Raw genomic sequence first — 287,890 nt, 5'->3', positions numbered from 1 at the left:
ATTTGTAGAATCCTGCATACAGCTGATCAACAGTGACCATGTTATATGATGCTTTACTTACACCCCTGACACTATTCTAAGTGATGTGCACAGGATAATTTATTTATTAGGGAAAGACACCAGGCTTTGGTTACTTTATCTGTCAAAGAAAGGACACTGCTGTACACATCCTCACTACAGACTATACCTGACTGTATAATCTCTGGATTTTAGAAGATGTTACACTTTTACTAGAATTCTTAATTGTTCTTTAGCGTGCTAGCATTTTACCTAGCACGGGAGAGGGTTTTCCTTACATTCTTATAATTTTGTCATGAAGTGATATTATAGATATATTTGTGTTATAATTCTATGTTCATGCTGATAATGAATGATAATCTTTCATATATTATTCCATTTGCTTTTTATTTTCTTGGAATTGCACGTGAACATGTTAATCTGATTTATCTTGAATATTTCTTTTTCTTATGGAAAAGGTTTATTTTTTTTTAGAGAGAGGGCCTCACTCTATAGTCCTGCCTCCCTACCAATTATGTGACTACAGCCATGCACCAGCACATCCCACTTGAAAAGGGCCTATGCTCAAGTCTCTCCTTTTAACACGCTACTTTATTTTCTTTGGTTGCTTTGGTTTATTTTCGTACAGTTGAGCTATACTTTGGGGGTGGAGGGGCACAGTGTAGTTGTATTTTCTTTACAATGCTCTTGGATGGTATGCCCTATTAAGGCTGTATGTTTCTCAAGAGAAAGAAACATTGGACCTTTTTTTCCTCCTACCTGGAATGTTTTGTATAAGACAATAAAGAAGTCTATGTCATAAGCAGCAGTGAAAAAAACTCCTTACAAATTTTTAAAAAATTAAAGTAAAACAGGAATTTTTTTCTATGTGACAATTGCAACTGAATAAAAAGGTATACATGCATACTGACCTGGAATAGAAAGAAAGAAAAAAAAAACAACTAGTAACAGAAGAGCCACTTTCTAGGATCAGAAGGAAGGAAAAGACCTCCTCTATCAGTGGACTTGGGGAGGGCCTGCATGCAGAGGGTGGAGGAAGGGAGGGATTGGGATGGGAGGAGGGAGGGAACCACAGGGGGGATACAAAGTGAGTAAAGTGTAATTAATAAAGAACTTAAAAAAAAAGAAAAATTGGGGAAAAAAAGAGCCACTTTCAAAATAAAAGCTATGGATGATGATCCACAACCAGGATAATTTTGTTCCTTGTCCTGAGATATCTGACAATGTTTGGACACATTTCTGGTTGTCGCCTATGGAGTGTAACTGGTCTCTGATTAGTCAAAGACAGTGATCTTACTAAACATCCCACAAGGCACAGGCAGTCACCTCAACTAAGGATTGCCTAATGTAAAATGTCAGCTCTATGATGGCCAAGAGACCCTAGCAGATGGCGAGAGGTGTGGTTTATTTCTCTTTAAAAAGGTCTGCTGTTATGTCTGCATCCAGGAGGCTGCAGAGCTACAGGACTGTGAGAGCAGGGAGGTGACAGAGGGCCCTGAACTCCCAGCACCACTTGTCCTTTTAGTCCTGCTTGCTTCTCGTGCTTCATCCAGGGTCTCCCTCATTCTCTCCTCTGCCATTCAGTGGTGGTGAAGAAGGCAAGAACAGAAAACAGAAAGGCAAAAGCACAAGAGAAGATACGGAAGAGAAGAACACAAAAGGATTAGAGCCTTATTTCCAGTGTGACCTCAGCAGTTAACTGCCAGTGTGACCTCAGGCATTAACTGCATGTGACCTCAGGGGTTAACTGCCACTGTGACTTCAGCTATAATAACTGACAGTGTGACCTCAGGGGTTAATTACCAGCATTAGCTTCTAGTAATAAGAAGAAAACTTTGCACTTGAGTTTCTCCTCTTCTCACATTTTATTTGGCATGTTATAATTTATAGCTATTCCATAGGGCATATATGTTAATAACTACAACTATTTTATTTTTATCCTTATACGAAAGGTTGAAGTTATTTATGTACTACCACTCTAGTATTAGAACATTCTGCATTTACTATTTTTCACTTGTATTAATATTTTTAAGGTTTTATTTTTAAATTGTGTATATGTTGGGTGAGTTGCCTTTTGAGTGCAATGCCCTTGGAATCCAGAAGAGGGTGCTAGGTGCTCTAGACAGAGTATAGACTTAGAGTATATAGGTGGCTGTGAGGCAGCTGGCACGGGTGCTGGGAACCAAACTCAGGTCTTCTGCAAAAGCAGTATGGGCTCTTAACTATATAACAACCCCAGCCCCTCCCCCCTTTTTTAAAGACAGAGTCTCTCTATGTAGCCCTGGCCCATCTAGAACTTGCTGTGTAGACCAGTCTGGCTTTGAACTCACAGAGATCCACTTGTCTCTGCCTCCTAAGTGATGGTATTAAAGGTGTGAGTGCCTGGCCTCCCACCCACTTGTAGCATGCATTTGCTTTCATGATGTAAGTGTCCTTTCATTCCACTTTGAAGAACTCCCTTATCTCTTAGGAGGCTGGTCTTGTGCTGATAAGTCCCAAGGTTTTTTGTAGAAAGGCCACTTCTCTCTCCTGGCTTCTGAAGGGCACACTCTGCTGGGAAAGTGTTATTCTTGGCAGGCAGGTCCTTTCCTTCTGCAGTTTGCATCCACCACTCCACTTGTTCTGGCCTGTGCTGTTGTGTTGAGAAACCTGGTGAGTGTGGCCCAGCAACGCCCTTGTGTGTGATAGCCTACATTCCTCTTGCTGCTTTCAAAATTCTGTGTTTGAGTTCAGAGGGTTTGACTACAGCATGTCTGAGTGAAGATCTCTATTTCCTCTATTAAGATACTTGGTGCTTCAGGGATCTGAGCGGTGAAGATCTGAATTCAGGTCCTCAGGCTCACACAGCAAAGCACTGTACTAACAGCCATCTCTCTAGCTTCTATTTTAAATTTTTTTTATGTGCAAAATGTATTGTTTTATAATAAGAAAGTATGTTTAAATTTAAAAAACCACTTTTGGAATAATTAGGAGAATAAGACACATATATGAAGCCATATTACCTAATTAAAAGCCTTCTTTAGAAATATGTAGAGGCAGTCATTCTCAGCTATAAAATAAGTTTATGGCCAGCCTGGGCTACCTGAGAAACAAATAAATAAAATAGTTCCAAAGATGTGAGTTTGGTAAGATAAAATAACAAATTCAGAAAAACGAAAGCAAAATATGCAGCAGACAGACTATGGCAAAATGTTAACATATGTTGAATACAGCCATGGAGTATGTACGTAATCATTGTCTTTCAGCTTTTGTATACTTTTTTACGTTCAAAAACAGTTTTTAAGAGACACACACACCCCTACTCTCATAACAACAGAACCTCTCAATGTTCTAGTCCACATCTTCAGTGCTCATCAGTGCAGACTGCAGTGCAAGTGGTAAAAGCTCAGCTGGCCTTGCTCACCGCAGCACGTGCTGATGTGTATGGCTGCACATACCTTATCAAAAGCCAGCCACTAATAGCATTGATAAAGCTGATGGATTAACTTTCAATTAAAAGAGATAACGAGGGAGGAGAGGGGGGAAGGGGCTACAGGGAGGATACAAAGTGAATAAGTAATAATAGAAATAAATTTATAAAACGATAGCAACAGTAATCTGGTACGTACATACATCTTGAACACCAAGCAAAGAAACCAGAATGAGAAAAGCACATGTTCAGGAAGTGTACTGGTACTGGAACTTAATTTGCATATCCCAGTGTGTAAGGAAAAGAAATTCTCCTCCCCTCACCATGCCTAAATTCAAAGTAACACTATTATCGTATGTGCTAGCTAGTTTTCTGTCAATCTGACGAGTTAGAGTCATCAGAAAAGATGGAACCTCAGTTAAGAAAATGCTGTATAAGATCAGACTGATGGCAGACCTGGAAGACATTTTCTTAATTAGTGATTGATGTGGGAAAATCTAGACTATTATGTGTGGTTCAATCCCTGCACTGGTGGTCCTGAGTTCTAGAAGAAAGCAGGCTGAGCAAGCCATGAGGAGCAAGCCAGTAAGCAGCACCCTCCATGGCCTCTGCTTCAGCTCCTGCCTCCAGGTTCTGGCCTTATTTGATTTCCTGTCCTGACTTCCTTCAGTGATGAACTGTTATATGGAAGTATAAGCTAAATAAACCCTTTCCTCCCAAGTTGGTATTTTATTAAAGCAACAGTAACCCTAAGTAAGACACGTTATTAACTGCTTTCTTTATATGATTATCATTTTAAGTGTCAGAAAATTAATTTCTTGTACATCATATCCATATTGTAGAAATATTAAATTTTGCTAGGCAGTGGTGGTGCACAACTTTAATGCCAGGACTCAGTAGGCTTCTTCAGGCAGATCACTGAGTTTGAAGTCAGCCTACAGAGTGAGGTCCAGGACAGTCATGGCTACACATATTTTATTTTTCTGAGACAAGGTTTCTCTATGTAGTCCTGGCTGCCTGAGGCTCACTATGTACACCAGGATGGCCTTGAACTAACAGAGGACCTTCTATCTCAGGAGAGTACTGATATTTCAGGCGTGTACCACAACACCTGACTATACATGATAATTTCAATACTGTTTATTGACTGGTTTGGTTATGAAGGAGGAAAATGAGACTTGTGTTCTAGTGAAGTGATGCCAGCTTATTGAGGGAGCCAAGATTTCTCTCAAGGGCACTGAGAACCTATACCTTAACAGAGCAGCCACAGAAATACATGTCAGACAGGTAGTGGTCCCACCACTATGTCTTTGAAGAAATGAGACTTGAAATAGCCAAATAGAGCTCAGAGAAATGGTGTTCTGTCCTCTCCTGATAGAATGCATTCAATCTGAAGGTGGCTAATGCTATCCACCTTATCTTTTAAAATATATGTATATACCTCAGCAAAGAAAGTATGGACCATTTGAACATATGTAACTCTATGTATGTTCACAGGATTGAATACAATTGTTTTGAAACAATTTTTACCTGTCTACATGGTTTTTGTTTTTTTGTTTTTTATCTTACGAGCATGGCCAGTCTTTTGACACAGTGAAACAAGGTTGAAATTTACAAAGTTCACATTCTAGAACTGCACAATTAAGTTACAAAATATGCAGAGAAGTAATACCATTTTAAGTAAGTTTACAATTTTGGTTTTGGGAATCCTTTATGGCTATTCTTGGCCTCATTTAGGCCATGGGCTATGGTCACTGTCTTAGTTACTTTTCTATTGCTGTAATAAGACACCATGACCAAGGCAACTTTCAGAAGAAAGGGTTTATTTGGTGCTTACAGTTTCAGAGGGTTAGAGTCCATGACTATCAAGTCAGGGAATGGAGCTGGAGCAGTAGCTGAAAGTTCACATCTTGAGACACAATCATGAAGCAGAGAGAGACACTGGGAATGGCTCTGGTCTTTTGAAACCTCAGACTGTCCTCGATGACAAACCTCCTTCAACAGGGCCACATCTAATCCTTCCCAAACAGTTCCATTAATTGAGGACCTAATCCTTCCCAGACAGTTCCATTAATTGAGGACCAAACATATGAACCTATGGGACCACTCTCATTCTCACACACTGGAAAATAATCTGAAAGTCTCCATTTACATTATAAATTCTCCAAGAGCAAGGAAAATATCTTATGCCCCTTTGTGGCTTGCAAATTGTCCTACAGATTCAATTATGTTGTTTGAGTAGTTTAGCAGAAGTTATAATATTTAATTAATTCAGAAGAAGTGAAGACTAATTGAGAAGGTTTTGTTTTGTCTTCTTAATTGCTATCAATAAAATAAAATTGTCCTGAAACAGTCATTCTGGTCATATTAGCATATGCAGTTACTGTGAAGCCCATATGATATAGTCTCTTGTTATTTATGTTTCTTGCCTGTTAGGGTTAATGGAAAGGGCTTGCATTCATTAGAATAAAATTGTACTAGATTGTATTCTGACCCGATTATAAGAAGCATCTTTTGTCTGCTCTGTGCAGCAATTCCAGGTGTAGGCGGCAGAGGTAGCTGTTTTCACAGGAAACAGATACTAATTACTCATATTTTAATTTCTTTCCTAGTTTTAATTTCAAATGTTGAAATCTTATAAATTATTGACTGATCTTTTGTATTGTTATTTCTTTCTTCCTTTTTTCTGTCCTCTCTTGAGCAAGTATGTTTTGCTAGACAGGCCAATCCGATCAGTTACCTTTGTTTACTCACTTTGCAACTAATTGCTCCTCAATTTCTGTGCCAAGCATAAATCTCCCATATTGGACACTACTATAATTATCCCACATCATGAGATAACTGTTTCTTGGTGCTCCTGTAAGATGATTTTAAATTCTGTTTGATAAATACTGGATGCTACTATATACTGTGGAGGATGGCAAGGAAAAAATGAAGATGGACAAATGTCTAAGAACTTCAAGCCAATAGTCTGTGGATAATGAGTATGAACATTCACATCTGGAGATGAATTGATTCCACAGTGTGACTGTCTTGGGCCCACTGTGTCCTGAGGTGAGACTCTAATGTTAACATTCAAAGCACTGAATCCATATTGACCTATTGGGTCCCTCCCTTCTCCTCCCACTAAGGTGGCCCGTGAAGCTGTTAGCAATACTGATGACGTAATCAATGAAATTGTGGGTGTGTTGCCTCACTACTCTCACCCTCAATTGCTCCAATAGGAAAATAAAGCTAACTACACAAACTCTAGAAGACTGTGGTGATGCCCAACAGAAACGCAGGATGTGAAGGTGTTTCCACAGTGTCTAGTACCCATAGGCACTCAAGAAACATTACTTCTCTTCCTGTTTTGAAGCATGCTCATTTGGAATAGCTAGACTTTCTGATTCATAAGGGGAAAAGGTAACACTAAGCTGCTGCCAGATCATTCTGAATGAGACTGAAAAGCACCGATTTCAAAGCTTACAAAATATGCATATAAGTAGATACTGTATAAAATTATTTAACATGTGCATATATACCTATATATTTGTTTATGTGTATGTACACATAAACACATCTCAATTCCTATTGGCATTCACCATACACACTGCCATTTTATTTTGTTTTTTAAGCCTGAGGACAATTTTATTTAAAAAAAAAAAAAAAAAAGACAGAGAAACAAAAAGCAAAATTAAGCCTTTTTGAGTCAGGACTCAGAAAACAGGCAAACCCAACAGTACCTCATGGTGGTTCTGGATGGACTGTGCTGGGGTCAGGAATTTAGGAAGGGAGTATACATTACCTCATCAAAGTGCTAATTATTCCTCTGATCTCTTTAGCATAGCTTAAGGTGAACCCACCTTACTGAGAAGTGTTCCCTTTGCCAGGTGACTGGCCAACCCAGCTGGACTGATTCCCAAGGGAAGACACAATGGCATCACCATGGAGATGCTATTCTTTTAGCTAGAAGGTAGCATCTTCCATTTAACTGGCCTTCAATGGTACTGTAACTTTCTACCTCTGAAGATGTAAGTCTAAAATCATTTAGGAACTAGACCAGGGGTCAGAGACCTCCCAAAACTTCTAGCACTTCTAGCCTCCAGCCTAAATAGAACAAAGACAGTTTTGGCTTGTGGTCAAAGACATCAAGAGGGCTCCATGCCTAAATAAACTGTCTAATTTCTAAATCCTGTGATAACCATTCCCCTTTCCAAAAAGACAACCTTAGCTGCCATTTAGGGAATTGAGGGGATGACCAAATGTTGCTTTTTTTCTGCTGGGTGGGGTTTTAAGGTGTGACAGCTGGAGCACCCCGCCAATAGGAGACCTTGAAAATTCATACATGGTTTCATTTTTATAACAGCCAGATAGAGGAAGAAAGGAAGCCTTGCCTAGAACCTGGGAAGAGATGTGAGGGAGGAGTTAGAGTGTATTAACTTGACAATCCCAGGGCAAGGAACAAGGAGAAACTAGAACAGAATACTGTTTAAAAACACACTAGAATCTGTTAGAAGATATTTGATCACACTGTGAACCCTGATATTGTGTTCTTTATGGGAAAACCCTGTTTCTAGTTGTGGTGTAGCTCAGCCCTAGTACACAGCTTTAATTCAAGATGGATTAAGTAACATCAACTGTAGTTCAAGAGGCAGAGCAAGCAACCAGCTGACAGGGAGTGAAAATAGGAAAGAACCATAGAGAATAAGAAGTCAGGGAGATGGATAGAGAGATGGATAGAGAGATGAACAGGAAGTAGAAAGGAGAGACATCGAATTTGAGTTTTTTTGTTTGTTTGTTTGTTTGTTTTGTTTTGTTTTTTGAGGGGGTGGGGAAGGATGTTTTATTTTTTCTTCTGGGATGTTGGCTGAGGAGGAAGGTCAGCTGGGTACTTTCTCTGCCTCTCTGAGCTAGTAAGCTTTCCAGAGTCTTTATTGGTAAAACTGCACGTTTGAGCTTTTGTTTTAAAAGAAGAATTTTTTGGTGGACACACAAGACAGTTTGCCTATTATACCCCTCTTCGTTTGTTTTCCTTTGGCTGTCAGGTCTGGATTTAAGAGTGATGAAGCCTGTAGTAGCTAGGATCAATGTGATGTTCATCCCAGGTGGCCTCTAACGATAGAGGAAAAAAATGTAACTGTCCTTCAAGTTCAGGTGAAAACAATCATGGGCACATCTCTCTTGGCTGCAAGTAGGCACTGCAGTGTTGAATTGAGCCAAGCTCATAGCGTCCTGTATCTGGGCAGCATTTTCTGTATTAAGAAGAAAATCATCAGTGAGAAATGATTGTCTAAATAACATGCTATAAGGGTTAAAGCCTAATGTCTGGGGAGTGATCCTTTGGACTGTTAGGCATAGCAATGATTTTTATCTTTGGCTATACTTTCCTGTTGGATATTTGAATTTGCTTAGGTGACCAAAAGTAAGCATTTTCTTTTTTTAACTACTAAGGCCAGCTAAGGGTCTGGTCCTCATGGGTTACCAGGGTTTGGAAAGAGTCCCTGGATCCTTGAGCTCTTCTTTTTACCAGTTGTGTTTTATTTGTAGAGAATAGGTCAAAGACCTTGCTTGACCAAGGCTTTGCCTGCAAGCATTGAGAACATTTCCCTCTGTGTACGCCCCTGGGATCGATCTAACCCATAATTTGCTTCCTACAGATGTCCCTAAACTTGTAAAATTCAGCTGCTAACTGAATTCACTCAGGAGATATCCCAGCAAGGAGGTGTTATGACACAAGACAAAGAACATAGTGCAACGATTGGTAGTGCCCTAAGAGAAGAAAAGGAACAAGAATGTCATCTTAACACACTTCACTTTCTGAGATGAGAGATTCCCAAGCAAGAATAAGTTTTCTCTTTAATCATCTCACGATAGCCAGTTACAGCCAAATCATTTTAAGACGTTGCCAAAAGATTGTGACTGCACTCTACTAAAATAAAAAGTGTTTGTCTTTATCATTGCTATGATGCTGTATTGGGCCATATATTTGAAGGCAAAGATATGACTACTCCATTGTTTTAGCTCTGAAATCAGGAAGAAATAGTACATGACTGAACCAAAACCAGATCTTTCAGTTATACTGATTACACAGACACTTAAAAATAGATATGATAGCTGGCTGTGGTGGTCCATACCTGTAACCTCAGCATTTGGGAGCCTGAGGCAAGAGGATGATTCCAAGCTAAAGGCCAGCCTGGAGTGAAGCAAGTTCTGGGCCCTCTCAGAAACATAGTGAGACTACGTTTTAAAATACCAAGTAGTGAACAGTAAGTTAATTAACTACAGAAGAATACCTGACATGCCAACATAAATTTTCTATATATTAAACATTCATTTTGCATTTACTGAAATAAAAGAATACTGAACCAAAAATGAAATAGCAGGCATCATTATAATTATACTATTTTGGAATATCTTTAGCAAAGATATCTTTGTTATACTAATGATATCTTTAGTATAGTTCCATGGAATTTTTTTATTAGTGAAACTTTTATATAACAAGAGAGTATTATATAGTGAAAAAGTATGACCTGATTTGATTGCCCTTGCCCAACTCACAATTCCCAGAGTCCAACAGTAGTCAAATAGCTAAGCTGAAAGTCATATTGAGGGCTGGAGAAATGGCTCAGTGGTTAAGAGTACTGACTGCTCTTCCAAAAGACCTGGGTTCAATCCCACCACCCACCACCAACTCACAACTGTCTATAATTCCAGTTCCAGGGGACCTAACACCCTCTCACACATATACAAGTGGACAGAACAACAAGTTACATAAAATAGAAATAAGTAAATCATTAGAAAATTTTTAAAAGTTATATTGATCACTTTATTCATGTACATATAATTCTGATGATAATTTGTTTTTAGCACAAGGCTTAATTTCCTACTTAAGAAATTATCATTTCTAATTAGAAAATCTTATCCCAAATAATTTTGTATTTTGATATGTGATAGCAAAAAGATCACTGAGAAGTGGCTGGAGGCAAGTCTCTAGGCCCAGGGAGATGTAAGATTTCACTCTAGGGAGGAGAGTGAGTCAGAAACACAGACTGTCCTCCCTGTTTCTGCTGCTTTCCCTGGCACCACAGTGAGGCACAGATATTGGAATATTGAGCACTTCAGGCAAGAGCCAAGTTAATTTAAATTTTTATTGCTACATTTAGTTCTTGGCTTTAAACAAACCAAAAAAGAACCCTCAGAAAAAGTAATTTAGTAAATCATGATACCAATCAAATCATGGACCAAATTGCAGTGCTTGGCTCTTCTTGGCTTCCTTTTGTTGTTGTCAAGACATAAGATAATGTAATGGACACGCACTGTTTTACAGAGATTACGTTCAGAATGCTCCCTTGGCAAGGCTGCCGGTGGAGTACAGAGGCACACTTTCCTCTCATTTTTAACAGTGATGGCTTTCCAGTGCTTCCTTCTTGCTTAGATTGCCCTTTATTAGCATTGGTTCTAAGCTCTGGGTCCAGAGACTGGTCATTTTGATGAGGTTTCAGTAAATGGGTGAGGCAGCTCAGATCAATGGCTATCAAAAATTCTATGATTCCTTGGATGAGCTACCAGTGAAATGACTTTTTAGTCTTAACGAGGGAGTGAGATGAGCAGAGAAGGGAGAGAAAGAGGGAGGGCAAATAGAGAGGGAAAGAGAATGAGAGGGAGAGAGGGAGAGGAGGAGGTATTGTTAGAAAGACTAAACAGGTTGATGCAGACAAATAATTTAACCTAGTGTTTCTGGTATGTGACCACTCATACTGCTGCTACTACTGTAAATATTCATTGTGTTCACTAGAAGGAAACCTAGTATAAGACAAAATATTTTAAATAAATAAATATACATTTTTTTCTCTTATCTGTTAGATGTTCATATAAGAGAATTCAAGTTTATTATTTCATCTGAAATTTTAAAATGGTTACACTGTTTAAATATATTGAAAAGCGCTGTTATGGAAGTTATAGCCAATAAAAAGCTGTTAAAAAAAAAAGAATGGTGCTGTCCATATGTTCAAGGTGTGGGGCCATCAACTGGAGCATGGGAAACCTACTAGTGGCCATACCTCGAAGAAGGATGACCTTTAGGCTTCTGCAAGGGTCCGACTTCCCGTGCCTCGGGCTAGATCCACCTCCTCCTCTTGAGTCTCAGCTAACCTCTAGGCTACTACCAGGACATTCCCTAACTGCATCCACCTGCAGAACCCTTTCTGCAGCCCAAAGCATCCCACTTTAAACTCAAACTTCTCACACCCACCCCCCAGTGTCTATCCTGATGAATGCTTTGACCTTCTCTTCCATGCATATTCTGCAACCAGCCATCTTTAACCTGGATCCCACAGCCATTGTACCAGCCTAACCTGGCCTTCCTCCTGCCTTCACTGCAGAGGAGCTCTAGGTTTAAGCTAGTATCCTTGGTACTGATCTGCCAAACACAGGGCTCTTTCACATCATACCCACCCAACCTACCCACCAGCTTCTACCCCCATACTCCCAGGCTTGGAACAGGAAGCACATCCTATACTCCAACCCAGTCTCCTATGTCCATCTGACTTCATTCCACCCAAGCCATTCAAAATCCAACCACTTGAGACCAGGGGTTCTCATCTTATGGTTCATGACCCCTTTGGCAACCTCTGTCTCCAAAAATAGTTACATTACATAACAGCAGCAAAACTACAGTTATGATGTAGCAACAAAATAATATTATGGTTGGGGAGGTCACCACAACATGAACTATATTAAAGGGTCAAAGGATTAGGAAGGTTGGGAACCACTGCTCTAGACCCACTCTACCTCCTCATCTTCAATTTTTCCCCACCCTGCTCCATCCATAATAAACTCAGGACTAATAAAGGAAATGCACACAGCTGGATCTCATTGCAGGAATACCAGCAATATGAAAGATCCAGCCAATATTTTCTCTCCAATACCTGCCTGCCCTGTAGAAATACTTGTCAATAAGAATGACCTAGACGGACTTCAGGCACAAAAACTAGAAGAATAATGATAAACCTCTTCAGAGAATTCAGGGAGTTAAAAGAAGACACAAAGAAACAGCTCCATGAAATCAAAGAGAGAGTTTAAGGAGAATAAATGCACAAGTGAAACCCCCAAAATTACAAACATGAGGCTGATGGAACTGAAGAAGTCAACCTAACCTTACAGATTCCATTTTGATTTTTAGGCCCCATGTCAAACTAAGTTCTCTCAGTACTTTTCCAGAAAGCAGAAGGACATGGGCAGAGATGAGGAAGCGGGCAAGTTGAGACAGATCCACGAACCCACCCTGTTGTCAAAGAGTAACCAGGCCTGCACTTGCAAGATACCGTTACTTGTCAACCAACCCAGATCACCCCTAGCTTGTGACCAGAGACATGTAGCCCCACTTCTCAGAGAAACCACAGGATGTGCTAATTCCCCCCGACCCCCAGCAACAGCCAAATCAGCACGTAACAGGACATTCTAGGCATTGCTCATGATCAGATATCCTCCAGATGGCCAGGTCAGGACCAACTGGTCTTGGTGCCTAAAATAGATCAATCATTTTCAATTTCCCTATAGACCCTTTACCCAATCCGGTAATGCCAAGACATGTAACTCCCTGACTGCCTGTGCTTTTTCCTTTAAAAACCCAAAGCTTTTGTTCTCAGGGCCATCTCCCACTTGGATGCAGGTGGCCCTAACGTGCACCTTGGCCTGAATAAACCTCTTGCAGTTTGCATTGATCCAGCCTCTGAGCCTCCTTAGTGCGCCTTCCATGTAATTGGGTCCCAAACTGGGTCCAGCAGAACAACAAAGGCATCCAAGGTTTGAGGATGGAAGTACCAGTGGGACTGTCAAGTAAAATGTGCCCAGATCAGTAGGTAATGATAATTAATCTAAATATTAGGGTTGAAGTATGAGGTGGAGGTTGACATTTGGGTACCATTGTCAAACTGCTGAGGCCATAAATATTAATGAAATAGGTCAACTAGGAGGAAGAAAAGAATAAAGCAAAAATATAAGTGATATACTTGCTAGAAGGTATTGATATCCAAGGCCCAGTGAGAGTCTGTGTGCTAAGAAGCATGATCACCTGTGAGTTCTTCAGAGAGACGCTCCCTGGGAAGCGAAGGGCTCCAAAGAGAAGGTTAGGAAGATCGCCATTAGACGCCTTTAGTGGAGGTCAGGAGACCTTGGATGATGAACCAATCATGTCTTTAACATGCTTTAAAGGCTTCCTGGTGGGAAGGGATTCGCCTTTTGTGTACTTTACAGCAAGGGAGCTTTCCATTTAGCAATGGACTTTCTAACCCTCAGTGCACGAAAGGCTCATCACAGCTTGTGTCCTGGGGTTTGTGTGGTCCTGGGCTGAGGAAAAGGTTGGGTGGGAGCTGGAGAGGGTTTCCTGCCTCAGACAGATAGGCAAACTTTTAATAGTCGAATATACTCTAGTGTGAAGAAACTAAGATTAATTTTTCCCTTAATAAAAATAACCATGACAGGCGTCACAACCCAGGAGAGAAAATTAATTCTGGCTTACGATAAGTTAAATCCAATGAAAATACAAGGTTTTGTCATTGCTTTAACATTTACTTTCTCCCCTGTCCTCTTTCATTTTCCGAAATGAATTCATACGAAGCAGATCTATACGGGGAGCCATGGCAGAGCAAACACCATGGAAAAGGCAGCAGCTTGACTATTGGCTCACCACGGGGAGACAGGTGTGGAACTCATTACATCTGGGGTTCTCACGCAGCGCACCTTCTCCTCTCCTTTAAACTTTCTAATAGAAAAAGTTGAATTTATTTTATTGGTACCCCCACACTTCCATCAGATAAAGAGATACATTAGAGAGCTTTCTTTTCCCCACATTTATTTTGATCTAAAATACTGTGTTCCTTTGGGATTTATTGAAGTTTTCTCATTCTTAAAACCACGGGTAATGACATGTCTTTACTTGGACAGATTCAATGAGAGGAAATGGAATTTGATTCAACACTTACTCACATCTGTAGATTATGTACTCAAAATGTTGCCAAAAAAATACTATAAAAAAATAAACCACTGCTTTATTTTGTATTTCAAAATAACATTGCAGACATTTGTGCTACTTTTATATTAATGAAGTTTAATAAAACAATGAATTTGTAATTTCATTAGCTTTTATCAGTGCTATATTTTTCTTTCTCTAACACAATAGGTTAAAAATTCCTTTGAGGGCTGGAAAGATGGCTCAGCATTTAAGAGCACAGGACCGGGTTTGATTCCCAGCCCAGAAGACCAGGGTTCGATTCTCAGCAACCAAATGGTAGCTCGCAAAACAGCTGTAACTCCAGTGCCAGGGGATCTGATGTCTTCCTCTGGCCTCTGAGGACACTGCATACAAATGACACACTGACATGCAGGCAATACACCCATACACATAAAAATAAAATTAAAAATAAATCTTTCAAGAAAGAGAAAATATTTTTTTTAATCACCTAACTCAAGAACTCAGGAGACTGCTTAGTGGGTAAGAGCATTTGGTGTGCAAACATGAGGACCTGAGTTTGAATCTTCAGCACCCACATAAAATGCAGGCATGGTTGTGAGTGCCTGTAACCCAAATCCCAGCATTCTGGGATGGATAATCTCAGAAGCTAGCTGGTTAGCCAAAATGACAAGCTAGAGAGGTAGAGGAGACAGAGGGAGGAAGAGAGGTGAAGGAGGGGATGAGAAAAAGAGTAAAACATTTACACACACACAGTTACTAAATTTTGCAAAGCACAAGAAAAATGACAATGATATACTAAACATGTCTACCATGGCTCTTTACACAAATTTTTAACTTGTTAATGAATCCTTTTTCTATTTAGATGAATACTGATGCTTAAAGAGTGTTCTACTTTCCACAGGTTTTGGTAGTCAATTCCAAGTGTTGTTTCTGTTGCCATACCCAGTTCTCATACTTGTGATACCACACTTCCTGGTATCACAGTATGGAAGAAACTGTTTTGTTTCCTACCAAAAACCCATTTTCTCCTTCATTATCATAACAGATCACTGAATTTTAGCTAGGTTCACTGGACATCTGATGCTATTTTTCAGCTTCTCTTGCAGCTAGAAATGAGAACATGATTAGGAAGTAACACATAATTTGAAGGGGAAGTGCTGATGTAATTCCTCTCTCCCAACACTTTCCTTTGCTTGTAATGCTATGGCTCTACCGGCCATTTTGAATAGCAGATGGCCTCGAGGATAGGTGCCAGGCTGGAGGTGGAAGAGCACATTCTGATGTTCTCTACTGATAGCACACAGACACCATGCTAATTCCGGTCTTCCCATTCCAGGACCTCTTTTAATACATACAAAACAAACTACCATGTCTTTGAGCCCTCTGTTGGACATAGCATTTTATGCTCAATATTTTTGTGGGTGTATAATTCAAATTGATCCCCACTTCCTGATACTCTAAAGCTTCGCTGATGTCAGTTATTAAAAATTTATCTTAAATTCTAACTTGTCTGTAAAGCATTCCCTGACCACAGCTTTATCTAATCTCTCTGCACAGGTGATTTCAAACAATCTACTAGGTATTTATAATTATCTATGCTAATTTTAAAGGCTTCTAGTTATGGACTATCAAGGTAGCTAAACAAGTAAAGGCAATTTGCTGCCAAGCCCAAAGATCTGAGTTTATTCCTTGGGACTCACATGAGAGAACTGACTCTCATAAATTATCCTTTGACCTCATATGAGACCTCATATGACTCTCTCTCTCTCTCTCATACACATACACACAAAAATAAACATAATTTAAAAATTTTAAAACTTTTGAGTATAGATAAATTTTAAACACACACACAAATCATATAATCTTTTTCAAAAGCTGTTTCTCTGAGACATATGGTTTCCCAGCTTGGGTTCCGACATTCAGTCTTCCATGTGCATACTTAGCTTACTTACTTCTCTATTGCTGTGGTGAGACACCATGGCCAATTAATAGAAGAGTTTATGGGGCGCTTACGATTCAAAGTGTTACAGGCCATAACCCCACGAGGGAGACCGTGGCAGCAGACAGGCAGGCAGGCTCTAAAGCAGCAGCTGAGTGCTTACATCTGATCCACAAGCAGGAGACAGGAAGAGAGAGACTGGGCCTAGAGTAGATTTTTGAAATCTCAAAGCCCAGTGACATACCTCCTTCAGCCTCCTAATCCTTCCCAAACACTTTCACTACCTGGAGACCAAGTATATGAGCCTTGGGGAAAGGGGAGAGCATTCTTCTTAAAACCAGCACAATACTTCTGCAGCTCTAGACTCAGATTAAGAGGAAGCTTCTAGATACCTACAAATAGCCTGTGTAAAATATTTTGGAAACATGCTATTTTCAAATACTACATATTATACACTTGTATGCTGAAAAATTTCTGTCATCTAGAATAATACTAAAAAAACAAAACCAAAAACAAACCCAAACATTTATTTGGTAAGACATTATGAACATTGGTCCCGGTCTGATCAGCTGATGTGGACCAATCAGGTTTGAAGCCCAAGAGGCAATACTATGGAAAAACTCTGTTGCTGGCTAAACAGAGGCAACATGGTAGCATGAAGGTCACCGACAGTTGGTCAGAATCAGAGGAATGCTTTCAAGTCCTCACCTGCACAGTCTGTTTTCTCATGTCTTCTTGCTGGAAAAAAAAAAGTTCCCGTGAAGTTTTCCTCAATTTTCAGTCAAAGTCACATGTTTTTAAGAATAATAATCAGGTAATGGAGTTCTCTAGCTGAAAAGATTCAGGAAATAATGTAACTAACACGAAACACATCAGGTATTAACTGCTGATTTGTTGTCTTAATGTTTTGCTATCATCTATTAGTTTTTTTTTTTTATAGTTCTAGAGATCAAACTTAAAGTCATGGGCTTGTTAGGCGAGAGGTCTACCACTGAACTACATCCCTAACCCCATTATATATTAATTACATAAAATAATGGCTTTTATTAGGGTGTTTTATACATGTATACAATGTATAACACTTTGATCACACTCAACCCTATCACCTTGGCTTGTCCCAGCCTGCTGTTAGGCCCCCTACAAATTAACCATCTCCTACTTTCATTATTTTAAAATCTAGATTCTATGTGGGAGAGAAAACATTAAAAATTGTGAATCTGACTTTTTTCACTTAACAGGATGATCTCCAGTTCTGTCAATAATCCATCAAAAGACATATTTTTATTCTCTTTATGGCTAGTATTCCTGTGTGTGTGTGTGTGTGTGTGTGTGTGTGTGTGTGTGTGTACATGATACTTTATTTCTCTAGCAGTCTGATAGATACCTGGTGGGCTGCCTTTACAACTTGACTGTTATGAATAATGCTTCAAGAAACACGGGAATATAGGTATGTGTCTTGTGTGCTTTCTCATATTCCTTTTAGATATATACCCAGGATCATATTAACTTTTGCTTAAAAAAAATTCTTTTTACTTTACTAGACAAAAGTTTTCAAACTTTAGTGTATGTAAGAAACACTTAGGACAGTCACAGCCTGCAGGGTCTCAGCTGAAGATCTAGAGACTCTTATTCAGTTTTATTCTAGCAGTCCTTCCAAGACAGTGATGACAATGCTCCACACTCCAAAGCTTTTTAGAAATGGTTGACTCTGTTATGATGCAGACTTATCTTATGGACCTAGATTTTGTGTACAGATTTAAAGTTGTATTATATGTGAGTGTGGTGGTTGAATGAGAAGGTCCCCACGGGTTCGTATGCTTGGCCCTGGGTTAGCGGAACAGTTTGGGAAGAATTAGGAGGTGTGGCTGTGCGGAAGGAGGTGTGTCACTGTCAGTGTCTGTCCCTCCACCCGCTGCCTGCGGGTCAGGATGGAAAGCTCCCAGCTAGTGCTTCAGCGTCATGTCAGTCGGCCTCACTCTATGATGAGCATAGACTACCCTCTAAAACTGTATGCCAGTCCCCAATTAAATACTTTTTTTATAAGGGTTGCCTTGGTCCTGGTGTCTCCTCATAGCAATACAACAGTTACTGAGACAATGAAGTATATTATGATTATGACGTTATGGATATTATTTAATTGTTCCATTAAAATTGTGTCTTCTTACCATGAAGTGTTGGGTTGTGGTACACACACATACACATGCACATATACACACACTCTGAGACAGATGATAAACAACAGATAGAAACAGAGATAGGATGAGAAGCCCTTTTGTTCCTAAATTCTCTGAGCTTTTTGTGCACTTGTTCAGAGTCTTTACGACCACCTTATGTAAAAGCTGACACAGTACAAACTCCTCCTTGTCTTTTTTTCCTCTGTGTTAGCATGTCTTGAAAGTCTCTTCATGGTCCAGCTGACTTCCCTGTTTTGAAGGGTATGTAACACTTCATTGTCTGGATGCGCATAACTCATTTTCCCAGTGCTGTACCGATGAACACGTCAGTCCTCACAGTACAGTTTTGCTGATGAAATACTGCTGCAAGAAATAAGCTTCTAGTTAAGCAAGGAGTTACTGTATGACCTCAAATCCTACTCCTACACATACACATATGCCTGAGAGCGGGAGACATAGCCGCACAAAAATTAGCATTCAGGCCTGGAGAGATGGTTTGGTGGTTATGAGCACATGCAGCTTTTGTGGAAGACCAGGGTTTGATTCCTAGCTCTTACATGGTGCCTCACAACTATCTGTAACCCCAGTTCTGGGAATCCAACGCCCTCTTCTGTTCTCTATGGGCACCAGGTAGGTACACGGTGCACAGACACATAACCAGGCAAAACACCTATACACTAATGTAAAAAAAACAAACAAAAAACAATACGCAAATCAGCTCAAGGTCCTGTAATGGAATTTGAAGATGAAGGCAGTGGTCCACTGGTACTTAAGATTTTGTAAAGAGAGTGGCGGCGGTCCACTCTGGAGGGAGCCGTTTAGAGCCCCCAAATAAGATGCAAAGGAGAACGGGTGTAGTACGGGCTAGTCTCACATGGATCAGAGCAGAGCAGCATCAAGACTTCCTGAAGAGGAGGACATGTGCGTTGCTGTAATTACAGCTCCCCCTCACCATTCTCCGCGCCCTGGTGAACGCCCCCCTTCTGGGATACTTAAACACCATCATATGCATTCTTGCATTTTATACATCTACTTACAACACACTGGATTCTGGGTAAAATGGGCCTCTGAGGAAAGTATGATCCTTTCCGAAAAGTGCTCCCTCTGCTGTACAACAGGCAGAAGAGACATAGAATCCTGGTGCCCGTCTTTGCGGCTCATCCCAGCGTGCTCTTTTTCTAAAGAGTATGTTCCCAGCCCACTCTTTTTCTAAATACTGTGTTCTGCATGTCGGTTCCTAGCTCTCATTACATTCTTCACTGATCCCGGACTCTCCTCTTTCAGAAACACACGATGCTGGGGTGGAGACCGGAGGGCACTGGAGACCGCCCCACAGCAAAGGTGAGGATTGCACAACCTTAGAAACATGCTAGAAACACTTTATTGTGCACTTCATAGTGGTGACTTTTGTTCACCTATGAGCACAGACTAAAATCCCGGAAGTGAGATTACTGGGTCAAAGGTCCTATGGACTTTCCATTTGCAGATTTTGGCCAGCTCTTCCCTGATTATGTACCAGATTATGCACACTTCCACTCACAAATGTGAGAGGGCATGTTCTTTCACAGGCTTTTCAATTTTTTAGAATTTGGTCAAACTGACAAAGAAGTAGGATCATGCTGTAGTTTTATTTGCTGTTGGATGAAATTAAGCTTTTTTTTTTCTCTTCCTGTTTACTATTAAAAATTAAAACTAATCAATTGGAGATGCTGGTTGGTGGCTGCTGTGCTTTGCTATGTAGGAATCTATAATTCCTAGGGCCAGGAAGGAATTTGCTCTGTTTCCAGCCCTCTCAATCAACCCCAATTTTGTTTCTACCCCTCCACCCCCAGTTTAGTGTATAATTATTCAAATTAGCGATGAATCTCTTTGGCAACAAATTGAACATCTACAGAAAATGAACTAAGAGCCATAAAGAGAAAATAGAAGCTGAATTTTTAGCCTTTGAATTGATCTGGGCTTTTGAAAAACCAAACAAAAGGCCAGTGCCTCTCCAAATTACTGATTTACACAACAATGTCCTCACAGCTGATGTTTTTCCAGAGTTAAGTTAATAGCTTGTAGCTATTTTCTTCTATCGAGAAAATAGACCACATGAACTGGAGTCATTCTTTAAATACATTTGTTTGGACAGCTTCTGTCACTGAAGATTAATCCCCCATCTGTATAATAACTTGGATGACAAACATGCCCATTTTTTTGGGTAGAAAACCAGATTCTGATATGTGTCCCAGGATGAAATCAATTGCCACGCTGCCTGCCAATAATATATGGCTAGCCCAATTTCCAGCAGCAGTGCCTTAGGCTCTCTACTTCAGAAGTAAACAGCTGAAATACAGTCTTTGACGTATCTTCAATGAAGTTCATTTCTGAACAGATGTATGACTTCACAGGTGAGCTGTGTTTCACCCCTGTCTTTTTCCAGTGGCTTTTCCTGTCCAGATCTGAGGTTTTCCACTCTGAATCTTAGACCAAGAAAACACAAGACTACAGAAAACACAAAAGCCAGAGCTAGAATAACAGTGAGAGCCGCATTTCTGAAGCAAGACCATTTCCAGACTCTGTTCTAAGAACATTAAAGATGCCATCTCATTAATTTTCCCAGCAGCCTATGTTCTGAGAACATTAAGGACATCATTTTATTAATTTTCCCAGAAGCCTCTGTGGTGTGATTTACTATTACTCCCTTTGAACAGATGAAGAAAGCAAAACTTCAGAGGTCAGACACTTTGCTCAAGGTTGATCAGCTGATGACAAGATTCTCACCCCAAAGGTCTGGGTATGTCGACTATACTCATAATACTTCTCATGTGAAATTTCTGAAACAATCTGATCCAAAAAAATCTATGATATTATTTATTCATTGTTTAAATTGTATGACCTGGGGATCCAACTACATAAAGGCTTCAAGAGACTGGAGCAATGATGGCACAGCGGTTAAGAGCCCCTGTTCTTCTGGAGGATGGAGGCTTGATCCCCAACACCCATGTGATGAGTTCAACCATCTGTAACTGTCACCTGAGAGTTAACACACTCTTCTGGCTTCCAAGGACTTCACAAAAGTGGTGCATGGACATACATGCAGGGAAATACCCAACACTTAAAATAACTTTTAACTATATTTAGAAATCTGAAAAAGGCTTAAAGCATTCCAGAAAAGTGTTCACCCACTGAGTTCCACCACAACCTCCTCTATCCCGTTCTTTCTTTCTTTCTTTCTTTCTTTCTTTCTTTCTTTCTTTCTTTCTTTCTTTCTTTCCTTTCTCTCTCTCTCTCTCTCTCTCTCTCTCTCTCTCTCTTGTTCTTTTTGGTTTTTTGAGAACAGAGTTTCTCTGTGGCACTCTGCCTGTCCTGGAACTTGCTCTGTAGACTAGGCTGGTCTCGATTCTTAAGGATCGGCCTGCCACTGCCTAGGAGACTAAAGGCATGCGCCAACACCACCCAGCTCTGTATCCATTTTTTTGAACGATGCTACTTAAGAGGGAAAAGAACAAAAGCCTTGTATTAATTCTTAAATAATTAAGAATGAATCCAATCTGGCTAGGTTCAGAAAAATACCAGTACAGGGTTTTGCTTGCTTGTTTGTTTATTTTGGTTTTTCTTTTTTTTAATTAAATTTTATTTTTTTATATTAATTACAGTTTATTCACTTTGTATCCCAGCTGTAGCCCCCTCCTTCATTCCCTCCCAATCCCACCCTCCCTCCCTCATCTTCCCCCCTGCCCCTCTCTAAGTTTACTGATGGGGGAGGTCCTCCTCCCCTTCCATCTGATCCTAGCTTATCAGATCTCTTCAGGACTGGATGCAATGTCCTCCTCTGTGGCCTAGAAAGGCTGCTTCTCCCTTGCGGGGGGGTGTCAAAGAGCCAGCCACTGAGTTCATGTCAGAGACAGTCCCTGTTCCCCTAACTAGGGAACCCACTTGGATACTGAGCTGCCATGGGCTACATCTGGGCAGGGGTTCTAAGTTATATCCATGCATGATCCTTGGTTAGAGAAACAGTCTCAGAAAAGACCCCTGGGCCCAGATATATTTGGTCCTTGTGGAGCTCCTGTCCTCTCCAGGTCATACTAACTCCCCCTTCTTTCATGATTTCCTGCACTCTGTCCAAGGTTTGGTTATGAGTCTCAGCATCTCCTTTGATACACTGCTAGGTAGAGTCTTTCAGAGGCCCTCTGTGGTAGGCTCCTGTCCTGTTACTTGTTTTCTCCTATTTCCAATGTCCATCCCATTTGTCTTTCTAAGTGAAAATTGATCATCTTACCCTGGGTCCTCTTTCTTGTTTATCTTCTTTAGGTGTACAGATTTTAGTAGGCTTATCCTATCTTATAGATCTAGTATCCACTTACAAGTGAGTATATACCATGTGTGTCTTTCTGCTTCTCACTCAGGATGATCTTTTCTAGATCATACCACTTGCCTGCAAAGTTCGTGATTTCCTTGTTTTTAATTCTGAGTAGTATTCCATTGTGTAAAAGTATCATAATTTCTGTATCCATTCTTCTGTTGTTTCCAGGTTCTGGCTATTATGAATAAAGTTGCTAAGAACATGGTTGAGCAAATGTCCTTGTTGTGTACTTGAGCATCTTTTGGATATATGCCTAGGAGTGGTGTAGCTGGATCTTGGGGAAGCGCTGTTCCTAATTGAATGAGAAAGCACCAGATTGATTTCCAGAGTGGTTGTACAAGTTTACATTCCCACCAGCAGTGGAGGAGGGTTCCCCTTTCTCCACAACCTCTCCAGCATGTGTTGTCACTTGAGTTTTTCATCTTGGCCATTCTGATGGGTATAAGGTGAAATCTCTAGGTCATTTTGATTTGCATCTCTCTGATTGGTTTTTCAAGACAAGGTTTTTCTCTGTAGCTCTGGCTGTCTTGGAACTCGCCTGGCCTCGAACTCAGAGATCCAGCTGCCTCTGCCTTCTGAGTGCTGGGATTAAAGACATGCACCACTGCCCGGCCCAATACAGTTATTTGTTTTAATATTTATTTATTTATTATTTATACAGTGTTCTTCCTCCATGTGTGCCTGTATACCAGAAGATGGCACCAGATATCACTATAGATGGTTGTGAGCCACCATGTGGTTGCTGGGAATTGAACTCAGGACCTTTGGAAGAGCAGTCAGTGCTTTTCGCCTCTGAACCATCTCTCCATCCCGCAATATAGTTATTTTATTAACAATACTTCAGTAGATGTTTCATAAAATGTGTAGAACCTCTTTATACTAAAACAGCCTTCATTGGCAGGCTCATTAAGAAAGTAAAGTGCTGCCCTGGTTACTCGCATGCCTCGCTGGGTGCCTGTGCCCGTTGATGCCCCTCACGCTATGACTCTCTTCAGACAGAAAAGGGATCTTGGAACTACAGCTGCCACTGTTACTGCCATCTCATTGGCAGCTGTTGGAGCTACCACCGCGGCATTAGCCAGGAGTCATTCTGTGCAGACTGCTCAGACCCTGAATAATCTTTTAGCCAATGTAGCTCATGCCTTAGATGTACAAAAAGGAATTAATGCTCAACTAAAAGGAGGCTTGATGGTGTTCAATCAGAGGATTGACCTCTTGCAGGAGCAAATTGATACCCTATGGCAAATCGCTCAACCAGGCTGTCAATGAAAGTATGCTGGACTTTGTGTCACTAGCATACAACATGAGAATTTTTCCTGTGCTGCAAATCTGTCTAAACAATTGTCTAGCTATACTTTAGGTAATTGGACTGGAGAATTCGATACTACGATGGAGCAGCTGAGAGTGGCCATTGTCACAGTAAATTCTACCAGAGTGGACGCAGGACTAGCCACAGGATTATCACCATGGATTGCTGCAGCCATGAATCATCTGAAGGAATGGGTGGGCATGGGAGCGTTAGCAGGCCTTCTGGTGTTGGTCTCCTTGGTTTGCCTGTGGTGTATATGCAAGATTAGAGTCTCACAACAACGTAATGCAGCCATGACCATTCAGGCCTTTACAGCCATTGAAGCAGGACATTCTCCCCAAGCATGGTTGGCTACCATAAAAAGCTGAAATGTTATGCTCAGGATGCAAGGCTAAGCACTGCACTCAGGGTCAGCTGCTTTGGACCCAGAGAAGAGCATGTCTGATTGCATGCGGGTTGATGCCCTAGGTCCCGCCTCTGAGAAAAAGGTATCAGACGGGTCTGATGCTCTTTGGGTGGATGACACCTAAATGAACATCAGTACAAAGTCCCAATTTATTTCTAATATCAGAGATCAGACCTCTACTCTTGCCTGATGCGTCTAAAACAAAAAGGGGGAACTGTAGAGAGCTGCGTAATGCCGTGCCTTAAAGATGGAGCTGGTTTCCGCCTTCCACCTCCCCGATGGTGAGTGCTCTCTATCACAAACAACTCCACATTTGGCTAAGGCTGAGGATCTGGCTTGCTTCCATGTATGTGGACCTATCTGCATTGCCCACATGGCTACCCAGAGGCTATTTAAGCTGTGGGCTGGCTTTCCCCAGGGTCCAATGATTGTTCAAGGTTCCTGAATAAACTGCATTGAAAAAAAAAAAAGAAACTAAAGTGCTTGTCTTGAATTTTGAGGACCTGAGTTAGATTCCTAGAACTTCTGCTTACACCAAACAAACAACAACAAAAGCGGTTGAGAGACCAAAAAGATTAAAAATTAGCAGCTATTATTAATTAAGGCCTGAACTAGGTGGGTGGAGAAGTCCAGTAATGCCCTGAGGGGAAGAACCGCCTTACTGCATTCTTTCCCCACCCACTAGAGATAACAGTTGCTAGGAAACTGGCCCATCCCCCTAGGGAGGGACACCAGGTCATTATGGTCTGGAGACCTTCCTATAGCCAATCAAGTCAAAATGTAGCATTTTGACCAATAGATGCTTGCCAGGCAGGAATCGCCCCTGCCTTGGGCATGCTGGGAGGGACCAGAATCTATATATCACCCAACTAACCTGGACGAGGGGTGCTCAGCTCCTACTGCTTCGGAGGTAGGTGTGTGTGGGCCCAAGCTGCAGCTTGTAATTTACAATAAAAAGAACCTCATGTATTTACAGTGGAGTCTGTTTATTCCTGGTCTCTTGGGGTTCGTGAACTGGGCAGAACACGACCATGGCATCAACCTACCGTTCTTAATCCCAGTGTGGTAAAAGTAGAGACAAGTGGACCCTGGGGCTTGATTGCCAGCTCCAACACTTGTGAGTTTCAAGCCAGTGGGAGACCTTATCTCAAAAAACACTGTGGCCAGCTCCCTAAAAAAATGACACCCAAGCTTAATGTCTGGCCTTTACTTGAGTGTCTACAAACATGTATCTGCACATATGTGAACACACTCAGAAATATTCATTGTTTATCTTAATTTCCAATTCAGTGGACGGTCTTGCATTTTATCTGGAAACTTTACATCTATTAAAAGGAAGTGATCTGTTGTGTGTGTTGAAGATACTTTTTTTAAAAGATTTATTTATTATAACATTCTGCCTGCACACCAGGTCTTACTACAGATGGTTTTGAGCCACCATGTGGTTGCTGGGAATTAAACTCAGGACCTTCGGAAGAACAGGGAGTGTTCTTAACCTCTGAGCCATCTCTCCAGCCCTAAAGTTACTTTTTTACTTTGTCCTTTCTGCATCATTTGAATAATTTCTGTTACCAACATTCTTGAAACCTTGCTGGAGCCTGTCAGCAGAATCTGAAAAGTCCCAGAGTGGGGAGTGACAATTAATTAAAACAAATCACACCATACATGGGATCGGCCTGAGAGGGCTGTCAGTAGGACTGAAGCAGCGTGGGTTTATTCAAGGGTTCATTTTTTATAGGCAAAGCAAAAACAAGTCACATCAATACAAAAAGAAAAGGTTTGTGGAAATGCCTAACTTTTTAAAAACTATTTCCCTATTTCAGATATGGTCCTTTTCTAAATCTAATTCCCTAAAGCAGTTATGGTCCAAGGTCACACAGACAAGCTTTAAGGAACTTGGAACAAGCTTTTAAGAAGTTTGGTGAAACTTCCTCTTTTCTCTGTCAAGGTGAAGGCCAAGGTGCAAACATAACAAAGCAGCTTAACAACCAGCTTTCCACAAAACCTTTCCCTAGAACTATCGCAAAATTTAACATATCTCCATGGTCATATCAGTCTTTGACAAATATATTAGGATTATCATAATTTAATGAAGTTATTTCAGAAGAGCAATTGTGTGAAAAAAATTGGATGATATTAATTATAATAAATGTTGACAAAGAACAATCATTGCACACCAGGCACTTTATACTAATTAACTGACCAGTTATCACAACAACCCTTGCTGGTATGTGTACCTGTTTCACACAGGACAAGACCCAAACAAGCAAGATTAAATGACACACTCAGTGTTTGGTGTTGTACTATTTGATATGGTAGTCACTATGAGAAAAAATTCAGTTCCACGATTATAAGCCATGTTTCAAGTGTTCAATACCTATATATGACTGGTGGCAATCATACTGGGCATTGCCTGTTGTTATGTTGTGCAGGCAATTCAACTGGCCTGCCCTCAGGGGCCTTTAGGGTCCTGGCAACGTCATCACCTGGGCCAGATGTTTCAGTCATGACGCCTTTGCCTCTCCTATCTCCTCTGTCTCTGCTTTGATTTCCTTCCCCTTCCCTCCTCTCTGACTTTTCTCTCCTGGGGGGTCCACCATGTCTTTCTTTTTCTCTCCCTCTTTCCCTCTCTCTTACCTCCCTCCAATAAATCTTTCATATCAGATCTGTTGTATGTGGCATTTAAAAATATATCCTGACACCTTTAACATGTTCCCATCATTGCTTATAGGACCAGCTTCAGGAGTGTATGTATGACCTGTGCCCTAGGCTTAGAGGGGTCCGTGTTGGATTTGAAGCTGTTGCTGTCTTGAAAGTCATACTGATTTGGGGATCTGGAGTGTAACTTTGTTGATAGTATGCTTGTCTGACACTGCACAAATCCATGGTTCAGTCCCCAGCAAGTCAGAAACTGGCCGTGGTACCCTGGGGGTGGAGGCAGGAGCATCAACAGTTCAAGATAATCTTCAGCTACAAGGCAAGTTCAAGGCCAGCCAAGATACAGGAGCTGCATCAGAAACAGAACAAAACAAAGTCTGAACAACTTTTGATGGTGGGCACTATATTTTTATTTTGACCTGGAATTGCAGTAGGTCCTCAGGGCAGAAAATTTCATATGACAAAAATATTGTTGGAAGAAAACATCATAATAGACCTTATTTAAAAGAGAGTTAATTATTCAGTGCTGAGAAAGGGTAGCTCCTTCTGCCTGGAATGATAACATTTTGTCTAGCTTCTCCTCCCTTCAAAGGGGAAAAATAAAGAGTATATTACATAGACACCGTAATAGTGAAACACACAGGACAGAGTGGAGTTTTAAGCGAGCTGGCGTATAGCTCAGTTATAGAGTCCTTACTTAGCTGAGGGCTAGACTATAGCTTAGTGATCCATCCCATAATGCAAAAAAAAGAAAAGAAAAGAAAAAATGAGGCTATTTATCTATTTCTGTTTAATTTTACATATATCAACATTATTTTATGAAAGTAATATGTTGAATACATAGAATGATAATGCATGGAACAAAGGATTCTGAGCTGTGTGTGATAATTTCAAAGTGACAGTTACTAATTATACCCCATTTCTTAAATAATTACACCCTAATCTTGAGAGCCTGAACTTTGCTGTGCAGTATCTTTTAATCTTCTGATGTTATTTAATCCAGAAAGAAGTCACTGATCCTCTTTTGAATGACTTCAAAAGAGAAGTCATTTGCATGTATGTTTAGTTAATAGTTCATTTGTTAGTTCTCCTTTTTAATTACCACAATAATTTTCATGGAAGTCATAAGATTCTTTAATGTTCGATTTCTCTTTTCCCTGGACCATTTGTTTTCCTTCCTCATAGTTTTTTTTCTTTAGACACAGTGATTATTGCTGCAGTTTCTTTAAAGCTGTGTGTGCTGCAATTAGACTAATAGCGATGCCTTGGCCGATGGTCTTGTTTTTATGGTGTGTGTGTATGTTATCAGCTGTTCATTTTAATGTCTTATTGTTACCAGTGTCATTGAGCTGCCATAGAGCAAACACACAGGAACAAAGAGGGGGTGTGTAATGGTGGCATTTGGTATCTCTGGCAACGTGGGGTCATCCTACTTATGCTTAGACTTACTTGAATTAGATATAAGAAAACAAAATTGCAAAAAAAAAAACAAACAAACACAAAACTGAAGCTGTTAAGCTTCAAAAACAGTTTTCTACCACAAGATATATTGTTTTATAAAGAGGTTAAATATGCTAAAATGCAGCTGGGTGTGGTGGTGCACACTTGTGATCCCAGCAATCGGGAGGCAGAGGCAGGCAGAACTCTGTGAGTTCGAGACCAGCCTGATCTACAAAGGGAGTCCAGGACATCCAGAGCTACACAGAGACACTGTCTCAAAAAACAAAACAAAAAAACTAAAATGCTAAAAGTCTGGATTTCCTGTGGTGTGTGTGGCCTTGTGGACCCATGTGCATTTAGGTACAAAGGCAATAGGATAATGTTTGTTATCTTCTACCTTTGCTCTCCACCTTCTTTTTGGAGTCAGTCTCTCACTGATCTTAGTGCTCACCAATTTGGCAGAGCAGTGAAACTCATGCATCACCCAGCCTTTCCCACCTGGTGTTGAGCCATGTACCTCTGCATGGGCTTTTACGTGGACACTAGGGAACTCAGCCTCCTGGCATGCACAGAAGGCTCAATTACTCAGGCCCCTCCTTGTTTTAGTTAAAAACCAAAAACCAAACCAAAACAAAACAAAACAAAAAAAACCCCGCACATATTCTGACTACATTTATCACCAGAAACTCGAAGCTTTGAAAGATGAGGCAGCACCATCCCCGACCCCTGCTCCTCTCATAGTTCTCCTCCCCTGCACTTTAAAATAGTACCTTTTGTTTTATCATCGTAATTCATGTAATTTTCATTAGGCACGGCTGATGTAATAAACAATCCTCATCTATACTGCTGTCATCCTTGGTAACTACTCCTGAAATGCCCCCTGTTCAGGATCAACCCCAACCCCAAATTACCACCACAGTGTTAACAGCTGTTGACTTGCTGCCCATCCCCCGTGTCTCCCTCATAAAGTCCCTGAAGCAGAATATCTAGAGAGTGGCAACTGTAGCTCCTTGCTGAGGTCATCAGCACAGGGGGGAAAAGCTCTGACGGCTTGTACTAATAATATTGACTCTCTGACTTGTTTCTAAGTCTAGAATTTCCTAGAATGAAACAACCAGCTTTTGAGAACTTACTCAGTAAGGGAGAGCAGAAGAGAGACCCAGAGAGAGCAGGATCAAGGGCAAGGAGTGAGGGCATGCACCCTGTCTCCAACACTGGAGTACACAGCAGAAGGGCCGGCCCACCTCAGGACCCACCAGCCAGGCTGCTCATCTCCCTGTTTCTTGCACAAGCAAACAGAAAGCTTAATTTTCAGAGCTAAACATCTGGCTTGACAGCAGGGAGCGTTCTGTTAATGGTGGTTCAGAGGGAATGCTGTGTTTGCAGCTGTTACTTCTTGATCAAATAATTGCTGTTTCAAATGGTAAATTATTATGTAGGTTTGGAACCAAATGAAAACGCAGTGTCGCATCTCAGCCTGATTTAGTGGTATATAAATAGGTTTTGGGGAAAGAAAGGTATAAGGTTTTAAAAATGTAATCATTATAAATGGTGGAACACACTCTTTCCACATAGCCAAAGGGACAATGCCAGGGGACTATCGCATAGCACCAAAGGACACGGGCCATGTATTTTCTAACTTTTCTTGGAAAGAACACACACTCATAAGATGTGGTATTTGGGAAACTGCTTTGCTCACACCAGAAGCTCAGTTGCTACCGATGGGCCCAGCATGGGAGGCAGGAACATCTCTGCATAGGACAATGCTAAAGCCCTGAGTAGATGGCAGGCTGGAGCTTGGCTGTAGGGCCTGGTGAAAGAAGGAAGGAATAAAGGCCACCCACCCATTTCTTTTGCCTGTGACGGCAGAAGAGAACTGAGAGTGCAGGTCACCAGGTCTTAAGCAGTTGAGGGGGCCTTGGAAAACTGCAAGCACAGCAGTTGAAGACAGCAGTTCCTGAGGCAGTGATTTTAGAACATGCTGCATGCTCTGATGTCCTCTTGATGTGGTTCCTGGCCATGGTCCACACTGAAGCTGAAAAATGAAGAAAATAAGAATATCAGAGGCAGGAGGGCCAGACGCAGGGTGACTAAGCTTGCTGAACTGCAATTTCATGAGTTAAAGGACTTATGGGCCCTGATACAACTCTGGCACAGGTGTGCATAAGGTTCCTTTGTCAGGACTTCGTGGATCTAGAGAATGTCACCTGCTGGGGTCTCTACCTCTGCATATCCCATAGAGGCAGTCGCTGGACTGTATCACGAATGCTGCTTATCTTCCATTTTCATTTGCCACAAACATTATGATAGAATCAGTCACGGCTTGCACATTGCATTTATTATTCTACCCATAATCTCAACTTGCTCAAACTTGGCCCTAGACCTAACCCCCTGCCTTACTAGTCTGTCTGTGACTAGTGGAGATTCAAACACTCTGCCTCTTACTCGGCTTCTTAATGACCCTACTTTTTCTTTTCTGTTCCAATTGGTTTTGGTTTTGTCATTTCCTCCTCAGAGTCAATTAATAGAACCTCAAGGCTTGGCATTTGAAAACTGGAGGAAATTCTAACTGTTCCCCTCCCTACAGCTGACAGAAAAGCAGTATAATGTTCTGCATCCTAAAACTGTCCTCAGCTGAGTATTGCGAGGATATTTTAGGTTTGTAGGCTGTGTGATTTCTGTTATAACTGCTCTGCTCTGCCGCAGTAAGGTGGAAGCACACCCATGTGTGTAAACAAGTAAGGGTAACAGGTAAACAAGAGAGGGTAGCCATGTGCCAGAAAACTGTTATCTGAAATCAAAGGCCAAAGGCTGAGGGTGGCAGGTCGCTTTCTCTCTGCTAGCTTTAACTCTCGATAGGTATGATACCACAGAGATCATTGATGTGGCCTGGAAAGCAACCATCCATCCATGACAGGGAGTAAACTGGATGTCATATTTAATAATGTGTTATCCTGTAAATGCATATGTAAACTGACATTCTTGTTTTTCCAGAAAACATACATATTTGTGAATTTCCTTTGTAGAACAGAAGGACTTGACACCTGGCACTAGATAAACAGTCAATGGTCTGGCCCCCATCTTAACCCTCATGTCTAAAGGTCAAAGATGTCTGTATGACAGATGAAGTTCTCTAGGAGTTAAGAAAGAGGCAGAGCTCTGAGGTGAGACGGTTTACTAGGTTTTCATGAATGTTCATGAAAGGTAAGACAGGGAAGCTGACTGTGTAGAGGAAGGTCCAAGAGGCTTTATCTGACATTGCACAGAATTCTGGGAGAATAATATCCCAAGTGGATCAAACTCACACCTATACTAAACACTGCCATCAAATGTCCAGAACCCTGGGGTGAGGGAGCCTTTGGGCAAAACTACTTCAGAAAATAAACAAGCAAGCAAACAAAACAACAAAAGGACATTGGGTGCTTACCCAGTGTCAGACATAAAGTCTTTTCTTGATGGAGGTTTGGGCAATTGATCTTCACAACTTCTTAAGAAAACAAAGAGACTCTCAGAAGACAACTCTGACAGGCTCCTGTCTGCACGCTTTGCAGAATATTGCTCCTGGTGTCAGGGATTAGCAGTTTCTGATAGGGTGGGTCTCTGGTTGGGCCAGGCATTGGTTGGGCATTCCCTCAATCACTGCTCTATCTTTATCCCTGCACATCTCATAGGCAGGGTAAATTTTTGGTTGAAGTTTTGTGGGTGGGTTGTAGTATGCTTATCTTGTACTATATGGCTAAAATCTACTTATAAGTGAATATACCTACTTATAAGTGAAGGCATACCTTGTGTGCCTTTCTGTCTGGCTTACCTCACTCAGGATGATATTTTCTAGTTCCATCCATTTGCCTGCAAATTTCATGATTTCTTTGTTTTTAATAGCTGAGTAGGATTCCATTGTGTAAATGTGCCACAGTTTCCTTAGCTATTCTTCAGTTGAGGGATGTCTAGGTTGTTTCTAGCAGCTATGAACATGGTTGAACACATATGAAAGTGCATTTCCTATAAGTTAATAACATTGATTGAGCCATCTGGTTAGGAGCTATAGAGCATTTGATGATTAGTGATTAACAATTGCTTTTTTTATTTTTAATCTGGTTGTATTTTTCTACATAAAGAAAGAGATATTTTATGGAAGGGAAAATACAGTGAGATACAGGCAGAATGAATGAGAAACCAAGGGATTGCCTCCTCTCCCCCCATCTAATTTCTCTACCTGTTTCCATGCCCCAATTCAGAAGTTGCAGATATGTGTGGCCATGTTCAGTTTGTACAAGGTTGCTAGTGATTTGATCTCAGATCCTCTTGTTTTCACAGCATGCACTTTCACTCACTGAGACATTTTCCCAACCCTTCATCAAAATAAACTTTTAAAAAAGCATCCATCCTAAGAATTTCTGAGTAAGAGACTATGGAGTGCTCATCCCTGAGTGGGACATATACATCGTCCTCCCCAAAGGCTCAGGGAGCATCAAGGAGGTAATAATGTTCTCTGGGAACAAGAGGGCAGTTGCACATATGAACACACAGTGATCGTGACAGCATACACAGGACCTGGACAAGCCACTTTTCTGTTGCTATGATAAGCTGCCATGGCCAAGGCAACTTAGAGAAGAAAGAGTTTGTTTGGCGCTTACAGTTTCAGAGTGTTGGAGTCCATGGCCTTCATGGGAGGGAGCATGGCAGCAGGCAGGCAGAACACTAGCTGGGAACGGCACGGGCTTTTGATACCTCAAAGCCTACCCAGAGACACATTTCCAACAAGGCCACACCTCCAGCTTCTTCCCAAACAGTCCCAGAAACTGGGGACAAAGCACTAAAATATATGAACCTATAGGGGTCATTCACACACAAACCACCACAGGGGGAAGGTGGTTATGAAGCCATACCCCTGGCTGAGGGTCTGTTGACATTTGACAGCTGATAGCAGAGAACAAGTTAGTATTATTCAATGATGTGGCTCCTGATAGGCTGACCACACACTAGGGTAAAAATCACTCCTAAGACTAGTTGGAGTTGAGAGAAGAAACGAAAAAGGAAAGAAAGAAAACTGAAAGTTTGAGTGGGAAGGTTTGGGAGGATGAGGAGAGTGGTTGTGTGAGGGGGTCTGGAGACTAGAGGTGAATATGTACAAAATACATTCTATGAAATTATCAAAGAAATAACAAAATGTGGTTTAAAAAGAATCTCTGAGAATAATTGCAAAATAATCTTAGGATTAATAAAAGCTATAGACACTAATGCATTAGAAAAGATAATTTATAAAAATTTTAAAATTTTTATTATTTTGATCTCAATCATGATTTTATATAAAGGTTAATTAAATACATATATTTTGGTTAAAGTAACTCCTTCCTAGATAAAATAGACCATATCTCAGGCCTCACATAGCCTGTATGGCTGTAATTACTCTCCTAAGATAGTATTGCTTACTGCTTAGTAATCTCTACTTTGTGGTATTTTGGCTTCATTCATCTATTTTTTTGTTTGAACAACTTAAGCAACATTTATGTGCTTGTACTTTCAGACGATTCAAACTTGGAAGTGAATTTCTACTGCAGAATAAATAAAAATAAAATATTGCCCAGGAGATGGAAGGAGAGGTATGTGACGTATGAATAGAAAACCAGAACCTGGATTTTACAATAATGGGTTTCTGGACTTTGGAGCATGTAGAATTAACTGGACAGCTAAACCAGCAGAGAATCCACTCAGCCAAGACTCAACAGCTGGGCTGGGCAGTGGTGGCAAACAGTTTTAGTCCCAGCAGGCAAGTGGAACTCTATGAGATTAAGGCCAGCCTGGGCTACAGAGTGAGTTCGAGGCCAGCCAGGGCTACACAGAGAAACCCTGTCTTGAAAAACCAACCAAACAAAAGAAGTAAAAACCTTGAGCTGTAGCACACTATCCCACACACTAGTGTGTGACCTGTTCCTCAGGGAACCTGCTGAGGTCTGAAAACCAGTAGAGATGTGCTGAGCAGGTGTGTCCATTTGTGGGAACTGGAATTTGCTCTTCAATCTAGAGAATACAGATTTGTTCTGGATATGTTACTCTTGACAAGCTTTCACTTCCGTTTTTTAAAGATTTGTTTATTTTTATTTCATGTGTATGAGTGTTTTGCCTGCATGTAGGTCTGTGCACCGTGTAGGTGCTTTGGTGACCACAGAGTACCCGATGTCGTGAGTTACTGTGTGGGTGCTGGGAACTGAGCCCAGGTCTCCTCTAAGGAGAGCAAATGCTCTGATCTGCTGAGCCATCTCTCCTGCCCTTTGTAAACTTTTATTTTAAAAATATTTATTCATTATTTATACAGTGTTCTGACTGCCCAACAGAAGAGGTCGCCAGATCTCACTATAGACAGTTGTGAGCCACCATGTGGTTGCTGGGAATTGAACTCAGGACCTTTGGAAGAACAGCCAGTGCTCTTAACTGCTGAGCCAACTCTCCAGCCCCTTTGTAAACTTTTAAAGTCACATTATTAACAGCACGTGGCCATCCTGTGAACACTTATTCTGGCTGAGTTACCAGACTTGCTTAGCAGTCTACATTGAAGTAGTTTTTCTGGAATGAGACTGCTACAGAGCAATGGGGAGCACTCTTTCTACTTATTCAAAAAGGATTGTTTTTGAGAGATGCCTTTTTATTCAGTTATCTCCCCACAGGAAATCATGAGACTGGACCATGCCGGAGGAAATATGTAGATCTAATTTCCTCCCAGTGCACACTGGAAAAAAGAGGCTGAAATGAAATTGCCCTGGACTGCTGCAGCCCACTGTAGGGTGGATGGTTGAAATCTGCCCGGGGACTCCTGAAGATAAAGGTGGAGAAATCTTTTCTGAAAAGAGTGATAAAACTGCTGTCAGTTCCTACAGAAAGAGACAAAGGCTTGGGCTGGGGACAGAGGACTCTGTTGTCAACTCCTCTGCGCTGCACAGGGTTGTGGAAGGTAAAATGACCGTGGTCACCTGTGGCATACTGAGGGCTAGAGAGAGAAGTGGGGGCTAGGAAATTCTCAGTGCAGGGCCAGAGCTGATTGGCTCTAGAGCAAATATGTAAATCTCCACTCTGTAGTTCTTATTTTTATATGCTCTAACGCGCCTTTAATATTCTTCACTCAGGAGCCTGAGGAGATGGTGCAGTGGCTCAAACGCTTGCTTCAGAAGTATCAGGGCTGCCTCAGAGATCAAGACGGCGGGTCCCCAGGACAAGCTGGCCAGTGAGTCTAGCCACAAATGGTGGTGTCTCAGGTCGATCGAGAGGCTCTGCCACACTGATAAATAGAAGAATAATTGAGGATGATCCCTGACACAAACCTTGAGCTTCCACATGTGCTCCTGTACACTCACATGCATACCACATGCACACACATACATGCATGAAAACTGAAAACGAAAAATAATTTTTCAAGTATTCAGTGAAACAAATTTTATCTACATTGTGGGGAAGGAAGGCATGGGTCTGTGCTCACAGCTGAAACACAGTCCATACGGTTCCCTGTTTCGCTTTTTCCCCTGGGGTCAGGTTAGTAGGAACTGTTGTCACAAAGCTGAGTGGAGAATGTCTGTCTATAGGCCAACCAATAGCTGAAACTGGGCACTACTGCTGGCATAAAACATTTACCTCTTAATATTCTAGGCAAATATTTCCTACCTCTTCACCAGTTTCATCTCTTAGACATATATATGGGATTGTCTACTGGCTAGGATATGGCCTATTATGTGTTCCCTCTGGCTAACATATTGAAGAGTGAATATTGAGAGTGGATGAAGTCCTGAGTGACTGTATTATTGACATAAGCACAATCATGTCAAGGAGCCCAGTGCCTCAGACCCATGGGAAGGGCAAAGCCTTCCTCTGGTCCAAGCACAGACCTTACAAATGACTGGCCTTTAGCCCATTGTATGCAGAAACTATCAACCACACCTTCCTCCTCCCAGATGTTGACAGCCGAGACCTATCCCCTGTGGAGATTAGCTGAGTCAAGATGCATAAAATAATGGGACGAGCTTATGGGGTGCTCCTGTGTCTGCCTCACCTGATCGTGGCTTTTCTGTGGATGTGTCTGTGTGTCTTTCCTGTCTTCATTCGCTTGTTGTCAGGCCAACTTCAAAGCCATTCCGTCTCAGCATAACAGCAGTGTGGAAATTCAGCCTAGCAGTGAGGCCTAAAGATGGAGCCTCTGAGGGCTGGTTAGCTCTCCTAACAGTCTTCTATCCTCAAGATCTCCCTGACAAGACTGAAAGGGCTACCCATTAAGACATGCAGCCAAATATTTGTACATTAAAACAGATGTTGTTTGGGCTTTCTTTGTTTATGGGCCGAAAGTACAAACTCCTGTTTCCTAATAAAATTCTGCAGTGTTTTCTGAGATCTCTTAAAAATATTTTAGTATGCCAGGATTCTTGTGATGCTCTTTCATAGTCCTATTTCATAGACACACTGAAGCTTTCTCCAATGGCACCGTGGGAAACTTGAGTTGATTGGCAGAGGGTCAGAGCTCTTCAAAGACATTGAAAATAAAAATGGAAATGGGCAGCCTAGGAGAGTGAACATACAAATTTCATATGTGTGTGCATCTACATCTATACATATACTACATATATACAAAGCCTAGGCTTTGTCCCAAAATGCTCCGATGCCCTGTTATATAAACACATATGCATGTGTGTACACATCCCTTTTGAATGGTGGACTATGGTGGCTCTGAAGGCAAGCATGATTGTTCGAGTGCACAGATACTTTAATGAGCCAGAACAGAGGTTGGCAAACTATGACTGAAGGGCCAGATTTGGCCACACTGTTTGCTTATACATCATCTACGTGTTTCTCAGCCTACTGCAAGTTGGGGTGATTTCCAAGGACTGAGGTTTGATAATTTCCTATGTTTGATTGAATACCCTGATAGGTGTTATGTTCCAGTTACAAGTAATAACAGGGGTATGACAAGGACCTAAATCAGTCAAAAGAGGAGACAAAGAAGACAGTCTGGAAGGGTCCCAACAGTGAAGCCGTCAGGATCTTCTCCCATGGAATAATGAACCCAGTGATGGCTTGTCTGTTATGTGACCATACTCATGGAGCATGCCTACTCAGGGTGTCACTTGAGTTTTGATGTCCATAGTTTTACACTGGAGTGTCATGCTGCGTGCCTGATTTCCTGCAGTCTTGGAGGCAATGAATACCAAGTGACGCAGTCCCCCACCCCCACCCCCCGCCAGCTAAACTGTGTGCTTGGAATTTCAAGCTTGGCCAGCTTACACCTTCAGTAAAGACATTCTTGAAAGTTATGCGAAGGATTGCCATTCAAAAGTGTTTTGTACCGCTGATCAAAAAATACACACAAATTTTAAAGAATATTTAATGCCAGCAACATAGTGATGCTTATTATTCCTCTTATCGAGTAGATGATTCTAGTATAAAGAACCATGTGTACAGTCTCCTAGGGCTGAATGTCCACCTTTGAATTGTTTTGATTTTTGTTAAATTTCACTTAGCAAAAAGGTAACTGCCAAGTACATCATTCTCTGATGATGATGATGGTTAGTCTGTTTTTGTTTCTTTGTGATAGGCTCTTAATCTGTAGCCCTGGCTGGCCTCAAATTTGTAGTAATCCTCCTGCCTCTGTCTCCTAGTGCTCAGGTTACAGGTGTGTGCCACCATGATATGCTCTATTCTTTGAACTTTAGCATACCTATACAGGAAGGGGGCTTGATCTCTAGGCTGAGGCAAAAACTTATTCGAGCCAGAGCTAAAACAGTGATCTATTATAGATTTCCAACTCAAAGCCTGGTAAAGACTCTCTCTCTCTCTGTCTCTCTCTCTCTCTCTTTCTGTCTCTCTATCTCTTTCTCTCTCTGTTATGAAGTATTGAAAGGTAAGGCTAGGTACAATGACTCATAAGGATTGCTACAAGTTTGAGATCTGCCTGAGCTACATAGGTGAGGCCATCCTGGCCTACAGAGTAACTACATGTCTCAAATCACACACACACACAGAGGCTCGTGCGGGCTCTCACGCAGCACACACAAGCACTTGCTTGAACATGCACAAGTAACTGTAATTTAAGGTAAACCTAAGTAGAGAAAATCTAAGTAAGTAAATGGAAATCAAAGAAAAAAAAACAGTATTTTGTTACTTATCTTCTTTTCAAACTTAAAAAATTAGACTTATTTTTATTATTTTAAGTCTAATTAGACTTAAAAATTAGACATATATATATACATACATATATATATATATATATGTGTGTGTGTGAGTGCAGGTGTCCTTGGAGGCCTGAGGCATTGAATATGGGTCTGGAGTTATAGGTGGTTGTAGCTGCCCAATGTGGCTGTTGGGAATAAAACTTGGATCCTCTTGAGGAGCAGCAAGTGTGTATAACTGCTAAGCCATCTCTCCAATCCCTAATTTAGTTTTTTAAAATCATCCTTTATTTCTCCTCTTTATGCTATATAGCTCATCTTTTCTGCTTCATTATTACACATCTTCCATGTTATTTTGAGTTCTAAAATATCATTGAAATTATTATTGGTTTAACCATTTGCATGTAGTTTCTGTATTTTTCCTTAAAAAATATACTCCAGATTGTCACTCTGATATTTCTAAATTAATGAAACCAATAGCATGCTGCAGAGCTATTCATCTAACTGCTGCCTGTTGATTTTATTATCCAACATCTGCAGTTCATTACATAGGAGTGAAATTTAATATTCAAGTCAAATAACTTTACGATTGTTTTTACCTCGACAAACATCAAGAAACATTCAATACTGTCTCATTTGTGTGTGTGTCTCGAGAAATTAAACTATTGTGGTACAGGGTCTCTGTATGTAGCTCTGGCTGACCCCTGAAGGCCAAGCTCCAGCGAAGTTCCTCCTGGTGGTGCCCAGCCGTACCAGGCTTCGTTAGCAGGGTTAGAGAGTAGGGTGAAGTTTCCAGAAACCAAAGTGGCTGTTGCTCGCTAGAGTGACCGGCACTCACATGCTACAGAAGAACAGCGTGCCTCTTGATGCACATGACCACAGAGGGCGTGAAGTTTTCTTCTCAGCTCTGCCTCTTGGTGTTAAGACTCATCTTTGCCAGTTGTCTAATGTCCGTTCTCTTCTCTTGCCTACCAAGACCCCAACGGGTGCAGCCGCACCCCTTCCTCTATTGTCCCAAGAGTGGCAGAGTTATTTGTTTGAAAGTGAAGACTCTCTCCACCCCGGGCAGAGGTCTTCTTTCTCAATTCTTCACTGTGCTCTTTCTTGAGCAACTTCCTCTCCGTTGCAGCTTTTCCATCCCTGGGGATTTGGCTTTTGAGTCTTTGAGGGCCAGACCGGAAGTCAGCCAGATGCCGCTCACAAGATACTTAGAGCTTCCTTCCTCTCGGACCTCAGCCCACAGAGCAAGCCTGGGCTTTCCGTTTGCCTCTTTGACTAAACTCTCCCATCGACTGCATTGCCTGTGAGAGAAGCCAAGAGCTTCAAGTCTACAACTATGTCAGAGGCTGTCTGCATCTCTCACTGTCCCTCCTACGAAGCTGTTTTGCTTTCCTAAGGTTTGGGGAGCCTGTCTACAGGCCACTCAGACACATTTAAAGCTGTCTAAGCTCTCAACTTCAGCCAATGTCCTGAGAATAGTTAGTTAGAAATTATCCAACCGAAGTTTGTGTGTGTGTTAACATCCATTTTAAAGTCTCACATCACTAAATCTCCGCTGAATTTATCTTTCAAATCCATTTGTGTATCAAATTACTTTTTAATCAGAAAACCTGTCTAATGCCCTTGTGAAAACGTGATTAATTTCTTTTGGAACCTTGCTGAACAAAAATTTCACTCCTAATTTACAATTGCTGATCTTGTGGTGCAAGTCAGTAGCAAAAAGCAAGCAAGGGGAGGAGAAAATTAATTCCTAATTTTATTTTCTGTACAAATTTTTATTATTTATAAAACTTTAAGAAACTTTTATTGTGACTTTTATGTACTCTGCAAAAATATAGTACTATTTGACAAAATTCGGAATACATGGTTAGACAGGCAGGTCATGAAAAGGAATTAGAAAACCTGTCAGGTGAGTGGCAATCTTTTTTTTTTTTTTTTCCAGGATGCCCCCTCCCCCACCTCCCTATAGATAAAGTGCTTGCTGCACGAACATGAAGACCTGAGTTCAGATTCCCAGTGCCCCTCTAAGAAGCTGGTCATTGGTACACGACTGGGAAGCAGACTAAGGCAGGTCTCTGAAGTCTAAAGGACAGACATTTTAACCAAAACAGTGAGCTCTTCACTCACAGAGACACTGCCTCAAAAATAAAACAAATAAAACAAATAATATGGAGAGTGCTGGTTGTTTTTTTGTTTTTTGTTTGCTTGTTTATTTGTTCGTTTGTTTCACCATGGCACAAACATATCTGGGAAGAAGGAATTTTAATTAAGAAATGCCTCCAGAAGATTTCCCTGTAGGAAAATCTGTGGGGTGTTTTCTTAATTAGTGATTGACATGGGAGAGCCCAACCCATTCTGGATAGTGCCACCCCTGGGCAGGTGGTTCTGGGCTGTTACAAGAAAGTAAGCTGAGCAAACCATGGAGTGCAAGTCACTAAACTTCCTGCTTCCAGGTTCCTGCTTGAGTTCCTGCCCTGACTGCACTGGATGATAGGCACGCTGTAAGATGACATAAACTCTTTCCTCCCAAAGTTAGAGGGAAACCCTAACTAAGATAGGGAGCAATAGAGGAACACAGCCAAAGTTAACCTCTGGAGACACACATGTGTGCCCGTGCGCACACACACACACACACACACACACACACACGCACAAGAGAGAGAAGTGCACTCAATGTACCCAGTAAAGCATACCTGTATACACATACATATTCTCTGTCTCTCTTTTCCTCCTTCCCTTCTGCCCCCTCTCTCTGTATGTTTGTGTGTGTGTATCACACATAATACACTTGCTTTAATTTTTACCTCTATCCATTCATTTGTCCATGAATCCATCCACCTATCCTTCCATGAAATCATTTAGCTTCTACCCTATGTGTGACGTTGTACTGGGTACCAAGAATGGGAAGAAGGCACTAAAGCCATGCCAAGGGGAAGGCAGAATGGTGAGTTTTCCTGAGACATGAATATTGGGAAACAGAGAAGCAGCTGCCGGAGCGCTGTTTATCCTTTGTTTGGTGACTTCGAGCCCACCCTGCACTCTAGGATACCCTCTCTCTAAATGAACAAACAGCCAAACAAACCATTAATGTGGAATGTTAAGAACAAGCAGTACCAAACTCCACAGATGCAGCCTCTGTTTCTCATAATAATGCTAAAAATAACTCAGCTTTCCCTGTCTTCCCATTTTCCCATTTCACCTCCTCAAAGTACATCAGTCTATGAGAAAATGTGAGGCTCCTGAGTGCTGACACATTCCAGACAGTGAAGACGTCTCTGTCTCTTCTGCCTCCTCCAGTGAGATAGAGAAGACAACAACCATTCTAAAGAAACTTAATTTCTCTTTAAATCCGAAGCATTAAATCAGCAATGGAGAACCTTAAAGTATTCTTTCTTTTTTCTCTTAAAAAAGAATCAGATTCGGGAGAATATCATTTGGGAAATCAGAAGATAGTTAGGCTGCTTGATTATTTTCTGTCTTACAAAGTTCCCTGGAGAGTTATAGCTAATTTACACTTTTTGAATTGTAAGCCAACCTTTCTTTAAAGATTTTTAACAACGAAATTGCATATCTATTAAGGAATATAAAGTATGATTTTGTGGTTTTTACTTCATAAAAAGCTCCAGACTGCAGTTTCTGAAATTGAATAAAAAGGCTTAGGTGGCAACGTTTATAGCCTTCATTTCTGACCCTCCGCATGCAAGTAAAATGGAGTATGCACCACAGTCTGACCCTGCAGCACCTGGCCAAGTCTGCCAGGCGTAAAACTACGGCATCTGTGACCATTAGCCAAACACTTCCTCAGTATTTAATGTGAGCATACATGGTGGCTGTTCTTGGTCGTCAGTGTGACTACATCTGCAATTAACTAAAACCCAAGTAGCTGGCACACCTCTGAGGGACTTTTTCTTTTCTTTTCAAAGATTTATTTTATTATGTATACAATGTTCTGCATGCATGTACACCTGAATGCCAGAAGAGGGCACCAGATAACATTATAGATGGTTGTGAGCCACCATGTTGCTGGGAATTGAACTCAGGACCTCTGGAAGAGCAAGCAGTGCTCTTAACCTCTGAGCCATCTCTCCAGCCCCTGAGGGACTTTTTCTTAATTAAATTATTTGATATGGGAAGACTACTTCAATAATGGATCTTTTGAAGTGGCAGATCCTCCTTTAATATGGTCCACACCTTCTGGTGGCAAGCTACATAAAGGACATCGGAAGTAGAAAGATTTCTGCTCTTTGCTTGTTTGCTCTTACTCTTGCTGGCAAGTCCATTTCTTCAGAAGCCTATTTCTTCAATATACTGATGTATACTGAAGATCAGCTGAGACACCCAGGCTCGTGAACTGAACAACTACTGGATTCTTAGACCTTCTGTTGGTAAACAGTCATTGTTTACCAAATGACCATAGCCTGATAGCCAATCTAATAACTCCCAGACAGACAGAAAGACAGACAGACAGACAGACAGACAGACACACACACACACACACACAAGACAGACACACAAACACACACAATGTTCTGTTCCTCTAGGGAACCTTGACTAAAACAGTATACATGAATATATGCACACAGATGCCAATAATATCTGTTTTGCAAGTTAAGGGTATCTTCACCAAAAAGTTTGCATGGAAACCAGTCTAGAAAATACATTGAGGCTCTGTAGTTGGTGCAGATTCAGTGTCCCTCAAAGTTTGTGTGTTGACACCACTCTCAATGTATTCACTTGAAGAGATGGGACATTAAGAGACAAAGAAGTCATGAGAACTATACCTCTTTAAGCTTCAAAAGAAAAACGAAAGTGCAGCAAGCTCTTTTGGTATAGAATGTTTGTCCCACATGCGCAGGCATGGATTCGATCCTTAGCACTGCCTAAACCTCATGCTGTGATGAATGCCTTTGATCTCAGCTTTATGGAAGTGGAGGTAGAAAGACCAGAAGTTCAAGTTCATCCTTGACTACTATTAGGTTTGAGGCCAGCCTGGCCTACCAGAGGCCCTGGACCAAAAAATAAAAAATCAAAACAAAGCAACTGTACAAACAAACCAACCAACAAACAAATACCTGATATCTACAAAGCAGAGTGAGCCCTCCACAGATTCTAACTCACAAATCCCTTGATCTTGGCCTTCTCGGCTTCTGGCATTGTGAGCAGGATACTGTGTTGTTTATAAATAACTCAATATGAGGTGGTTATCGACGATAGCTTGAGTGCACTATAACTGTTATTACTGTACTTATTGACCCATACCGTGTTAGGAGTAGATGCCAGACTCCGAAGAGATCAAGGTAGCTGGGCCAGAAAGATGTCCAAAAGACCAATAGGGAATGAAATTAGAGGGTGATAGGGCCAAGATGCACAGACCTTTATAAGACCCACTATAAGGAAGCTAAGTCCCATTTGTGCATGAGCATATGCATGCATGCATGCATGTGTGTGCATGTGTGTTCATGCCTATATGCGTATATATGTGAATGTGTGTGTGTGGAGTTGTACATATATGTGGGTGTATGTGCATGTAGAGGCCTGGGGTTGATGTTAGAAGTCATCTTTTCTTGCTCTGCTGTAGGGAGCAGATAAAGTCCTTAGTGAATGTGTATTCATCACTTGAGTATAATGACAACATGTGCAGAAAGTATCAACCACAGCTTCATCCTCCTGAGTGACAGCAGCTTGAGCCTGCTACCCTACAAACCACCCTATCAAGATCAGCAAACTTACTTCCTCTTTCAGCCATATATAATAACTCTGCTGAGTTTCTGGAACGCTGGAGCATCTGCATCAGAACCCACAGCCCACCAACCCTAGCTTTTTGTATGTGTATTTGTCATTTCTGCATTTGCCATCACCCTGGTCAGGTCAACCCCAAGGCTGTGCAGGCTGTGGCTCTCTTCCACTTTCACTAAAGTAGGATAAGTCTATCAAATCCACAGTTTGCCAACATGGCTACTTTTACTAGCCAGCTTGCTCTGGGGATCCCTGACTCCTCATTTCAAAGCTGGACCGTTGAGTTCACTGCAAATTTTTGTACAGTCCGGGTATTCAAATTCTGGTTTTCACTCTTGCACAAAAAGCATTTTAGCTATGGAGGCATCTCTCCAGTCTAATTGGCCAAGTTTTGCTGTGATCCAGAGGGGATCACAGTGGGTGAGGGACATGGTATAATTTAGATTTTACATGAAATCATTTATCACTGTCTTAACAATAAGTTGTAGGACAAGAGCAGAATCTGGACACTAGTTAGGAGGCTACTGCATTGATTAAAGTGAGAAAGATGAATATTTAGTGATCATCATTACAAATACCTAAAATTAAATGAATAAATAAATGGAGAAAAACTGATTTTGACTCCGATTTTCAGTCTATAGTCAGCTGGTTTCATGGCTGTGTGTCTCAGTGGGTCTGACCATCACAGCAGAGCGGATGCTATTGGAATGAAGTCACATATTTCACGGTGCATGAGAAGCTGAGAGAATAACAGACAAGAAAGGAGTTGCCTTCAGCGATCCACTTCTCCGCTGAGCCACATTTTCCAGCTTCATCAGCTACCAGTGGTCCTCTCAAAATCTGAATCTATCAACAAGATGTCAACAAGATGAAGGCAGAGCCCCTCACGGTCCATTTATTTCCCCAAAGCCCCATGGATGAATGTTACTTATATGAACCAAGTCTTCTGTTCTTGAGCCCTTGGAAGATGCTTCCTGTCCAAACTATCATAGGTGGTAATGGCTAGTAGTATTGAGCATGGAGTAGGGAGGATGACTAGTTTGACTAAGAACATACAGATTAGAAGGCAGCTGTTTTAGTCTGCTTCCCATTGCTGTAAGAAAGTGCCTACAGTTATATAATTTGTAAAGAAAGGAGGTTCATATAGTCTACAGGTCCAAGAGTGTCATTGGCTCTTCTTAATTTTGGCAAAAACTCAACCCAGAGTTGTTCTACAGCGATATCCGTGCCAGTCAGGAGGGAACAGCATGACCTCGCCAGCCAAAGCCCCATGCTTGTGCTGTGATGCTGTGGGAATGGAGGCATGCTTTGTTTATGTGCTACTGGTGGATGACACACAGCTCTTAATTCTAAATTCCTTTCATTCAGTCTGATTAATTTGATAAATTAAATAAATGTTTGTTTGTTTTTACGGGTTACTGTAATAAGTATTAGGAATTTGGAAAAAAAAAGTAACAGTAATGAAATAACACATGAATCTACCACTGAGAGAGCTTCAGAGCAGTACCCACATGAGAAACTGTTAGATTAATATTAAAAGAAATGAGGCTGGTCAACCGATCTTCTATGCAAGAGGAGGGAAGGGGGAAACAGGACATGATGGGGAGAGAGAGAGAAAGGGGAAGGGGCGCCGAGAGAGAGAGAGAGAGAGAGAGAGAGAGAGAGAGAGAGAGAGAGAAGCAAGAGTAAGAGGAGGGAGAGAGTGAGAGAGGTCGGGGTCATCCCTTTAAGGGGTAAGGTAACCACGCCTTCTAGGTGTGGCCACCTGGCTGGATGACACATGATGACATCATAAATTGCTAGGTAATCCCAGAAGCAGGTTGTGTTTCAAAATACTAACAGAAACAAACTTTAAGGGTGACGTCATGAACACTCAAGCACAAGTTTTGTGAACTCTATGTTTACTGTAAACCATATGCTTAGATATTTTCTATTCTCTTTTTGAAATCTGCTGGTCATAGCCCATTCAAGCACTTTTATTACTTACTGTGGGGCTGGACTTCATGACCAGTTTGAGTTTGAAAAAACAAAACGAAACAAAAACAAACCAACTCAAATTCCAAGACTTGAGTTTGAAAAAAAAGAAGAGGAGGAGGAAGAGGAAAACAGAATAAGAGGAAATAGATGCATAAACATAGACAGGAGAAAGGTTGGGAGCACAGGTGGAGGCTTGATTGGGAAGGCCTGTAGTGGATGGGAGTGAATTTGTTGCTTTGCTTATAGTCAGCAAGATTGTGCAAGTTTTTAGGCAAGGAAGCAATCCAAATTAAGAACATTTGCAATGGAATAGCTACTTAAAAGGCATTTCCATAATGTCAGCAAAGATGAGGAGGCCCAGCTGAAAATGTGGCTCTCTCCTTCCCTCCTTCTCTCTTTTCTTCTTTCCTGTGTCTCCTCCTTTCCTTCTATCCACTCTTGGTAGCAGTGTGCCAGATAATAGAGACAGAATGATGAAAAACATACAGTTCCTACTTTCAAGGTACTGTGGTCAAGTGTGTGTGTGTGTGTGTGTGTGTGGTACAAAATGAAGATACCACTATATGCAGGGAAATAAATATCTTGACAGTATTTTCTGGAATTTGTTGGTGAAATGAAGACTTAAATGAGGAAGCTTCCTGGAACAGAGTAAGTACAGAGAGGAAGCCAGACCTAAGATATGATAAATTCTATTCTTGTTGACTATTGGTTGGTTTTCTGTGTGAAAAGGAAAGAGCAAAGGATCTGTTAAAAAAAAAAAAGTTCTAGTATGGTGGTCTACTTGTTTAATCCCAGCTCTCAGGAAGCAGACAGATCTCTGAGTTTAAAGCCAGCATGGTCTACATAGGGATTTCCAGGCCATCCAGGGTTATGTAGTGAGACCTTGTTTCAAAAAAGAAACAAAGATGGCTCAACTCTTGAGAGCACCTGCTACTCTTGTAGAGGACCAACTTGGTTCCCAGCACCCACATGATAGCTCACAAACATCTACAACTACAGTTCCAGGAGATCCAACACTCTTTTCTGGTCCACATGGGCATCAAGCACAAACATGGTGCACATATACAAACATGCAGGCAAATACTCACAAATAAAAACCATTAATTTCAAAGCCAAACAGAGATGGTTTCTATATGCTTTCACGACAATACCACTTCAGTTCCACACACCTAGTGAAAGCTGGGGATAAAGAGCTAGTGAGATGGCTCAGCAGGTAAATTTGCCTGCTACCAAGGTTGCTAACCTGAATTTATTCCTTGGGACCTGAGTGGCTAGCCTCAGTTCAAGGAAAAGAAATGCAAATGGGGACAAGGAAGACAAATGAATGCCATTTCATTTGTCCTGAGTGGGTACTCTCAGTGATGCCCAGTTTTAAACAAATTCATTACATTAATTTCTTTATTTATTGTGTGTATATGTGTGTGATAAGAAGTGATTTTATTTTATTATTCTCATTCTCTCTGTGCCTCTTATACCAGGAGGCCAGAGGACAACTTTGTGGTGTTGGCTCTCTTCTTCCACCTTTATGTAGGTTCTGGGGATTGGACCCAGGTTGCTAGGCTTGTGTAGCAAGTACCTTTATCTGCTGAACTGTCTCGCTGCTCCCATGGGCCCTACTCATCTAGCTGGTAAACTGTACTATTCGCAACATCTAGGACATTGCTTGCCTTAGTAGGGTTCAAGAAATACTTGTTAAACAGGGTGTGGTGGGGCAATCCAGTAGTTCTGTAAGACCTGGGGTCTCACAGCTCAGGAGTTCAATCGTGCCCTTCCCAGAAACTCCCCCAGACCAAGACTCGTTGCAAAAGCAAGAGGTTTATTAACCATTGTACAACGGGGTCACCCTTGCTGGTCAGCAAAGAGTGGCACCGGGGGACAAAGGCCTTTAGGTTTTTAAAAGAAAAATTGCAGGAAATTTGAAGTTTTAGTTTTGGCAATTTAGGATTGGATGAGGAAGCTATAAAGTAAGATAATTGGTTAGTCTTAGGTGCTCAAGCTTGGCCAGTCCTGCCAAGTGTGGATGTAGCTGCACTTTAAGGTGGGGGTGGTTAGCTCATCCTTGAAGATTAGGGCTGTGGGCTCTTGGCCGGAGGTCAAAAGCTACTCAGAAGAAGTCTAGGTTCGTTGCTAAGAAACGCTATCTCAAGGACAAGGGTCTGGTCCTTCTTTTGCTGAGTGAAGGTCATTGCTTGCTTGCCCTTTTTTTATATCTGTCCTCACAGATAGGGTCACATTCCTTCACTCTCTGGAAAGATACTAAGAGGCTTTAGCTTAACCTGGACCTAAAACTCAAAACTATAGGCTTTAGAAGACATATAAGTTACAAAGTTAGTCTAACCCTTTCAGTTCTAGCACTCAGGGAGGTGGAGGCAGAAGGCTCAGGATCACAAGGCCATTCTTGGTTATATAACGAGTTAGAGACCAAATTGGGCCATAGGAAACCCTGACTCAAACCACCCCTCCCCCAAAAGAGAGAAAGAATTGCTGACTGGTGGTAAATTAGCCTTGGTGAATTGCTATGATCAAGGTCACAAGTACCTCAGATCGGAACAGTTCCTGAGTGGGGAATGAGGATTGAAAATAAAATAAAATAAAAAAAAACACAAGACACACAGGTTGAGCTCAAGAGGGCTGTTAGTAGAAACTGCCACCGCATGGTTTATTCCATAATTCCTTTTCTTTAGTCAGAGCAAAGCACCTCAATACAATGAGGGGTTCATCGAGAGGTCAAACTTGTTTACCTCTTCCACCTCTTTCTGTGATCCTCACACAAACAGGTTGAAGAAGCTTGGCAAAACATCCTGCTTATCTCTGTTTCAAGGTGAAGGCCAGGGTGAAAAAATGTTTTTTGTTGAAAACTCAATTAACAATGCAGCCTGGCAAACATGCAGCTCTCTATAAGATCTGAAACCGGTTTTGAATTTTTTTTTTTTAAGTCTGCCCAATTTAGGAGGCAGATTCTAGGGGAGAAAAAGTTTGTTTCCCATTCCTGAGTTCACTTCCTCCACCACTAAAAATACTAAACTGGGGGCTGGAGAGATGGCTCAACAGTTAAGAGCACTGAGTGTTCTTCCAAGGGACCCAGATTCAAATTCTAGCACCCACTTGGTAGCTCACATCTATCTGTAACTCCAAGATCAGACACCCTTACACAGACATACATGCAGGCATAATATTAATCTCTATAAAATAAATTTTAAAAATTGCTAAATTAAATTACATCACTCAATGATTAAACCTGGCCTGGTTCTTTCCTTCGTCTGCCCCGAGAAAGGCTAAGGGTCTTTCCCTGCACTGTAACGTGATGGACAAGTTCTTCCACAGACCGCAGGCTTGACTAGCCTAACATCTGTGTGCTTGAAGTGTGTTCACTGCACCACCACTGTCAGAATCACCTGCATGGGGCTAGAAATATGCTGAGTCTCACAGTTTTAAAAAATAATGCTCTAGAAATACAGTTGATTCGGAGGGATTTCCATTGGGTTGTCCTTCCTTCTAAGTCCCTTCCCTCTATATCATTACCATACATATAAAAAGTGATAATATTTCTGTGTCATGGTCAAGGGACCCTAGGTTGTCTCCTCGACAATACAGATCTTACTTAGGAACTCTGTGCATGTACCAGTAACAAAACAAGCTGGAGAAAAAGATGAGTAATAGCCTGTTTCCACACTGCCAGGACAGCTTGGGAATAAGCATGCTTGCAGGAATGAGTGACAGATAAAGTATTAGAGTATAGTTAATAATACTATTATTAATAATAGTATTACTATAATATAATACTATCTATATTATATATTATAATACTATCAATAATATTGAGAATACTTTAAGCTGCTAAAAGAAGATATACTTTTTTTTTCTTTAAAAAATGAAAACAAACAACAAACAAACAAAAGCCCAATGCACATGATACTTTGTTTTGGCTCTGACATATGTAGAATCATTGGAAGGATAATGAGGGGTTCTCTAGATTAGTTTGGCCTATGGGCCTGTTGTACAAGATTGGCTTTGATATGTTAATTGTTGTGGGAAAACCCAGCCTACAGTGGGCAACATCATTACCTACATTTGGGTCACTAGCTGCTTCAAGTTCCTGTCTAGACTTACCTGAAATAATAGACTACACCTTGAAATATGAGCCAACTAAACCCCCTTTCCGTTAAGATTGCTCTTGCCAGGGTATTTATTTTTTTAAATCACAATACTAGGAAACAAAATTATAACAGCCCATGTTTATGTTATGAACCAGTTTTAGGCATTTATATACAATAACACATTTATATAAACGCATTTACATTGTGTTTTTTTTTTTTTTTTTTTTTTTTGGAAAAAATGCAGATGTGGGGCCCCTACTTCATACCCCTTCAGTAAATTCTTGGGATAAAGAGATGTGCAGACACGCAGGGATTCCACGGGACTGGAGCAGGGAAATCTTAGACTTTTGTACAGTGTGCATCTTTAGCTGAAAAGAGAGCACAGTTGGAAATTTCCACCCATGCTCAGCTGATCCTTATTGCCTTGGAATATAGAAGATAAGTACAATAGATACAGAATATTTGAGTCATTAGGGGACAGATGGAAAGACGGAGGGCCCAAACAATGGGAATCAGCTGGAGTAAGGTCAAGTTCCGGAGAGATGAGACAAATCACGTAACAGGGTTTCGGTGTTTACACACATTCAGCCAGTATTTGCTCTAAAGACAGGCAAGACACGTTTTGCATGGTATTTCCTGTTTATTCTTTAGCCTCTAACACTCAGAGAGGTACACAGCAGTACAAAGAAAGTTGAGCTTGCCCTTCCACACGTGTTGGACACTGAGGCGGCGCCGGGTACGGGGCAGCTGCTGAGGATCTTCGGCCAGAACAAATTGCCTTTTCCCAAACCTAGAGTCTTTACCGCCTTGTGGTGATCACTGTTGGGTGACTGCTTCCTAATTAGCTGGTGCTGTTAGTTGGCTGCCTAGAAGCAGCTTGTCATCCCAACACGGACTCTACCAGACTACAGCAAGCTGTGTGTGGGTATGTGCGCACTTTCACGTTGGGGAAAAGTTATTATTGCCTAGGTGACTTTGCATAGTGCAAGGTCTTCAAAAAGCTAGGGATAACTAAGTCTAGTTTCTTCCAGTTCTTAGGCCCCCACCAAATAAAATAATTATGGTTTTCATAGCTTTATCTGTTAAAAGTGGAAGGAAGGTTAGAGTTGGGAACGCCACGCCCTCTCAAAGTTGTAGGGTGTCGCAATGACTGCTATGTCATGTGCACGTACAGTTTTCAATAGTCATTCCTGGTACTGGGAATAAAACAGGCAAATATCCAAAGGTGTGTATTCTGCACCCAAATGCCTGAATATAAAAGTTAACAATTTAACTTGAGGGCCTTGGTTTCTAGACTCCGCTCCTACTCCGTTTCCCCTTGGCCCCATCGTTTAGGAATGGAGAGGTAGGACGGAGACAGGGGTTGGGCCCGGCACTAAAAGCTGCCCTTCCTTGGAGCAAGTCCGGATCCTCAGCACGGAGCCGCTTTCCGTGACTTCGCAGTAACCTGGGATCGGTGGTGCTGGCTGGGTTTCCCTGGTTGGGAGGATGTTGGGGCAAGGGCGCTTCAAACGACTTCAGGTTCCTTCCATCCCTGGGGGCTGGAGGATGTTTTCCGCCTCAGTCCCTCGCTCTCCTTGTATTGCCTCCACCTCCTGCCACGTGCGACCTGCGCGCTCCGACCTCCCTCACACAGAGCACCACCCCTTCCCCGGGCCGCGCTAGGTGGGTCCGGTGGCCCCGGGGCTGGGGACCTGCCCTCCGCCTGCGCTTGCCCTGCGGTCGGAGGCAGAGCCCGGAGCGCAGATCCAGGCGGGAAGGGACGGCCGGCTGGCTGGGTGCCGCGGGCCGCCGGCGCACCGGGCATGCTCAGTGGCACGGCCGGCTGGGTGGCCCGCGAGCTGCACCCGGATCTGCGCGGCGGCGGCGGCGACGTGAGCGCGCAGGGGGGCGGCGGCCTCGCCTCGTCTGAGTGTCGGCGCCGGGCTCGGGTGGGGGACGCGCAGGGCCGGGGCGATGTCGGATTTTGACAGCAACCCGTTTGCGGATCCGGATCTCAACAACCCGTTCAAGGTGAGCGCCGGGCCGCGGCCTTGGGCCCGCGCTGGGCGTCGCGGCGGCCGCGGAGGCCCTGCCGGGAGGGTCTCGGCTGGCAGCGTCGCCGGCCTCGCTGCCAGCCCGAGGGTCGCACCGGGCCGCGGACCCGCGGGACCGGGGGCCGGGTGGGGAGCGGAGCCGGGCAGGTGTGGCCATCACTCCCCCGGCGCGGCGGGGCGGGGGCCCGTAGGCCGGAGCTCCCGGGTCTGGGGTTGTCATGGGGACCCGGCGGCGGTGTTGCGTGCCGGTGACGGCAGAGGTGTGCGGGAGAGAGGCGCGGGTGCACGGATGCTGCGACTAAAAGATAAAGGGCTTTTTTTTTTTTTTTAATCATGGAAACTCTGTTGCTCCCAGAGCCACCGGTGGTGTTGCCAGAGGCTCCCGTCCCCACCGGGCCCAGCTTAGGGGAACCGGCGTCAAACAGAAGTTAAAAATAAATAAACACCTGGAAACAATAGTGCACGCGGACGTCTCCCCACCTAGCTGCTGCTATTGAGGTGGACCCTGAGCCATTTTCCTAGCTGGGTGTGCGTCACCCCGGCTCCGGGCTGTGTGAGGATTCCGTTCCTCATGTGAGTTGCCTTCCTTCTTGGAGTAGACGTGATCCCCAGACTCCGAAGGGCTTGGCACAGCCAGGCCGTTTGGATGTTGGTCATCTGCTCTAAAATTTAATGCCGCGACCGAGAACTCTGCCTTGAAAAGTACTTTGGGTTTCCTAATGACCGTGAGGCATAGTAAGGCAATTTCTTCCAGCTGTTGGTTTGGTTAGTCGTTTCTCACTCTCCCTGACTTGTGCAGTGCAAACTTTAATTTGTAGTCACAAGGTGAAATAGGAACTAATTTGTGGCCACCCATGTGTTGCTTCTGGCCTGCTCTTCAGTCCTTTTGTGGCTTACCGATAATACTGAAGGAAAAAGCACCCCTGTTCTGATTGATGGTTTAACCTCATGACTTCATGATGGATTATTTTAATGAAGTGATACTGCTTTCACTTGACAGCTGGACTCATTTTGTGAAAATACAGAGATAATTCTGTGATATTCAGTTGAGTGTAACTTTCCACCCCACCCCCTTATTCATTTGCTTCAGTTTTTGTTTTTCATTGTTGTTTTGAGGCTGGCCTTGAACTTTCTGTCTTCCTTCCTCAGCCTCCCAAATGCTGTTGTCACATATAAACCACTCAGGTGCGTTTTAAAGAAAGTTCCATGCCCCCCCAACCCTCTCCAGATTTGCATCGTTTAGTGTTGGGTTCATGGCCATGTAGTGAAAAATTGGCTTATCTAATTATGAATATACAAAAGAAACATTTCATAATTTGTCAATTGTGTGTCATTTAAAAATATTTAAAGATAAGAACCCATTAGCCTCTCCTAACTCCAGATAGTTCAGTGATGCTGCAAAGTATCTAACACGTGGTTGAATTTGTATTTGATCACGCATTTCTCCCTTCTGTTCCTTTCTTTTTTCCTTTTTTCCAGACAGGGTTTCTCTGTGTAGACTTGGCTGTCCTGGGCTGGCATTGTAGACCAGGCTGGCCTCCAACTCACAGCGGTCCGCCTGCCTCTGCCTGCCTGAGTGCTGGCACTACAGGCGTGCACCACAGTGCCGGATGTTAGGGCAAGATCTTGGCTTCTAAGCACAGACTGATATTTTGTGATAGTGTTGCCGTGAGACCTTCCACTTCCACCAGGCTTAAGGTTGCTGTGATAATTCTAAACTTAGGCAGTTTTCAAGTACATACATCATGGTTAGAAAAAGGATTAGCACTTTTGTTTTCTGTGAGTGGGTTTATTCAGGAGAATGGTTATTCAAGTCTGTAAAATGCCTTAAAGGAGGCTTGCTTCTAAAGAGGCTTGCTTCAATGCTGTTTTACATGGTTCTCCACTTGCAGTGACGGCCGCACCACTGTCAGTGTCCCTGATTTTATCTTTGCATTTGTAGCCACGCACCCTTCTGTTTCTCAAAGTAACCTTTATATCTGCAGGAGATAATTTTCCCTTCTGCTCCTGCTTCATTTTATGTAGAAGTGACTTTTGAAATAGTATTTTTTCATACCCTTATTTACAAAGTTCCCAGAATTCTTACTGTTACCTCATAGTCACTTTTCTTTTTAAATCTTGTTTTTTTTTTGACGTTTGTTATCTATGCTCCTTAGTTCATTCCTGCTTGGTGTTGGTTTGTGTGTGTTTCCTTTCTGAGACTGGTAGCAAAAGCTGGCCTTGAACTCCTGATCATCAGATTACAGGCCTTTGCCACCACACCTCAGGCATGTTGTTTCTTTCCCTGCATTGTTGCGTTAGAAACGTCTTCATTTGAGCTATGCCATGAAAATCATTTCAGAATAGAGTCTCCTTAGAGGATATAAGCACAAGGGCTTTACCTGATTTTATTGGCTGTGGTAAAATCCTTTGCTGAATTCAGTTTCTATGTGTTCTTTGAGCACCTGTTTTATTCAGTGGCCATAGTAGGCCCAGTGAATGGCTTTATGAAATTTCAGTATCCTTTATTGTGGGTAAGGAAGTTGAAGTAGTTAAAAATCTATGTTAATCCAAAAAAATATTAATCTTGTGAAATTTATCAAGGTTTGTTTTTTAGTTGTTAAAATGAGGTTTTAAAGCTAGAAAAGGGCTGTGCATAGTGATGCATGCCTGAATCCTAGCATGTAGGAAGTAGAGGCAGGAGGATCACTACAAGTTTGAGGCCAGTGTGGTTGATATAGTGAGTTAGTTGTAGGCCAGCCAGGGCTAACATAGGGAGACCCTGTCCCCAAGAGTAAAATAAAAAAACCAATATTTTCTGCATACTCAATATGTAGTTTTTGAACAGTTGCTATATGTCCCTTATTCTGTTTAGTATCTCTAATTTCGTGGATATTAGTCTAATACAAAGGACAGGCATGCCTGTAAAGTCAAGGGAGAATTTAATAAGCAGTAAAGGCCTATAACACAGACTCCTGCAGTTGATCTAAACAAATGATGAGATGCTGGTAGGAGGGCGTTTGTTCACAGGGTGATATTACAAGGGACCATGGTCTCCTTAGGTCTTCTACTATGTTTTTATGTCATAATATAATTGAATTAGATAAATCATGGAAATAACATTTAACTGTATTATTATTTTTTTTCTTATTATTTGGTTTTTCGAGACAGGGCTTTTCTGTGTGGCTCTGGCTGTCCTGGGCTCGCTTTGTAGACCAGGCTGGCTTCGAACTCACATGGATCTGCTCGCCTGCCTCTGCTTCCCTGAGTCCTGAGTGCTAGGATTAAAGGCTTCCACCACCATGCCTAGCAGAATTAAGTCATTTTTAAAACGCAAAGAGAATCAGAATTCAGAGCTTGAAAGCATGTCCTCGGATATAGTTAGTCAGATCTGTGGATGAAGAGATGAAGCAGGGGACATTGACCCTCAGCGTGCACTGTTGGTGTTCGGCTGCAGGCGTCCAGGGTTCTAGTCCGCTGTTTTCCCCTTCCTCCTTCATGTGGATCCCTGGGGATAAAACTCAGGTTCCCTGGTTTGTGCAGGAAGGTTGAGCCACTTCCTCAGGTCTGCTCCTTGTTCTTACCAGGAGCTTAGACTTGACTGGGGAGTGGGAACAGCAGGTAGGGTGTCAGTGTGGGCTCAGGAAGGTGAGAATGACTTGCTTTGATCCAGAACCAGCTGTGACTTCTGGGAAAGTCACTCAGAGTCTTCAAACCTCAGCATACTGTTCTTTAAAATAGGATAAAGTGTCTTGTGCTGGCTAATTTTATGTCAGCATGACACAGGCAAGAGTCATCTGAGAGGAGGGAACCCCACTGAGAAAATGCCTCCATAAGACTAGGCTGTTGGCAAGAGCAGTGGTTTTCATCCTGTGAGTAGAGACCCCTTTGGGGGTTGCATATCAGATATGCTGCATATTTGATATTACATTAGGATTCAGAACAGTAGCAAAATTCCAGTTATGAAGTTGCAACAAAATAATTTCCAGTGGGGTCACAAACACAAGGCACTAACTAACTGTATTAAAGGGTTGCAGCATTAGGAAGTTTGAGGACCACTGCTGTAGAACATTTTCTTAACTAGTGATTGATGTGGGAGGGCCCAGGACACTGTGGGTGGTGCTGTCCCTGCACTGGTGGTCCTGGGTGCTATTAAAAAAAAAAATCTGGCTGATTAAGCCACTAAGCAGCACTCCTTCATGGCCTCTGCTTCAGTTCCTGTTTTCAGATTCCTGCCCTGTCTGAGTTCCTGTCCTGACTTCCCTCAATGATGGCGTTACCTGGAAGTGTAAGCTGAAATAAAACCTTTCTTCCCCTAGTTGCTTTGTCTTGGTGTTTCTTCCCAGCAGTAGTGACCCTAAATAGGACATGTGTGCTCCGTAGGAGTACTCCTAGGATCCTAGGACTCTATGGGAGCATGTAGAAAGTGCTCATGCATGTTGGCTTTAATAAGGTGCTTGTATTTAGTTTATTACTAGTATCAAGTGTTCTGTCCTTGGTCACCTGCTAGACTGTAGGTCTAGACCAAGATCATCTGAATTTTAATCTTTTTTTTTTTTTTTACTGTCATGCGTCATTATCATTTTTATTTTAAAATTATTTATTACCATTTTTGTACGCATGTGTGCACATGTGACAGTGTATGTCTGGAGGTCAGAGGACAGCTTTGGCTTCCTCCTCTCATGTTTGCATGGGATACAGGGCTTGTGTGCTAAACACCTTTACAAGCTCAGGGTCTTACCATCCTCTACCTGATGTTTGGAGACATGGTCTCTCGATGAACCTGGAGCTCCTTGATTGACTGGCTGCCTAGCTGGCCACAAGCCCCAAGCCCCAAGCATCTTCCTGTCTCCGCCCCTAAAGTGCTGGGGTGGCAGGCACACATCATGCCTGGCTTTTTAGGGGAGTGGTCAGGATCTGAATTGGGATTGTCATGCTTGCTCAGCAAGTACTTAATCCATGGAGCCATCTCAAATATTCAGATCCCAGGATCACTTGTTTTCATTTTGTAACATGAATGGTGTTGTCTCATGTTTATAGTGACATTTACAGTGAATTAATCTCTTTCCCCCAGCTATTTTAAATTTGGAGTCTGGAGAATGGATAGAATTAGGAAAATACGCCAGTATTTTTATGTAATAGCTACCTTTTGAAGACCTTATCTTTGAGTATTTCTTAGGGACCCTGCCTGAATCTGCTCCATTAGTCTCGGGTTAGGTCTTTTAAAAAGCACATATTGAGCTATTGATTATATTTGAGCTAGGTGCTGGCTATTAAAAGGCAGCATTATTTACTGCCGTCTCAGTGATCCAGTTAGTAGGAACAATATCCAGACAGAGTGGCGTTAACAACAGTCAGTTGCTTGTTGATGGTCCTGACATCTGAGCTAGAGTTGCTGGCTTTTTTCTTTTAAATGTCTTCAGTTATGTGACAGCTTGAATGCGTGGTTTAAGGTGTCTTCAGTTCACTGCCTGCTTGTCACCTGGAGCTGCTGGTGGGGGCAGTGGTTCTGGTGTTTTCCCTGGGTGGTGTCTATGCTGGGCGCAGCTTGTGCTCTGCAAACACAGCAGTGTTGAAGGAGATAGGAACGGAAGCTGCAAGGAGCTTTACGGCTGAATGGCACTCCATGATGAACTGAAAGGCTGTACCTGGCATAAAATGGTGACAAAGGTACTGAGGGAGCTCGGTAGGCTCCTGCTGAAATACAGGAGGAGTGGGAGGCACTCAGCAGTGCTGGTCCTGGCAGATTCTGAATCTAGCCAGGTACATGGTAGCATCCCCTGTACAGAGAAGAATTAATGGGTTCCTCGCTTCAGATCCAGCTCTGCCTTCTTGTTTTCAATGTACTCCCTCAAAAGGTTCTTTTCCTTACAGAACACTGGGAGTCAGAAGGCAGTTATCATTTTGAAATAACTCCTCCTTTCAGTCTTGCTGATACAAGTCTCCTAACAATTTTCATTAGTATTAGTCGAGTTCAAACCATGCCTCAAAACCATGTCTATAACTGACTTTGGAGACAAGCCATCTGTATGCAGGCACTCAGGATCAGCTCTCTTTAGAAATGCTGCAGTCCAGTTGGGCGTTTTCTGTGGCCAGGGGCCACTCTCAGTGGGATACAGTGAGAAGCTGCTGTGCCTTTTAAAACCAGTCTTTAGGAAGTTTTATTTAGGGATCTGTCATAGTTAGCTCCAGTTGTCAATTTGACATGCCTTCAAAGAGAGTCTCAGTTGAGGAATTGTCTTTATCTGATTGGCCTAAGAGCATGTCTTTGGAGGCATTTTCTAGTTGCTAACTGATGCAGGAGGGTCTAGCCCCTGTGGGCAGTTCCATCCCTCAGCACATGGTCCTAGGTTGTGTAAGGAAGGTAGGTGAGGATCCCAGAGGAAGCAGGTCAGTGAGCTCTGTTTTCCTGTGGTCTCTGCTTCATTTCCTGCCATCAGGTTCCTGCTTGAGCTCCTACTTGGTTTCCACTGATGATGGGCTATAGCCTGTAAGCCCCATCAACATTTCCTCCCCAAATGTTTTTGGCCAGGATGTTCCATCACAGCAGCAGGAAAGGAAACAAGAACAGGCTCATAGCTTTAACGACACTCATGCTTGCGGCGATTGTGGAATATTGAAATTGTTCTTCAGCTCATTATTACAACTGTTTAAGTGTGGTTAATATTTTGTTCTACTGAATATGCGTTCAGTAAACTTAGTGGGTTCTTTTCCTTGTATGTTTGTGGGTGTGTGCAAATAGTGACTGTGTTTGTGTGAATATGGCTGGACAGGATATGCGACACTGTTGTTGTGGAGCTCAGAGGACAACCTTTGGTGTGGGTCCTTGCTTTCCACCTAGTTGGAGACAGAGGTGCTTGTTGTTCGCTGCCGTGTGCATCTGTGTCCAGGATTCTCCTGTGTTCACCTCCCACTTGTCGTAGAAGCACTGGGGTTCTGGTTTGTGCAGTGGACCTGGCTTTCCATGGATCCAGGGCATTTGAAGGCAGGTCCTAGCTCTGTGTGGCAGGTGCTGTACCACTGAGAAACCTTCTCAGTTTCTTACTATTTTTTATTATGATGAACTACCACTTTGATGCAGTTGCTAAAAATATGTGTATTAGATTAATGATGAGTGACAAGCTCCAAAACACTAATAATTCTACAATCTTTGCTCTGATATACTCACGTAGCTACTGTTCTCATTGGCTGAGTTCATAGAGTAGGTTGAACGTAGTAAAATGTTGAGAGCAGCCAGAAAGGACCCAAAGCAAGTTGCAGGCAGCTCCATAAGCATTCCCCGAGTACTTAGTTGATGGAAGGCTAGAGGGGAGTAGAACTGCCATCAGGCACTTGACGTCTCCTTGCTTGGTTAAGTGAACAAACTTATTATTTATTGCTTTAGATAAAGAATCCAAGGCTTATTGGCTTTCTGCATCAGGGTGGACTTTGTCCCAACGTAGAGATAATTTAATCAATTAGAATAGCCTGGCAATGCTTTTGTAAAAACAAATCCAACACTTAGTAGAAGTTTTCGGGCAGAAGCGGGGTGGTCTGTAGAGGTGCCGCGGTAGAGGTGTTTGTGCCTGCAGTCTCTCTGTTGAGCCTCGGAGTTGCTGCACTTCTGGAACGGTAGCGTTTGTGAATGCACACATTCTCTGATGGTCTGTGTAGCAGACAGTGGCGTCGGCTTTGATCACGGAGGATCATGCTTTCAGGACAGTTGTGCGCTGAGGCTGAAGGAGCAGCCCTCATAGGTGTTCCTATCCAGTCACTTAACCACGTGCTCTGTTGGGGGAGCTGGCCCACTGTGACTGTGTGATCGCGGTACCTGGCCGTGGGAAGCACTGTGTAGGAGCTGTCTGCTCTCTAGGGTTCTGAGTGCCATTCCCAGGCTTCCTGTTCTACATGGGGCTGCTTTGTACCAAGCGTGCTGAGGAAGCCAGTGTCTTAGGAAGGCCGGTGTGCCTTCTCTGTGTGTCTTAAACAACCCCCACCACATGTTTGTTGTTTTCAGTGAAGACTGAGAAACAGTAAATGCAGTGTGACTTTTTTCAAAGCTGTGATGAATAAAACCTGCATTTTATGTAATTTTTAATATTATACTGGAATAGTGCAGATCCAAAGTTTCTGTTTTTAAATCACCAGGGGAACTCTAGCAATAGGTAGAATATAAAGCATGAAGAGGTGGGTTTGACCTCGTCACACTTTGATTTACTGTGAGTTGCCTCTGTGGAGGCAGGCTCTCCTTACTGTTTGTTGCTTCTGACTTCACATCTGTATTGGGGTCAAAGCCTCTGTTCCCCTTTCCTATGTACGAGCTGCGTGAGAATCCTCTGGAGACTGTGACAGGGAACAATCCAGTAATCACCTTCTTGGCATTTGGCATTGTGTCTGTTTAAGAGTGAAGAATTTCTTTGTTAATTAATTAATTAATTTTTGAGCCAGTGGAAGAGCTCCTGATTAGCATGCAGAAGGGCCTGGGTGCACTCTATTGCTGGCCCTGTTCCCAAATAACGCCAGCTCATCAGCTGCTGGATACTTGGGCTGTTTTCTTTTCTGTTTTGGCTGTTATGAATGATGCTGCTGTACTTGGTGCAGATTCTCATTTGAATGCTTGTTTTTGAAACAGTTGGGTATGGACCCAGGTCATATGGCAGCTCTCATCCAAGGAACTGTGAGACCGTTTTCCAGCATGGCTGCTGCAGGGTACAGATTTCTGTGTGTCTTGGCTTCTTGCTGCCTGGTTTTGATTCTAGCTTTCTAAGCTATTACCCCTTCTGCCTCAGCTTCTGGAGTTCCCCCCTGGGGATTCGGCCATGCACCACTGAGGCCAGCTAGAGGTTTTGACTGGTTTCCCCCTAGATTTGAGGATGGCTCTGTGTACATATTAGCATTGTGTGTCTTTGGAGAAGTGTGTGTTTATCCTTTGCCTCCGTTTTGAGATTGGGCTATTCAGCTGTTTTAAACTGAGCTAATGCTAAGAGATTTAGAAACACAGTCTAGATACTAGTCTTTCATCAGTTGACTTAGGAACATTTCTCCCAGTTCTGTTTTCTTGATGTCCTTTGAATTTTGATCATAAAAGTTGCAGTAGGTTTATATCTGTTGTGTCCCTTGCTGTAGTCTGTGTGAGGCCCTGGGTTTGGTCCCTAGTAACACACTTACACATACACATGTAGCAACACACACACATACACATGTTACAACACACACATACACATGTAATAACACACTTACACATGTACCAACACACTTATACACATGTAACACACCACACACACACATATGTATGCATAGCAGCTTTTGGTTTTGATAAAGTCCATGCTTTTACTGTTTTCTATTTTTATAGAGTCTTACTGTGTAGCCATGGCTGGCTGGGACCTCATAGTCTTCTTGCCTCCACCTCCTTGGTGCTGTGATCACAGTCTACTGCCACCCATCTTTAGTTGCTTGTGTTTTGTGTCATAGTTAAACATTCTTAGCCAAGTTTGAGGTGAAGAGGTCTCACAAAACCTTGTGTTTTCCTTAATAACTTTACAGTTTTATCTAGCTCTTGCATTTGTTTCATGATAGTTGATGGTTTAGATCATGCATGGTAGTTAATTTTTATGTACAGTGTGAGGTAAGGGCCAAAATCACTCTTTGGTGTATGAACATCAGTTGTTCCAATCCTATTTGTTGGAAAGACTTTTCTTTCCCCAGTGATTTTTGGCACCTGGCTGAACAGCAAAGAATCCTTTTTTAATGTCTGTTCTTACAAAGGAGAATTAAATATTTTATCTGTAAAAGTCCTCATGCTTCATGCAAAAATGAGTCAACCACACGTATCTCTAGAGTGTGTTAACTGGCGAGCTCCTCAGCCTGACAGTGCTAGTGTTGTATTTGCTTCTAGCTTGCTGTATATGTGAACCCTTAAAAAAACAATGGATTTTACTTGGATCTACATTGCAGTTATGACTGTTGTACCAGTGTTACTAACTTGATAACCTTTTTCTTAAAAACTCCCTTAAAAGGAAATCTTGCATTTGCTCTCCAGAATATAGGTGAATTAAGAATTACACTTTTCCTTGGAGCTGTAACACTGGAACTGCTCAAGCTCATAATGTGGGAAGCATATTGTATGGAGTGTTAAGAATTTGAGCACTAGTAAGGTCCAGCATATTGATGAGCTTGTGCTAAAAAGATGTGTGCATGTGATAGTTATGAACTGATGATTTTAACTTTAATAATAAGAGGCGAAATCAGATATTTTGTGTTTTAAATTTTTTTACCAGCATATATTAATTATACCTAGTAATGGGTTTTATCAGGACATTTGTATACATTCTGATATATTTTGACCATATTGACATATCCTGTGACCCGTTCTTGTTCTCTTCCCCCAACTCCTGCTCTCCCTTTCTCTTCCCAAGGAGCCCCCTCCACTGTCATGTCTGTCTGTCTGTCCCCTTCCTTCCCTCCTTTCTTCCTTCCTTCCCTCCCTTCCTTCCTTCCTTCCTTCCTTCCTTCCTTCCTTCCTTCCTTCCTTCCTTCCTTCTCGTGACCTAGTAAGTTTAATAAGTGATGCTTGTAAGAGCATGGGTGAGGAGTTATTTATAGGAACATGGTGCCTTACCAGTGGCTACACCACTAAAGAAAATGTCTTCCCTCTCTGCCAGCAACTGCTAGTTGCATTTATATCCTCAAGAGTATCCCATACCCACTCAGCCACAGAATGCTGAGTGGGCCAATCTTGTACAGCCTTTGAGCGTTCAATAGGGCAGTGACCCTGTCATTCTGAGAAGAAAGCCAGTATTACACTACTGTGCTGTACTTGCTGCTGTGTGGCTGTTAAAGATTTGTGCATGTTAGACACAGTGAAAATAACGCACAGCATGAAACATTAGATACTAATAAACACTGGAAGTTCCTACTTTTCCCCAGACAAGTGAGCAGCGGTAAATTGCATATATTCTGAGTGGCAGCGTTTTACCTGTGGGAATCCTCTAATGATAGTGCTAATCCTCATGGAAATTTGGAACAAATAACAAAGTGATGACAAATAAAAGTGTTAGGTGACAGGGAACGATGCACTGGCATGTGGGTATGGGACAGTCAGCGAGGTGCAATTGTATCATTGCTTATGTTTTCCATTGCTTATTTTAAGCTGATTTAACCCTATAGTTTATATAATCCCAGTTTTGATATCCTTTTTAAAAGCATACCTGCAGCTTCTTTTTAAAAATAATTTATTTTAGTTTTATTCTATGTACATTGCTGTTCTGCCTGCATGTGTCTGTAAAGGTGTCAGATCTCCTGGAATGGGAGTTACAGACAGTTGTGAACTGCCATGTGGGTGCTGTGAATTGAAAGCCATCTCTCCAGCCCCAACTGTGATCTTAAATGGCCGTGAATTTTGGTGAATTGCTTACAAAAAAGTAGCAATTATAAAATGCAAATTAATACCCTATGCTTAATACAAGTATAATGAATGACTTTTTTCTATTAAATTTTTTTTTTAATGGAAATGTTTAGATTTGTGTCTCAGGAAAGTTTAACATTTAGAGTTGATTTTATAAGAGAATGCTCTTTGAACACCGTAAGCAAACACATGGGCTTTTGGCTTGTTGTTATGGGGAACTTGAAGGAAGGAAGAGATGAGATGTTGAAGATATTTGTCTTCTGGATGAAGAAAGGTGGGGAGAACCAAGTTGCTTAAGTACCTTAGACAAATTACTTGGTTTTCTACCTTCAGAATCTACCTGTTACTTACCTTCTTAGACCTGTTATGGTTCCTTTTGACTCACACAAGGATGGAAGTGTCACAGCTAGATGAGGAAAATAAGGCTGCAAGATTATCTTTGCTTGCAACATGTGACTACTTACTTCGTGCTCCACGTTGTTTTCTTTCTCTTTTCTTTTACGTTTTTAGTGCATTATCTGTTTTCTAAGGCACACTAATTTTTATTAACTTTTAAACCTTTTGGTAGTAACAGAAATCATAAATATTGGTTGCCACCCAAAGCTTTGGGGAGTTTTAGAAGCTATTATGTATCACAACATGAACTGAGAAGTAAGAAAGCTCCTTGTATCTTTTTGACAAATTACCTGGTGATTGAGGTTCCACTGACAGGGGTCATGGTTGTGGCTGTTTAATGTTACAGGTTTTTGACAAGAACATCTTGTATCCTTTATATTTGGGTGAATAGATTTTTTTAAGTTATGATTACTCTTGAAGTCATGGGAGGCCACCAGGAGGTGGTAAATCCCTGGTTTTCTAGTACCTCTACCCCCCTCCCATCTTCATGGATTCATTGTTGTAGGAAATGGCCAGGATGGGTGGTACTAGGATTCTCAGGACTGGACTCAGAGCTTAACCATCAGTTACTTATATGAAAATGTTCCATGAATGATAGAGTTGCACCCCGGAGGAAAAGTTACCCTTCAAATGTTGATTGCCTAGAGTATAGGAAGCTATAAAACTTGTAAAAGCTCTTCACATTATGCCAAGGGACTGCATATTCCATGGTCTTATTGATGTAAAAAGTCCATAAAGCATTCCAGTGATTCCTTAATTATAAGGGGTAGGAAGTAAACATAGAGTTTTGCTGTTTAATAGACAGTGGTAGAAAGAAATATTAGTCATGATAGGGGACCATTATGCATGAGACTCTGCTGTTCTCCCAACCCTACATATCAATTCAGTGACTCTTCAGTAGTGAAAAGTGTCACCTGAACAAACACATGGTCCAATGTTCTATGACCAGCCTGTTTATTGTCTGTGGGCTTCAGCACATTAGCCTGTGAGTACCTAATTCTGTTCAATACCCAGTTTCTCAAATTAGAAGAATTTTTGGTGATTTTATGTAACAGAATGCTGAAGCCAGCATTAAGTGTTCAAATTGGGGTATTGATGTAGCCCCTTGTTGTTAATTCCCAACCTTATCTCCATTTATTTGTTTGTTTGTTTAAATGACTTATTTGTTTATTTTTAGGTGCACTGTTTGGTGTTTTGCCTGCATGTATGTCTGTGTGAGGGCGTTGGATTCCCTGAAACTGGAGTTAGAGATAGTTGTGAATTGCCATGTGGGTGCTGGGAATTGAACCTAGGTCCTCTGGAAGAGTAGCCAGTGCTCTCAACCGCTGAGCCATTTCTCCAGCCCCTCATTTATTTATTTAATGTGGCACTGCTTGGTTTACATTGTGAAGATCTATGGTGAAGATCTAGGTGGCTGGCTATGTTTCCTCAAGAAGTATCATCTCTGATATTCATTCTGTTCTCTGTCTCTCTCTGTGCCCCCAATAACAAACCATAAAAAGAAAAATCCATCAAACTAACCTTGAGATGCAATTCCTAAGACATCTAAAGGGCACACTTGACTGTTTTAACACACTTGCCATTGTGTATAGGGGGTCCCTTATATACATTTTAAAACATTTCATCACTCCAAAAGGAAACTTGTCTTGTAACAGTTACTTTTTATTTCTCCCAAGCCTGTCTGGTCTAGGTGACCACTGAAACATCTCTGGACATTTCATAAGAATGGGACCATGAAATATGTAGTCTTTTGTGACTGGTTTCTTTTCCTTAACGTAATGTATTGAAAGTTGATACATGTTGTGGTACAGATCAAAACTTTTCTTTCTTTCTTTGGTGTGTGTGTGTGTGTGTGTGTGTGTGGTATGCACAAGAATACAAATATATGTAATGTGTACATGTATCTAGGTGTGCGCATACATGAATGCAGGTGTTTGTGGAAGCCAAAGAACAACCTTGGATATTTTACCTTGGGAGCCACCATTCACCTTCCTTTTTTGAAACTGGGTCTTGATAGCCTTGAACTCACCAGTTTGCCTAGGCTGGCTGGCCAGCAAGCCTCAGCTTCCTGTGTCATCTCCCACAGCACTGGGGTTGCAGTTGTGCTCACCATGTGAGCTTTTAACTAGGGTTCTGAGGGTCAAACTGGGGTCCATGTGCATGTGTAGCAAGGGTTATCTCCCCTGCCCAGGCATGCATCATTTCCCCTCACTGCCAAACAACACTGGATCGTGTAATTTTGCTGTTTGTCTGATCACAAATACAGTATTCTTTTATGAATAATGTTGCTGTGACTTGTGTTTTCTCCACATTGGATCTATGCCTTCATGCTGTTTGGTATGTATCAGGAGTAAGTGTTCAAGGTCACAGAGTAACTGCCAAATTATTTTCTGATTCGGTAGCACTGCTATTATCTGTAGTAGAGAAGGGGCATTCTGGTTTTTTCCATATCCTTGGCAATGCTTGTTTTCTTATGTCTAGAAGTTGTACAGTGATATCATAGCCTTCACTTGTATATCCCGGTGCCTAACAATGCTAGGCATTGTTCCATGTCCTTATTTATTGTTTTTTGTTTATCTTCTTGAAGAATGCCCATTAAGATCCCATGCCTGTGGGAATTTTTTTTTTTAAAATTATGGAGCTGTGTGAGTTCTGTATACATTCTAGATAACATGGGCCGTCTCAGATAAATATTTGCAACATTTGCCCCTATTTCTGTGTAATTTTATTTCTGTCTTGATGATATTTAGGGTCTACATACTCTTCTGTTTTCTGGTTTTAATGTGTACTTTGGGGCTTTGACTCTTTTAGAATCAACTGCTGTGTATTGTAGAGGTATCAATTTCCTACGTAAAATTACTTTGTTTTAAACGTATTTTGAGCCAGATGTAGTGGATCATACCTGTGATCATAGCACTTAGGGGTTGAAACAGTATCACTGAGAGTTCCAGGCCTACCTAGTGAGACTACCTAGTGAGTTTCAGGCTAGCTAGCCTGGGTTACAAGGCTATCCCTGCCTCAAACAATGGGGTGGAAAGATGGCTCGGTGCTTTGGTTGGCTCTTGCAGGACCTGGGTTGGATTTCCAGCACCCACATGATAGCTTACAATTAGGAAGAACTCACTTCTCGGGGAGCTGACACCCTCTTCTGACACGTGGTGCACATTACATACATGCAGGCAAAATACAGAGTAAGATTAATAAATAAACACCTTAAAACACTTCTGCGGGCTTGACTGCCAGACACTTGGGTGCTATCTGAACAGTTAGTTGGCTTATTTATTTCTGTAAGGAGTAATTAGTTTGGGTTTTGCTACTTCCCTACCTCTTCCCCTCATTCTTTCTTTTTATAATGGGGTTGTAATAGCTGGTCAAGTTGGCCTTGAACTCCAGGGCTAAGATCCTCCTGCCTCAGCCTCCCGAGTAGCTGGAACTATAAGTGGTTGTTTGGCCCGGTTCTAGACATACTGTCTATTTTGAAGGGCAGAGCCCAGGACAAGTTCCTGTAGCTACCAGCAACCAAATGTGAGGCTAGGCTCACAGTTAGAAATACATCCACATCTTATATAAGCTTTTTATAGTGAAAAGTTAGAGAAGAGAGCTTTCTTCCTGCCTCCATTCATTCTGTCTATCAACTATTTGTCTGTCTGTCTATCTATCTATCTATCTATCTATCTATCTATCTATCTATCTATCTATCTATCTTTCTATCTTTCTTTCTACCTACCTACCTACCTACCTACCTACCTACCTACCTACCTATCTATATCATCTGTCTATCTGTCTGTCTAGAGTGTGTGTTGAGAGTTGAACCCCATGACATAATGCACGCCAGGCAAGCACTCTATCAAATTGTTACATTGAGTCTACATTAGCTAAAGATAACAAGAGCAGGAAAACAAAGAACAGGAAAAGTTTTGAGATAGGCAAACAGTCTATGAGAAACAGTAGGTACTGATTTCTTCATGGTAGTCTGGAATTTTAGTCAAACTTTCAGTATCCATGAAGAAATGTGGAACTGTTGTTTGTTAATTTGGCTCATTGTTTTTAATTTATTAACTTCCCTTTCCTCCATCCTTCAGCCCTTAGATCATTAAATTTGAGATATCTTAGAACTTCTGTCAAGTATAAAGCAGATGACTTTTACTCTCTGTAAGGTATGGCATGTATGATTAAAGAATGGTCTGAGGTCTTTTCTTAGCAGTCATTTATGTAAATGGTGAAGCTTTGCTTATCTTTGTCACTTCTATCCCATAACTAAATTTTCAGTTTCAAGTATTTAAAAAAATTCTGCCTAAAGTTTTCCAATTTCACACCAATCAAACCTGTAGGTATGTTGTAAACAGGCGTGTGCATCAATAGCTTGTGTGAGCTCATTCTGAAGATAGATCTGAGAGTAGGAGAGTGAAGAGTAAGAAGGCTCTTCTGGCTAACAGTGAGAGATACTGTAGCTTGATTGGGGTTGCTAGGATGCTGTGAGGTGTAGACTAAAAGATGGGGGCCAGCATGGTGGAAGCAGTTTTTGTTTTTCTTGGTTTGTGTCTCTTCTAAGGAGGATTAATCCTTAAAATACAGATGTGAGCTGGCCCACTGGGAGGAAGCATTGAACACGTGAGATAAAAGAATAATTCTGGGATGTTTCTGAGAAAAGGAAAGAAGAAAGGAAGCTTAGATATGAAGAGGGTAGATTTTTTTTTTCTCATATAGGCTTTGTCAAATTGTTACAAAAATTTGAATTTCAGGGAATATCAACACAGGGAAACACAAAAGACTAGAGTTATTTGTTTTCTCTTCCACTTTCAGTCTCTAAATTAGAGGGAAAGGTAAAACTAGCAGTGATTAGCAGCAATTGTGGATCAGTTGGGGGATCAGTACACACACACAGAGCCAGTAAATATTCATGCTTATTAAAGTCTATCACAGATTTTTACATAAATATAGTCATGGAAGTTAACTTATATCGAGTTATAATGAGATGCAAAATGGTGAAAACATTTTGTCCCTCTGATTTGTTTCTCTGTAATAGAGGCTTCTTCAGTGATGAGTTTATTATGAAGGTCTTAGGAGAGGGGAGGAAGCTCACATGGTCCTATGTAATTGTAAAGATACAGTGTCCACTGGAGAGCTAGCTCAGCGGTAAAGAACACTCACAACTCTTGTAGAGGACCTGTATTTGGTTTCCAACCCCTACATGGTGGCCCTCAACAGTCTGTAACTCTAGTTCCAGGGGATCTGATTTCTTTTTCAGGCCTCTGTAGGCACCAGGCACACAGCTAGTGCACACACGTATGGACAAACACTGCATAATAACAGCAACAGCAACAGTAATAAAACAGCCTGGGGGGGGGGGATGAGGAGGGAGGGTAAGGTGCTTCCCGAGTCCTTCCTGCCTGTGTGTTCCATGCCCTTCACTGAAGCAGTGTAGGCCATGCTCAGTGCACTCAGTGTTTATGAAGCGTGAAAATGGAGCTGCCCTAATTCAAAGGGAGATTGATGGCTGCCTCCCCTTTCTTCCTCTCACACTGCCTCCCACTTCCCGCTCCACTGAGGCTCTTCTGAGGAACTCACTACAGGACTTTGTGAGAAAGATGTCATTGCTCACCAGTTGGAGCCATGGAGTGTTGCTCACTTTCCTTTCCTTTGCTCTGGTGAGTGATTGGCAACTTTCTGCAGTTGTTACTCTCCTCAGAGCTCTTACCTGCTGCTCTCTGCTCTCTTCCTGGCCACTTAGGATTTATTTGTGCTATTTTTTTTTTAATTACATGTGTATGTGTGTACCTGTGTGTGGGCAGGTGCCTGTGGAGGCTTAGGGTTTGGGCCCCCCTGGAGCTGGAAACGGAACTCCAGTTCTCTGGAAAAGCAGTATGTGCTCTTAACCATGAATCATTTCTCCAGCCCTGTAAAAATACTAAAAGCAAAAAGGTCCCTTCACATCAGTTCTTTAAAGATGGTTGTATTTGGTTGCATGTAAGATATTTTTTTATTTGTACGTGTATGAATGTTTGCATGTATGTAAGTGCCCCATGTACATGCCTGGTGCCCAAGGAGGCTGGAAGAGGGCATTGGATCCTCTGGAACTGCAGGTTGGTAGTGTTGGGGTTGTTAGCTACCAGGTAGATACTGTGAACCAAACCTGGGTCTCTGCAAGCGTAACCATTTTTCTTAGTCACTGAGCCATCTCCCTAGCACTGTAGTCACTTTAGCATCTTGTAGCAGAAAGCCACCTGTAGCAGTCTTTTTTAAAACTACTTTATCTGGGGTGTTTAGGCCTCTACCTCCTTTCTGCCAACTCTCCAACCTTATGTAGGAGAGAGAAAAGGTTAGTGGGAGAGGGGCCTCAGGCCCCTTTACTTCTCCTTGCTAGTTAGGGTCAAGGGATTCTTTACCAATCTCCATCAACCGCAGATGTAGCTAGCAGTCTCCTCCATGCCGCTGTGCCCCGAAGTGTTTCTCCCCATCTTTCTCCTCCAAACCCCACCAAACCGTCCATCTCTTGGGTTTCTCCAAACTGTTCCACGCCACACGCCAACACTGAACTCCACACCTTCTCTTTTTCAGCTCTCATATTTATACTCTCAGCGCCCTAGGCCATGACCCCCTCCATGCTGCATGTGGAAGGCTGTTACCAGCTGGCAAAGATCACTCCCCACATGTGACAGTTATTAGGTGTGGACAGACTATAGCCCAACTAAAATCCCATACTTGGGATTAAAACAAAAAAATATTTACATAACACACAAAGAAACCAGAATTTCCATTACAGCATCTCTTTCTTTACCCTGGTATCAGCTTTGCTGTTCCTTATTTATTGACAATGTTTATGGTTCCTATTCAGTTTTCTTTAGAAATAGATTCTAGTTGGATTGGTGAGCAATTATCCAATCTAGACTCTCTTCTGTTGGGCCTCCCAAGTGCCCTTGTTTCTAGTTCTAGAGATTGTTTCATTTGGCAGGGAGGAAACTGCTTCATCCTAAGTCAATAGGATCACACAGCAGCAAGGTTGAGAAAGAACTCCTCTTGGTAGTTTCCCTCAAAGGTGGTTGTGAGTGATTTGGCTAATTCACCTAAAAGGCTATATCTTATTAAATTGTCAGTAAATAAGGGGAGAGATTTTATTTTGTTATCCTTGGTGGTGATAATGATTGCAGCCACAGTTACCACTCAGTCCTTTCCACACACAAGAATTGTATTACCATTACATTACCATTATCATTACATGAGCAATATGATTCCCTTGACTGGTGAAAATCCGAGGTATAGTTGAAGTATGAAGTGTTAGGTTCCAAGTTCCTATCCTCTAAGTGGAATCTGAATCGTTAGCTAGTGTTCCAAGCAGTTGGGACATAGCACAACATGCCAGGTCTACAGTGCAGCAAAGTGGTGATTACTTTTCCTTACGTGACTTGAGTAATGGCTCAGTCATTGTCACGAACATGTGTAGATTCCTTCACTTGCGCTTGCTTGCTAGAAAGCAGTATCAAGTTTTGAAGTGATACATGTCCTTTGTTAGAGGCACCCAGTGCACATATGTCTACATGTCAGTGTCAGCTTTTCTGTTAGTCTGCTTGTGACTTGACAGCAGTGACCTACGGAGACAAGAAACAGTGTGTGGCTCTGCCAGCCAGGTGGGTTGGCCGTGGGGTCAGGCTCCACCCTGGCAATGAAAGGAAGTACTCTGCTAAACTGTAGTCTTTAGGTGATAGAGGACACTAAGAAATGCCCAAACTAATGCCTGCTGTAGGAGAGTTTGAGGGGTTCCAGCGGAGAAGCAAGCACTCTCGGAGACTTGAAAACTACAGTGGAGGGACACCATGCTGAAAGTGAAGATGCTGAGATTAAAGACATCCAAAGCGAATTATTTTGGATGTAAAAATTGGCAGGGACTCTGTTTTCATATTGCATCTTGGTTTTTAAGTGAAATACTAGCTGAAGTTAAGTGACATCTACAAAGGTTTGGCAGAATAGTCTTGGCTGTACTTCAGTAGTTGAGTAATGGCTGTAGGTCTGTGCATGTGTCAGTTCAACTCTGAGAACATTGTTATTTGGAGGTTGGGAAGTATAGGAAGCTGGTGTATTCCTTTGAGTCAATAGGATGGCATTCTCCAGAGTTCCTCCATAGGGACCAGCTTCCCAGTCTGCATCTGGGGCCAGCTGAATCAGAAACGGGTGACATTCAGAGTGGGGCTCTCTAGTTTGGATTTTATTAATAAAACCTTTCTAGGTGATTCCTGTGTATGCTAAGCTTGAGATCCAGCAACACAGATGAACTATATTGACAAGGGAAACAGTTGTATTTTCATTGTGTTGAAGGGAAAGCATTTTATTTCTCTAAGTATCAAGGCGCCTAAACATTAGCACTGAAGTCTATACTCTTAATTGTTTTTAAATACAAGGTTTCACTGGGTAGCCCACGGCTGACCTCAACCAGTCAGGTAACCAGATGGGTATTGAACTCAGAGCCATCTGCTTTGGAGTGCTGGAATTAAAGGCCTGTCTGCTGCATCCATCATCTGTTCTCGGTCTGGTCTCGGTGAAGGCTGTGTGGGCACTGATCTCAACAGGTGCTGGCTACACAGCAGCCATTGAAAGAGATTGTTAGGTAGAGCTTCAGGGCAGCTCCACACTACTTGTACTTATGCAAATAGATTTGAAGTTGGACATGCTAGCATATACCTGTAATCCATCCCAGAACACAGGCACCTGAGGGCATGAAGGCCTCAAACCTAAGTCTGAGGGTGGCTTAGGCAGAGTGCTTAGTATTTACCTTGTCTGAGGAAAGAAACAAACAAAATTTCCAAACAAATATAAAACCAACCACACAGGTTGGAGACATGAATTATGTGGTAATTCAGAGCTGTCAGTTCGTTTTCTTTTAAGATTTAGTGTCCTGTCTTCTTTCTGCTGTATCCTACACACATGCTGCCTCTTTGTCATTCATACTACATCAGGGACTGTTCCAAAGAGACTAGGGTGAGTGTGCTTGAGATGGGTCTGTCCAGTCACCACTTAACTGTGACCTGGACCATGTACGTTTTGGTTTCAGTGGCTCAAAGGCAACTGGAAGGATGTTTTTTCCCCGAGTCTCTTTGGTGTAAGTTATACATTTGTTTACATGTTTGATTTTTCTTTTTAAGAGTTGAAAGTGAATTTTGGAGTAGTTGAAAAAACAGGGTATGTACATTTGAAAACCCAGAGTTGGAAGCCATTGTACTTCTGTGGCACCCAGAGAAATACTGGTGGCAGAAATGCTTTGTAAGAGTACCCGAGCCAAGTGTGGTGGAGCATGCCTTTATCCCAGCCCTCAGGAGGCGGAGCCGGGCTAATGTATTCAGTGAGTTGTAGAGTTGTAGGCTAGCCTGGGCTACCCAGGAGAACCTGTTTCAAAACTATTCATCTTTCTGAGGCACAGTCTCCCTTTGTCCTTTAGTTTTTCAACTCATTTTGCCTATCTGATATTGATAAATATGTCATGTCTCCAAAATGAAAGCTCTAATGGAGGTCTGCTCAGTGAGGGGGTTTTCTGAGCCCGGAACTCTGAGTGTCCCTCTCACCTCTGATATCGAATCACTGAGACTAGTTTTGGGGTTATTTTTTCTTTAAAAAAATACATACTTATGCATGGCATGGTGGACCACTCCTCTCCTGTAATCCCAATACTCAGGCAAAGGCAGGCGGATCACTGTGAGTTCGAGGCCAGCCTAGTCTACAAAGGGAGTCCAGGACAGCCAGCTATACAGAGAAATCCTGTCTTGAAAAACAAAACTCACTTTTATTTTCTTTCTCAGAGTTAACATTTTGCTTATACTCTTCCCTTTTGTACTCACATCACAGTTTGCATATGCCTTTATACAGCTGTAAGGCTGCATGTGACTCTGTTGTCATACTCTGTCACGTGTGTGAGCCATGGACAGACATAAGCCTCCATCTGGTCTTGCTAGTATGGCTAATACTTAGCCAGTATATCCTTGGACTGGATTCCTAGAAATGAGCTTGCGGCTCACAGGGTAAATGTAGATGTAATTTGGCCTCACACTGCAGTGGTTACACTTTCCTTTCCTGTTAACCAGGTCTGTGAATCCCCAAGTCCTTTGTAGCTTGCTGAGAGTGTAGACTTAGCAGAGTGTTCCTGGCTAAGCATCGAGAAGTGGTCATTCTGTCAGTATACTTTAAACTAGTTTTCTCTTGTGATTGGGATTAAGTATCTTTTCATCTCCATTTTGAATGAACTTTGTAGTTTTACTCTTTTAAGGAAGTGATTTTAGTTATTACTGTTGAAGAATCCCTCTGAGTGTGTCTGTTTGGGAGTTACACTATTTATAGAAGTATCACATGTCTGGTTAAACACAACAAGCCCAGAGCAGCTGCTGTTTTTTTTCTCCTTACTTTAGAAAAGTATCCTTACTACTTTTTTTTTAAGTTATAAAAAAAGAGAGCTAGTCTGGCGTTTTCATATACTCAATTTGCTGCATCCTCCTTTCTCCTCTCCCGCTCCCTCTCCTGTTGGCCTTTCTCTGGTTCCAGTGTCGCTTTACTTTCATGCCACATGTATTCTGTTCCCTCTTTCCCTCTTGCCCCTTCTGTGAGTTCTCTTCCCTATCTCCTAGTCTCCTTTCTATTTTTCATGAGCTGTATATGTGGATACATATGTATATAAATTTAAATCTAGGTTTCGTATATGAGAGAAACACAGGCGTTGCTCTGTGTCTTGCTTATTTTGCTTAACCTGCTGATTCCTGGTTCTATTTTCTTGTAAATGTTTTGATTTCATTTTTCTTTATGACTGAATATTTAACTCTACCACACTTTCTTTGTCTTTCTTCTGTTGATGGGTGTGTAGTTGATTTTATAGCTTGTCATTGTGGCTAGAACAGCAGTAAAATAGATGTAGGTAGACCTGTGGCATGTTGACTCAAAGTCCCTGTGCATACCTAGGTGTGGTGGGACTGGCCCTCCTGGCAGCCTTACTTTCAGTTCTTTGAGGGATCTGTGTAAGATTTATGCAGTGTCTATGTCAGTCTGTGTTCTTAGCAGCGGTAAGAACATCTTTGTTAGTATTTATCATCATTCGGTTTTTCTAACGGTAGGTGTTGTGACTGGGAGTAAGGGACTCTGAAGCAGTTTCAATTTGCATTTCCCTGGTAGTGAAGGGTTCTGGAGAGTGGCTAAAACACTTCTTAACCATTTGTATTCTTTCTTTAAAGCACTGTGTTCAGTTCATTGGGACCCCATCTATTGCCTGGATGATTTGGGGGTTGTATTTAATATTAATCCCCTGTTGTTGTAGGTAGTAAAAGCTTCCTAATGGGGAAAAACTATCCCCTCATTCTGGTGGTGGTTCCCTTCACTGTGCAAACCCTTTTATTTCATGTAATCCCTTGTCAATTCTTGGTGTTATTTTCCATCCTGATAATATCTTTTTCAGAGATACCTTGCCTATGCCTGGCTCTTGACGTGTTTTACATGTGTTTCCCCCCAGTTTCAAACTTCCAGGGCCCACATTAGTCTTTGATCCATTTTGAATGGCATTGGCCTCTGGATAAGAGGGCAAGGTGTGGAGGCCATTGGGTTTCTCAAATGCAGCAGCACTGTTGAAGCGGCTATCTTTTTTCAGTGTGCGCTTCTGAAAGGCACCTTTGTCAAAAATTAGGTGACTGAGGCTGTGTGGGCTTCTATCCAGGACCTCCATTGTCCCAGTTGGTGTCTATGTCTGTTTTGTGAAGTACCATAGTTTTTGGTACTGTAGTATAATTTGAGATCAGGAATTACTCCAACATTGCTTTTTCTGCTTAGGATTCCTATGGCTGTTGGCACTTTTTGTGCTTATGAATTTAAAGATTGTTTTATAGTTCTGTGAGTGTCCTTGGAACTTAGATGGGAATTGTATTGCACACATACGTCATTTTTGTTAATACATTTTTACACTGTTTATTCTGCCAGTCCATGAGCATGGGAGGTCTGTCCAATTGCCTAGTCCTCTTCAATTTAGTCTTCAGTGTTTCCAAGTTTTCATTATAGAGACCTTTTACCTGTTTGGCGAGGTTTATTCCTAGGTATTTTATGTTTTTGAAGCCATTGTTAGTGAGACCTTTTTTTTTTAAAGGATGGTTTACTTAGCAAGTTTGCTTCTTGTCATAGAACAGCTATAAATTCTTGTATCTTGTTGCATTGCTGGAAGTGTTTATGAGGTCTGAGACTTTTTCTAATGCAGCCCTGAGGGTCTTTTAACTGGAGAATAATGCCATCTACAGGTAGGGGTACTTTGAGTTCTTTTATTCCTCCTGTCTTACTCTTCTAGCTAAGACAAAGATGACTGAACCTTGTTTTATAAATTTTTATTTATTATTTGTGTGTGTGTGTGTGTGTGTGTGTGTGCACATACACCATGCTGTGCAGGAGGAGGTCTAAGAATAACTTTTGTGAAGTCTGTCCTCTTTGTGTGATTTCCAGGGGTCAATCAAACACAGTCTGCCAAGCACCTTTGTCCACTGAGCCATCTCATTGGCCTGGGTCTGTTTTTAACCATGTCAGGCTTCCTGTGCATAAATTAGGGTTTCCATTTGAGGTTATCATCAAGAGGGGTTACCTGCTTCCTATGGTTTTGTTGGTGGTTTTTCTGGATCACTGTTTCGCCTTTTCTTTCCCTTGTTAGTCAATCATAGGGGCTTGCTGGTTTACATGATGGACTCATTCCTATGTCCCTTTCTTTGTTTATCCATCCTTTCATGAGCTTGACACTTTCCTGTGCTCTTGTGAGGAAGCTGCCTTTGTCTTCTGTGTAGAGCACTTCTGTATTCAGTGGTCGCTTGGTTGTCACAAATTGCTTCAGTTTGTACTGTCTTAAAATGTCTTTGTTTCTCCATCAGTTTTAAATGTGGCTTTGTTATCTAAAGCAGTTTTGGTTGGTGCTTGTTTACTTTTGGAGTGAAGTACCTGTTCCATGCTTCTCTAGTTATTTGGAGACCTGATGTGTTTCCCTTTGTAGATTTGCTGGTAGTTTTTCCTTAAAGCTTATTTTATGTTTTATTTTATTTTACTTTATTTTCAGATGTTGGGACCGAAACAGTGTTGTGTATAGTGGGCAGGTGCCCCCACTGAGCTGCACCCATCTAGGGTGCACCTTAGCATCTTTAATATTGTTTCTTTGCATTTTTGGCTCACTGACTGAGATGTGTCATTCTTCTCTGCTGCCGTCTGTTTGGAGTCTAAATGCTCCTTGTGTTTGGGGGCTGTTTCCTCCTCTAAATTTGGTAAAGTTTTTTGAATGATTTCATGGGATAAGTAGATCATTTATACCTTTAAATTTTATCTTAGCCCTTCTTTTTGGTTCCTGGGTTCCTGGTTTATTGAATGTTCCCAGAGCTCTTGGAGGTTTTGTCCATACTCACATTCTTTTTTTCTTTTTATGTGTCTGAGTATATCATTGCCTTAAGCCTTAATATTTCTTCTTCTTGTGTTTGTTTGTTGATGATGCTTTTTATGATGTTTTTTATTTGGCTGATGGACTCTTATTTCCAACATTTCTAACTTGGTTCTTTTTCAGAATCTCAATTTCTATGCTGAATTTTTCCTCTGTTTTTGAATAAATGTCTTTTAAAAAAAAAAGAAATCTACCTTACATTTTTACCCAGAGCCTGAATTGTTTTTCTTCATCTTATTTGAGTCTCCTATGTAGTCATTGATCCTTTTTAAAATAAGACCCTCTGTATTTTAAATTACAGGCATATATATGTGTCTGCGAGGGGATATGTGCACACACAGGTGCATGCCCATGGAAGCCAGAGGCATCAGCTCCTCCTGGAGCTGGAGTACAGGCAGCTATGAGCCACTGCAGTCCACATGGAGAACAGAGCTCAGGCCCTTTGGAAGGGCAATATTCACTCTTAAACTGCCCAAACATCTCTCCAGCCTCACCCAGAACTCTTTTTCTGGCATTTTATCTGTCTCAATATGTTTGGTTTCAGTATTGAGTTGTGAACTTTGGAGGTATTGTAGTGGTTTGTTTTGTATTACAATAGTATTATTTTATTATTGATGTGTATTTGTTGGGTTTTGTGCATTTTGGGAAGTGGCTCTGTCCACTAGTTTTGATTTTTTTCTCATTTTTTGTTTGTCCTTTCTGACAAGAGCTGTTCTTGCTTGGGTTTATATTCCCTGCTACTGTTTGTTGTGAAACCTACTGCAGTAACTGCTGTTTCACAGCAGCCCTGGTGTGGAGATGCAGTAAAAGCTGCTTGTGTACTTCGCTGACACTCTTGAGTTCAAGCTAAGACCTGGAGGACTTGCTGCTTGGTGCTGTCCTGTCCTCCTGCCCAAACCCCAGCCCTTCTGGTTTCTCTCCCCTGCATGCCAGGGTGGTGGCCTCAGTTAGTCGCAGGAGGTGCTCCTTGAGGATCTGTTTGAGACTTCCGTGCCACACTTCCCTCTGTTCCACCTGTCCTGCCTCCTCCTCCTCTCTGTTCCCTTCTCTGTCCTCCCCTTGTTCTTCCTTCCTCTTCATTTTTCCTTTGCCTTCCCTTCCTTCCTCATCTTCTTTTCCCCTTTTAATTCCCTCTCTTGCAGTCCTTTCTCTTTTCTACCTCATCTCCTTCTTGCCTTCTCCCTTTTCCCTTCTTTCCCCCACCCTTCCCTTCCTTTCTCTTTTCTCCATCTTTTTTCTTTGTTTCCTCTTCTCTCCCCCATTCTTCCTTTCCTAGTCCCCTTTCCTCCCCTTTCTTCCTCTCCACTTTCTCTACTTATGCTTTCTTTTCCCCCTCTTTACCTTACAGAGTTGTCCCCCCCCCCCCCACTTGTAGCCCAGGCTAGCCTTGAACTCTGGTTTTTCCTGTCTCAGATTCCTGAGTTTTGAATTATAGGCAAGTTCCAACACAGCTGGCTGGCCAAAAGACCCAGTTCTTTGTTGTTGTTGAAAACAGGATCTCACTATATAGCCTCACAGGCCTGGAATTCACTGTGTAGACCAGGCTGGTCTTGAACCCATAGAGAGTCTCTGGTTCCTCAGTTCTGGGATCAAAGGCAGGTCCACCATGCCTGGCAAAACTCAGTTCTTAATTAAAATAGGTTATCATCATAACCTGCATGAAAATCCTCAAGAGTCAGTAGAATCAGTGCTGATAAGATAAATACCAAGGGCTGTAGGAGCGATAGGCTTGGGAGGGAGTGCTAGGTAGAAGGAAGACTGTCGTGTGTATAATATGTGGACTGACTCTTCAATGAGGAGATGCTGACCCTGATGGGAGGAGGGTTCCTGCTCGAAGAAGCAGTGCAGGCCAAGTACTGCCCTAAGTCTTAGCGGGCACTGGATGTGGGGGGTGGGATGGTAAGGAGATGGTGGCTGGGGTCTCTGGGTTTGGTGATGGTTTCTGCTTCTCTTCTTTAAACTCTCTTCTAAGGTAGGTTAAGCTCAGCAGTGCAAGTTGAAAATCTTGATTAAGATGCTCGTGCTTTCATTTTCTTAATTTTCTCTGGCAGCATCCTTATTATTCTTTCTGCTTCTCACTCTTTTAGGTAAACATGGCTAGGGAGAAAATAGAGTGCTGTCCTCTCCTCCTCAGCTGCTGAGCTGCTCTCTCCTCCTCGGCTGCTGAGCAGGTCTGAAGGCTTCACAGGCTTGCCTTCAACCTTGCTCCCTCCTTGCTTGTTTGTTCTGAATAGTGCTGGGATGAGCAAGTCAGGCTCAGGCTGAGCACCCTCCCCCCCTCAAATGGAGGTGATTGGGAGTTGGCAAGGCTGGAGAAATAGACAGGGCTGGGCTACCATGGTCAGAAGCTTTACATAATTTATCTGAGGCATTTGAATTTAGTCTGAAATATGTGAGGGGTGGAGGAAGGAAACTACAAAATCAACTTTATATTTTCCAAAGCTGACTTTGTGTTGATACAAATGGACTGGAGTTGTACTTCATAGGGCAGTGTGTCCCGATAGGAGCTGTACCACACGAGAACACTGATTTTATTTTCCTTTTAAAATGGTTTATTTTATTTTATGTGCATTGGTATTTTGCCTTTGTGTATGCCTGTGTGAGGGTAGACAGACCCCTGGAACTGGAGTTACAGACATTTGTGAGTTTTCATGTGTGTGCCTGGAATTGAACCCAGGTTTTCTGGAAGAGCAAGCTAGTGTTCTTATCCACTGAGTGCACATCCCAGCACTGGGAAAGCAGAGGCAGGTGGATCTCTGAGTTTGAGGCCAACCTGGTCTACGAAGTGAGTTCCAGAATAACCAGGGATACACAGAGAAACTCTGTCTCAAAAAAACCAACCAAAACCAGCCAACCAACCAACCAACCAAAGAAACACAGATCTTCAGGCCCCACTCCAGAGCTACTGACTCATTGTGGGTTGTGGTGTTGTAGTCTGACTCTTTGATTGTTAGGTACACTGATGGTGGAAAGTGGAAACATCTTTCAGTTTTGAAGCAGTAGTTGATTTTATTTGGCATTTTCGTTATGTTTGTGTTTGATACTCATAATTGAAGGAAGTAAAATAGAATTTTCTGATTTAGGAATTTTCGTAGGAAAGCTTAATATTCAGAGATTTAAAAGGCTAAGACAGTATGCTGATGTACTTGGAAAGGGAGAGGGAGTCCCAGCCACATAGAAAAATAAACTATAGACAAGTGCCAATGCTGGGATAGAGTAAGGTAAGAGGGACATATTGATTTCTAATGTACTTAAGTTTGAAATTGAGAAAACTGTTGAAGGTGCTAGTTTAGAAATAACTCTTTCTCATTCCTAGAGAAGGAGCTTTAGGGGCCCAGTGGCTGCTGAGAGAGGGAGAATTGGGTTCTTCCAGGGATGGGCTCTCAGAGGTTATCTGATCTCAGATGGTCAGCCCTGGATACACAAACTACATGAGCACATGGACTCATTAGGTTATATATGCATGTGCATAGATGTGGGACCTACCCCAATCTTTATAGACAGTCTAGCAGCTGACTTGTGTCTAACCCAAGTTTTATTTGTTTTCTTTGAGGGTGTGAGGGTGTGGGTTTAAATACACACACACACACACACACACACACACACACACGTGTAACAATAACAATTAAAGAAGAGATCATGTGTTTGTGTAGAACATGGGAGGATTTAGAGGAAGGGTGGGAGTGATAAATTTACTCATGTATGACATTTTCAAAATAATAAAACATTAAAACAATAAAAAGGAGACTATGAAGACTATGAACTCAGGTGGCTTATAAATGCATTTATAAGAGGCTGAGGCAAGAGTTCAAAGCCAGCCTGGGCTATGGAGTGAGACCCTGTGTCACATCGGGGTGAGGGTGTGAACTTTATGCTGGTCTCACAGATGGGGGATTTAATTAGAGCATCCTAGGCAGTCAGCACCACAGAGCTAGTCTTCAAAGACAGACCAGCAGCTGCTGCCTCTAACCCAAGTTTTATTTACTTATTATTTGAGGGTTTAAATATTCTCTTTGTTGAAATGTTGAATACATCTGACAGTTTGCTCTGTTTTTCTGAGTGACCAAAGGTTCAGATAAAGCAGATATTATATAAATATCAAAATTGTGTCTTACTAGATAACTCATATATATATATTTTTCTCTTTCAAACTTTATTCCAGGACCCATCTGTTACACAGGTGACAAGAAATGTGCCGCCTGGACTTGATGAATATAATCCTTTCTCAGATTCTAGAACGGTAGGATTATTTTTCCTTGTACTTCTCTTAAGTATTTAAATGGAAGTTAAGTAGGGGATATTTTAATTATGTTTCTTTTTCAGCTGATGGGTTAAGTGCATGTAAAATAAGCTGTGTGAATGTGCTATTTAGAATTCATCAAGTTAAGATTATTTTTCTCTTACGGGAAGGACATTGGTGATAACTAAAAATTACCATGATGGTTCTAGAGAAGTCCCCAGATTTCTTCTTTCATTCGGTAAATTAAAGTGCCAACCCCGTGTTCTTCAAACCTTCTTATAGTACTGAGCACTGTGAAGTAGGAGTGTGCCTCTTGATGTTTGTGTTGTCTTTGTGGGACTGTGGGGCGATGCTTCCTTATGATAGGGACATGTCTGGAACTTTTAACATCTGTGTCCTTGTCATTTGAGTCACCTTCCGCTGTAGCAGTGGAATCTGCTTACTCTAGGAAAGAGTTTTCTTCCTCTAAAATTTAATGTTACTTAGGGGATGAGAAGAACTCCACTGACTGGTGCTCTGTTGCTCTGCTAGGTACAAGGGACTGTCTTCTGCCATCCATTAAGGTTGTACCCAGTTACAGTTAGGGCTCTTTGTTAGCGTTTTTTTTTTTTTTTTTTTTTTTTTTTTTTGATAATTTTATTTGACCCAGACTTTAGAACTATTGAAGTACCTTTCTCCAGCAAATAATGGTGTCTTTTGAATATGTGTCGGATAATAGACATTGTACTCACCAGGTCCCTAACTATAGAAATTTGTGACTCTGGAAATGTTAGTTGTCTCACGGATACTTGAGTTATATCTGTGGATTTTTACTACTCTATCATGATCCTTAGCTGGCAGTCCCCCCTTCCTGGTGTATATTTTTCATAGTGTAGAAGATTTTTCTGAAAGACGATGTAGGTTTTGCTTAGGGTTCTTCAGTGTGTATTTTATTGACTACTTAGTTTCAGAAGAACTTTGTACAAAGTTGTGATTAAAAAGAAAACTATTTGGTCCCTGTCTCCAGTTATGGGCATATAGATTCTAAAACTTGTAGAATTTGATATATGCTAATGAGTTGACTGGTGGTTTTGTGTCCCTAGGTGCTTCAGGTTGAGTGATGGTTACTAGAGAGTCTAATAATGACTAGATGGCAAAAACTAAGCTTGCCTCCCAAGAGAGGGTCAGAAGTTATCACAGTTAACTTTAGGTGTAAACTTATACAAACCTGGTGTCACCTGGGAAGAGGGCATACCAGTCCAGTAAATGCCTCAGTCAATTGGCCTGAGGTGTGTTTATGGGGCATTTTCCTAATTGTTAACTGATGCAGGAGGGCCTGGCCTACTGTGGGTGCTACCATTTCTAGTCAGGTGGACCTGGGCTGTCTAAAAAAGGGTGGCTGATCCTAGTGTGGTGGTGTATACTTTCATTCCCAGCACTGGAACGGCAGAAGCAGGCTGATCTTTGTGAATTTAAGGTCAGCCAGGGCTTCATAGAGAAACCCTGTCTCAAAACAAACAAATGAACAAAAGGTATATGAACTCGGAAGCAGGCCAGTAAGCAGTCTTCCTCCAAGGCCACTGTCCGAATTTCTGCTCCAGGTGCCTACCCTAGCTTCCTGAGATGATGTTCCAGTAGTAAGTAAATAAGGAAGATGAAACAAGCCTTTCCTCCCTGATTTGCTTCTGATCAGTGTTTTATTGTAGCAGCAGAGAAGCAAACTAGAATGGAGAGGACGTGGACTGAGTTAGTCACCACAGCAGCCACTGATTTACCCCGTCACATCTATGCAGTGGTCCTCTTATCACCGTGCTAGAAGAGGGGTTGGTGGAGAAAGAACATGGGAGTCTGGGCCACTTTCCCATGTTCTGCCCATGCATCTTTGGTTCTGAGTTGTACCCTTATAACAAATTGGTAAGAGTAAAGCAATATGTTTTTTTCAGTTCTGTGATTTTTTTTTTCCAGAAAATTCTGAAATCCAAGGAAGTGGTCATGGAAAACCCCCATTTCTAACCAGTTGGTCAAAAAGTATACTCTGCAGCTTGGAACTTAGGGGTTCTAAAGTGGGCACAGACATGAACCCTTTAACCTCTGAAATCCATGTTGATCACTAGGTTGGGTCAGTATCAGAATTGAACTGAAGTTTTCAGAGCACTCACTGGGTGTCCAGACAGTTGCTAGGTGGATGTGTGGGGATGCCTTACAAACTTGATTAGCAAAGGGTGCAATAAAGATGAACTTTTGGGGTTCATGTTTGCCTCACAATGTGGAAGGCCCTGGGTTCGATTTTCAGTACTTACAAAAAGAAAAGAAAGCTTTACAATTTCAACAATTTCAAAGGCTTCACTTACCAGCCTCTGTGTAAGTGTAGCATCAGTGTCCCAGGACCACTGATACGCTCATCATCGTTATGAAGGTGATGTTTTTGGATCCTGGAAAAGGCCAGTGGTCTCATACGATACTATAATCCAGCCTAACACAGAAAGTTCTGTGGGTGTGCAGGAGTCCAGCCTGGTAGCAACTGTTTAGAGACAAAGAACGAGAGCAAAGTAGTGTGGTCTGTCTACTCTGTGTAGTTCTAATGTGACTTCTGAGGACAGGAGATGGCAGCAGAGCTCGCTCACATTTGCTGATACTAATGGCAAGTCCCAGCACTACTGATAACTCCCTCTGTCCAGATTACTTTATTAGCAAGACATGTTTATCCTTTTCACAAAAGTAGCTGTAGTTATTCTTTATAAACTTTCATTAAATCTTCTCCTGTGTGTGTGCTTGGTACAGAGTGTGGCAATCTGAGGAAAACTTATAAGAGCCAGATCCTGGTCACAGTTGGGGGTCACAGTTGGGTCTTCAGGCTTAGCAGCAAGTGCCTTTACCCGCTCACTGAGCTGGTTTGCCAGCCCGAGATTACTCTCGTGGGGAGTACTCCTCATCAAGTGTCTGCTTTGTGTTATGAGCCTCTTATCTGCTTTACTGTATCAAATCCTCACAGCATTATTCCAAAGAAGTACTTTAAAGTTTTTGTTTGTTTTCATTTGGTTTGTTTGTTTGTTTTTTCAAGACAGGGTTTCCCTTTATAGCCCAGTCTGTCTTGGAACTCATTCTGTAGTCCAGGCATGCCTTGAACTTACAGAGATCCTCTTGCTTCTCTTTGCCTCACAAGTGCTACCACCTGGCCTATTTATTTTTTTTGAAAAGCATCTGAGACACAAAACTAGTTTGGAAGCAGCAGTAACTCATCTGTTTGTTTTGTTTTGTTTTGTTTTTTGTAAACCTTTTTGCCTTTCACCCTGTCTTAGGGTTTCTGTTGCAATGAAACACCACGACCAGAAAGCAACTTGGGGAGGAAAAGGATTTGGCTTACACTTCCACATTGTAGTCCCTCATTGAAGGAAGTCAGGACAGGAGCTCAAACAGGGCAGAAACCTGGAGGGGTGCTGCTTCCTGGCTTGCTCCCCATTGCCTTGCTTAGCCTGCTTTCTTACAGAACCCAGGACCACCAGCTCACGGATGGCCGGCCCCACGCACACTGTGTGCTGGGCCCTCCCTCATCAATTACTCATTAAGAAAATGCCTGATCTTATGGAGGCATTTTCTTAATTGAGGTTTCCTCCTCTCAGATGACTTTGGCTTATGTCAAGTTGACATAAAACTAGCCAGAATGCCTTTAATCCTAAACCAAACCAAACAAGCAAACAAAAAACACACAAAAACAAAACAAAAAATTAGCTAGCACACACCATATTCTCTTTAGAGACAGGTGACTAAGGAGTCAAAGTCCTGGCCTGTGGAAAGTTTGTCACTTAAATGAGATTTAAAAATATTCCACATACATACAAAGAGGATATATACATGACAAATGAAACATAAAATTATAAGCATGGCTCTACATGTTGAGTTTCCAGAGTCCCAGAAAGGCTTTTGGGAAGTGGGTGCCTTAAGTCGGGTGCTAAGCTATAGTGGCTCTATCTAAGACTAGGCAGTTTTGGGTTCTGAGCAGACTTCAGCACCAGGAACACTATTGTTATCAAAGAACCTGGTGAGCTTGTCCTGCACTTTTACTTATTTTTAAAGATTTATTTTATTTCATGTGTATAAGTATTTTGCCTGCACGAATGTCTGTATACCATGTGCATGCAGTGCCAGTGGAGGTCAGAGAGGGCTTAGACCCCCTGGAACTGTTGTTTACTAATAGTTGTAAGTGTTCTATGGGTGCTGGAAACCAAACGTAGGTCCTTTGCAAGAGCAGCAAGTGCCTGTAACCACTGAGCTCTCTCCAGCCCCCTAAAATTACAGCTTCTAAAAGTGATTCTGTAAAAATTTAAATACACTTGACTGATTGAATTAAATGATGTGTTTGACTTTTGTCCAAACACTGTTTTAGTTGATTGTTTGTGTTCATATTTGTTCTAGAAGGTGATGGAAGCTTCTGGATTATTGCATAAGGATATGATGAGTTACTTAAAGTCAAGCAGGCAGATTGTACAGCAGGATGGCAGAGTGATTAACCCTGCTAAGGTTTAAAAAGTTCACATTATTTTATTAAAAGTAGGTTTCTCAGGGCTGGGGAGCTGGTTCATCCTTTAGGAACACTGGCTGCTCTTGCAGAAGGCTTGGGTTCAGTTCCTAACACCTGCATGGTACCTAGCAACCATCTGGAACTCCAGTTCCAGGGATCTGATGCCTCCTTCTGGTTTCCATGGGCACCAGGCTTCTGGTGTACACACACACACACACACACAGGCAAAACATACATCTAAAAAATAAATCCTAAAGATTTCAATCAGGTGCATACCTTTAATAGCAGCACTTAGAAGGCAGAGGCAGGTGGATCTGTGTGAGTTCAGTGTCAGCCTGTATCATGTAGGGAGTTCAGACCAGCCAGGAATATACAGTGAGACTGTGTTCTGTGGCACCCAGTTCCAACAGATACATCTACAAAACAGTTCCCGCATCTAAGGCCCAGGGAACATTGCAGAAGAGGGGGTGGAAAGACTGTACGAGCCAGAGGATCAGGGAGTTTTCTGAGAGATTGTGTCTGCTAGTAATGTCAGAAGCTACACCCACACAGTCTTACCAACATGAGTGCCTGAACAAGGACAACAACAAAAGACATGCCAAAGTGTATAATAGAAAGCCAGGAGGCCTCGGCCCTATACAGAGAACTACAGGCAACTAAGAAACACTCAGAGTGGGAGAAGTAGTCTTCCATAGGGAAGAGCACGCCAACTGCTTATCAAAGACCAAATGGTCCAGCCCTGAAAACATACATACATCTAACCTTATATACCTAGGCAGGTTGTATTTAGACTCCTAAATACAACATATATATTACATATTTGCATATACTAACAATTGATGCAAAAAGAGGCTGCTTTAATTAGAGTTAGACTACTGAGATGAAACACCATGACCAAAGCAACTTGGGGAGAAAAGAATTTATTTGGCTTACACTTCCTCGTTACTGTTTATCATTGAAGGAAGTTGAGACAGAAACTCAAACAGGGCAGGAGCTTGGAGCCAGTAGCTAATGCAGAGGCCATGAGGAGTGCTGCTTACTGGCTTGCCTGTCTTAGTTTGTGTTTCATTGATGTGGAGAGACACCATGACCAAGGCAGCTCTTATAAAGGAAAACATTTCTTTGGAACTGGCTTACAGTTTCAGAGGTTTAGTCCATGATTATCGTGATGGGGAACATGGCAGTGTTGTAGCCTGACATGGTGCTGGAAAAGGAGCTGAGAGTTCTACGTCTTGATCCCCTGGCAGTAAAAGGGGACTATGTGCCATACTGGGTGGAGCGTGAGCATAGGCCCCACAGTGACACACTTCCTCCAAAAGGGCCACACTTCCTAAAATATTGGAACTCCCTGTGGGCCAAGCATTCAAACACGAGTCTGTGCGGGCTGTAGCTATTCAAACCACCACACTCCCATAGCTTGCACAGTTTGCTTTCTTATAGAACCCAGGACCACCAACCCAGGGATGGCACCACTCACAATGGGCTGGACCCTTGAACATCAATCATTAGTTAAGAAAATTCCCTACAGACTTGCCTACAACCTGATCTGTGGAGTCATCTCTCTCTTTCTCTTTCTTTCTTTCTTTCTTTCTTTCTTTCTTTCTTTCTTTCTTTCTTTCTTTCTTTCTTTCTTTCTGATCTGTGGAGTCATCTCTCTTTCTCTTTCTTTCCCTTCCTTCCTTCCTTCCTTCCTTCCTTCCTTCCTTCCTTCCTTTCTTCCTTTCTCTCTCTCTCTCTCTCTCTCTCTCTCTCTCTCTCTCTCTCTCTTTCTTATCTGTCTACTCTGTCTGTCTATGTGTGTCTTCTATCATATGTCTATTTTTGTTTTTCCCATATAGGGTTTCTGTGTAGCTCTGCCTGTCCTGGAACTCACTCTGTAGACCAGGCTGGCCCTGAACTCACAGAGATCCACCCGCCTCTGCCTCCTGAATGCTGGGATTAAAAGTGTGCACCACCACCTCCCAGTCTGGAGTCATTTTCTTAATTGAGGCTTCCTCTTCTCTGATGACTTTTGTGTCTGGTAAGCTGTCACAAGCCAGCACTTTGGCTATGAATTGAAAGAGGTCAAGGAGAGTTATATGGAAGGGTTTGGAGCAAGGAAAGAGAAGGGAGAATGATATAATTATATTATAATCTCAAAAGAAGACTTTTTACATGTGATTTTTTGTTGTTGTTGAAAGGAAACTTTAAGACAGTTAATGGCTATTGACTGAAAAGTTGAATACTTTTATAATTTACACATTGATTTACATAAGATGCCATTTAATGTAGACATAATATCTGCTGTCTTGGAAAACTACTGAACACTTGAACCCGGCCTAGTCTGAATTGAGATGTACTGTGAATAGAGTCATCTTGAGTTATGATATGATCTATGTTGCTTGAGTATAAGGTTTTCTTATGGAGATTATGTTGCATATGGCAGGTAGGTTCCCTGATCTACCTTCTGAAATCTAAATTGCTAGAGCAATGATTGGATTCTTGAGAGCTGATGTATGTACCAGGAATGCATTTATTTAGGTAATGATTCATATCATATCATATCATATCATATCATATCATATCATATCAGTGTGATTCTCACTCATTTTAGCCATTGGTGATTGGTATTCATGACTTCTGAAAGGTTTTCTTCTGATAGATATTAAAAGGTAAAGACTGGGGGGACACACAGTCCTGGAATGCAGTGCTCCTGAGGAAACCTTTGGAGACACTTTGGAGCCTCAGTTGCTGGCATGTTTCCAGTCCTCACAGACACTTGGTCTGGCTCCTTTTCTGCTTTGTTCCTTGTACCATGTGCAGTTTCTCTCATAGATCTGTACCTTCACAGAATGAAGAATCATGAGAAGAGAGATTGCCAGGTGATCTTCTCTTACAATAACGGGCATAAATAACTGGCCTGTCTGTAACATCCACCACACAGGCCGTGCAGGAGGTGGAGGGCCTCAAGATGTGCTTAGTCTAGCTCTGACTGCTGATTAGTGGGTAACTTTAGGCAAGCATCTGAACTCCTTTGGCTTTTATTCATGTCTTACATGGGCAAGGAGGAAAGCATTGAGTTAGGTAGTTTCTCCTGTCAGTCTCTTCTGAAGTGCAGGATAAAGCATTTGGCTGCAGGACTGACTGTATGAGTGCATAGAGCGGTTCCCACTTCTAATACTATAAATGTCTTTTCTTCACTTTAACGCCTTTTAGATGCTGTGCATTTCCTTCTCTTCCGGAATCTCCCTGGTTTGGTATTCTGGGAGCTCATTACCTTTCCCTTTTACAGCCAGTCTTTGTTTCCTGTCTCTTTATTCTCTTGGTGTCCTAGTGGCTAGAAGTACAAATGTTCTTGGGCTCAAGTGGCTTCCTTTCCTATATCTAATCAGTGGCCATATCCTGTCACTTACTCCCTGGAGAGCTTTACCTGTCTGTCTTTTCAACTGAAACTAAGCTGTCCTACTTCAGAAACTTGTAGAATGGTACAGTGGCCTTCCAGAGATGCATGGCCTCAAGTCTGTCTTTAAATTACTGTTTACATTGTTAGGGAATTATTTTCTTAGAGGTCACATTAACTTATCTCTTTTCCTTAGAAGTGATTATATCGTCTGTACTTAGTAGTTTGGCATGTGGTGTCACCAGATTTGAACTCAGCCTGTCTTATATGTCATTTTTTGGCTTGTAGAAAAACTGAGGAGAAAGCCCAGCTTGTTCCAGGTTACCCCTCTAGACTTGCCATCTCCTAGTCTAAGGAGCTGTTTGCTTTAGCCAAAGCCATCTCCCCACAAACCATACCTCTCTGACATCCCCTACTTGGCCTTTCATTGTTATTGAGGGAGTCAAGAGACTGTGATCATAATGCTTGGGTCTCCTAGGTTATCCTCATCTTTCGGGGAGGGGGGGGATCAAGACAGCCATGTACACAGCTTTTCTATTGTTTGACAAAATATCACAAACTCAGTGGCCTGAAGCAATATAAGCTTACACCACAATTTCTGTGGCTCAGAAGTTTAGGCTCAGTAGAGCTAACTCCTTTACTCAGTCTAAAGCTGTGTTCAAGGTATTCACCTATGTTGTATTTTAAGATTTATTTTTAATTATATGTTATGTGTGTGGCTATATGCATGTGAGTTCAGGTGCCCACAGGTACCAGTAGAGGGTATCAGGTCCCTTGGTGCTGGAGATAGGCAGTTGTGAGCTGCTCTGTGGGTGCTGGGAACCATATTTGGATCCTCTTGAAGAGCAGATCCCTACAACCCTCTAAGCTATATTCTTACCTGGGGGGGAGTTGACTAGGAAAGAATCTCTGCCAAGTTCATTGAGGCTACTGGCAAAGATAATATTCAGAGATACATATGACTGAGAGTCTTAGCAACTTTCAGCAGTTAATTGGGTCCTTACCCCAGGGCTCAGATGTCACCTGCAGTTCCCAGCGGATACGTAGGTGTCTTCCAACATGACCATTTTGTCAGTCCCATAGAGCCTCTTAGTGCAGCCCTCGAAGGTAAATTCTCACAGAATGTAGTGGAATCCAGAGGGGTGGCGGCAGTCTATCACCTTTATTGTGCTTCAGTGCTTTGTTGAATAAAGGTTTGTTAAAAGCCCTGAAATACTTTCAGAAGGATTCAAAGATGTGAACACCAATGGGTGAGAATCATTAGGATTCACGTTAGAGTCCAAGCGCCACACTGGGAACAAGATAGTATGGTAGGACGAAGGCTCTGTCCCTCCTATCTGTTCACCTCAGTTTTTAAAAGGGTCAAAGTGGAGCCCTAGGACACCTACCCTTGTCTGCCCTTAACACCCACTGCCTGAGTCCCCCAATACTGATGTTGTTATGTCAGTCTCAACAAGAAACACAAGGTTCCTGCGGCATTTCTCACCTGCTGGTGTTTAATCCTCACAATGCTTTGTGTAGTCCTTTAACGTCTGCCTCCCTTGTATTTGTCTGTAATTCTTTAACCTTCTGTGTGTTCTACAGGAGTCACAGTCTGTCTTCCAGCCCTTCATTCTTTTTTGAGTGCTTTTCTCTTTCATGCTGTGGAAGCACACCATACTGTGAGAATGTGTTATACTCTGCACAAGTTTGTCAAAATGCCTTCTACTGGGTAATTTAGAGACAGCAGAAATCGATGGCTCACAGTTCTGGAGGCTAGAAATTCCAAGGTGTAGACGTGGGCAGATTCAGTAGCTGATGGGGCGCTCTTTCCTGGGGCCTGTATGGCATTCCTTGCTGTGCCTAAATGCGGTAGAAGAGGTCAGCCAGTACCCCCGCTCCTCAGCTTCTTTTTAAAGGGTACTGATTGGATTTGTGGGCATTTCTTCATAATGATCACATCACCTTCTAAAGATCTCACCTACTAAAAGTATTGATTGAGGTGAGAATTAAGTTTCAACATATGTGACTCTTGGGGTGACACGTCATTCAGACCGTAGAATTCTCCTTCTTCTGCAGCCTTTTCAAAAAAGTGGCTGCCTTTGCTTCCACAGTTCTAAACCAGGCATGAAGAATGTCATCTGTGCTTCTCACAACTCTGGAAATTTCCCATCTTTGTATTGCATTCAGTTTTAATTCTGGCAGCCATTGGGGCTGGTATCTAATGACCTTTTCAACGTACTAGCTCTTATTTCTGTTTTTAACTTTTTTTTCTCTTGATTCACCATTGTTCTTTTAAGAAATACCAGTGTTTTTAACTCCATTACTGTTTTGCTTTGTTACTGATAATTTTTCTGAATTCTCATGTCTCATCCTTGGTCTTTTACATTGACTTTTGCCATTTTCTCCATTGTCATTTCCAGACTTTTTTTTATTATATTCAGTAGCTGTTTCATAATTACACATTTAAAAAATTTTGTTTGTATATTTATTTGGTCCTAGGGACTGAATTGAGGGCCTTGAACAGGTTAGACAGGTATTCTACCATTGAGCTATATTCCACCTCCATAAACTCCTCTCCCCTTCCACACCCTCCACTCTCTTCCCCCAAGACAGAGCCTCAGTAAGTAGCTCTGGCTCTCTTGGAACTCACTATGTAAACCAACCTGGGCTTGAACTCACAGAGATCTTGCTTGCCTCTGTCTCCTGAGTGCTGGGATTAAACATGCATGCTACTCTTGATAGGATTATTTTAAAGGCAAATAAAAAATGGTTTATTCTAAGCCACATAATAAATGGCTGTGGCCTGGAAACACGACTTGAAAGTACCCCTAAATGAAGTTATATATGTAGGAGGTTACATGAACTTTTACAGTCATAGACCTGAGAAAGTTATAAACTAGCTGTTGCTAATATTCGTTCACTGGGGGAGATGTTGACCTTTACCCATTTCTGAGGTTCTCAGAAATGACAACTCAAAGTACAATTCCATCACCGTTCAGCTGGAGAACCAGTGAGTTTAGTGGCCTTCACCACAGAATGTGGGTGAGGGGTGACTGACAGACACTGTGGGTGGCTCCAAAGCAGTTGCACTGGAAAGGCTTTACCCGGGGTGGCACGGATGATGGCTCCCCCGAGGCATCTTCCTCTAGTCTCCCCAGCCTGTACACCTGACCACCTCCCTAGGACTCTGCTGCTTCATGTAATTAGAGCAAAATTGCATATAGATGGCTGGGGGAAATGGCTGGAATATCAGACGGGACCTGCAACCCTCTTGTATAAGGAAAAGTCATAACCCACAGGGCCAGTGATGCTGGACTCCCTTGAGCACCACAGCAGATGTTGGCAGTGTTGCTGGGAAGATAGCTCCTTCCAGTGTGTCTATACAAAATAGGAACACTGTGGCAGGCCTGTGGACTCCTCTGTAGGATTGGGGTTTTACTGGTTGCATCCTTAGCTTTAGAATTCTTGGTCCGTTGCTGAAGTTCATGTATCTGTGACTACTGCCTCCTGTCTTCCAGGCACTTTTCTTGTTGGCACATCTTCCAAGGCCTCCGGGATCTTCAGTGTGTCCATCCTACTGTTAGCTCTCTGGTTTTGTTCACCTCATGCTCTCTCCTCTCATTAAATTCATTATTGTCTGAGGCCACATTCAAGGCAGCAGTTAGAAACTGTCCCCCCATTTCCCTTCCTTTGATAGAATCCCTCAGCTCACCATCCCCTTTTATTGCTTTTCAGTCTGTTTCAACTCTGCACCCAGAGATCCCTAAAGAAAAGGAGTTAATTGCTTCAGTCTCCTGCTTAGGAACTCTCACTAGCTTTACATCTTTTGTTAAGATTTAGTGTATGTTTGTTCGTGTGTGTGTGTGTGTGTGTGTGTGTGTGTGTATGTGTGTGTATGTCCATGTATGTGTGTGTATATGCAAGAGAGGCCAGGAGAGAGGTTGTCAGGAGCTGGAGCTGCAGGAGTGTGAGTGCTGGGAACTGAACTACTCTCCTTTGCTCCACTGAGCGTCTCTCCAGAGATTCCCACCTACTGCACCCCCTGCCCTCAGTCTCCTGATCTACTTTACCTCTGGATTGACACAGTTAGTCACACGATAACTCTGGCTAGGTATGTACATGCTTGGAATACATGTGGGCTGACCTGGACCCATGATTCGAATTGACAGGGTAGCTTTTGGCCTGGCCCGGCCCCACCCTCGCCCTTCTGGTTCCAGCAGCAACCAGAACAGTCCTCCTGTTCTCGGCCTTTGTTTGTTTACACTTCTGTAGCTTTGCCTTTCCCACTGGTCCTCATACCATTGAGACTGTGGGTTGTACAGCCTTTTTAGATTGGCTTCTTTGCCTGGTGTGTATTTAAGTCTCCTCTGTATCTTTTCATAGCTTGATGGTTCATTTCTTTTTAGCACTGCATAACATTCTGTCTTGAGTCTACTCTGTTTATGGATCTATTCATCTACTAAAGGAAATGTGGTTACTTCTAGGCCCTACTGTGATGAATAAAGGCGCTATACATATTTCTGTGTAGGTTTTTCTGTGAGCATAAGTTTTCAGCTCATTTGGGTATCTACTGAGAGGTGTGATGGCTAGATCACAAACTGTATGTTTAATTTAATAATTTTTAGTGTGTATATTTAAAGTTTACAATATACTTTAATGAAAATATAGATAGTAAACTAAATTAACCATCAGTTCATATAATTACTCTTTTTTTTCTTTCTTTCTTTTTTTTTTTGGTTGCAAAGCAGCTAAAAGCTGCTCAGCATGCATTTTATATGCACCTGGACTGCACTACTTGTAACCTTCATGCTGTGCGTCATAGCAGTAGACCTCCTTGCCACAGGAATCTATTTCTTTGTATTCTCCGGCTTTCATTTGCCCCTCTGCTGCCCTACTTCTTCCTCAGATTTTGTAATCACCGTTTTGTACTCTCTGTAAGCTTTCTTTTTAGATCTTCTATGTAAATGAGATCATAAATAGCTTTCTTCCTGTGTCTGGCATATTTCACTTAGCCTTAATGTCCGGTGGGTTCATTTATATGGCAGATGGTAAGATCTTTTTGTTTTTGCCATTTCTTTATGCATGTATGCTGTTTGTCAGTAATGTGTCACAGGGCATGGTGTGTGGAAACCCTGTGACATGACTGTGTTTTCTCCTGCTTTGCACTTGAGGATGATTGCTGATTCATACGTTAGCATTGCTCTCTCTCCGAGTTGTATTATCTACTTAACAAATAAGTATATGTGTCTACTGAATCCAGTCCGAGTTTTGTTCTGCGCCAACCTTGTATAAAGATCATCTCAGAGCTATTGCTAATTCTGTGTTGCATTCCCATAATGAATGTACCAGTCATTGCATCCCCACCAATGGAGGTTTCCTTTTGTCTCTGCTTTTCTGAGAGAGACCTGACCACCATCAAGTTGTCCTTTGATTTCTACCCTCACCTCTCTCACACAACAGTTGACTAGATATACCTAGATTTATTTCTGTGACGACTGCTTCTATATCCCCATGTCCTGCTCCAGCCTCTTTTTCTAGCCTCTTTGTACATTTTTGTGAATGTCATGCTATTTTGGTTTCTATAACTTTGTAATTTAAGTTCAAGTCAGGAAATATGATGATACCAAATTTTTCATAATTTATTGACTATTGGGGGTCTTTATAGCTCTATATGAACACTAGGATTTTCTCCCTACTTCTGTGAAGAATGTCAATGGAATTTTAGAGGGCTTATGTTGAACTATGTACTGTTTTGGGTATGAACACTTTAACAATATTATTATGATCCATGAGCATGGGCCCATTTTTTCACTTGTGTTTTCTTCCTTTTTTTATTCTTTTTTTTTGGGGGGGTGTTTCAAGACAGGGTTTCTCCCTGTAATGGCCTTGGTTGTCCTGGAACTCGCTCTGTAGACCAGGCTGACTTCAAACTCAGAGATCTGCCTGCCTCTATCTCCCAGTGCTAGGATTAAAGGCGTGTGACACCATGCCCAGGTCTATTTTTTTTTTTTTTCAATCACTGTTTTGTAGTTAGTTTTTTGTCATTATAACAAATACCCAAAAGATGATGACTGTGTACAGAGAAAAGTTTCTTTTGGTTCATGGTTTTGGAGGGTCTACTGTAAATGGGCCTGGGGCAAGGCATATCATGCTGGGACCTTGGGTGGAACAAAACCACTCACCTCATAGCTGAGAAATGATAGAGAGGAAGAGGGTTTGTGTCCTTCATCTTGTTGGAGGACCCTGCTGTTTGAGGTCTCAGTCCGCCAAGACTGGACAGCTTCTCTGAGTTCTGTGCTAGATGGAGGACACCCACCCCACACACACGCACACAGAAGGGCATCCTACTCTCTGCTTGACCTCATCTAGAGAGTGTCTTTGGGCACAGATGCATCTAATGATATCTGGAGTATAGTCTTTGACACATTTCCCTGAGAGCACTCTCCCACTTGCACCTATAGGCTAATTAGGTACTGTGTTCCCATTCATATGATAGGACCATGCTGCCAAACACAAGTAAAGCATTCTCAGTACTTCAAGCCTCAGCCAATAGCATACAGTGACCCGGGAATCTTCCTCCACTCCCCAAGAATTATATAGCCTTTGGTCTGGAATAATCCAGAAGTTATTCTGGATGCTTGTGGGCCATCAGAACCTCTCATTCCATTACTTCTGCTCCTTATGTCCCTAGGGACTAGTGGCCAACAATCCCCTGGGGGAGGGTGCCTAACATCTCCTTTAAGTAGCCCTGCCCTCTGCCAACACCACCACCATAACCTAAACAGTTCCCACAGAGCCATACCTTTTAAAGCCAGTTTATTCCTAGATATTTTGTTTTCTTAATGCTATAAAAAATGGAATCGGTTCTTGGCTTCGTTTCCAGGTAGGTAATACAGATGAAACTTTGCTGGTACTGTGCATACAACCTTACTGTGTTCATCTCCTGGTTCTAATATTTGTACAGTGGCTTGAACATACAGAATTTTGCTATCTGTATAAATTTTACATTTTTTGAGTTGAACCTACCCTTCCTCCTCCCTTTCCTCCTTTTCTTGTCCAGTGGCTCTTATACTTCTAGTACTGAGCTAAACACAAGTAGAAAGAGTTAGGCAGGCCTGCTTGTCTTGCCCTGGGTCTTGATGGAAAAAAGTTTTTTTTCCCCCCTTCTTGCTTTTCCCCTTGGATGCAGTGGGGATTTCTCAAGTAGTCTATGTGTATGTTGAGGGAATTTTACTCAGGATGAAGTCGGAGGAGTTTTTGCCAGGAAATATGTTAGATTTTTTTTGTCAACATTATTTTCTAAGTCAACTGAGATGATTATTTAGTTGTTTTCAGTTTCTAATCTGTTGATACAGTATGTCATGTTGACTGTCTGGTGAAGCAGCATTGGGTAAGGGACGAATACATTTGGTCAGATGTGTGATTTTTAAATGTGTTGAAGTTTTTCTGCTGGTGTCCCACTGAGGGTTTGGCATAAATTCTCCTTAGAGAGGTTGGCCTGTAGTTTTGTTTTCCTTAGGTCCTTCTTTTCTCCCCCCACCCTTTGTTGTTGTTGTTTTTTAGTCTGGGTTTCTCTGTGTGTTTCTGGTTGTCCTGGAACTTGTTGACCAGGCTGGCCTCGACTTTAAAAAGATCTGCCAAGCTTTGCTTCTCAAGTTCTGGACCACCACTGCCTGGCTGTTTTCTTTAGTTTTAGTTTTGTTTTTTTAAAATAGATCTGTGTCGTGTGTATTTTGTGTATTATGTTGTTGTGTGTTACATAGTGTTATATTATGTGTGTGCTGTTTGTATTTTGTATTACACAGCATTTTGTTGTGTGTGTTCTTTGTTATGGTGTGTGTGCTGTATGGTATGTTGTGTGTTTTGTGTTGTGTATTGTGTGTTGTGTGTTTTGTATATGGTGTGTTGTGTGTTTTGTGTGGTGTGTTTGTGTGGTATGTTTGTGTGCATGGTTTTACATGTAAGTGTAGTGCCTTTTGAGGAAATGATAAGGTACCCTGTTGGAGCTGGCACATGGTGGTTGTCAGCTGCTCAGCATTGCTGGAAACAAGTTCAGGATCTTTACCAAAAGCATTTTCTTAGTGCTTGATGGGGGACAGTCCAGCCCACAGTGAGTGGAACCACCTTGTGTAAGTAAGAAAGCAGGATGGACAGGCCGTGGGAAGCAGGCCAATCAGCAGCACCCCTCCAATGCCTTTACAGCAGTTCCTGCCTTGACTTCCTGCCCTGGCTTTCTGAATGATGGGCTACAAACTGTGTTGAAGTAAACCTTTTCCTCTTCACATTGCTTTTTGTCTTGTGTTTTATCACAGCAACTGGATAATTCAGACTGTGCTTCTGACCACTGAGCCATCTCTTCTGTTTCTGTGTTGTTGTTTTTTTTTGTGTGTATGTGTTTTTGTTTTTTTTTTCTGTGTCTTAGGTGTCAAAGTAATTAAGTAGCTTCATAAAATATGTATGTAAATATCCCCATTAGCTCAATTTTGGGAAAAATTCAAGAAATACGGACAGTAGCTGGGCCCAGTGGTCCGCTCTGGTAGAGAAGTGTCAGCAGTTTAAGGCCAGCCTGGAATATACAAAGAGATTACGTCTCCAAACAAAACAAGCACAAAGGAAAACAAAATGGCTTCAACTCTCTGAGTGCTTGGTGGAACTCAGGTGTGGAATTCTTCAGCTCTCTGCTGCTCCTTGCTGGAGGTTGTGATTATTTCTTTGCTGTATTGTATGTTTCTTGCTGACTCAGACTTGGTGTATTCTGTTTCTCTAGGAGGAGCTCATCCCTTTCCTCTAAGCTAGCCAATATCTTTGAAATAGAATTGTTTTAAAGAATGCCTTATGATTCTCTCAATTTTTCTGGCATCCTGTGGTAATTTTTAAAAATTTGAGTTGTCTTTGTTATTTTTAGTTCACTTAAAGATGATTACCCCTGCTTAGTTTCTTAGCTAATATTAATTACATTTGTAGTTTTTCTGTTCTACTTGCTGTTTTGGGTTTTCTTATTTCCATCCTCCTGTTGGTTTTGAGCTTAGTTGTAAATGCTATGTCCTGATCAGTGTTGGACCACTATAGTTCATCCTTCCTATGGGAGTCTGTAGTTGCCATTTGCTAGTTTGTGGGTTCCTTTCTCTCTTCCACCCTTCTCCACCTCTTTATTTTTGGACTATTCTTTGCTCTGATTAGGGGCGTTGAGTTCCTTGGGGCAAGTTTGATCTTCTCTGTCAGGATATCTAATTTCTTGTTCTTTTTGTTTCTTTTGCACACATGGCTTGGCAAACCACAACCAACAGCATCCTACTACCAACCAGCCACCCACCTGCTGGGGCTTTAGCAGTTATATATCCTCTGAAAAGCTCCCAGAATTCCAAACATCACACACTGGCAGAAAGTATCTGCAGCTCGCAAAACCATGTGCTTGCTAGAGCGTGAGGCAAATCATAGTCACCTTTGAAGCAGCCACATATCCCACAATTTTCCTTAATTCTATGCTTTTTAAAGAAACCAAAATTCTCAGTCTTCACCTTCCTGGTGTCCTGGCCGTTGTTAAAGATGCTGCTTCCTGAACTAAGAATTGGTGAGCCTGGGGGGAGGGTTTATATCGACAGTAATACGTGTGTGTGTGTGTGTGTGTGCGTGCATGAGCACAAGCATGCACATACATAGAGTATGCTGACATATTTCTAGTGTGTTTATGCAAAGGAACTTGCATGGAGGAAAGAGCCTGTCACAAAGAGTTCTCTGCTCAGCTGCCTGGACAAGCCTCTGTGGTACCCAATGAGGATGCTTGAGAGCATGTGCTATTGTAGACCTCTTACCTACTGACTGGGTAGTTTTTTGTTTGTTTGTTTTGTTTTCTTTCCCTGTGGCTTAATGGCATTGAGGGTCCCCTTCAGTGGGCTAGTGCCAAAGAATTTTACAAAGCTTAAGCACCTGGACACGGTCACTTTTGTCATCATCACCAGTGATGCAGAGAGTGACCTCTTTCTTTTCAGCTCACAATCCAGTAGCCGAGGCCTCCCTATTACATTTCAGCTGCACTGTAGCTTTCTCTTTTGGGGGCTTCTAGCCAACAGCCGGTCCTTTAAACCTACTGGCATTGGCTTTCTTCTCTTTGGAAGCCAGCTTTTGTATGTTTTCACCTTACATGAAGGATGATGTTAATAGGTTTCCACCCATTTTGAAAGATCTCTGTTTTATTTGGTACATTTGAACCATTGACATTCAAAGAAATTATGTGTTTTTCTCTTCTTAACACATTGGTCATGTGTATTTTTGCTTTCTAGAGTTTGCAAATTCACTTATTCAAATAAATGCAGATGAAATAACTAAACCTCATCATGGGCAATGTGAATACTCTATAATAACAGGATTAGTGGTTCCCCCTTTGGTCCTTGTATAATTTCTGTCATTCATCTCACTCATTTATGTGTGTGTATATAAACCTATAGACATACATTTGGTATATACATATGACTCCATAGTGAGAGATGCTGCTACTGGCATTTCAGACCAACCATCTTCTGCTAGCCCGTTGCTGATGTGGAAAAGAAGTTTTTGCTTTTCCCTTACATCCTCTCTGCAGATCTGCTTTCCTTCAGTAGATCATAGATTCTGACCCACATTATTTTCCTCCTTTCCAGATGCAAATCTGTGAGCACCTCAGTATGTGTGTGGAATGCTTATACTTGTCACCTTTGGGGTTAGTTTCACAGGACACAGAAATCTAGGCTGTGGCTTCATTGTCTCCTGTATTCATTAGTTTTGACTCCCATTTTGTTCTTGGTCTGGTTTCTGAGAATTCAGATATTATTAGTATTAGTATTGATTTACATATGTCTGTGTACCGCACGCATGCCGCTGCTTTGCAGGTGCCCAGAGAAGGCACCAGATCCTCTGGAATTAGACTTAAAGATTGTTGTGAGATACTACAAGTGCTTTTTTTTGGGTGTTTTTGAGACAAGGTTTCTCTGGGTACCCTGGCTATCCTAGAACTCGCTCTGTAGTCCAGGCTGGTCTCAAACTCGTAGAGCTCTGCCTGCCTCTGCCTCCCAAGTGCTGGAACTAAAGGTGTGTACCCCGCTGCCACCGCCACCCAGCTACCAGCTAAGCAAGTGCTCATAACTGCTGAGCCACCCTCTGCCTCCATGTTCCATTTCTCAGGGAAGTTGGGTTTTTGTCCCTGCTCTGGTTTTCAGGTTGTGGTTTTTTACCCTGGTTTCCTGTCTTTGAAAACAATGTGTGTGAGTATATATAGGGTGTTATTTCACTGTTTTGCTCAGTGTTCTGTGAGCTCCCTGGATATCTGGTTTGATGGCTAACATTAACTTGGAGACATTCTCAGTCATTTGTGTTTTTCTTTCAGATAGTTTGTTTTGATTATTCTCCTGGTATATTCATTGCATATAATAGTTTATGGTGTCTGTAATTTTCACACATTTTCTCCTTCTCTCTCTCCCTCCCCTTTCCATTCTCTCTCCTTTTCTCTCCCCCTCTCTCCTCTTTTAGGTTTCTCAACCATCACCCTCAGAGATATACTCTTTATCTCTCTGTAGTGTACCAATAAACCCATCATGGGCATCCTTTGTTTCTGCTTGCTTAGATGTGACACAGGCATTCCCTTTAGCTCTTAGGAATTCTGGCTGTGCTTTCAGAAGCACCTGTTCTTCTCTGGCATCTGCTCTACCCCTTAGAGTCCTCAGAATATCAACCACAGTTCTTTAAATTCCTGTCCTGATAGTCTGCTCTGATGTCTCTTCAAATTGGCATTGGATTTTAAGTATCCCTCATCATATTTTCTTGACAGGTAGGCATGATATACTCGGTCACAGGAACTGCTGTTAACAGTTACATGGTGGTGATCAGCTGGCATTCTCTAGAGTTTCACCTCTGCTCTTGTGAACTTTACATGTGTTCCTGAGCGTTTTCTTTAGCTGGGACATAGTGGCTGCAGCAGGTAGGAGCCCCATACAGATTAAACATCAGCACATTGGATACCAGTTGGAGTTCCTTGAGGTCAGTTCCTACTAGATGACTGGCGTTCTCTAATGTGGTCCTCCTTCCTTGATGGAGGGTAGAGCAGAGCATGGAGGAGCAGAGCACACACCTGTGCCTGTGTGTTTTCATGTCCTGTGAAGTCACCGGATAGCCCTGAGTGTCATCTTCAGGAATGCTGTGTGTCTCCTGCAGACAGGCCTCTCACTGCTGGCCTGGAACTAAGCACTAGTTTAGACTGGCTGGCCAGTGACCTGGGGTTTCTCCCAGCTTGCCTCTCTAGTACTGTGACTCAAGTGCTCATCCTCAGACAGGTATGGTGACACACAACTTTAATCCCAGCACTCAAGGAGGCAGAGGCAGGGGCATTGCTGTGAGTTCCAGGCCAGCCTGGTCTACAAACTGTATCCAGGACAGCAAAGGCTGCACAGAGAAACCCTGTCTTGAAAAAAACCAAAAATCAAAACTACCAACAACAACAAAAAAATCCAAAACAACAGCAACAAGAACAACAACAACAAACCATGTGCACATCACATGGTTTTTAAGGTAGGTCTGGCAACCATATTCAGAACCTCCTGCTTACGAGGCAAGTGTTTTGCTGACTGAACTGTGTCTCCAGTTCCAATTTTAAGTTTTAGCTCTCAGCTGTGGAGCAATTCACAGTTTAGATTTCCCTGCCTAGCACTGGTTCCCACTGCTGTGTTCATGAATAACTAGTGCTCTAGTGAACTGTTCTCTGTCTAATTTTGGAGCAGCATTTTGCCCTTTGTCCTCACATTTCCTAAGGTATGGGGGCAGTTTACAGTTTTGTTCATTCTTTTATCTCTTGGAGTGATACATTCCACACTCCTTATATGTAGAACCAGAAACTCAGTAACCCTTACTAGCTGCTTTTTTTTTCTTTTTTTTTCTGCCAGACTAAAATCAGGAGCCTTTAGAATACCTGTTACCCTGTTCTTCTGTTATGCATGTCTTGTATTATGTGCCAGCACACAGGTCCCCCTCACACAAGCAGTTTCTTCTGTTTGGAATGGTCTTTCCCCAGGAAGACTTCCTCTCCCTCTTCATGGTTTCAGTTTTATAAAAGGATCACATTGAGCTCACAGTCATGGCCCATCTCATCCATGGTCCTGCTGTTTATGAAGTGTGGTGTCTTCTTTTACTAAGCCTCATGCCCCATTCATCTTCGCGGCCAGTGGAGTGACTGTGACTGTGAATGTGTGGGTAATGGTGCGTGACCTCACAGTGTTGGCTTATGCACCCCTACTGTGTGCACTCTCCTGGCCTGCACACTCCTCTCTTCTGCTGCTATGCAGCTCCTCTTAGTGCTTATCTGAGTCCCTATTGACTCTGTTTTAGTATGGTATTGACTGAAATAATTCTGTTTGCCCTGGTTCTTAGGTAATGTACATATACCAAAGGAATCCATGTAAGCATAGCCACAGTCAGCTGTTGCCTGTGAAAGATGGAAATCTAAAAAGTTCCAGAATTCCTTGGGGCAATTCTGTTGGAAGGTGCACCATCGTGGTACTGGAAGCAGCCTCAGGAAGCTCTCCTAGCTTGCTTGTTAAGGGTCACCTAAGAAAGTTGTTCAACATGTTAGCCAGTTAAAAGTGCACGGCGCTTCTTTTTGAACCCCTGGGTTGTCTCTAGCTAGGCCTGGAGTCTGCATTTTCTAAAAGGTGCCTGAGGGATCTCAAGTCAGACCATATGAAGAACGCACAAGAGAACATTCCATAGACCAGAGCGTGAGAAAGCATAGGGCTGTTTTGGGGATTAGATATTTAAACTATGGAAGTGTGTGTGGGAAGTTCTGAGAACACACAGCTTTAAATGTTTAAAGCAGATTCTAATTATTCATGCCAGTGGATTTAATTATGACTTTTTTCATATACGGACATGACAATTTATTTACCCTTTACCCTCTTATCTTCCTTCCAGCTTTGATAACCTCCATCCTTTTCCCAATTCGCTCACTTTTTACTTTTATACCTTTTGTATGTGACCAAAATTTTTAGGGTTGTTTATAGGAACATGAGTAATGGTTTGTAAACAGGAGCGTGTGTACCTTACCAGTGGCTGTATCTCCTGTCTCTCCCTCTCCTTCGACTACTGGGAGTACTTGAGCCCCATGAGCCCCTCCACCTCCCGTGGCAAGGTGGTGATTGGCCTACTCTTGTGCAGAATCACTCCTGGAAATCAGCACATAGCTGAGTAAGACTGTTGGTGACTTTTCTTCCCCAGTGTAGCACCTACCAGCATTCTGAGAGTTAGCTAGGAGGGAGGAAGCTTTCTTCCCAGTTCCAGCTTCATTTGTTATGTCTGACCCAAAGTTTATTGAGTCTTCTACAAGAGGGTCTTATCACCTAGGAGAATTTAATTGTTACATGACATAGACGATCCCTAGATCTCTTAGGCCTGGAAAGAAGGGCATTTGAATGTTGTCATTGTGTGTATAATGCCTTTGAGTTACAGTGAGCAGACCTGCTCACTATATTACAGAACAGTCAACCTGCAATTACATGGCTAGGGCGATTATAATGTCCTAAAGTCCATGGAGACAATATAGTTCATTTAGTGGGGACCCAGCCAGGTGTTCAGATGTAGAATGGACAGCTGTGTGGAGGGTGTTACTTAGAGGGGAGAAAACCAGGTGTTCAGAAGTTTCTTGGTCTTCCTGTGTAGTCTCCTTCCTTCTGGGGCCTTCTGGGTGTGGAACAGGACTTCTCTGGAATGAAGACTTGGAAGAAGGAGAGGACTTTTCTAGCTTGGCTGAGGGGAGATGGAGAGATGAGAAGGAAGAGAGAAGGCTATGCTTCTCAGCTGTACTGTTACTTAGTGTTCCTGGGATGTGGTGCACTTGACCTGAGTGGGTCTTATGCTAACCTGGCTGCCCTCACATCTCTACATGAGCACTGAGTTATCTGGGTTCTTGCTGGCACTCCTTTCTTTAGGGATTGTTTTCCCCACCACTGGGCTGCTTTTCCTCTCTTGAGTTTGTTTTTTTGGTGTGATATCTCCATTAACTTTTTTTAAAACCCACTTTGTGTTTTGGAATTTTCAGTGTGAGGATTCATGTCTTCGCATCCTGCTTGGACACTGACTCTTTTGTTTTGTGTTTTTTTTTCCAGACAGGGTGTCTTTGTATACCCTTGGCTGTCCTGGAACTACCTCAGTAGACCAGGTTGTCTGGAACTCACAGAGATCTAACTGCCTCTGCTTCCTGAGTGTTGGGATTAAAGGCGTACGCCACCATGCCCAGCTGGACACTGACTCATTTTTTATTTACATCTCGGTCATAAGCCCCTCATTCCTTTTCTTTCTGTCCCACTCTCCCTACCATATCTTCTCTCCCCTATCCCTCATTATAGGGATACCCCCCCCTCCCCACAGACACTCCAGTTCATTTATTCCCATGAGGACTAAGTTCATCTTCCTCCCCTGTGGCCTTGTAGGGAAGTCCCATCATGGGTAAGTGATCAAAAAGCAGGCAGCATAGTCTGTATCAGAGATATCCCCCAGTCTCTTAAGTAGTGGGCCCACATGAAGCCTAAGATGCCCATCAGACTTCTCTTCTTGGGGTCTGTGCATTGTAGTATGGCTATCCTGTACTGTGTGGCTAACATCCACTTATAAGGGAGTACATACCGTGTGTGTTCTGGGTTACCTCACTCAGGATGATCTTTTTTAGTTCCATCCATTTGCCTGCAAATTTCATGATTTCCTTGTTTTTAATGGCCGAGTAGTATTCCATTGTATAAATGCATCACAGTTTCTTTACCCATTCGTCAGTTGAGGGACATTTAGGTTGTTTCCAGTTTCTGGTTATTACAAATAAAGCTGCTATGAACATAGTGGAGCAAATGTCCTTATTGTATGGTGGAGTGTCTTTCAGGTCCAATTAAAAAATGGGGTACAAAAAGATGCTCAAGTACACAACAAGGACATTTGCATGTCAACCATGTTTACAGCAGTTTTATTTGTAATAGCCAGAACCTGGAAACAACCCAGATGTCCATCTATAGAGGAATGGATACAGAAAGTGTGGTACTTTTACACAATGGAATACTGCTCAGCCATTAAAAATAAGGAAATCATGAAATTTGCAGGCAAATGGAAGGATCTAGAAAAGATCATCCTGAGTGAGGTATCCCATAAGCAAAAAAGACACACACAGTATATACTCACTTATAAGTGGGTACTAGACCTATAAGATAGGATAAACATACTAAAATCTGTACATATAAAGAAGATAAACAAAAAAGAGGACCCAGGGTAAGATGATCAATTTTTACTTAGAAAGACAAATGGAGTGGACATTGGAAGTAGGAGAAAACAAGTAACAGGACAGGAGCCTACCACAGAGGGCCCCTGAAAGACTCTACCTAGCAGTGTTTCAAAGCAGATGCTGAGACTCATAACCAAACCTTCAGCAGAGTGCAGGGAATCATATGAAAGAAGGGGGAGTTAGTATGACCTGGAGAGGACAGGAGCTCCACAAGGACCTAATATATTTGGGCCCAGGGGTCTTTTATGAGACTGTATCTCCAACCAAGGACCATGTATGGATATAACCTAGAACCACTGCTTGGATGTAGCCCATGGTTGCTCAGTATCCAAGTGGGTACCCTAGTAAGGGGAACAGGGACTATTTCTGACATGAACTCAATGGCTGGCTCTTTGACCTCCCCCACCCCTCAAGGGAGGAGCAGTCTTGCTAGGCCACAGAGGTGGACATTGCAGCCAGTCCTGAAGAAACCTGATAAGTTAGGGTCAGATGGAAGGGGAGAAGACCTCCCCTATCTGTGGACTTGGAAAGGGGCAGGGAGGAGATGAGGGAGGGAGGGTGGGATTGGGTGGAAATGAGGGAGGGGGCTACAGCTGGGATACAAAGTTAATAAACTATAACTAATATTTAAAAAATAAAATAAAATAAGACAAAAAAAATAAATAAAATTGGCCCAAAATAGTGGGGGGAAAAAAAGGGGATACAGAACTAAACAAAGGAATCTCAAATGGTGAAGAAACCCTACTCAATGTCCTTAGTCATCAGGGAAATGCTAATCAAAATGATTCTGAGACTCCATCTTATACCTGTCAGAATGGCTAGGATCAAAAACTCAAGTGACAGCACATGCTGGCCAGGATGTGGAGAAAGGGGAACCCTCTTCCATTGCTGGTGGGAGTGCAAACTTATACAACCACTTTGGAAATCAATCTGGTGCTTTCTCAGAGAACTGAGAATAGCCATACCTCAAGACCCAGCTGGACACCGACTCTTATTGTGTTCTCCTCCCTTGGGACTCTTAGCTGTCAGATCTGCGGATCGCATCATCAAGCTTGTAACTCCTCCTATATTCTGTTTTGTTTCTCTGGGTCTTCTTTCATTTCCTTAATTATCTCTTCATCTTTATATTGTCTGTAGTTTAACTTGTCTATCGCGCTTCACATTTTTCACTGAAGGGAGTTTTAGCTTAGCTATGTATTCAGCATATTATTTAAATGAAGCTTGAGCCAGCACCTTTAGATACTGTATACTATGGTTCTCACAAATGTATGGTCTGTCTTGTAGCTACAATGCCAGTCTCGGTTTGGAGAGGGATTCGCTGGTTAAAACTATTTGCTGCTCCATCATTAGGACCAGAGATTGGAGCCCAGTGAGCACATGCCTTTTAGTTGAAGAAACACTGGGTCCTAAAGCTGAGTAGAGGTTTAGCTAACATCTTCAAATGGACAGAGGCTGTGGGTGGGAGGGTGCAAGAGAGGCTTGTACATCCCCAGTGTTTGTGAGCAGTGCCTGTCTTTCAGGAACCCTAAGCTGGATGTGTCAGCCCCATCTCTTCTGGCTCCTGACTTACTATACTCTGCACTGCTTGGTATTTAAGACAGCGGAGTGCTGATAACAGTTTTAGCTGGCTGAGTTTTAGGGTGAGTCTGTGTTTTCCTGAAGTGTGCTACCAAGCTGCCTACCATGCCTTAGTCAGGACTTGCTCTTATGCTCATGTTTGCTTGCCCCCTTGTGTGTCTTGTTATATAGTTAGCCCAGGTTAGCCTCAACCTTGTGATCCTCCTGAGTACTGGGATTTCATCTAAGGTTTTGTTCTGTTCTCTTTCAAGAGAATGTCTCATTCTCCAGGACTTTGTAGCTCAGACCTCACTCTGTAAATTAGGCCAGCCTTGGATTTGCAGTAGTTCTTCTGTCTTTCAAGGGCTGGGAATACAGGCACGTGCCATGACCCCTGATCCCAGCTTGTTTTTTAATTTTTAAAAGTAATATTGCAGAGTGAGGCAGTACACACCTTTAATCCTAGGACTTGAGAGGGAGAGGGAGGCAGATCTCTGAGTATATAGCCAATTCCAGTCCAGCTAAGGATTTGTAGGAGACCCTGTCTCAAAAACAAACAAACATACAAACAAACAATAAAGCAGAAACGTGCTATGTGATGTGCCTGTTGGGGGAGGTAAACAATAGAGAAATAGATAAAATCCCTTTGAGAATAGTTTGCTGTAGAGATCTGTATTCATTTTGAAAATTTGTTTAGCATTTTAAAATTTATTCTACGGTGTTAATTCATTCTCCTTAATGTCCACACTGTGTATGTGTGTTGTACACTGATCCTCTTTGTAAGAGATGGACTTACAGATGTCTGTCTTCTCTTTGGTGCTATGCTACCTTCAGGTCTGGCTACTGTTTGCTGGCAAAGTGAAACTGTTAAGTGATGTTTTGTAGCAGCTTTCTAAAATATTTTTTAAGGCCATTGGTATGTATCTTTCTTAAGAGGAAAGAGTTAACTGCAAACTTCAGTATCTCTCCCCTTCTTTCCTTCCCTCCACCCTCCTTCTTTCTTTTTCTCTCTTTCTTCCTTTCTTTCATTCATTATGTCCTCAGGCTGCCCCTGAGCTGTTGGGCTCTGGCCTTAGCCTCCCAAGTAGAAGGCCCCATAGCCCGCTATTTGGTATAATGCTTTAGTCTGATGGCGTCTGTGCTTTACTGTACGGAATAAACTGTACTGTTCCTTAGAGTGGTGTACTGTTCAGCATTGTAAAACCGCTTGGTGTGATAGAAAGTGGGGATACAGAGCCTGAGCAGCACTTTACAGCACAGCTGTGAGAGGGCACAGAGATGGGCCGCTCTCGGCATTCTGCTTTCCAATACTATGATACTTTTGAAGTAAGTTAAGGTTGGGTCTTTGTGGTACATAATTTGTTTTTAACCTTTTAGCCTCCACCAGGCAGTGTGAAAATGCCTAACGTACCCAACACCCAGCCAGCAATAATGAAGCCGACAGAGGAACATCCAGCTTACACACAGATCACAAAGGTTAGTGTGTGGCAACTGTGGATTGGCTGGTTTACACATCATCTCAGTGTGCAGTTTATATGCTGAAGATTTTATTGCCTTTGGTCTCAGTACATAATAGCACTATAGTAACAGTAATGGAATAATAAGTATGACTGGGTGAGAGCTCAGTGGCTGCTCAGTGGGCAGAGTAAGGAAGTAGAATGGTAAATACCCAGGAAAAGCAGGTAAATGAAATGCCTGGCATCTCTAACAATGTTAGAGATCAGAATGTCTTAAGCACATTTCTGTCATCTTAGAACACCTCAGCATCTTAGAACATTTAAGATAGTTAAACTATTTTTGCACTTCATAACTTTGTTTGACCCTGTTTATCCAAGCTAATTCAATTGTCCTTTATTCCATTTATCTTCCCTTACCTGTCCCTCGCCTCTGCTCTCACTCTCCTTTGCGCACAGGGTTACCAGACTCCAGCTACTCCGTTCTAGGTTTATCTTCATTGTTTTCAGTGGCTTGTGCTTGTGTGTGGGTAGCCATGTGCACAAGAATGTGGGCGCTTGCAGAGGCTGGAGTCACAGGTGAGCTGCTGATGTGAGTGCTGGGGCCAGAGTGTAGGAGTCACAGGTGAGCTGCTGATGTGAGTGCTGGGGCCAGAGTGTAGGAGTCACAGGTGAGCTGCCTGATGTGAGTGCTGGGGCCAGAGTGTAGGAGTCACAGGTGAGCTGCCTGATGTGAGTGCTGGGGCCAGAGTGTAGGCGCTTACAGAGGCTGGAGTCACAGGTGAGCTGCCTGATGTGAGTGCTGGGGCCAGAGTGTAGGAGTCACAGGTGAGCTGCCTGATGTGAGTGCTGGGGCCAGAGTGTAGGAGTCACAGGTGAGCTGCCTGATGTGAATGCTGGGGCCAGAGTGTAGGCGCTTGCAGAGGCTGGAGTCACAGGTGAGCTGCCTGATGTGAGTGCTGGGGCCAGAGTGTAGGAGTCACAGGTGAGCTGCCTGATGTGAGTGCTGGGGCCAGAGTGTAGGAGTCACAGGTGAGCTGCCTGATGTGAGTGCTGGGGCCAGAGTGTAGGCGCTTGCAGAGGCTGGAGTCACAGGTGAGCTGCCTGATGTGAGTGCTGGGGCCAGAGTGTAGGAGTCACAGGTGAGCTGCCTGATGTGAGTGCTGGGGCCAGAGTGTAGGAGTCACAGGTGAGCTGCCTGATGTGAGTTCTGGGGCCAGAGTGTAGGCGCTTGCAGAGGCTGGAGTCACAGGTGAGCTGCCTGATGTGAGTGCTGGGGCCAGAGTGTAGGAGTCACAGGTGAGCTGCCTGATGTGAGTGCTGGGGCCAGAGTGTAGGAGTCACAGGTGAGCTGCCTGATGTGAGTGCTGGGGCCAGAGTGTAGGCGCTTGCAGAGGCTGGAGTCACAGGTGAGCTGCCTGATGTGAGTGCTGGGACCAGAATGTAGGTCCTTTGCAAGAGCAGCACACACACTCCTAATTGCTGAGCCATCTCTCTCCCCAGATTCTGCCTATTCTTACTGAGATCTAGGGTTTTGTTTGTTTTCTCCCATCCAATGGGCTCAGCATTGCTCCTGAGGGCTTCCATAACTAAAAGAGCAAAATGAATCAAATATCTCTATATTTTCTAAAATTAAAACCTTCATTGAATTTTTCATTTTGAAAGTACAGTTAACATAGGTTTCACTCATGGTATAGAAGTAAGCACGCAAATGTTAGAACATTTTGACTGTCTGGTGATGTGTATATGTTGGTCGTTTTGTTTAGGAACATGCCTTGGCTCAAGCTGAACTTCTCAAGCGCCAAGAAGAGCTAGAGAGAAAAGCTGCAGAGTTAGACCGTCGGGAACGAGAGATGCAGAACCTGAGCCAGCATGGTAGTATCCAAAGAGTTGAAATGAATGTCTGTCCCTGCTTTAAGTCATTTGGTTTGGTGACAAAACTCTGCCCTGCTTTCTGATTCTAACTCACAAAGAGGTCAGACACAGCAGGTTGCTTACTTGATCCTGCAGCTCTCTGATCTTGCCTGATAAGGTGAGGTCTTTGATAGATTAGAAGAGCATTGGCTTCCTCCCAGAGAAAGTGAGACATATCTGATAAGTTTGCTCCATTCCAAGCCAGGGAGCCTTTGATTCTGTACTTGGCCCTCTCTGGCTTCCTTGAATCTTTTCTTTTTTTACTTTGAAGAAGAGCTGGGACATAAAAGAAAGATCTTAGTGTAGGCTTGAGCATGAGGGGTAAGATAAAGAGACCCTCAGAAGAAAGGAAGGTGCACCTAAGAGTGTGGGCAGGGGCTTCTCAGTAGCTCCATTAACACTTTGAGTATGCCCCACCATGGGCTCTTACCTCTTCAGATTATTGGTCATATCCTCAAAGGCGGATTGTATTTGTCAAGAAGTGTTAAGAAAGCGTTTGTATTCTTTCTGTGCTGTCGGCTCAAGCTCTTCCTGCAAAAGATGACCCTAAAGAACCTGTGAGGGAAAGATAGCAGTCAGAAGAAAGAAAAAAAGGAGCCAGGGAAGGCATTGCTAGAGTGGCTAGCATGCAAGAATTCCTGCAAACAAGGACAGCAGTGATTATGCTAAATATTTCTTCCTTCTCTTCATGTTTAACCCGGGTTATTTTCTTGCTTGCAGCATCAGAGATAACATAGGAGATATCTATATCTGTATATCATCTCTGTAAGAGATGAAAGATGTTTCAGTAAGGATAGTAACAAAGAAACAGAAGTAATAGTTAAATTTTGCAGTTTGTTGGTACAGTATAGTACTTGTTGCTTTTTAATTCATATTAAATCTTCAGCACCATCTTGAGAAGTATGACTCACATTTTCACTCTGAAGAAGCGAAGGTTACACTTAACACCACCCAGTCAGCAAGTGGCTTGGGACTTGTGATTCCAGGTCATTGCTGTCTTCGGCTACTTCTTCCACAGTGTGCTGTGCTGTATGTTCCCTGAGGACCAGTCAGGGTCTTGTATTGCCAGGTGCTACTCTGCTGAGCTACATTCCTAGTCCCCCAATTTTAACACTATGACTAGTGTAACTGAGGACATATGTTGAGGAAAGTAAAAAAATGGGTCCTACTTTTCTTTATGAAAAGTGTTCAGATAGGTAAAAATGTGTATAATTGAATTTTAAAAGTTATTGGATCTATTTAGTGTTAGAAAGTGACTTTTACCAGCACCCTGGAGGCGGAGGGAGGAAGGTCTCAGTTTTGACTTTGGAATAAATAAATCTGTTTTAGGCAACTCCAAGCTTTGTCTCTGGTTGTCTCCTGCACAGAAATATGCTAAACATGGTATGGTATGGCACTGGGAAATTATTTTACCATTTACTGTTTCTAAAATGTTATTTTAAGAAAAAAATAATGTAAGTTTGCTATCAAAGTGTAAGAGAGAAGTACTGTTAGCGTTTTATATGTCATCTACTGAAACAAGATGCTTTACATAGAAAAGCAAGAAGAGAATGTATTTGTTGAAATAACTTTTTTTTTAACTTACAGGGAGAAAAAATAATTGGCCACCTCTTCCTAGCAATTTTCCCGTGGGACCTTGTTTCTATCAAGATTTTTCTGTAGACATTCCTGTAGAATTCCAAAAGACAGTAAAGCTTATGTACTACTTATGGATGTGTGAGTATAGAACAATTATATATATAAATGCATTTGAGTTCATATTTTCATTAATAGATGCCTCCTCAGAAGCGATATATTAAAATGCATGTTAAATGTCTTTTTATATGGATCTTAATAGTCATGGTTTCAGAGTTGAACATTATATTTAGATACAAAAATCGTGTAACAGGTAGCAATCTAAGTTTTTGGCTGAGGAAAGCCTACACATTGACCACTAGCCGCGGCTGAAAAGGCAACTTGTCTGTCACATGGGTAGGATCCTGGTAAGGTTCTTTTCCTTTGGAGGATGTTACATAGGCATGACTTGCTTTGGCAAAATTATGCACACTACTTTTTATACACAGGAGTGCCATTTAGATTTTAAATGTAGTTTCTGTGGCTGTTTTTAGATAGCGCCTGAACATACTCTAACTTTTAACATTGCCTTGGGCGCAGTTTACTTTTGAAGTGTGTGGATTGCTTACAGTATGGGACCATCACCTTAAACAGTGTTAGAGTGTGTTGTCAGCTGGGATGTGTGCAGTGCTCTGAGTGTAATTACAACAAGGAAATACTAAGTGACTGTTAAGCTGCTAACGGTCTGATGTGTATTCCATATAGTCTCAGCCCTGTGTGATGACATTCTGTCAGGAGGGAAGGCCTGTGTGGCCCCTCATCTGCTGGGCAGATAAGGCAGTAGGTACTTTGTAGGTGCATTCTTACCTTGCAAAGGTATGGGTTCTACTGTATGATGAGTGAGGTTTAATGTCAGTTTCTCTAAGTAGATGTAATAATCTTCGAACTCTTTTAGGGGCATCTTTGTATCACCATATGAGAAGCAATTGTATATGGACATTACTATTGTTATACTTTTAAAAGAATATTTGCTCTCAAAGTCAAAAGATTACAATGGATATTACGTATTTTATTTTTTAGTTTTTAAGATTTATTTATTTATTATTTATACAGCATTCTGCCTGCACACCAGATCTCACTATGGATGGTAATGAGCCACCATGTGGTTGCTGGGAATTGAACTCGGGACCTTTGGAAGAACGGTGAATGTCCTTAACCTCTGAGCCATCTCTCCAGCCCTTATTTTATTTTATTTTATTTTATTTTGACAGGCTTTCTTTATGTAGCAGCCCTAGCTGTCTGGGACCTGGCTACATAGGCCATGCAGCCTTGAACCCAGAGATCCACCTGTGTCTGCCTGCTGGGATTAAAGGCATGTCCCATCATACCCAGATTACTTTCAGACTTTTAGTTTTTTGTTGAGATTTCAACTTGGTGTCAGTAGTGTTGTGTATGTTTGATACTTAAGATATACTTCTATATATATGCTAACCAGTTCCTATGTTTTAGTTAGTACATATCTGTGTGTCATGTATGTATCTGTATTTTTTGTGTATGATTTTAAAATAGACATAGTATTTTAAGCGTAAGTTATTTAATTTATTTTTTATGTTAAAGGATAGAAAGAAAATTCTACAACAGATTTAGTAAATGGGGATTGAGTAGGAAAGATGGGTAATTTTAATTTAACTGTTAACTGCTAATGCTGATGGTTTCAAAACTGACTTGTTTGATTTGAAGAATGCATAACTTTTAATAGTCTCTCAGAAGTAATGGAGTTAATTGTAGGTTTTCCTCAATAGCACTTAATTTGCCAATCTGTTTTGATAAAGGGCTCAAGATTCTAGTTAAGGTTCTGTTTCAAAGAACCATTGTTTGGATGAAGTATGAGCAGTTCAGGAAATTTGCCTACATTTAATGGGTAGAGGCTGTTTTAGTGGGGTACTTTCAAAAGTATCAACCTGGGGTGCATTTCAGAGCTGATTGGGGTCTGATACTTATTTGTGGTGAGAGCTAGCATTTGTTAGAGATTGGTTTCATAAGTTCCAACCACATCTTCAAGCAGGTACTACATTATTTATTCTTAAAGAAGCCAAAGCTTTGAGAATTTGGGGTACTTGTCTAACATTGTCCAATTTGTCCAACATTACGTAACAAGTGCTATATAACAAGCTATTTATATAGCTTGGTTCTGAAGCCCAGGGTTAGATTCTATAGTATGTCATCTACAAAATACCAACATGATGAAGTGGTTTTCATTTTAATGAATACAGTGAAGATGTGTTTCAAAGGTCTCTAAATGGAAGCAGTTAATGTAACCTGTAAATGAACCAAAACAATTAGAATTATCACTGTGAAGTGAATCTCAACCTTTTTGAATGTGCTATTGAATTTAAGAAAAGAAAAGAAAAAAAAAGAAAAAGAAAAAGAAAAGCGTAGACACCAGCTACCTCGTAGCAAAGGAGATGCACTCACCTGTAACTGTCTGTTTTGCTATTCAGATTACATGAATCACACATAATCACATGGCCCTGGTGGTTGCAAATTCAGTCTCACTGACAACAGCTTTGAGTGCCTCAGAAAACAAATAAAGCTCTCACATAAAAAAAAAAGTGTATCTTCTCTTGTAAATCATGTTTAGTGTTTGGCCTGAGTTCAGCATCCAACCAGCATAGAGGCACTGAAATCAACAGTACAGATGGTGGAGTATATGGCACCTGCCCATTTTCTGACCCCTGCACAGGTGGACAGCTTCATCACTAGGCACCCTTGACAGACTAGTTTTATTAAGTGACTTACGATCATGGTTACTTTAAAAACATCTAGAAAAATGAACATATTACAAAAGTTAGATGGATATTTTCTGTACTTTGAAGAATTTTTATGGACTTTAAAACATTTGTATAAACACATACATGGTCCTTATTTTCTGTAAGTGAAGCAGAAAATGAACTTTAAAAAATCATTCTTGTAAAGATTGAAATTTAAGTTAGAATTGCTAATATTAAAAGAAAACCAAAAACCTTAAGACACCAGAAAGCCTTTGGAACTGCAGAATAATTTCCGATTTCACAGGAATTTCAGTTCTCTTTTTGAGCTCTTGAAACTCTTTATTTTGAGGAAAAAGGATTTTGAGTCATTTACTTAGTAAGTCAGCTTCCCTGAGAATTAAAACTCCCAGTGGGAATTGAGTAATTGGAACAGTTTTCTCTTCTGTGATGGAAAGAAATGGGATTTTAAAATAAAAGCCCTTAAAGGCTACAGTAGATTTGCTTTCAGACTCTGGAGCCCTGTCTCCGTAGTTGATTTATTTAGTGTTGAGATGAGAATGCATCAGGGCACCCAGAATGAGTGGTTTTATCCTGCTTCATAAATTTTTTATTTTGATTTATAAAGAGATTTTGAAATTAGTTTTTAATATATTGAGTTTGTAATATATTTAATAATCTTTTAACTTATTTTTAAAATCCTGTCATAGTTGGTCGACATTTTTATTGATAATATGCATTTTTAAATATTTTAATTTTATAGTAATTTATTTTCCATAATAAAATTCTATCCATGAATGTACTTATATAGAATTACTTTTAAAAGTTAAAACTATAGCAGGCTGGAGGGATGGTTCAGGGGTTAGCAGCACTTGCTGCTCCTTAGAGCACTCTCTTGGCAGCTCACAGCATCTAGCTCCAATTCCAGGGGATATAGATCCCTCTACTGGCCTCCACAGGCCCTGCATACACATGGTGCATATACATACATGCAGGCAAACCCCCAAATGCTTAAAATAAAAATGAATGCAAACAACAATTATAACAGTAAGCGTGGCTCTTTAGGGCCACAGCATTGCTGGATGCTACTCAGATTTGGGGTTGTGGCATGTTAGGGAGAGTCATTGCTGCCAGCATGTGAAATGTTGCCCATAGCTATACCTCTTAACACAAAGAGAAGTCTTGCCACGGAATAACCTGAATCCTGGAATCCTGGATCAGAGAACCCCCCCCCCCGTGAGAAAATGGCTACTTTTGAAAATGAAGTAACCTACACAGACCATCACAGACACAGCAGCATTGCTTCAGTATTCTAACTATGATCCAGGTCTTTTCTGCGGTTTTCCCCTTACAGTAAAGATTCTGAAGAGACCCAGCTCCTGGGTGTGCGTACTGTTGTCTTGAAGCAGGCACTGCTCACCCTTAGAGCCCTGGCTTAAGAAATTCATGGCCTCTTTCCTTCTCAGGAAAGCAAACCTGAGAGTTGGGCTTAGCTGTATAGCTGCCTGTTAGGAGAAGATGGCCAGCAGAATTTGTGTCCAAAATGCTCTATTCTGTATACTGTGTACACTGAAGTCCTGTGTGAGAAGCAGCCATGCTTGAAGAACATGGCAGTGGAGGCATGGGAAGAATGTATTTGCGCTTAGAAAATGTTTTTCACTTATGATTTCTGTGGAATGTGTAACTTGAATATAAACATTCCTATTATGTCTTTTGATCCCACAGTCCATGCTGTCACCCTGTTTCTGAATATCTTCGGATGCTTGGCATGGTTTTGTGTTGATTCTTCAAGAGCAGTTGACTTTGGACTGAGTATCCTGTGGTTCTTGCTTTTTACTCCTTGTTCATTTGTCTGTTGGTACAGACCGCTCTATGGAGCTTTCAGGTAAAGTGTGTGTTTAATATCTGCCCTTTAAGACCTGTGCAGTGTGAGGGTAGTGCCTCACTCCTGGACTCTCACCACTCAGATATCTGAGTAATAGGGCTGCTATAGGCCAGCCTGGGCTACAGAGCAAACACCCCATGAAATGAATAATTTAAATTGTACCTCTAAGGGAAAGTTGGTGTATTTTCATTAAACAACAGCAACAACAATAATGGTTACTGGTGGCCACACCCTGCATAGCTCACCCTGCTCTTTCTAACATACAGGAACGGTGCCCAGTGCTCCTATTCCAGCAAATGAAGACCTGGGTTTCCTTTCACATCTCCCCTGCTTCTGCCCACATCCCAGCAGATAATGACATAACCAAGAGATTCTCAGTAATACTGTTCACTTAGGCCCATTCGATGGGCCAGTGAGATGGCTTGCCGCCAAACACTGTGACCTGAGTTTGCAACCTGGGTCCCACATGGTAAAGGAGGGAACTGGTGCCTGCACGTTGTCCTTTGACTCCACATTTGTACCGTGGCAAGCACACCTTCCCCACTAAAATAAATATAAACATAATATAAAGTTAAAACTTTTATATCATAACATACCTTCGGAAAAGTCTGATATAGCTTGCCTATATATTCACTGAATTGTAAAATTCATAAGCATTGTTTACTTGAAAATTAATAAAAGAAAATTAACATTCTTAGGTTTTCACAGGTGTCATTATGTGCCAAGCATTATACATGACTTTAGGAAGAACCTTGCTGTTTGCTCCTCTCTCCACCACATGGCTAAATTATTATGAATTATAACTGGCAATTAAAGCCTTTATTTTAAGACAAATCCAGGTAGGATGAACACACATGAAACACTTTAAATACTTTCTGTGTACATTCATCTTTAGTTCTTCCAAAGACAGTGACATTTAAAAACCTACTTAGGCTATAAAATGAAGAATACTATTTTACATGGTATTAATCACTAGCTAAATATACTGGGCGATCCATTTTCTAAACGAATGTTCTGTGGGCTCTTAATTAGTATTGGGAAAAGTTCATTAGTTTCCTTGATTTTGGAATAACCAGTTAGTGTTAGCAAACTCCTTCGTTTTCTAATTGTGGGGCTGGGGAGCAAGAGTGCAACTCGGGGTGCTGGCCTGGAGCAAGTGTGAGGCTGAGGTGTGTCCAAACCCGGAAAGTCTTGTCTTGAGACTGGCAGGAGTAGGACCATTCCCTCTGTGCCGGGGCCTTCATCTCCCACCCCTGCCACTACCTTGAGGTGGTCACATAGCCTGGTGGCCAAGTTACAGGTTAAATTTCCTTGTTCCTTATAAGGTCATGTTCAGCAAGCACCTGAAATTCCTCTTTATGCAACTAAGGCATTCCCAGCATCTTAGCCCTGGCCAATGATCTACCTCACCCAGAAGGACTCTCCTCATTCCCTCGCCCTCCAAAGGTTTAAAGAGCCTTTGTTCCACCCAGTTAAATGAGCTGTCTCACTGAAGCTGCCTCTGGCTAAGCTTCAGCCCCTCCAGTCCAGCTCGGGGTACCTTGAAGGGAGACTTGGACACAGGATGACACCTGATCTTTTAGATTCTAAGTGCCCGTGTGATGGGTGAAGCCATTCTTTTCTGTGGAGCACCTTGTGAATGTTGCTTTGAGAAGAGAACGCTGAACTAGTTCACATGCTGCATACCTTCATAGCAGCTACTCAGGGGACCAAGTGGGTGGCATCCCTTGAGCCCAGAATTCCTGATTACCCAGTGCAATACAGTTTCTCTCATTTGCTCCAAATGGACTATCTTTACACATTCTGCCTTGCTCTTTCATTCTTCCTTCCTGTTGCCTTAGTAACCGGTGGGGTGGTGGCCATGTCTTGTTCCAGGGGAAGAAATCAGCGTCAAATGTGATGTAAGTTGCAGACATATTTTGTTGGTGCTCTTTGTTGTTTGAGGAATCCCTCCTCTATTTTTAGCCTGATGGAAATTTTTACCATGAATGTTGCTGGCACTTTCTAGATGCTTTTCTGTGTCTGCTGACATGATTATGTGATTGTTTCCCCTTTATTCTAAACTGGTGAGTCATAACTGCCTTTGTGTGAAACAACTTTCCATTTCCCCCTCCTGCCCACTTTGGCCATGTTAGTTTCTTTAGTAGCTAGAGCCAGGGGTTCATCTTTGTGATGGGTCTTATCTTACTTGAAATACCCTGCCAGAGTGTAGACTTAAGTTGGTAGGTTCTGAGAAAGGTAATTGTATCAATCTTTATTTCTTTCTGCTTTGTTTCTACTCTTTTAAATAAAACTCTTGCTAATATAATAAGAGAAAACTATGGATTTTTTTCCCCTCTCATTTTTTTCCATCCCTCCCCCCCCCCCCACTCTACAAAGTAGGAAACTTTCTGAATTTATTTGCAAGCCATCAAGGGTGATATTAGTTTTGAAGAGCAGCACAAGACACTAGAAGACAGTGGAGCAGTGCATTCTGTGTGAGCAGGTGCTCCACCTTTAGAAGTTTATATGTAAGCTGGTCAGGTTTTAAGAGAAAAAGTTCCTGGGAGATAAAATTGGCAGAATTAATTTGAATAGCTTAAAAAGAATTTTATACATATGAAGGAGAGAAATAATGATCAAGTACTGATAGGTGTGTATAAAAACCATTAACAAAAGATACTTTCTAACTCCAGGAAACAGAAATGTAAGCTTGGAATCCTGATAGCAGCGCACGCAGCCTTTGTGCTGCAGCAGTGAATATTCAGCAATCACGTGGGCCTCAGTGAGCAGTGCCCCTGAGAGCCCCTTGGTTATGTCGTTATCTGCTGGGATGTGGGCGGAAGCAGGGGAGATGTGGAAGGAAACCCACCCAGGTCTTCATTTGCTGGAATAGGAGCACTGGGCACAGTTCCTGTATGTTAGAAAGAGCAGGGTAAGCTATGCAGGATGTGGTCACCAGTAAGCAAGTGACACTTGCTGGTGCCTGGGAGCGGCAGCTGTGGCAGGGGGTGGGGTGGGGGTTGTGAGTAAGTCTGGGAGACTACTGTTTTTGCAGAATTCCCATGTGGCTTTATATGACTTTCAATTAGTATGTGTAAGTTTATATTATAAAGTATCAAACTAGCTTTATAGTACAGACTGAAAAGCATATTTGAGGGCAGAGCAGAGCCTGCAATAAGCAAGTCACATAGCAGGGTTGCTTGGCTGCTGTGTTCCCCGGTTCAGTACCGACACCTCTACCCTCTTCCTTCCCTTCAAAGGCAGTCAAAGGAGCTATCTCTCCCTCTACCCCTTTACCTGCCACTTCTCACTGGCTTCTCAACATATAGAACTCACCATTCCCTACCTGAGTCTTCAGTCACAAGAAACCTTTGAATTTCCAAGCCAAATTTCTGCCCTCATGACATTGAAGATTCTTTAAAAAACACTCTCTGCTCCTGGCTGCTGCAGTGTTAGTTACTTTATTTCTGTCCTGTCTTCAGCTTAGACTGCTTCACAGTTTTCTATTTTTTTTTTAAATTTTATTTCCTATATTCTATCTCCTTTGTTACTGTAAAGCTTCTTTTGAGGACAGAAGCCAATATGATCCTCTAAGGTGTAAGGCTATCTATAACAGGAAAAAGTCCCAATAATGTGTGATCGCTTGTGAATCTCTCTATGAGCTTCGTCCTCCATGGAGGGTAGACTGCAGGGCTGTTTCTGTATCCCCATGTCCTGCTCCAGCTGCTCTAAACTATAAGCTGTCTTATCATTGTCATGCCCTAATATGTTCTCTAACACAAGGGCCTGAGATAGCCCTCCTTGTTCCTGGCCAGAGTGTTGCCTTGCAGAGTAGTCTCTAAATCCTCTGGAGCAACAGGATCCACTTTGCCCACCCTCAGCTGGCATAGAACTTTGTAATAACACAAAATATGTTAGTTAAACAACTATTCAAGAGATAAACACTAGTAAATATTCCAGTGGACGTTAATCCAGTGTGGGGGTCTCTGGAGTTCCTGGCTCCATTGTAAAATAACATCATTGTAATAAGGTAGGAACAGAAGAATCACTGGGCCTCTAATCTGAGGAATGTGTTGATACTCTGGTCCAAATGATGTTTACAAAAGATTGTAGAGAGTAAATGTCAAGGACTAAGTGACTTACAAACTCTATAGTATATTCACATACATATGTGAGAGACAGCATAATTTTATTCCTACTGGAGGTCAGATATAAAACCATAGGGTCAGCCTACCGTGTTCTGGGTCCTGAGTCCCATCTATAGAACAACAAATAACAAAAAAGCAGCCACAGGCACATGAGTGGCAACTGATCTAATGGAAACTGATCAAGTTAGCAATGGAAAAAGTAAAGGCAAAACTGAGGCATTCTGAAGGAGGATCCTTAGAGAACCCCAGACTAAACCAAAGCACAATATACAGCTATAAGCAATGCAGGCAGGGTTGAAGATGGGAAGCAAGTTCATGGTCTTCCTGAAGCACGTGGGCTATCCAGGTCTCTCCTGCCTTCCAAGCAAGCTGCAACTCTGAAGCCAGACCCCTGTACTGAAAAGAGGAAACTTCACTCTGTGAGGGACAGGACCTTGCTCTGTCTCTTGTCTCCACACTGATCACTGAGAACACCAGCAGCTGTAAATCAGCCCCATGAGGCAGGACGGAGAGCTCCACTCTGCAGCAGTTCCTCTGAGCAGTGTAAGGAGTCTATGGTATATGTGTGTACCCTGAAGTGAGGAGCCTACTGCGAGAGTGATGACTCATCAGGCTGGAGGAAGAAGTGTGGGTTAGGGGTGTTGTAATGTATGTGTGAGTCTCCAGAAGACACAGAGGCAGGTGGGAAGGCTGGGGGATGCTGTGACCTAGGAAGGGAACTCTAAGGACCTGAAGGGACTTACTCCTGTCACTTGTTTCCTTTCTGCTGAACAGTTTGGGGTTGAGTTTTAGCAAGTAAAATGATACAGGCCTTGGAAAATGACTGCTAAACAGAACTGTGACACATTTAGGCAATTAAAAATGGTGCCAGATGTGAAAAGATACTGCCACAATCAAGTAGATGAAGCATCTTCCAAAAATTCAAGGTTGGCTTTTCTCGAGAGACTCACTCTGTGGCCTGGGGCTGGCCTTGAACTTGGCATCCTCTTGCTTCAGCCTCCTGAGTACTGGTCTGCAGGCTTGTGCCTCAACACCTGACTTAAAAGGTCAGTTTTATATTAGAAAGTTAGGGGTAGTCTACTACATTAGAGTCTATATTCAACAACAGAATGACCATCTTATCTAACATAGTAAAAACATTTGGCAAAATCCAATGTCTTTTATTGTTAGTAACAGTGAATAACCTTGAACTAGAAGAGAGGTTTCTCCAAACTGAAAGGAACTGTACAAGCTAAAAACTGTAGCTCACCGCTATCACCGTGTACTGTGGTAAAGGTCAGGAGTGTGGTAAGGCATCCATTCTCAACATTTGTGTTCAGAATTGTATTAGGAGTTCTGGCCAGTATAAGTAGATAAGAAAACAAACAAAGGCATCCAGATCTGAAAAGAAGCAAAAGTATATTGATAGATTTATAATCATCTCTGTAGAAAACATAAATGGAGATAAATATCTCTAATAGATTAGACTCAATATTACTAAGGTGTGAACTTTCTCAAAATGATTCTGCCAATCTGCAGTATAACCCCAAGCAAATCCAAGGAGGCTGTTTTCTAGAAATATGACTTCATTCTTCCAAAGATGTAAGGAAATATCAGAGCTGTAAAATATTTAAAGCAAGTCTACAAAAGAACAACGAAGTTGGCCAACTGTTACATACTTTCTGATTGGAAGACTTGCTAGAAAGTGCCAGCAATCACAGCGTCATGTCTTTGTGTTGATGCCACTTGAATGAAAAATGAACAATCTAAAAATTAAAATGAGCCCCCATATGTAAAATCCAGTTTTGAAAAATGATTATTTATTTTATGTATATGAGTGCTCTTATCTATATGTCCAACTGAATGCCAGAAAGAGGGCATCAGATCCTGTTTTAGATGGACATGATCCATCATGTGAGTGCTAGGAATTGAACTGAGGACCTCTGGAAGAGCAGACAGTGCTTTTACCACTGAGCCATCTCTCCAGCCCTGTAAAATCCAGTTTTTAAAAAACCAAAAGTTGTTTACTTTTATTTATGACCATTTGTGTGCATGAGCACCATATGCCTGCAGTGTTAACAGAGACCGGGAGAGGGCGAAGGGTCCCTTGAATGACTGTGAGACATGTGTGTGTTGAGAGCTGCACCCTGCCAAGACAGCCATCGCTGCAGCCCCTCAGCCCTGATGTTTGAGGAAATGCACCGCAGCTCAAAAGAGGCTGTTTAAGAACCATTGCTGGGACCTTGGTGATCCCTGAAGATTCTACCATACTTTAGACCATATTTTCAGAAAGTCAGTCCAAAGAGCATGTGCATAGATGCAGAGCTGCAAGACAAGGAACTTACGGAGGAGACAGGGAAGGGCTTCATCTCTTTGGCTTTGGTGAAGTAGGTTTTTTAAATTTGTTTCTTTGTTTTATTTTTTGTTGTTATTTGTTTTGATTCAATACTAAAATTTAAAAAAAGGGTGAGTAGACAAACCGAAGTTCATAAAAAGGCAAATCTTTTTCTTAGAAGATACTCTTGGGTTGCCCCAAATGCACACATACTTCCATACTCTTACGATGCTCTGAATGTACATGTGCTTTCATACACAAATCTGCAGATTGGAAAGACAAGCCCCAGACTACAAGAATATCTCTGCCAAGCATTTATCTAATTAAGGACTTGTATATCCAGAATATATTTTTTTAAACTCTGAAAAGTCAAGAATAAGGAGGAAAATCTAATTAAAATACCAGAAAAAGACTTTAACAGTATAACTAAGATCTGTGGATTAAATGAAAAGTTGCTGAACAACACTGCTTGCTGAGTTGTTAGCTTTGTAAATCAAAGCTAAGTAAGACTGGTGTTAGCTTTCTCGCTGTACAAAACATGGCTGACGAGAAAGAAAGGTTTGTTTTCCTTGTGCTATCAGCAGTTTGGCTTCACGAGGGAGCAGTTTCCATTATGGCAGCCAGAAAGCAGAATGGAGCAGGAACAGGAATGGCAAAATAAGGCCCTCAGCGAGCCTCAGTGACCTGCTTCCTCCAAGCCCACCTTTCACACTTCCAGCACCTCCCAGTCGTCCACTCAGATTCTGAATCCAGCGCTGGCTTAAAGCGTGTCAACAGCCCTCATGATCTAATTTCTCTATAAATGCTTATGGTCTGCTTTACTGACCTAGTCTAGATGTCTGTCATCCCAACCTTGATAGCTAACTATCAAGATAGGGATGTGCTAATTAGAATGGCTAGAATTGTAAACATGACCACAGCGAGTGTTAATGAGATGCAAAGGACCTGAAAGACTCACTTGCTACCAGTAGGAGTATAAAATAGAGCAAATTTATAAAATAACTCAGCAGTTTCTTAAACACTTACATATGTTTACCACATGCCCTAGCCATTCCACTTACATGATAAAAGGAAATCTATGTCCTTATGGAGATACTCACACATGAATTCTCACAGCAGCACTATTTGTAATAGCAAAAAGCTGGAAGCAACACACCTCCCCACCACCAAAGAATGGCACTCGGCAGTGGGAAGGGCTGAAGTCATGCACCTGCTGAAACATGGACTGTGAAGGAAGGAAGGAAACAGGGCAAGAAAGATCACGGACTGCATACATCCCATTAAGTGGCAAGCCAGGATGACAGGAAACTGGGTCGAAGGAGGAGAAAGGAGAAAGCTTCAGATAAGTTCTTAGTATCGATGGCGTAAAGTCCAAGTACTCACAAATGACATAGCTTAGCAGTTGGTGTTAATTCTACAAAGTAGTTCATTAGAAAAGGAAAACCAAGGACTGAAGAGGTGGCTCAGAGGCTAAGAGTACTGACTGTTCTTCATCCAGGCCCAGGTTTGATGTCAAGCACACAACCATTTGTAACTCAAGTTCCAGGGGATTTGATCTCCTCTGACTTCCAAAGGCACTGCACACAATGTTGCACAGACATACGTGCAGGCAAAACAGCTGTACACAAAAACAGGCAAACAGTTTCTTAAAGGAAGAAATCTGACCTTTCAAGGTGGATTCTGGTGTTGAACAGAGCCAGAGCAAGCCAGGGATACTTATGACAGTTTGCACAGAGCGTTGGTGAAGTGGAGTTGGAGTGCTCAGGTGCCTGCCCCTTTAGGGCTTGCTGTCAGTCTGTGTGTGGATGTGAAGAATGACATTCTCCCCTTTTCTTTTAAAGGAGTGACAGTTCCTTCAGGTTCTTTGTGTTCTTCTTCGTCTATATTTGTCAGTTTGCTGTCCATGTGCTCCAGGCTGCAGGATTTCATAACTGGGGAAACTGGTGAGTTATTTACTGTCTTAAATTGCTAACTTAGTATCTGTTGAACAAATCTGCTGTCCTAGTGAGTTAACACAGAAAAATGTCAGATTGGCAAAAGCAAGCACAGAAAAACAGAAGTACTAAAAAAACCCAATTGAAAACATTCTAAAACATAACTTTGGAAAAACTTCTCAAAGATTATGCTCCTGTGTAAAAAAGCCTCAGTACATTGAATGTCCATATTAACTAAGATAGGCATGCATCAGGCATGAGAAGGAGTTGTGTGAAGGAGACCAAAGAGTGATCAGAGAGAGGACAGATCGGCATCTGCAAGAACAGATTCAAGAATCTGAAGGAAAAGGGTCCAAGTTAAGTGTAAAGTATTATTTTAGATAAACACACAAAGGTGAGACTGTGGTATGTATGCGTGCACACACACACACATACGCACACAGAAAAATTTGTTAGTGTGTGTGTGTGTGTATGTCCAGGTACACACATCTTTCAACAGTAAAATCATTTTCAGCCTGGCGGATGCTCATTTAGTAGAAGTAGGGAAATTTGAGGCCAGGATAGAATAACAGATCTCTGTTAATGTCTTTCCATGGGGGAACATCCTTGAGTGAGACGGTGGGTGGAAGAGGGTGTGTCTTTAAAATACCCGCTTCTCCCTTCTTCCATGTAGAGAACTGCCTCCCTTCCAGCCTCTGCGTGCACAGGCATGAACGGTACTGCTGTTTGCTACTTGGTCTATTAACTAGAGTTGCACTGGGCATAGAACTAGAATGTGTGGAGACTTGAGTTTTGTGCTGCCTCTGAATGGCTGTGACTGGCTGGCAGACAGCTCTCAGCAGTTTGTAAAGTACCCAGTTTGCACACAGGCAAACAGATGATGCACTTGGTTGTTTTCAGTTAGTTCTTGGAAACCACTATTTTCATTATTATCCTAGATAGTGGTTAGATAATGCTTTAGATGGTTAAAAATGTACCGCTTCAATGATATACACATACATAATTATACCATATATTTTTAGAAGCTTCGTAATGTAAATGTAGGGAGGAATATAAAGCTGAACATAACAGTTATGCCTAGGTACACGGAGTCTGCTAATGGGCATAAGTACTGTTTTCTGATATACCTTATGTAGCTCAGGTATCTTTAGTCATAATTAGAATGAAAGTAATTGTAGACCATTACTTGTTGTAAGACCATTGAGCATTCCCAGGCATCCTTTACCTAGTCCCTGATAGTATAAAATACAGTAAGACATAAAAACAAGGACCTTGACATTGACAGAACATTTCCATCACCGAAGAGTCGTGTTGCTCTTTGTATGGCCGCACTGACTCCTGTCCCCATCCTCCTTCACCCCTGGCATACATCCACTAAGCTATTTGTCACTTCTATTATCTTGTTATTATTAAGGTTATTATTCTAATAACCTTAAGATGGTTGTATAAAAGGAATCATATGATTGGCAGATATTGACTTTTCCCTCTCAGATACATGTAGCCATAATTTATTTTTATTTTTTCTTTGTGTGTGTGTTTTTAGATTTTGTTTTTATGTGTATGAATGTTTGCCTGAGTCTGTGGTTTTCATCATGTGCATGCAGTGCCCATGTAGGCCAGAAGAGAGCCTCAGACTCTGGGGATTGGAGTTAACAGATGTTGTGAGCTGCCATGGAGGTGCTGGGAATTGAAACCTGGTCCTCTGGAAGAACAGTGTTCTTTATCACTGAGCTATCTCTCCAGCCCCTTTTTGTTCTTGAATAGTATTCCCTGGTATGGGTATACCACAGTTTAACAGTTTATCAGTTGAAGTACATCCCAGTTGTTTCCATTTGGGAGGTAGTCTAAATAGAACCTCCATGAGCATTTCAGGCCAGGTTTTTGTGTGTACATAGTTTTCATTTCTATGCTTAACAATGTATTTATACTTTATTAATTCATTTAGAAATCATGTGTTAAGCTTTTTAAAAAAAAACTGACAAACTTTCTAGAGTAACTGTACTGTTTTATATGCCCTCCAACAGTTGTGAGAGATTCAGCCTCCACATCCCTGTGAGCAGTGCAGTGGTGTCATTACTATCTTTTATTTTAGCTGTTCTGATGGGGTGGGGGTCGAGGGGGAGTGGGTGTCTCCATCCTGGCATTGTGGTTTGAATTTACATTTATCTAATGACATCTTTTTATTCCTTATTTGCCTAATTTTTGTCTCACCTTGTTTGCCTGTTTTCTAAATGAGTTGTTGGGTTGTATTTTTGTTGTTGTTTTGATTGTTTTTTTATGTGACTGAATCTATTACTTTTCTCATCAATGTGAGAAAATACCCAAAAGTACTTTAAGGGAGGAATTATTTATTTGGGGCCATAGGTCATGGTTTTAGAGAATTTCAGTCCATCTGGCAGAGAAGGCAGAACATAGGAAGCCCTTAGTCAGACAGGCCCAGAGCATAAAGCAGAGCTCTGATGTGTGGCTGATGAGGAAACAAAATGAGAAAGGAGGCAGCCAGGGATAATGAGCAACAGGGCCTGTTGCCTGTGACCTGCTGCTTCCTGCTAGGTCTCACCTCCTAAAATGTTTGTAACATTCCACACCAGTGTCACCTGCTGGGCCTCCTGCGCAAACATGTGAGTGTGTTGGAGACATTTCATATTTAAGCTTTAATGCTGAGTAGTAAAAGTTGAGTCTATATTCTAAAAGTGAATTATTCGTTGGATTTGTGCTCTGCATCTATTTTCTTCCCTAGTTGAAACCGAGCATTTAAAAATGCAATAAAGAACTCGCACATTTAAGACTTGGTGTATTTAAAAAATACAATCATCTTGTGAACTCCTGGGGCTTGGGAGTGTGGCTTGCCTGAAGATTCGGACTGGTGCTTCTTAGCTGTGTGGCCAGAGGAGCACTGAAGGTCTGTGTTAGTTAGTGCCTTATCTAAAAATTAAGCGGCATCTTATGGGAGACTGTGGAATTATCACACGCATTGCAGGATGGCTGTGAAATTTATCACATATATTATGGGAAGCTGTGGAATTTTCACACATATATAGCAGGATAGCTGTGAAATCATCACACATATAAGGAATGCTAAATTGCTGGGCTCTGGAGAGCTGACTGCATGTCCCTGCGTTTGAGAGGTACATTGACTTGTTTGCCTAATTACAATTTTGCTGTCCCTTAGTGGCTGGATTTCATCCCTTACTGGTCTCAATAAGAACATTCCAGTTGGAATCATGATGATAATCATCGCCGCACTTTTCACAGCTTCCGCAGTCATCTCACTCGTCATGTTTAAAAAAGTAAGTGGAACTGGTCTCTGGACATGTTACAGTGGCCCTACTGTGCAGGTCCCATCATGCCATGCTGCTGTTAGGCCAGTCATTCTGGGGTTCTGCATGTTTGCCCTCCAAGGATTATGATTTATGGTTATTTATAGACACATCTTAAAATGGTATCATATATTAAAATTGACTTAAAAAGTAAAAACATCCCTGATCTGAAAATCCAGAACCTGAAACACTCAACAATAAGAAACTTTTTGGGCATGGACTTGGTACCATGAGAGAAAAATTCCCTCCTTGACCTGGCAGGAGAGATTATAGAGTATCATTATCTCTAAACCCATTAAAATGTTGTATAAAGTACACAGAAGTCTGTGTATACAGTATGTATAAAAGATAAATGACTTTCATGTTTAGATTTGTATCCCATCCAGGACATTTCCTGATGTATATGCAAATATTCAGAAATCAGAAACATCTTTGTGTCAAGCATTTCAGACGAGGCTCCTAAGTGTATACTACTTTTTTCAATATAAAGTTTATTAGCTTGATGAGTAAATATAAGTAAATTTATTGTATTTTTGTCTGCATTTAAACTTTAAAGACACTAAATTGTTTATGCATTACATTTCTTTCATTGTTTTCTGTATACTGCCCGGCAGCTTCAGAACATGTGCAAGGAATAGAGATAGAAGTAACTTTATTGAAGAGCCCTTCCCTCCTGGGAGCCTGCAGGCTTGGCTGCACTCTTCCTGCTGCTGTTTCTCAGAGAAGCTCCAAACTTTCTGCACCAAGCACGAGGGCTGCTGAAACGCATCCCTGGGAAGTCCCAAGTCCTCCAGCCTTTTATTTCCATCCTGTACCACTGTGGCCTCAGTCAAACAAGTGATTGTCTCAGGCCACGTGATCAGGTTCTGCTGAGGCTGCAGCTGCCCTCTGCTTCTCTGATGGGCCAGAGGTTGGAAATGCAGTTGGCGCCCTGTTTCCAGCCATAGGAAGTTTTTTGTAGCAACGTTGTCTTCTGCCATCATTCCCATAGTGAAACCTAAATAGCTGAGAGTCTTGGACTAGGAAGACAATGGTTTAGGCAAGTCCATACATCTTCAGCCATTGAAGTTTACAGTTTACAAGGTACATGATGTAGCAAGCATTTTATATCAACAAAGCTGTTTGTTTTTAAAGAGATACTCCTAACAGCTCCATGTGGGACTGAGACAGGGAACGGACTTTTTGCAGTTCTGATTTGTGTATGTCAGTGCCGAAACTGTTGCGTCCATGACTTGTGAAGCTTTCTCTTCTGTGACTTGTGAAGGTGTCTCTTCTTCTACTGCCCTTCAGTTAGCTTTTTTAGAACACTGACGTGGTTTTTTTTTTTTTGGTGGTTTTCTGTCTCTTGCTTCCATCCCTAACCTGACAGTCAGAAGAGCTTGTACAGTTCACTCCTCCTCCCCTACCTCAGCATTCGGAATGTTCTGTGTGTTGATCTAGCAACAGCCACAGCAGCCTCAGCCACAGACCCGCCTGGTGCAGAATGCTGCTGTGGCCTGTGAGCCGAGCGGTGGAGAGCCTTGCACTCCCCCAGATCGCTCTGCCTATTTCCTGTCATTTGCTGTGCCTAGCTTTTTTCACCTGTGGAGATACCGCCTTTCTGCCACTTGAAGACACACTAATGCTTTTTCAAGCTGTTTCTCAGACCCTCCTGACCATTTTGCAGTCGTTCTCATTACCCCATGTGTTCGGGGAGTCCTCTCTTTTGGGGCACTGAAGGGCTTTCTTGCTGTTTAGAGGCTCACACGCGCCTGGGGCATGTGCCAGTATATAGGCCTCGTGGTCCACATGGTGCCAGACTGCAAAGCATCCTGAGTGTGCCGCTGTCACCACTAGGATGTGGTGACTCCTGCTGAAATGAATGCCTTCCCTTACTGCTGTGCTCCAACCAGGGTCCCCCAGCTGCCCTGTCGGTGTCTTCGCTTCAGTTGAATCCTCACGCCAAACAGTAAGGGCACGATTAGTGTGTAAGTATCTTTTTGAATGAAAGAAGAACTGGCAGGGACCACTTTCACAGTGGTTACCTTCACAGTGTGAGGATAAAGTGAGTGCATGACCCCTTTAATACTGAGAGTCTGATTTAGGGTCTACTTTTTTGTTTAGCCCTCCAGAGAAACAAACAACCAAACGAGGAGACTGATGACAGTAAATTGGCTTGTTTTGTTCTGAGAGCTAGAGAAGTGAGCCCAGAATTTATAGGGCTGACTCTTAGAAGGGTGTTTGAGTTTCTTTTCCATTGCCGTGATCAGGAGCAACTAGTGAAGGAGAGAACTTACTCCAGTTTGTACGTCCAGGTCACCATCCACCGCTGAGGGAAGCCTGAGGGGGCTGTAGGCAGAGAGCAGAGAGCAGAGAGCAGAGAGCAGAGAGCAGGAGGCTCAGCCTGTGGCCACGGCCCCTTTGCGGGTCGCACCTCAGATATTCACATTATGATTCACGGCAGGAGCAAAACTACAGTTATAAAAGTAGCAACGGAATAATTTTACTATGGGGGGGTTGTCGCCACAACATGAGGAACTGTATTAAGGGTCCCAGCATTGGAAAGGTTGAGAACCACTGCTGGGGAAGAATGCTCTGATTCATTCAGCTAGCTTTCTTAAACAACCCAGAGTCTACTTAAAAATAAGTGTGTGCATGCTTATTTGTGTGTGTGTTGGGGGGAGGGCTTGTCCAGCGGAGGGTGTCAGATCCCCTGGAGCTGTCTGACTTGGTGCTTGGAACCAAACTATGATTCTTTGCAAGAGCAGCAAACACAAAAACTGCCATCTCTGCAGCCCTGCTTACTGCCTTTCTGTGGGCTAGCTCGGATGGAGATCATCTCGAGTGCTCTGTTCTATGACTAATGGTGAGCTCTCACCTACAAAATACCTTCACGTGGTTTCATAATTGGGAACTACGGCCTAGCTAGCATTAATGCCTCTCTTTAGGGAGATACATTTTTGGATATAATTAGACAAACTTATACATCCCTGTCCATTTTTGGATATAGTTAGACAAACTTATACATTCCTGTCTGGCTTCAGAACTAGAACTGCTAACCCTTTTGCCTGCGCTTACCAAGTGCTGAGGCTGTGTTGTGCACAGCCTTACTTGGTTTCTACCCAGGGCCTCATGCTTTCTAGGAAACACTTACTATCGGTGTGCTGTCTAAAACTGGAAAGTCAGGGAGTTTAGAGTCTTACCGAAGCTTCGTGGCATTTTGTGTGTTATTAAACCAGCTGTCACGTGTGTGCCAGTGCCAGGCACTGTGCCGCACATGTGTCCATTGGCGCGCATTGTGGTGTGAGAGAATCAGGAGAATCCAGTCATTTCATGGCTGCCACAGAAGGAAGTACAGGGAGCGAGGAGATGGTAATGTTTGGAGAGTCTAGTTTTGTTTGCTTTTCTTTTTGTGTTTGGCTTTGAAAATTCAGTTTTGCTATACAATCTAAGCTAGCCTCAACCCCTGGGTTCAAGTCATTTTCTTGCTTCTCAACCTCAAAGTAGCTGGGAAAAGCCAGGTGCCAGTATCCCTGAGATAAAGCCTTAGCTGAGATACAATGAAGACTGCCCATGATTACAGTTGTCACAGAAGGGGATAAGAATGAGGGGGAAAGCATAGAGGAGATAAGCAGTTGAGAGAGTGTGGCAAATTTAAGGGTCTAAAAAAGTCTTGGATGGACCAGGGAGCAACTTGTGGTGCATAAGCTGGGTATAGATAGGTGCATAAGATAGGTATCCATGGTGGAGGGTAGCGAAGAGCTCCAACACAGCTGTATCCTCAGCTCCTGCATGGCCTTGGGAACTAGGAGACCTTGTCAGAGAGTTTTAATCTTCTCCGAAGAGATGTGGTTCACCAAAGAAGAGTTTTAGGGAGCAGAGGAATTGGATTGCTGTGACAGGCTTTGGAAGAGTTATTCTGAAGTAAATAAAGGATTTGTGGAACAGGGTATAGGATTTGGAAGCCTGAGGTAACTCCTCCTCCTACAAGAAGGTTAGGGTTCTTTCTAGTTGGGCCTCCTCAACAATGTGATTTAGGGGATGGGCCATTTAGGAAGAACAGGTTTGGGGCCAGTATGATGGCTCAGTGGGTGACAGTGCTCACTGCCAAATGCACCACCTGTGTCTGACCCAGGACCTAGCTGGAGGAAGGAGAGGACCAGCCCCTTCAGGTTATCCTCCGGCCCCCAACACACCAGTAGGGTTTGATGTCATGTTTTGTTGGGAGTTTGAAGTACTAGCAGAGCCTGTGTGTGAATAAGCCTGGTAGACTTCTAGACAGACAAGTAGAAGCAAGCAAAGAAATCCAGCCTGGGTTTTCAGACTGGGAATTTTTGGCTCTTTGAGGTGAGTGAGGCCTGAGAGAGCACGAAGAAGCATAGAGCCAGAAGAGGGCCAACGGCAGAACGCTAGAACATGAGAAGGGCGTGGGATAGGGCATGCGGGAGCACATACTCCGCATTAGGAGGTCAGGGCATGGGGGAGCACTCAGGGTCTGGGGGGGAGCACTCACTCTGCAGTGGCACTGTCAGTCATACGCAGGGTCTGAACTCGAGGTAGGAATTCTTCTCCCTTCTGTTTTTTCTCTTTTCCATGAAGGGATAGTTGTATAACTGAGCTCATATGCCAGGCATTCAAAATAAATATGATTATTTCCCAAATAAAATAAAAGTATTTATCAGTGTTCTGTGCATGCTCTATTTGAGTGCCCACTCTGACGTTAGTTCATTTTTAAATGCATAACTTAAAGTCACTAGTTGACTCTTGTATGTGTCCATTATCAGTTGGTCTGTCTCATTCTTTTTTTTTCTTTTTTTAATTGTTTGTTATTATTAGTTACATTTTATTAACTCTGTATCCCAGCTGTATCCCGCTCCCTCATTCCCTTCCAATCCCACCCTTCCTCCATCAGCTCCTCCCTGCCCCTTTCCAAGTCCACAGACTGGGGAGGACTCCCTCCCCTTTCGTCTGGCCTTGTTTTATCAGGTATCTTCAGGGCTGGCTGCGAAGTCCTCCTCTGTGGCCTAACAGGGCTGCTCCTCCCTTGCGGGGTGGGGAGTCAAAGAGCCTGCCATTGAGTTCATGTCAGAGATAGTCCCTGTTCCCCTTACTATGGGAAAACAATCGGTTACTGAGCTACCACGAGCTTTGTCTGAGTAAAGGTTCTAGGTTATATCCATACATGGTCCTTGGTTGGAGAAACAATTTCAGAAAAAAACCCTGTGCCCAGATATATTTGGTCCTTGTGGGGCTCCTATCCTTTCCCCGTCATACTAACTCCCCTTCTGCCGAAGGTTTGGTTATGAGTCTTAGTATCTGTTTTGAAATGCTGCTTGGTAGGATCTTTCAGATGCCTTCTGCGGTAGACTCCTGTCATATGTCCAATGCACATCTCATTTGTCTAAGTGAGGATTGATCATCTTACCTCACGTCTGCTTTCTTGTTTATCTCCTTTAGGTGTATAGACTTCATTATGTTTATTATATCTTGTAGGTCTATATAAGCGAGTATATACCATGTTTGTCTTTCTCCTTCTGGGATATCTCACTCAGGGTGATCTTTTCTAGATCCCACCATTTGCCTGCAAATTTCATGATTTCCTCATTTTTGATTGCTGAGTAGTATTCCATTGTGTAAAATACCACAATTTCTGTATCCATTCCTCCGATGATGGACATCTGGGTTGTTTCCTTCTTAACGTGAAGTAAGGAGGTCAGACGAGATGATTTTTCTGTGTGATACTCTGGATTCTAATACATGGTACTATAAACTAAAGAAATCATCAGTACTCAGAACTTCTATAACTCTGCTGTAAACTGAGATCCGAGAACAACCGATTCTTTAACCATGACTTAAAAATTAACAAATTATCAAAAACAAACACACAAAGACCTTGTCAGGAGCATGCAGCTCTCATTTGTAACCACTAGGGGTCAGACTCTTCTTGGACAGTTCATGCCTGCGGGAAGGTCTATGTCTGGCTCCAGCTCTAGATTAGAGGGTTCCCAGGCTACTCCTTCCTCTCTTTAACTCTGCTAGGCATGCGATGCAGTCTTAAAAGCTTATTGAAATGTCTGCTCTTTAAGGTGTTCTTTTCATCTGTGGGGATTGTATGGTTGGGTGATAAGTGCCACTAATGAGTTAAATTGGTGTTTTATAGCAAGTGCTTGTGACAATATTTGTATATGAAAGGGTGTTCTAGGTAGACTAAAGGTGGCAGTTCCTTTCTTGAAAGCACTATGCTGTTGTTAATCTCTCTCTCTCTAGTCACCTCCCTTGTTTATTCTGGACCTAGGCTAGAAAGCTGATTTCATGTTTAACGGGGTTTGTTTTTGTTTGTTTGTTTGTTTGTTTTTTCTCTCCCCATCTCTCCTCTGGCCTCCCTCTGGTCTTCGAACTCTGCGAGATGGTGAGGTTAACCTCAGCCAGCTGGCAGTGTGTGCCTGGATCACAACTTACCATCGCATTGTTTCTGCCTCTGCAGGTACATGGACTGTATCGCACAACAGGTGCTAGCTTTGAGAAGGCCCAGCAAGAGTTTGCAACAGGAGTGATGTCCAATAAGACTGTTCAGACAGCGGCTGCAAATGCAGCCTCAACTGCAGCAACCAGTGCGGCACAGAATGCCTTCAAGGGTAACCAGATGTAGAGAGCCTCGCAGAAGTACACTGTTAACCTTTTGACTGTGTTTTTTTCTCCAGTTCCTGTATTCTACAGATATTTTTATGTTGGCAACACACAATACACAAAGCATGGGTATTTCCTGTTCACAATGCATGGTCTTAAAACAAGAGAAACTTCCTCATCTTGTTACTTTCCCTGATAGTTTCTTAATACCTCCACGCCCCTCACAGAAGAAAACCATCATCTGCTAAATAAATATTCTCCATATTTTTGGGGGATGGTGTTCCTCAGATTATTTCAGTGGTGACACACTGAAATGAGTATGTGACTTAAGGTTTAAAAAGCACTAACCACAGTAGTTCTTCCAAGAGGCAGCAGAGGTACGGATTGTACATTGGAGAGGAAACCATGTTTGTTTCTTTTTTTTCCTCTATTAGTATTGAAGGAACAAGGCCAGCAAAAGCTTGGTTGTTTTTAAATTGGCTTGCTTTATATGAGGTTCAGTCAGCAGTGCAGAGCTGCGTGCTTTGTAGTGATAATGTATATTTTACCTTCTTTATGTTATTTTTAGACTACTTGTATTTTGATAACAATCTCTGATCTTGCATGGGCACCATGTCTTATGTGAAGCGAATTAGTATTTTGGGTTCTGTACTGCTTATAGATGTAGGAGCTGGGGCTCTTTATAGAATCAGAAATGATTTTATGTACTAGTTTCTTTTAAGTAAAAATGTACTGGACTATAAAGACTTTAGTATGATGTGCAGTGCATTATCCAGAAGAGAGGAGGTGAACCGAGGCAACAGAGATAGTGATAGTTACTTTCCCTCTTAGCTTTCAGCATTCATATAGTAAAATCTTACTGTATGGAAACTTTGCTATATTCTTCTGGCTAATGTTTTTAATTGAACTGGGATTGTGTTTGGCAGCTCTGTGTGTGCGCACGTGTGTGTGTGTGTGTGTGTGTGTGTGTGTGATTTTGACACAGGTATTAAAGGCTAGCCTAACCCTTGAATAAAAAGAACATACAGTATTTAAGGGATCTCTCTTTTAGTTGCATTTCTAATGTACTTGATTTCTTAATGTACCTGTCTTTTACTTTTTGAGACAGAGTAAATACATGTGCAACATTGCACCACGCCAGAAAGTAAACGTACAGTTAAATGTTAATTTTTAATAGAATCAAATCGACATTGTTACGATGCAGCACAAATGGAGGTGGGTTTGGACTTTAATCATTTTTAGTAACTAGTAGACATCTTGAGAACATTTGTAAGTCGAGACCTCGCAAGGCTCAGACTTCCCTGGGCTTACTGGGAATCAGGGTGGGCTGCTGAGACAGGGGAGCTTTGACAACAAGCTGACATGGTTGATGCTTTGTTCTTTTCCCTAGAGCTGGAGTCGGAGGGAGCCTCCTGCAGGGTTAGGGTGCAGCTCTTGGGCTTCATGGAAGTCTGTGGGCACCAGATCACATACCTGCCCACGCAGGGCCACACTAGGTCTGCTTGGGAATTTACTGAGTATATTAGTTCAAAGATGTTCCTTTTAATCAGAATAAAGTGGAATTCAGAATGTGAACTTGGAGCTATTTTTTGAATATTTTTGATTAGTGATGGCCTCTCCTCCGGTCTCAGCTGCTCAGTTGTTGCTGCTGAGAGCCTGAGGTCGCAGTGGAACCTGCTGGAGCCTGACTTTACTGAATATGGATTTTACAGACTGAAATCACTAAGACTACACAAGTGCACATAAATACCAAGTGCTTATATTCCAAATCCATGTTTATTTTTATCTAAAGTATAAATAAAAGACACATCAGAGATTTAAAAAGTACTAATATACTTTTCTTCAAAAATTGGAATGTTCCCTTTGAGTTCCCCAAAGGTAGCATTATTAAATGGCAAAGAATAGTTATGACTCACATTATGTTTTTTTATATGAACAAGGACAATGCTGTTTTCAATTCAGTTGTTTGGGTTCATACAAGTTTGAAAGAGATTATGTTGTTTGAAAACACAAAGAAGCATTAAAATGATGGTAGTGTCTGTGGCTGGTTTAGGTGTGGGAGTATCTTGGAATTCTTGATCTACTGTCCACTCAACAGCAGTCGGTCAGTAGTGCATTTCCGTTTGGTGAAAGATGGCTAGTGTTTTCTATTTAATACCAATGTTACCGGGCTCCACAGCCATGAAATGAGCTTCATGTAGAACAGGCATCCATTTTTAGTTTGCGATATTAAGTGGTGGCTATTTTATTGAGACTAGGGTCTGATCACTGGAAAATCATTGCTTGGTGATATGTGATTTGGGGCTTGGTTTATTTCTTTAGGGATGTTTGTATATTTTGTTGGTACGTGTAATACTGCGCTTGCCCTCACGGCAACGTCATGGTTCTATGTAAATGCCCTCCAGGTGTCCCTCTCACGTTGCATGTTTTCAGTGGTTTGGAAGTTTTGTATATTTATTGTATTAATGCAGAGTGTCATAAAATAAAATAATGTTTACTGGATGCTTATTTGTATAATTTTAAACACTGTATTAGCAGCTGAGAGGCAGAAAATATACTCGTAGCTTTAATAGAGATTATATTTCATATTTGAATTTTGAAACCAACCTTTGTAACATTTTATCACATGCTAAACACAGTATAAAAGATTTAGATTAAAACCCTCAGCAACACAATCTGACGGTTTTCCCATTACATTAGACCTTTCTAGGTGGTTGAATGTGAGCTTTTCCACATTAAATATGATGACTGTTTTGAGGTAGGCCAGGTTACCTGAAGTGTATTAGATGTGGCCTAGGGCTTTCTTCATGGGTTCAGATGGGTGCCTCTGTACCAAGGTGGTACTGCCTCACCCACCGTGTGGCGTGTCCTACCCATGCTTACTCTGCTGGCTTATGCACTGATGAATGTCCTATTTTGTGTACCTGGATTTCTCCCTTGGTAACTAAAGATAATGTAAAGTTTAAACTAAAGTCATATTCACAGCAGATCTTAATTTTAGAATAACATGTTGAATTAAAGTAAGAAACAGTATTTTCCATTTTTCATCTTGGATTTTCACACTGAAAACATTCTGTAATCTGTGTGGTGCTGGTCTGCACTAAGGGGATTCGAGCTGTTAGTTCCTGTGGGGGCCTATGGCCTTGCTCTCCATCCACTGCGCCTCTTCTTTTTTGTCTGATTCTCTGTCTTCTTCATGCTTCTATTACACAGTTTATCATTTACATTTGCTGGGTTCCCTTACACTTTCCGTTAAGGAAAAGTCCTTAAAGGGACCTATGATTCCGTATGTGTCTGAATAAGAGACATAAGCGTGATGCCGTGTGACAAAGCCCTTTAGAGACGAGGGGGTGGTTAATTTAAAATAACTGAGAGCTAAAGTCCAGACTCTTCATAGACTTTTCAAGCTTCATGTTATAAAGTTATAGTAGAATAATACATCTTAAAATATTTGAGATGTTTTAGAATTTTTTTTTTTTACTAATTTTTAGGTTAGCACATAAATGTTTTATTATTACTGTTTTACCAATATTCTTTACCATACTAGTAAGTTGAACTTCCATGATTAAGAAAATGAAATAGTTCTGTAAGAAGTTTTGGGTACATTTTACAAAACAATATGCATGTTGAATTGGTGAGTTTTTAAAACCATATTTCAGACTCTTTCACAGACCTCCAGGAGCCAGTCTTCTGTGAAAGCACCCTATGCGACGCATCACTGCTGACTGCTTACTGCCAGGATAGGCACACTTTACTAGTTCAAAAAACTCCTGGAAAATAGGGAGGGGCTGGCTGGTCCCCCCACCCCTCCCCCGGGGGGTTTTGTATTTACCACTCAGCTTTGTGGTGTAAAGAACGAAGCCTCCACATGCAGGATTTTCCCGAGTGGTTGATGTTTTCAGATGGGAACATGGGGGCCGCAAGGGTCAGCATGGGGAGTGAACCTTGTGTTCCTCCCTGTTCTGCTTTCCTTTTTAGCTTGGTATTTCTGGGCTTAACCTGACTTCATTAGATAGTAAACCATTCCTCATGCTAAATCCTTTGTGTTTGGAGAAAGTGGAGAACACATCTTAAGTACTGGGTGATTCATGCTCATGTGATCCTAACAGCTGCTTTCCCTGGGTCTGAGATAATCTGTGACGTAGGTTCCCATCACTGAGAGACAGGGGACGCCGTCCCAGCCCACTGTTTGTTTTGCCACTGTCATGGATCTGATGAATTGCTGTCAGTTTTCAGGACTGAGCTGAACTATGATCAGTTAAGTTAAACTATAAAGTGTTACCTTTAAGTGTGAAAGTTTGCTAGGTTCCTGGGAGGGAGCACAGGCAATCCTTGTGGAGATGTGGCTAGTGCCACTTGTATCTGCCACAGTGAGGCAGTATCCTTTCCCGAGTTCCTTCCATCAGGAAGGAAGTGCTGTGTAGTCATTGGGTTTCAAACCTGTACTTGATCCTTGGTTTTGCTACTTCCTAGCTGTCTAACTGTGGCAGAGTACTTCACTGAAGTTACATCAAGGGCAGGTATGGATCTATAAAAAGGTTTCTACCTCATAGGCTCTGATGCGCTGAGCACAGAATGTGCACACCAGTCAACGCTGTCTCTCCTCTCTCCATGTGTACCTGTGATTCCCAGGTGCTGCCTCTGACCTCCACCGCTGCTGTGCACAAGTAGCCTCCGTGGCAGCCTCTGTCCCTGACTCTTCTGCTTTTCCATCTCGGTAGATCCTTCCTATCCAGAGACCACACTAAATGCCTGCAATTATCCTAGACTCCACTCTAGCCCCTCCTGCTTCTTGTTGGTCCCCTGGCTGTCCACTCTTTCCTTTTATGTCCTGAATTCATCCCAGTGTCTTTCCTCTCACTGCTGTAATTCGGGATTTCTGTAAGAAATGAGCAAACTGGAGGTTTCTTCCAAATACTGGCACTTCAGAGATTGGTTGCCTATAGATGTTGGATCTTTTAGAATGTTTGACTATAAAAAGCCAAAAAGTTGCTAATGGCTGCATGTTATTTGATTGAGTCTTCTTTTCCCGTGGTTTGACTTTTCTTCCTTCCTCTACTGATGCTTTTATCTATATCCTGTCTACCTAAGCAAGATGAGCAGTAACTGCCTTGAAGAGCTCCTGGAGTGACATGTTTGCTGCCGTGCCCGTATCACTCCTGCTGAGTGTCCCAAAGGAGCTGAGTTGTTTAAAGGAATGTCCACATACAAGAATGTCCAGGGCAGTGAAGACTTTATGGGGCCCTAACGGAGAAAGCTGAGTATGGCTTCCAGGAGATCTCATGGCAAAATTTTCCTGTAAAAACTGAAAATTGGGGCTGGTGAGGTGGCTCACTGGCTAAGGGTGCTTGTGTGTAAGCAAGGAGGACCTATATTTGAATCACTAACTGGGCGCAGCTGCATGTGCTTTTAACCTGTGTTAGGGGACAGAGTCAGAACTTGGGAGCTCCTACCCAGCCAGCCTACTGGAAACAAAGAAATATGTAAATACACTGGAGCGTTAGAGGGAGACACCTGCTGCCCTTCTCTGGCCTCGCATTTGACCATATTAGCCACCCTGCCCCCACCCACATATAGACTGAGGGTGGCAAGCACGTGGGACCACATCCCAGCCTTTGCTCAGACTGAAGTCCTGGTGCTCTCTCTGGATTCACTGTTGAGAATACTTTTTGTAGTAATGCCTGCAAAGGCAACAGAAAGGTTCCATGTTCTTTTTGTTTTTAATTATGGAGATGAGTTGTTTCAGTGACTGGGTACTAACTTTTAACTTTGATTTCAATTAGAAACCTGGTCATTTATGCTCAGAAACCAAAGCCTGTGTGTACCTTCCGTCCATCAGAACTAGAGCAAGGTTAGGGTGGTTGCCACTCCTGTCTATTAAGACAGTTTATGTACCTGGGAATGTGCAGACCTGAGTTTATGGGACAGTACTCGGCATCATCTTTGAGATTATACATGAAGTGGGTGTCCTGACTTTCTAGACAGGATCCTCTCCAGACACTGTGAATGCAGAAGGCTTCTGAGTATTTTTTTTTTTTTTTTGAGAGGAAAGGAGTACATACCTTTTGGTTAGCCAATGAAAGCACTTTCATGTCTCACAGCTTTACTTTAAAATTAAGATGCTTATAATTATGTTGATACTTCTCCAAAGAAGAAATATCTTATCCGCAAATTAAAGACAACTTATAGTAGGGATAAGAATTGACAGTAAAAAATGCTTTAATATTTTTTCTATTGTCAATACTATAGTAATTTTAAAATTTTGTTTTTGATCAAATAATGTGTACTGTACTGAAGCCAATGCAGTCAAACTTGAAACATTTGCAAAATCAGATTTAATTCAGATCTCAAGAGGAGAAGAGACCACATTGCGAAAATCCTTATGTACAGAATCTTAACCAATGAAAGACAAACAATGTATTAGTTTACAATGTAATAGGATAGTGACACATCTGAAGGCTCCAACTGAGTCCATCAGCTGTAAATACAATTTTATTTTTGGCTCAAGTGGCTGTTGAATGTCAAGTGGCGTCAAGTCCCTTCCCGCACCTAAGGACCCCTCAGCTCTGGAAGAAGCTTCCCCACAGTCTCAGAAGCCCTCACTCATCCCTTGAATTCTTTTGGCCTTGAGAGTCTTTGCTCCCATAAACACAAATACAGGCCTGGGAGTTCCAGCAGCCACGTTATTGCACAGAATGGTCTGTATTACGCCAGGCTCTTACCGCTAAGAAGATGAGAGACTAGCACTTAAATACATCAACATGGCCTATAAAAGCACAGAAAAACAGCTCCTTAACTCTATTATCAGCCACTGGTTTTCAGGCTAACAGAAAAGGCAACACACAGCTTCACATTTCACACAGAAGACTAGCATTGACTGGGCCTTGCTTGCTGGGTTGACTCTCTCATAAATATACTGATTGTTTTAGCTTAGCCCCAGGAGAAAATTATTTCATACCAGTCTTTTCTTCACATAAGGTTTGTGTAGCATTAAAATTGTTAACAGTCTAATAACTAGCCATGAAGGCCAAAACAGAAACATCCCTGTTTTGAATCTTGTCCAGTTTCCCCAAACAAAACATACATACACCTTTGTTATTGCACATCTTTCAGATAACCTGTGTATGTGTAAAATATATATTTACATATGCTACACATTATAAAAAGACCATGGCACTTTACAGAATACATGTTTAACAAAGACTGTTCATTATACCACACGTTTCAAAACTATTCCCTTCCACAGTTACTGTAATATTGAATTACCACACAGGTTTAAAGAATCCACAGACTCCGAGTATTCCTTCCTTAGAGTTAAATAAGAAGCTGAGCACAAATTCAGGCAAAATAAGACTTTTCTGGTAGTAGTAATGGTCCTGTTACTAGAGAAATGGGTATAGACCAGCTGGGCATAGTGGCACTTGCTTTTAGTCCCAGCACTTGTGAAGGCAGAGGCAGATAGATCTCTGTGAGTTCAAGTCCACTCTGGTCTACAAAGCGGGACAGCCAAGGCTAAAACAGAAACTTCTGTCTTAAATCCCTCACCCCCACCCCCCAAAAAAAGGGTATAGGTCAACAAGTGGTTTTTAAAGTACCATGAAAACAGTTTCATTCTACACCAGCACAATTGCAGAAGTCTGTATATTGCCAAAGTCTATATATTGGCTTGAAGGTCTCAAATGTTAAACACCTCTCTGCTAGAAAATGCAACCTTGTTCCATTAAGTCAGCATTTTGGCAGTTTTCAATGGCATGGCATTTTGTTTGTACCCTTCTAGGGAAGGGGGGGAGGGGGGCTGTTTTCGCAAATGTTTAAATTAATGGAAAACACTGCTGAGTAACAGTCTGGCAGAGGTCACATTTTCATTTTTGAGTGTTACCAGGTTGAAAAGACGTCCACTGCCACTTTACCCAGAGAGCAGCTGATAGGCATGCGTGCAGGAGCCGTAGCCTAGGACCAGTCTGTGAAAAGTCAGCAAAGTTAGTCTGGAAAATTCAAGGAAAACAAAGTTGTTTTGTCAGTTTTTCTGATGAACAAAACTATGTTTCAAGCCAAATATTGCCCAGGTTGGAAACACAGTTGCTGTGCTTGCAGAGGACTTGGCTAGAACATGATAAATCCACAGCAGAGGACAAGTGCCTCCTCCACATGCTCTGGCCTATGCACTGGGTGCCCTGTTCCTGTTTCCTGAGCCTTCCTAGGCTTGCTTAGGGGCCTCCCCTTTGAACACTGGTTCAAAACTGAACTTCAGATCTGCTCAGTGCCCTTCTTCCCTAACTTTTATCTGTGTGAGAGAGAAGGTGGTTTCTGATATAGGCCAAAGGGCAAATAAACTGTAATTAAACCCCAGTGGGCATAGTCCATCTATACATAAGGGAGTTGTTCTGAACCAAGGCTTGGTTCTAAACCAACATAAGGTTTAAGTGATTCACTGGGACAAGGTTGTAAACTCTCAATCAGGGTTGTGTGCCTGCTTAGCAAACACTTGCCAGTAGAAGGTGCTATTAACTTTAAGACAAAGCCCTCAGCTGAACACATCTCTAAAACCAAAATAGGTCCACTGCACTTACATCACTGTGAAGGGTTTCTCCATCTGCAAGGCTCATGTAAGCCAGACTCCGGTGTTTCTGGCTGCTTTGGTCATATGGGTAATTTATGGAAACTGGCTTGAAAGCCCTGAGTCCTTGTTAGTAGTGGCATGTGATGCTTTTGTAAGTATGCTTAGGCAGGCGCATTAGCTTCTTGTCCTGTGTTCCCCTGGGGATAGGGGTTTTTGATGACAGTCTTGAGTGGCAGTGATTCAGTGTCATCCAGTCTGCTCTAAGGATCAGCACCAGAAGCGAGAGAAGCTCCCATGGCTAGCTTCTGCTTTCTCTGCAAAGGGTGCCAATGGGATTGGAAATCAGCGGACCATCCAGCACAGTAACTAAACAGAAAAGGCCACTCTGCAGACGCAGCCCCCTCCCTGTGAACATCTGTATGAGTGACAGCTGCTCTGGAGGCGCTGCTGCTGTCCTTGGAAGGAGGGAACTGTAAGGTTTCCTTGTGCAGCCAAGCACAGCCCCAACCCTAGGAGAAAGCTAACTACAGTGAGAGGAATAGGCAGGGCTCACACAGGCACTAGGCTGGCTGCAGGAAAGCATCTGTCTTGAGTGCCAGGGGTTTGCACTTTTATTATTAGGTGATTGTCTTTCTTACTCAAATCCTGAGGAGGAAGTTCCATTGATGCCTCTTAACCTGGAACTCTTAACTAGTGTAATTCCACAGTGGGGTTCTGCACTGTCCCTGTTAAGCCCTTTGTGCAGCTAAGCAAACCCTGGTATCTTGCTGTGACCTTCAGCACACAATCTGTCATCAGTAAGTCGTAGTCCTCCTTTCAGTCTCCAAGTGAGACGACATGAAAGAACTAGGAAGAAAACCAAGACCCCACTTCCAGCCCACATGCTGAAATGCTCTTAAAACTCAGCTGCTGGCCAGAAACCTGCCTCAAACGACCCTGAGGCTGGCTCATCTTTCCTCTGCTGCAGAGAGATTCCTGCCTTGCTGAGTCAGATTGTTGTTCTCCACTGAGCCCTGGGGAGACAGTGTGACAGGATCCCACAGTAGGGGCTATCCCATGTTCTTGTCTGGGCTCGTTAATTTGCACTGTGGCCTGCTTGGCAAAGAACTCTCTTGCTTGTTGGGGGAGATGCCCCTCACTGGTCCCACAAAGGCCCGGGGCTGTGGAAGGTGGCTCTGGTAGGTCAAGACTGGTTCTTCATTTAATTCAGATGAAGACTGTTTCACAAGGTCATAAAGAAAGGAAGTGGTGGCATCACAGTCTTCCAGACTAAAGGAGGCAAATGAGGTTTTTCCCCTCTTCGATTTCTTCCTGGACTTTGTCACTGGAGGTTGCAATTTCTGCTTGCGCGGAGAAGACAGCACAGATGAAGGTGAGGACAGTGCCCCCGGTGGCAGTATAAAAGGCCCAGCCCAAGGAGCAGTCTCCAGGTTTGTAGGGAGATGCATACCGTCCACAGTCTATAGCTTTCTGGCAGCCCCATCCAGCGGGGTAGAGGATCAGGCCAAGGAGGAGGAACAGACCTGTGGGACGGGAGAGGAAACAGGTGAAGCCCTCGGTGCCTCAGCAAGACAGCCAGACAGCCTGCAGCATCTGCTCTGGCTTTGGGGAGTACCGCCCACTCTGCAATAGAAAGTGTCGGTGTCTTTTTGTATGCAAACCTGACCTGAATAGCCAGTGTCACCTTACTAGGCACATTTGTAGGTATGGGGTTTAGATCCGAGGGAAGAGAACTTCCTAGAAATATTTCTAGCCAGTTTGTGTACATTTGTGCCTCCACGAATGCATCTAGAATTGCAAGTGAGCTTGTTACTGTTTCTCTGCCTAAGAGGCTACTCATTGAGGCTAACCATGGCTTCATCAATAAAGTCTTACAGTCTGAAGACACAGCTCAGCAGTTAAGAACACCGGTTGCTCTTGCAGAGGACCTGGGTTTGCACCTGTGAGGTGGCTCACCACTGTCCTTACTGCCAGCTGCAGAGGACTGACACCCTCCCCTTACCTCCACAGATACCAGGCATGCACATGTGCCATATACACACATGCAAGCAAAACACCATAATAACTACATAGACGAGAAAAGTTTTATCACAATAGAGCCATGCCCATTTTTTTGAGACTTCCTGTGATTGTTTTGGTGATGGACCACCAGAGCTGAGTGGTTGCTTCAGAACTTGGGGCCTGAAAACACACAACATCTGGCTTTTGACAGAGTTTGCCAATCACCAGTATAAAGTAATTCACCCAGAACCTTGGGGCCTTAGCCTAGGTATCGACAAAAGCCAGGCGCCTTAACCTACACCCATGAAAAGTATTGTTTGAACTGCTTGCCAAGGGGAGAGGTATATGTCCATGCTTCTTTAGAAACAAACTACAAACGTCATGGAACTTTTCTGTCTGAATGATTTTTAGTGAACTCTGCCTCACATGGAAACCAATATGCGTGGGCCCCACTTGGCTAACACCCATTTCTGTCCCTCACTGCTGCCTGCTGCATGTTCACAAGTCACTGTGTCAGCAACTGGAAGGTGGTTTCCTACAACTTCTAACCTAGGTTATGACTAAAGAAACAAGTTTGGGTACAAGATTTTCAACTGTATGTAACATCTGTGCACGGTGCGGGAGCCTGGCTGGTGACAGGCCTCACCATAGGCCTGGCCACTCACCAATACAAGCTGCTCATGAAGAAGGGGAGGAAAACGGGGATTCTTACCGATGCTAAAATTTATTAGCATCTTTCACTTGTGCTATAAAGGAAGGTGGGCTTCATTCTATGCCCAGGACCGAGCTCTCATGTCTTCAGTAAGGAGAAGTCAGCCCCACAGAGAGAGGCCTTTGGAAGTGAAAGGCAGACGTGGGCATGGCACTGCTCTGCTGTGTATGGAAGCAGGGGACCAACAGTCTCCTGCAGAGTCTGGATAGGACTCCAGAGCTCACAAGGGGATACACAAAAGCTTTTGTAGTTTAGCCCAGGCCCATGACAGCACAAGGTGAGGACACAAACCAGCAGACCAACTCACCCGTTAGGAGCCCTGACTTTGGAGTAAGGTAAGGTTGGAACCAAGAGCTGTCTGATTCATCATTATAAAAGTGCACTGATCCCAAACCCAGAGGGTGGGTGGATTTGAAAGTCTGTCAACAGTACCTTTTTAATAAAACAAGGCTGATCAGCTCTTAAGCCAAACCAAAAGAATAAAATAACAGTTGTCAGTGAAATTGAAGTATCACTAGGAGATTGGAAAATCTAGAGGAGTTAAACAAATAGATCTCTAATAAGCAATGAGACTAACAGTTTCCCAACAGAAGCAGGCTGGCAATGGACAGCTGCCTTGGTCAATTCTACAAGGCGTTTAAAGATGAACTAACACCCTGCTCTTCAAACTATTCCATAAGCTACACAGGGAGAAACTACTACCAATTTCAGTTCTAAGAGCCAGGGTAGCCCTGAAACCAAAATCAGATAAGAATAAGGGCATAAATGAAAATCACAGATCCAAGTCATCCATGGCCATCTTGGTTTAGTTCCAGGACTGCAAGGATAGTTCAACAAAATTATATTATATAAATAAAGTATAGAGACAAAAAGCTTCACCACCTCAGCTGATACAGAAAAGACCTTTGACAAACTTTAACACCATTCATGCTAAACTTCTTCAAACAACACACTTAAATATATATGACAAACTTCTAGCAAGCGTATTAAATGGGAAATTTTCCATTTAAAGTTAGGGGATAGAGATGAAGTCTATTATAATTTTATTCAACATTGTGCTTTAAGTCTCAGAGCAATAAGAAACAAAGGGGGTACAAACAGAAAAGGAAGAATTACACTTGTCCCTGTTTGGAGACATGATCCTGTATTAAAACCCTAAGCCCTCTACCAAAAAACTCTCAGAACTGATAAATCCTTGAATACCATCTAGACTGCAATGGCATTCTTCATACACAGAGAAAGAGTTATAAAATTCAAATGAATACAAAAATGACCCAACTAGCTGAAACCCAGAAGAGCGTGGGAGGCATCACAGCGCCCAGATGAACAAAGACCCGAGTAGATGACACAGCAGCTACACTGCTCCACTGCAGCTACAAGATTTCCAACAAAGGTGTCAAACACACACAGGAGAAAAGATGTTCTCTTCAACAGATGGTGTGAAAGAGTGAAAGCACGCCTCTCTCACCTCGCCCTGTACAAAAGTTACCTCATAGTGGATCAGACTTCAACGTAAGACCTGAACCCAGAAGGGGAAAAATACTTCAAGATATAGGCACAACCATACAGACTTTTCTGAGAACTCAAAGAGCAAGAATTGATAGTATTATTTGCAATTAAAAAGCTTTTGCACATAAAATGAAAACCTGCAGATGAGAGAAAAATTCTGCCTATTTTTCACTGGATAGGATTAATCACACACCATAAACTAAGGAACTCAAAAGATTAAATATCAAATAATGTAATCAATAAGTACTCAAAAAGGGGGTCTGGAGAGACAGCTTGGGAGTTGAGGTGCTTGCTTCTTAGGTATGAAGAGCCAAGTTTGTATCCCAGCACCCACGTAAAAACCAGGGCCGCTGCTGTACCCTGTACACCCAGCATCTTGGGGGGTGCAGGCAGGAGGAGCTCGCTGGATGCCAGCCTAGCTCCAGGTTCAGGGAGAACCCCTGAGCCAAAGCGTGATGGAGCAGGACACAATGTCCTCCTCAGCTCTTTGCACGCACCTGCACATGGGCACCTCCACCACATACAAAGCAGATAAAGCACAGAGGCCAGCATTCCAGACACCAGGGATGTGCCATTCCAAGCTGCTTTGAGACTCAGTTCAGTCACAAGGCTATCATTAGGAAAACAACAAACACTGGTCAGGACTGCGGGGAGGGGAAGATTCTTGGCGGGAATGTGAAGTGCTACAGATACCAAATCAGTATGCAGGTTTCACAAAAGAACTGAAAACAGAACAACACACTGTTCTAATCAGCATACAGCAGACACCGGTGCCTCCATGTTTACAGTGACACTATTCACTGTAGCCAGGCTAGATGCCATCACATGAATGGATAAGAAAAGTGATGTGTATATAAAGAAGAATGAAATGTGTGATTTTTTGCAAATGACTTGAGCTGAAGATCATATAAAGTGAAATTAAGCCAGATTCAGAAATACAAATATCCCATTTTTTCCCCCACAATGAATCTAGACTAAAATTGGACATACCCGCACATGACATGAAAGTAGAAGGTGGGGACCATTTGGGAGAAGGAAGCAGGAGACATGGTGGCACTGTGGAGGTGAAGGTAGGTGTTTCCATGAGATCCAAGCCAGCCAGGGCTCCCTAACGGAGTGGAGGTGGACGAGGTGGTGTGGGGACTGTCTAAAGTATAATGCTCGTGTGAAATGTTACAGTGAAGCCCAGTGTTTATGAAAATAATGTCCATATAACCGGAACACACACCAACAGCTGGAAGCCAGGGTAAAGTTATCAGCACAGCTCTCCGAATGCAGACAGGTGGCTGGAGGGCCACCGCCTCTCATAAAGGGCCACCTCCGGAAGTTCTAATAATGTGAGCAGAAGAGATAGTAGGCTAGAGGCTAGAACTTGGGCCTTTCAAAGGTCGAAGACATACCTGAATAGAGCTTTGCTTGGCAAGGAGAGTAAAAATGATTCACCTAGTTCTTAAATACCTCTAAGAAACCCAGCTATTCCTGTAGAAACCCACCAAGTTCTTTTTGAAGCCTCCCTCGAGGTACCTAGGAGATCGTGATAGTTTCCTTCCAGGTCCTAAGTGGCTGTCCCAAGAGGCCACACACCACTGCTAATTTTTTGATGGTCCACCTGCTGACAGGCTCACATGCAGGCCCTACACAAGGGTGCTGCTCTTCCCTTAGGAGATGGAAGCGTTCCAATTAAACATCAATTGCACATTTCACTTGGCACCCTGTTCTAGGCTCAGACTCACTGGAAAGCACACAAAAATATCAATGCAGCTGAGAGATCCTGTTTTCCTTAATAGTATCAAAGCCCTAGCCAGGAACCATGTCTTTCCATTCCGTAGTGCAGGCGTGGTTCCTTGTGCCGCAGACCACTTGAAAGTCTTGTGGTTGCTACTGACAATTTATGAATAAAGATGGCAGATAGCCCTATCAGGGGAATGGAGTCAAGGCTTGAATCTATGAAAGCCTCAGCTAGAATATAGGATCAGAGAAAAGTCTATCTGGGAGAGTGATAAGAAGTGGGCTGTGGTATAGCCACCCAAAGGATACAAAATCTGTAGAAGCTAGTGTGCCTGCTTCCCTGAGCTTGGCCAGTTGAGAGACGCTTGGTACCTGGCTGGGTTGTGGTGAGACCAGAGTTGGGCTTCTCAGCATGCCAGTGGAAGGGACCTTCTTGTCCACTCTGCCCTGGCACTCAGCAGAGCCATCGTCAACATGGCCAATGCCATGCGAATGCAACATCTGGGTCAGCTTGAGGGACTATGATCTGTCCTCCTGCCCTCCTTCCTCCTCCTCTTTCTTTTCCCTCTCTACACACACTTCTAAAATCCCAACTGTCATTTCTCTGGGTGAGGTAAGGCCCTTTATACCAAGAAATTCCAGAAGTGTGGTGTTTCTGATGTCCCCTCCATGTGAATACCACACTTGGCTGTTCCCCACCTGAGCCAGTGTGAAGAGCACAGCCCCGGATCTCCACTGTCCTCAGGATGACAGCAGTTCCCAGTGACCCTGGCGGGGGTGCCTGGACCCTAGCAAGTGTCTCTTAGTCACACAGTATGTTTGTGGCTGTTGTGGAGGGCAAAGAAGAATGTTTGGCTAGATCTTTAACATAGTACCTGGCTGGGTGTGTCAAGACCCAGCCAGGAAGAAGAAGCACAGTAGCTGAAGGCAATGGGCCCAACGTGGGAAAGTTTTCACCTGTTGGGGACCTGTGCTGTGGCTAGACAGAACAGGACTGTGTTCTAGAAGATTCCACTTTCATTGTAACTAAAGAAATACTCTCCAGCCTCCTAGTCTACAGTAGGACAAGAGAGTTAAAAGATGTAACATCTGGTGACCACTGGTTACCACAGTGCATGGCTCAGACAGGCAGGAGGGGGAAAAGTGAAAAACTAAATGGTTAATTGTCTGGATGACTGCTCAGAGACTGGAGACAGAGTTTTAACCACCTCACTGCTGGCTGCCAGTAAGGGCCACTAGCACCCCAGCATGCCTGTTTCCTCCACTGCCCCCTCAGCTATTTCAGTCATTATCTTTTTTGGTACTTTTATTGGGTGTAACTCCAGAGTGTAGGCCCCCTCAGAGTACCAACTGTGCTCTATCACTGCCCAAGATATAGAAGATGCTAAAACCAAATGAAATAACACACCAGAAGCAGTTATGGTCCTGCTTCAACAGTTAACAGAGTCCTGGCTTGCACATTTCCTTATGTCTGCCTGGGCTAGGCTGCGGGTGAAATTTTCAATCAAAGCCCTTTGGGTGGGAAGGAAGCTGTTTTCAGCCTTTTCCATCCTTGGAAAGGCTGGACCAGTGTCTATGAGGAGGGGTGCTGCACTGTGTCTGAAAACAGCCACTAAGGCTTTGTGAGGACAGAGAGCAAGGCACAGGGAAGCAAGTGGAGGAAGGGCGGCTGCCTCACAGGCTCTCCTTCGCCTTTTCTGACACCTCCCTTTTAGGCAGTCAGGAAACTGCCACCCTGCCTCACCACTGGCACGTCAAGTGGTCAGATGTCACCTTCTCTTTGAGGATCGCCCACTACATACACAGGTGCTATTTCCTTCTGCCTGAACAGTGAACACTGCAGCCTCGGCCTGTGGAAAGTCCACGCAAACTGGATCTCCATGTGACATTCCCTGCTCCTCAGATGGCCCCCAGACTGAATGCTGCAAACTGACTAGAGACCTAGGGACAGGAAATAAAGACAGCTACCTCTGGGGCACCACAATGAGATGGAACACTGACCACTTCTACTAAGTCATAATCTAGACACCTGCTGTGAAGCCAAGGTCCCCAGAGCGTGTACACTGTGTGTCCCTGTGCTGGCACATTGTTGACCATTGTGTGTGTGTGCACATTTGTAGCAGATGTCAATGAGTTCCCTAAACTTTCAGCACCTCCAGGCCAGAAACATTCAAGAACTGGGTCAGACCATGTATGTTGCCATTTTCAAACAAGGCACTCTCATGCCTAATCTAGACTCACATCCACCTAGAAATGCCCCCATTACCCTAGTCCTGTTAACGCTTCCTGTTAGGATTACTTCTCTATTCTCCATTGCTCTGTGGACCTTCCTGTCTGTTAGTTTTATTTATTCAACTGCTGTATACTGAGTTACCAACTGCACTTCACTTCTCTCAGCTCTGGCCATGGTGTAGTCTCTTGTGGACCTCTGAGCTGCTTGAGTACAAGTTTTATTCCTTATACAATCTTCCATATCTTGCAAGCAAGCGACACATACTCCTGAATGACTGCTGGTGGACTCAGTGTCCTAAAGAGATGCTGTAATTTGGTTTCAATCATAAATAAACCTTCCGGGTATGTCATGGTCACCACTGAATAACTGCAATCAATTGTTCCTGATCTTCCTGACGCTAAATCAGCCACTAACATTTAGTGACACAGAAGGCCACCCAACACCATCGAACACCACTTCCCTGCAGCCTCAGAGACACACAGGAGTGTGTGCGAATCTGTGTATTGTTTTCCTTGAGTTTGTCTGTAACTCAAGAGATCTGGACCTAAGCTAAGCCTTAGGCCTGGTCTGTGTTGATCCAGCTCAGTTTACACAGCACCAGAAGACTGGTCTGTGTCCCTCCCCCCATGACCATCTAACATGAACCAAGTCAATCAAAGGAGTGACTGACCTCCAGAAACTTGTTCTATTCTGGGACGTGGCTAAGGAGCTAAGCCTTCTGGGGGTGTTCAAATGCAACAGGTTCTGTCAGTGCTAATCAAAAAGCAAACCGAGACAGTACTAGAGTTGCCACACAGAATCTGAGCCATGTGCCCGAGTTCCCCAGGCCAGATGCTGCCCTAGCTGTTCCTTTTTGGGACCCTGTGCTTCCTTCCAGGCCTTCCCACAATCCACACGCTGAACACCAGCACCCACTCTTCCTGATTGTATGTGGTCCTGGGTTCTAAACGTGGCTCCGTACTCCTGCCTTCTGGTTTGGGCTACAGCTCTGCATGTCCAGCTGCAGGTGTGGGTCACTGACAAGGAACATGGAACTAATGTCCGAACTTGAACTCTTGTTCCTCAACTTACCAACTTCATCTTACACCTGCTCAGCTCAAAAACCCCAGTGTCACTTTTGACTCATCCCTTTGTCGCTCATGGTCTATTAGGAACACCCAGACTATCAAGAATACCCACTGACCTTTTAGCCTTGCTGATTGTCTGGAGTGCTCTTTTTCTGAATTACCACCTGGTCAACTTCTTTTTCTCCTTCAAGGCATCAGCTAATCTTCTCTCCTTAGTGACTCCCACCTGATGACTTAATGTGACCTAGTTTCTCCAGGATGCCCTGGATTTTCACCAAGTCTACTTCGTTTTACCCCTCATAGCTATCCCCTTTAGCACCCTATACAATTTACTTATGTTGTTTATTTCCTGTCTCTATCAGCCTGAGTGCAAATCCCACATGGGTATGAGAACTGTGTGCAACTTCTTTTGTGTCCCACTTGCCCCAGAACAATGTGCTTAGTGAGTTTCTGCTCACTGAATGGATAAATGAAAACTAGAGTGTTAAGATTTCACTGCACTGTTACATGAAACCATCGTGGAAAGCTCTTGCCAAGTTCTTGAACTAGCTGGAGGAAGACCTTCAGTCGATAACATGAACCCCAGAGCTTGGCAGTTTGCACCAACAGGAAGCCTGGTCTGGGGCCAAACCACTGGCTGGCCTCTTCCCTGTGTACCGAAATCCTTTTCCTGACTACAGGAAAAGGCTCTTTGTTGAGAGGCACACAGAAAAAAAAAAAAAAAAAAAAAAAAAGCAGTTAATTAAATGTAATCGATTTTCAGTTATCTAAGGCCAGTCTCACTTTAACCACAAAACTCAGGAACTTTCCAGCTATGCCTGGCTGCTGGCAGGAGGGCCAGCTACAGGGAAGGCAAGGCTGTCTGCAGGAGGGCCATCCAGAGAATGCACTGGCCACCAGCAGGAGGTCCAGAGCACTCTGAGAGAGGAGCAGTGTGTGTGTGTGTGTGTGTGTGTGTGTGTCTCGGGGAGAAGCTGTGGGGGAAAATGACAAGGTAGAAAGATAGGGGGATAAAAAAGCACAGGGAGTCACTAGAAATAGCAGGTGCTTGCGGTCAGAAGGACCTCTCAGAGGGGCCACTCCTGTTCTGCAACCTGGACAGTGCAATTTGCAGGTAGGTGTGTGTGTTAGAGGAGGATCATGTTTAGTAAGTGAACTCTTAGTCACTAAACATTAGGGACCATCTATTTCACTCAGGTTGGTGGCGAGAGCACCCCTGTGTTGGCTAACATTTGCTTGCGTGCTTCCCTTAAAAAAAATCTTTTTCTCAAGTTACCTTGCATGCCAATAGCCACAGCCATCCAGCAGTTCCTAAGAGATACCTTTAGGTCAACACCTGTTAGGTGCCAACAATAGCCACAGCCATCCAGCAGTCCCTAAGAGATACCTTTAGGTCAACCCCTGTTAGGTGAGGCCATGCTCTCACATCAGTTCCAGGGTTGGCATTATAAAGACTGATAAGAGCACACCATAACTGACTATAACTGGCTCCCAAGTCACTGAACTGGCCACAGACGTGAGAGTGACCTGTATGGGTGCAATGGGAAGTGACTTTGAAACATTCTTCAGTTAAGATCGAAGACAGGGTCCCAAGCAGGCTGCCTCTATTCTAAATTTAAAAGAAATTCAGAAGCAAAAGCTTTGAATATAAGTTATGAGCAAATGGTTAGCAAACTAGTGGGAGGCCAATAAATTTATTTTGTTAAAATGGGGACACTGGAAATAACACAAAAAAGGGTGGAGGATATAATCTGAAAGTAAAGGATTTAAAATGAACACACCTGGGTCTGTGAAATCTCCCACACTGGCCTCAGCTTTCTGTTTCTGCTGTGGAGCAGCGGGGATCTCTGCAGATCCAGCACTTGTTCCCAGACAGCAGCTATGGGTTGGGAGTTTCTAGAGGAGCCCCTGGAGGATGTGCTCGGGAGCCTGGTAAGGGGGGAGCACCTGAGGAGCCCACACATTTATAAGAGGCTGCTTTTGAGTTTTCTGCCTTTTTTGCGGTCTAGGCACAAAATTCCTACAGTTGTATTGCTTTTGAAAACTTTTGACGGTTTATGGATAAGGAAGACCAGGGTCTGACTTTGATGGTCAGTAACTGTTTCATAGACCAAACCAGGAGCTAGGAGTCGGAGGTGTCCTAAGGAAGAGTGTTGTCAGCTTATGGCTGCCATGTCTGTGTGCAACAGTGCTGTCTGTCAGTCAGCCTGGTATACGATTAATAGTAACAGAGAAAGGAAATGGGGAACTGTGTGATACTTCAGATGTTAATCATAAAAGCAATAAGAAAAGGCCTTGTAAGTAATGCTTCTACCACCTCCCCAGAAGTCTCCAGTGGGCTAGCTCTTTCTCCTTACAGCACTCCCATGGTAGAGCAACTGGCAAGGAAAATACTCTCCAGTGTCAGGGGTAGGGGTGGGAGGACTTGGCAACCTAAACAGAATTGTCTGGACAGTCAGCATAGTTAGGACCTGATAGCCAAGGCAATTGAAGACGTTGCTGTTGTAATTACTAAAAACCTAACGGCTACCAATTAAGAGTTATCTGATACCCTTAGAGTATGAGGAGATCTGATCTGTAAGGAAGATGGGGGCTTGCCACTGTCAGTGCCTCCCTAGATCTTTCCCAACACAGACTTAGCAGCAACAGCAGCAGCAGCAGCTTCCACCCCGGGCATCCCATGACTGGTTCTGTTTAATCCTCCCCAGTGATGGGAAACTATTTCCCATTCAGTTAGAACCTGCATATTAACTGCGGGCGGGTAACTAGGAGACCTTTATGAAGTATTCAACCAATACATTATTCATCCGTCATGAAGGACCGCTCCTGTTTGGCAGGTCACGATAAGCTCATGACCTCTGTGTGTGTGTGTGTGTGTGTGTGTGTGTGACCCAGGCACACCCACATACACATAAAAAAATAACAGGATGTCACACTTAAAGATACTTTTTTCTTTTTAGTGTTGGGGAATTGTACTCTCCAGTAAGTAAAAGACACTTTTTTAAAAAATGCAAAAACTCTTAAGCTATTGAGAGTGCAAACTTTTAGGAAACTGGGTGAACTCTGGCTTGTTGAGGTCTCCAGGTGCAGAGGTTAAATAATTCCTACAGCACAGCTGATGTCACCCTCAACATCAAGCCACTGAGAGTGGCCTCTGTGACCCAACACAGCCACTCTTCGGTCTGATTTGAAACTGGAGTTGTGGACACAGGCTTGTACTGTTTGTTTTTTTTTCTCTTTCTGCTTGTTTGTAAAATAAACAAGCAAACAAATAGTGTTGGGGATAGAACCTAGGGTCTTGAACATACTATACAAGCTTACAACCATTGAGTTCTAGGTCCCACTCTTGGTTTTCTTAGGCATGATCTGACTATGTCACATTGACCTGGAACCTGCAAGTCTCCTGCCTGAGTGCTAGTATCACAAGTGTGTACAGTATTTTAAATCCTCAGTATGTGTATTTTTAGGGTAGGAGGGTGAGGGTGTGTCTGTGTTGGCCATTTACTAGAGCTTCTCAGAAGAACATTTCTTTTTTTTAAGATTGATTTATTTATTATTTATACAATGTTCTATCTGTATGTACACCTCCACACCAGAAGAGGGCACCATATCTCATTATAGGTGGTTGTGAGCCACCAGGTGGTTGCTGGGAATTGAACTCTAGACCTCTGCAAGAGCAGCTACTGCTCTTAACCTCTGAGCCATCTCTCCAGCCCCCAGAAGAACATTATAAAATAATAAATAGCACAAAGATGCAGATTGTTTTTTTGTTTTTTGTTTTTTTTCCAGCTTTGGAGAATACTACCATTGTCTTAATCTCTTAAAACAAAATGCCTAAACTGTTCACTTAAATATTCAGAGCTACCTTTAGCCCATTGTTTGTGAATGTTGGTGGAACAGGGACCATCAGTGGTCCGAGATAATCTGTGTCTGCAATGAAGTAGCTGCAGTGCCAAACCATTTTCACATTTTATTTGTGGATCAAATACTGCATCTGAATTTTAAGGGAGTCTGAATCTTTTTCAGGCCCTTACAACAGATCCTTTTTTAAAAAAGTACACCCCAGGGTCTAGAGGGATGGCTCAGCGCTTAAGAGCACTGGCTGCTTGTCCAGAGGACCCCTGGTTCAATTCCTAGTATCCACACGGCAGCTTACAACTGTCCATAACTCCAGTTCCAGGGTATCTGACACCCTCATACAGACATACATATGGTCAAAACATTAATGCATATTAAAAAATAAAGAAATCATTAAAAAAAATCCTGGCCTCTGATTTCCTCACATTAATGGCTCCTTGGGTTTATTTGTGTTTAGGCACTATTTTTTATTTCATGGTATGGTTGAGCTCATTTCCTTTATATATGAGAATATATTTATACATCTTCGTGGTCCTTCAGAGTATAGTTTATGAAATGACAACTCTCTACTACATCTTACAGGAATTCAAGAAAGTTGTAGAGCCCAGTATTCACATCTTAGCATCTAGCGGGCATGCGGCAACACCTCCTTGGATTGACAGTTATTTCTGGCCAGCCTTATAACACACTTTCTGCTCTCCAACAAGGGAATTTATAAATGTATCTATCAGTGGTATCTCTTTTTAAAAAGTTTTTACTTTTTAAAACTGTGTGTGTGTGTGTGTGTGTGTGTGTACACTGGTGTCTTTGAAGAGGCTAGAGGCATTGGATTTCCCTCGGAGCTGGAATCATGGGCAGTTGTGAACCACCCAATAAGAATCTGGTAATGGAACCTGGGTCCCCTGAAAGAGTACATGTAACTGGAGCCATCTCTGCATGCCCAATCTGTGGCATTCTTAAACAGATTAAAACATTAAACTCCTAACAGAGGTACCATCTACGTAAAGAGAAATCAAGAGCCCCCCATTGGTGGCCAGAAGCCCCCATGCCTGGCTTTCACCAAGAAGGAACGCTGGCATGTACCACAACTCTCCGTGAGTCCCCTCTTACTGGGGAGATTTGGAGTTGCTCACTAAGGTCACACTACCTTCTCAGCATAAAGTAGGTGACTTCCTCAGGGGTAAAATTACGCCCAGGCTCTTTTGCTTCCCAAGACCCTGGTTCCATTTCTCTCTTCTTCCCTTTCTGACCTTGAGTGAACAAACAGGGAGAAGAAAGGTGTGATGGAGGCAGGGCACACTGGGCTGTGTGTACCATTTGATGCTCACTTTGGGAGAAAAGTCATGAAACTAATCCCAGATGGCAGCTGCCGGGTGCCTCACACCCACTTAGACCTCACAGACACTGGGTCAGGACGGTCAGTCCCGGGGGAATTTATGGGGTCTGACATACAAGCCCTCCACACCTCCACTCACATTCTGCTTCAGGAAGGAGGACCACGCCTGGCTTGCAAAGGTGGTGTTTACATGTGCACTCACCCTCCTGCAGACACCCACACTCATGAATGCAGAGCCTGGATGGCAGTGGGTGTTACACACCCCCTCACCCTCAAGATTCTTGACACGTGGTCGTCAAAGCCAAGCCCTTCATGTCCTTTCACGTTCTCTCAGTCCTTCTCCTTTTTACACAGTCTTCCCTCACTCTCTACCATTCTGTTCACCCTTAAGGAGGAAGACCCACACACACCAGACCCTCCATGGCCAAGGTGGAGCTTCCCATGGCTTCCCCCTCCATGGCAGACCTGCAGAGGCAGAAGCCAGCCCTCAGTAGTCTGTCTGCTCAAAACTGTGGGGCTGCTCATGGAGGTAGCCCTTCGAGGCTAAGATCACACAGACAGGGCTGGATGGGGTAGAGATAATGAGAGCCAAAAGACAGAAAAAAGCCTGTGAGGGAAGGCTGGAAGACAGCAGGCAGCCAGGCTCAGCAAGCCTCAGGACAAATCCCAGGGGACTGATCTCTGCCAACACTGTGCAGCCAAGTCCTGAACTCATTTGAATGGCTTCTGTCCCAAACCTGAGTCACTGGGGATCCCATGGACTTCGAAGCTCACCCTCTATGCATTTCCAAAAACAAACTGCCTGATGCTGTCATGGAAAACCTGGCTCTTTGCATTCTACAGTTTCACTATGGATTACATCCAGGTCACAACCCAAGGAAGACAGCTGGCAAAGCCAGCCCTGCTGGCTGGTGACCCAGCTTTTGTAATGGATCCCAGAGGAATCTGAACCCAAGTGTGTTGCTGGCTCTTTGAGTCCTGGACATGCTCTCCTCAGTTTCTGCAGTCAGGGGGCTCTGAGCAGCCACCTGCAGCCAGACTCAAGTCAGGTGTGGGAGCTGCCCCCAAGAAGAGAAAGCACAGGGCAGTGTTCCTGCTCTCTTCTGCCTCTTAGAACAGTGATTGAAGAGCTAAGGTCCAAAGCCTCAGGAGGACTCGGCACCAGCACCCCGAAGGTGCAGGCAATAGGGGAACCAGCAGCAGCAGGTAGAAAACACAGGACTTGAAGACAATGAGGCCAATTCCAAGGGCTTATTGAAAGTATCCTGTTCCTCAGAACACAGCAATTCTTAGAAGCATAAAAACATCCTAAAACTTGGCAAGAATGCAGGAACACTTTGAAAATCACTGTAGAGGCATCACCATTTCCTAAACGCCAAACACCACACTTGTCTTGCCGACGTATTGTCTAATTTAACCCTCAAACAACCTTCAGTTATGTATCATGACTAGACCCGACTACAAGGGAGCACACCTGGAGCTTAGAGAAGCTGGCTAAGTTGGCCAGTGTTTCTCAGTCCTCCTGAGGTCAGGCCTAACTCCAGTGATGGCAGGAGGCAACTGCTGAACACCAAGGTTTCTACAGGATGGTAGAAATAACCAGCTTCCTGGTTGCCATAGGTCAGGCCTTGAAACAAATCATCTACTTCATCTAACTATGGTTGTTGCTCTCAGTAACAGGTAAGACATTTCTACTGAGGCAACAGAGTCGCTTACACGTTAACTCTAATGCTGAAATGCCAATATTTTAAATGTATGTCCTGCTTCAAGAGACGGTCTTAATACATAGTCCAGGCTGGACCTTCTGCCTTCTTCTCTCAAGTGCCCAGATTACAGGTATATGCCACCACATCCAATTTGTGGTTTATATTTCTATATAAGCCTGTGGAATATTTATTTTTTAATGTATTTAATTTTTATTTTTATGTGCACTGGTGTTCTGCCTGCAAGTATGTCTGTATGAGGGTGTCAGAGATTTTAGAGTTACAGACAGTTGTGAGCTGCCATCTAGGTGATAGGAATTGAACTCGAGTCCTCTGGAAGAGCAGTCTGTGCTCTTCACCATTGAGCCATCTCTCCAGCCTGGAATATTTATTTTTTAAAATTAGCTATGTCTAGGGAATATGCTTATGTCATATCTCCTAATTTTATATCCGTCATTTTCTAAAAGTATCATTTTGCTATGTTAGTATTGCACAGCTGCAGTAAGTTCTTTCTTGCGCCCCATTTGCTTCATTGCCAGCAGACCACAAGAGGGCATAATAGAGGAAAGCCCCAGGGCAGCCTTTCTGCATCCAGGGTGGGACTCTGATGCTCATACAACTTTTGGCAAACAGAAGTCAGTATCTTTCACACTGTAGCCCAATGGTGCGGGACCAGGCCAGCTGCCACAGGACGCTGAAGTACCTGGTGTAGCCCTCCATCCTAGGAGAAGGAACCTACTGCGCCCTTCCAGCAGATGTGGGAGCACAGGAAGATTAACCCATATTTATCCCCAGCTCTCTGTGGTGCGCTGTGAGCCTGGCTGTGGACCAGCCTCTCCTATACTTCAGAGCTTCACCCTAAGCCCATGGCCCCTAGAGAGCAAAGTGTGAACAGGAGGGCCCTGTGCCTTGTGCCAATTTAAGACTGAGTAACCTCAGAATTTCTGGGATGTGCCCAATTTGCAGAGGTGGACAGAAAATTTAAATTTCTTCAGAAAGGTCAACTTTTGGAACCATCCTCTCTAGCAGGTTAGTCCACGAAGTGCTCTTCTCCTCAACTCTTCTTCTCAGAAACTTCATGCAGACAGAGACAGAGAGAGGTCTTAAACTCACTGGTGAAGATACACATGGAACTCTGCAAAAACGTTTGGTTGCCCATTAAGGGAAGTGCAAACAGGAGCATGATATGATTCGTTAGGCTAACTTGTCCTCAGGGACGGAGTTTACTGGGATGACTCCTGTTAAAAAACACACAGAAAGCTGGATGTGATGGTCCAGGCCTGTATTGCTAGCACCTAGAAGCTGAAGCACGAGGATTCCCACGTGTTCCAGTGAGTGAAAAATAAAAAAGCAAACAAAAACAATACAAGCTGCATGGGAACAGTCTTCAATACCCCATGTTGTAAATGGTCACTGTTGTTTGTTTTGTCTGTGAGCTTCCCCAGAAGGGCAGCCAGGAGTCTCTCTGACAGGCCAGCTTACTAAAAACCCCACCAGCAAGGCATGAAAGCCTGGAGGGTCAATTTGACCCGGTCGAAAAGTTACCCCCCCTTTCTGATTAAGCAGGGGTCTTTTGGAAGATGAACGAATCCTGAGTGCAGGCTATGTGTTTAGTTTGACTTTTTAAAACCCCTTTGGTAACACTTGGCAGATGCTTTAAGATGGACACCCGAAGCACTATGATGCTCGAGGAAGTAAGCGGACATAAAACCCCAAACCCTCTGCCTTTCATGTTTCTGGGAGGGGAAATACCAAGGGTGGACTTCAGACTTCAGAAGTGAATCTCAAGGACAAAGAGTGTTACAGCATTAGACGCCTAGGATGAAAACACACATACACTAAGGTGATGTCATGTTCCAGCCTCCCCGCTTTGCACAGAGAGGTGGCACTCTGCCCCGTGGGCCTGCTAGTTAGCAGCAGAGCTAAAACATGGAAGCTTGGTCTAGCAGAGTGGTCTACATCTACCTGGCCTATTCCTAGCACACCTGAGGCTGTCAGATAAACAGTGCCAACTGCCACATGGAGAATCACCTCATGGAGACAGCTCAGGCCGCAGGGAGGGGTGTGTCACTTCTCTTAGTCCATTACCCCATCCTCAATCCCTGCATACAATGGCCCCCTAAGATTTGAGGAACAGAAAAGCAAACAAAGAAACAAACAATAACATTATCCTATCAGCTGTTTGGGAAAGCCCTGCCGTTTGATCTGTTTATTTGGAAGCAGCCCCACTTAGCTGCTCTGAGGCTGAGTGGTATTAGCTCCTGTGGGGTCTGCTGCCTCACCACCTCCCTGGCTGCAGGGCCCGGCCCACCACTGATGAAGGGCCCAGGTCCTACTCAGGAGAGTGCTGAGCAGAACCGCCTGTGCTCTTCAGGTGCGGTGTGGAGACTCCTCCCACTGCAGCTCAAATTGACAGCCCCCTATTTAACATGGGAACCTCTCCCTGTTCATTCTAACCCAACAGCACAGAGGTAGTCCTTTCAGCATGGCCAACTAGTGCTGTCTTGGGTCAGGGTCCACCTTTCAACTCTTTGGAGGAACCAAGGTAATGCCAGGGTCTACAGACCTTTGCTTGCAGCCTTCTCTCTGGGATCACTGTTAAGAACTCAGACTTTCTACCCATTTACAACAAGCTCACTAGTGCAAAATGCCCAGAAAGTAGAAGTTTGCTTGCACCTTCTGATCCGACTACACAGAACATTCTGTCCGGCTCCAAAGACAACTTAAGTGCTATATTATTAAACACGGAGGAACTGATGCTAATCCCTTCCTGGGAGGCTGGAGTCACCCCCACACGATGCCGAACTCACCAGGGTGGAGGGCAACCTCTCTGCCTCTCACTAAACAAGGCAGTCTTTCCGTTTTAGCTGCATCTGGGACCGGCTCTGACCAAACCCCTCAGATATGCTCCCCTCCCCCCACCCCACCCAAAGCACAGTTTTAATTTAATGAAGAAAAAAAAAAAAAAGCAAAAAGTAGTGACAATTACCCGAACAAAACCCAACAACTCAGAGCCCGAGGAAAAGATCAAGGAGAAGTGTCATGCGATACCAGCTCGCAAGCCTGGGTCTTACTGTTGAGAGAGTGGCTGCTGGGGAGGGACCCTGGCTAGCCCTCTTCACGCAGAGGCAGGCAGTAAGTGCCTCCGCGCACCCCACTACTCACCAGCGATGCCCTGCAGGAGCCCACAGACGTTGAAAATGCTTTTCTTCATGATGCTTTGCACACACATGGTGAAGACAGACACGAGGGCCACTACGCAGAGAATGAAGATCCCCACCGCCAGGAAAATAGCGGTGGCTTGCCAAAAGCCGCTGGCGATCTCCCCGAAGCTCTTGGCGTAGGTCCCGCACAGCGTGTCCCGAGGGACTTGCTGCGTGGCTGGAGTGCGGATGCAGAGGATTCCCAGGTAGTAGGGCTCCGAGTCGGTGCCTGCCGGCTCGGCGCCGCGGGTCTTGGCTTTCCCGATCAGCCAGTCGGCACTCATGAAGGCAACAAGTTCAGCAAAGGCCACCACGATACTCAGGAGGGTCCAGAGCATGGAGCGGCATGTGACAATGACATGACACATATTGATGTTCACGGTGGGGAAGCGAGGCAGGAGTCCACCGGGTCAATCCAGAAAGACACCTATGAGATGAGAAGAGGCCAGGGAAGCAAGTTGCTGCAAGGGTTGTTCAGTCCCGCTGTCAGAGGAGGTGGCGGCGGCAGCAGCAGCAGCAGCAGCAGCGAGGTCCGGATCCAGGGCTGGCGGCATTCATGGGGAGTGCTGAGTCCCTGCGGCCAGCAGCCTCACCTATAAGTCCAGAGAGAAGGAGGAGGGTGAGCGGCTGGCCCGCCCCGCCCCGCCCCAACCAGCAAAGCCCGCCCACCTTCCCGCGCTTAGCTTCCAGCCCAGCTGCGGGACTTTCTGGATGCCATTGTTCCTCCTTGTTTATGGCAACACGGAGTGGCTGGCTGTAGGGGACCTTATCTGGCTCCCACCAACCCTCTGCTGGGCTTACTACTTGGGACGCTGCTCCAGCAGCCAACATTACAGAGAGATGCAGGCACAGCTGGCAGGGAACTTTCTCAAAGACCTGACTGCCCCTTGGAGAGTTTGTGAGGCAGTAGCCACTGCTGTGCTAGCACATAAGCCAAGTTCTCTAAAACACTAACAGGTTTTGTTGTTGTTGTTTTGTTTTTGCTATTTAACCGCAGAGAGTAACAACCTTTAAGTGCCTGGAAATCAGACTGCCAGCCAAGTATCTGGCTCCTAGCTGAGTATGAATGAGAAGGGAAATGATCCCAGGAAGAAAGAACAAACAAGACATTGCTGCCCAAACTTATTTCCCATCCATTCCTCACATTATTTTAAGGACGTTAATTTATGCAAGTCAAAACTTTTTAAAAAGCCCTAAGGAGGGAATGACTTGAGAAATTATTCATAATGGTGCAACTGATGTCCATTACTGGGCATCAGTGAAGATGGGTCCACTCGGTGGTAACATAAAGTTGTCCTTGAAGAATGCATCTCTTGAATTGTCCCAATTCATCTCATGGCCCTTGGCCAGAGAGCTTCATTCACCCCCTGTCTGAAACTCAACATGCTCATTGTTTCTGATTTCACAGAGAGCTCATTCTGCTCCTGAGGACACGTGACTTCATTAGCAGAGGACTTTGCCCCAGTGGCTCACCCCTCCTTCAGAGCCTGAACCCTCAGTTCTCTGTCCTCTCTCCAAGGTTAGGCTGGATCACACAGCTCATATCTGACACTGAATGACCCCATCTCATTAACTGAGGTTACATCAACGCCATAAGAACTACAAAGAGCCCCTTGAAATGCTGGCCTTAGGTGGGGCGGGCAGTTGTAGAAGAGGGAGGGAGACAGGGAAATGACAAGTCCGGAGTCAAAGCTTAAAATGGCGGTTGGTATACCACACACCAGCTTTCTGTCTGCTGGTTGACAGTCTAGTGATTGTGACTCATTAAATATGACACATTTAAGTCGTATCACAGTAGTCACATGGGACGCTGTCCTTTAAGACACAGTCTGTAAGGGGTAAGGACATAAACTGCCAGGCTGTGCAGTGCTTAGTTAAGGGAGAGGACTGTTGTGTGTTTCACTAAAAGCCTTTTGGTGTCCTCAGATCTGAGCTCTACAGCTAGGTCCACCAGTGCCTGGCCACGTGGGTAAGTAACTTCTCAGTGTGTCTTCACCTACAACCTACATGGAGACTGTAAGAGTGCTTCTCCCTTATGAGACAGGTGTGAGAGAGAGACAGGGGCCTGTTCAAGCACCCAGAAGAGCAGCCATTACACCAGGTATTGAGTGCCAAAGCTTCCTTCCCAGCAGCTTTTCCCACAGTCGAGGGTCTGATGAGAGCCGGTCCAGCAGAGGTGCTCAGCGGGCCAACGGCCATGATGTTGAAGAGACTGAACACAGGCTATGCAGAAATGATGGAGCCATCACTCAGGTCTAAGCTGCCTGGTGGGCTTTGAGGGAAACGTGTGGATCTCACTCTGCTTCTGCATTGTCTACACCAGACTTTCAAATCCAACTGGAGAGAAAAAAATTTAGCACAGAGCACACAGGTGCCATTTCCAAGCACTTCTTACCAAATACTGCGGAACAGAAAAGCCCTCTGAGGGACAAAAGTTTCACAGGGGATTGTTTATAATGAAAACGATCATGCTGGATGAGAGTTGGAAAAGGAGCGGTAGGAAGTCCCTGGAGGCCTTGGGGGCTGCACCTGCCTGGACTGTTGGAAGGAGAGAGCCTCTGGAGAGACCCCTCCCTCAGCTGATTACACAACTAACTTGCTGTCATTTCCAGCCATCCCCACCCTTGTCCCTCTTCTATTTAATGTGGCTTTTCAGACTGTATCTTTCTGTCCCCTTGCTGAGCTGCAGGGCTCTGTCATGCTCTCAGTGGCAATGCAGAGTGTTAGCTGTGCTGACCTGCAAGCTCTGAGTCAGGAGCATGATGAGTGTGATGAGACTGTAATCTTGGAAGAGAAAGGCTGTGATACTTCAGGCCTGCACACTTGGTAAAATGGTCTATGCCAAAGTGAAGGCGGGATTCTTTAGGGATCCTACATGCTTAAGCCCAGGAAACAAAGCACTTTCCCCATGTACCCAATATTCCTAACACAATGGCTGACATGAGGCTGCCATTCTCTTGCTTTGAACCATGAGATAAGATGCATGGGATCTTAGCAAGTTTCCTTCCTAACTGCTACCATCAGTGGACTGCCATGATACTCTAGGTTGACTAACTAACAAGGAAGCTTCTCAGCTCCAAGCAAAGTCTGGAGAGCTGGACAAGGAAAAATCTGGGACCTCAGCAGGGGGCTTGAGTAGGCTGTGTTCTGTGCAGTGTCCCCATTTGGCTAAAAGTACTAAAAGGCAGGCACCTGCTGGGACAACCTCCCTGTTAAAGGGGAAATAGATCTTCATTATGGATCTTTGTTAGCCACAGGGGCCCCGTGGCTCGGCATACCACAGCAGGGGCACTCTGCTGCTAACTGCCATTTCTGTCCTCATGCTCCCTCCTAAGCCACCTGGAAAAAAAGCCACTAAAATTCATCTCCAGCTTAGGACACCTGACCTTACTGTAACCGGCACAATGACTGTGATTCTGCTGGACAGTCTCTTATAGAAAATAATGTTACAAAACTATCCTGAAGGTTGACAAGGAAAGCCTCTGGGGGGAGAGCAGGGCAAAAGAGGAGAATGCCACAAGCAACAGCAACAGTCTCATCATCCAAATCGAGAGCAAGGAGGCGTATACAGTGACAGGGAGTGACACCCTGTGAGTAGTTCACACAAGGTCTAGCTGCACAAGAAAGCTGTGCAGAGCTGCAGTGCGCACCTTAGACTACGAGGTCGCCATCTTTTCCAAGTCCTACAAAGTGCACATGAAGCCAGAGTCAGGCAGTGCCTGCTGGCCAGATTTCTTAGGTTACCAGAACAGACACCCAGGAACAAAGTTCCTCCCCACCCAGGAGGGAAGCTGGAGGCATCAATCAATGCTGCATCACACCCCACATACCCAGCCTGGCAGATGAGGCAGACAGGAGAATGAGGTGAGGGCAGGGTACCTACTCACCACGCGCCTGCTTTTCAGTGTTATTATAATAATGTCGAACAAGACATAAATTGACAAAAACAGGCAAGGAGCACCTGGATACCCAACACCAAGATTCAGTATTTGTTGGTAACATTCCCTCTTATTTCCTTCCCCAATCTACAGCGTACACAAGTTTTTTGAGCCATTTGCAAATGAGATGAGAAGGTCTAATCCTTTGTCTCTAAATGGTTTAGGGTGCACTTCCTAAAATGGGGACATTTCCCCACATAGCTACAAGACAATCAATCCACCCATGGCTTCAGTGAGGACTAAGATTCGGCCATCTGAATGGTGACCAGCACATCATCCCATCCATGGTGCTGGCTATTAGTCACTACTCCCATTAGTCATCCCATGCATGAGCACACACTTGGGATACAGGGAGTATTCACAAGTATTACGTTGGGCCAGGACAGGGATTCCAGGTCTATTTGTAAGTGTTTCCTTTTGCTCCACATCCTACTTAGACCACAGAGCCCCTCAGGCTCTAGTTTTGTGACATAACCCAAGGATGATGAAAAGAAAAAGAACTAGAAAAAGTAGAAAAGAAATGCAAGGACTGACAAGTTAGTCAGCCACAAAGAAGTGGCCCCAAGCCAGAGCTCTGGAAAGATGAAGGACCGAGTCTTAGCTGGTGAAGCTAACTTAGCACACATTCTGTAAGGATGGTCCCAACTCCAGCTTTGGTCTCTAAGGGACTGAAGATGTATGGGTCCCTGCCCAGGATGGCCCTTCTGGAGTTTCACAGAAAAAGATAAACCATGTAAGTTTCAAAACACAAAGCTTAAGTAATTTACACTGAAAATACAAAAGGTTGGGGTTGCTTTTCTGCTGGTAAACTGGAAGTATGAAAGAATAAAATATTAAGTTAAAAATATAAGCTCCAATTACTAATAAATTCACTATCCTTATCTGGGGAGGACACATCTAATCATGTGCCTCTGAGAAAACTATTTGTTTCTTGGCCCATCTCTGCATTATTGCCATCTCCCCTAGACACAGGAACCCCACAAAGGGTTTAGCAGATCAGCCTTCATCCCCAGGTGTTCTGCAATCACGAGACAGTTTTAATAAAGCCAACTGCATGTGATTTGGCTTCTGGTCACTGCTTCCTGAAGGACGCTCTCCAGCTCAGTCCCTTCTCCTAAAGGAGATAATGGCCTGTGCTCCTGAGAAATGAGCTACATAGGGGTTTTGGGGGGACCTGCATCTCTAACCGGCTTCCATCAGATCCTGTCAGTTTATGAAGGCAGTATGTGTGTGTGTGTGGGGGAGTGACACAGTGTGATCAGGACACAGCCAGTGGCCCACCACCTGTTCTCTGCCCAGCTCAGGATTCTGTCAGCAGAGCAGCTGTTCTTCAGCAAGTTCTGGGACAGTAAGGGAGCTGTCTCTGATAACTTGGGACCTTTTCCCCAGAGCACAAACACAGCCTTCAGATCCAAGACCAATGCTGGTATGAAATGCAGGCCTGCTGTTGTCCCAGATTTTAAAATATCCACCAGAAGAGGCTTCTCGAGCTTTTGCTCTGTTGATCCCATAAAACATATGGGACAAAACAAAACAAACAAACAAACAAACAAACAAAAAAACAAAAAAACCAGGCATCCTGACTGTCAAAGAGTAGCTGAATGTGCTCAGCACCGACCTGCTTTGGCCAATAAATTTTCTTGTCCCCTGAAACAAACATCTCCTGATCCCATTTCTGACCTCTGGGAAGACTTGGCGCTGTGGTTCTCATCTCACCTGGGGAGACGGGATGTGTGCCAATGTCTGGAGGCACTGTAGCCTGTCATAGCTTTGTGGAGAAATGCTATCATTTGTCAAGAACCAAAGATGCTATGAGGTATCTTACGAAGATAGGAAGGACAATAAAAACTGTGGGAGAGAATCTGCATGTTTGAGAAACAGGATGACAGGAGCGTAAAAACTGTTTTGCCAGAAAAGACTGTCCAGTGACAGGCTGTGCTCCCTGTCTCCTTCCCTGGGTCACACACTAACGTGGCTTCTGTTTTCAGTAATCACTATTCTGCAAATGGAAAAATGGAGCTTCTCCAAGCCAAGCACAGTTCACACTCCTGTAACCTCAGCTCTCAGAAGGCTGCTGAGGCAGAAGATAATGAATCTGAGAAAACACACACACACACACACACACACACACACACACACACACACACACCTAGATTTTGCTTCTGAGCCTGGCAAGAGTGACCTCAGGCCTTTCTCTCTAACTCTCCTCTAGCTAGACCTTGGGTGGGCCACTCAGTACATTCGTGGAAAACTCTGGGTGCCAGGAGGAACCAAGTGGACAGTGCTCTGTGGCTTCCTGCATTCTGGCCCTCACTGAGCCCAGTGTAGCTCTCCTCTCTACAAGAGGCTTCAGTACCTGCCGCACTTGTTGGTTTCAGCTGCCTGGAAGTCATTCTTTCCAGTACTTCTGAACAGACCCATTCTCTTGGGTAAGAGCACCAGGGGCTCTTTTGACCTCCTGTTCATAGTCAACTTTGTTTTTCAACTCACTAGTTCTGCTAGCCTCAAACTTTCCAGAAGCCCACACTCATGTATAACCTACTTCCATAACACCTCTCTTCCAGGATAGCACATTGTCACTAAGGCAGAAGTGCCACATTTTCTAAATGATCCTTTCTTGAAGACCTCAGGAAATCACTTGCATATTTTAAACATGCCCTCCTCTTTCCTACAAATGGCCATTTAAACTCTTAAGAAGAGGGTTGGTTGCTGTGTCTGTCAGAGGGCAGGAATGGGCAAACTAGCCTTCTAGGCAGATGGCCAGGTATGTCTGATCTAGGGGTACCATGCCTGGCCCTGTGTCTGTTTGGGTCCAAGGCTACTTTTGGTTTGTTAATGGAATGAAAAGTTAATTCCAATTGCCCTTTTATTCCATTGTTCTACACAATTTTAAACCACAAGTACTTTTCTAATTTATAATGCATTCTGTGTCAGGCCAAAGACCTAATGTGGGTTCAGGTGTCATTACAGATCAATAGGAAAGTGATGGCAAAAAGGTCACAAAGATAGGGAAAACAAGAATTCAGGAATCAACTATGGAAGACAGTAGAGGGGATGCTCCATGCAGTTCAAGCTGCTGCATTCTAGGGTAAATGACCCTGAGAACACATGAGGGCTAGTCTAAGGGGACAGCTGGGCAGCTCTGTGCCTGGGGAACACTGACATTATTTGCACAGCAACTGCATGCAGGCTTTCTGACCCCTCTGTGTACGGGCAGAAAAAAATACCACTTGTTCAGAAATAATGCCATCAGCCAGGTCCCTCCCAGCCACTTCACAAGCTCCAAGGATGATAAGAGAGGATTATGCCATCTGTTGTTTCTGAGACTCTCATGCAACCCCAGTATCACCAGAAAATCTAAGGATCAACTAGAATGAGAGCCACTCCCAACCTAGAGGCTTCTTGAACAGTGCCCATGGAAGAGGACACTGTTGTTTCACGTAGCTTCTGTCTCTCCCAAGGACGGTATTTTTCCATCCCACTGACTGACTGCAGGGCTTGCTTCAGCCCTTCTACCTTGAGGCACACATCACTTCCCCCTTGTAGCTAACCAGCTGTCCCCTCCCTTTGCTATGATATCAGAGACTCCTTTAACTGTTGTGTCCCTAACAACAAGAACCAACTGAACAGCCACTCTCAATGAACACACAATGGTAACAGAACCAACCGGGGCTGCTGATGTTAGACTTAGCAAAGGGTGTCTCCTTGTCAGATGGCCTCTCCTTCCACCTACTGTTTTTCTGAGAGCTGTCTATCGGTGGATCAGTTCTGGCCACCTCCTGCCCCTGGAGTCAGGGCTATGACTGAGAAGTCTGCTTCTAGTGCTCACAGACAGGGTGCTGTGTGCTTGCCTGAAGGGTAAGGACTCCGTCTCCCCTCAAGTGCACCTCCAAAGACAGCTCAGGGACCATTTAGTACTAGGTGTCAGCATAAAGCAAAACTGTAGGGTGTTCCAGAGGCCAGCCTACATGTAGCTGGGGCAATAATTAACAAATGGAGATTGGAAGCCACCAACAGGAGCAGCGAAGATAACATAATTACAGAACAAGGAGACAACTGTAGGGCAGCATTCAGTAGAGTGATAAGCTGAGCCCCAGGTAGAGATCACTATGGCCACTCCCCACTTCCCCACCTCCATCATAAAACCCTAATACTTCCTCTGAAAATACAGTCATTTAAGAGGTCGGGGGAAGAATGTGTGTGTGGAGACGGTGGCTTCCCTTAGTTGACTTACATTAACTCGCAGGGTTACCACTATTTTGCAAACAGTTTTAATCTGGCCATTGTCTTTCATAGAGTCTTTTGTTTGATTAAGGTAGTAATTGGTATCACTTTATCAGCTCAAAATTGCTAACAGAAAAAAATGTTAATTTGAAAGTATGCACAAATAGTTAAAAAAATAACAAAACTAAAATTATTTTCCTTCTATCTTCACTGCCTGATGCTGGACAGCAGTGTGATTAATGTGCACCCTGGCATTGGAGCCCAGGTCATGAAAGAGATAACAGGTGTGAAAGAAGTAGGCATTTCTTTCTAATGTGAAAGGAGGTCCAACAGTGGTGGCACATGGTTTTACTCCCAGCACTTAGAGGCCAAGACAGGAAGAGCCCTAGGGACAGCCTGGTCTACAGAGTGAGTTTCAAGACAGCCAGAGCTAAACAGAGAAACTCTGTCTCAAAAAACCAAGGCAGGGATTAAGGGGACAGACTTTCATATGACCCATAGAGAAGGCCTCTACACCTGCCAGCAGAAACACCCGCTCATTCCAGCAGTTTCCTGGGAGGCAGAGGCAGGTGCAGACTACAACACAATGGAGTCCTTGACCTGCCCCCATCAAAGTGAACACTCCGAAGCACATCCCAGCACCACCAGCCTTACTGAGGTTCACTCGGAAATTGTCTGTGGAGTATCACAGGTCTACTCAGGTGCTTGCTCAGAGAGCAGCAGAACTTGACGCAAGACAACCCTTATCTTTAAGGCCCAGACCCAACAATTCACACCCAGGGACTAGGACAATGCTAGTGGCTATTTACTTTTTCTTTTAAAAACCTTTGATTCTCTGTCTAAGGTCACTTCTTTTCCTCACCAGTAAGACAGAGTAGTAGCAGAATGTGGAAAAAAGGAATAACACAAAGCAAAGGGCTAAAGCCTAGTCTTAGCTTGGTCCTGCTTCCGAGCATGTTGCTAAAATGGTGTCATCTTTTTTTTTTCTTTTTCCTCATTCACATGGGTACTTTTTTTTTTTTTTTTTTTTTACCTCCAAAGACACAAACTCCCACCTCAGATCCAGGAGGTCCTCCTTGTGTGTCCCCACTCCCAAGAGCCAGCAAGCTCAGCAAAGCTTTGGAAAATAGCCCAAGTCTTAGATGTTCAACACACGTGCAATAAAGAACAATACATACAAGGGAGGTGTTTACCCACAAGGCTCTGTGCTCTTCTTTATGTACTGACTCCTCTCTATTAGTTCATTTATGTCAGAGATTTATAATCAATACAAATTCCATGATTAGATCATGATATTTATGGGTAAATATGTCATGTTGGAATCCACTAGATATGCTCATTAAAATATATAGAAATCTTTTAGAATGAGGGTGACACATATAAATATTCATGATACACAAACATCCGTATAAACCTCATCCACACCCAGCCTAATCAACATGATATGCTTCAATGATTTCATAATTAGCGACAACCCATCTAGCATTTTTCAATCTTCCCGAATGAGAATTCCAGATCCTTAACCATCAACAAAGAAAGTTTAAACTTTCTTTATTAACTAAGAAAGAATCCCCCAGACAGTTAAGATTCAACTTACATTTTAAGAACAGATGGTCTTAAAAAAAAAAAAACAACAACAACAATTAGGCTTAAGTGAAACTTTGAAAGGATGCCCACTTTTTGAGTGACCACTAAGTTCAATACATGGCTCAGAAACGTCAGGTACTTGCTAACCCAGAGCAGTCCTTGTGCTCACACAGCATCCTTGGCCTTAAATACTGGCTGACCTAATGGCTCCGGAATGCACACTGGGAAGAGGTGGCCTAGTGCTCCCACCTTCCTCAGGGCAACCGGTAAAGTCACCGCAGCCTGTGTCTGGAAACCTGCACTCCATATACTTATTCAGATGGCCCAGTAAGATTGCCCACAAAAATGGCCCCTTAAAATGAAGCACAACACGGAAGAGGTTTGTGACAGAAACAAATTGCTGGGAAGGCTTGGGCAGAAAGGCCCTTGGGCACAGTTCTCTAGGAGAGACACACCCTGGTCCTATCCCTTGAAGAACAGCCTGTAGACTGGAAGAACTGCAGAACAAGGGAGGCAAAGAGGAAGGTAACCCTTTTAAACTCACAGCAGTGATGCTACAGATTCTTGGGGTTCCAGTAAGCTCAACCATCTGCTCTCTATGACAATCCAGGGCAGAGCAGACAGTAGCCCAAGAAGTCAACGGCCCCCTCCAACCTGATGAAGTTGTGTGTGTGTGTGTGTGATCTTGACACAAGCCAGGGAAGAACAAACACCAATTGAGAAAATGCCTCTATCAGACTAGCCACAGGCAACTCTGTGGTATTTTCTTGACAGATGTGGGGGGACCCACAACCCTGGGCAGGTCGTCCTGGCTTATGTATAAAAAGGCAAGCTAAGCATGTCATGGTGAGCAAGCCAATAAGAAGCACTCTGCTTTAGCACCTGCTTCAGCTCCTGCCTTGAGTTCCTGGCCCTGCTTCCCTCAGTGACGGAGTATGACCTATGAGTTGTTAGCTAACAGGAAAGAAACCCTTTTCCCCACCCAAGTTGCTTTTGGTCATGGTGTTTTATCACAGCAATAGAAACCAAACTAAGATACTCCCCAATGAGAGAAAGCTACAAGGAAAGAGAGCCTGGGGCATTTGAAAGGAAAGCAGGACTGTGTTTTGGTTAGATCACAAAAAGGAACACAGGCCTGGATTAAGTCCACCAAGCTGGGCAGCATCAGGATGAGACTCAGTCAGGAACCAAACTGTTGGACTTAAAGTCAAGTTGTACCACCATTTAAGTGGTGACCCTGGCATGATTTCCCCTATTTCCTGTGTCATAAAATGTGATAATAATAGAACCCTTGACACAGGGATGTTGTGAGGACCAACTGTATGAAATATGCAACAAGCTTCAGATAAGACTCAGGAGAGTCAGCTGTCCTCAATGACAATCCTACTTTCTAGAGTAAGACCCAGCCACCATGCATCCACCCAGGATCAAGAAGTCACTTCTGAGGCATGCCAAGGCATCCTCCTGCAGGCCCATTGGTCTGTAGGTACCTAGCTTCATATTCAAATACTGAGTTCCAAGGTAAACAGAGTCATATGACTGAAATGTACAGCAGGAAGCTAGCTCTGTTTCAACTCTATAACCCAAAGCCTTATCATAAACTACTCTTGTGTTTCCCAGCAATGAGCTGTTCACCTTGATAAAAATTATTTCCTCATCCCCAAAGAAATGAGGGCAAAGGAAATAACCAGCTCATGAGAAATGTAAACACTGGGCAGAGAGATGCAGGGATAACGGTGGGTAGAAGGCACACTGGGGGCTAACATCACACACTGGTCAACATTTATTTTCCTGTGACTTATCTTCATGAGGCAAAAATGATCTTCTTGTATGAGCAACTGACACATGGAAAAACAATTGTTGGAGAAGGTGAGGCAGGAATCCTGGGAAGCAGGAGTCCAGTCCTAGGCTCCTCAGTAACTTGCATGTGACCTTGTAACCCCCCCTCAATGACTTCAGCTTCAGTATCACAGGTTCAAAGTGAAGGTGATGAATTTGGTGTTAACCCTCTCACAATGTATGTCAAGCACGTGACTACCTCTGACCACCTTCTCCCAGGGACACAGGCTCTTTATGACAAAGGGCTCATAAAGATCAGTTGCTCTGAAGACAGTCATCAGGTCGGGGAGGGGCGAGGCAGGAGAGGGGTCAGGTGGTTGGAGGGGCCAGGTGGGTTGTAAGAAATGTTACGAGCAGAAGCTAGACAGCAAAAGCAGCCAAGGTCACATCCAAACACGGAACTGAGTGGACAAGTTGCAGGATGCTACATAGAAACTGCCCAAGGGCCACAGACAAAGGACCTAGGTGAGACCAGCTCCCCTTTCTGATCTTTTCTGGGGTGCAAGACTCAATTCTAACTCTTACTCTTGAGACTACATTAGAACAGAACATAGCCCAGCCTTTGGGCTAACAGATAAAGACAAGGCCCCATTGCACTTAGCATCAAAGACAGACTCTGCAGTTTCTCAGATCGGAAAAGTCTTAGTCCTTAGTTTCTTGATGCACTTTTGGTTATTGCTCTGGGAAATGAAATGCACTGGATTCTGAAGAATGCCACAGGGCAGGGCAGAATATAAACGTTCCGCCTTTTCTCTTTTTTTAAAGTTGATTTGGCCTCATGTCATGAAAGATACAGACTGATGGATAAACGCATATTAATAAGACTCTCCAGATGAGAAATGGACATAAAATGGAGTCCTCTTTAAGTCCTTTAGTTTCCAGCAAGAGTCAAAGGTTGTAGCTTTCTTATTAACCATGTAAAACTGACCTGTAAATTAATGCTTGCTGTTTATTTCGGGTCCTTGGTGAATTATTAGAATCAAGCAGTGTGATTCTTTCATTGGTTAGGAATATCCCAAGAAGGCTCATTTACATCTATCCAGCATCATATCCTTCTAATTGTTTTTATTGGCAATCTAATGAGACATCTTATTTTGTTATAAGCCTAATGATTCAAATGACACTTAAAAATACAACATGGCCCAGATGCCTGCTGATGAAGCTTCCCGGCTGACTTTAATCTAATTTTCAACTTTCTTTGGCATTATCAGTGAGTGCATGGTAGGCTTTAAAATTTTGTTTGTTTAAAGTTTTGGTCAAAGGCATTATTTTACAAGCTTTGGTAAAATTGATCCTGTTAACATGATGATCATGGATAGCAAAGGCCCAAGGAATAGAGGCTCTGGCAAGATCAATTATTTGTGGTCAGCTACATACATTAGGAGGGCCACATGCTTGAGTGGGGGCAATAAAGCTCTGTTCCCATCCTGTTGGGTTTAACATTGCCTATCTTCCTGGTCTTTGGTCCAACCTACCCTTTGGTGTGGGTGGCAAGAGCTGAAATGAACCATATTACGCTTTATGATGTCATAGGATGGACTAGGGAGTGGAAAAAGGAGGCCTTGTTGGGCTGTTATGTGCAGGGCGCAATAATTAATCCTACTTCTGCCTGAACAATCAAATCCCATTGACCTTTCTGAGTGAGAATTGAACATCTTACCCAGGGTCCTCCTTCTTGCCTAGCTTCTTTAGGTGTACAGATTTTGGTATGTTTATCCTATGTTATATTATAAGTGAGTATATACCATGTGTGTCTTTCTGCTTTTCACTCTGTATGGTCTTTTCTAGTTCCCACCATTTGCCTGCAAATTTCATGATTTCCTTGTTTTTAATTGCTGAGTAATATTCCATTGTGTAAATGTACCACAGTTTCTGTATCCATTCCTCAGTCGAGGGACATCTGGGTTGTTTCCAGATTCTGGTTATTGTGAATAAAACTGCTATGAACATGGTTGAGCAAATGTTCTTGTATACTTGGGCATATTCTGGGATAGATGTCAGAAGAGGGAGAAAACAGGGAACAGGACAGGAGCTTACCAGAGAGGGCCTCTGAAAGACTCTACCCTGCAGGGTATTAAAGCAGATGCTGAGACTCACAGCCAAACTTTGAGCGGAGTGCAGGGAATCTTATGAAAGAAGGGAGAGAGAGAAAGACCTGGAGGGGACAGGAGTTCCACAAGGAAATCACCACAACCAAAAAAATCTGGGCCCAGGGGTCTTCTCTGAGACTGATACTCCAACCAAGGACCATGCATGGAGCTAACCTAGAACCCCACAGATGTAGCCCAAACAGCTCAGTAAATGCAGCCAGTCCTGATGAGACCTGATAGACTAGGGTCAGATGGAAGGGGAGGAGGACCTCCCCTATCAGTGGACTTGGGGAGGGGCATGGGAGGAGATGAGGGAGAGCAGGATTGGGAGGGACTGAGGGAAGGGGGATACAGCTGGGGTACAAAGTGAATAAATTGTAATAAATTAAAAAAAATTAAGGAAAAAAAAAGAAAGAAACAGGAGGTAAGCCTCCTTCAGGCAGTGCAGGCAACAGACATCTGAGGCAAGAGATGAAACTGTATTAACACTGGGAAAGAACTCAATGTGTCCATCATATCTGATCACCTCCTTTCCTCATTAAATCCTATTCTTGCTGAGAATCATGCTCACTAAGCATTCCCTACAACAAAATCATTTGTGTGTGTGTGTGTGTGTGTGTGTGTGTGTGTGTATACAGGGCCTTCAGAGGTCAGAAGAAAGCATCAAATTCTCCTGGAGCTGGGGTAACAGACTTTTCTTCATAATTTATTTATTTTTATTTGGTGCACATTGTTATTTTGCCTGCATGCATGTCTGCGGATGTCAGATCTTGGGTTTACAGACACTTATGAACTGTCACATGGGTGCTGGGAATTGAACGTGGGTCCTCTGGAAGAGCAGTCAGTGCTCTTTTTTTTTTTTTTTTTTTTCAGTCAGTGCTCTTAATAGGTGAGCCATCTCTCCAGCCCCAAACAAAATCATTTTAAAGGGAGACTCTTGGTACAGTTATTCCAAAGAGTATCCACAGCTTACTAAATCACACCCCAAGGTTCTACAGAGGTGAGGCCTGGTACAAACCTAAACAAACTGAAATCCTGTATACATGGGATTGTTCAAAGTCCAAAGAGATAAGTGTAGGCAATGGTGGCAGATGGGTGGGTGATGGAGGCAGACCTTTCCTCCTGCTGCCCTAGATGAAATGAGGACCTGTTCTGAGAATTGCAATCAGAAATGCACCTAGCAGGCCAAAGGGAATCCTGGGTGGTATGGGTGAGAATCCCAAGGAAAGCATGAGGAGATTGGTGCCCTCTTCTGGCCTGCAGGCACGCATGCAGGAAGAATACTGGATAGATTAGATAGACAGACAGACAGACAGACAGACAGACAGATAGATAGATAGATAGATAGATAGGCAGGAGGATGGATGGATGGGCAGGAGCAAAGTTAGAGTTAGGAAAAAGGAGGGCATTTTCCAGCTCCTCTTGGGTAACCCTGGAGGGCTGTGTAAACCCTTCTTAAAACAAGTCGAAGAGGTAGACTCTCCATATGACTTACATTCTAGGGCAGAGAGACAGACAGACAGAGCATAGTAGCTAAAAAGGCATAATCGGGGCATATTTGCTATCTATTTAACATGACTAATTTTAAATGAAATCACAATTGTGTGTTCCCAAAAGTTCCTCTTAATCTGTTCACATCCCCTTAACTCACACAATCATTTGTGAACTCTTTGCACTGATTTTCAAGGAACCAGGATGGGCTTTCCACGAGTCTAGCTTTCTGATCCAAATCCTATCAAGAAAGAAACTCCCAGGAAGCACTGGGGTGGGGATGGGAGAGTCACGCAGTTTGAAGAGAAAACATACCCTGTTGCCCATGGGACCTGAATATGGGTGGATTAAAGCGTGGAGTGACAGATGCCACAATACATAGAGCCCTCAGTGCCTAAAAATGGGTACAGACTGAACCTGTAACCATCCCAAAAGATTTGCGCCTGACAGAACATTATACATGGCTCGGGCAAACGACCTCACCATGGGATGAATCTGGAGCTGTAAAGTCCTTTCGCAGTCAGTCCCTTCCAACGGAACTCTCAGCTCTTACCACAGTCACCTTATTCCTCCACCATAATTAAAGCCAAGTTGAAGGGGCCTCTGATGGGCCCAGAAGCACGTGGCCAGCTCCGTGAGCGAAGCAGTAGACTTAGATCTCAATTCTGCCAGCAGATGGTGTTTGGCAGAGCACATCTGCATACTGCTCACAGGAAAAAAAGCTGGTCCCTTCCATTCCTGGTTCTGAGGTGTGACACAGATGGCAGAATGACAGCTCTCCATCCTCAAAGGGGTCTTGTGATGGAAGTTTTGGTTTGTGTGTTATGTAAATATGCTTTTGTTTTAACTGCAAGTGTGCGATTTTAGTTGGGCTATAGTTTGTCCACGCCTGTTAACTGTCCTGTATGGAGTATGGCTTTTGCCAGCTGGTAACGGCCTTCCATGTGTGGCATGGAGAGGGGTGTGGTCTAGGACTCTAAGAGTACAAATATGAGAGCTGAGAAAGAGAAGGTGTAGACTTCAGTATTGGTCTGTGGCCTGTGGCCTGTGGCCTGTGGCAGTTTGGAGAAACCCTAGAGACGAAAGGTGTGGTGGTTTGGATCGTGGAGGAGACTGCTAGTTGATGGAGATTGGTAAAGAGCCCCTTGACCCTAACTAGCAGGGAGAAGTAAGGCTTCTGGGCCCCCTCTCCCACTAACCTTTGTTCTCTCCTACTTAAAGTTGGGGGAGGGGGTTGGCGGAAGGGTGGTAGAGGCCTAAACACCCAAATAAAGGAGAGTTTTTAAAAAAGGGCACTGCAGGGTCCAGGCATAGCGCGGGGGGGCGGGGGGGGGGAGCACAGAGGAGTCGGCTGGGGGAGGGGAGTTACAGGCCAGAGCTACCCACACTCTCTTCCACGTGGGGTGGGGTAAATACTGAGCACACACACTCTGTTAGGAGTTGGGAAGTTAGAAGATCTGGGGAGAAGGAGGAGGAGCCATAGGGTAGGGGACTGAATACGTATTTAGGATTGTTGATATTGTCTTAAATTGGGTTAGGACGGACTATCATACTTTTCTCAGTAAAAGTAGCAAGATCCTGACTGGAGAGATTGCTCAGTAGTTAAGAGCATGTGTTGCTCCTGCAGAGGATGCAGGATGGGTTCCCAGAACCTACATGGTGGTTCACGAACGTCTGTAGTCACAGTTCCAGGGTTCCTGACCTACTTCCTGACCTCCACAGGACCAGCCTTGAGAGACAGCCAGATGCCAGGGAGAGCAAAGAGACTGCTCAGTGCTATGCCGCCAGACTCACGTGACATACATACCTGCAGTCACTCGAACATGTAAAATAAAATAATCTAAAAATAAACATCATTTAATAAATAAATACAAAAAAAATACAAAAAAAAAATAAATAAATAAATACTATTTAGTAAGGTGACAAGACTTTTAAAAAATCACCTCTAAGGTACTTAAGTTAGTCAAGTGACAAGAGAAATAAAAACCTCCCTGTGGCAAGTGTGTCTGTATGTGTACCTATAAGTGTGTCTACATATGTTCAGCCATACTCATTCAGGTGCCAGGTCTGATCCAAGAGACAGCCTGATGCTAGGGAGAACAATGATCCAACAGCTGCTTAGGATGCCTACCAATGACAAGGAGCAACCTGGAGGGGCAAAAAGCACCTACTGTGGTCCGGGGAAAGAAAGCCTCATTTCAGCAGAGAGTGAGGCTCCAGGAATGTTTGGGATGGGCAGTCAGATGTGAGCAGTAATTGCCACAGAAGTTGCTGGGGAAAGACTCAAGGATAATGCCCAGATTTCTCTTTGACTACTTCCTAGGAGTAAGCAATATGTTTGATAGGACATGGTCCATGTCAGCAGGAACCTGACAGTCTTGTAGAACACAGTCCGACACTCAGGGGAGATAAGAACTATGAGAGTGAGGAAAGCCAAAAAGATAAGGGAGCTCTGTCACAGTGATGACTTGTAGAAAGAAGACAGAAGGCTAGCGATGGGCACTGGAGTAGCACCAGCTCAGGGAAGGCATGGGGCCTTCCAGAGAGATGAAGGAGGCCCCAAGGGAGGCATGAGGAGAGCGTGGTGTACTCTGAGGAGAAGGCCGAGTGGGGTAAGGGAGGGGTGAGCAACAATGGGGGAGCAGAGGCCAAAGGCCATCCCGACATCTGTATCCCATAAAACAAAACATTTCACCCTAGAAGCCTTAATATGAATGATGAGCAAGAATCACAGCCAGTCCTCACAGGGCCCGGGCAGGCTTCGAAATATCGTGTACGGCACTTTTGCTTGACCCTCAGGTTTTCACCTCCAAGTATTTAGCTAAAAAAGTCCAAAGGAGTGCTTTATCAAGGCACCATTCCAGTAAACGGGCATCACGAGGTCAAGATGAGGAAGAATGGGAGGAGCACAAGGGTGCAGACACTGCCAGGGCTGCAGGAAAGGACGCCAGCAGCAGGACAATGCAAAGAGGGCTACAATTTTGCAGCCAGGAGTTCAGACAAACAGGAAGACCTTCAACCTCTTCAACTGGGAAAGCTTGGTTCTGCCCGGTGAGCAGAGGAGCTGAGCACATGACTGGTGCTCAGAAACAGAAGGTTGTGATTAAAGCGGAAGAACTGTTCCACACAAGACCTACATCGCGTCTCCTCTGCTGAAAACCATAAGCCTGACTCCCCAGGGGCCCGGTCCTGCTCCTCATTATGCTTGAGGCTTCAGGGCCTCACCCAGACTATTCCTGAGGGCTGGGGGATGGGGAGGCAGCAGAGCACATGCTCATGTGCCATGCATGGCCAAGACATCAAATTTCACAATTCTAAAATTTCCTCCTGACATTTAACAAGGAATTGTGCATATGCAGTCTCTCAGTGGGAACTGAAGAAAGCCTAGCTGGCACAATTACTGTCCCAGTAACTGCAGTACAGGAGGCAGCAGGACTTACAGACTCGTATGGATTTCAAAAATTAAGGATTGCATAAAATGTTTTCTAATCTTACAGCTACATGTCTTCCCCTGAGAAATAATTTAAAAATATTTTATGGCTATGCAGATATGGAGTGTTTCTTGAAGTGATTAAAATTTCAGGACATTGTGTGGACACAAATGCTCTGGCCTACCGTATAAAACACTCTTCCCATCACTGCTTCTTTTACCACATGTGGCTGGATGGTCCTTGGCTATGGGCCTTGTCCTGAACATGCAGAGTGTTTAACAGTGTAACCTCCAGCTTCTGTTTTATGCCACCAGCACCCTCCAAGATAGGGAAAAAAAAAAAAAAAAAAAAAAGGAAAAGTCTTTAGACACTGCACGAAGCCCCTGGAAAACAGATCTGCTACAGAAGATTCCATTTGAGGTTAAGAGAGACACAGATGCTGGGGTGAGTGGAGAGTCACTCAGCTGTGTTTCCCACTAACAAAACAAAGCAAGGCAAACAGCTCACATCCTCCCGGCTGTGAAATGGGGGTGAGGCTGCTAACCTCATAGGGTGATCTGAAGATAAACAGAAGGTACAGGGCATAGGCAGGTGCTTTGTAGACAGCCTGGCACACAGCAGGCACTTAGTACATGGTATCAACGAAATGGGTTAAAGAAGAGAGTCCTAGACCTGAGCCCTGGAAGACAGAATTGAGTAGAATTTTTATCTAGTCAACCACAGAGCAAACAGTTCACCTAGTTCCTATTCTAGAGTTTGTACCAAGGCTCACACTTTAGACACATTACACTTGTTAATACTTAGCTTGACAGAATCAAGTTGTTTTAATACCTTAATGGGAAGACAGGAGTAAAAGAAACTAAAATGGAAATAAAATAGCTATAGACCAAAGAAAAATATTCTGATGCAAAAAAGAAAAGGGCCAATTTTATACTCTGTAAAAAGAGCCTTACAGCTACTATCTAAAATAAGCAGGCTGGATTGAGAGAGCAGGGAGGACGACAGGAGGCAGTGAGCATCTGGACGGCCAGAGGCTGCTCTGCTGCTCTGCTCTATGCTCTTGACACAGCCAAGAGGGAAAACAAAACAGCAAATATCTAAGGAGGAGAAGGATTAGGCATGAAGACTCTGGCCAACGGCTTCGCCCCAGCTTCCTCTGGTCAACACAGCAGAATGTGCAGAAGGGGCAGATACCCAGAGTCTATCTGGGTAACGGAGAGGCTAGAAGCCATCTCAGGGTCTTTCTCCCACTGGCTGTCCCCTATTCCCTAGGTAGGAACTGAGAAGTTCCACCCCATTGTCCCTCACCAACCCCAGGCCTCCACAGGACACCAGAAAAGTGCCCTCCCCAGCCCTGCTTCACAGACAGGCTGAACGCAGACAGAAGCAACAGAATACAGGCGTTGTGGGTACCTGAACCCAAACCTATGGCTTGGAAAACGTTCTGTGACTTCCCCCAGTGACCTCAGCCAGAGCCTAAAACTCTTTGGGAACATCTTAAATTTCTACTCAGTACCAAAGAAAATTATCTCCCAAACAAACCTGTCCAAAATATACCCAGACCTCTGCAGTTCTTAGACTGTGGGTTGTGACCCCTTTGGGGGCTGCACATCAGATAACCTATATATCAGATATTTACATTAAATGCAATTCTTAACAGCAGCAAATTACAGTTATGAAGTAGTAAAGGAATAACTTTACGGTTGGAGGTCACCACAACTAGAGGAACTGTGCTAGGAAGACTGGGAACCACTGCTCTAGGTAGTTAATGAGATCGTTAATGAGATACTCTCCTTACCGTTGTTTTTATAAGCCCACCTGTACATCACAGAACAGGCGATTCAGGTGGACCATGTTTCTCTTTCCACATGAAGTAAAGTTAGTAGGGCAGAATGGCAGCGCCAGCAGAAGGCTGTATGTACCAACACGCAACAGCGTTATCCTCTCGGCACTCACCTCCTGAGCCTAGGTTGTGTCGCCCTGATTCACTCTTACGTGTTGCTGAATGTGTTCTAAGAACCAGAGGAGGAGAAGATAAGACAACTTGGTTTCGGTACTGTACAGGATCCCAACGCTAAGTCAAGCCCAGCTCGGTGCCGCTGACTTTCCAGGGCAATTCTCACGAAAGGAGAACCTCCCCAACGACTAGAAAACTAAGATACTTGATGTCAAGAAGTAGGTAACAGATAAGGAGGCTACAACTGTGAAAAGCAAGACAACATATATGTAGTTGACTAGGAAAGATATCTCTAGTTATTCTGAGAAACTCCACAATGTTAAGCTCACTTTGTCAGAATCAGTTTGGGAAACACTGGCAGCCTTGCGCACAGTGCATTTCCCCAGCTCCTGCCAAGTCACCCTTTCCACTTTCCATCAATGTTCAGTCTGAGTAACCAATGGCTTCTCTTCCACCCTGGCTGGAAGGATTAGCACAGGGCCAGGCACCTTGGGATGGGGGAGGGGGGGAAGAAAAGAAAAGAAAAGAAAAGACAAGACAAGACAAGGACATTTGTTCAACCATGTTTGTAGTCAGGATCTGGAAACAACCCAGATGTCCCTCAATGGAGGAATGAATACAGGAATTGTGGTTCATTTAACACAATGGAACATACTCAGCAATTAAAAACAAGGAAATCATGAAATTTGCAGGCAAATGGTAGGAAGTAGAAAAGATCATCCTGAGTGAGGTTTCCCAGAAGCAGAAAGACACACGTGGTATATACTCACTTATAAGTGGATACTAGAACTATAATATAGGATAAACATACTAAAATCTGTACACCTAAAGAAGCTAAGCAGGAAGGAGGACCCTGGGTAAGATGTTCAATCCTCATTCCGAAAGGTAAACACAGTAGACATTGGAAGAAGGTGAAAACAAGGAACAACACAGGAACCTACCACAGAGGACCTCTGAAAGACTCTATCCAGCAGGGTATTAAAGCAGATGCTGAGACTTATAGCAAAACTTTGGAGAGAGTGCAGGAAATCTTATGGAAGAAGTGGGAGATAGAAAGACCTGGAAGGGTCTGGAGCTCCACAAGGAGAACAACAGAACCCAAAAATTTGGGCCCAGAGGCAGACTGATACTCCTACCAAGGACCATTCAAGGAGATAACCTAGAACTCCTGCACGGATGTAGCCCATGGCAGCTCAGGCTCCAAATGTGCTTCCTAGTAAGGAAAACAGGGGCTGTCTCTAACATGAACTCAGTGGCTGGCTCTTTGATCACCCCTCCCCCCAGGGGGGAGCAGCCTTACCAGGTCACAGAGGAAGACTATGAAAGATAGTCTTGATGAGAGCTGATAGGCTAGGGTCAGATGGAAGGGGAAGAAGACCTCCACTATCAGTGGACTGGGGAAGGGGCATGGGAGGAGATGAGAGAGGGAGGGGAGTGGGATTGGGAGATGAGGATGGGGGCTACAGCTGAAATACAAAGTGAATAAACTGTAATAAATAAAAATTAATAAAAGCCCTTGGAAAAGCAAAAAAAAAAAAAAAAAAAAAGGTCCCAGAGTGCCTAGAGAGAGAAGGAGAATGGCAACATGTCTTAGGATGCTTGGTCTATCCTTGCTGCTAGAGAGAGGAATGTGGAGCGCCCTCTCAGTCTGACTTGGACCCGGCTCTCTGTGTTTGAAAGTTTTGTAGACTGTGTCCTCTGCCCAGAAATGAGCGCAAAAGGTCAGGTTTATTGCTCTTCTATGGGGCTCCAGCCAGGAATGAAGGCTTCTAGCTATTACTTCATTCATACCAAAAGAGTGAGAAAAGACTGTCAACTTTCAAATTTTAACATTACAAGCCTCTAGCCTATCAAAAGAGAGACCACCCCCTCCTCCCACCCCACCCCTCCTTGGACTTCGGTTACTCAATGTACACTGTTCACTGAACAGCCTCGAGAATACAGCTGGACTCTTGAGCACAGTAAGGGATGGGCTCTGCAATGGTGGAGCCCATCCAAGACCATCCGTCTCTGCTTCTCACTTCTCCTTTCTCAGATGGGACAATCCCCTCTTCTTTCTTGAACCTGAAGCTGCCAGGAAGTTTCCATCTCTGAACCACATGGTCAGTCCAAAGGTGGGCAACTGTGCCCTTAAGACACACAGAGAACAGGACTTAAGTATTTAAACTAATGTGTTTTCTATGAGCAATTAGGTATGAAACTGTACCTGCTGAAGGTTTCGCCTTCCAAGATGGAATCCACTGTCCTAGCTCAGTCCTGTTCCCACACTCCATGTTTTACTCTCTGACTGTCCTAAATATCTCCTATAGCTTCTATGTAACCACTGTTACCATGTGTCAAAGACAGGAGGCTTGAAGTACTGGCCTACACGCGTATCAGTAAATACTGACCTTTCCCTCCTAAATACCCAACATACGGCATCCCTTTCAAAGATGCTCATCAATACTGACAACCAAGATACTTCCATTCCAGCCTGTGCTAACCCATGATACACACTTCTCATTCTTGGACTGGAAGCAACCAACCTCACACTGACTGGCAGAGGCCTGCATCGAGGCAAACACATCTGTTCTTCACATGTCTGCCAGAATCAACACCTGGAATTCAGGAGCAGATGTCTTCACAAAACTGACAGAGGTGACCTCAACTTAACAGCACAGCACTCCTGTGACAGGCTGACAGAAATGTGATGGAGTGTAGTGCTGTTCCCTGAAGCAGAAAGTCACGGGCTGCCTCTGGAGGGCTCTGCCATCTTGAAGGCAATGGAGGTTAGTGTAGCATGAAGCTAGGCTGTGCCGTGAGACTGACATGGAGCTGGGTGGGAAATGCTCACAGCTTTGGAAGGAGAAGGCCCTAATGTGAAGACACAGATGAAAAGACTTGTGAAACATCACTGAACTTTTGCAACACTACAGTCCCAGGAAGGGGGTCATCTGACAGGCTGAGGGTATAGTGGTGTGAGTCGTAACCACAAAATGTTGATCTACGGACATCTTTGTAAAACCCAACCTTGTGAACGCAGTGGCTCTTCCAAAAGCTCTAGTCATTCATTTCAATACTAGCTCACTGCACAATTTGATTTAAGACATTACAAAATTTAGACTAGATATGGTGGGGCACACCTTTAATCCTGGCAGGGGCAAGGTCAGGGCAAGGGCACAGAGGTCCAGAGGCAGGCATGTTTCAGTGAATTCCCGCCCGACCAGGACCACGCAGTGAGCCCCTGTCTCAAAATAAAGAATATCAAAAATTAAAATAAAATAAGTAAGCAAAAATTACAAAATTTACCAGTTAAGAAAAGACAGTAAGTATAGTTGATTCAAGTGAGAGCCACCTTCCCCAGAGCAGCTCAAGTCACAAGAGCCACTACATGCTACTTTTAATATAATATTCAAGGACAAACCAACATAAAACTAACCACCACTAGCACAACATTGCCAAAATTATAAACAATTTTAGCAATAATTGTGAAACTTTTTGAAATTTTAAAGTGTGAGCTTCTCTGAATTAAACGTTATGGAAAAGTCTCTAATGATCTTATCGGTTGCTATTTTAGCTAATTTGGTTCTTAGTGTGCTGAGCAAATGGGCATAACTTCCAAGAAAGTTCACAGAAAGTCCATCTGTATGTGGCACAGGGGGCTGCCATGCTGTATGTGTTTATTCGCTTCCTACTGTGAAAGAGATCACTTGGTAATCTAGTTGAGATCACATGGTAAGACTAGTTGAGATCACTTGGTAATCTAGTTGAGATCACATGGTAATCTAGTTGAGATCACATGGTAAGACTAGTTGCCCTCCGTTCTACAGTAAATAGGCAGGTGTTCTGAGGCAGTGGTTGTCCTTATCTAGATGTTTCAAGCTCCATTTCTATTGCCTCTGAACCTGCTGGGTCAGACTTTATTGTTATTTTTATAGCACGAACCGCAAACTGACCACAAGACAGACCACACAAACTCCTCCTTGGTCTCCAACAGTGTTTCACCTGCCTAGAATCCCATGAGCAAACACAGTTGTGTTCTTAGTCTTGTCTTTGCTTTCAGTGGTTTCAGTTAACTGTGGCCAATCACGGTCTGAAAGCATTAAATGGAAAAGTTCCAGACATATTTCCCAAGTTTTAATCTGTGCCATTCTGAGTGGCATGATGGAATGTCATGCCACCCTAGTCTGGCCTTCAGGAAGTGGATCTTCCCTTTGGTGTATGTGGTGCCTTCCCGACAGTGTATACAACGTAATATTGAAAGAAAGAGACAACACATACTCACACGATTTTCATTACCATGTCCTTCTAACTATTCTATTGATTATTCATCATTATTAACAATTTCTTGTCTAGAATTTATAAATTAAATGCATCATATGTCACAGAGGAAAAAAAAAACCAAGAAAGACAGAAGAAAAGATGTTTCTTTTCGTTCCCAGAATGCAAGAAGCCTTTTCAAAAACTTTAAGACTCAGGTCCATCACTTCCTTCCAGACCTCCCATTTGAAACCACAGCTTTAAGAAAGAACAAATGAAGGTGACTGAATCCAGACAGCTTTAGATCCCCTGGCCAGGTGGAGATGAGACAAGCAATGCTCCAGCTGGGTGCCTCTGTGGGAAATCAGGAGAGCAGGGATCACTCTGGGAATGAGAAACTGGGGACTGTGGTAGGGGGAGACCTTGAATATGGGTCCCTGCCCTAAAATGCATGAGTGGACTCCTGGGGGACCAGATGCTTGTTTAAAAACAGTCTGGGATCCGTCACTGTCACACAGGGCTGTCAGGTCAGAGGGTGAGGGAGGCTAGTTTCCCCAGGCCTGGGCTCAGCAGGAGCTCCCTGGCTATGACAGGAAGCAGGAAAGCTTCCCTGAGAATAGCTACATATGGAGGAGGGAGGATTAGACTAGAAATCCAGAAACCAGCTGGAGGCTCCTGGTCAGGTTGCTTTCCTTCTTTGGGAGCTCAGGGAGGTTCAACTACAAACAGCTCTAATGGCCATGAATCCAACACTATGATTCTAAGATCCAGAAGCTCGCCCCTTGCTGGCACTGACTCACCCCACCACTTGATGACTGCTTGAGTTTTCTTTTCCTGACCATTCTTTCGATTCAACGCAAACCATGAATAGAAAGACAGAACTCCAGATGGGGGCCTGTCTTCCCCATTTCTTATGTCACTAAAATGAATTCAGGGCAAGCAATGGCCTAAGCTTTAGCTTCCAGGTGGCCATCCAAGGGCTAGGGCCTCCTCTGCCCAGGCTGTGTTTTGTCAGGAGACTTCATGAGCAGTGAATGGTGCTATAAAGTACTTCCACTATCCACAAGGCCACTGTGGGGATTCTCTCTATTCCTGCCACACCAGGGCAGGACAGAGAGGGTGGGGCAAGGCCCAAGGAGAAACACTGTTAGAACTGCAGCTGTCAGGTCCTCCAAAGAGAGCTTCACTCTCTACCAAAGACCATGACAAAAGCTTTTAAAACCTCCAGTGGCATCTCACTGTAAGCTGATCAGGTCTGTTAGACTATCAGAAGAAAAACTATCAACTCCTTTGGAAGAGGAGGACAGCCCATCTTGTCATGTCCAGAACAGCTGCCATTCTAGTTCCATTGTTTGAATCTCACAAGAGGAAGTGAGGCTTCATCTGAACTCCAAGGACATACCTTGGGGTTCAGACACAGGAGTAATACGGTAGGGAATGGTGGCCTGCCAAGATCCCATGGAGACAGTCCTACACTGACGGAATCTCATTCAGCTGAGCCTGCCCTTCCGCTCACCTCACCGCTACTCAAGCCACTAACCGTCAGCAACAAAGACATGGCTGACACCTGGGAACCATTTGAACCTCTCTTCCAACCCCACTCCCTGCATCTTCTTGTCTCTTCTTCACAGTGCTTCCCAGAGTGAGGAGGGCACTGTCCCCGCTGGTCAAATGATGGGGAAGGGGAAAGAGAAGCAAGGATCAGCCTTTTCGAAACCACAGCCACACAAAACTAGGACAGTCAAGGCTGAGGAGAGGCGCCAGACTGAGCGGCAAGTCCACCAGCAATTCCAACTCCCACCTCCCCAGGCCTGCTCACCCGCTCTCACCCATGGCCCCCTCTGCTGATGCCTCCAAAGCCCCAGAGCTCCTCTGAAGCTGTGGAGGGTGCAGCCTCACTCCTGTGCCAAGCCCAGGGCTTTGGCTGCCTCTGGACCTCTTGAGCACCGGCTAGACATGCTGTTGTTATTATTAGATCGACCCCGGGGCTACATTACTGTTGAATCCTGCACGTCAGGGGCAGGTCACCTGCAAGCTCATCCGCATTCCTGACACTGTGCATACAGTTAGCACCCGATTCTGACATGGCATGACAAAATATCTCTGTTATAATTAGATTCACAATGTGGAACCTTCTGGTGTCAGAGGAGCTTAAGCAAGAGGCCTTCCTGGATGTCGGAGCTCTGTGAAAAGATAGCTGGCTGGGCTTCTCCTACGAGATCACCCAGGCACAGTGTCCACACACACTCAAGTTTGTCAGAAACACCCTCACGCTTTGGAAAAAGCCCAGAGAGCAAAGCTGACCACAGGGAGGATGGAAGAAATAAAAAACTGCATGTGGGGGGAAGAACTCACTTACTGGGTGTGTCGGGAGAGGGTGCAGTGGCACTCTGCCAGGACACTGCAAAGAGCTGTTGTCATTACCAGTCATACATAGTCTCTCACTGGAAGAATAAAAAATACCCCCCCCACCAGAGACACATCCTTCAGAGAGTGGTGAGCTTTAACCCTTGCCTCAGAATCACTTGCAAACAAATAGCACAAAATTCAGCTTTTCTGTTACCCAAGAGACCTCAGAACCCAACAAGAGCCCTGGCCTCTAGGGGGATGCTTTTTCAATTCCCCAAGTTGCAAATTATCTATATCTTCAAGAAAGCTTTAAAAATGATCAAAGGAAGTTTTAATTTCATGATTTCAATGTCCAGCCTGGGCCAATCTTTTGTACTTATGATTTTGGCTCTTTTGGTAATGTCTCCTCCATAATATTATAAGAACCTTAGCTACACATCAGTTGGCCTGGGACTGTGTTTTCTTTAATTGGTTTACAACACTCAGATTATGTCCAACTGTAAGCATTTTTGCCAATAATATAACACTTGAAATCTTGTTCTTATAGGAAAGTCATTACACTATGTAAGGAAAATATCCTCAGAATGTTTCATAGAAACGAAGAGTTTTAACTCACAGATGCACTCCAAGCCCTTGTAACCTAAAGCATAACCCCTGACCAGGCCCCAGCTCAGAACCACTGACTCGGGGTCAGGACTTCACACTCAAGGGCATGGTCTAGTTTGAGGAGCATGGCTCCTAATGTGTCCTTCTCCTGTACATCTCTTACACACATACCTTGGCCAGACTTGAGATCACTCTCTCTTAGAGGCCATATAGCTTTCCCCAAAGAGTCCCATCACCATGGTAATCTCAATCTGATTGGTATTACACCCACCTGGTTTCGCCTGGACCACTCAGCCTCCTCCCTTCACTTTCAAGGCCATGTTAGTTCAGAAGGGTTTAAAAAGGGCAAGCTGTTTTTTGTTGCTATTGTTTTTTTTTTTTTTTTTTGCCCCACCCAAAATGTTTATGTGTAAGGAAAACAACCTATTTTTAGTCATCAATTGCCAGCCCATCCTAGCTCAGAGGGTCCTTTCTCCTCCCACTTGCTCAATTGGAAAGATCATATTGTTTCCTGGCGTACAATTCCGGGGGAGCAGCAGAAGAGCTCCAAAAACAGCTCTTAGAGAATGGAAACAAGATGATTTCTGCTCAAAGCAATTTCCTCATCACCCACCCTTTCCTCCCACCACAGACCCTATGCTGAAGGGATGCCAAGGCCACGTGCAAGTAACAGAACACCACCATATGCAACACATATTTTCACCCCCAGAATTCAGTAGAAAAGAAGACAGCCAATCAGTTAACTGTCCCTTTATCCCACCCATGTAGAAGGCTTAACAGTGTCGTCCCAGTTTCCCAGGTGGTGGGAAACTTTATGTCCTCTTTTTCTTCTTCTTCTTTTTAACGTGGAACGGTGTGAATACAGTGGATACAAAGTTTAAAAGCTCCCCACTGTTGCATTCTTGAATTCTGCCTAGGATGGGGATTTCACCTTATCGCCATACTGGACTTCAGGGATGGTAGCATGGGAGGCCGTTTCTTTTCTCACAGCAGAGGGCACTCATCCATCATGCTACTTTCCCTGCTGAGCCACCAAGCTTCTGTAAGAATCCTCAGTCACAGCGTAGTCCTGCAGTATTCCAAACCCACCCCAAACTCCTGAACCAGGTCCACAAGTTTAAGCTCCAGAGCCAACTTATTTACACACCAAGAGACGTAAGGCAGACTATAAAGGACTCACTGTGTAGCATGAGGACCAGGTTTGATCCCCAGAACCCAAGGAAAAATCCAAGTGTGGTGCAAATGCCTGCAGCCTCATCACTGGAAAGGCAGAGACAGGTTGTGATCCCATCACTGAGGAGGCTAGAGGGTAGACTGCTGGGTCATGCTGGCTAACCAACTTAACCTGTTTGCAGCTTTTCTTGTTTTGACTTTGCTCTTGATGGTGTCTGCCAACAGTTTCTGGCAGTTTCAGTGCCATCATGCTCCCCAAATCCACTCTGACCCGAGCAGAAGCTGAGCTTGCCCTGAGGCCACACCTCGCCTGCCTGGCTCCTCCCCAGATCAAAGCAAACACCAAAGCAATGAGAACCTAGCTCAACACTCAAAATGGACAGCACCTGAGACTGAATGATAACTAAGGTTGTTGTTCTTTGATCTCTGTAAGCATATGAATGCAAGCCCACAGTGTGGGGTCCATGCATGTGAGCACACATGCATGCGTGTACACACGTGTACACACGTGTACACACACACACACCAAGAAGTGGGCTGCTGTCATGAATGTGGACCCCCAAAGCAACCTGCTCCTGCTATCCTGGGATACTGTCTGGAGCTATTCAACCTTTATTTCTACTCCAGCTTCTCCAGAGGTTGCAAGTTAGAGGCTTCTATACCACTGATCCATCAAAATAGTTTAAATTAGTACTAAACATTAAAAAACAATATGAAAATTCAGATTTCACGAGGAAAAACAGCCTTCCACATTTTCACACGACATTTGGGAGCTAAGCAGTGGTTACCCGTCAGGGAAGAGCACAGACTCTCCGTTTATCCCAATGCCATCACTCATCTGCCTTACATAGCTTGTTGTTCTTGGCTTGTCTGAATGTGTATGACTGCCTCACAGCAGACTACAGTTGTTCCCCAAGCCACCAGCCACACCTGCACTGGCAGAGGAGACACATTTGGGGAGAGGGGGCCTGTAGGAGAGGCCACCCATCTTCTGCACAGTCCCAACCTGACACCCCAGCAGGCACACTCCTTCAGAGCAGGCGCCACCACCCCTAACCTGCTTCAGTGACAGATGTGATGTTGTCAGACCCCTGCTGTGGCCTGAATGATGGCCCCTCTCCTAATTCAGGACACAATAATCCCCAAGGCAACAAAAGCAAAAAGTAGGGTTGGTGCTTGCCTCAGCTAAGCTAAGGCTTAGCTATAATACAGGGTGAATTAGTGTGCTCCTACACAGGGGTGACAGGCAGGCTGTGAGTTGCCCACAACAGAGAGGAAAACCCGTGGTGGGCTCTGGCCAGGCTGCCCACATCAGTACCTAAGGGTGCAGCCTAGAGGAGAGGGTTGTAAAGCCACACAGCCATTACACGCATGCTTGCTGCTCTCCCCAGCCCACCCCACCAAGCTTCGGAAAGAACCTGCCAAACACGTCACTGTTGTTATTGTTTAAGCTAGAGGTTTCATCTGTCTCTCTTCAAAGTTAGTAAGTACTTCTCATTCTGTGTCGGTCCACACAAACCTCCCCCTTTTCTGATCTCACACAGCCCTTGGTCAGGACCACACAGCTCAGCAGTGAATGATTTCACACTGACTGAGGGACTTTCCAGAAAAACTGTGCGTGGCCCAAAGGTGATTAGCACAGGTGGTCTTTACAATGCACAAATCAACAACTGCTCCCCAGCACGTGCACACACACACACACACACACACACACACACACACACACGTGCACACACTGGCACATCCGCATGTACACATGGACACACACTTTCCTTCTTTTAGGAAAACCGATGCCCCCTCCCCCGCACTCATTTTATACCAGCAAACGATATAAAGCATGAGTCAGAGGTAACCCACCTCAATGCTCATTCCCCATGTGCATGCTTTATGTTAACTCAGCCATGACATGGTCCACTTCCAGTCATCTTTGGTAATGTCTGACCCCTGCACAGTACTATAAACAGACAGGGACTGAATTAGGCCTCTGTTTTGTTTGTTTCCTTAAAAAGGAAAAAACTGGTGATCCTGAGGCTGTGACATTTTATCTGCTAACCCTGCAAAACTGACAGGAGAAACATGATGCGTCTTCCCAATGGACTTCCGTGCACAAGTCCCTCCTCTTGGTTCCAAAACATCAATCACTGATTTGAACAGGCGACAGCTCTGGCTCCACTTCTCCTTTTCAATATGCAGAGGGCCCAGTGGTCAGCAGCAGAGGCTGGTCAGAAGCATGCCCTTGTTTGGCAGCTCCCAGCAGGGAGGTGTGAGAGAGGGTTCTTGTCTGTGCCATCTCTTTAGACATTCAGTCACTCGGAGGCTTCAAAAGCCCATACCATTCCTAGGTAGTGACTGGCTCATGCCCTCAACCCAACCCTCATGTAAGCTCTCAGCTGCTGCTCCAGGGCCATGCTGGCCTGCCTGCCATGCTCCCTGCCAAAATGGTCATGGACTCACCCTTTGAGACTGTCAATACCCCAGTTAAATGCTTTATTTTGTAAGTTAGTTACCTTGGTCACTATGTCTAATCATAGCATTTGAAAAGTAACTAAGACATGCCCCCAACAAATTGCCCCCTCTATTAAAGAACTGAATCAAATGATGCATGGCAGCCCTGCCAGGCAGGCTCCACCCTTTTATTCTACATTCTTAGCCTTCGGAAACAAAACTCCAACGTCTGTGATGCTCCTGCAGCCTTATAAAGAATCAATGCTGACTTCTAGCAGTGGCAAACAGTTATAGGACTGTCTGGGCAGAGCCTGAGGTCTCCATAAAGGAAACCAATATTGGCAGGAGGAACAAAGAAACAGAAGGGCCTCGCCTCCCACTCAAAGGAAGCTAGAAGCCCGTCCCTTAATTAATTGCGAGATATATCACCCTTGAATCTGCAACCCTGCTTCTCAGCCCATCCTTCCTCCCGGCTTCACCTCAGCCCTGTGCATGCGTGTTCCCAAGACTTGCCTTGAAAATGGGCATTCAGCAGGATCTATGGGTAGGGAAAGGTGGGCACCTGAAGAAAGAAAGCCCAGATGTGGGAGGGGGTAGAAGTATTCCTTAACTAACTAGAACACACCCACGAGCCCCAGGGCCCATTGAGCAATGCCTCAACTTTCTCCTTTACTCCTGACTCACTCTGATGGTCCTGGGAGGCCAGGGAGCTCCCATTTCAGATGAACATGCCATGTGAGAAGCCATGCCATGTGCATTCTACTGTGGCCTGTCCACTCTGCCTACAGCTCCTTGCTGCTCTAGTGACAAAGCTCTGAGGAGGAGGGGGAGTCTGTTTAAGATACTCTTGCAGTGAGGTTTGCAACCCCGGGTACCTGATCCATGAGTTACTAAAATGGGTCCCAGGCCCTCCAAGAGTGGGGGAATTCAGTGACATACAAGGAAGAGAGAACAGGAAATGACTTCACCAAAAACCCATTTGAAAAAATACCAGCTTTCATTAGCTGGAGACAGCGCTTGCCTTGCATGTACTGGGCCTGGAGGTGATACTTGCATCTCTGTTGCCAACAAAGAAAACAAAGCTCAAACACAGCACCCATAGTCACAGTCCTGCACACTTCCTATCTGCCTAGCACGCATGCGGAGAAATGAGACTACTGTGGTTAAGTTTTTTTCAAAGCAACTTTCTTTTAAAAATATATTACTGTGTTGGAAAAAAAAAAAAGGGGCGCCACCCTGTAATCCCAGAATCCTGAAGTTGTGGAAAGTTAACAACTCTGTCTCTTTTAGATTGTTTTAAACGACTATTGCCAGAAGATGCAGAAAGTTAACAACTCTGCCCCTTTCAGATTGTTTTAAATGACTATTGCCATTAAGCTTGTGTCCACACTTCTCTGAAATAAATTCTGTACCACTGATGGCTCCATGGAGCATTAGGGGAGAAGGCAGCTATCTCTAACAGGGTTCCTGTTACCCCAGTGCCTGCTTTCTCTAGTAGGCTCCATGGGAGGCTCAAGTTTCTAAACAGGAAATGTGCTGTGGCCATCAGGAACGGGGCAAGCGATAGCCACAGCTACTTACAGGCGCCCTGACCTGTCTCATCAACCCACAAAGTGCATTTGTGAGTTGATGCCTGGGACTGGCAGGGCTCCCTGAGTGGCCCCTCCCAGCCACGGCTACTCTGTGTGCGTCTTCCTGGACTGACTCTACTCACTGCTCTCTAGCAACGCTGAGGCCCTGCTGCCTCAGTCCTTTGCTTAGCTCCTACCAGCATCTCTTCTTCGTTCATTTCCCCATGTCTACTCCTTAACCCTTTGAGATCTAGCTCATAGCCATGGAACTTTCCCTCTAAACTACTGCTCTTCTGAAGAGGTTCTGGTCTTTATCTATTCACTTCAATGCCATGACGCCTTTCCACCGCCTAGAGGACTTAAGAGCAGGCCTCTTCTCTCTGACTTCACAGTGCACATACCCATCAAGGGTCAAGTCTTTTGCGGACTCCCCTTCATATTTCCATAAAGCCTCCAAGTACTCAGTAACAGCTCCTTAAAGAACCTCCCCTGAGCTCTGTGCTGCTAGCAGAGAAGCATGCATCCATAGAACTCCTTGGATCTGTGCCTGCTTTGGGTGTCAGAGTCCAGTGAGAGGGTCCTGCCCCAAGTCCTGCCCAGAGAACCAATCCTCAGACTTAAGAGCATAGCCTCCTGGGTGCATGTATGGCACTGGACAGCCCAAGACAGTTACTGGGGGACAGGAATCCCAGGAAGCAGCAAGGCCCAGGAAGAAACAGAGAAAAGGTATTTCATTTATTCAGGTTACCTTCAGGCACATACACCTGGAAGACTTAGGGTCACGGTGAGATGTGGGCATGGTGTTGAGGACAAAAATGCCAAGCTGACCATACTGCCACCATCACATTCCAACTGAAGGTAGCTGGTGGTTTGGGAAGGAGCTGGGGGAGTCAGAGCCTTTGTTTCATACGATTCCAGGCTGAGGTAGGAGGATGGGCTCAGGAAGAGGCTCAGGATGCTAGAGGCATATCTACTTCTACAGGAGCAGGTGGGAGAAGCAGGCAGGGAGGCAGGCAGGTGGGGAGGCAGGCAAGGAGGCACTCTCTTCTCTGCTTCTTGGGAAGAATGTTGAGGGCTGAGGACAACTGCTGACTGCTGTTGTGCCTGGACAGGACTGACTTACCAGCTCAGTCTCCCAGGGGGAGTAGGTTCCCTTATTTTGGGTTCCAAGCTGTTGGAGCCCCATTGCTCAGGCAGCTATGGGCAGTAAACTCATGAGGGCAGAGATTGTGTGGTACTGACCTACACACAAAGTCCTTGTACAGCCATGAGTGGGGTTGAATGGTACTTTGGAGGGAAAGAGTTCAGAATCTTCATCTTGAAACATCACAGGCAGTCAATTAAGAACATGAAACCATCAGCCTTACCATTCCTGGGCTTACACAGTAGCAAACAGGGCAGGGTATATAAAACGGGTGGCCATTTTAACCGTGAGATGTGGCCCACACACATCTGTTGCATTTGCTTGAAGCCTCAAGTGAGAGATCCACACAGAAGCAGCAAAAGTCTGCAGCTCTGCTGACCACAGGTGTCCTGGGGCAGGCTGTCAGCAGGTCTGACCACCTTAGCACGAGAGTCAAGCCAGAGACAAAGATGTACCCCAGTAAGTTCTGGGCCATTTTCTTAAACGTGTGTGTGTGTGTGTGTGTGTGTGTGTGTTTAAACACACCAGAACTAAAAGCAAAGGCAACTAATTGGCCACCTCAATAGGCTGCAGCTGTATGTCAGTCTGCTTTCCAGAAACTAGGTCAGTCACTTAGCCTCTCTTCCCTTTGGAAAAAAAAAAACAAAAAAACTCTAATGAAAATATGGAATTCATCTGCATTGCAACCCCAAGTGGAGAGCGGACCCATTTCCTCTCCGCATGGCTGCTTACTCTTTTTTTCCTCAAGGACGATGAGTGAAAACATTCCCTGGTAGGAATTCCAACAGTTTCTAGGAGAAAGCGCTGATGAGCTGCTTGTCCTGGTGACGTGGATAACATATACTCCCCTGCCTCCAGGTTTGTGACTGTGCCTGGTGCGTGTGTGTGTGTGTGTGTGTGTGTGTGTGTGTATAAGAGAGAGGGGATATAGAGGGAATGGAAAAAGAGAGAGAGAGAGAGAGAGAGAGAGGGAGGGATGAAGAGGTTAGCAATCATGGATAAGCAGATATTCTGCAGCAAGATGCAGTTTTCTTGGGTATATATAAAAGTATGTGTGTTTGTGAAATGACAAGGTTAGAATAGCAATTAACTGAGTAGATATTTCTGTAGTAAGATGTAGTGCTCTTGGGTATATGTCCAAGAGTGGTATAGCAAGCCTTTAGATTTCTGATGAAACGCCACATTGATTCCTGCAATGCATGAGTGTTCCCTTTCCTGCATCCTCATCAGCACCTATTGTCATTTGTTTTATTGATCTTAGTCATTTTGAGTAGGACAAGATAAAATCTCAAAGTAGTTTAAATATGCATTTCTCTGATCACCTAGGAGGTCGAACATTTTATTAAAGAGTTTCCCAGCCATTTGTGTTTTATCTTTTGAGAACGCCCTGTTTATTGGGTTGTTTTCTTGATGTTCAGTTTTTTTAATTCTTTATATATTCCAGATCAATATATTTTCAACCCTCCTAATGCTGCAACCCTTTAATACAGTTCCTCATGCCGGGGTGACCCTCAACCACAAAATTATTTTGTTGATACATAACTGTAATTTTGCTACTGTTATGAATTGTAATGTAGTATCTGCTAGGCTACCACCAAAGGGGTTGTGACCCCCAGGCTGGGAACCACTGCTGTAGATAGTAACCCTCTGTCCAATATATACTTGGCAAAGACTTCATCTCATTCTATAAGTTGACACTTTATATAAATGATGGTGTCTCTTGTTGCACAAAGCTTCTCGGCTTTATCAAGTCCCATCTATTAACTGCTGGCCATAATGCTGGTGCTACCAATGTCCTGTTCATTAAGTCCTTTCTTATGCTAATGAGCTCAAGCATATCAGCCAGTGCAATCACTCAACCTTCATCAGAGGAGCTTCTTGCAGTATACAGTAATTAACTGGAAAATGTGAGAGACTTTGGACCACTCAGTCCTAAATGGGATGTCTTTTTGTTTTGTTTTGTTTTGTTTTGTTTTTCACAGCAGGGTCTACTCTTTGTAGCTTTGGTTGTCCTAGACTTGCTTTGTAGACCAAGCAGGCCTTGAACTCATAGAGATCTGCCTGCCTCTGCTTCCCCAAGTGGTGGCCTTACAGGTGTGCACCACCATGCCCGGCTTTAAATGGGATATCTTTATCAAACTCTTCCCTCATGGTTCAGGATCTATGCAGAAGAGGAATTGGAAATACCGTAAGGGTTAATGATGGTGAGTAACTCCAAGGAAACAGTGTCTTCCAACACAACAGGGCTCAAGCCAGATAAAAGCCCAACAGAGAAGGAGAAGAGGGCATAAAGTCCTACGCCTTGTCAAAAAGTTATTTGTAATTGATACCTGCTGGGAAAAAGAGAATCTGTTTTCTCCAATGGAGTAGCACTGTGTATATAAACCCCACTCCAAGGTAGGCCTCATGCTCAGAGCTAGCTGGCTGACACAAAACAGACTCCATGTTTTGTTGTTGTTTGTTATGGTTTTATGTTTCCTATATTGTTTTGTTTTCTTGTTCTTTTGTCTTTTTTTTTTTTTGAGAGACAAAGACATGAAGTTGAGTTAGCACAGAGGTAGGGAGGATCTAAGAGGAGTTTGAGGAGGACAAAGACATGATCAAAACATAATCTATAAAAAAATTTGTAAGTAATTAAAAATAAAATTAAAAACTAATGTATAACAAATACATATCCATGGAGTGTTCAGCCACAAAGGCAATGTTCCTAACATGCTCTTCCCCACAAGGCTCAAGGACCACTGGGGAAGAAGGCTTGGGGGAATTCTAAGAGCCAAAGGTTGGAGAGGACTGCAGTGAAACAGAGTCTTTTGGACACCACAGGACCACTGCCCTCATGAACTCAGAGCAGCAGTGGCTGCCTGCCCAAGACAAAGAGCAAGCCAGTCAACACGCCAAGATGGAGCAGGTAGAGCCCATGAGAGGCCCTGCCTCCTAGCTGAGGAGATACTGACGGCTAATGGCTTCTGGGGGAAGGAGAGTCAGTTTTCTTTAAGGCTGTGGTTCTTAAAGAAAGACCACATTCTAGTGATGGTCCCACCTGCATTAGCAAATGAGGAGTACAAATCAGACTTAATGAGTTATTAAAATAAAAACAAGGGCATGAACTTGGGAGTGGGGGGAAGAGGGATGAATTGAAGAGAACTTAGGGAGAAGATGGCAAATATGATCAAAACAATTGTGTACATATATGAAATTCTCGAAGAACTAATGGAATGAGAGCTAACAGATACAATATGGTAGACCATTCAAGGGAATATAATCAACTCAAAGAAACCCACCCTCAGCCTCATTACTTGATGACCTGTACGACCTCAGGCAAATCACTTACTCTCTGAGCCTCCGTTCCCCCGCCTGTAACAGAACTGTCATTTTCTAGGATACAGAAAGCATCCTAGACATCGTGCCCAGCACACAGAAAGCTCTCAATAAATGACACTGTCTATCTCAAGATTTCCTCAAACCCCAACACTGGTGTTTGCTGGTGCCTGCATAAGACAATGCAAGGAGAGTCACCTGCACATACAACCACAACTGTTTCATTTCTTCTGGCACTGAAAGGTGGCAGTTTGCATGTCCTGTTGACACTGGCTGAGAGTTTCCTGGCGACAGAGCAGTTACACAGGAACATGTATTTGTTTAGTTCTTTGCGTTTGCTGCTCCCAAATGTCTTGGGATTGATCTATGTGGATCTCAGAAATGTAATCGTTAGCTGCCGGGCTGAAGAGGTCTCTCTCTGTGTGTTTGTTTTCACTAGAAGTCAAGCCTCTGAACCTGTGGTTTGCTAACTTCCCTTCTAAGCAAGGAACACTATTTATCAAACAATATTTGACGAGCAAGCCTGGTTCTGTATATAATGAGATGAAAGCAGAGCTGTTCCAATTTAAAACCGGGGTGGGGGGTTGTTAAGAGGCCTCTTTCCTTAAACTCATGTACTCCTAAACATGCCCCTAGGGCCTGGAACATTCTGTACAACACGCTCAGAAAAACACTGCTTTAAATCTGTAATCTAGCTTAAATCCCGTGTCCTACAAACTCCACCAGCCTACAATGGGAAGAGTCCCACTTCCTAAACATCCCTGACATGGCTCCTTTCCTTTTATTGACTACACACTGAGTTATGTCACCCCCCACCAAGTACTCTAGAATCAGTGCTGAATGGATACACCACCTGTGTGTACGACTTACAATGTCATGACTATCAGCTTCTGGAGGAGCCATATTCCATTGACAGCTCCTTGTCAATATTAGGTAATGGCAAATAAACCCAGGTCAACCCAACCTACCAAAAACTCACAAAAGAAATCCAAACAATAGTCAATAAAAATGCATAACCACACCTTAAGATATTTATGAAGTATCAACATAGTACAGCCTCCACACGTATGAAGTGTAACAGGGACAGAAGAAAATCAGACAGCAATTCAGAGCAGGGAACAGAAAGCTGACACAGCTGGGGAAAGTCATTATTCCAGAAAGCACAGGCCAGGAAGCAGGGCCCTCCTCCTCGGCTTAACTGCGGCTCAGCGGAAGCGTGACATGAGTCTGAGTGTGGGAATAGAAGATGCAGAGGACGAACTGCTCAGGGTGGTCTGAGGGAGACCAGCCAGGAGTGATGGGGCTAGAGCCAAACGAAAAAGAAAAAAATTCCAAACAATCGTGAGGAAAATTTTTCCTTTTCAGAAAATGCTGCTCTGCCTCCCCAGGGACAGCTGGAAGACTCCCAGCCTGAGTTCTTTGGAAGCAGATTTACAAAGCGGTACAAGGGGATCCCAAGAGGGAAGGTTTGGTCTGGCCATAACGGAAGGCGAAGATTCAAGACCAAGCGAGTCTTTTCCATGATTCCTCGAGCTCTCTTGCTTCTTCCCAGCTCACCCCAGACATGCCTGGTCTGAGTAAAGCCACCTGGATCTTCTGGCCTGATTGCTTCAGGGCCTGGACATAACTGTATGGACTGCTGAGGCGACTCAGCCACAATCTGAATTCCATGTTAGCCAGGGCCACCGGGTCTCAGTCACCAAGACAAACGCCAGAAGTCATGTTTGAGGACCTGGTGCTGCTGGCCCAGACTCTCATTAGCTGGGCCTGGCCTCACTTACCTCTCCATTTCACCAGGTGCCTACTGAAAACAGCCCTCCTGGAGACATCTGCTATCAGCTTTGCCCCTTTGGAGTCAGGAATAATGAAGCCTTCTCTTAATGGGAACACTGGGAACGTGTAGGATGTGAAACACTCACATCCTACAGCTGGACAGCGGATGGGATGGATTTCAGTGGGTCGGATGTCCGCTGAAATCTCATCAACACTGTATGAATGAGCCGTAACTGACACGGTCACCCTCACAGGCAGCTGTCACACAGTCCTTGGGGGAACCCTCTCCCAGTATTTTCCAGGCAGCACCTTTCCCAGCTCTACTTTGCTGGGTCACTCACTCTGGGTTTTAGAATCTTTTTTTTGTGTGTGTGTGTGTGCTGTTCATTACATGCCAGACATATGTTTTTGTTAACTATTCACTAGACTCAGGTTTCTGAAAAACCTCTGTCTAGAAATTCGGTGTAATACAGAGAAGTCTAGAAAGCATGGGATTAGAATTTGAAATACTTTTCTCTGTCTGGTTTTAGAGCTCTTGGCAGGTGTTATTGCGTATGTCAGGGTAGCCATTAACTACTTTTGTGTAGCAAGGTACTTCTAGCAGTAGCGGCTTCCGGCAGCAATAATTTACCATGACTCTCTGGGTTGACTGCTGGTCTCATCTGGACTTGCTTCCGTCCTACCATCGGGAAGGCCCACTGTGCTAGAAGGCCCACTGTGCTAGAAGGCCCGCAGAAGCCTCAGCCTGATCTCACTGTCAGTCTGTTAGCAGGTACTCCTCCTCCTGAGGCTAGACCAGCTGCGTTCTCACATGGAGGTCTCAGCTACATCTCAAGACAGTGGAAGCAGAGGGTGCTGATGTCATCAGGACTAAGACTCTGGACTTCACGCAGCACGTGTGTCATATCCTATCCATAAAGTCACCAGGCCAGCCCAGACTCAAGTTATGGGGACGTAAGACTAACTAGTTTGAGATGGGAAAAGCTGAAAAGGAATCTTTGACCATTTTAAATGAACCCCATGTCAATATTCCCTTACTGTGTCCAAATGACATGAGCTGTGTGATATGGCCACTGTCCCTCTGAGACCAAAGGAATCTCAGGACAAAACTGAGTCCTGAGTCTGACCCTTAAGGAGCTGAATTCTCCACACAGTCCAGCAATAAAAATTAAACCTGTCCACTCTGTTCAATCATTAACAGAAGCAGGGAAAGATGTTTCCCTGTTATACTGTTTTGGATCGCTTGATCAGGAATTCTAGACCTTTGGAGCAGTTCTGGTTTAGCTGACTTAGTCTTCCTCTCTCTCTTTTAAAATGATTTTTTTTTGTTTGTTTATTTTGTTATTTTTTTTCCAAGAGGTTTCTCTGTCTTGCCCTGGCTGTTCTGGAATCACTTTATAGACCAGGTTGGCCTTGAACTTATGGAGATCCACCTGCCTCTGCCTTCCCATGTGCTGAGACTGCACCTTGCTGGTCTTGCTCTCTTATGAAACATCTTCGATAACACATAAGTGTCTAAAATACTTTCCACCCCAGAGAGGAGGGCCCAGAATCTGGCAAACCCTCAACTAAAATTCTCCATACAGATCATCATACCACAGCTCTCTTAGGCACTCAGACATGAAGAAAAGTATTCCTAATTTGTATTCACAAAGATTCAAGGCCTGAATATATCTGAATACTAACAGAAGTATTGATTCTTATAGAATCAATATTAAAATTCACTGTGGTTAGATTTCATAAGTTTAAAAATCCAGTGACAATTATATAACCAATGGCCAACTAGGAGCCCAATGAGTTTTTCCAGCCACTAAAGGACCACTGTATTTGCCAGCCTCTTGGCCGCCAGCCTGTTTCTCCCATACACTCCACCCCCAACTGAAAGCAAAAGTCTTGCCCATCTTCAGAACCAGCTTCTCGATCGGTGCCTTTCAATAACCACCATGCTGTTGGGAGAAATGCTTACTACGTTGGTCATGAGACCATGGCAGAGAGCGCTCAATCAAACCAAGATTTGGGTTATTATCACAAGAGCACTCAAGACCTGAACAGTGAAGGGGAGTCACTTCGATTCAAGGCCATGTCCCTGTGCACAGAGGAGGCTGTCTGTACACAGCCAAAAAGCACACTGAATTATCGGGTGCCGAATCCAAGGCTGAGGAAGTACTCTGTATGCTTTGGCACTCATTCTTGTGTTGGCAAGAGTGACTGCGAAAGGCATCGAAGAGGACCTCATCTCACCTGGCTGTTGGAGCCATGTATTAGAATTAACTATTCTCACACTCATTCAGTAACTGACAGTGATTTGATTCACTCAGAGATGTAGTAGTCAGTGACCACATTCCTCAACTGTACTCAAGCCATTTTCACAATTATTTCTTTTCAAAGTAAAATATTTTGAAATCCTGAGAACATATCCTGAAAGCCGAACTGTAATTTCAAAAGCTGGAATAAAAGTGAATCTAAAGAGGAATTGGGAATTCCAGGGGGGCTGGGGAGGGGAGAACAATCGGCAAATGATAAAAGAGGAAGTAGGGAGTCCTAAGCGGAAAGCACTGTGGTGCCTGTGGCTAGGAAATCAACAAGGTGGCTGTTTGTTCCACAGCTGCCACTGACGGCCTTTGCGAGACTGGATGAAAACAAAATCTTCTGTGCAGGGTTCTGTTTGTTGCAGTTCTTGGACAGAAGCCAGGGACTAGTGTATGCTAAACAGCCCTCTGCCACTGGGCTCTATTCCCAGACCTAGGGCTAGTTTTAAGCCTAAGTAGCAAGAGTTCCATCAGGCCAAGTGTTGGAGGGATAGGACTTGACCTGCTGTCCTCAGAGGCCCTGAAAAGGGATCTGGAGCCTAACCCCCTGTTCCTCATCATTTCTGAGCAATGGCCCCACATCCTGGATACCACACATCGAGTTCATAACCCTAAGGTAGGTAGCTATCCTGTCAGCTACAAAAAGGTGTGAAGCTCGAGGAAAGGGACTGAGCTGGATACTGAAGTATGAGGAAACACTGATATGAGGGAACAATTTTGCTCCCTTCCTCCATCCACAAACTATGAGATTCTAAGAACAGGAATGGCCACCAGCATGGCCAACATCAAGGGTGAGTAAGAGGCAACTACTGGGCTGGAGAGATGGCTCAGAGGTTAAGAGCACTGGCTGCTCTTCCAGAGGTCCTGAGTTCAATTCCCAGCAAGCACATGGTGGCTCACAACCAACTATAGCAGGATCTGGAGCCCTTCTCTGGCCTTAGGCACACATGTAAGCAGAACACTGTATACATAAGAAATTAAATCTTAAAAAAAAGAAGAAGAAGAGAGGCAACTACTGCTGAGGAGTTAAGAAAAATCAGCAATTAATCCCATGGGCTATAGATATTAATTCCAGCTGACTACAGGGCTGAAGAGATGGCTCAGCCATTAAAAGCGCACAGTGCGCTGCTCTTACAGAGGACTGCAGTCTGGCTGCTGGCACCTGTATCAGGTGGGTCACAGCAGCCTGTAATTCTAGCTTCAGGGACCTCTTCAGCTTCTTTCACGTATGTGGTACTTGTAAATTCATGCAAGCTAATATGCATACACATAAACTTTTAAAAAATAATGTTGATCTTTAAATACAGTTGAATACTAACACAATGCCAATCAGCTGAAATTCTCTGGAGAAAAAGAAATCACATGGGAAATGTCAACTGTGATAGTTTATACGTAATATTGGCCACCCTCATGAACATACTTTCAGGAAGGCACCCATAGCCACAGCGCTCACTCACCAGCCACCAGGTACAAACTGTGAGTATCACTACCAAAAGGTTTCACCAGGAACCCCAGCAGCTGCTCTAAGCACCATCATCACCATGTACCTAAATTGTCACAACAATAGCAGAATGTTTGAGAGACTTGGGTATGAGTCAACACAAACAGTTCAGCTACAGACAGTGCACATATTTATGTGGATGTCTGCACGGGAGAGAGGGTGGAAGCACGGACACGGTGCTCGGGGCAATCACAACTGCCTCCCCACACCTCCTGTCCAAGTTCCTCCAAACCACTGCTTCCTGGACACACTCTAAACTTTTGCCCTTCTTCAGCTGCCATTTACACTCATCTCTACCTGCCACCCACAGGCAAAGGCTTCCAGGCCCAGATTGTAGGCCCCAGTTCTGGATGCTTCCTCAGCTGGTAAGAGCTCATTCCTCCATCCTCTGTCCCCAGTGTAAACTGGCTTGCCACAGCGACACCTCTGCTTACCTGCCCTTGGCCAGATCAGGAGCTTCTTAAGGACAAGGATAGCACCCTATTCTTTGTTCCCCCAGCATCACACAACTTACTAAAATGACTAGAGTCTTACCCTTGTCCTCTAAACGACAGGAAGGAAACGGCCAACAGGAGATACTTTCTACGTTAAGATACATTGGAAGGCCTGCACATTAGTGTAACAGCAAGTAGAACAATATGGCACAGAAGCTCCCCTTCAAGGTCTACTGACCGCACTGGACTCCACCTTTTCTGCTTCCCTAGGAATTCCCCCAAGTAATCAAGTCTGTGTTCAGACTTGGCTGGCCACACATTTCCGACAGATTTTTGTTTTCTTCCAGATCTGAGTGCTTGGGAAAATGTTGTAATTTCCTTGTGAGGCTTATTATATCTTTGAAGGCTGATTAGGAAACACTAACCCCCAATCAGCTTTGTCAAGTGGTTCTGTGTGTTAGTCTCAGACTATGCCCCATGTGCTGCTGTGGCACAATCTGTCATTTGAACATCATCTGGACACATCTTAGAGGGTCCCCTTATAGCACTGCCCATTTCAGGAGAAGTGACTGTGACTGAGGAACTCAAGCCACTTGGTAGAGTGAGGAAGGCAGCCTGCAGGATGCCCCACCCTGAAGCATAGAAAATAGTCTCATTCATGAAAACCACCATGCCACAGCCCCATAGAGGGACCTTTCTATGTCACCGTTACAATGACCCTGACAGCCCTGGGAAGAGAACTGAGAGGTCCTGAATCTCTGCAAATTAACTTATTATGTGTGTTCTGAAACAGATTGGATTTCAGGGGCTGTTTCCAACCTCATGGTATTAAATTTCCTCTTATTCTTTCCAGCACCACATTTCCAATAAGCTCTTTAAAAAATACAAAAACCCTGGAGAAGGATATTTTGCTATCTTAATAAAGTCTTCTACTTCTTAGGAGACAAGTCACTGTATTTTTCATTCTCAAAACTATTAATTTTATTCCCTTAAAGAATCTTATGAAAATATTTGTATTTCTTGCCTGAGATCCCTGGGAGGTAAACTGAAAAAAACTAGCTAATAAGGGATAATTCCAATATGACCAAAACAATACATACTGGAATATGGAAATAATTAAGACCCACAGAAAAAATGTTAAGGCCTCAAGGCAAAAGCCTCCTAACGCTGTGAGGGCATCTTACCTCACTAATGTGCACCAGATATAATTTCAGGGTGTTTTCTGTTTTAAACTAAGCAAGTTGCCTAAAAAAAAAATGTTTCTATAAATGGTATATTAGTAGTTAAAGTTGACTTCATATAAAGATTTTGTACATAGGACCCAGGGCAGGGTGACTCAGCCTGCGGAATACTTGCCACTCAGCACGAAGAGCCGAGTCTAACGTGGTTTCCGGTGCTCACATAAAGAGAACTTCTACTCTGGTCTCTTTATCCTGTCCACACCAGAGTTCTCCCCAAACATAGGACAATTGTCCATGCAATTATCAACTACTTAGCAGACAATACAAGCCACACTGTACATTCCAGGAAAATGTGATGAGGTTGTAAGTATCATTAATGACAACTGCGTATGAGTGAAAGAACACAAACCATTTACAAAAGGGAAAATACAAGTGGTTATTCAGTTTATGAAAAACAATCAAAACATTCAACTTCACTTTAAAAAAATGTTTGTGAGATGGTGGAAACTGGAACCTAGTAAGCCAGGTGAAGAAAAGGAAGACATTTTAATGATGGCCATCATCTCTACTCTCCATCACTCCCCACCCTTCCATCTGTTAACCAATGGGAGTTTGCCAATTATAGCTTATGGGATGGACTATTTTGAACATAATTTTATTGAAAACACACACACATTCAAAAATTAAAATAAAATAGCATTGTCACCTTATATCCAATGTGTTCTTCATAAACCAAACCCTCTTCTTTGTTTTTTTAGACACGGTTTCTCTGTGTAGCTTCAGCTGTCCTGAAACTCGCTCTGTAGACCAAGCTGGCCTTGAACTCAGAAATCAGAGATCCACCTGCCTCTGTCTCCCGAGTGCTGGGATTAAAGGCCTATGCCACAACCTCCAAGCAACAAACCAATTAAGGTCTAACTTTCCTGGAAACTTTTTTTTCAGATTTATTTATTATCTACACAATGTTCTCTCTGCATATACACCTTCACACCAGAAGAGGATACTATATTTCATTATAGATGGTTGTGAGCCACCATGTGGTTGCTGGCAATTGAACTCAGAACCTTTGGAAGAGCAGCCAGTGCTCTTAACCTCAGAGCCATCTCTCCAGGCCCCCTGGAAACATTTTTATAATTGAACAATGCTATTTTTAAAAGGATATTTAAAGTTTATAATTAATGGTTATAAAGTAAGAAGCAACGCAAATGTAAAAAAGAAGCTTGAGTTGATTTAAATCTATACAATGAAACAGTAAACTAGTAAAATGCTTTTTAGATAAGGACATTTTCGTGATGGGGAGAAACGCTAACAATGCACACACAAAAGCAACCAAATGTAAAGTTGTAGCAGACTAGGAGCTCAGCTGTGCCTTAGTTTGGGTTGCTATTGACATAATAAAACACCACGACCAAAAGCAAGTTGGGGGAAAATAGGGTTTATTTGGCTTACATTTCTGGACTATAGTCCATCACTGAAGAAAGTCAGGACCGGAATTCAAACAGGACAGGAACCTAGAGGCAGGAGCTGATGCAGAGGCCACAGAGAAGTGCTGAATATTGGCAAACTTGCTTAGCCTGTTTTCTTACAGAACCCAGGACTACCAGTTCAGGGATATTCTACCCACAATGGGCTGGGTCCTCCCCCATCAATCACTAAGAAAAATGTTCTACAGGCTTGCCTACAGCCCCATCCTACACAAGTATTTTCTTATTTGAGGTTCCCTCCTCTCTGATGACTTGTGTATGTATATGGTTGACATAAAATTATCCAACACAGGGACAAAGAGACTGCTAAAGAAAAGACAGTCAAGGCTAGAGAGCTCTCTGCTCATCAGAGGACCCCCACACAACTACCTGCAACTCCAGCTCCAGGGGATCTGACACCCTCTTCTGTGTACCTCAGTGGGCACTGCATTCATGGGCCCATACCCACACACATGCAGACATTGTTAAAAATCAAAATAAAATATAAAAAAAACAAAAGGAGAGATATTCTCAGAAACTGGTCCATTAGCAGCAACCTCTACAATCCAGGCGCTTTTTGTGCCTTGCTTCCGCTTTCCTGCATGACTCGGGTGCTCTGGGCAGGTGGGCAGGGACCGACACTAACATCTTTTGGCAGTTATGGTCCAACCACAACAGTAACAGTGTAAGGCTGCTGCTTGGCTTTAAGAGTGTACCTCAGTGCTCTGTGGCACCAAAGGAGACTCAAGTGTGACCCTTGGGCAGGTTTAATCTAGTTTTACCTTAAGATATAGAAATGGTATAAATATGCAGCTGCACCACACAGAAAATCCACAGCAGCTAGACGACAGTGTATCCATGAGGTTTTACCATGTGATTTGCTATGCACTGTCCCCTCACCCAAGTGTTTATTCATGTCCAGATGGAGCCTTCAAAATACCTGACGGGAGGCTGTGAGTGACCCCAAACTGATGATTCTGACTGAATAAGGAGGCATCTATGAAACCCTGTGCTCACTACCCTACAGTCTTCCTAATCCACAGGTGCTCCATACATACCGAGAAAAGTGGACTGCAGTTCACTGTTGGCTCACTGACACAGTCTGGGCACAGAGAGTATGTCTGAGTTCCACAGGCAACGGGGGACCAGCTCTTTCAGAGGAACCACACCAGATTCACACATGGAGAGCGGAGACGCCTGAGCTGGTGCTGCCATTAAGCTGCAAGCGTTGGACACCTGACGCTATTTGGCTGCGTGCGGAATAACTTGTCTCAAGATCAGGCAAACCTAACAGTGCGCCCATGATTCCAATTGGCCTGAAGAGCTTTTCCTAGAGTGTCAGAGATCCTCGCCTGTGGTACACAGTGAGTGGCTGGCCTGTGGCTTGGGGAATGTAGTGCCAGGCATATCTGGAAAGATAGTACCACTGAATGACTAGTCGTTTACCCAGCAGGGAGCCCTAGAGAGGGCAAGATTATAAAAATGTTACCTTGGTGATGGAACTGGCTCAAATGGAGATGCAGGTGAGATCAATACTTAATTCAAAGGAAGTCAGTTTCACTTAGGAAATCATGACAAATTCTCAGAGCAGAGAGCGAGTCTGCGGGGCTGGAGCCAGGGGCTTCAGAGGCATGCCATTGCCCTCTGTAGTGATGAGCGGGGGATTACTGGGGTTTGGAATAAAAGCATGATTTCTTTAAAGAAAAAATAAGTAAAGCATATGCAGATACGCTACCCTACATTGTGTCTTTTCCATCCATGGGCACAAAATAAGAATCTGGCAATGGTAGCCAGTTCCATGTAAAGTCATTCATACATTTTATGGTCACATTGTGAGAGGAAGTCTGGTCATCTACTTCTGTTACAGTTTGAACCTGAAGTGCCCCCATCAGGCTCATGTTCTGAGTGCTGGTTCTCAAACTGCAGCACCATCTGGAGGGCTACAGAGTCAACAGGAGGTGGGGCCTGGCGAAAGGAGGTCACTGAAGGCAGCCTCTGATAGACACACCTGTCCCCGGTTCCAGCCTGCTGTCTGTCTTTATTTTCCGTGCTCTGAACCAGCTACTGCCTCACGCTTCTGGGACATGAACATTGCTTGGTCTTCCACCCCACAATGGACTGAAATGTCAGAAATTCCCTTAGATTGATCCTATCAGTGCCCTTAGGTTGTCAGTGTTAGTTACAGTGATGAAAAAGTAACTAACACAGGTTCCTTTCACACAGCAACTGAAAAGGTCGATCATCCAAGTAAAAAGCTTCCCAGGGCTGGGTGTGTTGGCACATGATTTTCCAGCACTTTGGGAAGCAGAGGTAGGTAGATCTCTGAGTTTGAGGCCAGCCTGGTCTACATAGTCATTTCCAGGTTGGCCAGGGTTACATAAAACCCTATCTCAAAAAAGAAAAACAGCAAATAAGGAAGGAACAGAGGGAAGGAAGAGGGAGAGAGAAAGTATGGAGGGAGAGAGGGAGGGCCAGCTTTCCAGCAGTGACCATGAGGGATAGATGAGTGACAGCAAAAGTATCAACTAGAAGCCTGGTATGGTGGTACACACCTTTACCCAACACTCGGGAGGCAGAGGTAGGCAGATCTCTGTAAGTTTGAGGCCAGCCTGGTCTACAAAGGTAGTAAAGGACAGCCAGGGCTACACACAGAAACCCTGTCAACAACACACCGAGTCACTGAAGGTACCCTAAAAGGTTCAAACCTTCCTCTTAAAAGGTGTAGTTTATTGAGGAAATGTACTTTTCATAGACAGAAGGGCAGAGGCCCTAGTAGGCTTTTGTAGCCAGAGGATCTTATCAAAGAACTCCAAGATGTTATCTCAGTATTAACGAAGTGTGGAGGGTGTACACTGGAGAGGACGGCTTAGCACTTAAAAACACTGGGTGCGCTTCCAGAGGACCCAGGTTTGATCCCCAGCACCTACATGGTGGCTCAAAAATGTCTGTACCTCCAGATCTGGAGGACCCTGATGCCCACTTCCAGCCTCCTTCTGTAGCAGGCACACACATGGTATGCAGCCCTACATGCAGAAAAAAGAATCATGTGTATATATGCACATATATTCATACAAAATAATTAAGAGAAATCATAACTCTAAAATTTCTACCTATTTCATGATTTCAATGGCCTTTTTCAAACCATAAATATGACTATCATTATTACAGAAATGAGGTAGTTGGTTCAATTCACACTTAGTCAAGGAAGGAAGTTGTCACGCTCTCACTTACCAAATAAACACTTCTCTGTTCCCTTTAACTACTAACAGATTGATTATATAAATGAGGTCTACACTGCAGCTACAAGTTAACAGCGTAAGTAGTATAACAGCTAACGTACACAAGGAGAAAACCACCTTTCCAGCTAAGGGAATATTTTTCATGAGATTTACAGTTGAGAAGCCAGGTCTGCTTACCCAAGTTGTTCTAAAGGCACTGAAAGTTTTCCCAGTAAGTTAATTCTCTGTGCTAGCTTTTTAAATGATGGGAATTGAATAGTTAAAAAATGCAGTGCCTCTTCGGCTTCTACCATTTTCAAGGGCTTTGCCTCTGTGTGGGGTGTGGCTACTGCCCAGCTGAGTACATTACACCTTGCTAGTTCACTCAGTTCCAACTTGGAAGAAGATCCAAGAAGACCAAGTTTCACGGTACAGTCTCCAGAGACGGTGGCCCCTGTGTGATTACTCTCTACCTAGTCAGAGTATCTTCCCTTGACCAAACAAGCCTAACCAGTGCCACAGGCAGCCCAGGAAGCCAGATTCAAACTCAATGGACTTTAGACTGCGGCACTCTTCAGGAAGGGCTCCTCCGTTTTCCTGTGACATAGTTAGGAGCCTAGTTCTAAAGATTCACTAAGTGTTAGTTCCCCACACCCCACTAGGCACACATACACATCCTACTGCCTTCCTAGCAGCCTGTGACACGGGGGGGGGGGGGGGCAGATGTTAAGAACTCAGTCAAGGTTACACACCTAAGTATAAGCAGGCCCAGAAAACTTGCTAAAATAAGTCTTCTGATGTTAAATATATACTTCAGCTTGCCCTCTTTAAAGCCTTCCCACAATTCCCACAGGGTTGAGAGCAGAGCAGAGCTGGGACACCTTGCCTCTCTGCTAAGGAGTTGTGGGAGGTGAGGCATTTATTCAGGCTCAGTGGGAGCCTGAGAGAATGGGTTCTTATTCTCTCATCTCCATGCAACTCTCCACAGTACCTGGTGTCAGGGAGCTGGGTACAGGACACTGGACACTGACACCCACGCCTCCCTCTCTACTTACATCAACCTCCCAAACCAGTGAGAAGGAAGAAGCCATCCCCAAGTACAAAGGTGGAGAACAGGAAGTTTTAAAACCTTCCTTGGGCATGCAGCCACATGTCCCTCTGCTGGGATCCCAGCCCAGGTGTGTCCAACGTATTTTGAGGACAGCCGATGCCTGGAGTCACATCAAACTGCAATTGTTCTTTCTGTACAAGAGCTGCTTGTGGAGGGGCTGGTTTTACGGGGGATCTCAAGGGCAAACATGACTTGGCTTCTTGAGGCACTGCAAAATGGACCTGGCTTTTCCCCGAAGCAGGATTAAATAGGCGAGGCCGGCGGTGATCCAGGGTGACATCTCACAGCAGGCAAGTCAGCCGCCAGCACAACACATGGAAACTGTGGGGCGCTGAGCCGGAGTTTTCACATGACTCCTTGGGTAGCATGGCCTGGCTCTCGTTCCTGGGAACTCAAGCAGATGGCCCCTCTGAATACAGTGAAAACACATGGTTCCTCACAGCACAGATCCCCTCCTGCTGAGCATGTCTTCCCCGGAATAATGATATGAGCAAACACAGGCCTCACTGCCTGGCCCTGCCACGCCACCATCACCTGGATGACAGGCACCTGACATTCTGGATCTAAAATGCCTGGCAGACTGATATCACCAGCCAAATTCTAAACAATTTATGAATACCTGGTTTAAAATATTCTGTGCAATAAGTCTCTTTAACACAGAGAAAAGGGTGTTATATGTGTTATATGTATGTATATGTAGACACATGTATGTATATATATGCACATACAAACATGTATGTACATACATACATACACACTTTTGAGACAGCATCTCAAGTAGGCCAGGCTAGCCTCTAACTCATTGTTGTCAAGGAATACCTTGAAATTCTCATCTTTTCTGCCTCTACCTCCTATGATTACAGGTATATACTACCATGTCTGATTTAATTCTTTCTATTAATCAGCTTCTCTCACCTCTACTAAATAAATATGGAACAGATATTTAAAGATTGGCAATTTGATAAGGTGCAAACATTTACCCTGCCCAGGACACCACCTGTCTCAAGCCAGACCTTGCTTTCCCATGAGAAGGCTGCTGCTCAAATAATTTCAAAACTCACAAGAGTTTGCAACTCTCATAAAAAAAGTGTGCGCTAGAATCTGGTAACACTTGAGAAGTCATTAGCGAAAGATAGAACACAGGAAAATACTTCCTTTCTCAAAACTTGTAAACCAAAACAATGGCTTTTCTACAAAGGGAATGGTATTTGTAGCAATGCCCCGTACAAACCCTCTGCACGTGGCAGGCCCTGCAGTCATCAACTGGACCAGAATCTACACTGGGCCCTTGGCTGCTTTGATCTAAGCTCACTGCCAAGGTTCCAACGCTGACAGGGCCCTGAGAGAACAGAGGCGAACAGGCCTCTCCCTTTTGAAAACTGAACTGGATCAATTTTTAGAGGCAGTTATTCAACTACCCACTGCCTTGATTTTCCTAAATGCATGCTGCACAGGACTACTAATCTTGCTACTGCCAAGATTTTCAAAGGCGACCTTGGGAGATTAAACTCTGCTCAGTCATCCACCACCTGCCACTGAATCATTTCTAACTTTCTTTCTGGCAATCCCCCTGGGTGAGTGATCATCAAGAAGTCTGGGTCATTTAAATTGACCATGTCTACTCCCCCCCCCCCTTCTCAGAGAAATGATAGAGGAGTTGAAATGGTCTACAGAGAGGCTAAAAGGGAAAGACTACTCCCACAATGCAGATCTCTTAAACTTGTACCTGAGCAGTGACAGAAAAAAGCAGATCAGAAGTGAAGAAAAATATACAGTATTAAATTCAATGCCACTTATTCAACTTCAGTATGAGTTCTTCATGATAATAATTGATGTTACCCAAGTGGTGCATCAAGCCTAGCAAACTAGTGCTTACCACTAGTGTGGTGGTTTGAATTATAATGGCCTCCCAGAGGCTCTTATGTTTGAATGATTGGTCCCTACTTGTTGGAACTCTTTGGGAAGGACTAGGAGGTGTGGCCTTGTTGAAGGAAGTGTGTCACTGGGGCCCAGTTTTGAGGTTGCCAAAGCTCACACCAGGCTGTTATTTCTCTCTGCCTCCTACTTGCAGATAAGAATGTGAGCCCTCCAACAGAGTTGGGCAGAGTGAATGGAATTTTAGGTAAGAACTGGGAAATAGTAAGAGTTGGAGAGGACAGGGTCTCCACAAGGAGAGCAACAGAACAAGAAAATTTGAACACAGGAAACTTCCCAGAGACTCATACTCCAACCAAGGACTATTCATAGAGATAACCCAGAACCCCTGCACAGATGTAGCCCAGGGCAGTTCAGAGTTCAATTGGGTTACATAGTAATGTGAAGAGGGACTGCCCCTGACATAATCTGATTGGCCTGCTCTTTAGTCACCTCCTCCTGAGGGGGAGCAGCCTGACCAGGCCATAGTAGAGGACAATGCAGCCACTTTTGATGTGAACTGATGGACTAAAATCAGAAAGGAGAGGAGAACCTCCCCTATCAGTGGACTTGGGGAGTGGCATGCATGCAGAGGGAGGAGGGAGGGTGGGATCGGGAGGGGAGGAGGGAGGGGCTTATGGGGGGATGCAGAATGAATAAAGTATAATTGATGAAAAATTAAAGAAAAAAAAAAAGAATGTGAGCCCTCAGCTATTACTGCTGCCATGTCTTTGTTGCACCATAATAGACTGAATGCTCTGAAAGTGTCAGCCAATTAAACTAAAAAGTTTTTATAAGTCACCTTGGTTGTGGTGTTTTATCATAGCAAAAGAAAAATAAGATACCAGGCAAGGTCCCCAAAATGTAAAAAGCTAGCCCTTTCTCAAAAATGCTTCCAACAATAACTTCAATCTAGACACAATGGCCCCCACCTGTCATTCTACCACACAAAGGGATGGGACAGGAGGATTGTTGTGAGTTTCAAGACTATGCTGGCTATATAATAAGATTCTGTCTTGAAAAACAAAACAAGACAAAAAGAAACAATGAGGACCTTTGATTGCATTTACCTATTTATCTCTGCAGTAATGCTGAGAAGTCTCAATAAACTTCAGAAAAAGCACCACCTAGAGACAAAACAGAACAAATTGAACAAAACATTAGATACTTGTTTAGAGTACCAAGAAAAACCCACCATGCAATTTTATATCTCATTAAAATGTGATGCTTCTTCAAATACTGATCTCCACATCAACAGTGCAACTTAAATTAGAACACAGCTACTTCACCCTGGGAAAGTAAATCCTTAACCCAAGGTCCAACCCATAGGTGGGGAGGGGGCAGATGGGAATGAATGTGAAGTCTACCATGCACTGATTCACATACCCTCCTTTCTCCTCACAAAGGGACCAACTTCAAAATGCATGTGCAAATAAAACCACTTTATATGTAAGACAAGGCAGTATAGAATAAACTAAGGAATAAGAAATTGTGAGGTACCTATCCTAACCAGCTACTCCAACTTATTTTAAAGCTAAACTGACAAAGATATTTTCTAAAAACTAGGAAAATGAAAAAGTGAAAACTAAAAGCATAACAAACAAAAACACTGGGAAGAATTATTCAGATTCAGAAATCAAGTATTCCTTCTGATCATTTATTTTCTATTTGTTTGTTTATTTGTTTGTTTTCAAGACAGGGTTTCTCTGTGTAGCCCTGAAACAAGGCTGGCCTCGAACTCAGAGATCTGTCTGCCTCTGCCTCCCAAGTGCTGGGATTAAAAGTGTGCACCACCACCACACTTTTTATGGCCCTTCTGGTCATTTCAATATCTTTTAGGTAACCTGTGAAAAATGGTATGTCTAGAAATAAGTTCAGAAAACACAGATCACCAAATATCTGTTTAGCAATGCTTTGGAACATTAAATGTAAATTAAAATAATATTAAAATTTTAAATAATAATTTTAATAATAATAATAATTTTAAAATAAAATTTAAAAATTTTAATTTTTAAAATAAAGTGTCATAGATCCTGTACCTTAAAATGTATTATGCCTCTTACACTGTTACCATATTACAATCTTCCCAGGCAACTATGCCCACTAACAAATGAGAAACTGTTGTTGAAGCAGAGAGCTGTCCTAGGCCATACAAACCCAGGGTGAAGAATTGTGCCCTGGCACATACGGCTTTACACGTGAAGGTTTCCTTTCAGCTCTAAAAAGCATGAATTGCATTTCTAGAAAGAGACCTGGCATCCTTAATGCAAACCCTGTAAAATCAAACGACTAGCATGCAGCATTGACCTCTTCTCTTTGCATATTTAAAAGTTGTTTCTTCACTGAAAGTAAAAAGATTATGAAAGACTATAATAGTGTATAAAAGTAAATATTTAGAAATTAAGAACTTAGAGTTCAATAAGTATTTAATATATAACCACTAGTGAATAAATCTACTAAGAAGTATGAGTGAAAAAATATACTAACTTCCATATGTGAGTGATCAAACAAAGTATTAAACAACCTCAACTGCACCACAAAACAGGGCAACAGAAAGTGCACATGCCCATGTTCTATAATTAAACTTTCAAATGGGACTGACAATGAAAATTTGTAATAGTGATATATAAGCACCCATGCTTATATTTTGCTGTAAATTAGTATCAGCAGAACCCATGGTAAGCAAACTGTTCCTGAGACTGAAGAGCCAGCAGTGACTCAAAGGTGTTTTTCTCTCAAAAAGAAAAAAAAAATTAGGAGGCTAAAGCAATGATTCAATAGCTAATCGTACTGGCTGCTCTTCTAGAGGATTAGGGTTTCATTTCCAGCACCAAAGGCAGCTCACAAATGTCTGTAACTCCAGTTCCAGGGGGCACAGTGCCCTGGGAAGAGGCATCTATGACACATATTGTGCATACATGCAAGCAAAACACTCTGTGCATAAATTACAAATAAGTCTTTTTTTTTTTTTAAGGGAAAACGTACTTTTAGCTAAAAAATGAATTTGAAAACACTGTACAATAATAACCTGGGTTTCACATACTAAGACAATTAATATATAAAATAATTTTACATCTATAAAGTTCTTAGCTATACCAGTTTTAAAGTTTCTTCTTTACTCAATGGCTCTCTGTATGCTAATTGCTAGCTACATTCTAAGCATTCCCCACCTCTTTATTAGGAAGTCATCATCAGCGTGTTTATCAGGATATGCTTTCTGTAAAACAAATCACTAGGGTTCTTGTGAATGGGCCTTTAACAAGTAGAGGCCTTCATCAACATTTTATACTCCTTAAACTCTAAATGAGGCACAGAAGTACTACAATCTTAGTACCACTAAAAGTCAACTACATTTTTTAAATTCCCTGTTTTATATGTGATACCAGCCAAGTTTCAAGACTATAATAGTACACTAATTCCCACCCACAGCTGTCCAAACGCAGAAGACTGGTAACAGTAATTCCTAGAAGAAATCCATTTAATGCAAAGCTCTGAGGACAAATGGCAATTAGGAGTAAATCTTCAGTGTCATGACTAAACTTTCTTGACAAAGTCCTATCAAGAGGCTCGGAAAGATTAGCCAACCCAATTAAACCTCTAGGTTTGCTTGGTAAATAAGGTGCTGACATTATTTAAAGAGTTAGTGTAGGGGTGCAAGTGTGTGTGTGTGTGTGTGTGTGTGTGAATGTACACCATGTGTGACTATTTAATGGCCACATTTATAAGTGTGTATATCTCTCTTTTAAAAAATATTTTAAGTTTTGTTTGTATGTGTATTTCTGTGTGTAAGTTTTTGTGCATTGAATGCAGTACAGTGCCTCTTGAGGCCAGAAGAGAGCATCAGATACCCTGGAGCTGGAGTTATAGGAGGCTATAAGCCTGATGTGGGTGCTGGGAAGTAAACTCAGGAGAAGCACATGCTCTTAACTGTCAAGCCACTGCTTCGGCCCCTTAAGGTGCTATTTCTATTCTTCAAAAAAGAACAAAAACAGAAAAACACAAAGGATACTAAAAATACACTGTCACGTAGCCTTCAAGATTGACAAAAGATAACGAGTAGCACCTAGGCATTACATGCCAGGCTCTGTGTCCTACATGGGAATCTACTTATTTACTTTTCACTAAAGCCTTGGGAGGGGCACCAGTACAACCTCCCTCTTCAAGATGAGATTACAGAACTTTCCAAAACTCCAAAGCAGCAGCGTTAATACTCAGATCCAAACCAATATTCACATTTAATCCTAAAAACTCGCACAGGTGAGAGGAGAAAAGTTAAGCCTCACTTGAAAGTGGAGGGAAATGCAATTCTAAGTTGTACAGTCTGGTCCTTCAAGTCACAGGACTCACTGGCAACAAGGGTCAGAAGATGGCAGGACGCTGGGCTCTGTGGCCAGTGCTGCCTCTCCAGCAGCTCGCCTTTGTCATAGATTCTATGAATGAAGATGTTAACTCCATGTAGCCAGTGCTTGATGCCTTTGCTCACTGAGGAGACACTCTGAACCCTCTCACAGCTTACAGTCATACTGAGGTATTAACACTCTGCTATGCCACCATTGTTTTCATTATTTCACTTCAACTTTTTCCACTTAATGGCTATTAAACACAGGCTCCTATAAAAATGAAAATGTCTGTCTTCATTAGTTACCATTCTCTCACCTATATTTTTATTTGTTATTGGTCTGGTTGACCATTTAAACTATTTATAGCCCCATAAATGTAGGCACTGTTTATTCCAGAAGGCATCATAAGTAACATGAAAACCACTGCGGTTATCATTGAGAGTTAAAAGGTTGGCATTTCCATTCATCTGCATCTGGGTTGCAGAGGCCCCTGTTTTTCTTCAGGCAGGCAACAGGAGGGAGAAACAATAGCTGTCCTTTGTGATCGCACACAGCAGTCACATGACAGCCACCAGCACTCCTTGACCCTAGTGAATTGTGAGAAACAGGAAGTGGAGTTGTAAGACCCCTTTCTCTGTTTCAGATTGCTAGGACTTGAAATGCCCCAATCTAAACTGCTTCATGTTGCTCTGTAAAAGTAGAACTGTAGAGTGAAAACTGCCCAGGATACATTTCAGCCTAATGAAAACGGAACTCAGTAAGAAACAGAGCTGCCCACAGTGGTTGGGTTTGTCTCAGAGGTGGTTAAGATGCAGCTGTTCACGATCACAGAAGCCGCAGAGAGGGAGAGTCTGAGTAACTGTCCCTGAACAGGGAGCCTTTTCCTGAAACCTGATCTAGTTCATTCCACCCACCCTGGCAAGGGCAGGCGCTCCACAGCACATCTGCAGAGCCCCATTCAGTACAGTTTCCCATCTGAGCCAGGCTATGTGTAAACGTGGACTGCAGTGTTGGTGGAGACACATGTCATTTATTCCACTTTTCAGAATAGGAAGTTGAGCAGTTTAAACTGAGTCACAAAATTATATATAACAATCTATGCTTCAAAATAAATATTCTCTTTACAGTAAAACATCTCTCTGTCTCTGCCTCTCTTGTTTCTTTCTCTCTCTCTGTGTATATGCATGTGCCACAATACATATGTGGAAGTCCCAGGACAGCCTCAGGCATTGGTCCCCATTTTCTGCCTTGGCACAGTCCACTTCCTGGCCTGCAAACTTCCAAGGATTCTCCTGTCTCCACCTCCCATGTCACTAAATGAATTATAAATGTGTATTGCCATGCCTGGCCTTCCAAGGGCTCGAGGGTGCGAAGCCTGGTTCGTACAGTGCCCACCTCCCCAGCCCTCCTAGATTAGTCAATTCATGAGACAACTCTTCAACAATCAGGATGTGATGCTCTGAACCACCATACATATTTAAATGTATTTGGAAAACACAAAGTATGGAGGCAAATACTAAAGGAGAGTAGCTAACAGCAAAACATGCTCACGGGTCCTATCCTCTAACAGACTACCCTTTCTCCCTTACAAAGAACAGCTCATTACAGTCCCAGCGGGAAAGCTCTTTAAGGTTCTGTTTACATGAGTCAACCCGAGGGATAATTATCCAAGTCTACTTTACTGGGCTTTGTTGGTACAACAAATGCTTGGAGAAGTTTCTCCAAGAAGTTTCAAGGGCAGTTCAGCATAACAAACACATAGAACAGTGCCCCAGTTCTGCAGCCAAAGCATAAACTGTGGCTCAGAGATCAGCCTGGTAGTTATTAAAGAAAAGAGGTGGGGAGTCGCTGAAGTATGAACTCTGCATAGTCTACAACAAACTCATACTTGTGTTTGACAGTGTTCAAAAAAAAAAGAAAGAAAGAAAGAAAAAAGAAAAGAAGTAGGTCAGTCACTGGAGGGATGCTGAAATTTGCAGGATTTCAAGGAAAGATGTGAAAGGGTCAAGTTTCAGGAACCTGTCTACCAAACACAGTAAGTGGCAGGTTGCCAAGGGCTGGCTGTGCTCACTCATGTGAAATGCTGGGAACTCGGACCTCAACAGTGCCCGCCCTGCCACCCAGCAGCAGAGCTGTATGACTCAATTTCAAGACTTTGTGGACTCCAGGTCAAATCTGAAAATCATGAACACTTCCTTTTACTCTTAAGGACTGGAAAACTCCTGGGATCAAACATGGGGCTGCTGGAGAGCACATCTGCTATGCAGTATCTGGACACCCAGAACAACCTACGCAAGTGTCAGCAACGAATGGGACTCCGCTGAACTGTGGTTTAACATAGCATGTTTGGGCATCACACTATAGGTGTTTACCTATAGGTGGGAGCATAGTTCAGACACGTGACCATGACGCCTTTCCTAATAATTAGCTATAAACTCATGAGAATAAAATAATTCTAACTTACTTCTCTCCACCCCTTGAAAACAATACAGCACATGGAACACAGTAGAAAGTTCATAAATATTTAAATTTTTGAGCAAGAAACATGAATTAAAAAAAGGATTGCTACAGTCATAATTCCTACAGACTTTGCACCAAAAAGTTGGCATGGGGTAGAAAGAAACACTGGATTATGAAGAGTGGAGAAAAAATGATGAGGCAAAGATGGCTACAAGACTCATGGAATAAGGAGAAAGTAGAGGAAGAGGGCATGAACCAGCAGGTAGCAAAAGGGGTGGGGTAAGGATTATACTGCATAATAGGAGGAGAAACTTAAATTGGGCGTGTCTCCAAAATGCCAAGATCTATCTGGACCATGAACTTCTATCCTAAAACAGTTCTTTGGTTTGGGTCAGGGCAGAGTGACAGGGGCCAGTGTGCATAGTAATTCTGAAAGCCTTCCTCCAGAGATAATAACTTTATATAGCCCTGCCTCTTTTGTATCCTCAACTATAAACATATAATCATTTTGCAAAGCAAACTGTTGATTTGTCCAGCACCAACAACGTGTCTACCTCACCGAACACTCCAACTACTTGTTCAAAACAGGTGATTTCCACTGGACAGACACAAGTTGCTACAGGCAGACAGGTGACTGCTGCACACCTGGGGAATGTGCCAAGGCAGACAAGTGACCGTGGCGAGTACCGTGGACTCTCAGTGTTGACAGGCCTCTCTGTTTAACATTTCCCAGCAATCTTCATTCCAAACCCAGGCATAAACTTCAAGTGAAAACAGATGCCAAGATTAAAAGTGGAAATAGATAATATTTACTCATTAAAAACATTTCCAAGCAAGGTACACATAGGCAACGGCACACACTCCACACGTAGAGATCTAAGATGGCCACCTTGTATAAATCCCTGGGACTCCAGGAAATAACCTATTTAATCTATGAACTGCCTTCCAGAGGTCTGTGTATATCTCCAAGGGTTTCCTACCCTACTAATCACTGTGCTGCCTGCTGGGCTCCTCCTGGGAGTCCGAGATCTTTCCTTCCTCAGGGAAAGCCCACTCAAAAGCATCACCACCGACACACACACACACACACACACATACACACACACACGGGCTTACCTTTGAAAATGCCTTATCTTCTGAAAATAAGGGGAAGAAACCAAAGAGGGATGGAGAGAGGGCTTAGATGATAAAGAATTTGCTGTGCAAGCACAAGGCGCTGACTTTGATCCCCAGGACCTACACAAAAGGCCAGGAGTAGGAGCGTGTGCTGCAATTACAGAACTGCCAGGGCTCACTGGCCAGCCAGTTCAAATTGCTGAGCTCCTGCAGTGAGAGACTCTATCTCAAAAATAAAGATAACTGATGAAGACCCTGGACAGCTATCCATCCACCAAAACAAAACCAAAAACAAAATAGAGGAAAAAACAAAAAAAAAAAAAAGAGAAAGAAAGAAAGAAAGAAAGAAAAAAAAAGAAAGAAAGAAAGAAAGAAAGGAAGGAAGAAAGAAAGAAGCCTAGGTGATGGCTGGGGGAGGGGCCGCCACATCTGTGCAAAACTGGTTGAGATGGTGAAAAGGGTGGGTGTGTTTGGAAAGGATGGGTGTGTCTGGATCACCAACCTTTATCTACTTAAATTTTTCATTATCATCCTCATGCACAGACACATTTACCTGCCTGTTATGCTTATTCACTTTCAGTCTAAAACTAGCAACCGGGGACATATTCCCTCCTAGGCACAAAGACATCAAGACAAGACATCTTGTTCTATCTAGGAAATGGCTTCTCTTGGCCACAGTGCTCAGACCTACCGTCCTCTGTCCTCTGGGACCTTCTGCACTGCCCCCTTCGAGGACCCCATGGGCATAGGGATGTGACAGTACAGCTCAATGGCAGATGGCTTGCCTAGCGTACACAAAGCCCCAGGTTTGACCCCCAGCACCACATAAACAAGGAATAGCAACACACAACCATAATCCCAGCACTTGGGCGGTAAAGACAGAAGCATCAGCGGTTCAAGGTCATCCTTGACTACACAATAAACGGAAGACCATCCTGTGATACATGAAACACTTGTCTCCAACAAATGAAGTGCAAAAAACCTCTATTATAACAGAACAAAGGGCCTCTGAACCTCTAGTTTATAAAGCCTATGACTGCTTTTATCAATACCATTCAATAAGTTTACTTTATTAATAAATCCTAAAGCTTGTTTTCAGCCATGGAGCCCTTACAGTGAGGTCACTTCAAACAGGTACACCATGGGTATACAAGGCAGATATGTCACCTTTACAAAGACACATGCAATGAAGCCTTACTCAGAAAACCTGGAACAACTTTGCCAACCTAACCAGAAATATCATAACAAATCAGAAGGATTTGTTATTTAAAACTAAAAATAGTAACATACAACAAAATTGTCATCATTCAGGGAACCACCATATTTATACTCTTCCACGGAAAAGTTGGTGGGATGCTGTGTCAAATTAGAAAAAATGAAGGGGAGGAAACTAAAAGTTATACCCAAGGGGCACATGGAAGTTGCCAGAGCTTCCTGGAGAGTCCCTTGGAATACTCACTTAATCTCCAATTGTTGTGTGACAAAGCTTTTCCTGAAGAGATGCAACACATGTCTACCCAGCCCAGAGAGGGTGCCCTTGACAGAGCAGAGTACAGTAACACCAAAGTCCCACTTGGTGAAGCAATGAATTTTACTGAGGTTACAAGAATATGGGTGAGGGGTTACTTACAGGAGCAGAAATGACTCCAAGACAACCACATCACAAAAGCCCAAACCAGCAAGGATGACAGCGCACAAAGCTGGGAACCTGGAGCACACTGCACAGACAGCTCACCTGGTTTCTGCTTCTTCTGGTTCTGGTGTCAGAGTCATCTTTGCAGCCTCCCCAGCCCCAGTCTTCTTTGAAGCTCAGCTCTAGGCCTGAGAAAGACTCTGCTCTTATTGCTTACTCTGGCACGGAGGGGACTCGTGAATCTGGTCAGTTTCAGGAACTTCCTGAAGCTATTTTGAGTTATCTTCCTACTTAAGGAACTTCCTGGTGGCTGAAATGTTTCAATCTCTGAGAAAACTGTTCATATACCAGTGTCCACATAGACTGTGGTGACAACCTCCCCCTTAAATCCATATCTCTTCATTTAACCACTGTATGTTCTCCCCACCCCTTCTTCAAGATTCCCCTTCTTTGTTGTGGGTCAGGAACACAGGCTAAAAATCAGCTTTTCTCCCTCAAATATTCATGCCTCCTGGCCAAGTCCCTTCCTGATGGTGTTAAACTGCATTGTTCTTTTCCAGAAGGCGTGAAATAGCAGAAGCTTGGTAACAGCACTCAGAACCTGAACCCTGTGGCAACTATGGAGAAGTTTCCAGCGAGGCAGCTGGGAAAATCCTTGGGAAGATCCTTGGTCTTGCTCCCTCTTTTTCTCAAAGTCAGAGTCAGGCAAGTGAATTTGTCCTCCTGCAGTATGCCTGTCCACACCCACTGTCCTGAGCTCTGCTGACATTCCCACACCATGAGCCACAGGGCGTGTGGCTTTCTGTTCTTTACTGCTTTGACAACACATCTAGCACTCTCTTCCACAAACCTCAGTTTTAAAGGTCCAGGCAGTTTCTTCCATGACTGCTTTTACATCTGTCCCAACAACAGATGAGGAACTCTGCTTGAGGCTCACCTTAGTGCAAGCCTTGTCTAAGCTCTTCTTCTAGATATGTCCACCTAGAGCCTCCTCTGAGTCCATGCAGCTCCATGCCATACCTTCCCACACACCCTGTGAAATCAGGAAGAGCTTGTACACACTCTGAACACAGAACTGTCACACCTATGCTCGGTACTCATTAGATACTTGCCCGACTCCACTATCAAGTCCAGCAGCCATCTCTTGGCCAGCATTAATGAGGTGTGCCAACAAACACAATTAAAGTTGCCCTAAATCAGTTTAGGATGAGACAAGACCAACAAAGGTTGAGGGAGAACCTTCAAAAAAAAAAATCACACAGATGAAGCAAAATCCCACAAATCCAGATCACATGTATTTCCCCCTTCTCATTCAAATGGCTCCCCCCTTCCCCACCCCCTCCAGTTGAAAGAGCACAGACTCTCTGAGTCTCTGACATCTGCTCTCCTTGGCTGCTTTATCCTCCCTGGAGGCTGCAAGCATTGTCCGACCATCACCACAAAGATGAGCTGGAGAGAAGCTGATGTTTAGGCAGGTGAATTCCCACACAGATAACACCGCACAAGTCAGTGATCTGTCTACCTTCTGGAACACCAGCTCCATTATAAGATGGGATAATTCATGTGTGTTTGGCTCATGATTTATAGACTCCAGAATATCTGGAATAGCACACGAAAAGGGCCAGGTACTCAGTAAACAGAAACTAATAAGCCATATATGTAGGCAGATGATACAGGAATTCCAAAAATACGGTGAGGGTGAGGGAGTAGGCTTTTGTTGTTGTTGTTGTTGTTGTTGTTGTTGTTAAAGGGACTTTCACAGAGCAGCTAGCCTGAAACTTAGGAAAAAGTTTAGAAATGGGCAACTTTGTTCCAGAATGTCTCGGCACACAGGAGGTGACTTGAGTAAGAGTGAGTAAGAGTGACTTGAGTTCGACATGAGTAAGAGTGAGGTAAGAAAGGGAAGAGATGCCTGCTACATGGAAACAAGGACAACATCAACCACACAGGATGCGTTGACTGAAGGAGTGGGTTGAGGTGAGGGATGTGCTCTCACCTCTTCAAAGTCTAACCGAATAATGCTGCACATCAAGCATTCACTGACTGCTTCAGGATGCACACACCTCTCAGTAGTGAGGAGGGGCAGTCAGTGCCACACAACCAAGATTTGGGGACACACTATATTTCCAGGGCTGTGTTCTTCTTCCGTAGAGCTCTGAGTTACTCTAGTCAGCTCAAAACTTGAGAAATACTTCAAGATTATTGACAGTGTAAAATACTGCAGTGTTATTTTTTATTACTTGGTAGGGAAACGAAACTAGACGGAACTCAAGTTTCCAAAAATGGGTGTTTGTAAGAAGAAAGTGCTCATTCCTACTCAGTCCATGAATCTGAACATCTACCATTGACAGGAGCAGAAACTATCATTATCAATTACAAATCGAGTCCACGAGAAGAAAGCCTGCCTTACACAAATTAAAGGGATAGGTGTAGCACTGGAGCTGAAGTCAGAGGCGGAGCTGAACACATAGGTAAAACATTTCAAGATGGAAAGGTCACGAGTTGACTGGGGTGGTGAGTTTTTAAGTTTGCAACTAACTATACAGCTCAACAACAACAGCCCCCAAAACAGCCAGCGTCAGTGATGGGAAGCAGGTAACACAACAGAATCTCATTTACAGTAGCCACGCTGGTCCACAGCATACCAATACCCACCTGCCACTGCAGGTGCCCTTCAGAAAGGGTCCTTGGGGAACAGCACCAGAGTCTGGCTGAGTAAAAAGGAAACAGAACTGTTTCCAAGTGACAGTCAGGAAAGCTTTGCTTTTATTCCTTCTCCCTCCCAGTATTAGAATTCCACTTATAATTTTTAAGAAAATACTCACAGTTCAACACTTTGGAAGCCGATTTCCTAGAACTAATTAATGCAATGAAATCCTAAGTGGTCAGTTTTACTAGATGAGGACTGTCTAGGAGATGGTTCTGTGGGGTGGAAGGGTGGGAGGAAGAGGCTCAGGGATGGGCAAGCTTTAGAATTCTGCGATGTTTGCATTTTGTATAAAGGAAACCAATACTTTTCTCATCAAAAAGTGCCTGAGTAGTTCATTTCAGATGTGTGACTTTCTTATTTTTCACAGGAAAGACATAAAATAATGCAATATAAATAACTGAATCCAGGTAAAACCTGGAAGACTGGAGCCCTGCTAAGGCCCCACACAGTACTTACAGTGTCTGCTCAGATATAGGGAGCTGTCCCATAGTCAGCAGTAAAGACCCACTCACTTATACTGAATCATTCTTTAAGGGAGGTTTGCACATTGTAATAGTACTGTTGTCACTCTCCCTCCCCCAAATTTGTTTCCATAAAATTCCTGTGTGCTGGACCTGGAGAGATGGCTCGGTTGGTTAAACACACTAGCTGCCTTTCCAGAGGGGCTGGGGTCAATTCCCACGACACACATGGCAGCTCACCACTGTCTGCAACCGCAGTTCCAGGGGCTCAGACACCCTTTTCTGGCCTCCACAGGCACCAGGGATGTATGGAGCACATGGACAGACATGCAGGCAAAACATCTATATACATACAATAAAATAATAACACAAAGAAAAAATTAATATATAATTAAAACTATTTTTAAATGTAAATATTGTGTGCTGCTATCAAATAAAAATCAAATGTTTCAAAATTTAACAATAAAATGACATTCAACAAACTAAGAAACTAGAACAACAAAACACAATGGCATAAAAACAGTTTTCTCTTACTGTCAGCCCACTCCTAATTCCCCACTGTGAGGGGAGAGAATCTCCACACAGAGTCCTGTGGGGTGCTAGTCACCGCCACAGCCGGGCCTTGTTTAACTCAGGGGGTGAATTTTTGCCTTCAAAAGAAGAGCCACTGACAATGAGATTCCAGATGTCAAGAGATAGGCATGGTCTCCCACCCGACCAAGATGAGAGGGCCAGCAAGAAAAGCTGAGCTGGGCCAGTCCTCCATGCTCTGTGTAAGCATGACCGACCCATGGCACATGCAGGAAGCAACTGTTCAGGGCTATAAGCATAGTCTGGCCACAGAGCCCCACCCAGCGGACTGGCCCACACAGTGGCTTAACCCTGACGGTGCTCCACATGGCACAACTGACTTCAAACAAAAGGAACATTTCAAAGGAGAAGGAATTAAAGTCATGGCCTCATTTTAATGAGTACACTCCTTAAAAAATCGAAAGGAAGAAACCAAGTTCAAGATTGCCTGATCATCTCCATTCTCAAATGCATTAGCGGCTGCAAATTCTTGAACAAGGTCTTGGATGCCTTCCTCACCCCACAGTGATAACCATACAGAGTGATAGGCCACAACTTTTTTTCTAATGACTGACAGAAAATTCAGATATAGTCAACAGTACACTACCTACAATTGATCTAAGCTTCTTTCTCCACAAGCTTCTTCAATGCCAGAGAGCTGCAGATACTCACTGAAGCCTCTGAACAATCTTTCTTCAGATACCATTCTGCTCACACCTGCCTTTGCTCCAGAGCATTTGTTACGATGAAGCAAGGCCTCACACTAGAAAGAATGATTTTTCCTACTGACACAGCCTGTCCTCAACTATTACATCTCCACACAGCTCCATGCCTAATCACTTTTTATGTTATTTTTTATTATTATCATTTATTACAATTTATTCAATTTGTATCCTGGTTGTGGTCCCTGACCTCCCAAACTCATCCTCTCTCCCTCTTCTCTTTCTATGCCCCTCCCCTAGTCCGCAGATAGGGGAAGTCCTTCTCCCTTTCTATTTGACCCTAGCCTATCAGGTCTCATAGGACTGGCTGCTTTGTCTTCCTCTGTGGACTGGCAAGGCTGCACCCCCCAGGGGGAGGTAATCAAAGAGCCTGTCACTGAGATCATGCCAGAGAAAGTTCCTACTCCCCTTACTAGGGAACCCACTTTAAGACTGAGTCTATGGGCTATATCTGTGCCGGGGTTTTAGGTTATTCCAGAAAGACACACATGGTATATACTCACTCATAAGTGGATATTAGCCCCATAATATAGGACAAACATACTAAAATCTATACTCCTAAAGAAGCTAAACAACAAGGAAGATGCTAGGGAAGATGTTCAATCCTCATTCAGAAGGACAAACTCGATAGACATTGGAAGCAGGAGAAGACAGGGAACAGGACAAGAGCCTACCACAGACGGCTTCTGAAAGACTCTACTGATTGAGGTATTGAAGCAGAGGCTGAGACTCAGAGTCAAACTTTGGGCAGAGTGCAGGGAATCTTAGGAAGGACGAGGGAGATAGAAATACCTGGAGAGGACAGGAGCTGCAAAAGGAGAACAACAGAGCTATAAAAACTGAGCCCTGGGGGCCCTGAAGAGAATGATACCCCAGCCTCAGCACTTTTTATATAACTCAAAGCTGCTGTCACGGCAAGAACACACTCAGAGAGATGCTGCTATGGACAACATTCCCTCAGAGAAATCTCCACTCCAGGGAGATGAGGTGACCAAAACCATCATGCTGGGCCAAGCACAACTGAGGCAGATGAATTCAAATCCAGCCTGGGTTCCACAGTGAGACTTAGCAATCACTACAGAGTCTTGGTGGCTGAGCCAGCTGAGACAGTAACAGCATCATCTTACAAAGCAGGTTCCTCAGGGCCTGGTGGGTTCAGATGTGCCTTGGGAACTCCAGGACAGGAGGGACCTGAGAACAAACCAAACAGTGGTGCCACATGATTTGTTTCCTATATTACAGTTACACATGAGATTAGGGGCCTGCCATAGTAGACAAACATCCTGAGAGGCTCCACATGGCAGAACTGACTTCAAACAAAAGGAACATTTCAAAGGAGAAGGAACTAAAGTCACGGCCTCATTTTAATGAGTACGCTCCTTAAAAAACTGAAAGGAAGAAAGAAACCAAGACTAAAACCAAATTTTATAGCTCGAGATTTCGTCTTTGTTTTTGCCCACCCAAGAAAAAAGAAAAAGACAGAGAAAGTGGAGCCCAGAGACACAGGCCTATAGCTCCAGATACTCAGAAACTAGAGAGAAGATCAGAGACCAGGAGTTCAAGACCAACCTTGGCAACAGAGAAAGAAAATAAACACAAAGAAAAAAGGTGAGTTTATAGATCTTGAAGAAAGTCCTCCACACAAACTGCATCAACAGGATTATTGAGAGAGAAAGAGAGAAAGAGAATGAGCTGCGGTAGACATTTAACCTAATTTAAATTCCTAAATCTTTCTGAATGCACTGGTACTTACCTGCAATCTCACCTCTTAGGAGCCTGAGGCAGGAGGATGGAAAGCCCCAGGTCAGCTTGAAGTACAATGAGAAGTCTAGTCTCAAAAATAATGAAGAAGGGGCTGGGAGATGGCTCATTGCTTAAAGGCACCTAATGCTCTCGCAGAGATCCTGAGTTTCATTCCCAGTACCTCTATGGCAGCTCACAATCATCCACAGGTCCAATGCCAGGGGCCCAACACTCTCTTTATGGGTATCAGTCATCCATGTGGTGACACACATACATTCAGGCAAAACACTCACACATGTAAAATAAATTTTTAAAGAATTAAAAACAACCAAATAAATAAAATGCTAAAACCTTTACCCTAAAAGCATGGGAAAAGTTATCAGTTCTCAAAATTAGCTACACACATAAAAATAAAAGCTGAGGTTTTTAGCACTTGAGTTTCTCTCTGCTAAGCACCTTCCACAGCCTTCAGTTTCCACTGCTAAGAAAACCTCCATGTTTTTTGGTGTGAGTGGTCACCAGCCTTGGAAGTTTGTCTCTTTAGGGTCGGTGGGAGGAAGGCAGATAGGCTGGCCACTATGTGGTAGGAGATAGAGCTTGATGCAATCTGCAGAAGAAGGAAATGGCCATGGGGACAGTGAGAATTCAAGTCATAAGAATTTATGATCGCTGTGGTTTGGCGTTCCACAAAGAACCTTTTCTTTACCTTTTCAATTTTTATCATTCTAGGCTTATGCTGGAGCCAGATGATTTTAAGGGCTTGTTCCAGATAATTGGCTTAACTCTTCAGAGTGACGACACAGAGCTAAACATCCCCGTGGATAGACCCCCTCACTGAAGCGGGCTTCCTCTTGCTTCATCTAGGCAGACAACTGTCCTCCTTCATGCCGTCCTCTAAAGAGATCATACGCTTGGTATAAGGGAAGCAGAACTTCCCTTACTTTCTCCCTCCCACTCACTCCTCAATTTGCAAAAGCCGTTCCACATGACATGGCCATTTCCAGACCTGTGGAACTCAGCATTTAAAGTCAACATGTCCCATAAAAAGGACTAACTTCTTCTGATCTGGCGAGATATGAACACTAACCTGAGTGGCTAATGCATTTGGAACCCTCCAAGCAGACTTATTTAAATGACCTAATTTTTATGTTCTACATTGAAGATCTCCAGGACAGAAATTCCACAATTTCCACAGTTGCTTAGCTCGTGGTTTCATTTCTCTCAGCTACAACGGGGACTGTTTCAACTTCTTTTTAAAAGTGAAATGGGAAATAGATTTCCATGTGGAGTGTGTTGGAATGGTGTCAGAAGGTTCCTGGAAGATGTTTCTCCAAAGAAAACGTGCATCTTCTCAACCCTGGCTCTCTTGATACATATGAGGCTGGGGACAGGGACAACACAAAAACGAACAGCCAGGAGGCAGCCCTTACCCTTAATGGCAGGCCCACAGAAAGTGTCTGGCTTCTCAGGAACACACATGCCACTGTCTCCAAGGCAGGTCTGTGATGTCTACATTAAAAAATCCAGGTTCACAAATCAGTGAACAACAGCACAGCTCCTAGAGGGAAAGTGGCCAGTGTTCTGCTCAGTAAAGAAGCTCTTCTCTGGGTCTTCCATGTCTCACATAGAGAAAAACAAAACAAAACAAAACAAAACAAAACAAAACAAAACAAAACAAAACAACAACCGACTGGGGTCTTGTATCCTTTTCTGCCTTGTGTAACAGTTCCCTAGTGGCACTGTCCTAATTTTCTGACATTTCTCTTAAAGAGGAACTTCCCACAGCGCTACCTCCCATAAAAAGTCTTCTGGAGACTTTGCCCTCAGCTTTCTGGAATTTTTCAATGAAACTCGAAAGCAGTGTTTACCTGACCCCTAAATGCTACCCTAATGAAATCTCTGTTTTTAATTCTTTGAACTCTTCTCCTCCTCTTCCCTTGTCATGCCTTCTGGGAAGGAAAGACAAGTACAGGGGTTGGCTGGACCTCAACTGGCAAACACCAGCATAACTGAGTTTGAATAGTTTCTCAGAACTTGGACGGAATCACAAAGGTATAAATTATGCTCCCTTCTCTGGCATGGCTGTTGCATTTCACCTGCATAAAGAATCCATTTAAAGATAGAACATACCAGCAGATCTATTTTTTTTCTGACAGACAAAATCAAGATTTAAATCACATGAAAAATAAGAACAAATCAATCTTCTGATTTTTTTAAAGACAGAGCAGAAAGAACCATGACCTCAGGCTGGAGAAAGAGCTTACCACCCTGTAAGCATGAGAACAGAGTTCAGATTCCTGACAGCCACATAAAACTGAATGGGGTAGCATGTTTCAATAATCCCACTGCTCCTGTGGTAACACTAAAGTCCGAGGAGACGGGAGTCTCCTCAGAAGCTGTGACTAGAGAGTTTCAGGAGAGTTCCTGCCTCAGACAAATCAGAAGACAGGACAAATTCCCAAGGATGTCTCCTACCTTCACATGAACACCACAGCTCACGGGTGTACACTCTCACACAGAGAGAAACAAACACACTGGGGGGGGTAGTCCTAAGAATTGAGGAGAACTAAAGATGGTTTTCTGTCAACAAGAGTCTGAGTGAGGCTGGTCTAGGCTTTCCCTGGCAGGAACCCTTTGAGGAAGTTTAGCTGATAATTTCCTTTCCTTGCCAGAGGGACTTTTCTGTTGTGGCAAGTTTTATTTTGTTTTTCAATTTCACTTAAAATGGTTGAAGTTACCTATGTTTAGGAAGGGCTGAGAGGGAGGAGATATTTAATGAGCATAGCACAAAATGCACTTTAGGCATGTACAAATAGCTAAGTCAGGAACCCCACTAGACCGAAGGCTGTACCTGATAACCAGAACCCAGGGATGTCACTCACTCAAGATAACCGGACACAGTTCTAGAACCCCCCACTGCTCACTGGACAGTGTATAAGCAGAGACCAAGAGCAATGCTCTGCTCTGTACATCTGGAGAGATGCCACCTTGATCTGCACTGCAGCTGGACAGTCTCCCCCAGGATCCTGACCCTCAAATCAGGGACCTAACCTGGACCTGACCTTCAGCTAAGATGCATGGCACAGGTGAGTGGCACTGGGAAGAAAGGCTTAGGACCATAGTTAGGAATTTAGAATGTGAACCTTGTGTGATGGCCCTCAGAATGATAAATATAACCTTTGTTATGCACATTAACCACGACTGTTGGGGCTTGGTCTGCTGCTATATATCCTATGGTTAATTATTTTGCTCCCTGAGGCCTGCTTGCTGTCTTTTATGTACCCCCAAATGATGTTTGTAACCTTCCCTAAGAAATCATTCCTGATTGGTTGAACAAAAGACCTATACCTGGGCAGGACAGATGTGAGAGGCAGAGCTAAGGTTCATGGACTTTGAAGACAAAAGGATCACAGGAGAAGAGGAAAAAGAGAGGAGAGACATGATGGGCTAGGGAAGATTTGACTGTGAGGATCCACATTGAGAGAAACAGCCCAGATGGAGAGAATACACAAGTATTTATGGAATTATGGATGGGAAGTTGCACAGACAGAAATGATTAAAGCAGATGGCGTGGGATGGAGGCTGGGAGATAATGAGGTGGCTTAGAGGGTCTATCTGCCCAGCCCCACGTAAAAAAAAAAAGGTTTATCTAAAATCTATCAGGTGTCTGTGTCTTTACTGATTTGGTAGCAGGTTAGATAACATCACCGTAGTAATTATAGGCTATTTAATAATAAACATTATTAACCCAATATTTATATTTTCTGCAACATCAACAAATGAGCCATTAGCTCAATGCAGACTAGATTCTTCCTTGGTCCTGGGCTACTTCTACAAGCAGACAGACAGACACACTTTTAAAATGTTAAAGTACTTGGTTCTGCTGGAGATATACATGTTTATGTATCTTTAATTGATGACTTAAAGGCTGTCACTTAGATCACATTGATCACTTAGAGAGAGGCTGTCAGGTGTCATGACCTTCAGAAGACAGAGTCAGCATGAGCCATAGGCCCAGCTGCTTCCATCGTCTGACAGGGTAGAATGATCTTGAGAGTTTAAACTGGAGTGTGTGGAGTAAATAGGAAACAGATGCTGACGGAGGCCTAAAAGCTGTTCTTCTTCCTGGAAAGGACACTCAGGAAGCTACAGAGAGTGTGTGTGGCACGGAGTCTCACGGGGGTGTATTCATCTGGGAAGTCACCCAGCCTCCCTTGAGTTGAGGGGGACAGACCCTTCCACAGTGCAAAACCTCAAGAGCACTGAAAACCATTGCATCATTAATCATACTCAGCCCTTCCCTGTCCCTCCTCTTCATCATCACTGTGCACTGACTGAGCCCTGACCAGGTGCCAGGCACTACACTAGGCACCCTTCTACAGACCATGCACAGATGTATTATAAGACATGCTATCTATAGGGGGAGGTGTGTGGGCTGTGGACCGGTTAGAGAGCAGCTTGGCCAAAGTCACATAGCCAAGGAGCAGTATAGATCACTCTCACACACCTCCCAGCGGTCCAATAGGCCAAGGAACTGCAGAGCTTAATGTGGAAGGAGAGACAACACCATGCTTTTACCCAATGTTTTACCTTTTAAGATTTAGGAATGAAGAACAGCAGCAGTCCTCTAGTTCAGATTCTCGATTTAAGCACCAAATTCTCCACTTTGATGTGTGGGTATAATCACATGACCATACCCAGCTCAACAACCCAGGTCCTACAGTGGATCTACAACCGCCCTTTTCACACTCTCTTCCCTTAGGGATGGCCTCTGGGCCACTTCACTGGGCAGCTCTAAGCTGACATTTTGTAGTGGTATAGCAGTCCACACACACTCATGATTTGCTGCTACCTATTTGGCTTCCAAGCTCTTTTGCCTTCAGAGGGGTGTTATCTGAACAGGTCATCCAGAAGCACTCCATAGACAGTAATGAAGGCCCAGGCCAATGAGAACATTGTCACGCAAGGCTCACACCTCACAGACTTCTTTCCTCTGTCCCTTCCTTGGTCCTTTGTTGCAGCTACCATGAAGTTGCAACAGCTCAGAGAATTGAGTCTGTGATGGCACCAATGTGCTAATGGCACTTCCTTAAAAGGCAGGAACAAAGCCCTATTACATTCGGCCACGTAGCAGGTACAGCATCAGAAACATCCAGGGTTTATGGGTGACTACTACTGTTCAACTCAGACTCTTCTGCTTACTCAGCTGGCATACATCATTCTTCCTGGCAGTCAGGAAAACTCTGGAGAAGGGCATTTCAATACAAGAGCATGAGCATTCTTTTTCTATACACCAACACTTAGAATACTCTTTTAAGATTTGTTTATTTTATGTATGAGTCCTCTATCTGCATGTAGACCTGCATGCAAGAATAGGGCATCACGTCCCATTATAGACAGCTGTGAGCCACCATGTGGTTGCCGGGAATTGAACTTAGGACCTCTGGAAGAGCAGCCAGTGGTCTTAACCGCTAAGCCATCTCTCCAGCCCCTAGAATACTCTTTTAAATTCTGTTTTGCTGACTGATGGGAGATTAATGGCTTTTAAACTCAATAAGCTCATGTCTTTATCTGTGGTGGGAGGAAACCTCTGCTGTCACCTCAGTGACAAGCAACTCTAGAGGCCTGAAGCCACTCTGTTAAGCCTCGGCCTTCCTTATTAGCGATGGAAGTACCTGTCACAGTCACCTAAAGCTCTTGACATAGCAATCTGGAGAAGCACATACAAAACAAGAGCGGTCTGAAAACCCTCATTTTTGTGAGCAATGCCAAGTTAAAACACATTGTCTTCTTCACAGTCAGGTAAAGTTGTTCTCACAGACCTGCTTGCTTTCTTCTGCCGGCCGAGTTACGCTTGTTGGCAAAGAGGCCAATCAAACCCTGCTTAGTAAGTAGGACAGATGATGCCACTAAACAATCAAGAAAGAATTTCATAATTTTGAAGGCATATAGAAAGAGAGCCACTCTAAAGGCTGACACACCTAGTCTAATCTCTGCATCTGCTTGTGTGTTCCACACCCCCGGTGCAAAAGTAGAAGAATTCAGGCCTGAGCTCTTGCCCACAGGTAAGCCATTGCAGGGAACTGTGGGGATTTAATCCCACACTTGCTTTCACGCAGGCTTTGGGAATTTTATTAATTTCTCTGACAGCTGTTTGCCAGTGGCCTAATAGCAGACGTCCCCAGCTACAAGAACCACACTGACTCCAGGAGGCCACCAGGCAGTACTTTACTTGGCTTCCCATCCCTCTCACACTCTAAATTTGTGCTAAACTTCCAATGTTCATGGAGCCAAGTATTGCTAGAGAAGGCATCCTGGGGTCTATCATCCCATCACAGGGGCCGGGACAGAACCTGTCATCTTTCTCCATGGCCCACCTTTAACGGAGCTTCATGGGCAAGTGAGTGTGCCCTGGCCACCTCATTTCCCCCGATGGGCTAGAATCTCAAGAGCAACTGTGAGGGCAGACCCAGCTCCAAGGAGCCCAGAAAAGAGATACATCAGTACTTTTCCAGCTCACTTGAATCCCCCAAAATTGAGCTAAGTGGCTTAGGGCTGGATTTGCCCTTCTTATCAGAGTTACTATTAGTGTGACATGTGACCTCCAGCAACACAACTGACATCCTATGTCTGTTCTACACTAACAAATTTTAGCAAAAAACTTTTTTTTTAAGCAAAAAAACTTTTTTTTAACTTTTTTGGTCTGAATAAATAAAAAAGTCAAAAGTCTGAGTACCAACCTGGCCACATACTGGGTTAGCAACCTCAGGCCAGTAACCGCTCTGGCTACCTGAGCTTTCTTCTCCAGTCTCTATCCATCTTCTGCTTTCCTTTCTGAGGAACAAAGATGACAGGGTTCTTCCAAGGATGAAGGCTTGTAGAGATGTGAGGTACCATTGCTGTCTACCACTGTTACAGTTAAGAGCTATGGAGCCTATGCAGCTGCTGTGGCCTTGGAGTTCTCAGCTCTCAGGTAAGGATGAAATACTAACACAGTTTGAGTGATCACGTAGAAAGAAAGCACTTAGAATAACAGCGGCACTACTAACAAATGGTGCCTTCTCTTTATCCACGATCAGCCCTGTCTTCCTGTTTATCAAGCTTTTTGCAAAATTCCCTTTAGGAGGGATTGGATAAAATGGTTTAATATCTCACTTCTTGCTGTCAGCCACATGTGGGAGTGCTTATTATATTTTCATATGTAATTGTTCAGGAAGGTCACCAGAACCTGAGGTCAGTCTGAGTGACTCACACTGCTTTCCACCGCATCCAGCTCCTAGTTAGAAAGTGGGGGGATTAAAGCTTCACTGCAAAGTTAGAAAGTCAACTAACAGAGGTGTATGGTTCCAAAACAGACATGGACTGAATCAATCAAGAGGAGACCTATTTGACCCCTTTGCCCTGCCCCTTCTCAACTCTGCCCTGGCATGAGCAGACGAGCAGGCTCCTCTCCATTCCCAGTCTGTACAGACTCTGAGCAGTGCTGGCCTATTTCCACCAACATACCACGTGCTGGCTCACCACCTGTGTCCTGCGCAGGGCTCACAAGACCGGCAGCTGAATGCATGCACAAATGCCATAAGATAGCTGCTGGCAGGCCATTCCTGCTGCCCTGAGGACAGGCTCATCTGCCGATTACTACAAGTTAAAAAGGCCCAGAATTCCATTGCTTCAGAATATGATCCACTGCAGGCAAGAGCACATCATAGAAAAGGCATTTTATTAGTGGGTATCATTAGAAAGCTATTTAACTGAAATATGCTTGTATCACTATGAAACAACTTGTCATGTCCGCTACACCCCGGTTCTTGCATCATTATGCAAATGGCCATACTTCCCACAAGTGGCTTCAGTGCAGCTAGTGGTTCATTCTGGCTCTCTTCCCCTAGGCCAACAAAACCCTGCTAGCAAGAAGAAAAAAAAAAAAAAGGGCAGTCCTTTAAAGATATGTTACAATGAAAGTTACATTGGATCCTTGTGTTTCCGACTTGACAAGGCTCTAACAAAGTCTGGAAACAGTTGCATCAATTTCACCCTTGGCAAAACTATGTAGAGCAACATACAATCCTGCTAGTGCTGGGAGATTTTGTACAAGAGGATAGTCCAGGTTCTGCCTATGTAACCACAGGCTAGGTACAGATGGTCCCTATACTCAAGAGCCTCTGATTCTATTTAGCCCTTTACATTTGAGGACTTGTGACACTTCTGAGAAAAATCAAACTGTGCTCATTACCAATCTTGGGACACATGTGACATGCCCACTTGTGCAGGAAGAAGGAAATCTGACTGTTGTTTTTGTGAAATCTCATACGTGGCCTCTGCCTAAGCAGAAAGAAAGTCAGGAAACAAAGCATCCATGAATGGCAGGTCCATGAATGGAGGATGCTGATCACCCCTGAGACCAACCTGCCTGTTCCCACAAGCAAACACCAAAAGAAATCCAAAGGACAGGGGGAAACAGTTGACCTCAAGGGCCCCAGCATTTTTTCCTCTGCAGCTTTTAAAGAAACTGTATACAGTTTCTTTATCTTTATTAGGGCATTTTTCTCATCAAACTAATGAGTCACCAAACAGAAGGCTTACTAAGATGTTTATGGCTGAGAATAAACTATCTGTTAAGGCCCTAGTAGAAACGACGAGCCACATTTTGCCATTGCCTTTCAATACAATCATCTAGGAAAGGAAAGGCAGTTGAGGTAGAAATGGGATGACGAAGGCCAAGGCAAAGCAAGTGTTTGCAGCCCTGTGTGCACCACAGCCCCTAACATCTCCACCGCTATCTTCCTGCTTTAATGGAAGAATGGCTTTCTGCTGATTATTAAACAAGACGTGCCTTTGAAATAATCAGGCTTGTTAAAAACTGACTATTGTACAAAATAAGAAGCCAACAGAAGCCTTGTGTCTAGGGACGTGGAGTGAAGCAGCAAAATTGAGGCACGTGCAGAACACAGAATAGAAAGCAGCACGCATAGATATTGCATTTTCTTACAGTTCTGTTGGGCGCACACAACTAGCATGAAATATGGCTGCTGGGTTGAAAGCTGACTCCCAAGTGAACCCAACATGGAGCCTGTACAAGACAGCAATGAAGGGCACACCCACACAGCATCTGGAAAGGATCTAAGAAGACATGCTTCCCTTCAGAGCATTGCCATTTGGTGATCTTTTCACAGTGGTCAAGCAGGCATATTATTGAATTAGCCAGTAATGCAATATTCTTTTCAACAAGCAACACTGACCTGCAGCTACGGGCCAAAGGAAAGTGTGGTAGGAGAGTCTGGGTAGTGGATGCTGGAAGTCTAGAAATCCAGAGATGGCAAGGCAGACTGTCCCCACAGCTCATGTATGACAGGACCTCCCTTACTGATACAGAAGGAGGAAACTCTGCAGATCCACACACAAGAGCTGCAGAAGGACTCTCTATCTCATGAAGGCACACTGGGAATGCCAAAGTCAGTGCCAACCCAGGCTGGCCTCCTGTGCAGTCTACTACTTAGAATAAACTGCTTAAAGTCTCTATCTCTTGGGGAAGCAGAGCTCTTAAACCTTCTCTCTCTACCAAAGTTCTTCAACTATGTACTCCAATAGCTCTTTTTAAACACTGTCTGTTTTCTTCGTTTTTACTTTCATCTACAATAAGTTCTACATCACCCACTTCAAATGTTAGAATGCTGAATTGTGTATTATGTGTCATTTATCACTATTGAAAAGAATAAATAAATAACAAATGAATAAATAAAATAAATAAATAGCAGCTGTGTGTGGTGGCACATGCCTTCATTCCCAGCACTCAGGGAGGCAGAGGCAGGAGGATTGCTATGAGTTTGAGGCCATCCTCGTCTATAAAGCGAGTCCAGGACTGCCAAGGCCTCACAGAAAAATTCTGTCTCAAAAAACAAACAAAAAGTCCCAGAATTTGGGAGGCTGAGGCCAATGGGAGAACGTTGAGTTCAAAGCAAGACTGGGCTATATAATGAGACTGAGGAAGAAAAGCAGAGAAAGAGGAGGGAAAGAGAAAAAATAGATGGAAGGGAAAGAGGGAGATGAGGATGGAGGAGGAACAGACAATAGGTAGTTTCCCCACCTGGTTTTGGTAATCTACAGATAATCTCCGCATCTGTGGGCAGCCTGTTGGAAAGCATCATTCTATAGCCTTGCTGGGTCCTGCCAAGCTGTTGGTCACACTGGCACTGAAGGGGACGTGTACTATTCCTCAGAGTTAGTCAAGGAGGCTGAACGACAATTAAAAAAAAATTCATGACCCTGAAATATGACTTCCAGGGCTCCAGAATTACAAAAAGGGAAGCATGAAGGGAAAGAGCCAAGTCCCTCAAGCTTCCTGGGGCTGTTTTTCTACCAATATTTTTTTTCACCTTAGGCAAGAAAGGCACCAATTACTCTCTTCAGGCACCTCTCATGCACGCTAATCTAATGTTCATGATTAAAAGTTCCTTTAAAAAACACTCCTATGGGGTCCTCATACTTAGTCCATGCTTCCACAAGGCCAAATTCACAATACGGCAGGACGGCCACACCAGTTGAAACTTACGAATGACAGCTTAAGATATTCAATTGATGTTTGGATGAGCAGGGATGCCTTTACAGCACATACGGGAGGGGTGAAGACACTGGGGGAGGGGCAACCTGCAGAGATGAAGTGTATGCATATGGTGGAAATCGGGAGTTCCAAGCACAGCCCAGTATGTAAGGGCCAGACCAGGGTCCACAAAGGCTAACCTTCTAATACTGGTCATAGCTGTATCCCAGTTCTTCCCTTTCTACAGGCAGACTTAGGGCATCTGGCCCAAGGAAGGAAGAAGACAGAGAGTGGATTTTACTCCTATTCCAGCAAATGCTTACCAAGAGTTGCTCATGAGCCACCTAATAACACTGTGGAGACAGAAACTCAGCCTCACAACCACAGGAATGGTCTGACTCACTGATGATATGACCAGACATAAAAGTGTTAAAGAAAGCTGCCCAACATTTTAGAGCTAGTCAGCATGAGTGCCACACTTGTCCTGCTCTTATCAATTGTGCAACCCTACTTCTCGGAGAGAATGAATATTTATGTATCACCAGACATGGCACAGGGCTATGGAGACCTTCAGACTACAGAGCAGTTTAACCCTGCTCTCCTAAGGACAGGCAGTATAGCTCTGTAGAGATAGCCTTCAAGCCTTCACTCAGATTAAGTCAGCCACTTACTGACTGCAAAGCCATTAGATGAAGTATTGGCTCTTCACTGTATCATGTGCATGTTCTATGTAATATATTCATGAAAATAAAGTACAACTGGGGTGTGAAGTCTGGCTCAGTGAAGTGATTGCTGTGCAATCATGAGGACCCACATCAATCCCCAGCACCTATGTAGAGGTCAGGTGCAGTGGACTGCACTTAACAACCCACTCTGGGACGGCAGAAATGGGAGAATCACTGAAATTCGTGCACCAGCCAGTCTAGCTGAGTCAGTAAGCTCCAGGTTTGGTAAGAGACTCTGCCTCAAAAATTAAGAACTATAAAGACTGAGAAAGACACCTGATGGCTATTTCTATCCTTCACACACATGTATGCACACGTGCACACTCAGACAAAAATACATGCATACACAAGTGCTCCAAGCACTTGAGCACACACACATGCACATATGCACACGTGTGCTCAAACCAATAAAACCCTCTGACACATACACATAACTAGAAGCTATTATTCACCCAGGTATCTGGTGCATAATCACCATTAGGCAAATTAGGCAAAGTTCTTTAACAACACAATAATGGTGACAGGTTTAAATATGGCGTTAGTCAGTTCAGAGAGGCCCAGCAAATCCTGAAGTCTTTCTCTTAAACTGTTGGGAAGGGATTTCATAGTGTAAGTGCTCTCTTGGGATGCATAAGAACAAGGAAGGCAAAGTTAGCAGAATGTTTCCTTTAAAAACACAATGCAAAAGTTAAAGACATTTAAAAAAACTGACATTTTACAGGAACCTGTTTGATTCTAGAAAGCCAAATACTCCAAAATTACTAAATCACATATAGAATAGACAGTCCCAAGAAAGAATATAAATTGCATGTCTCTTCTCAACTGCAGAGGAAACCAGCTGATGAAGTCCGCCTGTTGAGTGGGGTCCAGCTCTGGGGTCATTCCTTTGTCTCAGCATGAAGCAGGGTGGAAGGCCCTCCTACCCTATCCCCCTGGCCAACCATTCTCCCTCAGACACCAGAGAACAAACTTCCTACCACATATCTTTTGAATTCACGTTCAAAATAGACAAATAATCAGCAATGTCATCTAAATTCAAGCTGACAGACATTTTCCAGATCCATTTCAAACCGGGATCTAAGGCAGAGGAAGGGGGGAAAAAAAAGAAAGAAAAGAAAAGAAAAACTATGAATCCAGTCTCCAGCAAGACATAAGGGTTCTCCTTCCTGGGGATGGATTATATTTTTACAACAGACTTTTCTATTTTCCTTACAGAATGTTTCAACCAGAACAACACAAACCAAACATCTGAACTAGTGAGTCACCTATTGGCTTGAACCCAAAACACCAGGTCAAATGCAGTTGAAGCCACGTCAGTGCTTGAAGCAACCCGCAGGGTGAGTGGACAGATTTCTGCCACCAGAAACCTGTAAGGCCTGCCATCTTGGTGGAAGAGGTCCCCCAGACAGGTGACAAGACAAACACTCCTGGTCGGTGTGGTAGTAGGAAAATCTAAGTCTGTCGGTGTGTCTGCCTGCCTGTCTGTCTGCCTGTCTCTCTTTCTTTCTTTCTTCCTTTCTTCTCCTCTCTTTGGAGGGAATCCTTGACAAGGAAAAGCCAGAGAAGAAACTCAAACTGTGAGCACTTCAGGCAAAGGGGAGGCTGGGAGACAGGGGTTTTAAAGGGACAATGGTGATTATGAGCAATATTTCCTTTATTTGTAGATCTAAAGTAAATTTGTTACTGATTGTATCAGAAGCATTCTTTCATCAGTTAAAAGCACAGAAAAAGCAGTCCTCTATGGCTGTTCCAAAATAAAGATTATAGGAGTTACAATAAATGATCAATGCGATCTGGCCATACATTTCTCCTTCCAAAGCAGAATTATGACTCCAGGAAAAGCCAGACAGGAGTCATTTGAAGTTGAATTTGGAATCCGTGCAGCTATAGAAGTCTTCTCAAGGAAGACACAGAAGGGTCTGATTCTGAATTAAGGGCTTGTGGCACAAGCCCATACCTCAGGAGGGTAGGATCTTTCTTCTTCGTTAATCCTGTGATTCCTCTCCAATCATTCTAATTATATGTAAAAGTGTCACATACGGTCTAAAACTGTCCAAAGATTCCCCTCCCCTCCCATAATACTTATGTAGCAATTCAGTAAATCTTAGAAAGTAAACGTGGGGGTGCCCCACATCCCCCTTCCGATGCTGGGCGGGCATCATTTATAATACAAAAGGCCCAGCAACTGGGTTTTTCCTCTAATGACAGTTTTACTCTCAAGTTGATTGTCTTCTTGTTAAACTACAAGAATCAGGAGAATCTAAGTTGTCCATGACCTCCACTCTGTCAATTCATGTGAAACAAATTTTTTGGTGATATATCTTTTATTTTTAAAAATTTTTTATTAATTACACTTTATTCACTTTTTATCCCCTCTGTGGCTTCCTCCCTCCTCTCTTCCCAATCTCTCCTTCCCTCCCCCTTCTCCACCCATGTCCCCTCCCCAAGTTCACTGATAGGGGAGGACTTCATCTCCTTCCTTCTGATCCTAGTCTATCAGGTCTCATCAGGAGTGGCTGCATTGTCTTCCTCTGTGGCCTGGTAAGGCTGCTCCCCCATCAGGGGGAGGTGATCAAAGAGCAGGCCAATCAGTTCATGTCAGAGACAGTCCCTGTTTTCATTACTATGGAACCCACAAATTTAAATATGCAAAAGAAAATTTAATTCATAATTATTAGTTAAATAAGCCACAAACAAATCTTTGACAAACAATAATTTGTGAATAAACTGCCAATCTGAGCTCTCAGTCTATTGTTTCCATGGGGCAATCATCCATGGAATTTGAGTTGTGCTCACCCTAGAGTTCAGGCTAAATGGGCCTGAGGTGCAAGCAGCGTAACTCTCATCCGATTGCGGCCATGCACTGCCCACACAACCATGGGATGCCACCTGTCCTCCCTGCGTCCTTCCAGGGAACTCGAGAACAGGAGCACTAAGATAGTATAATATAGGATAATAACCTATATCTTAACTTTTTCTTTTTCCCATCTTCCCTCTATCTCTAGTTTCTTTCTCTGGAAATTGAACATCTCTCTATACAAGACAGAAGCAAAAAAAAGTGCACACAATAGATCCAAGTGTGTTGTCAAATATGCAAGGTTTGCAGTGGGTCAGGGGCAAAAAAGCTTGGGAAAGAAGAAACCTCTAGAAGTGATTTTTCCTACTCCACCATCTCTCCTTTTCTCTCCTCAAAGCATAGAACAAAGGTCAAGCTGGGAAGGAACAACAGGAAAACAAGGGCAATGCATTTTGCAAATGTGTATTGTATGTGCCATATGGGAAGGGTTAGGTGAGCAGCAACATGGGCCCTGAACTCTAGAGTTCTGTGAAGGAACTCAGGAGTTCTAGGTTTCAGATGTCTTCATATCACCAGGCAATCTTGTTTAAAGCACATACACACCTACACCCCACCCTCTCATCCCAGACACAATGAATCGACTTCCAAGATGCAGGGTTCACTAGAAGCTGGCAACCACCAGCTAAGCAACAGTGGAAGCCAACCTTTGTATAAATCAGATAAAGACAAGGATCCCTTCAGGTAATCCTGTAACACACACCAATATAGTCTAAGACCAGTGATCTTATTCCATATGTCCAGAGGTTACAATAGTACACATATGTCCCACTATTTTATAGTAGTCCCAGCTATTCATGAAGCTGAGGCAGGAGGATTACTGGAGGCTCAGAAGTTTGAGGCCAGCCTCTGCAACACAGTGAGATAACATCTCAAAAAGAAAATAAAAGCCAGGTAAAACTATCACAAAAAGACTACCATGTCTCTCACAGGCCCTGCCTGTAAGTTTAAAGATGAAATAAATAGCAAGCATGGAGGTTCCCTGCCTCGCCTTGGGACTTGGCTTGGTTGTGGCCTGGTACAGGAAATGACATAGAAGACAAAAGTGGCCACAATGGGACACAACTGTCTATATGTGTAACTACTTTAGCCATTACAAAAGTTCCCTTTCCTCTGAGATCTAAGGCTTTCCAAACTGTCCACTCATTACTGGTGATTTCAAGAGTTCTCTTCTGAGAACTAGAAGAGACAAGATTGAGTCTTGAGAGAAACTTCTGTCTGAAAGAAATCATGAACTGTGGCCTCTGCCCGCCACCCGTTCACTTAGATGAATAAGGTGCAAGCAACAAACTTTAAAGAGCCATCCCAGGGGGGAAAGAGGTTGGGGAGTGCCCACTCACTCATGAAAGTTACTGTGAAAGACTCAAATTGACTGGGTTGTATGTGCTAAATTCCTAAATCATTTTTCACCTTGAACTAAACACAACCAACAACAAAAAAAATCCGACACACATTCTTGTTAAATGATCAAGCTAGATGTCACTTGTACAAGTCTTTTACCCTCCCAGTGCATAGCCACAGCTAAGCTTCCAGTAAGGGACAATCAACAGCTCTCCATTTGAGGCCAGGGAACAATCTGGCTACTTTCCGACTTCCAGGCTTCTCAAGGAGGCAAAGAAGTAACCAATGCTACCGACACACTTACTGTGCCAGAGAGATTTACAAGTGTAGAAAGTTGCTAACTAAAGCGCATGCTCTAGCTAAGAAATCACTTTCCATAATGGCATAAAAATAGCAGATGTCCAGGCCAAAGTTTTATTTTGGCCTGTGTCTGAACTCAAATTATCCTTTAAAAAAAAAAAATCAACTGAAACTCTGGAAACACTAGAAAGTAAAAGGAAGTCACACTTAAATCTGCCCAACACTTGACCAGCAAGATTGCCTTTTGTTCCAAGAATGACCCTGCAGGCCAAGAGGGCACTGAAGCCTGAGAGCTCAGCAGGCAGGGAGCCTTCCGAGGAAAAGCTGTGAAAAAAACAATGAAGTAAAACAACTCTGACCATTTGGCCTGGTGATGAAAGGAGAAATGAAGTGTCATGGGGAATGATTAAAACCTGGAGCCCTGGCTTCTCTGTGACGCTCAGGTGGCAGAACAAACTTCTTCAGGAGGTTATCTGACTTGCCTTAAGATATACCGAGCTGAGGCGACTCCAGCATGTTCACAGATCACAGATGAGAAGGCAGGTCTCAGGGCAGCTGGGACCAAGACTTCAGAGTCATAGAGCATTGACAAAATTCCCCTGCCCTGAGTAGGTACTCTCCAACAATGTGAATTTATGAGGGTGACAGTTCCCACGAGTCAGATCTTTCAAAGGAAGATTCGTAAGCGTCCCAGTCAACAAGTACAGATCTCCAGTAATATCACCAAGCACACTTCCGTGGTTAATCTGCAGAATCCCTGGATTAAAGCACTGGAAGAGGAGACCCCTTCCACCTCTTCACGCACATTCAGCGGGGCTGGACTAAACACGAGAAGCCCGTGTTTACCGCATTCTCATCAAGCCAACCACTAACAGGCTGAGAGGGACAAGAAACTAGAGGAGTTGTGGGCGGAGGTGTAGAAGAAACACTCATGGCCTTTCAGTCACCTCATGGCAAAGTCATTCTCCTCAGATCACAAGTCCATCCATCAATGGACACTCAGCCGCTGCCTCAAACGTTGCTCAACAATTAACACCATGTACAGAAACGAGGATATGGAGAAGCTTTTCTTAGAGCCAAAAACTTTAAAGCTGTCTTTTAAAATGCCTTACTATTGAGGCCTGAGTGGTGGGCAAATGGTTAAGAGCACTGGTTGTACTGGCAGATCACTCAGTTTCCATTCCCAGCGCACCCAGGACAGCTTGAAACACCTGTACCCCAGCTCCAGAGGGTCTGAACCTTCTCCTGGCCTACACAGCTACACAGAATATATGCAGTGCACTTTCACACATGCAGGCAAGCATCAGGAAGAAAAAATAAATATCATATACATGAATGCATGAAAAAACCAAAATGCAACTTTAGACTTTTCATTTCCAAACGCTTGTGAAATGGGATGCTACATCTAAGAAGGCCGACTGAAGCTTCCAGAAGCGGAAAGTAACAATTCACTAATGTAGACACATACCTGCAGTGAAACAAGAGGTCGATGGAAGTGAGGGAAGGAAAGGAATCAAGCCTGCTTTGGCTTTCCAGAATTCCCTGGTCTTAAGATGTCTGTTCAGGTTACGGCAAGCAGAACGTGCAGCATTTGTAAAACCCAAGCCTGAAGACTCACGCCCTCCGTCCTCTGTAGAAGCCATTTTTAGAAGCCATTGTGATTTCATATGTACGCATATATGTGATTGTCTGTGTGAGCATATGCCACTTGTATGCAGGTGCCCCTGGAGGCCGGAAGAGGGTATCAGACCTGCCTGAAGATACAGGCAGGTCTAGAGCCATGCTGGGAACTAAACTGAGGTACTCTAGAAGATCAACAAGTCTCTTAACCCCTGAGATGGCTCCCTCTAGAAACGTTTCGTTCAGCCTAATGAAATAAGATGGTTGAAATAAACATACTTCTCAAGCCTCCTTTTTTGTTTTACCCAAATAAAACAGGAGAGGGTCTCATAGGTTTGCTACATAGACCTGGTTAACACTTACTAGTTGTTATCCTTATTTCTTTACTCTTAAAGGAAAAGCACTTCTTTGTAAGGGTGTCTGCCTAGCTCATAATACACTTCACCATCAGATCCCATATTCAGTGGACACATCTGGAAGACTTGAAGAGTTCATGGTCATGAAAAATGGCCATGAAGAACAGACCTGCCAACCCTATCTGAAGACAAACTCCAAGGCCTAATGCCACAAGCCCCCAGCCAGAACAAATCTCTCAGCTCTAACTTAGGAGCTCTGATTATGAACTGGGCTCCATGCCAATTAATCGATTCCTTTATAGCCCATTGTCTTATTTAAACCTCACCGTCATCTGCAGAATGTGGCAGCACGTACATCTAACCAAGATAGAGACCGAGGTTCAGAGGCATTTAATGATGGATTTGAACTCTATAGTCTGAGGTCTTAACCACTACATTGAACTGCGTAAATTATTGATTAGCTCAGAGCAAACAAAATCTTGACTGTACACTCTGAAAAGCCCCTATTTTCTTTCTGATAAAGACTGCAAGCCTCAAAGACAATTTGTTTTCCTTCCAGTTTTTTTTTTCCTTCCTCATTCTATATCCTTAGAGGACTCCCATTGGCAGTAAAAGCTACAGAGTCCTTAGCCTTTATCAGCCTCCACTTTGCAGAAATACATTCCCAAAGAGGGGTTAAAGCAACCTGCTTATAGATGTTATGACAGTCTCAATCTGAAGATAGTTCAAAGGAGGGGGAGGAGTTGAGCATACCACGACACATAAAATATGAAACACCAAATGAGCTGTTCAAAACGAGCAGAATGTGGTTAATGCAGATGTATGGCGTGTCAAATTACAGAGGTGGCAAGCATTTAAATGCAGCAGTTTTCACCCAGCACTTAAAATGATAAAACTTCTATTCCTACAGGGACACAACATCAAAAACAATGACCAAAATGGCCACAGTCCACTGTTGTTTAAGTTGTAATATTCCCTGAGAAAAACAACTGGATGTAAAAAAAGAGACAATAAACGGTCTTCTATGAGATCTTCTATGAGCCACATGCACACTCCAAAAACTGAAATGATACCTGCTGTTCTAAGCTTTGAGAAGTCTGGCTTTAAATAAAGGCAGCGTCATCCTGGGGTGAAGACAGCGCACAGCTCTCGTCCAGCACTGCTCTTAGGGGGTACTCTCTTCGTCCTTCATGCTCCTAGGCCCAGCATTTCGGAACACTGTAGATCCCTTGAACCTAAACCATCTCACTAATCCACTAGGATTGAAGGTGTGGTGAATTTCCAACCAGGATGAACTTAAACTTCACGTCTGTGCATGAATGTGTTTACAGCCTTGCAGTTTGACATGGTGCTAAATCAACCTGTACAAACAACATGCTTAACAGACCCCTTGCTGGCCAGCTAGAACGGTTCAGCTCACTGAGCCAGTGAGCTCCAGGTACAAAAGGAAATCCGGCCTTGTGCTCATGTGTGTGTGTGCACATGTGCGCATGCGCGCGCGCACAGACACATACACATACTCACAGGGTTACATAAGCAACAAGCATGCATACACACATACATATCCTACACACATAGAGACAGTGCCTGGAAATCCATTTATTAAATTTTGCTTTATCAGAGAAGACAATGAGGTATTTCCCTTTCTTCCCTAAGAAGTTGTCCAATCCTACTGTAGAGTGTGTATATCATGTGAGCTCCTAAGTCTAGACATATAAATCATGGTATCAGAGCATAAACTGTATTCCTAACATAAGGGAAAGCAGTTAAATTTGTAATGGTCCACAGTCCTTGTATACTAAATGGCAAGCATTCTGCAGGACCATCCTGGATTAAGACAACCTAAAGGCTCTTGGGTATCAGGAGTGAGGGAAGTACACAAGCACTATCCAGACTCAGCTGGACACCCCTGTTAGGAAAAGATGGCATGGCAGGTGCCTTGGGCAGCTCAGAGGTCTTGTGAGACCCCAGTTTTACAAGCATGGATTGCAACTCTTCCTTCAGAGTTCTTTAAGATGCACCAGGATGGGAATGCAAACTTGTACAACCACTTTAGAAATCAATCTGGAGCTTTCTCAGACAATTAGGAATAGTGATTCCTCAAGATCCAGCTATACCACTCCTAGGCATATATCCAAAAGATGCTCAAGTATAAAACAAGGACGTTTGCTCAACCATGTTCATAGCAGCTTTATTCGTAATAGCCAGAACCTGGAAACAACCCAGATGTCCCTCAGTGGAGGAATGGATACAGAAACTGTGGCACATTTACACAATGGAATACTACTCAGCAATTAAAAACAAGGAAATCATGAAATCTGCAGGCAAATGGTGGGAGCTAAAAAAGATCATCCTGAGTGAGGTATCCCAAAAGTGGAAAGACACACATGGTATATACTCACTTATAAGTGGATATTAGACATATAATATAGAATAAACATAATAAAATTTGTACACCTAAAGAAGCTAAGCAAGAAGGAAGACCCTGGGTAAGTTGATCAATCCTCACTCAGAAAGGCAAACAGGACAGACATCTGAAGAGGGAGAAAATAGGGAATAGGACAGGAGCCCATCACAGAGGGCCTCTGAAAGACTCTACCCGGCAAGGTATTAAAGCAGATGCTGAGACTCATAGTTAAACTTTCGGCAGAGGGCAGGGAATCCTATAAAAGGAGGAGGAAATAGAAATAGCTGGAGGGGACAGGAGCTCCACAAGGAGAGCAACAGAACAAAAAAAAAAAAAAAAAAAAAAAAAAACCTGGGCCCAGGGGTCTTTTGTGAGACTGATACTCCAACCAAGGACCATTCACGGAGATAATCTAGAAACCCTGCACAGATGTAGCCCATGGCAGCTCAGTCTCCAAGTGGGTTCCCTAATAAAGGGAACAGCGACTGTGTTTTACATTAACTGAGTGACAGGCTCTTTGATCCCCTCCCCCTGGTGGGGGAACAGCCTTACCAGGCCACAGAGGAGGACAATGCAGCCAGTCCTGATGAGACCTGATAAGCTAGGTCAGATGGAAGGGAGAAGGACCTCCCCTATCAGGGACTTAGAGAGGGGCATGGGAGGAGATGAGGGAGGAAGGGTGGAATTAGGAGGAAATGAGGGAGGGGGCTACAGCTGGGATACAAAACAAACTGTAATTAATATAAAAATAAAAATTTAATTAAAAAAAGATATACCCAGAGCTTTAGGATATTGTGCTATCATAATGACCCCCACAGCCACTATGGGCCCTGTTGCAAGGCCCTTCCAACAAACCTGGCAATATCACAGAGAAGTATCAACTTAAAATAAATCATTCTTACTGATCCTTGTTCTCTTTGCTCTGTCCCAACATTTAGCACAGTAACAAAGACATCACAACCTAAAAACTGATTGCCTTTGAGTTAACTGTCTCTGTATCTTGAAGCCCCTCAGAATTTCATATAATCCAAAGATGAATCACATCTCCATACTATCTAGTCCAATAGTTCTTCTGCAGCTTTGAAGATGCTGTCAATCTAATCCTCATAATCCCAGCATAATGTAAAATATCTTCAGCAGCTACACCCAGTAACATATTTTACAGAATTAGCATCTGCAGTACAAGGCCTTATGAAATAATAACAAAATTAATATGTCAATGGCAAAAACTCTGCCCTAGAATGCAAACATCTGTTCAGGTGATACCTACTGAGTGCACACAAGTCCCCAGACAAAGTGTTCCCTAGTTAGGGTTCTTAAGAAAAACAAAACTTGACAAAATTAACCCTGTGTCAGTTAAGAGTATTTTGTTAAACTGCTCTATGAAAATGCAAAAGTCTGGGGGCCCCTGATCCCAAAGACGAAACTTCACCTTTCCCTTATCAATGAGTAAGTGGCTGTCAGCCCTCACAGGCACAACTACACGAAGCACTAACTTATTTATGCCATTGGGGACTAGCCAGTGAATTACTGCCCAGTGCTATTTAATGTACAAGAGTGAAATTTATTAAATGACAATGAAGCAGTAATTACTAAATGGTTCCCTGGCGGCTGAAAAAGTCAGTAATTAAATACCACTTACTGCACTAGGATTGTTAGTTATTAAACAGCACTAATGGAACAGTTCATTAAATGGTACCTTGGTGTCCTGAAAGGGGCATTTCCATGTGGAAACACAAACCCTGGGGAAATCTAGCTCTTGCAGGGGACATGAATTACACAGCAGACCACTCCAGAATGGTGCCTGGCTGTGCAGCTGAGCAAACACTTCATGCAACAACCTTCCTTGGGAGTCACTGATGCTCTAGTTCACCAGACTGCCAGACTACAAGGTATAACAAGGTAACAGCCCCATCAAAAGTTGTCACAGGGCTGTCTCAAGTATCAATCACACCCAAAGTTCCAGGGCACCCTCTCTCATGAGTTTCTTTCTGACATTCTGACATATGAACAAAAGACATTTAAAATTAAGTCAGGTGCGGTAGTGCATGCCAGCACTCCAGACGCAGAGGCAGGTAGATCTCTGTGAATTTGAGGCCAGTCTGGCTACAAAGCAAGTCCAAGACAGCCAAGACTACACAGAGAAACGCTGTCTCAAAAAACTCAAACAAATAAAACTAAAAAATAAGATTAAGTCACAATCTACTTAAAAGCAGACACCACTAAAGACATCTGTATTCCTAGAATTCCTGTGGTGTGCACCACACACACAGATATTAAAATTTGCCATGTCTTTGCTATATTTTTGATTCTCTCCATTTGATTGGTTTCTACCTCTTGCTCTCATTTTATTCCAGAATGCCCTGTTCAGTAGCCAGTGTGCCCCCTCCCTCCAGACAATAAAACTCAGTCATGTCAATGAAAATTCACTAAGAAAAATCCACTTCCCAAGACAGCTTTAACTGACGAGATTAAACAATGAAAAAAAAAATCCTCAACTACTTTACACTCATTGCTTCAAATTCCAAATAAGCTTACAATGAAAACAAGCTGGCAGTGTCCCTCTCTCCCCACCAGCCACAGATACCCCAGTCTTACTTGCTGTGATGATCTTAACAGGAAAACTCTGTCCCTGGCCCATCTGTGGAGCTTCCAGACAAAGGCAGCATGTAATGAATGTTAATATGAAATCACTCTGGGCAGTAAAAGAGCATAGAGTTGAAAAGCTTTTAAAGAAGACACATGATATCCTTATCACTGGATGAAAGTGTCAAAGAAAGTTAAGCAATGAACCCGTGAACTGGTGAAAAGTGTCAGGTGACACCAGGGAATGGACAAATGAGATCAAGGAGATAAAGTTCAAAGAAGGGGACAACAGGGGTCATTAATCACAGGGACCTGGGCAGACTCTCAAAGACTGGCATGCCTAGAGAAAGCTTCTGGGAGAAGCCAGAGATGGCCATGCAAGCAGTGCTTCCTCACGCACCTGTAAGAACCCAGCATTGGGTTTTAAAATCCAATTACAAGGCAGCACTGGCCACTTTTACCATGCAAAGTTCCCTAATAACATGAAAATATGGGATTTCAAAGACTGTCCAGAGCAGAGGCTGAAATGGGGCACTGTTTAATTATACAACCTTCATGGGACAATTAGTTAAAAATCAAAGTAAAAAAGATAACTGCACACCAGAATAACATAAACAAAATGTATTCTTGATAGACAGTTTTGGTGTTTAAACACTAGAGCTATAAAACTATCAGTTTTTCCCTGACTTGATCTTCTTTTGAAAATGGTGTACGGAATACCTAAGAAGTTTGGGAGCCTTGATGTGATGGTGGGGGACCAGTGCAAGTGTGCATGATGGGGGGTACCACAGCACTTGCATGGGTGCAAGAGAATGACTGGTACTGTCTGTCCAGAGCTGTCTGTCCAGCTTTCCAGGAGTTCCCAGACCTATACAGCCCTACCCAGTAGCCCTCTTGCTGACCCATCAACGATCATTCTTTCCTTATGGAATAAAATGTCACTACTGTCCTTTGGGGACTCCCAGACAGACACAGACTGATTCCATCAAGCACCTCTGACCAGAGTCACTACCCAGACTGTAATGAGTAGATAAGGACAGAACAACATCTAGCTATACCTTACTTCAGCCTGTCTGCTTCCCTGCAGAGCATCCTGGCAAGAGCACTAGGATACTATGAGAACCTGGACATAGACCCTCTGAACTCAACACAGGAACCCGAGTTAGCAATAGTTATTGACTGAAACCTCACAGAAAAGAGAGAGAACCAAAATTCCAAGATGCCCTGGCCTGTCCACTCTTCCATATATCTAGCCAGCAGGCAGTCAGGAGGGGCTGTCTGGATATAGCACACATGCCCACCACACACTGGGATAACAGCAAGCAGTAGCAAAGGCTTTGCAGATCCAGAAAAGTGGTCTACACTAGAGGATGCAGGGAGGAGCCTTCCCCTTTACCTGCCACAGATTCCAAGAACAAGGGGCATCTGCAAACAACATACCAAGCAAATGGTACTATTAATATAAACACAAACACACTGTAGGCACAACACACCACCAACAGACCCTTTGATGTATTCTAGCCTAGAAAGCCAGACTCCAGCCAAGTGGCAAAGAACACTGCCCCTCCCTCCTTCCCCAGCCCTGTGCATTCCTGAATAATCAATCCTCTTTTGTTTGTTTTCAAGACAGGGTTTCTGGGGCTGGAGAGATGGCTCAGAGATGGTTAAGAGCACTGGTTGTTCTTCCCAAGGTTCAATTCCCAGCAACCACATGGTGGCTCATAACCATCTATGAGATCTGGTGCCCACTTCTGGCCTACAGGCACACCTGCAGGCAGAATATTGTGTAATATAAATAATAATAAATAAAATAATAAACAAAATAATAAATAAATAAAAATAATAATAAATAAAAATAAAATCATTAAAAAGGAAAAAAGACTATTAGAAAACATTTAAATAAAGACCAAGTTTCTCTGTGCCATCCTAGCTGTCCTGGACTCACTCTGTAGACCAGGCTGGCTTTAAACTTACAGAGATCTACCTGCCTCTGCCTCCCAAGTGCTGGGATTAAAGGTATAAGCTGCCATACCTGGCTCTTCCTGAATATTTCTTTATCCATGCTGAAATGTGGTTTTAAGCCACATACAGAAACTACACAGATATCATAACAAATATTTGTTGAAGAAAAGACAGGATTAGACCACAAGTATACAGGCATACTGTCTACACACTAACACGATGCTAAAGTTTATCTCAAATGCCAGAAGCCAAGTGTTGTGTGACTGAACTTTTCCTGAGGGAACACACAACACACATCCTACCCCAGAGACGGAACCTACTGCCAAAGCCCATCCTGCTGAACCAATGAGCTTTATCGGGGTTAGTTACAGGAATATACAGGAGCAGAAGTGACTCCAAACAGCTGCATCGCCAAGGCCCACACCAGCATGGGTTGTTGCGGGTCTGGGGCACTCATACGATTCACCGTGACCACGGATACTTTATCAAACACTGATGCCAATCTTCATGGCAATGGGACTGCAGCTGAGAGTACTTCCCAGATGCAGCACCAGCCATACTTCAGCTTATGAAGTAACTTGTATAATTTATAATGCCAAAACCCACAAAATTACATGTATTCCATTTACATGTAGGCAGGGGCTAATTTTAACATATATGTCTTGCAGCTGTCTTAGTCACTGGGCAGAGTTAAGCAAGTCTGGTTACAAAAGCAGAAATAGCAGTTAGTCTTATGACCTACTATCTTGCTAGAACAGCAAAATTTACAAGATCAGTCAGCTTAAGAATAGTCTTCAGTGTTTGGAGAAAAGGGGTGTTGCAGCCTGTACAAGTTACAAAGGGCTTACATGTTAGAAGTATTTTTGGTTTTTTGTTTTGTCTCTCAAACTTTAAGTGTAATGTTGACCATTCCAAGGTGAGAGCTCACACCAAACCGAGAGCACACTGAACAGCCTGTGGGCAGCTTAACAGGTCTGAGAGCGGCCTTTCTGAGCACCTCGGTTACTCGGTTACTCTAAACCTCTCCTAGGCAGCTTTTCTCTCTGATAGTCTCCTTGGCAGTTCAGCTTTCTTCTTAGCGGCAGCTCAGTTTTTATTGTTTACTCTGGCAGGGAGGGAGCCTAGTCAATCTGTTCAGTTTTAGGAACTTCCTGAAGCTATTTTGAGTTATTTACCTTCCTCCTTAAAGAGCTTCCTGCAAGACAGGAAGTGTTTCAATCCTCAGAGGAAACTGCTGCATAACACAGAGGTATAGCTCTGAATCAGTTAGGATTCTGTTGCTTAGTCATTGTAAAAAATAAAAAGCAAAGTCCATTAATTGCCATGAGCAAACAAACAAGTGGAAGAGGTATTCATTCTTTTAAGACACTAGTCTAAAACCAAATTCAAGCCAAAGGACTCTCAAAGTATCTGTCCTGCTTCCAAGGCAGCACGTTTGTACAGATGTGAACTGTGAGGCAGGACTGGAAGAACAGAGCAGAGCAGGCAAGATCCACATAGGCTGAGGGATGGGAGAAAAGGACTGCCAAAGGAGAACTCTATTGCAGCCACGTCCACCTCTGAGTTCTGCAGGGTTGAGTTACCATTTGACCCTGGCCAGTGAGCATTCCTGGCTACTTTCTCCACAACCAACTTGCCAGAATACTAGCAGGTGATCTCAAGTCTTCCCACCCCCTGCCAGAGGCCAGAGCACCAGAAAAATAGATACCTGTGACGGCCCTGAGAGGCAAGATGGCAGTGGCCAAAGACCTGCAAAGAGGCCTCAAGGCTTGAAGAGAATGGGAACAGCAATGGTTACAAATAAGACTGGGGAAGCTGGCAAAACCAGATCACACTGTGTGAATGAGGCTTGGATGTCAAGGGAGTCTGAATGGTCTGATTCAGTTACCGTGTACTCAGGGGACCAAGTGGAAACTCAAACCCTAAGCACCACTGAAAATGCAGAAACACAGGATATGCCAGAGCTGCAAAAGGGGTCTTCCTAATTCCATTTTCCCTCCTGCACTAAAACAAGCTTCCAAAGCATATACAAGAAAGTGCCAGGCTTCACTCGCTGAAAGTCCACAGTTCGTGGTATGGTGCACTTTTTCTGGGGACGTGTATTGTGACAAAGCAACTCTCTTACCTTTCTGTGTTTGTTTTTTCCTCCAAAGACAAAAGAAAACAGAAAAGAAGAAGAAGAAGAAAAGACAGGCAGTTGTGGTGCACACTAGTAAGATATGCTAAAGATGCTGAGGCAGGGGGAGAAGTGTGTTGCTGCCAGCCTGAGTCAGTGAGCTGGCACAACAGGTAAAGACAATTACTGCGAAGCCTGAGTTCAAGCTGCAGTTCCATCCAGGGGACCCACATAGTGGAAGAGGAGAATTGAATCCCTAATCTCTGACTTCTATGTGCCATGCCACATACACGGCCACATGCATGCACATATATATACATATATATGCCACACACATGACCATAGGCAGATATATATGCCACATGCATATATATGTAAACACATACATATATATGTTACATACATGACCACATGCATATATATATACACTTGTATACATATGTAGGCTACATACATGACTACTTGCATATATATACACATATATATGCCACATGCATGAGCACATGCATATATACATGTATATATATATGCCACATATACATATATACAAATTAAATAAATCTAATAAACATTTTTGAGGTGAGATCATGCAGTATTTGACTTTTGAATTAAAGTCGATAATCTTCCATTACTAACTTAAGCAAAGTTAGCTCTTGATCACAGTAGTTAATTTCCAGCCATTTAGTACTATTCGAATCTCAATACTGTGAACATGCTTATTCATACAGTAAAGGACTTCTTATAATCAGTTGGGCAATGTTACAAAAACAATCACCCAAGATTTTGCATAAAATGACTTTTTAGAAAGTCAAAGCAGGAAACTAGCCACCACAGCAAATCCCTACAGGAGGACTTGATTGGCATCTTTCACGTGTGGAATGCCATTGTGTAATCAGTCCTCCTCAGCTCTGAAAATATGATTGCTGTTTACCTGGAGCCTTCCTGTCAGCAGTTACAGGGCTTTACAAATATCATCCTCATAATAACCCCATAAAGAAGGGAGAGTTTGCCATAAAAGTTCATTGGGCATGAAAAGTTGGCACAGTTATTCAGAAGCTTGATCCAAAAGCAATTATTAAAATTAATTTTTAACAGCAACAAAAATAATTTGCCAAAAGAGTAAACTAATAAGCAGTGAGCCACCGACCTGTGGCACATTTCCTCCACACAAAGGCGGCCTCTCCGGGCGTGACACCCAGAACAACTCCTGCGAAACTGGCCCCAGGACAGAATGATAATCCAGGGCTGGCTGGGTGCCTGCAGCTGTCTGAAAGCCCTTGATTTCAAACCGAGGTAGATTTGGTCCTGTACTTAAGGAGCCCCAAGGCTGTCTCCAGTGCCCAAGGGGAGACTCACTAAGAGCCTAAGAACAGAGACTCACTGACTATGTGCGTGCACACCGGCAGACAAGAAGCAGCAGGAGACAAAGGTCTCTGTGGATGGGCTGTGGTCCACCTAAGATATGGTCAGCTCTTAAGCCCTTTCCTAGGTACACCCAAGGGGCAGAGGTCATACCTCCTTTCCCAGCCTTCCACTTCTGTTGTGGGCTTCCTTTTTTTTAAGTCACTGAGAATCCTGGGTGAGAGATAACTAAAGCTGGTTCACAGGCTTGGGACAAGTGCTCAGTTTTCCTAGTCATAAGTCCAGAACTGTCTCCTGTACCCAAGAGAAACTGGAAGAGCCTAGGCAAGGAAGCCTTTCCACAGCATGGCTTCATTTCCCTGCTCTGCCATCTGCTAGGTACATTATTTACACAGCTACTTACACTCATGGAGCCTCTGCTAGTTAGGGGAGATGGGAGATTAAATATGTTAATGAATGTGCTATGCATGGCATAAAGCAGATGCTGCTAACAGTTATTCTTTTTGGTCTGCATTAAATCAACCTCCTCCTATCATCAGACACTACCATCCCTATGTATTTTCTCAGATTCAACTCATTTTGTAGAACAGGCTGGCCTCGAACTCACAGAGATCCCCCTGCCTCTAGCTCCCAACTGCTGGGATTAAAGACGGCACTACACGTCCAGGTCAGATTCAGAATTTTAAATCAGTTCACAATGAGTCATCCATTCAGTTCATGTTGAAAGGCCAGCGGCCCAATGATTTAAACAACTTCTCTTTGAATCAGGCAGACCTGTGATCCAGCTGGTTCCCAATCTTGAGAAAGTTACCCAACCCAGTGACTGAGATTTATAAGGCAGAAAATGGGGGTGAGGGTCGAGGCTGGCTAATATCTCCATCTAAGGATGCTGGGAAGAGAGTGGGAAGCAGTAAGTAACATCTTTTTTAAACACTCCAGCAGCTGGTATTTCAGAGTACTTCCTTTCTTAGTCTCCAGAGAGAGCCCCACAGTACTGAAGAAAAGGCCTTAGAAATGTTTTATTTGAGTGCCACCGTTGTCAGTGGATGGTGAGGATCACCTCCACGTTTCATTACTTTTTAGAATGTTATTGTGTGAATACATGTATGTGTGACTGCACACGTGTGAAGATCAGAGGATGACTTGTAGCAGTTGGTGCACTCTTTCCAGCATGTGGGTTCTGAGGATTAAATTCAGGACATCAACCATGGTGGCTCATGGCTTTTCCCTCTGAGCCATCTCACCTTCTCACCTCTAAGTTTAAAAGGCTTCATTTACCTGTACAGTGCTGACCTTGAGCCAACACCCCAGTCATCCTCAATGCTGTAGGAAAGCCTTACTGGGTCTGGTCTGCCTGAGAACCTGCAAGCTGACCAAGATCATTTGCAGCTGGTCTCTAAGAAGCATACCTTAGACATAAATCTAGAAGAGCTACATCTACCTCTTCCAGCCTCACTGAGTCTCAGGAAAGTGGGAAGATGTCACCTACAAACAAAGCACCTGAGCCTTTGGATTAAGCTCGATCATTTTGAAGAAAAGGAATCTACTTCTAAACTCTATCTCTGGAATTGGAAAAGCAACTCTAAGACAGACACAAAGGTTCCTGTCAGTGTCTGAAATACAAGCCTGTCATCTCCATGGACATACCAAAAATAAAAATAAAAATAAAAATAAAAATAAAACTCTACCCTTTTCCTTATAATTCATCAGAATGTAAAGTGGAGCCCATGTTGACGCCACAAATATGGGCATCATTTATGTGGAGCTACAAATGCAACTCATGTTGAAAGAGAGAGAAAATGATAAGATTTGGGACAGGGAGAGAAGAAAGCACAGACACCATTAGGGTGGGTCTGACCAAAAAGAAGTGACCACCACATGCCAGAATATGATCTCCACAGAAACCTACAAGGTACAGCAAGCCTCCAAGTTCCTGGAGAGGGGACTGAAGCAAGAAGACTTCACATAACTTCCCAGAGATCTCTCAACTGAGAAATGTTAGTCTGGCTCCTAAGCCTGGGATTTTAGACACTTAATCCCATCAACTTGTTTTATCTCAGCCAGTCACAGTTTATAAATCAAGACCAAGCTTTTTCCAGCGCATGCTGCAGAAGCATCTTGACACCCCTCCACTGTGGGTGAGGGCAGCATGAACACTGCAGGGAGTCAGTGCTCCTAGACCCGGGTCTCTACAGGTCTGTGGGCAGAACAATCCCAAGCCTTGGGGGAGGGAAGGGATGCCAGGATGAAAGAGAGGAGAGACAGCCCTGTCCCAACCATTAGAGCAAATGGAAAGGGATAACAGAAGAATATCAATACATTTAAAGCTACAAATTCCTAACTATAGGCTGAGGATGTGGCTCTGTTGGAAGAAAGCTTGCCTACCGTATATGAAGCTTTAGGTCCTGAGGCTTAAACCGCACATGGTGTTGCATACCTAAAACTGCAGTACTTAGAAAGTAGCAGCAAAAAGATCAAAAATTCAAAGCCATCCTCAGCCATATAGTGAATTCAAGGCTCCGGGGCTGTATGAAACTGTGAGGAAGGAAGGTAGGGTAGGAGGGAGAGGGGAAGCAGAGAGGGAGGAAAAGAAAGAAAGAAGAGAGGAAGGGAGGTAAGGAGAAGGGAAGATACTGGATTCCTTCACTCTTCCCTTAGCAAACTCCGCATCATCAAACTGGTAATGAAACTAACACAACCCAGTATTCTGAGAAGCCCTCAGGGTGCAGCAACTGATAGAAAACTGTTTTCTGAAAACAGATCCATATACGGTAGGACTTCGTAATCCGTGCTTCCAAAAGCCGGCACGTTGTTCTCAATATGGAAGGCTAGTGTGCTATCTTCCTCTCCCAAGGACAAACTTACTTAGCAACGTCTGCAGACACCTCATGTGGTCCCAACTGGGGTAGCAAGGGTAAAGAGAGGCCAGGGATATGGCTAAACATCCTGAATATACAGGAGGGTACCCACAAACAAACAACGACCTAATACGAAATGTCAATAGTACCAGCACTCAGGCTGGAGAGATGGCTCAGAGGTTAAGAGCACTGGCTATTCTTCCAAAGGTCCTGAGTTCAACAACCAGCAACAATATGGTGGTTCACAACCATCTATAGTGAGATCTGGTGCCCTCTTCTGGTGCACAGGCACACATGCAGGCAGAATGCTGTATAAATAATAAATAGATAAATCTTTAAAAAAAAAATAGTGCCATCACTGAAAAACCCCTGCTTCAAGGCACATATTGTACCTGAACAAGGCAACTAAGCGGGGCCACACTGGCTTCATCTTGACTTCTCTATTTTCAAACCATACAAAGTTCTGAGTTAATTGTACATGTGCTATAGATCCACAGAAATACTTCATTTTAAAGAGATCGCCTATAAAAGCCCAAAACCCCAGATTCCCACGGGTAAAGTCATTTTTTCACTTTAATTTAGGTAATATTAAAAACAAACAAGCATCTTTAAAGAAGGTTCCCACAGCCATGGCTCTTTGTCTCTTAAAACAATGAACTGAGATGTTTATGCATGCAAGGAAGAAAGCCCAGAGTTAAAAAATTAACAGTGGCTTTCTCCTGCAGGCTCTTCCAGCAAAGGAGCAATAGCAGCAATGGCCTCATCTGACCTAACAGCTGTCCCCCACCCCGCATCTGCCACCTGTCCATAAGAGGGCACAGATGCCACCTGTGTGACTATGTGATTACTTTCTTCGGAGTGCCAGCCCTGTCTCCCACACCCTGATCTGTGACACTCCCACATTAGCTAGTGGTTCCACAGCAGACACTGTCAGGCTCCCAGACAGAAAACACCATTTATAAACTCTCACATTCACCTTCAGGGGAAAGCTGGATAGGCGTTTTTATTGGGTCTCTTCCACCACAAATTTGTAAAGCTATTTCCTTTTTCTAAACATTAATTGCTATTTTCCTCTTAAAACAAGGTTTCAATGACACCAATACACAGCACATAAAACCACATTTCCCCGAGGGAAATAAGTTACATTACTAGGTTGGTACATGCTGCAATGCTGGACTGTGAGCAGGCCAGGCCTGTGAACGGCATGTGGTATGTTGTTTCTCCCTGGACAAATGTAAACACTTCTTATCCAGGTTTGGGGCTTCATTTCACCCTTTCCAACTTATGTGTTAGCCCAGGAAGTAGGCCCACAAACACTGGTGCTCTCTTAGAAGGCACTTCTCCCAAGAAACACATAGTCCTTAATAAATTGGACCACAGGGCAAATCTGTTAAGTGGACACTAATCTTAATTCACAGTAGCATACACACTCCAGAAGTCTCCTGATCCCAAAGGCAAAGGAAAGCCTGCTAAATGCCAGTTTTCAGAATCCCTGTTTGTTCTGGAGCAAGAATAAGCACAAGAGCTGCAAAACTCTGGCCAATGGCAGGACACTGCCCAGGACACAAGCTCCATTCTGATGAGGGCAGTTCAGGACAGTAGGGCATCTGCAGTACATGCTACATGCCTGAAAACAGCACCAGCTAACATGCGTCCCAATGGCTGGGCAGAGGAGAGAGAACAGCCAGAGAAGCAGAAGAAACAGTCAAGGAAGGACACGACAATTCATGACTTCAACTCTTACCTGTCTGCCTTCTGATTCATCAAACCCTTCTGAGGGTTGTACCTTCCAGATTAGGGGTCTAAACCCTTCTGCCTGAGGTCACAGAGTCTGGGACCGGGAAGTGGGAACCAGACCAGTTCTCAGAGCTAGGTCTTCTACCATGCATACATCCAGTCCCAGCAGAGGCCTTTTTATGCTTGGCATGGAAGACAGTAAAGGAAAAGAGGTCAGCCCAAGAACTCTTTTCCTCCAAAGAGCCCCACACAGACTTTCTAATGTTTTTGAGTTGGGAAAACATTTAAAGTGGTGTATGGTAGAAAACAAACAACAAAAAACAACCCTAATCTTTTGTATGAGTTCATTGCCATCACCAGAAAATGTGTGCTCTGTAGATTCAGGCTGCTGTGAACTACAGTGGGTTCCAGTAAGGACCCGAGACTCAGACCTAAGACCTCTGGTAGTCCTTGTGGGCTGGACGAAGAACTTGGTCCTTTCAGGAAGGCCCAGTGGTTCCAGCCTTACAAAAAGCACAATGGAACTGAGGTAGATAACCAGGGATTTTATGCTGGTTGTGGAGGGAAAGCAACAACCACACTTTGTAAGAAGTGACCTAGAGAAAACACAGGGCACAAAGCAGAAGTGGAGGAAGGTATGAGCTACACCAAGGACCTCTGATATGTGCTTTCAAAACAGACATAAACGTGGGCAAATAGATGCCAACTTTGCTTGGTTTGTGCCTTCTTTACAGAGGCACTCTCTGAGCGACTCAAATCTTACTTGGGAAGTAACTAATGAATCCACTACTTCCTTGGTATAAGGAACATATGAATCTAAAACCAGTCGCTTAAGAACAATAATTTTTCATGAGTTAGAAACCCTTGAATACAGAAACCTGTCATATCCCCAGCATTTAACTATGTAACCATACACACCATGTTTACACAATAATTCACTTTGGGGAGAGTCAAACACCCCAAAGGGCAGGGATAGAATTGTGCTGAAACCCCATATACATAAGGAACTAAATAAACAAAAGGTGCCTTCCTGAACAGGCAGTGCTGGAACACTCTTCCTCTAAAGAGTATGCTTTCTACTATAAAATGCCCTCTACTAAAGCCGGAGTTCACGTGTGAGGAAGCTGGGAACACCTACCCAGCTCTTATTTACACTTTCATAAGCACTGAGGGAAAAAAAAAATCAAGTTTTCCTCACATGTCAATGTATGGTTGAAAGGTTTTTCCAAATCAATTTTCTATCAACATACATGATTCTTAATTACTTTCTACTTTGTTTCCTTTTGCACCCAGAGTATTTGGAGATCAAATAAACATTTCCTACCCTCTTCCGAAATACCATGTTTTCTCACATACCAAGATCACAAGCAACTCCAACTTATTGCCAATGTCAGGCCCCATAAAAAGTCTAAGTCTAAACCCCAGGCAGCGAGGACAGCACCACAATAGCCAAATCGCTTCCCAAGGCCTGCTTTTAACCCAAATGAAGGTAGGGACGAATGAGCAGGATGAAGTCTCTTCTCCTTGGTCAGGCTCCAAAAGCCCAGAAAAGATTATTGAGCCCTCTCAAGTCCACCACTGGGCTGCAGCAAGCCTGCCAGCTTCATATCAACGAACCCTGCTATCCACACAATAGAGCAGTTCAGTCTGTCATTATCAACAGGGGTAGATAGTAACAGGGTTTCTGACCCACCTGGAATCTGCTTGCTATGACCCTTATCCTGAGGAGAAGAGTTGTGCAAAGGCACCACTGGCCATCGTCAGATAACAGAAGGAACTGAGTTCTCCCACTAGAGGTGACACAAAAATCCCACATGAGCATGGTCAACTTTTTGTTACTAAAACAACTGAGAGAAGGAACTAAGAGAGAAGATTTATTTTGGCTCATTGTTTTAGAGGCTTCGAATGCATTGCCTCATTGCTTTTGGTGAGGCTGCAGGTGCTGGGAGTAGCATGTGATGGACTAAACTGTGTACCTCATGGCCAACATGGAAGGGATACAAGGGGACAGAGCCCTGGCATTCCACTCATATCACCCCCATGACCTAACACTGCTCACTAGGCTGGACTTTGTAAATGGTCCACCTCATCCTAGTAGCACCTATGGGCTGGGGACTAAGCTTTAACATGTGAGCCTGGGAAAAATATTCCAGACAGATGACACAAAAGTTGCAAAGAAAAACTGGCCCCTAACCACAAGAGCCAAGTGGTAAAAGTTAACTTACAGGAACAAAGCTGGGAGGATGGATGAGAGCTCAAGCCACCAAGCATCAAACAATGATGTACCCTTGGGTCAACAGGAATTTAAGGTTTCTTGACTTTACAAGTTCTTTTTGTCATCCTTTAATTAGTCCCCTATAACCATTCTAAACTTTGGAACTCACTTGTACTATCACCATCAATCTTCCCCGGTTTGTGTGTTAATCAAGCTAAACAACAGAGATAAACAAACAGCCTGGCTTTGAGTGGCCAGCCTAAAAGCAGCCGCGTACCTTCCGACCACACTGGGCTCACCACTATGGCTTCCGATACAGTCACTGCAAGACCTGGTTTCTTTGGTGGCAACCCACAACAGCAAGTTACAGTTCTCAAATTGGGTTTGGACACTGGTAGACAAACCCTTATCCCATAACTGAAGAAACCAAACATACCTGGGAGGCTGAGGCAATAGCTCAGTTCGCAAAGTGCTTGCTATGCAAACAGGAAGACCTGAGTTCAGATCCTCAGAACCCACATGAAAAGCTGGGCATGGTAACATGTGCTTGCAGTCCCACTGGGGAGGCAGATAGGTGGATCCCTTTAACTTGTCAAATCATTAAGAGTCCTCGTCTCAATAAAACAAGTCAGAGAGAGTGAGTAAGGAGGACACCCAACGCTGTTTGGTTTCTGTACAGCTGTATGTACACACACACACACACACACACACACACACACACACACTGCCCTCCCAATCACCCTGTGGCATATTGTGCACACACATTGTTAGAGACTAGGTCTGAGCCAGGTGAGGTGGCACACGCCTGTAATCCCAGCACTCAGGAGGCAGATGCAGGCGGATCTCTGTGAGCTGGAGGCCAGTCTGGTCTACAGAGTGAGTCCAGGTCAGCCAAGGCTACACAGAGAAACCCTGTCTCGAAAAACAAAAGACTAGATCTGATGCCACAGGCAGCTCATCCCTCTGAAGATGAGCTGACTAGGCCCTAAAAAGTATACTTAAGGAAACTTCAAGCCTATTTGTAGCACTTGTGTTTAAAACTCTAATTTATTTGGGGTGTTTAGGCCTCAACCTCCTTTCCAACCTCCCAACTGTAGTTAGGAGAAAGAGGAGGCTAGTGGGGGAAGGGGCCCCTTTACTTCTCCAGGCTGTTTAGGGTGAAAGGGCCTGGGGCTAATACCGATCTGTCAGCTGCAAATGTAGCCAGCAGTCCCTGCTAAACTACTGTGCCCTGCAAGTGTTTCTCCCCATCTGTCTGCTCCAAACTGCTACACTGTCTCTCCCTGGTCTCTTCAGACTGCTACATGCCACACACCAACACCACATGCCACCTTTCTCTTTATACCCTCTGAGCCCTAGACCATGCCCCTCTCCTTGCCACACACAGAGGCCGTTACCAGTGGGCAAGAGCCATGCCCCACACGAGACAATTATCAGCTGTGGACAGACTATAGCCCAACTAAAACCCACACTTGGGATTAAAATATATATATACTTACATAACATAACTGAGTGTCTAAAGAAATCAAAACTTCCATTACACCTATTTTTTCCACATCATTTGGACTCCTCCGGAGATGCTATGCCATGAGGTCGTTGCCCCTATCTAAGGAGACCACTCCCACAGAACCCACGGTAAAGGAACTCAGGCATACAGCACTGTGGCATGCCTGCCCCCCAAGCTCCCTCAAAATCACGACCAATCCAAAGGAGCCAGTTTGATTTTATTATGTCTCAGCTTTGCAATCCGTAGATACTCTTTAGAAAGTATCTCACTGTATAAAAGCCATGTGCCACCATTTACATACTAGAAATACCTTGACCCACTGGATTGACAACCTGCAGTCAAAGCTTCATTTATAGCAACTGTTCACCTAAAAATTCACAATGAGCACTAGACAGGCCAGGAGCAAAGGCAATGGGGGTGGGGAAGAAAGCAAGACAGACAAGCGTTGCTGGCCCCATGGGCTTCTGCCAAGTCATTTGGTGTCTTACTCTAAAATTAACAGTGTGGACAGCAAGTCCCTCCAAGCCTCTCCCATCTCTCCTGTACACCACTCTCAGCACCAGTGCAAGGAGAACAACAGTATTCTTGAATGTTTTGCTTCCTTGAATATGTGCTAATGAATATGTGTTAATATGAATATTAACTCCACATTCATACAGTTCAGCCTTCAGCTTTGTGACTTATCTCCATCCTGCCAACCAGAAACTACCTGTCTCCATCCTGGGGTGTATCAGCCAGAGCAGCACCCTGGCTTGGAAGACATCTCATGCCTCTTGGCACAAGGGACCCTTCCCCATGGAGGAAACCTGGCTTCTTAGGGTCACAGCTAAAGAGAAACAGGAACAGGGCTGCCAGGCTCTCCTCACATGCTGCCTGGGCCTGTTTATTTCTCCTTCATCAATTCACATCATTTCTGACACTCCACTTCAATTTCCTGAAAGAAAACAGCCAGGAAGAAAAGCTTTCAAGAGCTCCCAAAGTACAGCCAACTTCTGATTAGCCACAGTCCATGAGGCTAATCAGGAGGAAGAGACTAACACATGGATAACGCAAAAGGATGTTTTCCAAGGACTGCAGAGCAAAGGCACATGCTGAGAATTCAAGAGACAGTGAAGACTTGCCCTCTCTACCCTCACCTCAGCAGCCCCTTCATTTCAGGAAGACATCTAGCAACTGTCTCACCTTCTGAGACCTCCCAAGGACACTGTGCTCACCAGATAGGATGGTGTCTAACTCCTCCGTTGTCAACCTGAAGAGCTGCATCAACTGGGTCAGCAGATTTTATAGGAACTGCACAGAACGCTCCAATGGAATCCATTCAATAGTAGTTCATGGCTTCATTAGCACATTTCTCATTTTTCTCAGAACTAACTCCACAATATTAGACAAAAGTGGCCACAATTGAGGAGGACATGCTAAAATGCTAAAAACAATCAGAGAGCAAGACAGCAACAATGTAGCTAAAGTAAGGTGGCCAGTGACAGTTGCTATCCATTCTGACCAGACACAGCCTCTAGGAAATGCTGATCTACATTAGGACTGTGTCAGACATATAGACAACCTTTTCTGCCATCCCTAGCTCATCTTCTCACCCCTCTCTCTGCCCCTTGGAACCTCCTCAGAAGAAATTAAGCTTCCTTGGGGAATGGTGCCAGCTGGTGGCTGGTACAGAGAACTGACTGCTTGCCACCATTCTTTCTTCCCCTCGTTTCTTCTACCAATGATTTGAAGGAATAACCTGAGGTCAGAGGCCTGTGGACACAAACTTTTCTCTGAGAATGTGGAGAGGAGCCCTTGCCCACTCACCAGGGCCCATGAGAATCAACAGATAAGAATATGCACTATGAACAAACTGTCCCTCCATGGACAGAAAACTTTGCAGTCACTGCTCAGCTGAGGCCCCATCATGTAGGTAAAGACTTCAAACATGCTTAGCTCAAAGGTCTGTGATGGGTGATCAATGTGCTCTGGACCAATCAAGTCCACTTAGAGGTAAAAGACACACTTGCAGGATTTAGTTTCAGCTTATGCCATGTTCCTGCAGACATCTATCAGGATGACAGCCATTTGCATCTCACTAACTGACATTCCTGCCCATCATGCCCTGACTGGTCCTGTAGTTCCCAAGATCTCCACGGTGCTAAGGGGGACCTGTCTCTATATTTACAAGAGAGAGCAGCCTGGGTTGGCTCCATGGCTTCCTCAAATGCCATCTTGCTATGATAGAGATCTCAAAGGGCCTAATGAAATTGCCTCTCTTTTTATTCTTCAGTAATAGCCACAAAATTAGATGAGATGACCTCTGCTTCTCTCCCTTAAGCCTTCTTTATTGCTTTCAACTCCAATTCTCTGTCCTTTACACAGAGCTGAGACCCTGGAGACCCACAGGCCAATGGGATTAGTAACCCATGGCTTCGCCCTCTCAGTGGCTCTCCGGAGGGAGCCTCTCCTTCCCCCGGTTGGGGTCACCATCAGTTCAATCTTCATGCTTCAGAGACATCCCCTTTGAAAAGATCAAATGTTTCCCCACTCCGGCCTGGTGTTCTGCCCACCAGCACAGCAGTCGCTTCTCACTCGGAGTATTGGTGTCAACTCAGCCAGAAAGGCCAAGGCAGAAGAGGGTCAGGGTGGTTAATTGTCCACCAGGCAACAACACAGGCCTCTTAGAGCCAGCACCTCAGGAGGGCTGATCACCCCATAAACTGCAAGTGTACTTTGGACCCAGGGTCATGGAGAAAGAGAAATATCTTCCCTAGCCTGCTGGGTTGCAATGGGAGTTTCAGTTCTCTTTCTCAGATGGCAGCCACAAGCAGAAGGGGCCTTGTTGGTGGCTGTGTATAGCAGAGCTGCCTACCGGGAAACCAAAGGAAGGAACTACAAGTATCAGCAAGGTCCCAAGGCTCCTGGGACTGCCTGAGGCTTCCCTGTTTTGAAGAACCATCCAAGGTTTTCCTAGGGCTCTAAACTACACAATAGAAAAATGATCTATTCTACAAGGAAAAAGTATACAAAATGCAAGGAATTTACTTTTTATCATTGAAGAAGATAGGGGGAAAGCTATTATTTTAAAATTTTTCGGTGGGCGGGGGGGAGAGTTTTGCTATATAACCCAGGCAGGCTGCCTAAAACTTCACGCCTTCTAAGAAGAATTATAAGCTAGTTATCCAAAGGGCCTCTTTCTAATCAGGTCCACAATCTTAAAAGACCGTAAAGAGGAGGGAAGAACCATTTATTTACTGAAAGAGGCCATAAGAGTAATGAGAGCTGGAGATGGTCTGGAACCCCTGCACAGAGGTAGCCTATGGCAGTTCAGTATCCAAGTGGCCTCCATAGTAATGGGGACAGGGACTGTCTCTGACTTAATCTGATTGGCCTGCTCTTTGATCTCCTCCCCCCGAGGGGGGAGCAGTCTTACCCGGCCACAAAAGAAGACAATGCAGCCACACCTGATAAGATCTGATAGACTAGGATCAGAGGGAAGGGGAGGAGAACCTCCCTTTTCAGTGGACTGGGAGAGGGACATGGGTGGGGAAGAGGGAAGGTGGGATTGGGAAGGGAGGAGGGAGGGAGGTACGGGGGGATACAAAGTGAATAAACTGTAATTAATAAAAATTTTTAAAAAATTAAAAAAAGAGCAATGAGAGCAACATCCCTAAGTCTTCTATAAAGCAAAACACTTAACATAGGCCACTGGAAATCGACCTTTCTTAGAAACAAGCATCTGCAAATCTTTCAAATCAACAACAAAATCCAACAGTGGGTGAGACATCCAGCCAAAAATTACAGCTGACAAGCTACCTGATCCAAGAAAAAGTGTTCCTAAATTATGCGCTGGTTTTTACCTGGAAACAGAGATATCAGTTTGTCAGCTCTGCTCTGCTACATGAAAGGCTATTTGGGAGCATCCTCTGTAAGGAACTACATCTTAAAAAAAAACAAAAAACAAAACAAAACAAAAAAATCCTAAAAACTAAAAAGGGGCCAGCAAGATGACTCAGCGAGTTAAGGCGCGTTTTAAAGTTCATTTTTCTTTCTCTCTCTTTCTCTTTCTCTCTCTCACACACACTGAATATAAGAAACAATAAAAACAACTATGAAGCCTGATATGGAAAGGGGCAGAGTATGAATACATATGCATGAATGTATGTACTGGTATCTCCCAGGCATCATTTCAGCATTAGATGAAGTTGTCAATCAAAGCCCACACGCTCAGGACGCTGAAGCCCAAGACTAGCTGGCTAGTTGCTGCGCCCGCCCATTGGCTACTGCGGCTTTGATGTCTCCAAACTGGAAGAAAAGGATCCACACTAGTGTCCTCGCCGATCAATGCGCTGGGGCAGCTTCATTAGAATCACATGGACTCTGGTGTCTGACTGGCTAGGCACCCCCAGACCCAGCTTTAGAGTACTTTCACTGAATCAGAGAATAGTACCGTCTTACATACAAGTCCAAGCCGTGCAGGACAAACTCAGAAACTCTAAGGAAATTAAGAACTAGATCTATTACTTGAACTTTCTAATTAGGATAATATGAGGTGGTCAAGGTTCAAATGTGCCCCCAGGTACACCCCATGACCAGTCCTGTGAGAAAAGAAGCCCAACTACATGAGGTGTGACTTATTTATTTATTTACTTACAGATTTTTAAATTTTTTAAACCATATATACACACACGCCTGGGGCAGTGCACGTATATGCAGTGCCTTTGGAGGCCAGAAGAGGGCATCAGCTCCCTGGGAGCCAAAGTTGGAAGCACTTGCGAGCTGCCCAATGTAGGTACTGAGAACCAAACTTCAGTCCTCCGCAGAAGCACACAGTGTTAACTCCTGAGCCATCTCTCCAGCCTTGGTTTTTTTGTTTTTTGTTTTCCTGACTTACTAAGAGTCTCAATGAACAAGATTCTCTGAAAGTTGAGCCCCTCAAAGATGCTCACTGCTCACTGTAAGTTTTTTAGTACAAGGCCCTACATACAGCTTCTTTAGGGGCATCACAGATATCTAACTAACAATCTCTTAAATTCCAAAGATGCCCAAAACCCGCTTAATTTATTTTCTGGGTTTTACAGGCCATGTTGAAATTCTCATTCTCTTCAGGCCCTAGAAAACATTAAAACCATGAAGAAGAGAACTGCAAATCTTTCATTAACTTCTCTTTGGGGTGCTGGACAGTAGAAGCAGCTGTGGGTACATGACTGCTCTTTCTCAGCACTCAAGCACGATAAAGCATCCACAGAAGCTAGCACACTACTCCTTTCTATTTGCTTCCACACAGCACACACCCAGTAACACAAGTGGAAAAGCTGGACCATGAGCTGAGCTACTGCAGGAGCAGATGAAAACACAGAAGAATGGAACACGTTTTGTTCCAAGGTCTTTGGTTAGATCTAAACACCACTCCTATGATTCAGTGAACCGCTCCTATGACTCAGTGAACTCAGTCACCCCCAGTTCCTGCCAGGACACTGTGCTCATCCTGACTCCAACACTCAGGTGAACCACTTTGGAAGGCTCTGCTCCCATTTCATAGAGCAAAGCTGTCTCACTGCAAGGCAACCAGCATGTCATGTGCCAGAGCATTCAATATACTGAGAAGTACAGAGGACCTGACAAGCTCTCTCCTAAAGCTTCTTATTACAACTCCTGAAATCTTAACCATAGTTTAAAGCAAATGCTTGAGCCACTGACAGGCTTTTTATTTCTTCCTGGGAAGGCAATAAGAAAGCCTACTGTCTGTTCCCATATGCCTACACATTCAGATACAGGGCTCAATGATGGTCTGCTTTCCAATGCTTGATGGGTCCTGGAGGGTCTTGATTGACAGTGATTATCTCTCCAAGAGCAGTCAAGAGGGCTGGATGTTTATAGCCACATGCTGCCCCATGACCTAATGTCACACTATCAAGAAGTACACAAGCCAGGTACAGTGGCACATGCCTGTAATCCTGCACTTGGGTAGGCAGAAGCAGGCAGATCTCTGAGTTCAAGGCCAGCTGGGTCTACAAAATGAGTCCAGGACATGCTTCCATTGATTCTGGACCCAAGAGAAGGCAGAACACCACGGCAGTAGGCATGTATGAGAGAGGAAGCTGTAAGTCCCAGTCAGACAGAAAGCAGAAAGAAGAGACTACAGAAGGGACTAAGACAAGATCTCACCCTCAATGATCCCAATGACCCATTTCCTCCAACTAGGCCCTACCTCCTAACAGTGCCAACTGCTCGAAAATAAGCCAGATGGGGAGGATCCAAGCCATGACAACCAGTAACCAGTCAGGTAAGCATCGCCAGGTAATTTAGAATGCAACAGGGGCTAAGGGCCACTTTCCAGCTTCCTTAATTTCTCTCCACTAAACTAGAACTTCTGGTGGCTATCAAGATACACTGTCATGGTATTCTGGGACAACCTACTTGTGTATCAGTGAACCCAGGAACCAACTCTTACCTACATGAAGCACCTCTTAGTAGCATGCAAAAATTCCAAGCCAGCTGCGAACTTAAGAGTCTGCCTCCCCATTTACCTGAAAAACAATGGGAAAGGCCATGTGTGTTGTTGGCACATCCCATTTAACAGTCCCAGTAGAGACTTGCAGATCATGGCTATGGTTTCTTGGTCTTAGAGAAGAAAACTTGGCCAGCATCACTTGGCCAAGAGTTGGATCAAAGAGACCAAAGTAAGAGTCCTGATGTTAGCTCTATCTCTACCACCCAGCCTCCCTGCGCCTGGGTTTCATTCCCTGAAGTTACAGAAATTAAGGCCTCCAATAGGATCTGCACTTTCACTTTCACTGTGACTGAAGACACATGAACATGTCAGGTTTCCTGTCCTGAGGGAGCTCATAGACCATAACCACAGAAAAGCAAACAGGTAGCAGTTGAGACTCTGGATGCAGTGGACAGAAGCCAAAGTGAAGAAAAGACAAGCCGCACAGGTCTCTTTACAGAGTTAAATTAGAGAGATTGCAGGAACCTCTCCAGAGCACATGAGGGCCAAGCCAAGGTGTGACAAGCAAGCAACTGGGAACTAGAGGACAAGCAACTAGAGGACAAGGCAAGTGCAAATGCTAGCAAAGGTGCAAAATGAAATGCCCTGTTAGTGACAACAGTGAGTCACAAACCAAAGCATTAGGGACTGCTGCAGTATTGTAGATGCAAACAAACAAACAAAAAAACCTTGCAGCTATTTTAGGAGAGCAGGGATGGTATCTTGAATGCAGGACACAAAGCTGGCCTAGTCTACAACCCAATATGGACATTGAGGGCAAGACTTCAGACTCTTCAGGGTCTTTGAAACCCATTTCTATTTAAAAGAAAACACACGGATCCGGTTTTGTGGAAGACTGCAGCAGTTCCAATCCACCTCTAGTAGAGAAAAGCAATGCTGCAGGGACTTCATCTGCTCAAGCAACATGGCTTTCACTTTGCATTTCAAGTGGATATGTTTCTCCTTTGTGGTGGTTTCCCATCTACCTAGGCACAGAATCTGAGCACTTGGTCTTACTGTGGGACAAGTGGCTGAGGTGCCTATTTAACATATCAAAGCGGACCTGGCCACCAGGTCTCCCTGCATCCCTCAGTCCCTACCTCTTACAGGGTTTTCCTGGCTCGCATACCCTGTCCCAAACCATGAATTCTGCAGCCCAGGTGGGCTGGGCTGCTCTGCCCTCTATAATCTAACCATTTTGGTCACCTTTGGGCTTCCTGACTGCTGCACCCTTTCCCTCCTCTCCGCTTCCCCCCCGCCCCCCCCACATGGCACAGCTCAGTCTGGTGATGTCCACTCTGGCTACACTCTATCTTTTATCTATAATAAGCCCTCCCCTATACCGTACCTAGGAGCAGTCATGTTTCTTTTCCTTTCCCTTTTATCTTATTTTTTTCATTCACTTATCAAAGACACCAAAGCCCAAGATCTACCAAGTATTCCAGGACCAGGAAGAGCCCAGTCTAGCTGTGCAGCTATATGAAATTCTATCATTTCTCACCAATGCAAAAGCATGTCCTTCTAAAATGAATGCAAATTCTCTCACAGCCTCATTTATTTTCTATAGCACTTGCTTTTCTTCATAAGAAGGGGGAAAATGGGATCCAGAGCACAAACACAGTATCAGATCAATACTGACCATGAAGAGAGTGGCTTTGATATTCAGTTTCCAGGGCACGACCCTCCTACTATGGCCGCCTGAGTGACAGAGCTGAAGGACCCACACAGTGTGCCACAGTGTACCACTGAAGGAGCAGTGAGGATACCCAGAGCACATCAAAGAATGCTGCTAAAACCCAGATGCTCTGCCCATGGAACCTTTGCATGTGGCAATTCAGAGGTCTCCCACTCTGGGCCCAGCACTGTGGTGCCCACTCTTCCCACTACATCCACCCTGATCCCAGCACACCGACTATTTTCCACTTCAGATGTTTCCTAGGCTGACATGGCTTCCAGGGTACAGTCAAGATGTTTCTTACATCTGTAGAAGTGGAGGCTGGTGTTGCTATAATGATAGGCAAAGTTTTTGCCCATATCACTTAGATCAGATCCCAGCTGGTCCACGAAGGATGGGGGTCCTTTGATGTCCATTTCTGTCCACTCATTACTTCAGATGAAGATGCTCATTATCTCAAGGTTCTGAACTAGAGTTGGGGAGGGGAGGGGAAGTTCAGCAATTAGACAGTCTTCAAAGCCTGCAGAGGCCCAATGCTTACAACCCAATTAGCTCCCAGAACGGCCCCCATGCCCAGCCCTGGATGCAGCGCCTATTCTCAACTACCACCTATTCCTTTCGGTTCCTTTTGGCTTTGGGGAAGTGACTATCACTGCTGACAAAGGGCTCTCTGATTTGGTGCCATTCAAGTTATCAGCCTCTTCATAAAGACAAATGTGCCAAAGGAAAATCCAGACACATATCCACTGGGAGGAAAAAATCCAGAAGCAGACCCACTGGGACAGAATGGTTCTTCACAGCCAGGGGCCGGGGAGGCTCTCCCAGTCAATTCCTGGCCAGTATCACAGGCTCTGCCTGACTCTCAAAGCCATTTAGCAGCTTTGTTTACAAACCGTGGATTCTCAGGACCCAGTCCAAACCTTTAGGTCAGAACCCTAGGGGATGGCCTGAGAATGCAAATACCTGGCTAGCAAGGAGCACAGAGCTCAGCAAGGGTCAGGATTAAGCTCCAGAGAAACAATTGGCAACTTTGGAAATGCTCTGTAAGCACATAACTTCAAAGTTACAGGGTGTGTGGGGAAAACGCAGGTTTAATTGAAGGAGTCGTCTTTATCTGAACTATGGCACAAAGAACATATAATGTGATGGATTTAGCCATAACCAACCCACCCCCACAGTTACATTATACCACAAAGATCCCATAAACTCCCCTGCCCGACCTTAAGGACAATTCCCACACAGCTGCTCTTGGCAGCCTCCAGGGCCCCAAAGAAAGCTCAATCCCATCCCTGTAAAAGGCAGTTTTTGAGAGCAGGCAAACAGTATCCAGCCAGACTCCACAGGCTTCACCAGTCTCAGCTTTGCCCTGTCAGGCATACAACAGCTGCAGCACCAAGAAAGCTCACTAGAAATGCAGAAAACGCAGGCCTACTGGCCCTGCTGGAGCACACTGTATTTCAACAGGATTGCAAGTGACGCCAAGAAGCACTGCTTGAAGGAACAAGAGCACCATGGTGAGGTTTTCTCCCCTCACTCTCCCACCCTCTCCCTGTGGCGCATCAGCTCCTCCACTGACCCCCAGCCCTCCCAGTTCTTACAGTGCCTCACTGTTCCTCTCCCATCAGTTCAGCTTTATCTGGGCTAAATCACCACCAGCAGGGCCCAATGACTACATGACACTCCACAGTCCGACTGTTGGGGAGTTTAAAGGAGTCCGGAAGTACTGCTAGTCAGTTCTACATCTGCCTCCCTCAGGAGGCGGGAATACAGGACCATGACCATAAATCAGCACAGACAATCCAAAGTCAAACAATGCCATGGAATGCTGGGTCTTCTGGTTCCAGCACAATGTTAATGAGGTCAAGGTTTCGGGTGTGATTGGCTTTCTCTGTATGTTGGCACAGACTTTAGCCCTCTGCCCTCAGGCTGCCTGCAAAGGCTGATGTCCCCTGGGTTACTAAGAGGAGTGGAATGACATGAGTGGAATGACATGGAGAGGCCAGGCAGGGCATCGCCAATGGAAGTCTCAAAAGACCTCAATGACCAATAAGCAAAATTTACTGAGGAAACACACATAGCCCTGAGGGAAAAATGACTTGAAAGATGACCTGGTCAGAATAATTATCAGCACAGGCTGGACACACCAGAACTGAGAAAGCTGAAAATTTACAAGAAGAAACAGGAAGTGTTGTGGCCAAGATATATAAAACTTGATTTTATCTTTTGGTAATTTCATACAATGTATTTGGGTTATAATCCACTGGCAGGATTTTTTTGGGGGAGGGGAGTTCAAAACATGGGTTCTCTGTGTAGCCTTGGCTGCCCTGAGGATTTTTTTTAAATGAACTATATGTATTTAAACTTAAAGGAAGCTAACTTGGTAGCAATTCAATTTTTTTTCTTAATGTTTCAAATCAAGGAAGCTTTGTTGATAGAGCTGGCTGGTGACAAGGCCAGCATTTCCTTAGAGCCTGTGAGTCTCCTTGCCAAAGCTGGCCTGCCACAGCAGTGTGGCTCAGATAATCAGCTGTCCTAAACAGCGCTGACCAGCATAGGGTTGGACAGAAGCCGTTCCCCCTCCCACCATCGCCATCACCTGCATTATTACTTCGTGTGGCCTCTTTGCCTTATTGTTCGTACTTACAGTTCTTCTTGGCTTTGTATCGTGGTTAAACATTCCTCACATCCATTTTCTTTCTTTTGACGATGATTTTCCTCCACTAATTGAGAAAAGAGCCATGGACCATGCCTACGCTGGGAAAAACCACATGACCAGACACCCTAAGCATACCCACTTAGCAATGACCCCAGTTAAGTGGTATGCTGTGCCCCACCGCAGATCCACGTGGTCAGTAAACTGAGCACTCCCCTCCAGGGAAAGCCTGCAAGGCTGACTAAGAAATGTGACTTTCAGAACCTTCACTGAAGGGCCTCACTGTGTAGAATCATCTTCAAGGATGCCCTGTTGGCCAGTTCAATGAAAAGGACATCATTTGAAATGATTTCCAAAGCTGTCAGCCATTGTTTATCCAAAGTGTGCATTTAGTATGCAGATGGCAGGCCTTTATAAACACCCAAGACATCATTCTTCAGTCCCAAAAACTTGATCAGTTTAAACCAGAGGAAGAAAAAAAATCTCACTTTTTAAAAAGTTCTTTTGGCCTTAATACAGTACAACACAACACAACACAACATAATACCAGGTGTCCCTTATCTGCAGATAAGAGAGGCTACTGTAGTCAGGGCCTTCCTTAAACATCTGGCTCTCTGCCTCAAGGCTGGAAAATGTACACTCAGCCCGATGATGCCTGCCCAGAAGAAAGGAACCTGAACTCCAGGTGCCCCTGACAACACAGCTCCACAGGAGAAAAAGAAAATGCTGAATAGAATCAGCAGAGGAAAAGGAGCCCCTCTAAACTTTCCAGCCATGTAGGAAGGTTGTTGCAAAAGCTATTTCAGAGCCCCCGGCTGCTTCATGCATGTTCTACTGAAAACTGCAACAATTCCAAACCCCCCCCCCCAATCCCTAACTTGCCCCCAAAGTACTTAAGTCAGGGCTTTTTATCAATTAGACAGAAATACCAAGATTACAGTTAAAACTCTAGCCTATATCCTTCCAACCCCATGAAGTGAGGAAGGTGAGGTGCCAAACTGGCCCTCTGAACTTACCCTAATTCCGCAGCACTGAGAGGAGTCATGCCTGTGCACAAATCACACAGCATGCCTGTGATCCAGCAAGCAGTCATGGGGTTGGCTTGGCACACTTTCAAATGATCTCACAAATGAATGAAATTTAAATTAGCAGCAATAACCCTCCAAAGCCAGGAACCAAGCCCCCCCCCCCCCCTCCAAGGGAAAAAAAAAAACAGTTGCTAAGCTTGTTTCCTTCCAGAACATGAGACTTGAAGAACCCTGGCACTACCTATGAGGAAAGGGAAAAAATGTTAAGGAGAACAGGTGTGCAGAGCAGGTGGCACTGAGGCACATCTGCAGCAGGTGCCTGCCTGCAAGCCTCAGCCACCCCACTAACGGAGTAAAAGCATTGCGACATGTGACTTCCACACATTAGCCAGGGTTAGGACAGCCTGGTTAAGTCTAGCTGAAGTTCTCCTTATGAAGAATGTATACGAACTGTTTGTACTGCTACTATCACCTCAATAATGCTGACTATTATTCCTTGGGAGTGTTATAAAATACCCAATGCTCTTCATTTAAGTGTTATATCCATAACCCAGTACAAGGTCCAACCTTTTGCTTTATAAACCAACCACATGACATTTTTCAAGTTTGGCTAAGCCTAACAAGCTCGAACCCAGTAAGCAGCTCTGAATTAAGATTTCATCAGTGTCCATAAAAATTACCTAATCCATAAGGTGTGGTATTAAATCAAAGTCAGAACAAATCCACATGAAGAATAGTAAAAATGCACCAGTGTTTTCCTTTCTGGCCAACCAGGCCTCAGAGTGAAGGCTGGGTGTTTCTCTTGACCTAGCTGATGGTTTAAAGTTAAACTAAGAAAACATGCAGAGAACATGCCTTTAACTTATAGTCAGGGTAGTGCAGATGAGCACAAAACTAACTCATACTCTTAGGTAGTAAAGGTTTGTGTGCACATGCATGTGAAAGATGTTCACAATGCTATTAACAAATACTATAGACCGAGTGGTCCAAAGAAAACACACCATCTCCTCACGATGAGGGAAGAGCCCAAGCTCTCAGAAGGGAACTTACTAACTTCAGAAGGGGGAACCCCACTCTCAGTACTTCACTGAAACCTAAGCTGCTCTCAGAGGTTCTCTGCTGACTTCAACATCTGAAGTCTGCATAACCACTCTGTGTGTATCACAGGGATTCTAGGGCAGAGTAACAGACCCCAAGTCTGCAGGGTAGCGCCAGTACGTGCTTGGCCACTGAGGCCAAGGGTCAGGAGTTCAATTATTCCTACTTGGGCCTGTTTTTAAAAAGCAAAATTTCAAAAGCTTTAGTCACAAGGACATAAATGACACTCACCTGCAGCACTAAAAAGATATTTGCTGAATGACAGGATAAATGAATAGATGAACAAATTGGCAACCCCCCCAATTCAAGAAACAACACTCACAGAAACACTGTTTTGTTAACAATGTCTTTGTTCACTTTGTTCTCCACTGCCCAGAAAAAGGAGGAAGGCTGTAGCCCCACAGCCACATGACACTGCAGTGTCAAGGGCCCTCTTTCATCGACTAGCTAAAAATCCAATTTCTCTTCCTGTCTTTGCAGCCAACTCTAGGTTGCACGTCTCTCTGGAAAGCTCAAGTTCAGCTTTCATTTCACATGAACTCAAAACCTTTAGTCATCTGTCTCCAAATGGGGTTCTGACAAGTGTCTCCTTCTAGAAAGTACCCAGTCCCCAAGGACTAGGGAAAATCTGCCCCAGGGGATGAAAGAATGGAAATGTCTCCAGAGTTCTCTTCACCCACTCACATGCTGCCAGGATTCCTGCACTATGGCACTGGCTGCCTTGTCCCCCAGCCTGCCCTGTGGCCAGGGAGCTCTTTGAAAACACAATGCAACCTCACAGCCTGTCCCATACGAGACGCTTTAAAGACATATGCTGAATGACAGGATGAATCAGTGGACAGATGAACAAATTGGCATTATGCCCCGGCCCCTCCCAAATTAGGAGGAGGAAAACACAATACAGTTCCTGTGTTCAAGAAATACTGTTTAGTTAAGGGTGTTTTTGCTCACTTTGCTCTCAGGTGCCACTAACCTCACAGCGTACTTTAAGGCTTTTTTTTTTTTTGAAGTATATTCTGGAAATTAGGCATTTACAGATCACTTACATCTTTAACAGGCCAGTGAGCATTGAATATAACATTGATTTTATTGCCCAAGTGTTCTTGGGCAATGTTTATCATGTCCACCACCGTAGGGTTTTAAAATTTTGTTTTCTTTCCAAATAGAAGGGGGATATTTATGTTGATGGGATATGGGACTTGAGAATCTGCTACTGCAAAGAGCACAGGCTGGGAATGATGACACACCTCTGCCCCAGCTCTGAGACACACAGACACTACGCCACAAACTCCTTAGAAGGATGACCCAGAAAAGGCTCACCAGAAGAGGCAATAGGACATAGCCTGAAAGTCTAGAAGGTGTGAGTGTTTCTCGATATGGATTTTCAAAGGCAAGGCTCAGGCACTCATCTGAAAAATCATGTACCCTTGCATTCCCTTTTACCCTGGGGATTTAGAGAGCCGGCAATAGTTAACATTTCCTGAGCATTTTCCGTGTATGGGAACCATCCAAAACTGGTACAAAGGCACCAGCTAATCTCCAGGGCCTCCGACTTGAACTCTTGCTACTGCCATTTTCAATTTTTAAAAATATTGTATTTATTTTTATTATTAGCATTTTACTGTGTGTGTAGTTTGTCCATATGAACGCAATGCCTCCAGAGGCCAGAAGAGGGCATTTGTTTATGAGCAATTATGAGCCATCTGACTTTGGGGGCGGGACCCAAACTCCAGTCCCCTACAAAAGTAGTAAGCACTATTAACTGCAGAGCTACCTCTGAGATTTATTATTATTATTATTATTATTAGTGAGTGTGTGTCTAAGGGCAGCACACAGCCCTTGAAGGCCAGATAAGGGCATGGAATCCCTTGGAGATAGTTACAAGCATCTGTGAGCCTCCTGATGTAGGCACTGATATCAGGACTGCAGTCCTCATGACAGAGCAACAATGGTTCTTAACACCAGAACCATTGTTCCAGCTCCCCCCCCCCCACCATTATATAGACACAGAGACCAAGGCTGAGCACAAGAAAACAGCCTGCCAAAGCTTCACACAGGATTTCACACAGTGGAGACTCAACAGACTGAATCTGGGTCTCTTAAAAACTTTGATTTATTTTTTGTTTTTTAAATTTTTACATTAATTACAGTTTATTCACTTTGTATCCCAGCTGTAAGCCCTCCCTTCCTCCCTCCCAACCCCACCCTCCTTTCTTCATCTCCTCCCATGCCCCTCTCCAAGTCCACTGATAGGGGAGGTCTTCCTCCCCTTCCCTCTGACCCTAGCCTATCAGGTCTCATCAGGACTGGCTGCATTGTTTTCCTCTTTGGCCTGGTAAGGATACTCCCCACTAAGGGGGAGGGGATCAAAGAGCCAGCCACTGAGTTCATGTCAAAGACAGCCCCTGTTTCCCTTACTAGGGAACCCACTAGGAGACTGAGCTGCCATGGGCCACATCTGTGCAGGGTTTCTAGATTATCTCCATGCATGGTCCTTGGTTGGAGTATCAGTCTCAGAAAAGACCCCTGGGCCCAGGTTTTTTGGTTCTGTTGCTCTCCTTGTGGAGCTCCTGCCCCTTCCCCCTTCTTTCATAAGATTCCCTGCACTCTGCCCAAAGTTTGGCTATGAGTCTCAGCATCTGCTTTAATACCCTGCTGGGTAGAGTCTTTCAGAGGCCCTCTGGTAGGCTCCTTTCCTGTCCCCTGTTTTCTCCCTCTTCAGCTGTCTGTCCTGTTTGCCTTTCTGATCATATTGCCCAGGGTCCTCCTTGTTTAACTTCTTTGCGTGTACAGATTTTATAATGTTTATCCTATATTATATGCCTAATATCCACTTATAAATGAGTATATACCATGTTTGTCTTTCTGCTTCTGGGATACCTATTTGATTTATTTTTAATCATTTCTAGGTGTGTGTGTGTGTGTGAATCCGGGTGTGTGTGCATGTGCTCAGGGAAGCCAGAGGCACTGGATCACCAGGCGCTGGAGTGTAAACAATTCTAATGTGTCTTATTTGGGTACTGGGAACCAAACTCAGGTTCTGTGGAAGAGCTCTCAACCAAGTGCTCTTAACCATTGAGCCATCTCTCCAGCCCCATGACCCTCCTAAATTTTAATCCTCCTATTTTGGCAATTCTTGGCAGTAAAGATATATAGAATGTGGACACTTTTGCAGACATACACACACACATTCTTGAAGTTTTCCATCTATTGCTTTATGACCATCTCTTGCTATTGATCAACCCCTGCATGCAACAAAATCTCTATGTTCATGTCTCTGTTGTTAGTGGGTGCTGTCAATCTGAGCTACATACATGGATAAACAGTACGATTATTTTTTTCCCATATGGCACTGCTTTGCTCTCATCTACAAAGATTCTTTTTTTTCCTTCAGACAAATGACTGGTTCATGTATCACGACTACTCAAATTATGTTCACAAATGTTCATTTGCAGTGTAATTACTCTTCCTAAGTAGACTAGTTCCAAAACAAATGAGCAGCCCCCTGCCCATCCTCCTCTCCCCAAACTCACAAGGCACCACCTCCCACCATAAAATGCTGCCCTGCCACAGACCACAAGCCACACTGTCTGCTCTGTGACCACATGGGGGAAACTCTATTATAAAATAAGCTGCTGTCGTGTATCGCTTTAAACTTTCATTTTTTTCCATCAGAGCCGCATCTCCAGCATAGGCTATCCCTATCAGTCTGCAGAGATTTCTTGCTGCCCTTAACAGCTCGTCGTCGCACACGTGTCCTCTATCTCTCAGTTTGAAATGGAGTTCTAAAAATGATCAGGAGAACATCAGAAAGAATAAGGTAAGTTATCCTTTCTCTCTTCAACCTGGGCGGAGCAAACGCAGAGCTTGAAAGCCCCTTCCAAAGAACTCTGGGTTACCCCACACCTTGCAGCCCTTCCACTTTTCCATTTGGGTCACCAGCTGTAATCCACAAGCACAAACACCATCATGGCACAGAAATACAGGAAACTGCCTGGCGGGAGTGAGGTAGGGAGGAGGATGAGACTCACTCTTTGCCCTTCACCGTACTTGCATAGAAAGCTTCTGAACCTCCTGAAATAGAAAAGTGGAGCCGGCTTGGAGAAAATCTTTTCGCTTTTCTCAGTTCAGAGAGCAGGAGACCAAGAACAGATGGAGAGAGAAGAGGGCCCGGGTGGGAGTAGGGACTGCATAAAAGTCCATCTCCCCGAGTCCTTCACCCATCCTAGATGGAGTGTTTCCCCACTCCACGCCCACCTCCTCTCCAGCCCTCAACCCCAATCTTTGCGCTGGCCACAAAAAATGGAGCTGTGACCAGTGAGACCCACGCGGCACGGAACAGGGCTGGCAGGGACCTCTGCAGTTCCCCGGGAAAAAAAGCTGTTCCAGGCTCAACTTCTTCCACGTCTGCAGCCGGCGCTGCAGCGGATCCTTCCCGCCCCGGCACCAGATGCCCGTCCCGCTGCGCCCTCCGTGCGCTGTCGGGGACCGCCCGGCCCCGGGCTCCCCGCGCCGTACCTACCTGGCCAGGGCAACCGGCTTCCGATGCCCCACTCTGCGCCGGGCGCGCGCAGCCTTCCCCAGCCGGCCTTTCTGTGCCGCCTCCTCGCTGCAGCCTCGGTCTGCCGGGCAGGACCGCTGGGGAGAGGGCGGGAGCAGACAAGGGTCGGCGCGCCGGGGCGGAGGCCGAGGGGCGGGCGCAGCGGGAGGAGGCGGCCGAACCTCCTAGGCCGGCCGCGGCTACTCAGCATCCCCGCCTCCCTCCCGCCGCGTTGGGAGGGGTCGGCGAGGCCCGGCCTCCGGAGGGGAGGGTCCTGCAGGGCCCGAGGGGGCGTAGGCGACGCGGGATCCCCTTGAAGGGGTCCCCGAGCCCTGTGGGGGTCTTCTACTCCTGGCCTTTGGAGGAGCTGGGTGCCGAACGTGGAGTGGACCCGGTTGAGCGGGAAGAACGTCGATTCGCGGCCCTGGAGAGTGGGCCGCGGTGCCTTCCCGGCGGAGGCTGGAGGCGCAAGTTTCCAGGTCCTGCTGTCTACTTAGAGGACCTGTGCAAACAGTCACAAGAGTATTAGCAGCTAGGATGCTTGGGTCCAGACACATCCTCCCGCACTCAAGTTACAGTTTCCAATGTACATCGAAGGTGTTTTAGCCAGTGGGAAAGGGATAGACCCAGCAACTCCTCTCACCGCCCCCGGTGAGAGGAGCAAAGATCAGAGGCAAACAACAAAAAGGAGCTGAATTGTTTACTTTCATTGTGTAAGGACAGAGCTCCACCAAGAACACCTTCCTTTGTCCCGTACCCCCCACCCCCGGTCTAATTGCTTTAGCCCCCAAACTCAGACACTTATCTATCCACCCATGCACAGACCCAGTCTGTCTGGGTTTCCTCTTCTTCCCACCAACAGCTTGCATGGGCTCTTTGCTCTTGAAGTCTTTATAGTGACCCGCCATTCCCAGACCTTGAACCTATCTGCACAATCTTACAGGTTAACGGCTCTGGGACACTACACACCACTCGGCCGGCCACTTCCTGTGTGAGAAGGTATCTGAGGCATTTGCCAGAAAAGAAAATAATAAAAAATCCTGAGTTCTTTGGAAATTCCACTATCAAAAACCAGATTTCATAACTGGCCCACACACTGTATTGTATATAGATGTGTGAAGTCATTGTAACTGTATGGAGAAAACATACAAATGAAATGGAGGCAGTTGTGATGGGTTCAAAGGTTACTACCAATTAACAACAGCTGCAGCGCGAATGCCTCTTGAAGCTGGTCCTCAGTCCAGGTGGAGTCCTAAAAGGACCCAGGCCAGTACCGTTCTCAAGTTGCTGATGCTGTTCCCAGGACTTCTCTCAGGGATGAATCCCACTTAACTCCTCTGAAAAAGAAGCTTTCAGAAAGACATTCTACTACAAAAGAGTGTTAAGTGCTCTATTTTGCAAAATCACATGCTAGAAATGACAAGAGGACTTATGGGTTAGGAATAAATTATTCAAAAACCTACATAGCATTGCAATCAATAGAATTAACAAAAACAGCAACCATTCAAACGACCAAGCTAATGGAGTTTATGAACAATGCTAAATCCCTAATAAATATTACAGTAAATATAAGACTTGATGTTTATGAAAAGATGGAGGTAATTGTTGGAGAGATGTTTGAGGTCAATGAGTTGAAAAGAAACACAAAACAAACTTTAAAAAGAGAAACGCTTGCCTTGTAAGAACGTTTCTACAAACCCTCTAGCCCATGGCTAAATCTACCAAAGAGAGCATAGGACAGATAAGCATCACTGTAGTGTGTATGCACAACTACACGCAGCTAAGGCCCCACCCCGCCACTGCTCAGAGCACGGCTCTGTGTTGGTGGTAGCCAATGTGCCAGGAACATCTGAAGATGAAGTAGCACTGATACCTCCATTTTATTAGTAGCCCCCCCCCCCATGCAGATTTGGTCATGGGTGAGGTCCTTTGTTATGCATTGCAGAGACAGCCTTGTAAGGCAATGAATGGCCCTGTGCTTACAAGTACTACGGATGCATCAGTGAATGAGAAGAAATGCAAAAAAAATGGCTTCCTTGTGAATTATGGGTACTTGAACAACACATCACTAGTTGTCTTGTGTTGTCTGGTGGTACTATATGTTTCATATGTTTTTAACTTGAATTGGTGCCTCATCTCTGTCTCAGGCTCTTTGAAGGGCACCGTTGGTAGCCTCCAGACTATGTGCCTTTGCATCTCCCACAATGCTGGCACAGTAAATACCTGTTAGGACATGTAAATTAGGGTGTTTATACCCAGTTGGTTCCTGTGTGGTATCATAGAAGAACCACCTTGGAAATAAAATATTAACTTTATTTTCTTTTCACAACCA

General features: G+C 43.7%; 2 protein-coding genes across 4 annotated transcripts; one reads left to right on the top strand and one right to left on the bottom strand.

The window, feature by feature from the left end:
- Nucleotides 1–52,403: 52,403 nt before the first annotated feature.
- Nucleotides 52,404–138,137, top strand: Scamp1 (secretory carrier membrane protein 1). The gene is made up of 9 exons (XM_060385576.1): nucleotides 52,404–52,623; nucleotides 81,984–82,061; nucleotides 109,134–109,232; nucleotides 110,977–111,085; nucleotides 112,712–112,840; nucleotides 117,172–117,331; nucleotides 125,617–125,718; nucleotides 128,882–128,999; nucleotides 135,493–138,137. The coding sequence occupies exons 1-9, from the start codon at nucleotides 52,567–52,569 to the stop codon at nucleotides 135,655–135,657; spliced, it is 1,017 nt and encodes a 338-aa protein (XP_060241559.1). The 5' UTR covers nucleotides 52,404–52,566; the 3' UTR covers nucleotides 135,658–138,137.
- A 3,814-nt stretch (nucleotides 138,138–141,951) lies between these two features.
- On the bottom strand, nucleotides 141,952–285,906 carry Lhfpl2 (LHFPL tetraspan subfamily member 2). 3 transcript variants are annotated; one of them, XR_009592380.1, is made up of 5 exons: nucleotides 285,541–285,906; nucleotides 216,922–216,978; nucleotides 163,508–164,138; nucleotides 144,206–145,718; nucleotides 141,952–143,620 (listed from the first exon to the last, which is right to left on the bottom strand). XR_009592380.1 is itself a non-coding variant. In XM_021631288.2 (4 exons), exons 3-4 carry the CDS (start codon nucleotides 163,911–163,913, stop codon nucleotides 145,465–145,467), a joined length of 660 nt encoding a protein of 219 aa, XP_021486963.1. In that variant the 5' UTR covers nucleotides 163,914–164,138; nucleotides 216,922–216,978; nucleotides 285,541–285,906; the 3' UTR covers nucleotides 141,952–145,464. The 3 variants fall into 3 exon arrangements, 2 of the variants coding, with proteins under 2 accessions (XP_021486963.1, XP_060241560.1); XM_021631288.2 differs by having other exon boundaries at nucleotides 141,952–145,718; XM_060385577.1 differs by lacking the exon at nucleotides 216,922–216,978 and having other exon boundaries at nucleotides 141,952–145,718.
- Between the last annotated feature and the right edge of the window lie 1,984 nt (nucleotides 285,907–287,890).

This window comes from Meriones unguiculatus, chromosome 6 (genome assembly GCF_030254825.1).
Source record: "Meriones unguiculatus strain TT.TT164.6M chromosome 6, Bangor_MerUng_6.1, whole genome shotgun sequence".
NCBI lineage: Eukaryota > Metazoa > Chordata > Mammalia > Rodentia > Muridae > Meriones > Meriones unguiculatus.
The sequence above is the reverse complement of the archived record's forward strand: the minus strand, read 5'-3'. Positions and strand labels throughout refer to the sequence as shown.

Bases quoted from the DNA above. Each gene is read 5' to 3' on its own strand.
- Lhfpl2 (XM_021631288.2), bottom strand. From the start codon at position 163,913: ATGTGTCATGTCATTGTCACATGCCGCTCCATGCTCTGGACCCTCCTG. The intron at 145,719-163,507 runs GTGAGTAGTGGG...CCCGTCCCACAG, and splicing joins GCTCCTGCAGGGCATCGCTG to GTCTGTTCCTCCTCCTTGGC.
- Scamp1 (XM_060385576.1), top strand. From the start codon at position 52,567: ATGTCGGATTTTGACAGCAACCCGTTTGCGGATCCGGATCTCAACAAC. The intron at 112,841-117,171 runs GTGAGTATAGAA...TTGATCCCACAG, and splicing joins TATGTACTACTTATGGATGT to TCCATGCTGTCACCCTGTTT. The intron at 117,332-125,616 runs GTAAAGTGTGTG...TTTCTTTTAAAG, and splicing joins CCGCTCTATGGAGCTTTCAG to GAGTGACAGTTCCTTCAGGT.